This window comes from Ranitomeya variabilis, chromosome 7 (genome assembly GCF_051348905.1).
Source record: "Ranitomeya variabilis isolate aRanVar5 chromosome 7, aRanVar5.hap1, whole genome shotgun sequence".
NCBI classification, from domain to species: Eukaryota; Metazoa; Chordata; class Amphibia; order Anura; family Dendrobatidae; genus Ranitomeya; species Ranitomeya variabilis.
In genome coordinates, this window is record NC_135238.1 from 175,809,434 (window position 1) to 176,097,791 (window position 288,358).

At 42.7% G+C, this 288,358-nt stretch overlaps 1 protein-coding gene across 1 annotated transcript; it reads left to right on the forward strand.

Annotated features, from left to right (window-relative positions):
• The first annotated feature begins 92,076 nt into the window (after positions 1–92,076).
• Positions 92,077–235,658, forward strand: COL6A3 (collagen type VI alpha 3 chain). Its single transcript, XM_077272344.1, has 46 exons — positions 92,077–92,242; positions 138,419–138,544; positions 151,475–152,074; positions 154,200–154,802; positions 158,852–159,445; positions 165,160–165,759; positions 168,294–168,875; positions 170,428–171,042; positions 171,318–171,917; positions 173,941–174,546; positions 175,834–176,439; positions 177,975–178,321; positions 180,489–180,567; positions 182,627–182,772; positions 182,886–182,978; positions 183,506–183,559; positions 183,699–183,770; positions 183,867–183,893; positions 184,724–184,768; positions 187,877–187,930; positions 189,163–189,225; positions 191,194–191,259; positions 192,840–192,893; positions 193,611–193,646; positions 194,651–194,713; positions 194,795–194,857; positions 195,252–195,314; positions 195,774–195,836; positions 196,011–196,061; positions 196,442–196,477; positions 197,313–197,375; positions 197,530–197,592; positions 197,693–197,725; positions 197,840–197,876; positions 198,113–198,124; positions 200,201–200,694; positions 201,957–202,053; positions 202,729–203,427; positions 203,848–203,953; positions 205,345–205,433; positions 206,747–207,037; positions 208,776–208,856; positions 216,664–216,834; positions 223,037–223,087; positions 234,374–234,547; positions 234,676–235,658. The coding sequence occupies exons 2-46, from the start codon at positions 138,448–138,450 to the stop codon at positions 234,714–234,716; spliced, it is 9,480 nt and encodes a 3,159-aa protein (XP_077128459.1). The 5' UTR covers positions 92,077–92,242; positions 138,419–138,447; the 3' UTR covers positions 234,717–235,658.
• The last annotated feature ends 52,700 nt before the right edge of the window (positions 235,659–288,358 follow it).

Below are 288,358 nucleotides of genomic sequence, written 5' to 3' on the forward strand. Positions count from 1 at the left end.
AGAGCTGTAATTTTTCCATATTTGAGTCCACAGAGTCATGTGAGATCTTGTTTTTTGCGGGATGCGTTGACATTTTTATTGGTAACATTTTCGGACACGTGACATTTTTTGATCGCTTTTTATTCCGATTTTTGTGAGGCAGAGTGATCAAAAACCAGCTATTCATGAATTTCTTTTTGGGGAGGCGTTTATACCGTTCCGCGTTTGGTAAAATTGATAAAGCAGTTTTATTCGTCGGGTCAGTACGATTACAGCGATATCTCATTTATATCTTTTTTTAATGTTTTGGCGCTTTTATACGATAAAAACTATTTTATAGAAAAAATAATTATTTTGGTATCGCTTTATTCTCAGGACTATAACTTTTTTATTTTTTTGCTGATGATGCTGTATGGCGGCTCGTTTTTTGCGGGACAAGATGACGTTTTCAGCGGTACCATGGTTATTTATATCAGTCATTTTGATCGCGTGTTATTCCACTTTTTGTTCGGCGGTATGATAATAAAGCGTTGTTTTTTGCCTCGTTTTTTTTTTTTTTTTTCTTACGGTGTTTACTGAAGGGGTTAACTAGTGGGCCAGTTTTATAGGTCGGGTCGTTACGGACGTGGCGATACTAAATATGTGTACTTTTATTGTTTTTTTTATTTTATTTAGATAAAGAAATGTATTTATGGGAATAATATATATATTTTTTTTTCATTATTTTGGAATATTTTTTTTTTTTTTTTACACATTTGGAAAATTTTTTTTTTACTTTTTTACTTTGCCCCAGGGGGGGACAATACAGATCGGTGATCTGTCAGTTTGCATAGCACTCTGACAGATCACCGATCTGAGAGAAGTGCAGGCTGCTTCACAGTGCCTGCTCTGAGCAGGCTTCTGTGAAGCCACCTCCCTCCCTGCAGGACCCGGATCCGCGGCCATCTTGGATCCGGGTCTGGAGCAGGCAGGGAGGGAGGTAAGACCCTCGCAGCAACGCGATCACATCGCGTTGCTGCGGGGGGCTCAGGGAAGCCCGCAGGGAGCCCCCTCCCTGCGCGATGCTTCCCTGCACCGCCGGCACATCGCGATCATGTTTGATCGCGGTGTGCCGGGGGTTAATGTGCCGGGGGCGGTCCGTGACCGCTCCTGGCACATAGTGCCGGATGTCAGCTGCGATATGCAGCTGACACCCGGCCGCGATCGGCCGCGCTCCCCCCGTGAGCGCGGCCGATCGCGTATGACGTACTATTCCGTCCTTGGGAAGTAGGGCCCACCCCACATGGACGGAATAGTACGTCTAATGACAGAAAGGGGTTAACATACAATCCTCTGTCTCAAAGCACAGGCAGCTCCCTCACGCCCTCTCCTGCTCCCACCTGCTAACGCTATCTCTGCTCCTTCTCACTGCTGGTGATATCTCTCCAAATCCTGGTCCTCCTCACCATATTCCCACAGTCATTTCTACCTCCCACCCACGCTCCATCACAAACTTCCGTAACCTCTCTAACCTTATACCCATTCACTCAGCCCCCGCTTCCCCAGTCCCACTAACAGGAGCTCTGTGGAACGCTCGCTCTGTCTGTAACAAGCTTCCCTACATCCATGATCTTTTTGTTACTACCAAACTTTCCTTCCTCGCCATCACCGAAACCTGGCTCACCCCTTCTGACACAGCCTCCCCTGCTGCACTCTCTTACGGTGGCTTCCACCTTTCTCACACACCCCGCCCCAGCAGCAAGCACGGCAGAGGAGTTGGTTTTCTCCTGTCAGATAACTGCTCCTTCACCCCAATCCCACTGCCACCCTCTGTTACCCTCCCTTCCTTTGAGGTGCACTCTGTGCGCATCTACTCCCCCTCCAACCTCCAACTGGCTGTCATTTACCGCCCCCCAGGGCCAGCCACCATCTTCTTTGACCACTTCACCACCTGGCTACTTCATTTCCTTTCTGCAGACATCCCCACTATCATCATGGGCGATTTCAACATCCCCATTGACACTTCCTTCTCAGCTGCCACTAAACTTCTATCTCTCACTTCCTCCTTCGGCCTCACTCAATGGTCTTCTGCAGCCACTCACAAAGATGGTCACACACTGGACCTCATCTTCACCCACCTCTGCTCCTTATCTAACCTCTCTAACTCACCTCTTCCTCTTTCTGACCACAACCTTCTCACATTCTCATCTCTCTCCACTCCATGTCTACATTCCCCACCCCACAAACTTTCACACCCTCGCAGAAATCTTAAACATCTTGACCTACATTCATTCTCTGAATCCCTCCACCCTCTCACAGACATAAGTTCCATACACAATGCGGATGACGCTGCCGCTCTATATAACACCACAATAGCTGTAGCTTTGGAATCTGCTGCCCCACTTACACATACCAAAGCTCGTAAATTCAACAGACAGCCCTGGCACACCAGCCTGACCAAAGAACTGAGGCGAGCTTCCAGGGCTGCTGAGCGCAGATGGAAAAGATCCCACTCCAACGAACACTTCATCGCATTCAAACAGTCCCTCACTACTTTCAAGACCACACTTGCCACAACTAAACAAACCTACTTCTCATCTCTCATATCCTCCCTGTCTCACAACCCTAAACAGTTATTCAACACCTTCAATTCTCTCCTCCGTCCCCCAGCACCTCCTCCCTCCCCACTTATCTCTGCTGAAGACTTTGCCTCATTCTTCAAGCAGAAGATTGATAACATCAGAGACAGTTTTGGTCAACAAGCCCCAGAGCCCTTCCTCCCAACTTCCCTACCCTCCACCTCCAAAACCAACTTCTCCACCATTACAGAAGATCAACTCGCCACTCTACTCTCAAGATCGCATCTCACCACCTGTGCACTTGACCCGCTCCCATCCCACCTCATCCCAAACCTCACCACAATCTACATCCCAACCCTAACCCATCTCTTCAACCTATCACTAACAACTGGGCTTTTCCCCTCAAGCTTTAAACATGCCTCTATCACACCTATCCTCAAAAAGCCCTCTCTTGACCCATCCTCTGTATCTAGCTATCGCCCTATATCACTTCTCCCCTATGCCTCAAAACTACTGGAACAACACGTCTACCTTGAACTGTCCTCCCATCTCTCTTCTTGCTCCCTGTTTGACCGCTTACAATCTGGCTTCCGGTCACACCATTCCACTGAAACTGCCCTAACTAAGGTCACCAATGACCTCTTAACCGCCAAGAGCAAGCGACACTACTCTGTTCTCCTCCTCCTCGACCTGTCGGCTGCCTTTGACACAGTGGACCATTCCCTATTATTACAGACCCTCTCATCCCTTGGCATCACAGACTTAGCCCTATCCTGGATCTCCTCATACCTAACAGACCGGACATTCAGCATCTCCCACTCACACACCACCTCCTCACCTCGCCCCCTATCTGTCGGAGTCCCACAAGGTTCAGTCCTTGCGCCCCTGCTCTTCTCCATTTACACCTTTGGCCTGGGACAGCTCATAGAATCTCATGGCTTTCAGTATCACCTCTATGCTGATGACACAGATCTACATCTCTGGACCAGATATCACCTCCCTACTAACCAGAATCCCTCAATGTCTGTCCACTATTTCATCCTTTTTCTCCGCTAGATTTCTGAAACTTAACATGGACAAAACAGAATTCATCATCTTTCCCCCATCTCACGCGACCCCCCCAACGAACCTATCCATTACAGTAAATGGCTGCCCAGTCTCCCCAGTCCCACAAGCTCGCTGCCTCGGTGTAATCCTTGATGCTGATCTCTCCTTCAAACCACAAATCCAAGCCCTTTCCACTTCCTGCCGACTTCAACTCAAAAATATTTCACGAATCCGTTCATTCCTCAACCAAGAATCTGCAAAAACCCTAGTCCATGCCCTCATCATCTCTCGCCTTGACTACTGCAACCTCCTGCTCTGTGGCCTCCCCTCGAACACTCTCGCACCCCTCCAATCTATTCTAAACTCTGCTGCCCGACTAATCTACCTGTCCCCCCGCTATTCTCCGGCCTCTCCCCTCTGTCAATCCCTTCACTGGCTCCCCATTGCCCAGAGACTCCAGTACAAAACCCTAACCATGACGTACAAAGCCATCCACAACCTGTCTCCTCCATACATCTGTGACCTCGTCTCCCGGTACTTACCTACATGCAACCTCCGATCCTCACAAGATCTCCTTCTCTACTCCCCTCTTATCTCCTCTTCCCACAATCGTATACAAGATTTCTCTCGCGTATCACCCCTACTCTGGAACCCTCTACCACAACACATCAGACTCTCGCCTACCATCAAAATCTTCAAAAAGAATCTGAAGACTCACCTCTTCCGACAAGCCTACAACCTGCAGTAACCACCGATCAACCAAACCGCTGCATGACCAGCTCTACCCTCACCTACTGTATTCTCACCCATCCCTTGTAGATTGTGAGCCTTCGCGGGCAGGGTCCTCTCTCCCCCTGTACCAGTCGTGACCTGTATTGTTTAACATTATTGTACTTGTTTTTATTATGTATACCCCTCCTCACATGTAAAGCGCCATGGAATAAATGGCGCTATAACAATAAATAATAATAATATAATAATAATAATATCTAATGTTAAAAATAATAATAAAAAAAAATAATCGTTATATACTCACCGTCCATCGGCCCCTCGGATCCACAACAGGCCTTTCCTGCTCGCGACGCTCCGGTAACCGGTTCATGCTGCGATCTCGTGAGATGATGACATAGCGGTCTCAAATGTCATTTGATTATGACTCCGTGTCTCTTGTAGGAAGTATACGCCAGGGAGTATCCAAGTGGAGTACCCACTATAGCCTCTGGCTTTGGCATATGAATAAATATATAATGTATGTGTATTGGATGATATTGACTTCAGGAGATCAGAGCTGTATCATTACATCTCACACAGAGAAATATGATCTAAGCTATGATGAGGGTGTATTCTTCTTTACGTTGAGTGTTGCTGTCTGCTTTTGATTGGGTAACATCATACTGGGGGAAGAAGTACACCCCCCAGTGAAAAGTATCTGATAACAACCACTAGGGCTTAAAAAGTTAACTTGTTAGGTGCCAAATACTTTGATCTATATATATATATATATATATATATATATATATATATATATATATATATAATTGTCTAAAGTCCACTTCCGTCTGTTTGTCTGTCATGGAAATCCCACATCGCTGATTGGTCGCGGCCGGCTGGGCGCGACCAATCAGCGACAGGCACAGTCTGGCTGCGAATTGGCCCCTCCCTACTCCCCTCCAGTCAGTGCCCCTCCATACTACCTCCAGCCAGCGCCCACATAGCGTTTTAGCAGTCTATTAAACAGACTGCGTTACACCGCGGCATAACGCTGCCATTAACCCTGTAAGTGTGTCCAACTTTTTACTATTGATGCTACCTATGCAGCATCAATAGTAAAAACATATAATGTTAAAAATAATAATTAAAAAAATCATTATATTCTCACCTTCCGGCATCCGTGGTAGCCTTTTCCGCTCCTTGTGACGCTCCGGTCCCAAGAATGCATTGTGTCAATGCAATGACCCCAGATGACATAGTGGTTTTGCGAGACCGCTACATCATTACGGGTTATTGCCGCAAGACGCTACTGGGAACGGAGCGTCGTGAGGAGCATCGCTTAACACCTGGGCTGGATCCGGGGGCCGCCAGAAGGTGAGTATATAACCATTTTTTATTTCAATTTTTTTTTAACAGGGATATGGTGCCCACATTGCTATATACTACATGGGCTGTGTTATATACTACGTGGGCTGTGTTATATACTGCGTGGGCAGTGTTATATACTATGTGTTATATACTACGTGGGCTGTGTTATATACTACGTGGGCTGTGTTATATACTGCATGGGCTGTGCTATATACTACATGGGCTGTGCTATATACTACGTGGGCTGGGTTATATACTGCATGAGCTGTGTTATGCACTACGTGGCTGTGCTATATACTACGTGGCTGTACAATATACTACGTGGCTGTGCTATATACTATAATTGGATCAAATTAAGATATTCCTGTATATGCTTAGATTAATACATTTATTTTTTAATTTCTAAGACATTATTCTTGGAGTTTCAGATTTCTTTGGTAAATCCCCACATTTGTATTCCTACTTATCTTGTTTTTAGGTTTTACTGTATCTTGTTATTTTTGCCACTTTTATTAGCATTTATTATTTCTTCTTTAGACCTCATATTAAATCTATATTTTAAACCTTACTCACATATCTGGCATATTTATTGCTAAAGGCCAACTTAATTTGTCAAGTTGAAAATATGAAATTGACGCACATCAGGCCATTGTATATGACAAATAGCGAGACTGAACATCAGCAGCAACCATCAACCTATCTACTTGTTGCATACATGGAATTAATAGTCAGTACATTAGAAATAGCATTTTACATTTAGGTGCACAATTCCAACACCTGATGGCACCCATGTCTTCAGGACGGAAAAATTCTATTTAAAACATCTGGAAATTTTGCATGCATCCTCTGCCTTAGGATGAGGTCACTCATTTTTCTCTTCACATCTGGATGCCTTTGATGCATCCGTACTGCTTTTAACATGCCAGAGTCTTCATCATCTTATTATTTAGGCTCTCAAAATCCTCTTTGTGATGATGGGTCATCTGCTTTCCATATGTGGCTCTGACGTTTCTTTCGAATGATCTTGAAAAGGACGTGATGGACACACTTAAGTCCTCTTGGACATTATCTTCTTGTGCTGGATTTACTAACTGCATTACAGCATAGTCCGGTCCAGAGTCACCAATATTACTGACATATACTGAACCCTTTGAAGAATGCTGAGACGTTATGGTAAAAAAAGAGCCTTGTTTTTATTATGTGGCTTTCCGTTATTTAGAAGTAGGGTTCTCTGAGAAATATGCAACCACCTGAGATGTCTGGCAGCGGCTCTCTCATATCAAGAGAGAGGAGAGATCACAGGACAGTCAGGTGAGATAGCTACCAGCTAAATAATCTAAAGTACGTATATAGGGGATTCACAAGCCTGCAGTCACTTAAAGTGACTGCAGACTTGTACTGTATGGCCGGACAACCTCATTAATGTTAAAACACATGAGACATGCTTCAAATGGAACTGGAATAATTTTATGTAAGTAAAAATTACAAATACCAATACGCAAATATTTTCTTCAGAGAAGAAGAGGACAAGAACTCCAGGGCCCCTATTGGATGTAGCATTCCTAAAAGTCAATATCAATACTTTAAAGGGAATCTGTCACCTCATTTTTCGCATATAAGATGCGGCCACCGCCATTAGGGGCTTATCTGCAGCATTTTGTAATGCTGTAGATAAGCCCCCGATGTAACCTGAAAGATCAGAAAAACAAGTAAGATTATACTCACCCGGGGGGCGGTCCGGTCCAATGGGTGTCGCGGGTCCGGGTCCCATCTTCATGCGATGACGTTCTCTTCCTTCCTTCCATCGCGGCTCCTGCGCAGGTGTAATTCTCTGCCCTGTTGAGGGCAGCGTAAAGTACTGCAGTGCGCAGGTGCTGGGCTTCTCTGACCTTTCCCGGCTCCTGCGCACTGCAGTACTTTGCTCGGCCCTCAACAGGGCAGAGAATTACACCTGCGCAGGAGCCGCGATGGAAGGAAGGAAGAGAACGTCATCGCATGAAGATAGGAGGCGCCGGACCAGCGACGCCCATGGGACCGGACTGGGACCGCCCCTGGGTGAGTATAATATAACTTGTTTTTCTTATCTTTCAGGTTACATTGGGGGCTTATCTACAGCATTCCAGAATGCTGTAGATAAGCCCCTAATGGCGGTGTCCGCAGCTTATAGGCAAAAAATGAGGTGACAGATTCCCATTTAACGAGCCTTGCCACATGATTTAGGATAAGAAGCCAGACACTCGATTTGCAGACATGTTTTTTTGGTGGGTGTTTGACCCTCATCAGTGCAAACAGGAGATCTTATTTGGCTGGGTGAGAGGACTCTGACAGGGGATCTGAAGGAGGAACAATTCTCATCCCAATAGGATAACTATAGCTGTAGGTAGTGGCACTACAACTTCCACATTATTTATGGATTAGGTATATTCAGAACATGAGTTGCGAAAAAATATATGCAGGACCCTGATGAAAAAATAGATGTGACTGTATTAATAAAGAAGAAGCACTAGCTAATCCCTAAGTTCCTATTGTTACACTTTCTGTACTAATAGCATCGCTTTCCAGTATTGGAAGCACTTACAATACATGTTGTCTCTAATATTTGGTTCTCTATTAACACGATGTACCAGTAAATCACTGCTACAGCCACATTGGCCATACTATGGCAAACTAACCTGATAGACACTGTCACATTTATAATAGCAAAAGTAAAGTAAAATAGCAAATGTAAAACAAGACTAGATATCGCTTTACTGCTACTGTGAATAGAACACATAGCTGGTAGATTTTACAATTGTACCAATAGATCACTTGTAGGGAATGCAGCCCATAATAGTGATCTAATTACCCATTTTGTACTGCTCAAATATAATAAAAAAGGCTAGTTAGGATGTTCGGTGCACCCTGGGTGTGACCAAGAGGCTCAGTGCACCAGTCCGCCCACTGGTTTTACATGCCTGCACCTCCTTCACTAGTGATTGACAGCACTGGCTTGCCTGAGTTTTTTCTGCACACGGTGCCTGCCCCAAATAAACCAGTGCTGTCAATCATCAGTGAATAAGGTGGACCATGTAAAAACCATCTGGCGGAGCAGTGCCCCGAGCACCCTAATTATCGCATTTTATTACACTTCAGCTTCTGCAGAATTGAGGAAACTAGCAAAACACTTAACAGTGTGATTTTTACATGGGTTATATCCCCTATAAGGCTACGTGCTTGGTTTATACTGTTAGTTTAGGCTGACAGACTCCCTTTAAAGAGGTTGTTCAGTGGAAACAAATTACGGATTTTTTTTTTTTTTGCTTGTGAAGCAAAAAAACATTTAACTTACTTTAGCTTATTGATTAAATTTGCTTGGATGGTGCTATTTCTGGCTTCTATTCTGGTCCAAACACCTCCACTTTTTTGTTTCTTCCTTCTGCATTGTGATGTGATGAAGGGGGCTGGCTTCTAGGCTCAGCTTAATGACTAAGCCAGCCCCCACCATCACATCACCAGAATTAGACGTGGAGGTGCCAGGAGAAAGCTTCAGAATTGCACAATCCAAGCAGATTTGATCAATAAAATAAATCTGGAATTTCATTTTTTTTAAATGATTCATAAAAAATAGACATTCTTTTTTAGCTCCTGGGCATTCCCAGCATTCTGGGCTTCTCGAACCATGTTGGGTAGGTTTCTTGACTGGCTTCTCCCCATGAGGCTTAGCTTGATTAATAGGTGTCTCCCTACTTGTATATAAGAAGCGAGAGACCTGTCAATCAAGAAAACGTTTAAACGTAATCTCCTGGCAGTAAATAGATTTTCCGACTCTCAGTAAAATCAGAAAGTTTTTTTTAGCTTGTCTTTTTCTATCTTACTGAGCAATTTGATTAGTTGTTGTGTCTCTTTTTGCTATGAAAAGTTCCCTTTGACTTATACATGGGACTTTTTTGCATGTAAACAGATTTGATTTTTCTTGTAAACAGAAGCGTAATGATGAGGAGATTGGTGGAAGAATGAGTAAACCGCTGCTGGCCTTGTAACATCACTGGAAACTATGTGACAGATCCATGGTCCAGGCTTTCCCCTGTACACTACAGAGCTTTGTATTAAGAACCTGCAGGTGCCAGGAAAGATTTAACAGGTTTTGGGTGGGATCAAGGAGGGATTGTGACTCACATGTGCTTCCATATAACTCCTTCCATAGCTGTCAGGGAACAGGAAATATGCTCATTGCTTGGGGTCTGCATTTCAAAAGAATGCCAGGTATGTGTATAACGGTCCTCTTCATTATACTCCCCAAAAGAAGAACAACAAAATATCTTTTATATAAAGGTCCAGCTGACGCCTCTTTGGATGCTATTTGTGTCGCTGTTCAATATACCTGCAGCGACACACATTTTCCCTGTGAATCTCCATGGTGAGGCCAAGTTTACCCATTTTCCACCTTTCTTTTTCATTGCACAGATGGAAAAAATGTCTCAGCTCCTGCTTTAGTGAAGAGACCATAGAGCCCAGCCCATTCAGGATAGCACTTAGCACTGTCCAGATCATGATTGTAGAGTGATATTGTAACTAACCTGTTTGTTACATGTATGACCAAGTCCTATTATTACTAAAAATATGTGCACATTATAAAGCTGCATAATGTGACATCACACCTCCTAACCAGTCCCTCCACACAGTATAAAGCCTGAAGTCCCCCCACACGGTATAAAGCCCCAAGTCCCCCCACACGGTATAAAGCCCCAAGTCCTACACAGTATAATGCACACACACAGTGTCGGACTGGGGAGCCAAGAGCCCACCAGTAACAAACTCCAGGGTCTCACTTTTCAGCTGTGTGCAAATGCAAATGTGACATTATCCTCAATCATAAATTGATAATTCATAAATTTATATAACAATGAACTGGGTAGATTGTTAAATGAATAAGATGCTGCCTTTGTCTGTACATAGTGATTCTAGTATATAGTGCAAATACTGCTCATGTAAGAGGGTGATGGCCCACTACTGCACAGAGGCCCACCAGAGGATTCTCCTGCTCTCCTGTTAGCCAGTCCAAGCCTGCCAGTTTCCCCATACAGTATGATGCACTCAAAGTGCCTAAAACACCTACTGTATGATGCTACCACTATGTTCCTCAAACTCTTTATGATGCCCTCACAGTGCCCATCACATTCACTGAAAGGTGCCAACAGATTGCGTCCAATACACTGTATGATGCCTCTACAGTGCCATCCACACGCAGTGCATGATACCCCAAAGTGCTGTATCAATTATACACAGCCTACAGGCTATCAGGCACATTTCAAGCAAAATTTTCAATGCCCTTTTGAGCATTCAGTGCCATTGAACTGCTTAATGAATCAACTTTCATATGTACTTATCCCCTGGTTACATTCTCCCCTGATGAGGCCTTTACAAGAAGGCCAAAATGTGTGGGAAATGGTTGGGGTTCACTATTACTATCAATTGGGTACTGCCCTTTTTAGGGCGGGAGTAATTGACATGGGGCACAACAGGGTATAATACAGATAGAATTTTTCCCTTCCTCTTCCTCTTCCTCCAGTGTGGTCATCTATGGGCGATCTCCAAAGACACCAGTGTGATCGTCCTAATTTTTATTACTTGCACTGTTGTTGTCATGGGTACTTCTTTATATAATTGTGTGCCATAAGTGTAAGAAGAGGCACCGGACCGGGGGTACCTTTCTTGTGCCAGGTCCGGAACTGTCGGGACTGTCACCTTTGTTGTCTGGGGGAAAGCTTACAGACCCGGACTGGCCTTTGCACTTGACAGCAGGGGGCATAGATAGGATAAAAAGGAGAGAGCATGCGAAAAGGAGGGGAGACTTGGCAGGAGCATGCAGCGCACAACAGGGGCAGTTTGGTGCTCTGTCCTCTGAGCACCGTGGCAGCGCAGGCCCACGCTATATTATCCCTGCTGCCACTTAGAGAGACTGTGACTGGAGAACTGTATTTTGTCCGTCGGCTCCCATTTCTCCAGGTACCTGACACTACGTTCCAGTAAATTATGCGCATGTGCCGCCTAAGAATCCCCGAGTGACTTACCGAGAACTGTTCCCTTTCTCACTCACCTATTTTTGCCAAGCTTCATTAAGCCCCGGCAGTGTTGGAGACTGTTCTTCACTCTGCAACCCAAATCCTGGACCCAGGACCCCATGCAAGACGTCAAAGACCCATCGCCATCGCCAGGAACCAGATCATCAACACCTGCAGGACGACACCGGATTCATCACGTGCTGACCGCATTGGCACCACCGTTAGAACCTAAGACTCTGCAGTCAGGAAGCCGTCAGACTGATAAGTTTACCCTTAATGAACAGTTGTTAAATTTTTGCCCTCATTACCTCCACCAGCACACCTATTGTGCTCCTATCACCTGCCATACACCTGCCTCTACTTTCCCCTCCCTGCGTGGAGTATACCTCTGTATCAGTAAAGTTAACTTTAACTCTTGCTCTACCTCCTGTCCGTTGCTGCATCCCTCAACCTGCTCACGTAAGTGTTAAATGTTTTTTACTATTTACTTGTGGTTTTGAGTGTATTTTTATTATACCTTATCAAAAGTTAAGTTTTATGGTATCCCATGCTGTATATCTATATTTACCCTAGGGAGTTTGATGAACATTGTTTATGGTTGCTACATATGCTTTACTTATATTTAATACTATATACAGGATCAGTGATTAATGTCACTTTGCTGGAGCCCTCACCACTTGGACTCTAACCAATCACTAAAACAGGGGTGCTGAGTCCTCTGTTCCTCCTTAATTGCTGACCACAGCTAGGTGAACTTTGCATTGAGTAATGGTCAACCATGCATAGTGCTGCTCCATTCACAGTCTTTGAAACTCAAAACCTTTCTGACGATCTTAAGGTTTCCATTGGCAAGGCTCTGAGCGAGTGATCCAGCATTTAATTATCATCTATTCTATGGATAAGTGATAAATGTCCGTTTTTATGTAGTTCACCATCTAAGAATTCAGAACCTTGATGGTTTGCAGTAAACACCAAATATGTGCACATATTTACCAATTCAACAAGGGTTATAAGAATGAATTAACTAACCAAATTTTTGTGCTATTACAAAAAGAGTTATATCTAGGTCCAATTACAATAAAAATAGTTTATGTTATGTGTTTTAGAAGAAACTGATCACGTTATGCCTGGCAACTATTGATCCTAGATCATCCAGCACTGAAGTCTCAGAACAAACATATTCTCTCTGGTTAACAATGAATATGTGTCTGGCTGCTTTCCTTGAAGAGGAAATCATGTCTCCTCCCAACTGAAAAGTTTGTGTTTGTCTCTTCCAAGTTCTGCGATGGCAAATCCTCTACATAAACACTACCAAAAATGCTCCATTTCCTATTAAGAAATACTGCTGAGAATCCATCTAACAACATGATTATGTACGACTTAATATATAGTCAATTAATGGCAATAAGTTATATTCCCTCAAATATCAAATATGTTTTACATATTTACCAGGGTTGTCCAAATGTTTGATTTTGTTTAGAATGGCTCCTGCTTGTATTTATTTAAAAAATATAAGATAATCAGCATCACCGACCCTGTCCCAGGACAGTGGCAAGAAATGCCCGTTCAGGCAATTAGGAGCTGCAGAGGTATACTGCCTTAACCACTGAAGAGCTTAGAGGAAATTTCCTGTAAATTAAGACAAATCCAGGAAGAATATACCCAAGGGGATCCATGTAGGAAGTAGAAACCCAAGGGAATAAATCAGTCTAGGAAGCAGAGACCGAAGGGAATCAATCGGTGTAGGAAGCAGAAATCCAAGACGAACAGCATGGGAAGTGGAGGCTCCAGGGGATCAGCATAAGAAGTAGAGACCCAAAGGGATCAGATTGATTGCAGAGACCTAAGAGGATCGGCATAAGAATTAGAGACTCAAAGGAAGTAACATATGAAGCAGAGACCCAAAGGGATCAGCATTGAAAACAGAGATCCACAGGGATCGGTGTAATAAACAGAGACCAAAATGGATCAGAGTAGCGAACAGAGACCCAAGGAGATCAGTGTAGTAAGCAGAAACCCAAGGGGATCAGTGTAGGAAGCAGAGAAACGCAGGAATTGCAGAGCCTTAAGGTACCGTCACACTAAACGATATCGCTAGCGATCCGTGACGTTGCAGCGTCCTGGCTAGCGATATCGTTGTGTTTGACACGCAGCAGCGATCAGGATCCTGCTGTGAGATCGCTGGTCGTTGATTAAAGTTCAGAACTTTATTTGGTCGTCAGATCGCCGTGTATCGTTGTGTTTGACAGCAAAAGCAACGATACCAGCGATGTTTTACAATGGCAACCAGGGTAAACATCGGGTTACTAAGCGCAGGGCCGCACTTAGTAACCCGATGTTTACCCTGGTTACCAGTGTAAAATGTAAAAAAACAAACAGTACATACTCACCTTCTGATGTCTGTCACACGTCCCTCGCCGTCCGCTTCCTGCACTGACTGAGCGCTGGCCGTAAGTGAAAGCACAGCACAGCGGTGACGTCACCGCTCTGCTGTTAGGGCCAGCGCTCACACAGTGCAGGGAAGCGGACGCCAGGGGACGCGAAGGTGAGTATGTACTGTTTGTTTTTTTACATTTTACACTGGTAACCAGGGTAAACATCGGGTTACTAAGCGCGGCCCTGCGCTTAGCAACCCGATGTTTACCCTGGTTACCCAGGGACCTCGGCATCGTTGGTCGCTGGAGAGCGGTCTGTGTGACAGCTCTCCAGCGACCAAACAGCGACGCTGCAGCGATCGGCATCGTTGTCTGTATCGCTGCAGCGTCGCTTAGTGTGACGGTACCTTTAGGGAGATTAGTGTAGGAAACTGAAACCCATGGGGAACAGCGTACGAATCAGAAACCCTAGGTGATGACCGAAGAAGAAATGATTAGTGAGTCTAAGCCCTTTTAAAAGTATTTTGTCACCAGTGGACACGGGACTGGTAATAAGGGGCCTAGAGCTCAGTTTGCAGAACTATTAGATGTGAGAGACAGTGATCTGTAGGTAGAAGTTGGAAGGAATTTGGGAAAATTAAGGCAAGATTGTAGGACTGAATGTTGACAAAATGGAATGGAGAAGCAAAATAGTTGTACCGTAGCTTTACCCTTGGATAGGCCATATATGAAAGGATTACTATGTTCTTCGAGTTTTATCATCACTGCCTTGTTCATATGCAAATTACCTCTACAAAGAGGAAGAGGACTTGAACGCTAGTGCCAATTGCAATCTTCCTCTCTGTAGAGGCAATTTGCATATTTAATTTCCCAGAGGAGCATTGCATGGCCTATAAGTCTCCTTAACTGTCAGGCATGTCACTCTCCTCAAGTAGAAATGTTACCCATTAGTGCCTAGTTCATAGACCTCTTAGCTGCTGACAATAGGTTCAATCAAGTATGACTCTACTCTTTTTTTTTCGCCATGGGGCCCCATGAATTCTTGTTACATCCCTGATCTCAAGCACACTGTCATGTGGTGTTATGAGCCACCTGCTTGTCCAGTTTAGTCCAGGATGCTGTTCAGAGCAGACGAGCCTGGAAAATTATATGAAGACATATTTCTGGTTTTAGTCAAATCAAAATGATGCACACAGTATACTAAGAGCAGAGCTAAGGGCCAGGAGGGGGTGTGAACATCAGGTTTTTGGCTTCATCCAGTTTCCTGCTTGAAATGTCCCTAAATCCCAAACTTATAATGAACCAGTGTACTTACAAACATATGTCCTAGAGAAATATTAACCCATTCTGATGCTGGTATAGTTAAACACAGTGGGGCAGGTTTAGTAAATCTGTATAATTTTGCGACAGGATAAACGAAAAATAGACAGGGATTCTTGCTGACTGATTCATTTGGTGCATCTTTATATTGACTTGCCTAAGGGGCTGATATGTTAGTACTGGCTCTAGTTTGCACCATGAATTTGGTACATCTCCGAGCTGGTCATCAGTTGGCTGAGATCGTGAGCACAGGGTAGGAGAACAGGGATTTTCTGTTTTGTGTGCAATAGTCTTTTAATTACTAATCAGTGAAGATTATCCCATGGCTACCACTATTAGAAAAAAAAGGGAATCAAGCCAGCCGAAAAAGGTGTTTACAAGCAGTGGGATGTTAAAGTGGTAGAGCAACCCTCATTATACTATGTTCATAAACTTCAGTTCCTCCCAAGGGTGCAGCTATCTTCCTTCACCTTCCCCCCTTTTTTTTCACTATGTGTCAGTTTGATGTTTTGCAGCTGGCTGCTGGACCCCAGCCATAGGCCGCTCCAGAACCTTGCGGATGGAAACTGAGACCATAGAGGAGGATGGGGGAGACACTGGGGGCGGACAGCTAAACATTCCAAATCTATCTAATGTCTTCAGATGAATAATGGACTTCAAGGGGACTAGGCCAATATGAGTCATCCCGAGATGAAATTATTTTAGAACAAATTTGGATAATCTGCAGTGTTTTTGTTAGCTGTTAACCACATAGGTGCCTCAGGGTAATGCTAATGTAATATTTTTTAATTTGACTTTATTAAAAAAAAAAAAAACACAATAAAAAAGCACAATAGAATAAATTGGAGATTTATAAGGCAGGATGAATCAAGGCATTTTCTCCAGAATTCTGGTGTAAAACTGTTTCATTTATTTACACCAGTAATGGCGCTGTTCCGCCAACTTTATGAAAAGCGGGTGTAACTTAAGTGGCATAGGGCCAAGCGCTCCCAACAAATTCACCATAATTTATCTCACAAAAATGACGTAAATTATTAAAGACTACATGGTGGCCCGATTCTAACGCATCGGGTATTCTAGAATATGCATGTCCACGTAGTATATTGCACAGCCCACGTAGTATATTGCCCAGCCACATAGTATGTTGCCCAGCTACGTAGTATATTGCCCAGCGACGTAGTATATTGCCCAGCAACGTAGTATATTGCCCAGTAACGTAGTATATTGCCCAGCGACGTAGTATATTGCCCAGTTATGTAGTATACAGCACAGAGCCACGTAGTATATTGCCCAGCCATGTAGTATATTGCCCAGTGACGTAGTATATTGCCCAGCCACATAGTATATTGCACAGCCCACGTAGTATATTGCCCAGCCACGTAGTATATTGCCCAGCGATGTAGTATATTGCCCAGCCATGTAGTATATTGCCCAGCGACGTAGTATATTGCCCAGCCACGTAGTATATTGCCCAGTGACATAGTATATTGCCCAGCGACGTAGTATATTGCCCAGCCACGTAGTATATTGCCCAGTTACGTAGTATATTACCCAGCCACATAGTATATTGCCCAGCTACGTAGTATATTGCCCAGCTACGTAGTATATTGCCCAGCCACGTAGTATATTGCCCAGCCACGGAGTATATTGCCCAGCCACGTAGTATATTGCCCAGCCACGGAGTATATTGCCCAGCAACGTAGTATATTGCCCAGCCACGGAGTATATTGCACAGCCACGTAGTATGTAGTATATTGGTCAGCCACATACAGTGGGGCAAAAAAGTATTTAGTCAGTCAGCAATAGTGCAAGTTCCACCACTTAAAAAGATGAGAGGCGTCTGTAATTTACATCATAGGTAGACCTCAACTATGGGAGACAAACTGAGACAAAAAAATCCAGAAAATCACATTGTCTGTTTTTTTATCATTTTATTTGCATATTATGGTGGAAAATAAGTATTTGGTCAGAAACAAACAATCAAGATTTCTGGCTCTCACAGACCTGTAACTTCTTCTTTAAGAGTCTCCTCTTTCCTCCACTCATTACCTGTAGTAATGGCACCTGTTTAAACTTGTTATCAGTATAAAAAGACATCTGTGCACACCCTCAAACAGGTTGACTCCAAACTCCACTATGGTGAAGAGTCAGACCAAAGAGCTGTCAAAGGACACCAGAAACAAAATTGTAGCCCTGCACCAGGCTGGGAAGACTGAATCTGCAATAGCCAACCAGCTTGGAGTGAAGAAATCAACAGTGGGAGCAATAATTAGAAAATGGAAGACATTCAAGACCACTGATAATCTCCCTCGATCTGGGGCTCCACGCAAAATCCCACCCCGTGGGGTCAGAATGATCACAAGAACGGTGAGCAAAAATCCCAGAACCACACGGGGGGACCTAGTGAATGAACTGCAGAGAGCTGGGACCAATGTAACAAGGCCTACCATAAGTAACACACTACGCCACCATGGACTCAGATCCTGCAGCGCCAGACGTGTCCCACTGCTTAAGCCAGTACATGTCCGGGCCCGTCTGAAGTTTGCTAGAGAGCATTTGGATGATCCAGAGGAGTTTTGGGAGAATGTCCTATGGTCTGATGAAACCAAACTGGAACTGTTTGGTAGAAACACAACTTGTCGTGTTTGGAGGAAAAAGAATACTGAGTTGCATCCATCAAACACCATACCTACTGTAAAGCATGGTGGTGGAAACATCATGCTTTGGGGCTGATTCTCTGCAAAGGGGCCAGGACGACTGATCCGGGTACATGAAAGAATGAATGGGGCCATGTATCGTGAGATTTTGAGTGCAAACCTCCTTCCATCATCAAGGGCATTGAAGATGAAACGTGGCTGGGTCTTTCAACATGACAATGATCCAAAGCACACCACCAGGGCAACGAAGGAGTGGCTTCGTAAGAAGCATTTCAAGGTCCTGGAGTGGCCTAGCCAGTCTCCAGATCTCAACCCTATAGAAAACCTTTGGAGGGAGTTGAAAGTCCGTGTTGCCAAGCGAAAAGCCAAAAACATCACTGCTCTAGAGGAGATCTGCATGGAGGAATGGGCCAACATACCAACAACAGTGTGTGGCAACCTTGTGAAGACTTACAGAAAACGTTGTCATTGCCAACAAAGGATATATTACAAAGTATTGAGATGAAATTTTGTTTCTGACCAAATACTTATTTTCCACCATAATATGCAAATAAAATGATAAAAAAACAGACAATGTGATTTTCTGGATTTTTTTGTCTCAGTTTGTCTCCCATAGTTGAGGTCTACCTATGATGTAAATTACAGACGCCTCTCATCTTTTTAAGTGGTGCAACTTGCACTATTGCTGACTGACTAAATACTTTAATACTTTTTTGCCCCACTGTAAGTACCGCCAAGTGACAGCAGTGGAGCTTCCTACTGCACATGCTCACAGGCATCTGTCCTAACATTCTAGGCAGGTTTCTGGCAATGTAACCAGGCGGCCATTTTAATTTTACAGTGATTACTTCTCTAGGCATAACGATTGGGATTTGCTAATGAAATTTATAAAGTAATTTATTTATAATGATATTTTCATCAGTTATTTATTTTTTTCTATTTCAGAAGAAGCCTTTCAACCTCTTTACCCCCCAAGCCTGTTTTCACATTAATGACCAGGCCAAATTTTACAATTCTGACCAGTGTGTGGTAATATGTGATAATAACTCTGGATCGCTTCAACGGATCTCATTGATTCTGATATTGTTTTTTTTTTTCATGACATATTGTACTTCATAATAGTGGTAACATTTCTTTGATACAACTTGCTTTTTGTGACATAAATGGAAATGTGGCAAAAAGTTTGAAAATTTCGCAATTTTCACATTTTAAATTTTTATGCCCTTAAACCAGAGTTATGTCACACAAAATAGTTAATAAATAACATTTCCCACATATCTACTTTACATCAGCATGATTTTTGAAACATAATTTTTTTTGTTAGGAATTAGAAAAGTTAAAAGTTGACCAGCAATTTCTTATTTTTCCAACAAAATTTACAAAACCATTTTTTAGGGACCAAGATACATTTGAAATGACTTTAGGATGCCCATATGACAGAAAATACCCCAAAAGTGACAGAATTCTGAAAACTGCACCCTTCAAATGTCCCCAAAACCACATTCAAGAAGTTTATAAATCCTTCAGGTGTTTCACAGAAATTAATGGAACGTGGAAGGAAAAATTAACATTATACTGTTTTCACAAACATTTTACTTTAGCCCCTCTTGTTTAATTTTTGCCAGCATAACAGGAATAAATGGACCCTAAAATTGTTATGCAATTTCTCCTGAGTAGACCAATATCTCACACGTGGGGGTAAACTACTGTTTGGATGCATGACAGAGCAGGGAATGGAAAAAGCATTGTTTAACTTTTTGAATTAAAAAAATGGCTGGAATCAAGAGCGGATGCTATATTACATTTGGAGAGCTTCTGATGTGCCTAAACAGTGCAAATCCACCACAAGTGATGCCATTTTGGAATCTAGACCCCTCAAGTAATGTATCTAGATTCATTGCTTCACAGAAGTTTATAACGTAGAATCGTGAAAATAATAAAATAAAATTTTTCCTACAAAAATATTCATTTAGCCCCAAATTTTGCATTTTCACCAAGATAACAGGAGAAAATGCACCATACAATTTAATGTACAATTTCACCTGAGTATGCCAATACCCGATATGTGGACGATAACTACTGTATGGGCGCATAGCAGGGCTCAGAAGGAAACGCGCATTATTTGACTTTCTGAATGCAAAATTAGCTGAAATTGTTAGCAGGCCCCATGTCAGGTTTGGAGAGCCCCTGATGTGCCTAAACAGTGGAAATGAATGACTTCATCTAAGGGTTCAGTGATCATATTGACACCACAGGTGTGTCACAGAATTTTATACCATTAGGCAGTGAAGGAAAAATAATTACATTTTTAAAACAAAAATGTGGTTTTAGCTCCAGATGTTATATTTTCACACGGGGAAATGGGTAGAAATGACATGAAAATTTGCTACACCATTTCTGCTGTAGGTGGAAATGCCCAATATGTGGCTATACAGTACTTCTTAGCCACACGGCGAGACTCGGGGGAGAAACGGAGAGCTATTTGCCTCCTGGAGCACAGATTTTCCAAGAAAAGTTTGCAGACGTCACATACAGAGCCCCATAAGTGCTAGAAGAGCCAAATTCCCCCTCAAGTGACCTCATTCCAGAAATTATACCCCTTTGGGAATTTATCTACAGGTGTAGTGATGATTTGACTCCATGAGTGTTTTCCAGAAATAAATGACAAAATACTGACTGGCACATTCAGACTAGTGTGAATAGGTGCATACCAGGAGGTGCAACCTCCATATACAATATACAAAAAAAGGATGCAGTCTATCATGCTAAAGCATGTCAACGTGAAATATATGAAATATAAATAGCAATATAGCTTTTGAATATTAGGAAAAAAAATTGAGACACTTAGCATAAAATTTGGCCAAACTGGCTCGTCTAATTCATGACAATCAGTGGCATTCCTTATGCGACAACTCTTACTTCAGTCAGTGACTGAAGTAAGATTAGTTGTGAGGCACTTTCATTTTGCATGCACCTCTTAATAAATCTGGGGCGTCTAAGTCCAGCATATCATACCGGCTGCGGCCGCCTCCTCGCTCGCTCCTGGCCTCTGCTTTCTTGTGCGCGCGCGCATACCAGGTTCAGTGCGTGTGCACTTCTGATCTTCTGTCGACACTCCTCTTCATCTCCTCTATGGTCCTGGAGGACTAGTATCCGGAAGTCGGTCCTCCTTATTGTCCTCTCTATGGTTCTGGAGGTCTGTTACCCGGAAGTGCTACCCTGCCTTTAGGTATTTAAACTGCTTCCTGCCGTTCCTCTGTGCCTGGTTATCATTTGTTCCTTCAGGTGTTCCTGGCCGCTCTTAGTCTCTGTGAAGTTAGTTTTCCCTCTGACTTTGGGTTTATCCTGTCTTTCCTGTATCCTGCTAGTCTCTGCGTTCCCTCAGTTCCTCCGCCAGTCCCTGCACTGCTGCAGTTTACCCACCAGTCCTGTGTCTCTGCAGTACTCACCTATCCTGTGGTCCTACTATCTCCACCTCTTCTTGGTCTTTTTCCGTCCTGGTCCTCCAGCTTCCGTGGCGATAGTCCCTCACGGGCCTGCCCCTAACTCTCCCTGTATAGGGGGCGGTCTATCTGGTCAGCTCGTATGTGAGAGGTTCGTCGTCGCGGTCTAGAGGGTCCACTTTCCGTTTTCCCTCTTTGAATTGTCACACTCACATTAGGACTGCACTCGAATGACATCTGAGTGCAGCCTGATTCTTACAGCATAACAGTCAGTATTGATGAATCAGGCAATATTCAATATTCTTTATGAACACTTGCTGACTCTATAGCAGAAAAATAATATACTGTACATCTATTCTGATATGAATTTTCTAAGTAAGTGCACCAGCCTCATCAAGTCTAAGAGATCTGCTTTCAAATGGATGGAGTTTGTGTTGTAAAAGTTGGTAAAAGATTCACTTTATCATCTAAATAGTTCAGTAGCCCAGCAGAAGCTGGTATTCATAGTTATACGACGATGGGTCTCACAAAGCATCCATGATGGTAGGATGCTCAACCATATGTAATTACATTGCCATACTCTGTGCTGTTCCAGGCTAGTTCCATTAGATTGTCTGATGAAAGTCAGCGGCCAAAAACATTTACTCAAAATCTTATGTGCGAAAGAAGAGAACTCTAATCAAATGCGATTAAATGTGCAGTGTTGCATTGTACAGTATATTAGAATTCAATCCAAATTTTGTTTAAAATACTTTTTCCATAAATGATGTATAGCAGATGTGGAATTAACTATTTAATTCAGAATGTAAACATACATCAATCAACCAACCACAACATTAAAACCTCCTGCCAACTATCCTGTAGGTCCCCTTTTGCTTTGACCCTTTGAGCCATGAATTCCATGAAGTCCTCTGAAAGTGGTATCCGGCACTAAGACATTAGTAGTAGCTTCAGGAGTCCGGTAAGTTGTGAGGTTGAAACTCCATGGATCAGACTTGTTTTTACAACTCATCCCACATATGCTCAATTGGATTGGGATCTGGAGAATTTTGAGGCTAAATTATCACTTTGAACCATTTTCTAAAACAATTACTGAATAGTTGTCACAGGGCGCTGAAAAAAAATTGCTGCCATTAAGGAATGCTCTCACCATAAAAGGGTAAACTTGGTCTGCTGCAATATTTAGATAGGTGATATATATCAAACTAACATACATGTATGCCAAGACCCACAATTTACCAGCAGAACATTTCTTAGAGCTTCACGCTGCTTTTGCAGACTTGTGGTCTTTACATGGTGCCATCTTGTCCCAGATAAGTGATAATTATGCAATTGGCTGGTGTAAAAGGAAATATGATTCATTACACCAGCCACCTTCTTTCAATGCTACGTGGTCTTGATGCTAACATGTTCTTTGTTAAAGGAGTGGTCCTAAACTAATATCGAGTTTAATCCTGTCTATATATTGCAATAATCTTATCTCTTTTTTTTAATATACTTTACTTAAAAAAATCCTACCTTTCCCCTCTCTAATCTACAGTATATAACTGCTTTATTTTTTTACCTACTTCCGTTTTGATTACATTTCATTTGAGAATCAGCAATGCATGCCGCGGACACCACTGCACCCTGAAAGGAAGCATCATCAGTAATGTCAGTTTCAGGGGCTGGACTAGTCCCTGCTCTACTGAGCATGCATCGGTTGTCAATTCCAACATATGCTCAGTACAAAATCCATAGTCACTGGGAAATAATCTTTTCACTGCACAGTGACAGTGCACTCTCTTGCTGGCTTTAATGAGTAGTAATGAGCAGGCAAGAGAGTTAGTGTGCATTGTAAGAAGAGAATGTTTCAAGAAGGGACCAGCCGTACCTGTAAGTGATTTCAGTTTCAGGGTTGGTCTCTGCTTTTCTTGTTTGCCATGTTGCCTTACAATGCCCAGGCGAATTGCAGCTTTTTTGTGCATAGACTTTAGAAGAGGCCTCCTTCGTGCATGTCCTCATGCATGCCATTCCCTTTGCAGTATATTTGTTGGCTGTGAGTCACCCGCCAGGGCCGTGGGGTACCCGGTGCTGGGTCCGGTGTTCACAAGGGAAAGTGATGGTGGCGACCCAGTCCCTGGCCCTGGGCGCCCATGTAAAAGGGATAATTGAATAAAGTTTATGTTCATGACAACCCCTGTGCTATTTGGTCAGTGGGAACCGATGCTGCTTTAACCCCTTTACCCCCAAGGGTGGTTTGCACGTTATGGATCGGGCCAATTTTTACAATTCTGACCACTGTCCCTTTATGAGGTTATAACTCTGGAACGCTTCAACGGATCCCAGTTATTCTGACAATGTTTTCTCGTGACATATTGTACTTCATGATAGTGGTAAAAGTTCTTTGATATTTCCTGTGTTTATTTGTGAAAAAAGCAGAAATTTGGCAAAAATTTTCAAAATTTCGCAATTTTCCAACTTTGATTTTTTATGCAATTAAATCACAGAGATATGTCACACAAAATACTTAATAAGTAACATTTCGCACATGTCTACTTTACATCAGCACAATTTTGGAACCAAAATTTTTATTTGTTAGGGAGTTATAAGGGTTAAAAGTTGACCAGCAATTTCTCATTTTTACAACACCATTTTTTTTTAGGGACCACATCTCATTTGAAGTCATTTTGAGGGGTCTATATGATAGAAAATACCCAAGTATGACACCATTCTAAAAACTGCACCCCTCAAGGCACTCAAAACCACATTCAAGAAGTTTATTAACCCTTCAGGTGTTTCACAGGAATTTTTGGAATGTTTAAATAAAAATGAACATTTAACTTTTTTTCACAAAAAATTTACTTCAGCTCCAATTTGTTTTATTTTACCAAGGGTAACAGGAGAAAATGGACCCCAAAAGTTGTTGTACAATTTGTCCTGAGTACGCCGATACCCTATATGTGGGAGTAAACCACTGTTTGGGCGCATGGCAGAGCTCGGAAGGGAAGGAGCGCCGTTTGACTTTTCAATGCAAAATTGACAGGAATTGAGATGGGACGCCATGTTGCGTTTGGAGAGCCACTGATGCGCCTAAACATTGAAACCCCCCACAAGTGACCCCATATTGGAAACTAGACCCCCCAAGGAACTTATCTAGATGTGTTGTGAGAACTTTGATCCCCCAAGTGTTTCACTACAGTTTATAACGCAGAGCCGTGAAAATAAAAAATCTTTTTTTTTCCCACAAAAATAATTTTTTAGCCCCCAGTTTTGTATTTTCCCAAGGGTAACAGGAGAACTTGGACACCAAAAGTTGTTGTCCAATTTGTCCTTAGTACGCTGATACCCCACATGTTGGGGTAAACCCCTGTGTGGGCACACGGGAGAGCTCGGAAGGGAAGGAGCACTGTTTTACTTTTTCAACGCAGAATTGGCTGGAATTGAGATCGGATGCCATGTCGCATTTGGAGAGCCCCTGATGTGCCTAAACAGTGGAAACCCCCCAATTATAACTGAAACCCTAATGCAAACACACCCCTAACCCTAATCCCAACGGTAACCCTAACCACACCTCTAACCCTGACACACCCCTAACCCTAATCCCAACCCTATTCCCAACCGTAAATGTAATCCAAACCCTGACCCTAACTTTAGCCCCAAGCCTAACTTTAGCCCCAACCCTAACTGTAGCCTTAACCCTAGCCCCAACCCTAACCCTAGCCCTAACCCTAGCCCTAACCCTAACCCTAGCCCTAACCCTAGCCCTAACCCTAGCCCTAACCCTAATCCTAACCCTAACCCTAGCCCTAACCCTAACCCTAGCCCTAACCCTAGCCCTAACCCTAATCCTAACCCTAACCCTAGCCCTAATGGGAAAATGTAAATAAATACGTTTTTTTAATTTTTCCCTAACTAAGGGGGTGATGAAGGGTTAGGGTTAGGGTTTGATCTACTTTTATAGCAGATTTTTTTTTAGCGGATGTTTATGATTGGCAGCCGTCACACACTGAAAGACGCTTTTTATTGCAAAAAAGTTTTTTGCGTTACCACATTTTGAGAGCTATAATTTTTCCATATTTGAGACCACAGAGTCATGTGAGGTCTTGTTTTTTGCGGGACGAGTTGACGTTTTTATTAGTAACATTTTCGGGCACGTGACATTTTTTGATCGCTTTTTATACTAATTTTTGTGAGGCAGAATGACCCAAAAACCAGCTATTCATGAATTTCTTTTGGAGGAGGAGTTTATACCGTTCCGCTTTTGGTAAAATTGATAAAGCAGTTTTATTCTTCGGGTCAGTACGATTACAGTGGTACCTCATTTATATCATTTTTTTATGTTTTGGCGCTTTTATACGATAAAAACTTTTATAGAAAAAATAATTATTTTGGCATCGCTTTATTCTGAGGACTATAACTTTTTTATTTTTTTGCTGATGATGCTGTATTGTGGCTCTTTTTTTGCGGAACAAAATGTCGCTTTCAGCGGTACCATGGTTATTTATATCTGTCTTTTTGATCGCATTTTATTCCACTTTTTATTCGGCAGTATGATAATAAAGCGTTGTTTTTTGCCTCGTTTTTTTTTTTTTTCTTACGGTGTTTACTGAAGGGGTTAACAAGCAGGACAGTTTTATAGGTTGTGTCGTTACGGACGCGCCGATACTAAATATGTGTACTTTTATTGTTTGGTTTTTTTTATTTAGATAAAGAAATGTATTTATGGGAATAATATATATATATTTTTTCTTTATTTAAGAATTTTTTTTTTATTTTTTTTTTTACACATGTGGAAATTTTTTTTTAAACTTTTTTATTTTGTCCCGGGGGGGACATCACAGATCGGTGATCTGACAGTTTGCACAGCACTCTGTCAGATCACCGATCTGACTTGGAGCACTGCAGGCTTACCAAGCGCCTACTCTGAGCAGGCACTCGGTAAGCCACCTCCCTCCCTGCAGGACCCGGATGCCGCGGCCATCTTGGATCCGGGACCTGCAGCGAGGAAGGAGTTAGGAGACCCTCGAAGCAACGCGATCACATCGCGTTGCTCCGGGGGTCTCAGGGAAGCCCGCAGGGAGCCCCCTCCCTGCGCGATGCTTCCCTATACCGCCGGCATACCGCGATCATGTTTGATCGTGGTGTGCCGGGGGTTAATGTGCCGGGGGCGGTCCGTGACTACTCCTAGCACATAGCGCCGGATGTCAGCTGCGATAGACAGCTGACACCCGGCCGCAATCGGCCGCGCTGGACGTACTATTCCGTACTTGGGAAGTAGGGCCCACCCCACATGGATGGAATAGTACGTCCTATGACAGAAAGGAGTTAAGGTTTCCTCTGGGGTGATGTTATGGCAGCTAGATGGTATAACTTCCCCCAGGTGAAGTGTATCCCCAGGGCTCCCGGTGTGGAGATGAAAGATGGTGAATGGCGCAGTAAAGAACGAGGACACAGGTTTGCAGTCTCTTTACCTGGTTTAATGAAAAGACTTCAGGCAGCCACAGTCCAGGGTACCAGATCACAGGGCAGGCAGGGTCCGGCCAGCTTGGAAGCGAATCCAGAGTCCCCTTTACCAGGTGGAGTTAAAAGCCTTCCTCTAGCGCGGTGGTGTTGTAGTCCCTTACTGCCTATGGCTTCAGATAAAGTCCTCACAGTTCTTCTCTCTGTCCCCAATATAGGATAGGACAATACCTGCATGACAGGTAACTCGAGCCTTTATACAGGGACTCTATCACGCCCCGGGCTCTATGTGTTACTGTGTCTCAGGTGTGTGTGGCGGACAGGTAACTTGCAGTTCAGCTGTCCTGCTGGTTTCTGATATAAGTCTTAGAGTCCCTTACAACCTTGGTGGTCCAGCTACCGGTTATCTGTGCTTTGCCAGGGAGACAGTCTGCTTGCTGCTGTCCTCCCCCTGGTGTCACTCTCCTGTGCTTTGCTCTCCTGCACGCTCACTGAACAATGTTCGGCTTTCTGTATGTCTCTTTCCAGTGGCTGTAGTACTTCAGACTACACGGCCCCTTCAGACACTCTATGTCGGTCTGCTCTCTTCTGTCTCTCTGACAATCTGACCTCTCTTTCCCTCCAAATCACAATATATGTAGGGGAGTATGTTGTGAATTTGCTTTTTGGCTCCCTCTAGTGGTTTCTAGTTATTTGACTCTGGGTTTTTCTGTCATCCCTTGTATTCTCACCTGGGTCGTTAGTTCAGGGGTGTTGCTATATAAGCTCCCTGGACCTTCAGTTCTATGCCTGGCAACGTAGTAATCAGAGCTAATCTGCTGTGCTCTTGTCTACTGATCCTGGTTCCTGCTCGATCAAGCTAAGTCTGCTTCTTTGCTTTTTTGCTATTTGTTTTGATTGCATTTTTGTCCAGCTTGTCCTAAACTGTTCCTGACTTTGCTGGAAGCTCTAGGGGGCTGGCGTTCTCCCCCCGGACCGTTAGTCGGTTCGGGGGTTCTTGAATTTCCAGCGTGGATTTTGTTAGGGTTTTTGTTGACCATATAAGTTATCTTTCTATATTCTGCTATTAGTGAAGCAGGCCTCTCTTTGCTAATCCTAGTTCATTTCTGTGTTTGTCATTTCCTCTTACCTCACCGTTATTATTTGTGGGGGGCTTGTATCCAACTTTGGGGTCCCTTTCTCTGGAGGCAAGAGAGGTCTTTGTTTTCCTCTTCTAGGGGTAGTTAGATTCTCCGGCTGGCGCGAGTCATCTAGCGATCAACGTAGGCATGATCCCCGGCTACTTCTAGTGTTGGCGTTAGGATTAGATATATGGTCAATCCAGTTACCACTGCCCTATGAGCTGGATTTTTGTATTTTGCAGACTTACTAGTGCCTCTGAGACCCTCGCCATTGGGGTCATAACAGGAGTAACCTAGGAATAGGATCAAAAGCTCCCCCTTGTGGCCTGGTGTGTGAACATGTTTTGTGTATTGTGGTTACCTGATAAAAAATATCCTTCATTGCTTCCAAACGTAACATCACTCTCCCCGTGAGGAAAACAATGCTACTGTGACGACCAGGACCCTGGGGCGCCACAGATGTCAATAATGACATATGCTCAGTAGATTCTTGTCACAATATGTACTGTGAGGCAGTGACTGGTGTTATACGCGAGGGTCACTATGTGTCACCCAGGATGTGCAAAGAAACATGGAGACCATGGGAGTGCATTGCAGTCACAGGTATAGCTGTGATTGCAATGCAAAATAAAAGTGAGCATTGGTCTTGGGCAAGATATGTGTCCAGGGCAGAAATGAAAAAACCTGTTCTGGGTTTTTATTTTATTAAATGGACTACAGAATGGCAGCGGGTCAGTCCATTTCCTTCCCAGCCCAGGCTTTCCATTTGGCTGACGGCCACAAGTTCTTTTGTAAAAAAAACTCTGCAGCAGAGGGTTGGGTGTGTCAGTGTGGAATTTGCAGCAAGTAGAGCAATCGGCTCTGCAAAAGCTCAGCCTGAGTGAGGGAACACAGAGCCAAGCAGAGCAAACTCCTGGCACACCGCAGTGTGATACGGCGGTGCAGTCACCCTCGGCAACCGGACATATTTACAGACTGTCTTGTTTCCCAGCTGCGATCTGGAAGATACCGTTGTGTTTTGTTTGTAAGTTTTGGACATGAGTCACTGCCTCATCACTGCATAGTGTGGACACCGCTGCACCACAGCACTTAGACAGTATGTGGGGCAATATACAGTAGTATTGAGTTATCTGTTGTCAGCTGCTGCTTGGTGGTGCAAGCTGGAAAGAATAGTCAGGTAGCCAGGTCAAAATCAAGAGGGCAACAAAGGTACAAAGTTGTCAGACAGGAGTAGCATCAATATATATGCCAAGGTCAAAAAAGGAAAGCACAAATACAACACAGGAGCAGAAACCACAAACTTAAGCCAGGGAAGCACAAAGCTATATCTGGCAGCTTCCAGCAGTAAGCTGGAATATTAAGTAGGGTGTGGAGCTCTCCAATTGGATGTAGCAGGGAATTGATAACTCCAGTTGGACAGCACACACGCCCAAACGCACAGACTGGATGGCACTGCAGGTCCCAGCCACCCAAATCTAAGTGACTGGACAGAGCCAGAGCTTTATTCAAGAGTATTTGCAAAATGGTTTCATTTTTGTTTGCTATGCATTTTAAAAGAAAATTTACTTAAAATTTTTTGCAACAATCAATAGCACAAGCGAATATGAGACTATTTAACCTCTTCATGACCGGAGGGATTTTTGGTTTTGCGTTTTTGTATTTTGCTACCCTTCTTCCCAGAGCCATAACTTTTTTATTTTTCCATCAATATGGATATGGCCATATGGGTGCTTGTATTTTGCGGGACGAGTTGTACTTTTGAACAACACCATTGGTTTTTTAACATATCGTGTCCTGGAAACCGGGAAAAAAATTAAAAGTGCAGTGAAATTGCCAAAAAATGAAATGTCACAGTTGTTTTTTGTTTTGCTTTTTTAGTAGGTTCAATAAATGCAAAAACTGACCTGCCATTATGATTCTGCAGGTCATTACGAGTTCATAGACACCAAAAATGTCTAGGTTCTTTTTAATCTAAGTGGTGAAAAAAAATTCCAAACTTTTCTAAAAAAAAATTGCGCCATATATAGCTTCTCCATTTTTCATGATCTCGGGTCAGGTAAGGGCTTATTTTTTGCGTGCCGAGCTGTCGTTTTTAATGGTACCTATGATACGATATTTTGATTGCCCGTTATTGCATTTTAATACAATGTCGCGGCGACCAAAAAAACATAATTCTGACATTTTTACTTTTTTCTTGCTATGTCGTTTAGCAATCAGGTTAATCCTTTTTTTTATTGATAGATCGGGCGATTCTGAACGCGGCGATACCAAATATGTCTATGTTTGATTTTTTTTATCATTAATTTAATTTTATTTTGAATGGGGCGAAAGGGGGGTGATTTGAACTTTTATATTTTTTTATATTTAAAGAAAAAAAAATGTCACTTTTGGCATGCTTCAATAGTCTCCATGGAAGGCTAGAAGATGCCATAACCCGATCTCCTTTGCTACATGCAGGCGATGATCAGATTACCTGCATGTAGCAGAATATTTCACTTGCTATGAGTGCCGACCACTGGGTGGCTCTCATAGCAATCCGGCAGAGACAACAATAGAGGTCTCCAGGAGACCTCTGGTTGTTATGCCAACCCAGCAGGGACCCGCGATCATTTGACGGGGTCACCGATGGGTGGATTTCTGGCGCGATTGCTGGAAATGCATGTTAAATGCCGCTGTCAGTGTTTGACAGCGGCATTTAACAGATTAACAGCAGCAGGAGGATCGTGATTCCTTCCACGGCTGTTAGCGGCACATGTCAGCCGATCATGTGCCGGAAAAGGTGTGGGCTCATAGCCAAAGCCCGCAGCAAATAGGGGGAGGCATGCAATTGTAGCGCCCCCACCGCCGCAGGGCCGAGGGGTACCCGGTACCGGGCCTGCGAGTCTCTGCTCAGGGGTTGTCACGGTGGCTAGGCCCGGTCCGTGACCCTGTCGTGGGGCGCACAGAGAATAAATATGGTGTAGTGGTGCGGTGCAGTAAATAACGAGGACACCAGGTTGCAGTCTCTTTACCTCTTTACTGAAGATCTCTGGGTCCTCAGTCCGGAATCCAGATCACCAGGCTGCGCAAGTCCGGCCGGTCCAATGGCACCTCTAGAGTTCTCTAAGCAGGTGGAAATCTGTGCCTTCCTTCTAGCGCTAGGTGTTGCGGTCCTTCCCTGCTGTGCTTACGGAAAGTCCCCACAACTGTTGTGTCCATTTCTTAAGTTCCCTCACAACTCAATTAGATGATGTTCTGCTAATTCTTCCGTTCCTCCCTGTTGTTACGGTTAGAACGGCACCCGTTTGACGGGTAGGCTCGGAGCTCTTCCGGGACCCTAGAGTCACCCCTCTCCACAAGTTGCCCCCCAAGACTGCATAGGTGATTTAGGTGAGACAGCCCGCCTTAGACTGACTGTCCTGCCGCTGTTTAGAGTATTGCTTGAAGCTGAATATTGTAATACTCCCTCTGCGTTCCGGCCGCCGGTTGTGCGCCTCAGTAAGGTGTTGCCTCGGTCTTACAGCATAACCCCTACTGGTATTCTCCTCTTGCTTTGATCTCGTTTCTCACTCAGCACAATCTATCTCGCTTCCAATCCTTCCTTGGGCACCGCCGCTATACTGAGCAGGCACGGTCCCGTTACGTTCTCTCAAATTGCCAAGCCTCTGTCAGGATCCCACTCCTGACAGAGACCCTACCGAATCTTCTCCTGCAACACCCTCTGCCACAAGGTGTTGCCTGGCTCCAACCCAGTCAGCTTTCTCCCTAACTTCCTGCCTGACCCCCAGTTTTACCAGTGTGTGAGGAGTGGCCTAATGAATAGAACCCTTAGCTCCCCCTGAAGGCCCGGCGGTGAAATGTATTGGTGTCTGTGATACCTGCTCAGATGAACTCCTTCAGTGCCATCAGATGTAGCATAGCTCCCCTTAGTGGCGGAGCCACAGTACTGCAACGACCAGGACTCTGGGGCGCTGCACAATGATGGTGGAATGCCAGCCAGGGCCGTGGGGTTCTCGGTACCGGGTCCGGTACTCCAAGATGGGATATCATGGTGGCTGCGACTCGGTCCATGGCCCTGGGTGCCAAAGTAAAAGGGAATGTCCTTAAAGGGGTTTGGAATAAAGTTTGTGTTTGTGACGCCACCTGTGGTATTCGGTCAGTGGGGACCGACACTGCTTAAAGGGGTCCCCTGGGGTGATGTTATGGCAGCTATGATGGTATAACTTCCCACAGGTGAAGTTGGATCCCCAGGGCTCCCGGTGTGTAGGTGAAGATGGTGGGTGGTGCGGTAAGAACTGGAGGACACAGGTTTGCAGTCTCTTTACCTGGTTTACTGAAGTCTTCAGGCAACCGCTGTCCAGGGTACCAGATCACAGGACAGGCAGGGTCCGGCCGGCTTGGAAGCAAGTTCAGAGTCCCCTTTACCAGGTGGAGATGAAAGCCTTCCTATCAGCGCTTTGGTGTAGTCCCTTGCTGCCTGTGGCTTCTATCAAGGTCCTCATAGTTTTCTCTCTGTCCTCCATAAAGATGGACCACTAACCCGTATGATGGGTGGCTCGAGCCTTTTTACAGGGTCTCTATCATTACCTGGGCTCTATGCGCCACTGTGTCTCCTGGGTATTAGGGCGGACAGGTTATGTGTAGTCCTGCCGGTTTCTGCTGTGCCTCCTAGAGTCCCACACAACCTCGGTCTTCCGGCTACCGGTGTCTGTGCTCTGCAGGGACGTAGCCCAATCGCAGCTGTCCTCCCCAGGTGTCACGCTCCTGTGCTTCGCTCTCCTGCACGCTCAATACAAATCTGTTCTTTCCTTCATATATCACTATCCAGGAGCTGCAGCACCTCTGGCTGCACGGCCCCTCACACGTCTCTCTGCCTCAGACTGCTCCAGTCTGCTGTCTGGCACCAACTCACTAAGTTTCCCTCCAAGCCAGAATATATATAGGGGAGCCACCCATAAGCTGGACCAGAGCTCCCCCTTCTGGCCTGGAGTGTGAACATATTGTATGCTTGTGTTACCTGATAGAAGAGATCTTCGCTCGCTTCCAAGTGTGACATCACTCTCCCCCTGAGGAAATCAATGCCACTGTAACAACCAGGACCCTGGGGTATTACATTGGATAGATCCATCATTGGTCGTAAAAGGGTTAATATATCTTATCAGACAAATCTGCATCCTTCTCCAACAATGAGCCACTTTTTTTCTTCCCCCTTTCTCCTGAACTCACTATTTATTCTGCAAAAACTCTCCATTCCTTCTTGCTCAATGCAAAGCCTCTTTCACAGTTCTGTTTTTTGTCGGTAAATGGTCCATTTTTTAAGGGCCGCAAATACTGAAACATGCATACCCATTTCCTGTATAGGAATCACCAGAACGTGTGAAGGAGGCCTTAAACCCACTGCCTTCAGAGTGAGGTGTCAGGTTACACCATCTATTATACTCTAAAGCCGGGGTCCCCAACCTGTGGTTTGGGAACCACATGTGGCTCGCGAGCCTGTTATCATGGTGCCAGAAGATTGCGGCATCTGGTTACCCGAACTTTTGCACTGGTTAGAATTGCTTCACCATCATAATAAACAGTGCATGTTTTCTTTGCTCTGGCATTGCTAGGGTTAATCAGTTCAGTTGAGCTCCTGGAGCTCTCCAACCTGTATTGTTTCAGCAGTTCCCTGTTGGCCAGTCCCCTCTGCTATATATGCTAGCCACTGGTGCTTGGGAAATGCCAGTGTTAGTTTTTATTGCCTGTTAGGAGTTGGATGTGAAGCTTGTGTTTTGAGTAGGTGTATGGAGTTGTTCAGAAGATAATTGCTTGGAGTTTGTTTATTTGCACATCCTTATCCTCTTCTACTGTACTTGGTGTCTTCGTCCTATACCTCCCTTGTGTTCCACTCTGCTGTTTGGGGAGTGTATTTTCTATGACTGTAATTCTCATTTATCTCTGTCCATCTTCCTTTGTTTGGTTAGTGTTATGATATACAATTTGGCCTTACACCTCCTTAGGTAAGGGAGGGGGCAGACAAGGGTTTATAAAGGAGCATAGCAAGGTACAAGAACCTGGCGTCTCCACCTTCAGGTGTAATCCTGGGGACAGGGATAGACTAGGCCACCCCCAGTTCGAGGGATCAGGTAACTCTGTGACACTTGTGATGTGTGGCTCATGGCTGTCTGCCAGATTGGTGCATTAGCACAAGGTGTAGCAAACTGCTATTAAGAGTAGATCTCTAGATGGTGACTTTTGTGTGTAGGCATGCACAGAAAAGCAGATCTGAATAGAGGTAAGATAGGAAACCCTGGAGCTTGGCATACTGCATTGGTGGAGGTAAGAGGGGAAAACTTTGGCTGTCATTATACTGGTAATAGGGGGCTCAGGGTGTCACTACTGTGTGTAAGGAGAAGAGACGGTCTCAGCGTGCCTTGTCCGGGACGAGTCCGGAACCACCGGTGCTGTCACCCGAGTTGCAGGGGGGAGAGTTTAGTTCTCAGGGCAGACATTTGAACTTGAAACCAGGGGGTGTGGAGGACATAAAAGGACACAGTGAGCGGGATCGAGTTTAGTGTGGGCTGGAAGCTGTAGTGTTCAGAATCTGAGTGCGAGCCTTCCTGTGCTGCACGGTGAGAACAAAGTAGGCCCAAGCCAGAGTGGCCTATGGAAGCTTACCGGAGACTTCAGGCTGAGACACTTCCAGAGATCACTGACCGTGCTGATGGAGCGCCCCCAGACGCAGGGCCGCGGGGTACTCGGTACCGGGCCTCTCTGTCTCGGTTCTGGGGTCGTCACGGTGGCTAGACCCGGTCCATGACCCTGCTAAGGGGCGTCCAATGAAAGGTGTAGGTGGTGGTGCGTGGTGCAGGTCGCGGTGAATAACGAGGACACAGGGTTGCAGTCTCTTTACGTCTTTACTGAAGGCTTCAAGATCCTCAATCCAGAGTACGGTTAACAGGGCTGGCTGAGACCGGCCGGTCCGATGGCACCTCCAGAGTTCCCTTTGCAGGTGGAAATCTGTGCCTACCTTCTAGCACCTGTGTGTTGTAGTACTTCCCTGCTGAGCACCACGGGATAGTCCTCACAACTGTTGTGTCTGTTTCTGATGTTCTTTCCCACAACTTATGTCTGTTCTGATGTTCTTCTCTGTCCCCCATCTCGTTTCTCACTCTTCACAATAAGCCTTGCTTCTTGTCCTTACTTGAGATACCGCCGTGATGTAGTGCAAATCCAGGAAAAAGATGTGCACACTGTCACTGGGTTGGTGCAGGCATGAACAAAAATAGTCCAAGTATAGGAAAAATCAGCCGCACTCAATTGGTTGAAAGTTCAGCAAACTGTGTAGTTTCTTTATTAACATATACAATAAACATCACCAGGTGCTTTTTTAGGAGGTAAATGGGTGGCGGACTATTCAATTCGGGTAACGTTTCGACCCCAGCGGGTCTTTATCAAAACCTCACTTGTGCCAAAGAGGTAGAGGAGAGGAGAAAGAGCCGAGTTCCCATAGGGCAGCTCTGGTGCAGTTGTGTGGAAGCGCGTCCGCCTGGTGGGTGATGTAGTGCAGGCGCGGTTCCTTAATGTTCTGTCTTGTTCACTAGGCCTCTGTCAGGATCCCACCCCTGACAGGGACCCCCCTGAATCTTCCCCTGCAACACCCTCTGCCACAGGATGTTGCCTGGTTCCAACCCAGTCAGCTTCTGTCTAACTTTCTATCCAACCCCCAGTTTTACCAAATTGTGAGGAGTGGCCTAGTACATAGTGCCCTTTGCTCCCCCTGGAGGCCAGACTATGAAGTGTATTGGTGTCTGTGATATCTGGTCAGGTGAAATCCTTAATTGCCATCAGACGTACCATCACTCCCCTTAGCGGCAGAGCATCAGTACTGCAACGACCAGGACTCTGGGGCACTGCACTGACTCCCGCAGTACCACTGACCATGAGTAGTTCCTCCTTGCAGCCAGACCGTAGACGGGACGGGACGACCAGGCCACAGACAGAGTGCGGCTGCTTGACATATCCGCTCCCGCATACTCCCGTGTTGTGTCGGCCGGCGCTTAAGAGAAAGGACTGTTCCTCCTCCAGTAGATCTGCCCCTTGGACTCAGACCCTGCGACCATTACTGCATCCGTTCACCTGCTTTCATGTGAGTGGGACAGGAGCTCGATGTGGCTCACGACCCTCTCTCAGAGCTGCATGTGGCTCGTGGCCCTATTTTATAGCTGAATGTGGCTCTTAAGGTCAGAAAAGTTGAGGACCTCTGCTCTACAGAAACAGGAGGAGGAGCAGTAGTACGGAGCAGGATGGGCAAAGAAACAGGCAGACAGAGACACGATCAAGCTAAGACTTCTAACATTCTAAAAATTATTTTGCCTCACCCCAGAGCTTGTTTCACATCCAAATAGCTCAGTCAGTACTGCTGTATATTGTTCTCCACACTGCCTGAATGCATATCGCACAGGGACAAGAATCTACTGAGCATACGTTGGAATTGACAACTGACACATACTTAGTTGATGCTGAGACTAGCCCATCCCCTGAAATGCACGTCATGATAAAATTTTGCTTCAGGGAGGGGGCAGAGACTACGGCAGTCACTCGTTTAACTGTCCCAGCATTCACTGGGGTTCTCAAATGAAGTGGCATAAAGGAGGAATTTGTAAAAACAAAACAAAAAAACAGCATTTTGAGAGAACTTTAGGGACTTATTAGTTAAAGTATATTAGAAAAGAGATTAGGGTATGACATTAAGTAGGCAGACATTTCGGATTAAAATAAATTTTTGCAGTAATAAATACAGTTACAGTGGCATAGCTCCAGGTGGGCCCCCTCAGGGCACGGGGCCCGGGGCAACTGCCCCTTCTGCCCCCCGGTAGCTAAGTTACTGCACTAAAGCTGTGAGGACAGTGTAGTAGATGTCACTCATGCCAAATAGGCTTGATTACAGCACCCAAAGTCAGGATTAGTCTTTTGTAATAGAGGCCTAGCTAAATTAGTCTTGGCTAATAACCATATCATGAGCAGCACAACAAAAGTTTTCTTGCCTCTCACAGCAGCAGACCTTTATCACCTCACACACTTAAATGAAACACATGAATAGGGCTCTGTATTTTACTTGTGCAACTTGACTGATTACTGATTCCATTAAGGGCTGATTTTATGTCTCAGTCCAGCCAACATACAGTAATAATGGCTCTTGAGTCTCCCCACAAACAGTAATAATGGCCCCTGAGTCCCCCCTACATACAGTAGAGTTTCCCCTAGAACCAATTCTCCAACACAGTATGTTACACTCACAGCCTTTCACATAGTACAATAACTCCAAAACTTCCCACACACCATGATGCCCCCACAGCCTCTCACCCAGTATTAAGGTCACACAGCCCCTATACACAGAAATGAAAATCAGGCTAATACACACTCGATTGTTAGTCGGTTTAACCAAATTCTCGCCAACAGGTCTAGCCGACTGTGGTCTCATATAAATGGCCATCTTAACTCCTGGTACAATGATTTCACTGTGCCTCTTTGCCTGTGCTGGAATGCTGACTATGCTAGCGAGCACTCCAGGATCCGGGGGAGGGGGGAATAGGTGAGTATGTAGTATTAATCTTTTTTTTATCAGTTAGTACTTGTAGGGAAGTGTGGGGGAATAACACTGTGTTATGGTTGGAGGGCTGTGAAGGCGTCATGGTGTGGCGTGAGTTGTGGGGTCATATTGTGTGAAAGGTTGTGGGTGTTTCATACTGTGTATAGGGGGTCTGTGGCCAGCATACTGTGTGAGACTCTTGGGGTATCATACTGTGTGGTGAGGCTGTGTGGCCATCATATGGTGTGATCATACTGTGTGAGAGACTGTGGGGACATCATACTGTGTGGAGGGCTATGTGGCGATCAAACTGAGTGGTGGGGCTGTGTGGCCATCATATTGCGTGATCATACTGTGTGAGAGGCTGTGGGGACATCATACTGTGTGGGGGGCTATGGGGCCATCATTAGCTGATGTCAGAGAATAAAAAGTTCAGAACATTGAATTCTCAAAGCTAGATCCTTGGTTCTCAAGATATTTAAAGGGCCACTGTCACCCCCTCCAGCCGTTATAAACTAAAAGAGCCACCTTGTGCAGCAGTAATGCTGCAGTCTAACAAGGTGGCTCTTTTAGTTTTTGCTTCAGCTATTCCCTCAATAAAGCGTTTTAAAATTTGCCCTAAATACCTGTCTTTGTACCTGGAGGCAGGTCCGAAGCCTCCTCTGTGAATCTCCCAACGGCCGTCACTCTTCTCTTCTGGGGATGTGGTCGCCGCCCCCTTCGTGCTGTTTCTTCTTAAATCCGGCGCCTGCGCTGTGCGTGCCTGCCTGGGACAGGCGCAGTCTTCATTGTCCGTCATAGGTCAGATGCAGGGTGCCTGACTGCGCCTGTGCGGGCAGTGCGGCCACCCTGTTGCTGAATCCCCGCCCCGCACTGTGTTATTCATTATGCACAGTGCGGGGCTGGGGTTCCTGGGCATGCGCACTGCGCTGTTCAGACGCTCCCCCGGTCCCCCGCCTTCCAGCGTTGCCGTAATATACAGGTTTCCTTGCCAGCGTTTGGAATGAAGCAGCCGCAAATAACAACGCTGGAAGGCGGGGGAACTGGGTGAGCGTCTGAGCTGGGGGAGCGTCTGAACAGCGCAGTGCGCATGCCCAGGAATACCAGCCCCGCACTGTGCATAATGAATAACATAGTGCGGGGCGGGGATTCAGCAATAGGGTGGCCGATCTGCCCGCACAGGCGCAGTCAGGCAACCTGCAATTTTAAAACGCTTTATTGAGGGAATAACTGAATCAAAAACTAAAAGAGCCACCTTGTTAGGCTACTTTCACACTAGCGTTAACTGCAATACGTCGCAAATGCGTCGTTTTGCCGAAAAAACGCATCCTGCAAAAGTGCTTGCAGGATGCGTTTTTTCTGCATTGACTTACATTAGCGACGCATTTGCGATGCATTGCCACACGTCGCAACCATCGTGCGACGGTTGCGCCGTGTTGTGGTGGACCGTCGGGACCAAAAAACGTTACATGTAACGTTTTTTGCTCCCGACGGTCCGCTTTTTCCGACCGCGCATGCGCGGCCGGAACTCCGCCCCAACCTCCGCGCACTTCCCCGCACCTAACAATGGGGCAGCGGATGCGCTGAAAAAATGCATCCGCTGCCCCCGTTGTGCGGCGGAGACAACGCTAGCGTCGGGGACCTCGGCCCGACGCACTGCGACGGACCGAGCCCGACGCTAGTGTGAAAGTAGCCTTAGACTGCCGCATTACTGCTGCACAAGGTGGCTCTTTTAGTTTATAACGGCTGGAGGGGGGTGACAGTGGCCCTTTAAGGCTCCAGACTTATTTTGGAGCAACTTATTTCCCTCTCCAGGATTAAATTATACGCATACTTGCCCAAACAGATTGAGCATGAGTACGTAGAAATCGCTGTAGACTGGATGCTCCACCTATGAAAGGTGTTGTTTGTTCCTGAAACATTGTATCTATAATATAACCGGAGATGTGTCCTTCTGTCCAAAGCCTCTACTGCATTCCAGGATGTCATTTGGAGCAACGGCGGATGGAGCTGCAGTTGCTTCACCGGCATGGGAGGGAGGCGAGAGAGAAAGAAAGAGTGAGAGATAGAGATAGAGAGAGTGATAAAGAGAGAGAATGACTCTTCCATTTTCGTGAAGCATTCAAATACATCGTCAACAGTGCGTACGCACTAGCATTATCGCTGCATTACGCTGACTGTCAAATAAATTACACTGTTGGATGAACTTTATTCTCCCCGACAGCATTTGGTTTCAGTCACAGGGGTGGCGCCAGTTCAGCCACCGTTCTGAGAATACAGAGCGGCCACTGTAACCGCATCCCCGGTCCTGACTGACACTGGCTCTACATTGCGGCTGGCTGTCAGTCAGGGTTGAGGATGCGGCTACAGCAGCTGCTCTGTATACATAGAGCAGTGACTGTACCGGCGCCACCGCCTCCATGGCTGAAACCGAATGCTGGCAGGAATAAAGTTAATTTTCTCCCTGTGGCATTCCGCTGCATGCAGGTGCTGGGCAGCTTAATAATGCTGTTAACCTGAAGATTAACCGCATATCTGCAAGTTAACAGTGTTATTCCTGGGGACAGGTTCCTTTTACCATAGCACAAAAATGTACCAATAAAAATGCTCTCCACCCGGGCGCAGAACTGGTTCAATAGCTAGTTATGTTATCTTGGGCTATACTAAAACGACATTATATACCTTCAGGAAATACACTTTCATGGCATTTTAGCTATGTAACAGAAAAATTCCAATATGCAATACTATTCTTTTAACATATTTCTGTATCGGGGACTGAACTCTATAAAACTGTAGGAAAATCTTAGTCAGTTTATGATGTAATATACTCATATAAGCTATGGTATGAAGAATATAGCTCTGCAAGAAGCTTTTAAACAGCCTCAGGAGTTTTCACAGGGGTCTATCTACCTGGCTGTTATGAAGATTTATCAGAATTGAATTAAAATCATTTAAAAGAATATACACTCTTCAATACTGAAATTGCAACTCCAAAAATGAAAAGCCATGCAATTATGAAAATCACAGGAAGTATAATATGCAAATGATAAAAAATAGAAACAAAATTTTCAAACCATTTTGATTCAGTTCTCGAGTTTGAGAATCGCTTGCAGAAATAAATATATTACATGCCTTGGCTGATATCAATGAGTTTAATGTGTCATGCTGACTGCACTTGGGTATGCAAAGCGTCAGCATTGCTGACCAATTGACCAATGACATCCCAGGTGTTCTTGATGGGCCTTCATAAGGAACGTCACACTGGTTCTACTCCCAGACTATAATTTGGGGTTGCTTTGTGTACAGTAGCCGGCTCCTCTACTCTTCATTCAAGTACACTAACCGATCAGTGTTAGACCTCAATAAGACATCAGTTTTTCTCACGTATGAGAAAAACGGGCAAATTATTCTGATCAGACTGTGATCTTAGCTTGATTGGAGTGTAGTCCGGGTGCCATCATTTTTTCTCATATGTGGAGAAAAAAAAGAAATGTTTCTCCACCTTCTTCTTTCTGATAGTCCATGAAAATCAGACCACACTTGGATGACATCCAAGTGCTATCCGATTTTTCACGGACCCATAGGCTCATAGGCATTTAGGCTCATACTCAAGACTGAATAAATCGAGACTCTTTGAAATACGTGTTTCTTTTTTTTATCCTTTGCATCATTAGCATGTCTATCTATCCTGTGATTTCCATAATTCCATGACTTTTCATTCTTGGTGTTGCAATTTCAAAGTTGAGGAGTGTATGGTAACTAGATGTAGAATACAATAGGGCATCTGCTCCCAATTATCCCTCATGAGATAATTATTTTAATCCTACTGTAAAGTATACCGTGCTAAGCCTAATAAACGTTTTATTGATTTTGAACCAGCTTTTAGGATTCATGCAGACTAGCAAAAGAGAGTATTGATATTCTAGAGGTAATGTAAGCCATATGGGAGTAGAAGTAATAAATGTCATCCAAGAGATTCTAGATATGTCTAGATATAGGATGTGCTTGATATGTGTTTCAATGAAAAATAAAAATACATTTTCAGTTTTGCAGTTACCTTAAAGAATATGTATGTAAATGTATAATAAGTAGTGTTGAGCATTCCGATACCGCAAGTATCGGGTATCGGCCGATATTTGCTGTATCGGAATTCCGATACCGAGATCCGATACTTTTGTGGTATCGGGTATCGGTATCGAAACAACATTAATGTGTAAAATAAAGAATTAAAATAAAAAATATTGCTATACTCACCTCTCCGACGCAGCCTGGACTTCAGCGAGGGAACCGGCAGCGTTGTTTGCTTAAAATTCGCGCTTTAACTTCCTTACTTGAAGTCCCGGCTTGTGATTGGTCGCGCACCGCCCATGTGACCGCGACGCGACCAATCACAGCAAGCCGTGACGTAATTTTAGGTCCTTCAGGATTTTAAAATTACGTTCCGGCGTTGTGATTGGTCGCGTCGCGGTCACATGGGCGGCGCGCGACCAATCACAAGCCGGGACTTCAAGTAAGGAAGTTAAAGCGCGAATTTTAAGCAAACAACGCTGCCGGTTCCCTCGCTGAAGTCCAGGCTGCGTCGGAGAGGTGAGTATAGCAATATTTTTTATTTTAATTCTTTCTTTTACACATTAATATGGTTCCCAGGGCCTGAAGGAGAGTTTCCTCTCCTTCAGACCCTGGGAACCATCAGGAATACCGTCCGATACATGAGTCCCATTGACTTGTATTGGTATCGGGTATCGGTATCGGATTAGATCCGATACTTTGCCGGTATCGGCCGATACTTTCCGATACCGATACTTTCAAGTATCGGACGGTATCGCTCAACACTAATAATAAGCAATTACCATGATTGTACTTTGTACATGGATAAATAATGAATGAGCAGAGACATCGGAATGACGTTGCCTGGTACTTCACATTTCCACTTGTCTTTGAGGCTCCATTGGGAGGCTCTGTCACAGGTTCCAGAATTTTTAAGTTTCACAATTTTTGGGGGAGTGACAGATTCCCTACGAGAAACCAAACAGACCTCACTAAAGTCAATGTGTTTGTTTGGAGCCACTTGAGTGATGGTTTTGTTTTCTGAATAAATGTCACATTTCCATTCCTAAATGGAACAGAAAATGGAATTCGTAACTCCGGTGTGAACTTATCCTAACCTTTCAAATGTGTAGGGCCGTGCTGCAGTATCAGGTCTAGCCAGGGCCGGACTGGCCATCTGGCAATTCTGGCAAATGCCAGAAGGGCCTGTCTGGTTGTGGGCTGCCTTGACTGCTACATTATCAGAATCGGTGTTCTCAAGACACCCAAACTGTTAAGAGTTGTGATGCAGCACAAAGTCGCTGACTCTGTCACTTACCCCAGCAGGCCACAGGTATCATTAGAAATATTGGTGTTGTACTTCCTTGGGACTAGTAGACATTGTATCTCCATATTTCACCAGGTCTAGCTAGGGCCAAGAAGAAAGGGAACCTTTGGCACCTTCTAGGTCCTGGAGATGCTAATTGCGGCCGGAGGGCATCTATTCCTGAGAACCTTTTCACAAGTATCGCAAGACAAAATAATGTATTCATTGGGGGCGCGGCCGTGGTCCAATCAAACAGGCAGCAGTTATGATATTGACCTGAGGGGCCGGTCTAGAAACCTGACCTCCAGACCAAAGTTATAAATTTAGGCTGCAGACAGAGAATTGTGTTCACTTGTGAGGGCAGCCTGAGAAGCTGATGTATTCCACCAACTCCATTCACCCCCTCAGGGAGCAGAAAGCAAACTACCAGTTAGATCATTTCTGTAAGTTTCTCCTGTTTATTTTGATACTGTTTTGCATAAGTTGTATGTCTTTTTCTTATCATATTTTTATACCTTTTCTTATTGTAAGCATTGAACCTTTTGTTATTAAAGTATAAAACTTTAACAAGTTGAACCTTGAATGTTCTAAAAGAATCCATAGCCTAAGGTGTGGGAGCCTTATGAGTGATAGACATATTTTTATTAGTATTTTTTTTAATTTTGATTGTTTTCCAGCAACTTATTTTCATGGTAGGCTGCTCTTAATTTCTAAAGATTTATTTTAGTATTTTGATACTTTCTGTAAGCAATTAGTTTGCATTCTGTGAATGCTGAGCAGAAAAAGTTATTAAAAAAGTTTCAGCTTCAACAGGACCAAATAACATGGGAATACAACATGGAACAGTTTCACCACTACCATATGGGTTGTCCTAATCTTAGTTATTTCTTTCTTAGCACTAAGACAGTAATCTTTACAGAGGCATTAAGATTTTAGCAATAAAGGGTTTTTCATTGTATAATTGACTCTTAAGACTCTTATACACATTAGACTAATGTCGGCCAATCCCACCGATATTGATGTTCGGTTGATGGTCTAATGTGTTTGGGGGTGCCAGCAGACTTACAGTCAAGAAAGATGTCTATCAGGCATGTCTGATTTCAGACTGCCGATTGCATTGTTCCTGAGATAAGTTTCCGGCTGGGATGTCAAATGACATAATCCTTATTCTCATTTGCACATGGAAATATGAGAAGCAATGGAATGACACTGAAAGGGAGAAGATACAGATTCAATATTAGAAAACACTTTATGACAGTGAGGGTGATCACTGAGTGGAACAGGCTGCCACGGGAGGTGCTGATTTCTCCTTCAATGGAAGTCTTCAAACAGAGGCTGGACAGACATCTGTCTGAGATAGTTTAGTGAATCCTATAATGAGCAGGGGGTTGGACAGAATTACCCTGGGGGTCCTTTCTAACTGTAACATTCTATGACTCTGTGACTATGCTTGCATGTATATAGGAGGCTATATGGGGACTCAAACTGTATATACAGAGGATATGTGGGGGCTCATACTTTATATAAGGAGCTATGTGAACTTTCATATTGTATATAGAGAGGCTATATGAGGGCTCCCACTGTAAATAGAGAGGCTTTGTAGGGGCTCATGTTGTAAATAAGGACTATGTGGGGGCTCATACCTATATAGAGAGAGGCTATTTGGGAGCTCACACTATATATATAGAGGCTATGTGGTGGCTCATACTGTGTATAGGGAGGCTAGGTGGGGGCTCATACTGAATATAGGGGGATGTCAGCATAATTATGATCAATATTCAGTGATATAATTAATAGTAATATAAAATACTAATTATAATGAATATTGTGGAGACATGGGGGGTCGGCGGGCTCCCCGGTCCGCTATCTGAAACCGCACGGAAAAAAAATTATCCCACCGAGAGCCTGCTCTCCCTTTAACATGGGCGTAAAGCTACTCAGACAACACAGGGTGAGGGTAAAATAGTGTGGCAATGCTTTATTGAACCTCAAAACAGGCAGATAACACATAGAACAGTCGCAGAAAAATACCCCAAAGATGGTGCACATTACAGAGTCTCACCCATCTTCTGACTCGCCGGGATAATGGCAGCTGTTACTTCAGAGATTCAAGGGTTGCTTACCCCACCTGTGGCACACTCACAGAGAGGAGGTAACGACAAGCGTAGGAAGATGACAGTTCATTCAGGTACAAGGGCCAGTTAACCGGAGGGTCAATACCTGTCTTCATCTTCCAGGGTCGATTACCTCACTTGTGGCATGCACACAGAGACAAGGTAACAACAAGCGCAGGAAGATGACAGTCCATTCATGTCAAGGGTTAACTTTGCTCTGCCTCATTCTGGGTTCAGGGTTGCTATTTAGCTCTGTTGCATCCTGTAGGCGGTGTCAGTTATAGCTTCTGCCTATGGCGTGAGTAAATGACTCTGGTTATATCCTGATTTGTCCTGCTGCGATCCCTGACTGTTCCTGTGTCTGTTTATTCCCCTTCCCCTGTTCCTACTCATTGTTTTCCCTTTGTGTTTGGACTCTCTGGTACTTGACTTGGCTTTGTCTCTGACCTGTCTCTGTCTTTTGCTCCTGTTACTTCTGCTTCTGTCTGGTTTTGAACCTCTGGTGCGTCTCTGACTCTGAGTTGATTTCCCCCTTTGTACTACGTTAGGCCGGTTTCACACGTCAGTGGCTCCGGTACGTGTGGTGACAGTTTTCTCACGTACCGGAGACACTGACACACGTAGACACATTAAAATCAATGTGTCTCTGGACATGTCAGCGTGTTTTCACGGACCGTGTGTCTTTTTGAAAAACACGGAGACATGTCAGTGTTCGTGGGAGCGCACGGATCACACGGACCCATTAAAGTCAATGGGTCTGTGGAAAACACGTACCGCACACAACCCCATTGATATTTCCTTACACTCTCCTGAACCTATGGTCCGGCTCCCTGATACTTTCTCCGGAGAGAAGGAGAGGTTTATTACATTTAGAGAAGGTTGTTAGCTATTTTTTTCCCTTAGACCCAGATCCTCAGGAGATGAGACTCAAAGGGTGGGGATAATTATTTCGTTGCTTCGGGAGGGTCCTCTAACCTGGGCTTTTTTTTTACCTGCTACTGCCCCTGAATGAAAGTCTGTGGATAGGTTCTTTGAAGCCTTAGGACTGATTTATGATGAACCAGACTGGGTCAGGGTGGCAGAGGATGTGATCATGGGTCACTCCCAGAGTAAACTCACTGCTGAACGGTATTGTTCTGAGTTTAGACGGTGGTTCACTGATGTGTCTAGGGATGACTCTGCTTTGAGATGCCAGTTCAGGAGAGCACTTTCGGATCATCTCAAGGATGCTCTGGCCCTCCATCCGCCACCCAGTTCCCTGGAAGAAGCCATGACCCAGGCCATTCGCATGGACCGGAGATTACGGGAAAGAGAAATTATCCAGCTAGAGATTCCTGTATTGCCTGCTAAGTCTGAGGTGATGCCATTTACGAGACCATGGAGGATAGTGCCACCAACTTCAAGGAGAATGAGAGGAAGCGACAACGTGATGGGAAATTATGTTTTTATTGTGGATATCTGGGACATTGGAAGAAGGACTGCCCCTCTTGTCCATCGATTAACAAGTTTCCGAGTCTGGGTGATTGTCGAGGAGGTCACCCAGGCTCTCAGGAGTCATTTTCATTATTTCAAAAAGTTTTGTTAGAGGTGGAACTGTGTTATGGAGGTAATTGCACATCTACTTCAGCTTTTGCAGCTTTTGTGGACTGTGGATCTTCCATGAACTTCATTGACTCTAATCTGGTGTCCAAGATAAAGTTAGAGACAGTTAAGGCCCCGTCACACATAGCGAGATCGCTAGCGAGATTGCTGCTGAGTCACAAGTTTTGTGACGCAACAGCGACCTCAGTAGCGATCTCGCTATGTGTGACACGTACCAGCGATCAGGCCCCTGCTGTGAGATCGCTGGTCGTGTCGGAATGGCCTGGGCCGTTTTTTGGTCGTTGAGGTCCCGCTGACATTGCTGAATCGGTGTGTGTGACACCGATCCAGCGATGTCTTCACTGGTAACCAGGGTAAACATCGGGTTACTAAGTGCAGGGCTGCGCTTAGTAACCCGATGTTTACCCTGGTTACCAGCGTAAATGTAAAAAAAAAAAAAACAGTACATACTCACCATCTGATGTCCGTCAGGTCCCTTGCCGTCTGCTTCCTGCTCTGACTGAGATCCGGCCGTACAGTGAGAGCACAGCGCAGCAGTGACGTCACCGCTGCGCTCTGCTCTCACTGTACGGCGGCACTCAGTCAGAGCAGGAAGCAGACGGCAAGGGACCTGACGGACACCGAAAGGCGAGTATGTACTGTTTGTTTTTTTTGTAACCAGGGTAAACATCGGGTTACTAAGCGCGGCCCTGCGCTTAGTAACCCGATGTTTACCCTGGTTACCTGGGTGCTGCAGGGGGACTTCGGCATCGTTGAAGACAGTTTCAACGATGCCGAAGTCGTTCCCCTGATCGTTGGTCGCTGGAGAGAGCTGTCTGTGTGACAGCTCCCCAGCGACCACACAGCGACTTACCAACGATCACGGCCAGGTCGTATCGCTGGTCGTGATCGTTGGTAAATCGCTATGTGTGACGGGGCCTTTAGGCTAGAAACTCCAATCCATATCATCGCCATTGATAAGACACCATTGGCTAAAAATGTTATTAAGTTTGTCTCTGAGGAGCTCCTCCTCAAAGTGGGTTCCTTGCACCAGGAACAAATTTCATGTTATTTTATGAATAATCTTCCTGCGGGACTGGTGTTGGGGTTCCCCTGGTTGCAGAGGCATAATCCTGTTATAGACAGGGGATCTCGTGATATTGTTAAATGGGGTCCCAATTGTTCCAATTATTTTCTTTCTGCTGTTTATGTGTCTGCCATTAATCTGGAGGCTATTCCGGAGTACCTGAAGGATTTTGGGGACATGTTCTCTGAAAAAGAGGCTGAGGTCTTGCTACCACATCATCCTTATGATTGTACTATTAATCTTATTCCAGGTTCTAAATTGCCCAAGGCCCGTTGTACAATCTTTCTGGCCCGAAACATACCGCAATGAAAAACTATATCTCTGATAGTCTATGCAAAGATCATATCCGTCCCTCTGTTTCCCCTGTGGTCGCTGGATTCTTTTTTAAGAAAAAAGATGGTGGTTTACTCCCGTGCCACGATTTTAGGGAACTAAATAAAATTACAGTGAGAAATACCTACCTTCTCCCATTCATTCCAGATCTTTATAACCAATTGTCTGGGGCTAAGTGTGGAACACCCACCAGGGCCGTGGGGTACTCGGTACTGGGTCCAGTACTTAAAGGGGATGTCACAGTGGCGGTGACCCGGTCCGTGGCCCTGGGCACACAAGTAAAAGGTCTTTTAAAGGGTTTTGTATTAAAGTTTGTGTTCGTGACGCCACCTGTGGTTCTCGGTCAGAGGTGACCAACGCTGCTTAAAGGGGTCCACTGGGGTGATGTTATGGCAGCTAAGATGGTTTAGCTTCCCACAGGTAAAGCTGGGTCCCCAGGGCTCCCGGTGTATAGATGAAGATGGTGGGTAGTATAGCAAGAAATGGAGGACATGGGTTTGCAGTCTCTTTACCTGGTTTACTGATTAATTCAGGCAGCCTCAGTCCAGGGCACCAGATCACAGGTACAGGTAGGGTCCGGCCAGCTTGGAAGTGAGTTGGGAGTCCCCCTTACCAGGTGGGGTTAGAGGCCTTCCTGCTAGCGCTGTAGTCTATTCCCTTGCTGCCCTAAGCCTCACACAAGGTCCTCATATGTTCTCTTTGTCCTCCAGGTTGGTAGGACACTACCCGTACAACAGGTAGCTCGAGCCTTTTTACAGGGTCTCTATCACAACCCGGGCTCTATACGCTACTGTGTCCTCAGGTGTAAGGGCGGACAGGTGACATGAAATCCAGCTGTCCTACCGATTTCTGCTGTGCCACTTAGAGTACGACACAACCACGGTCTTCCGGCTACCGGTGTCTGCACTCCGTAGGGTGGTAGCTCAGTCGCAGCTATTCCCCTAGTTCTTCGTTCTCCTGCGCTTCTCTTCCCCTCCACGGTCTCTGCAGCTTGTCCAGGGTTCTGTTCTATCTCTTTCCTTTCAGGAGCTGCAGCACCCGCATGGCTGCACGGACCCTCTCTCATACGTTCTGCCTCAGATGGCTCCAGTTTGCTGTCTAGCACTCACTGACTGACTCTCCTCTACTTTCCCTCCAGACCAGAATATATATAGGGGAGCCACCCACAAACTGGATCAGAGCTCCGCCTTCTGGCCTGGAGTATGAACATGTTGTATGCGTGTGTTTACCTGATAAGAGAGATCCTTCCTCGCCTCCAAACGTGACATCACTCTCCCCATGAGGAAAGCACTGCCACTGTGACAACCAGGAACCTAGGGTGCCACGAGTGGTTTTGCAAACTTGATCTCGGGGGAGCATATAACCTTATCCGCATTCGGGAAGGGGATGAGTGAAAAATGGCATTTCTCACTTCCAAGGGTCTGTTTGAAAATTTGGTCACGCCCTTCGGTCTCACGAACGGGCCTGTTTCAGAACTTCATGAATTATGTTTTTTTCTGCTTTTGTCGGGCACTTTGTGGTTGTATACCTGGATGATATTGTTGTTTTCTATCCTGACAAAGAATCCTACAGTGGCCATTTACGTGCTGTTCTTCATAGGTTACGGGCAAATTCTCTGTTCGCTAAACGCGAGAAATGTTCATTTTGTGTCCAGGAGCTTTCCTTTCTGGGGTTCATCCTTTCTGCCAATGGGTTTTGGATTGATCCTGGAAAGGTGCAGGCCATTGTTGATTGAGTGAAACCCAGAGACCTTAAGGGTTTGCAGCGTTTTCTGGGTTTTTTACCAATTATTATTGAAAATTAGTGTTGAGCGATACCGTCCGATACTTGAAAGTATCGGTATCGGAAAGTATCGGCCGATACCGGCAAAGTATCGGATCTAATCCGATACCGATACCCGATACCAATACAAGTCAATGGGACACCAAGTATCGGACGGTATCCTGTATGGTTCCCAGGGTCTGAAGGAGAGGAAACTCTCCTTCAGGCCCTGGGATCCATATCAATGTGTAAAAGAAAGAATTAAAATAAAAAATAGGGATATACTCACCCTCCGACGCAGCCTGGACTTTACCGCCGTAACCGGGAGCCGTTGTACCTAAGAATGCGCGCTTGAAGGGCCTTAGATGAGGTCACTGCGCTCTGATTGGTCCGTAGCGGTCGCGTGACCGCTACGCGACCAATCACAAAGCAGTGACGTCACCTAAGGTCTTTCAAGCGCTTGAAATACCTTAGAAGACGTCCGCAACTTCTGATTGGTCGCGTAGCGGTCGCGTGACCGCTACGCGACCAATCACAAAGCAGTGACGTCTTCTAAGGTATTTCAAGCGCTTGAAAGACCTTAGGTGATGTCACTGCTTTGTGATTGGTCGCGTAGCGGTCACGCGACCGCTACGGACTAGTGTTGAGCGATACCGTCCGATACTTGAAAGTATCGGTATCAGAAAGTATCGGCCGATACCGGCAAAGTATCGGATCCAATCCGATACCGATACCCGATACCAATACAAGTCAATGGGACTCAAGTATCGGACGGTATCCCTGATGGTTCCCAGGGTCTGAAGGAGAGGAAACTCTCCTTCAGACCCTGGGATCCATATAAATGTGTAAAATAAAGAATTAAAATAAAAAATATTGCTATACTCACCTGTCCGACGCAGCCTGGACCTCAGCGAGGGAACCGGCAGCGTTGTTTGTTTAAAATTCGCGCTTTTACTTGGTTACGTGAAGTCCCGGCTTGTGATTGGTCAGGGCGGCCATGTTGCCGGGACGCGGACCAATCACAGCAAGCCGTGACGAAATTACGTCACGGCTTGCTGTGATTGGTCCGCGTCCCAGCAACATGGCCGCCCTGACCAATCACAAGCCGGGACTTCACGTAACCAAGTAAAAGCGCGAAATTTAAACAAACAACGCTGCCGGTTCCCTCGCTGAGGTCCAGGCTGCGTCGGAGAGGTGAGTATAGCAATATTTTTTATTTTAATTCTCTCTTTTACACATTATTACATTAATGTTGTTGCGATACCCGATACCCGATACCACAAAAGTATCGGATCTCGGTATCGGAAATTCCGATACAGCAAGTATCGGCCGATACCCGATACTTGCAGTATCGGAATGCTCAACACTACTACGGACCAATCAGAGCGCAGTGACCTCATCTAAGGCCCTTCAAGCGCGCATTCTTAGGTACAACGGCTCCAGGTTACGGCGGTAAAGTCCAGGAGCCGCCGGAGAGGTGAGTATATCCCTATTTTTTATTTTAATTCTTTATTTTACACATTGATATTAATCCCGATACCGATTCCCGATACCACAAAAGTATCGGATCTCGGTATCGGAATTCCGATACCCGCAAGTATCGGCCGATACCCGATACTTGCGGTATCGGAATGCTCAACACTATTGAAAATTCATCAATGGGTTTTCTCAGGTGGTCAAGCCACTTACCGATCTCACTTGCTAGGGGGTTGATCTCAAGGACTGGTCACCCTTGGGGGTTGAAGCATTTACTTCATTAAAGAAGTGTTTTATGTCTGCTCCTGTATTGGTTCAGCCCAATCCGTCAGAACCATTCATTGTAGAGGTGGACGCATCAGAGGTGGGAGTGGGGGTGGTGTTGTCTCAGGAACCCGCTACTTTGACCAATTTAAGACCATGTGCCTTTTTCTCCAGGGAGTTTTCATCTGCAGACAGGAATTATGATGTTGGTAACCGGGAATTATTGGCCATAAAATTGGCTTTTGAAGAATGGAGGCACTTTTTTTTAGGGGGCGGTTTATCGGATCATGGTGATTACGGACCACAAGAACCTGTCTTACATTGAGTCTGCCAAGTGGTCAACTCCTAGACAGGTGAGGTGGTCACTTTTTTCTTCTCGTTTTAATTTTTCTATCACCTTCAGGCCTGGTTCCAAGAATGTCAAAGCGGATGCCTTATATCGGAGTTTTGATCCGATATCTCCCCCGAACCTCCTTCCTCCATTCTTCAGCACGAGGTGGTTGTTGCTGGGGTATCCTCTGAATTGGAGCTTGAAATCCAGAAGGCTTAGTCTCTTGCTCCTCCATCTTTACCTGACAATAAGCTCTTTGTCCCGGTTCAGTACCAGTTGAGGATTTTCCGGGAGTGCCACGATTCTGCTCTCAGTGGACACCCAGGGATCTCGGCCACCTGGAAAGCCATTGCTAGGCTGTTTTGTGGTCCTCCATGACCTCTGATGTCGCTGTGTTTGTGTCTGCCTGTGATACCTGTGCCCGTGCTAAGAGCTTCCATAACCGGCCGGCCGGGGAATTGGTGCCATTGCCAATTCCAGATTGACCTTGGACTCATTTGTCCATGAATTTTATCACTGATCTCCCTCCTTCCAATGGCAAAACTGTGATCTGGGTAGTGGTTGACAGATTCAGTAAACAGGTGCATTTTTTACCTTTGGCAGGACTGCCTAATGCAGAGACACTATCTAAGTTGTTTGTTGAGCACTTTGTGTGGTTGCATTGCGTGCCTTTGAGTGTGGTTTCTGATAGACGGGTTCAATTTGTGTCCAAATTTTGGAGAGCATTTTGTAAAAGATTGGGTATTTGCTTGACCTTCTCCTCGGCCTACCATCCCGAGAACAATGGTCAGATGGAGAGGAACAGATTTTGCGGTGTCTTGCTACATCTCAGCAGGATTATTGGTGTTCTTCATTGCCCGTGGCTGTTTCCTTTTAATAATCGGATTAGTCTACTGGCACCTCTCCATTCTTCTGTAACTACGGTTTTCACCCCCATTTTGGTGAATTTTCAAGGCTGGATTTGGGGTGTCCAGGGGCTGATTCGGCGGTTCAACGGCTGGAGGAGGTGTGGAGGGAAGTTCAGAAGAACATTCGGGTGGCTCAGGGCAAACAAAAACATTTTGCTGATAAGCGACAATCTGTGGGACCTACATTGCTTGTGGGAGACAAGGTGTGGTTGTCTACCAAGAGCATGCATCTGAAAATTCCCTCTATGAAGCTGGGTCCCAAGTTTATTGGTCCTTATGACGTCATTAAGGTTGTCAACTCAGTTGCCTTCCGTTTACGATTACCTCTGTCACAACGGATCCCCAATGTATTCCATAAGTCTCTTCTTAAGCCATGTGTACCTTCCCCTTCTGGGTCACCATCCCCTCTGCCCCCTGTTTCGGTGGATGGTCAGACTGAGTATGAAGTTGAATGGATTGACGATTCTCGGAGGGTTCGCAATTCGCTTCAGTATTTGGTTCATTGGAGGGGTTACGGTCCTGAGGAGCGATCTTGGGTTCCGGCATGTTCTGTCCATGCTGATCATCTAGTTCAGGCATTTCATGCACGTAATCCTGGTAAACCTAGAGGTCTGGTGGCTCCCCCTTGAGAGGAGGGTACTGTCATGATCCGGTCCGGGTTTTAGTCCTGTCTGCCCTTTTCCCGGGCTGATCATGTCAAGGGTTAACTTTGCTGTGCCTCATTCTGGGTTCAGGGTTGCTATTTAGCTCTGTTGCATCCTGCAGGCAGTGTCAGTTATAGCTTCTGCCTATGGCGTGAGTAAATTACTCTGGTTATATCCTGATTTGTCCTGCTACGATAACTAACTGTTCCCTTGTCTGTTTATTCCCCTTCCACCATTCCTACGCATTGTTTTCCCTTTGTGTTCGGACTCTCTGGTACTTGACTTGGCTTTGTCTCGGACCTGTCTCTGTCTTTTGCTCCTGGTACTTCTGCTTCCGTCTGGTTTTGACCCTCTGGTGCGTCTCTGACTCTATGAGTTGATTTCTCCTTTTGTGCTACATTACTCTCCTGGTTTTGACGCGGCTTGTTTGACTACCCTGTTTCCACCTGGTGGTGGCCTTGCTGCAGCGCTACAGGTCTGCTTTGGCAAGTGTTGCAGTCTTTCCTCCACTCTACTGCCATCTAGTGGAGCGTGCATCTACCTGCATAGCTGTGGCGTGACAGTCAAAAGGCACATTTGTGACATTGCAGCAAAGTTCAGTTTTGTAGCAGAGCTGTGTATGTCAAGAGACAAATGTGTAGCACTGCAGTAGAGCCTGGTAATATAGCAAAACTGGGTATGTCAAGAGGCACACTTGTGATTATATATCATATATCAGAGAAGTTGTCCATAGTAGAGGTGTTCACGCCAACTTACTGTGGACGTCACATACCCTCATAGCTGGCATATAAGGTGAGAGGGTATTACATCAGATGTAATCACCAGGTTTCCATAGCAACCCAACACATTGAAGAACAGAAGGAGCTGGTGCAGCGCCCCAGAGCCCTGGTCATGCAGTATTGTCGCTCTGCCGCTAAGGGGAGTGATGGTGCTTCTGATTGTACTAAAAGAGTTCACCTGACCAGTTATCACAGTCACACATTACACTTCACACTCCGGCCACCAGGGGGAGCAAAAGGTGCTATGTATTAGGCCACTCCTCACACTCTGGTAAAACTGGGGGTTGGATAGGAAGTTAGGAAGAGAAGCTGACTGGGTTTTGCCCAGGCAACATTCAGTAAGAGAGGGTGTTGCGGGGAAAGATTCAGGGGGGTCCCTGTCAGGGGTGGGATCCTGACAGAGGCCTAGCAAGAGACAGATCGTTACGGAGCCGCGCCTGCACTTCATTGCGGCGGTATCTTAAGAAAGGACAAGAAGCGAAGTATATTGTGGAGAAGTGAGAAACGAGATCACAGCACTAAGGAGATAATACCGGGAGGAGTTGTGCCCTAAGATCGAGGCAACATCCTTCTGAGGCGCGTAGCCGGTGGCCGGAACACCGAGGGAGTACTGGCTCTACGCACTACTCCAAATCACGGCAGGGCAGTCGACTTTAGGTTGGCTGTCTCACCTTTTCACCTAAGCAGACAATGGAGGCAATTGTGGGAAAGGGGCGTCTCTAGGGTCCCTATAAAATAACTCCAGGCCTACTCCGTCATATGGGTGCGTCCTATCCAAACTGGGGGACGGAGAGAGAGAACATCAGAAACAGACACAAGAGTTGTGAGGACTATCCCGTGGTGCTCAGCAGGGAGGTACTACAACACACAGGCGCAAGTAGGAAGGCTACTGATTTCCACCTGCAAAGGGAACTCTGGATGTGCCTTCGGACCGGCCGGTCTCAGCCAGCCCTGTTAGCAGTGCTCTGGATTGTGGATGCTGAAGCCTTCAGTAAAAGGTAAAGAGACTGCAACCTTGTGTCCTCGTTATTCATCGCGCCTTGCACCACTCACCATCACCTTTAATTGGACGCCCCTTAGCAGGGCCATGGACCGGGTCTAGCCACCGTGATATCCCCAGAACCGAGACAGAGGGACCCGGTACCGAGTACCCCATTGCCATGCGTCTGGGGGCGCTCCACTGGCAACACGTGGAGAAAGCAGCGCACGACATGTCCTCAGTTGGGCAGTACTGGGTAAGTCCTTGTTCTTGAAAATTCATCAGTAAATGAAACTTCACATTATGTGCTAACTCTTTTCATCTGTTCAAGTGCCAGACATCCTTAATTGTAACACATAGATTTCTTTTTCTCTTCTATGGCTTCTAAACTTTAATTGGTTTTCCCTTCTGAAAGCTAAGATGTATCTTTCCAAGATGTGACTTCATATACATTGACTTTGTTTGCTTCATGTGAGAAACGTACAGGTGGTTTATCTTTGTTTTCTGTGATTGAACGCCTTGTTTCTGCATATGAGTTTAGTTGTATCTTCATACTTGTGGTATTTGGGTTTGTGCTAACGTCAATCATTTGTTTAGAAGTAAACTGACAACTGTCAGTTTTCTCATTTGTTCTTATTTCAAGTGATGTCAATACAATAACTTTCAGATCTTCAGGAAAAGTAATACGGTTGCTAATAGTAAATCCTGTTTTGTAATTTAGAATGCATTTACTTTGCATGTATCTCTGTGTTTCGCTGAACCACAAACATGATACTGTGCATTAGGACAAGAGGTTGTGAAGCTTTGACTTTTCTTAGGAACGTATGCCCTAATAGCCTTTGATATAATTTACAATTTACATTTTACAATATTTGGACAATTGGAAACTAAAAGATTCTTTGTCAGTATTATGTTTTTGCGTTTACTTAATGCTTTCTGGATGTCTGTGACCCAGACATGTATGCTGTATGTGGGCACAGTCATTATGCCCATGTGAGTGGAGTCTCACCCATTTCTTAATTATATTGAGAAGATTTAAATGCTTATCCTCCTGGGAATTAGCTATCACCCACTTTCCATCCAGGATGGCACACTTGTTGGCTTGGAATGTTACATTGAGTCCTTTAACTGTCTTATACTTTATGGATAACAATTTTCCTTCTAGACTGGCATCATAAAACACGTCTTTTACTACAATGACTATATTCTGTCTAAGATAAATTGTTTTCTTGTTATGTAAGTCAAGTTGATGTACCAGTATTGTAATATCTGATTATTTGTCACTTTAAAAGTGCCATTTCAATTATCTGCACATGGACCAGAGATTATAGCTTTAACCATGGACTTGCCTCTAACAATCGCGGATGGAGCAGAGTTCAACCCATTGTTAACCTGTTAAATTCTGTTGTCAAACTCCACCCTATGAGCTCATCATCGCGCCCGTGACGTGATCACTGGTTGCTATGACAGCCAGGTGTCTGGTGGAGATCCCCATACCTGCCATTATGGAGCTTCTTTGAAGCCCTGTCTGTGGCCGGGCTTCAAAGGAGACAGAGATTTTTTACTGTAAGCGGCAATGCTGTGGCAATCGCAGTTTCAAGTCCCCTAAGGGGGCTAACAACAACAGTGAAAAATGTTAAAAAAGTTTTAAAAAATATGAAAAACAACATAACATAAAAGTTCAAATTACCCCCTTTAACCACCATTAAAAAGAGTTATGAAAAAAATGCACGTATTTAGTATTTCCATGTTCAAAAAAGTCTGATTTATCAAAAAGTAAAAATAATTAACCTGATGGGTAAACACCGCAAACGAAAAAAAAAATCAAGAATGCCAAAATTACATTTTTTTCCACAAAAAAGGCTGTAACAAGCAATCAAAACTTCATATCTATCCTAAAATAGTATCAATAAAAACGTCTCATCCCGCAAAAAATAAACCATCACACAGCTCCATCAGCCGAATAATAAAAACACTATGGGTCTCAAAAAATGGTAGTACAACCCAAAAAATGTTGTTTTACAAACTTCTGATGTTTCTTCCACCACTAAAACAATAAAAAAAATGGACATGTTTGGTGTCACTGTAATTGTACTGATGCGCAGAATCATACTGCAAGATCATCTTTACCACAAAATGTAGACCGTACAAATAATTCCCCCCAAAAATGCCAAAATGAAGCTGTTTTCACAATTCCTCCCCATCTGGAATTTTTTCTCTGTTTTTCAGTACATTATGTTGTAAAATTAATGGTATCATTCAAAAGTACAACTTGTCCTGGAAAAAACAAGCCTTCATATGTCTATGTTTATAGAAAAATACAAGCGTTATGGCTCTGGGAAGAAGGGGAGGAAAAAATGGAAACGCAAAAAACGGAAATTGTCACTATCATGAAGGGGATAAGCTTAGGATTCTTGCCTATTTGTTTGTTTTTTTTTGGCCCATTCCTGATTACTACTATGTGATCTGTTGTAATAACCTCCCATAAGTGATCTATGGACAGTAACATGGTCCACTTTAAACATAGGTGGTAATTGTCCTTATTTAAATTCTGAGTGGCTGGGTGCTGGCCATTTTAATTCTCTCCTTTCCACATGTATTTTGAGTTTCTTACTGGTATATAGAAGATGAGAATCTTTGGAAAACTCTGTCCTCCAAACTATGCTGTGTCTGTCTGGACGCATTATAAATTGCAGATTTCAGCAGAATCATTCAGCACTTAGACATAGTGGGAAAATTAAGTGTTTTACCGTACTTGGAACATACAGCAATTATATCTACATCATCACAACATGGAGGATAACAGGAGAAACTGAAACTAGAGAAGTCAAACTATACACAGGGCCTGTTTTAGACAAAGTGGGACCTGAGTAAAAGTTTAAAGTGGGGCCCCAAATGCTCACATATTTCACCATCACACAGAAACATTTACTGTATTTTTCGGACTATAAGACGCACCGGACCATAAGATGCACTCCAAATTTAGAGGAGGAAAATAGGAGAAAAAAATGTTTGTCTTATAATCCGAATATAGCTTAGCGGGGGGGCTGCGGCGGTGCAGGAGTCACCATCACAGGAAGCAGTAGCGGGGTCACTGCTGCAGGAAGCTGGTGGTGGCAAGAGTGGGGCGATTCTGTATTCACTGGGTTGGGACATCGGAGGGGGAGTCCCTATTCAGGAAAATATCGGTGGTGCAAGTCAGGAGCAGAGTCTCTGCGCGCACATTGGGCTTCAGAAAAATGGCTCCTGCACATGCGCAGATTAAGGTCTCAGCTTGTCACTGAACTGAGATCTAAATCCACACATGCTCTGGTGCCATATTCCTGAAGTTCACTGTTTGGAGATCAATGGCTTCTACCTTGCACCGCTGGGACACCCCCTCCTCCCAGCCCAGAACCCACAGCATCACCCACTCCTGCCACTTCGGGCTTCCTTCAGTGGTGACCCTGGCTCCTGTGACTATGCTCCACAGCAGTGCCCCCCCCTTTAAGCTATTTTTGGACAATAAGACGCATCCCAAAAAGTGCATCTTGTAGTTTGAAAAATATGGTAAGTTGCATTTACATGAGCTGAGTTCAAGTTGTTAAGCCATCACGGTCAACAATATTTAAGTCTTTAGGTGCTAGTTTACTGGTCTCTAGGGATGAGCGGACCTGTGGGTTCGCTTGAACTTGAGAAAAAAGTTTAGTTCGGGTACCAGAACTTGACCAAAACCCATTTATTAATAAAAAAAATCCATATACCTTCTCAGCCTATTAATATCAGTCCACAGCTGTCTGCTTTGCCTTAGCTGGTTATTAAAAAGAGGGGGAACCACATATCATTTTTTAGGGCCTTCCATATTTTTAATAACCAGCTAAGGCAAATCAGACAGCTGAGAACTGATATTAATAGGCTGGGAATCTGCGTACAATTGTTTTTTTTCACATGAAAAAGATGCTAGTCCAGCATTGAAACGCATTGCGGATATAAAAACCATTCAAGTCATCTTGGTCCAAATGATTCTTTATTACAGCAGCGCAGCCTGATATCATGTTATCATCCAAACTGGTTATGTGTATATAGAGCACATATGTAGATACATGTTCACACAGAACACGTATACACGTATGCACAAAACACATACATACACACACAAACATGTATACAGAGAGCACATTCAAACACACACATGTATACACAGGGCACATACATACAGACACATGTATGCAGAGAGCATATACATACAGACACATGTATGCAGAGAGCACATACATTCATATACATATGTATATATACATATATATATACTGTATATTTATACACACCTATATTCACACACAATATAGAGGACAGGACTGACCAGTCTGTCTCCTCTTCTTTAGTTCTTCTTGACTCCCACAGAGTAGAGGACCTTTGGTGACATCACAGTCACAAGACTGATTCCTCCAGAGGTCTGATGCAAAGTACATTGATAATGCAGAACTGCTATTATCAATGTAGTTTCTACTGTAAATGCTTGGGGCCCTTAAAGATGTGTATGCCCTGGGAAATTGCCCAGTTTGCAGCTTTTTCCTCTAACGCCAGCCCTGACAGCATTATAGAGAGGAACTACATACATATCAACAAGACAGACAGTCAAAACAGATCCAGATTCTTCTGCTTTCTGCTTAACATAGGCCTACAACCATTGTGAAGGCGTAAGAGAGGGAAAAAATAAGCGCTTGGTACCTGTAATAAGCAGTACTTACTGTTCCTTTCTGGTCTTGCCCAGTCTATTCGAGGCATATTACTGCAGCACACTTATAGGGCCACACTTACAAGCCACAAGCAGACCTCGGTCACCAGACCTATGTCTACACGTTTATACATCTATGATTAGACCAGGTGTGAGCAGGAGGGAAGAGCCACAGGTCAAGGGATCACAGCAGGGGTTAATTAAAACACAGGAGCTAATGTGGGCTTATTACTTGCTATACAGCAGGGAAGGCAGATAGACCAAAATGGACAGATATACAGGTGTGAATTAAGATCAAAGGATAACAGGAAATTGCAACTAGGAAAACATACTGGCAAAGACAGATACACAGGTGTGAATTCAGTACTGTGATTATGAAGGATGTTACAGGAATTAACACACAATACTTAACAAAAGTTTGCTGATACACAGTAGGAGGGGATATTGGAATCAGCAGACATACCAAAAAGAGACAGATTGATGTGAAACAGGGATCGATGAATGACAGATATTGGAATCAGCAGACATAATTGTGGATGAAAAAGATGGATTGTCAGATTAGTAATGAAGGCAATAGTGAATAATACACTGCTCAAAAAAATAAAGGGAATACTAAAATCCCACATCCTAGATATCACTGAATGAAATATTCCAGTCGTAAATCTTTATTCATTACATAGTCGAATATGTTGAGAACAATAAAACCTAAAAATGATCAACGTAAAATCACAACTGATATCCCATGGAGGTCTGGAGTTGGAATGATGCTCAAGATCAAAGTGGAAAATGTAGTTACAGGCTGATCCAGCTTCAGTAGAAATACCTCAAGACAAGGAAATGATGCTCAGTAGTGTGTGTGGCCTCCACGTGCCTGTATGACCTCCCTACAACGCCTGGGCATGCTCCTGATGAGGCGACAGATGGTCTCCTGAGGGATCTCCTCCCAGACCTGGACTAAAGCATCCGCCAACTCCTGGATAGTTTGTGGTGCAACGTGACATTGGTGGATGGTGCGAGACATGATGTCCCAGATGTGTTCAGTTGGATTCAGGTCTGGGGAATGGGCGGGCCAGTCCATAGCTTCAATGCCTTCATCTTGCAGGAACTGCTGACACACTCCAGCCACGTGAGGTCTGGCATTGTCCTGCATTAGGAGGACCGCACCAGCATATGGGGTCTGAGGATCTCATGTCGGTACCTAGTGGCAGTCAGGCTACCTCTGGCGAGCACATGGAGGGCTGTGTGGCCCTCCAAAGAAATGCCACCCCACACCATTACTGACCCACTGCCAAACTGGTCATGCTGAAGGATGTTGCAGGCAGCAGATCGCTCTCCACGGCGTCTCCAGACTCTGTCACGTCTGTCACATGTGCTCAGTGTCAAACTGCTTTCATCTGTGAAGAGCACAGGGCGCCAGTGGCGAATTTGCCAATCCTGGTGTTCTGTGGCAAATGCCAAGCATCCTGCACAGTGTTGGGCTGTGAGCACAACCCCCATCTGTGGACATCGGGCACTCAGACCATCCTCATGGAGTCGGTTTCTAACCGTTTGTGCAGACACATGCACATTTGTGGCCTGCTGGAGGTCATTTAGCAGGGCTCTGGCAGTGCTCCTCCTGCTCCTCCTTGCACAAAGACTGAGGTAGCGGTCCTGTTGCTGGGTTGTTGCCCTCCTACGGCCCTCTCCACATCTCCTGGTGTACTGGCCTGTCTCCTGGTAGCGCCTCCAGCCTCTGGACACTACGCTGACAGACACAGCAAACCTTCTTGCCACAGCTCGCAATGATGTGCCATCCTGGAAAAGCTGCACTACCGGAGCCACTTGTGTGGGTTGTAGAGTCTGTCTCATGCTACCATGAGTGTGAAAGCACAACCAACATTCAAAGGTGACAAAAACATCAGCCAGAAAGCATAGGTACTGAGATGTGGTCTGTGGTCCCCACCTGCAGAACCATTCCTTTATTGAGTGTATCTTGATAATTGCCAATAATTTCCATCTGTTGTCTATTCCATTTGCACAACAGCATGTGAAATTGATTGTCAAACAGTGTTGCTTCCTAAGTGGACAGTTGGATTTCACAGAAGTTTGATTTACTTGGAGTTATATTCTGTTGTTTAAGTGTTCCCTTTATTTTTTTGAGCAGTGTATATACCATGGGATTATATTTCTTGCTTTTATCACAGTTAGGTTCTTAGGGGGTCTTACTTGTTCCTTTTATTTTTGGTACTCCTTAACCTTCACTTCTTCAACTTATGAATGAGTCTTAATTTCTCAAATCTCTCCTCACAATTTCCTTTCCCCTTGTTGGTAGTGTGTTGCGGCCTCCCCTCTGGTTCCTCAGTAGGTATGAGAAAGCCCTCGACGGCCATTTAGGGAGCCAGGTCCAAGGTTCTAGTCTGTACTGGTACCAGTTGGGTGATGCTGCGTTTCACTGGTGTGAGTGTGAACACGTTTATAACACCAACAAAATGATAGTCGACTTGCAAGCATTTCTCCGAATTTGTGCAAATCAAATTCACCAAAATTTAGATTCGCTAAAATTTGTGGATTTGTGGAGATGATAAATGAATTTGATTAATTTAGAATCCATTCTACATTATTAAACAGAATTGTATCTTCCATAGGCATTAAAAATATATTATTAAAGAGTGAATGCTTACAGTATAAAGACATTGCACAAGCTGAAATTCAATGTCGTGTCTATAGTACAAGGAAATAATTTCATGAAATTTACTTTGTAGTCACCTCTAAGTCTGTTTTCTACAGTGCATGCTGTGATGTTGGTAAAGACTCAATACGAGCTGTAGAACGCTGCATTACTGTACATTATGGTACATCATATCTTGTTCTTGTAATCTGCTCCACAGTAGATCGTCAGATGGTTCCACTTAGCAGTACCCACTGTTACCATCTGCACTTTCACTGACGTTATGCTTGAATTAGGACAGATGTTTTCAGTATACTGTATCTTGCAACAAACCATCTTCCAGCATTCTTCTTCAGGCAAGGCAATAGTTTGTATTTGACTTAATCTTTCACAGTGAAATTTGAATCTCATGTACAATGAGTATGGATGATGATGTTTGCAAAGCACTATGGAATTTATGGTGCTATATAAGCGAGAAAAATAAGTAATTAACTAAAGGTAGGGGTCAGAATTGTCAAATGTATCTATTGTTACATGATCCAGATCTAAAAAAATACATTTTAGAATATGGAACTCAATTGCCAAATACATATGTGTATAATGTAAAATTATGGTTAATTCATCAACTAGGTTTATGCCTAAAACAGCATAATGGCTCAATGCCAAATCAGGGGTGGACATACCATTGGTGCAACCTGTATAGCTGCACTGGGGCCAAAAAGGGTAATGGGGCCCACTTCTACCTCCAAAGCAGATGGAAATGTGCATTATAATGAAAAAGGCGTATATATTGTTCTTTCACAGGGGCCCTCTTCTGTCTGTGTGACAAGTACAGTGTCACTGTTCCCGGGTATTACTGCTGCGGGGAGAGCTGCACACAGCAGCAAGGGAGCTGAATTGCTAACCAGGTAACAAACAGGATCTGAATCATGTGACAGAGTGGGAGGTGGTCAGGGGCAAGCCAGATGCCAGGGTGCAGAGGAGACGATACACACAGGAAAATAGTCAAACAAGCTAAGATCAGAACCAGGAGATCACGAGGTACCAAAAGGGAGACACAGGGGATAGTCAGAAGAGAAGCCAGAGGTTAGAAATCCAAAAGAACAAAGGAGCAGAGTAATGCACGGAGAGCAAGGAACACAATTGCAAACCAAGCATGCACTCCAGGGGTCAGGCACACAGACTAGAACAAGAGTATAGATGACAGGGAATCCTAGTCTGGAGTGAGTATAAATACCCCTCCCAGATCCAAAGGGAGGACAGCAAAATTAACCCTGAGAGAACAGGACATTAACCATGTCCTAACCATGACATACAGTGCTCGAACTACAGTTATATCATTGCCACATAAGCATGCTGTAGATTCAGCTTCCCCACTACTCAGGGGTGTAACTATAATAGGTGCAGGGTTTGCAGTCGCATCCAGACCCTGGAGCCTACGGGTCCCAAATGATCCTGAGGCCCATATTACTGGACCGATACTATTACAGACCCATGATAGTTTGACACTTAGTCCAACCACTTTGATATGTAATTGTTGCAGATCACCGCATCCAAGGTTGGCTTGTCACATCATGGTCTGCAATCAGTTGCTGCAATCACTCTTTGAGACAGTTTGTAAGTGATGGAGTGGGGGGGATCAGGAAACGATTGGCATGGTAGGGGGGACTGAAATTGTGAGAATTTTTATTTTAACACTGATCCAGTTGTTGTAAACATTTTATAGGGTTGCAAAACTTTTTCATTTGGAAAAAAATGGATATTTGGGAGAAAGTATCTGAAGAGTCTACTCATGTAGTAAATGGTGGAGTTTTCATGAACACTATTTGCTGTGTTTATTTGGTAGTTTAAATACATTGAATAGCTAGAAAACTGATTGGGAAGGTGGACATACACACTTACAAGTGTCCCTCCCAGTTAGCAGTAATTCCTTCCATGTTAACTAGAAAAGCCACAGCTATTACTCACCAGGTTTCCAAACTCAGGGACAAGTCATAGAACTCTCTGCTGGAGACTGATGAAACGGTGTGAAAGAATAACTGTCGTTGTTCCCCTGACAACCAGTCACTACACGGCTTTTATTTAATTGAAAAAAAAGAAAGATGCACTGTAATTGGCTACCATGGACACCAACGACTGTTTTCTTTTAACATTTTCAAAATCGATGTATATTTCAGTAATCTGCTCTTTTTTTCAGGAAGTTTTAAGAGCAGAAATATTCTAACTCCTCATGGTTTTTGGAGAGTTTCTGCTCCAAAAACTCCTAAAAAAAAACTCAGTGTGAATACACCTTTACATAGTTTTTTTGTGTGCAATTTTTGACTTAATGATTTAATCAAGGTGATTCAATAGATGTCCTTGTATCTAAACCATGGTCATGCTTTATAAGTTTGCAACATGGTGCAATCAACTGGTCACCCTTTAAGTAAGAAGATTATTACTTCCCTAATAAAGTGAAACCGTAACATTTTTACTGAACACAGCCATACGTACTGCGACACACAAAGAACTGTGTCCCTTTAAACAAGCAAACTGGGACTAGCACTCACTCAACCAGACGTGTTTAAGAAACTAAATGTAATTAAATTTGAGGGAATCATTTTTGAACATTACAAAAAAGGGTGAACTGAGAAAACGTAGAACAAATCCAGTGATGCCCTTTCATTCAGTCTCCTTTTCAGTAGCATAACTTGAAGCTCATTGGTCCCAGTGGAAAATCTCCAACAGGAACACAGCTTGGTTCTTATTCATGTAATAGGAGATGATCTGTAGTACCTGGCAGTGGCTACTATACAGTGTGACGGAGTGGTGGTGCTCTGCTCCATACTCTATTTTCATCTGGCCTCTCATGGGTCTGCAAACAGATGATCAGTGGGGGTGCAGGGATCGGACCTTCACTGATCTGAATTTGATGACCTATCCAAAGGATAGGTCATCAATGTCAAAGTGATGGAATACCCCTTCAATACCATTGGTATTTTAATGTGGGCCAAATGGACCTTTTTGACCTCCTAGGTTCCAGTTTTGACTTGAGTGCATCTACCAACCAGGCATCCACTATAATTATGCCCCTGACTCTTTCCTCTTCCCAGAGGCCACACCAACACAGTTTTACTTCACACAGTGTCACATCACAGTCCTCAATCCTGCTTACTGTTAAGGAAAGTCTCTATACCAGTCTGTTGTGAATTCCGTTCTGGGGCTCCCTCCTGTGGTTGTGAATGGTACTTTTGTGAGTTCTGCCCTTGGGCTCCCTCTGGTGGTTTCAAGTGGAACTGCTGCTCCTTGAGTTTGGCTGTAGCAGCTGCTTTCACTTATCGTCTCTCCTGGCCTTGCTATTTAACCTAGCTCTGGTCTTTAGTTCATGCCAGCTGTCAATGTTTCTGGGTTGGATTCAGATCTCTCCTTGGATTTCTCTGGTGGCCTGTCCATTTCAGCAAAAGATAAGTTCTTGCTGGTTCCTTGGTTGTCCATTTGCTTTGGACTTTATTGCTCAGCTCATGTTATGTTTCTTTTTGTCCAGCTTGTCATTATGATATATTCAGGCTAGCTGGAAGCTCTGGGGAAGCAGATTTTCCCCTCCACACCGTGAGTCGGTGTGGAGATCATTTTTGTAAACTCTGTGTGGATTTTTAGTTTTTAATACTGACCGCACAGTATCCTTTCCTATTTCTGTCTATCTAGATTAGAATTGGCCTCCTTTGCTAAAATCTGTTTTCATTTCTGTGTATGTCATTTCCCTCTCCACTCACAGTCAATATTTGTGGGGGGCTATCTTTCCTTTTGGAAATTTCTCTGAGGCAAGATAGTTTTCTGTTTCCATCTTTAGGGGTAGTTAGTTCTCAGGCTGTGACGAGGTGTCTAGGGAGGGACAGGAACATCCCACGGCTATTTCTAGTGTTGGTGTTAGGATTAGGAACTGCGGTCAGTAAAGTTGCCACCTCTCCAGAGCTTGTCCCATGCTTCTGTTTAACCACCAGGTCATATTGGTGTTGCTCTTTAACCACCAGGTCATAACAGTACAGCTGGCCCACAATGTGTTGAATGCATCTCAAAAGAGGGAAAAGAAAAGTTCTGAACCATTTTTTTTTTCCTTAGCAGCCTGTTTTGTCTTTTTTTCCCCTTAATCTCTGGGTGGTTCAGGATTCTGGTGCTGATATGGAGGTTCAGGGTCTGTCCTTGCGTGTGGATCAACTCGCTGCAAGGGTACAGAGTATCCAAGATTATGTTGTCCAGACTCCGGTTTTAGAGCCTAGAATTCCTATTCCTGATTTGTTTTCTGGGGATAGATCTAAATATTTGAACTTTAAAAATAACTGCAGATGGTTTTTTGCTCTGAGACCCCGTTCCTCTGGTGACCCCATTCAGCAGGTGAAGATTGTCATTTCTCTGCTACGTGGCGACCCGCAGGACTGGGCATTCTCCCTTGAGTCAGGAAATCCTGCATTGCTCAATGTAGATGCATTTTTTCAAGCGCTCGGATTGCTGTATGACGAGCCTAATTCTGTGGATCAGGCAGAAAAAACCTTGCTGGCTCTGTGTCAGGGTCAGGAAGCAGCAGAAGTATACTGCCAGAAATTTAGAAAGTGGTCTGTGCTCACAAAATGGAATGAGTATGCCCTGGCAGCGATTTTCAGAAAGGGTCTTTCTGAAGCCCTTAAAGATGTTATGGTGGGGTTCCCCACGCCTGCTGGTTTGAACGAATCAATGTCTTTGGCCATTCAGATTGATCGGCGCCTGCGCGAGCGCAAGGTGGTGCACCATATGGTGGTGTCTTCTGAGCAGAGTCCTGAGCCTATGCAATGTGATAGGATTTTGACTAGAGCAGAACGGCAGGAATTCAGACGTCAGAATGGGCTGTGCTTTTACTGTGGTGACTCTACTCATGCTATTTCTGATTGTCCTAAGCGTACTAAGAGGGTCGCTAGGTCTGTTACCATTAGTACTGTACAGCCTAAATTTCTCTTGTCTGTTACCCTGATTTGCTCATTGTCGTCCTTTTCTGTTATGGCATTTGTGGATTCTGGCGCTGCCCTGAACTTAATGGACTTAGAATTTGCCAAACGCTGTGGTTTTTCCTTGGAGCCTTTGCAGAGCCCTATTCCCTTAAGGGGGATTGATGCTACGCCATTGGCCAAGAATAAACCTCAGTTCTGGACACAGTTGACCATGTACATGGCTCCAGCACCTCAGGAAAATATTTGCTTTTTGGTGTTGAATAAGTTGCATGATGTTGTTGTGCTGGGTTTTCCATGGTTACAGGTACATAATCCAGTGCTGGATTGGAAATCTATGTCTGTGACTAGTTGGGGTTGTCAAGGGATGCATAGTGATATTCCTTTGATGTCAATTTCTTCTTCCCCTTCTTCTGAAGTTCCTGAGTTTTTGTCGGATTTCCAGGATATATTTGATGAGCCCAAGTCCAGTTCCCTACCTCCTCATAGGGACTGTGATTGCGCTATTAATTTGATTCCTGGCTGTAAGTGTCCTAACGGCCGACTTTTCAATCTGTCTGTGCCAGAGCATGCCGCTATGCGGAGTTATGTAAAGGAGTCTTTGGAGAAGGGGCATATTCGCCCGTCTTCGTCACCGTTGGGAGCGGGGTTCTTTTTTGTTGCCAAGAAGGATGGCTCCTTGAGGCCTTGTATAGATTATCGCCTTCTCAATAAGATCACGGTCAAATTCCAGTACCCTTTACCTTTGCTTTCTGATTTGTTTGCTCGGATTAAGAGGGCTAGTTGGTTTACCAAGATCGACCTTCGAGGGGCGTATAATCTTGTTCGTATTAAACAGGGTGATGAATGGAAAAAAGCATTTAATACGCCCAAAGGCCATTTTGAATACCTTGTGATGCCATTCGGGCTCTCTAATGCTCCATCTGTGTTTCAGTCCTTTATGCATGATATCTTCCGGAATTATCTGGATAAATTCATGATTGTATATTTGGATGATATTTTGTTTTTTTCCGATGATTGGGAGTCTCATGCGAAGCAGGTCAGGATGGTATTTCAGGTCCTTCGTGCTAATGCGTTGTTTGTGAAGGGGTCTAAGTGCCTCTTTGGAGTTCAGAAGGTTTCTTTTTTGGGTTTCATTTTTTCTCCCTCGGCTATTGAAATGGACCCTGTTAATGTCCAGGCCATTCATGATTGGACTCAACCCACATCTGTGAAGAGTGTTCAGAAATTTTTGGGCTTTGCTAATTTTTATCGCCGCTTCATTGCTAATTTTTCCAGTGTGGTTAAGCCTCTGACCGATTTGACGAAGAAAGGCGCTGATGTGATGAATTGGTTCTCTGCGGCTGTTGAGGCCTTTCAGGAGCTTAAATGTCGATTTACTTCTGCCCCTGTGTTGCGTCAGCCAGATGTTTCTCTCCCTTTTCAGGTCGAGGTTGACGCTTCTGAGATTGGGGCAGGGGCCGTTTTGTCTCAGAGAAGTTCTGATGACTCTTTGATGAAACCGTGTGCTTTCTTCTCCAGAAAGTTTTCGCCTGCTGAGCGTAATTATGATGTCGGCAATCGGGAGTTGTTGGCTATGAAGTGGGCATTTGAGGAGTGGCGACATTGGCTTGAGGGAGCCAAGCATCGTGTTGTGGTCTTGACCGATCATAAGAATCTGATTTACCTCGAGTCTGCCAAGCGGTTGAATCCTAGACAAGCTCGATGGTCTCTGTTTTTCTCCCGTTTTGATTTTGTGGTCTCGTATCTTCCGGGATCTAAGAATGTGAAGGCTGATGCCCTTTCTAGGAGTTTTTTGCCTGATTCTCCGGGAGTCCTTGAGCCGGCTGGTATTCTCAAAGAGGGGGTGATTCTTTCTGCCATCTCCCCTGATTTGCGGCGGGTGCTTCGGGAGTTTCAGGCTGATAAACCTGACCGCTGTCCAGAGGGGAAACTGTTTGTTCCTGATAGATGGACTAGCAAGGTAATTTCTGAGGTTCATTGTTCAGTATTGGCTGATCATCCTGGGATTTTTGGTACCAGAGATTTGGTTGCTAGGTCCTTTTGGTGGCCTTCCGTGTCACGGGATGTGCGTTCTTTTGTGCAGTCCTGTGGGACTTGTGCTCGGGCCAAGCCTTGCTGTTCCCGTGCTAGTGGGTTGCTTTTGCCTTTGCCGATCCCTGAGAGGCCCTGGACGCATATTTCCATGGATTTTATTTCTGATCTTCCTGTTTCTCAGAAGATGTCTGTCATCTGGGTGGTTTGTGACCGGTTTTCTAAGATGGTCCATTTGGTACCTTTGCCTAAGTTGCCTTCCTCCTCTGATTTGGTTCCATTATTTTTTCAGCATGTGGTTCGTTTGCATGGCATTCCGGAGAATATTGTGTCTGACAGAGGTTCCCAGTTTGTTTCTAGGTTTTGGCGGTCCTTTTGTGCTAGAATGGGCATTGATTTGTTTTTTTCTTCAGCATTTCATCCTCAGACAAATGGCCAAACGGAGCGAACCAATCAGACCTTGGAAACCTATTTGAGATGCTTCGTGTCTGCTGATCAGGATAATTGGGTGACCTTCTTGCCATTGGCCGAGTTTGCCCTTAATAATCGGGCTAATTCGGCTACCTTGGTTTCGCCTTTCTTTTGTAACTTTGGTTTTCATCCTCGTTTTTCTTCGGGGCAGGTTGAGCCTTCTGACTGTCCTGGTGTGGATTCTGTGGTGGACAGGTTGCAGCAAATTTGGACTCATGTGGTGGACAATTTAACGTTGTCTCAGGAAAAGGCGCAACGTTTTGCTAACCGTCGTCGGTGTGTTGGTCCCCGGCTTCGTGTTGGGGATTTGGTCTGGTTGTCTTCTCGTCATGTTCCTATGAAGGTTTCTTCCCCTAAGTTCAAGCCTCGCTTTATTGGTCCGTATAAGATTTCTGGAATTATCAATCCGGTGTCTTTTCGTTTGGCCCTTCCTGCTTCTTTTTCCATTCATAATGTGTTCCATAGATCTTTGTTGCGGAGATATGTGGTGCCCGTGGTTCCCTCCGTTGATCCTCCTGCTCCGGTGTTGGTTGAGGGGGAATTGGAATATGTGGTGGAGAAGATTTTGGATTCTCGTTTTTCGAGGCGGAAGCTTCAGTATCTGGTCAAGTGGAAGGGTTATGGCCAGGAGGATAATTCTTGGGTTGTTGCCTCCGATGTCCATGCTGCCGATTTGGTTCGTGCTTTTCACTTGGCTCATCCTGATTGGCCTGGGGGCTCTGGTGAGGGTTCGGTGACCCCTCCTCAAGGGGGGGGGGTACTGTTGTGAATTCCGTTCTGGGGCTCCCTCCTGTGGTTGTGAATGGTACTTTTGTGAGTTCTGCCCTTGGGCTCCCTCTGGTGGTTTCAAGTGGAACTGCTGCTCCTTGAGTGTGGCTGTAGCAGCTGCTTTCAATTATCGTCTCTCCTGGCCTTGCTATTTAACCTAGCTCTGGTCTTTAGTTCATGCCAGCTGTCAATGTTTCTGGGTTGGATTCAGATCTCTCCTTGGATTTCTCTGGTGGCCTGTCCATTTCAGCAAAAGATAAGTTCTTGCTGGTTCCTTGGTTGTCCATTTGCTTTGGACTTTATTGCTCAGCTCATGTTATGTTTCTTTTTGTCCAGCTTGTCATTATGATATATTCAGGCTAGCTGGAAGCTCTGGGGAAGCAGATTTTCCCCTCCACATCGTGAGTCGGTGTGGAGATCATTTTTGTAAACTCTGCGTGGATTTTTAGTTTTTAATACTGACCGCACAGTATCCTTTCCTATTTCTGTCTATCTAGATTAGAATTGGCCTCCTTTGCTAAAATCTGTTTTCATTTCTGTGTATGTCATTTCCCTCTCCACTCACAGTCAATATTTGTGGGGGGCTATCTTTCCTTTTGGGAATTTCTCTGGGGCAAGATAGTTTTCTGTTTCCATCTTTAGGGGTAGTTAGTTCTCAGGCTGTGACGAGGTTTCTAGGGAGTGACAGGAACATCACACGGCTATTTCTAGTGTTGGTGTTAGGATTAGGAACTGCGGTCAGTAAAGTTGCCACCTCTCCAGAGCTTGTCCCATTCTTCTGTTTAACCACCAGGTCATATCGGTGTTGCTCCTTAACCACCAGGTCATAACACCAGTCATTATATATAGGGATCTACAGCTCTGACACAAACTTTGCTTTCCAAGGCCATGCTTATTGTTCTGCTTTTCATAGGTTTGGTCTGAGACCTCAGACCACTGGTCAAGGCTGTCCCAAATGCACTTGAACTGACAGGAAAGCAGCTTTCCACTTAGACCCCATCAAGTATCTAACTATGCCACCGCTCTCTAGAGCTCCACAAAAGTCTCGCCATTACATCTCCTGAACTTTGGTCTACAATTTCTACAACAGAAAAGTTCTTCTGTGTTGAGAGAACAGTTTGCTCTTTTAGGTCAGCATTGTCTCAGTGTATCAGATAGGTCAGTTGCTGTCCTTTTTCTCCAGCACCAAGACTTCAGCAGTTCTGACCAACAGTCCCGGACTAGTTCTGCTTCAGATTGCTCACCAGGACCCCCAAACACTAAAGAGCTAAGACCATAGGCTGACTTCTGTTTTTATTCTTTGCATTGGTGATACCTGCTTAACATGGCATATTCAGTAACGTATTACTAATGGATATCAAAAGGGCATGTAACAATGAACTATACATGGGTAGTCCACAGTCAGCAAAGAAATAGGGATTTCACATTTCACCCTCTTTACAAGAATAAGTAGCAGCAGATTGTAATTGGTTGTCCTTAAAAAACGGCAACAACCAAGAAGAAATGTGTCCTCTGACTTAGGCTATGCTCACACAGGTTCTCTTTGTCTTCGTCTGATCCTCCATGGATTGTAAAGAATATGCAACAGACATACTTACACACAGTGGCTTGCCAAAGTATTCACCCCTCTTGGCTTTTTACCTATTTTGTTACATAGCAATCTGTGTTTAAATATTTTTGTAATCCGAATTATGCATGATGCATCAGCACTAAATAGTCTACAGTGCCTTGCGAAAGTATTCGGCTCCCTGTAACTTTTCAACCTTTTCCCACATATCATGCTTCAAACATAAAGATACCAAATATAAATTTTTGGTGAAGAATCAACAAGTGGAACACAATTGAAGTTGAATGAAATGTATTGGTTATTTTAAATTTTTGAGGAAATTCAAAAACTGAAAAGTGGGGCGTGCAATATTATTCGGCCCCTTTACTTTCAGTGCAGCAAACTCACTCCAGAAGTTCATTGTGGATCTCTGAATGATCCATTGTTGTCCTAAATGCCTATTGATGATAAATATAATCCACCTGTGTGTAGTCAAGTCTCCGTATAAATACACCTGCTCTGTGATAGTCTCAGGGTTCTTTTTGAAACACAGAGAGCATCATGAAGACCAAGGAACACAACAGGCAGGTCCGTGATACTGTTCTGGAGAAGTCTAAAGCCGGATTTGGATACAAAATGGTTTCCAAAACTTTAAAACATCCCAAAGAGCACTGTGCAAGTGATCATATTAAAATGGAAGGAGTATCATACCACTGCAAATCTACCAAGACCCGGCCATCCCTCTAAACTTTCATCTCAAACAAGGAGAAGACTGATCAGAGATGCAGACAAGAGGCCCATGATAACTCTGGATGAACTGCAGAGATCTACAGCTGAGGTGGGACAGTCTGTCCATAGGACAACAATCAGTCTTACACTGCACAAATCTGGCCTTTATGGAAGAGTTGCAAGAAGAAAGCCATTTCTCAAAGATATCCATAAAAAGTGTTGTTTAAAGTTTGCAACAAGCCACCTGGGAGACACACCAAACATGTGGAAGAAGGTGCTCTGGTCAGATGAAACCAAAATCGAACTTTTAGGTAACAATGCCAAACTATATGTTTGGCGTAAAGGCAACACAGCTCATCACCCTGAGCACACCATTCCCACTGTCAAACATGGTGGTGGAAGCATCATGGTTTGGGCCTGCTTTTCTTCAGCAGGGACAGGGAAGATGGTTAAAATTGATGGGAAGATGGATGGAGTCAAATACAGGACCATTCTGAAGAAAACCTTTTGGGGTCTACAAAACACCTGAGACTTGGACGGGGATTTGTCTTCCAACAAGACAATGATCCCAAACATAAAGCAAAATCTACAATGGAATGGTTCACAAATAAATGTATCCAGGTTTTAGAATAACCAAGTCAAAGTCCAGACCTTAATCCAATCGAGAATCTGTGGAAACAGCTGAAAACTGCTGTTCACAAACGATCTCCATCAAACCTCACTGAGCTCGAGCTGTTTGCCAAGGAAGAATGGGCAAGAATTTCAGTCTCTCGATGTACAAAACTGATAGAGACATACCCCAAGTGACTTGCAGCTGTAATCGCAGCAAAAGGTGGCCAACAAAGTATTAAGCTAAAGGGGCCGAATAATATTGCACACCCCACTTTTCAGTTTTTGAATTTCCACAAACATTTAAATTACTAATAGATTTCATTCAACTTCACAATTGTGTTCCACTTGTTGATTCTTCACCAAAAATTTACATTTGGTATCTGTATGATACGTGGGAAAAGGTTGAAAAGTTCAAGTTAGCCGAATACTTTTGCAAGGCACTGTATGTTGGGGAAGTGAAGTGAGGAAAAATAGACACAAATTTCTGGTGTCAAATAACTAAAAATTGGCAGGTGCATATGTATTCACCCCTTTTGCAATGAAGCCCCTAAAAATTTCTGATTCAAGGAATTTCTGGTGCAAGCAGATACCTTGTTGATCAGTGAAATTAAGTCCTCCTGTGAGCAATCTAAGCGCCACATGGTCGATCAGTATATACACACTGTTTATAAAAGGCCACAGAGGCTGCAACACCCCAAGAGAAACCAGTAACCAAACACTATGAAGACCAACTAGATCTCCAAGCAAGTCAGGCACAAAGTTGTTGACAAGTCCAAGTCCTTTATAGAAGAGTGAGCAGAAAAAAAAGCCTTTATTTACACACAAAAATTGTAAGGCTCCTTTTGAGTTTGCCAAAAGACATGCGGGAGACTCACCAAATGTGTGGAGGAAAGTGCTGTGGTTAGCAGAGACCAAAATTTTACTTTTTGGCCACCAAGGTAGGAGCTATGTGTGGCGCCAAACCAAAACAGTTCATCAAACCAAAAACACCAACCCCATAGAGAAACATGGTGGTGGCAGCATCAAGTTTTGTTGATGTCTTTCGGCAGCAGGGACAGGGAAAATTATCTCAGTTGAGGATGAGATGAATGGTGCAAAATACATTGATAATCTTTAGCAAAACCTGTCTCAGTCTGTCAGTGATTTGAGACTGGAACGTAGGTTAACCTTCCAACAAGACAATGACCCAAAGCTTAGGCTAGGTTCACATTGCGTTAGGGCAATCCGTTTAGCGCTAGCGCTTGTGGATTGCGCTAACGCAATGTTTTTGTAGGGGCCGCGTTCAGGGGTCGCGCTAACGTCCCCGCTCTCGCAGATCCCCGATCTGCGAGAGCGGGGAACGGACCTCGGGCGCGCCGCGGACGCTGCAAGCAGCGTCCGAGGCGCGCTGCAAAAGAACGGCACATCGCTAGCGCGAGCCGAAAAAGGCACGCGCTAGTGATGCGCTACAGGCAAAATTTACATGTCAATGGGTGCGCTAACGGACCCGTTGCACGGCATTAATTGCGACATTTTCGCCGTGCAACGCTGTCCGTTAGCGATCACCCACTAACGCAATGTGAACCTAGCCTTACTGGTAAAGCAACACTTGAGTGGTTTAAGGGGAAGCGTGCAAATTTTTTGGAGTAGCCTAGTCAAAGCCCAAAACGTATACCAATTGAGAATCTGTGGTCAAAACTTGAAGATTGCTGTTCAACAGAGGAAGCCATCTAACTTGAAGGAGCTGGAGCAGATTTGCCTTGAAAAATCCCAGTGGCATGATACGAAAAACTCATAGAGACTTATCCAAAGCGACTTGCATCTTAAATTGCCGCAAAGGGAGGCTCTACAAAGTAATGACTTTAGGGGTGAATACTTATGCACACTGAAGTTTTCAGTTATTTTGTCTTATTTGTTGTTTGCTTCACAATAAAAAGAAAACCAAATGTTCACTGTTGTAGGCATGTTTTGTACATGAACTGATGCAAAGCCTCTAAAAAAAAACTGTAGGTTTCACAATTCTAGGTTGTGAAGTAGCAAAACATGAAAAATGTCAATGGGGTGAAATATTTTGGAAGCCACTGTAGTTAGCACAGTTGAAAAAAGACAATGTCCATAAAGATTAACCAAAGGATGGAAAAGGATAAAGAGAATGAGGTTTAGGTATTACCATAATTTGTGATCCGTTTTGTACTAAAGAGCTTTTTACCTCCTTATTCCGAATGTAGATCGACTGGATCAATATCCGTGGCTTAAACTCTGATTTCTGCCATGGATGTGCAAATACTTTCTATATTTCTTCCACTAGCTTTATCATAGATTACGTATGGAAGTCTATTAGATAATTTAGAGAAGACAGATCAGATCACTTAGTTTATAGTCTTCACACTAATTGTGCCTGACAAGGTGACCCACTGGGATATGTATCTAAATTCTTGTTAAATGTTTACCCGGAAAATCTTTAGGTGGGGTATTCTCTCGAATTTCCTCTGGACGAATTTATTGTTTTTACTTTGGTATACTGCTCATTTTTATTTACCGTGATTCTTTTTTTTAGTTATATAAATTTAAGTCTGCGTCTACTTTATGTCTATGTTAGATGTTAACAATGGTGATATTTAACTTCAACTTTTAGTTGGGGACGTGTCCAGATAATGATATTTTATTTTAACTGTCAGACCTTTAATTTAAGATTTAAATAGAGGAACACTTGTGTGTCGCCACTGGTGCAGCGTGTAACATAAGGTATGATGGAGGTGCAGGTAATGAAATGATGGCATTCTGTATTATACATCTGTACCGTGTGTGCAGCACCTCCTGCTTTTATAAACACTGGAAATCATACCATAGTTTACTTGTACGACGCTTTGGTTTAAAGTAAAAAAAAGTTAAAATTTTTCCTTTAATGCCAGAAAGGACTCTCATCTCTAATAGAAACACAATATTCAGTTTCATTCGGGCAAAGCACAACTATTATAGGCAGCATTTGCATGGCCATCTTTTATCAGAAAGAATAGTAAAGCATGCAAATATAATAGAACTGAGCACAGGGGATAAAATGCTGCAATGCTGTGCGGCTTCCAGGCCTGAACAAAACCCTGCAGAACTGATCCAAAGGAGAGAAGTTGCAAGAGGGTCAGTGTGATGAAATATGTGTGTGTATATATATATATATATGTGCAGTGGACTATGTATAGATTTATTGTGTCACTGGCAATAATGTAACATCTGTCCTGAAAAGCTGCAGGTCGCACCCAGGTGCTAATATGTATTTTCCTGAGACAAGTAGACCTCTATCTCCAATCTCACCAGTGAGTCCTGCTGGAAGCCAAGAAGAAAGGTAACATTTGACACCTCCTAGCTCTTGGAAGAGAGATGTTAATTACGGCCTGATAGTATCTCTGTGAGAACTTTTACACAAAGGATCTCAAGAGGAAATAATATATTCATTGGGGGCGTGGCCGTGGTCCAATCAAAAAACAAGCAATTATGATATTAACCTGAGGGGCTGGTCTAGAAACCTGACCTCCAGACCAAAGCTATAAATTAGGGCTGTATACAGAGAAACGTGTTCACATGTGAGGGCAGCCTGAGACGCTGATGTGTTCCACCAACTCCATTCACCCCCCTCAGGGAGCAGAAAGCAAACTACCAGTTAGATGATTTCTGTAAGTTTTCTCCTGTTTATTTTTATACTGTTTTGCATAAGTTGTATGTCTTTTTAATATTTCCGGGACTCATCGCCCGTGTGTTTGATGAGTGGTGGCAGCGTGTATGAGCGGGTGTGTGGCCTGGGTCAGTGTGGGATTTATGCTCCCATTACAGCATAGGACAGAGGTTGAATGCTGGACTGAGAGTGGGAAGATAGATTAACCCTTGCAGGCACAGCTCCAAGTCACGTGCTGAGAGCGGATACGTGACGAATTAGTGACACCACGGAGTGGGGATCCGTGACAGACAGAATTAGCAAGTGCTCAAGGTCTGGTGATGGTGACGAAGCCAGCCTTGGATACAAAAGGCCAGCATGCCAAAAAGGAGAGAAGTGACAGTTAGACCTGATGCAGCTGCAGCAGCCAAAACAGTTGGCTGCAGTCATGTGTACTAGCAAGGCCCAGACTCAGACAACGTTCAAGCACCAAAGACCAAAGCTACCCCAGTCAAGGTCCAGACTTCACCTGTCGACGATCAAGCACCGAAGACCCGAATGACACCGGTCAAGTTTCCCGACTCAAATGACGGCGGTCAACAGCTGAGGACCAGCCCCCATTGATAAGGATCAAGGAGACACTCGTTGGCAATCAAAAACCAAAGGAGGCCTGAGGAGACGTGTGAGAAGTGCGTCACTTTTAGCAGAGAGTTACGGTAGAGGGCACTGGCAGAGGGAGGGCTGCAAGCCAGACAGAGTCTGGCTGACGCTAGAGCAGCCCGTATAGAGCTAATAGATTTTGTCAGGAAAACGTGCGTCTAGTGAGACGGAGTAGCGGCTCTTGCCACCAAGGTCCAGACAGTCGCAGAAGTTCTTAGAGACTGTACTAGCCTAGTACAGTGTTTGCCCCCCTCCCAACTAGGATTAGGTTGGACTGTAGACCCCGGGTTTATCCTGATATTCCCCATTGTAAAGTAAACAATATATTCCTGTTTATATAATTATTTTGCCATTGAATCTGTGAATAATGTGTCTGTATAATCTGCCTCTAATAATAATCCTCTATTAATATAATTCTGTTAAGCAAATAAAAGTAGATTGTTGTTACGATGTGTCTCCGCTGTTGCATACAGTTCACCTGCTTACCCAAGTGTGTACCTAACCTTAGGAATTATTCAGTTTTTAATGCGCAACTTCAATCTGTGATTTTCATGGATAGAACTTGTACGTATTATAGACTATAGCAGGGGTAGGCAATTCGTTTTCCCAAGGGGCCACATGAGAGACCTTGATTGTTGTAGGGGTCCGAACCAATAGGCTGAAATCAATTCTTCTCAATATTAACAACATGTTAATTATAATTAAACTATATTAATAATAATTGTACAACTTAATTTATATTGAGCAGAATTAAGTGTGCTGATGCCCCCTGGCCACCCACAGCCCCTATATATGGTATGAGACCACACACAGCCCCTATACAGTTTAAGCCCCCACATAGCCCCTTTATACAGTATGAAACCCCATACTGCCCCCATACTGCCCCCAGTATGCGCTCACACAGTCCCTCTATGTACAGTGTGAGCCCCACATAGCCTGACTTTCCGCACAGCAGATGTGATGTTGTGATGCCATCTTATCTGCTGTCTCAGACGAGCACCCCAATTGGTGGAAGACAGAGCTGGCGGCTGGTGGGAGAGGGCATGGCGCGGCCTGTGGGCCACTGTATTCAGACCCTTGGCTGTCTCAATTCACGGACCAGACTGGAACAGCCAGAGGGCCAGGTGCCATCTGTCTACTGTCTATTTTTCATGGAATGTTTGATAGAAACTTGAGAAACTTCCACCAATTTTTATTTTTAGTCCAAGAAAAACTGATAAAACTTTGACCAATCTCTGATGGTAAAAACTGAAACACTGACCAAACTCTGAGGATACTGAACAATTTTTGCCTATGAGATAAATCACTGATGTCTGAATGGGACTTTACTGTGATAAGTTTTTAAGAACTGCCAGAGCTGGATTTATCTCTAGACTTTAATTTTGCAAAAATAAACATTTTAAAGCCATACATGACTTAAAGCAAGCCTTGCATGTACGTTCTTAGAGACCCCAGGCAGCCTAATCTCTGCAAGTAAATATTTCCGCATTAGAGGGGAGAAATAAGAAAATAAAAACTACGTTTTATTCAGCTCTTCAGCCCTTCTATCATAGGGTACACAAAAACATGGTAAAAGATGCTTTTTAAGTAACAGGTCATTTTGTGATTTCCACAGGAGATAAGCTGCCGCCAAAGATGTCCAGATAAAGCCTGCTCTGCTCTGCATATTGAAAACACATGTCAGCATACAGGAGAAGTAGCTGTCAGGCAAACCACTAACCAATATTTATGGGCTTCTTAAGAACAAGAGAAGATGTATAGATTATTACTGGAAAAAAAAGCCGTCCTGGTGACCAAATCACTTCAAATGAGGAAATGGAGCACCTTGAACCCACAGGTGCCTCACAGAAGTTTATAACGTAGAGCCGTGGAAATAAAAAAATCCCAAATAAATCTCCATATTTTGCATTTTCATAAGGGTAACAGGAGAAAGCGGTTGCCATGTCGCGTTTGGAGAGCCCCTGATATGCATAAACAGTGGAAACGCCCAACAAGTGACCCCATTTCGGAAACTAGACCCCTCAAGGAATTTATTCTAGATGTCTGTTGAGTACCTTGAACCTCCAGGGGTTTCACAGAATTTTATAATATTACCACAAGAATGCTACTTTAGCCCCAACTTTTTTATTTTCACAAGGGTAGCAAGAAAAATGGACTCCAAAGATTGTTGTGCAATTTGTCCTGAGTATGTCAATACCCAGTATGTGTATGAGACAAGCAGGGATTCCGTGTCTGGACACAAGCACAGCACCTATCAGTGTGAATAAGTCCATTCTGTGTGCCTAAACCTATCTGCGCAAATACCAGACGCAGACCATGCTGTGCCTTATATGACACTACAGTCATTTACTTTTTTCATCATAGTACGTAACTGATGAAGGTCCAGATATAGGACCGAAACGTTTTGGCTACTACGATTAAAATCTCACAAGCATTAAGTTGAGTGCCAGGTTCTTTCTTTTAGTATCACATGGTGTGGGAACCTACCTGGGCACCACCAGTAGTAGTGCACACGGCTTTATCTTGGGAATACCCAGTATGTGGCAGAAAACTACTGTCTGGGAGCACAGCAGGGCATGAAAGGTAAGGAGCGCCATATTACAGTGCAGGTTTTGCTGCATTGGTTTGAGGGGGGCATGTCATATTGGCAGAGCCCCTGAGGTGTCAGAACAGCAGAAACCTCCGTAAGTGACCCCATTTTACAAACTACACCTCTGAATGAGTTCATCTAGGGGTGCAGTGATCATATTGACACTACAAGTGTGTTACAGAATTTGATACCATTGGGCAGTGAAGAAAAAATAATTACATTTTTACCACAAAAAAAGTTTTAACTCTAGATTTTACCTTGTAACACTAGGAAATGGGTAAAAATGGTGGCAAAATGTGTTACACAATTTCTTCTGAACTTGGCAATACCCCATATGTGGCGGTACAGTACCACATAGCCATATGGACAGACTCAGGAGGAATGGAGCGCTTTTTGACTCTTGGAGAACAAATTATTATAGAATAGTTTCCAGACTTTATATAAAGAGCCGATAAGTGCTAGAAAAGCAGAATCCCCCCTCAAGTGACCCCAGTTTGGAAATTATACCGCTTTAGGAATTTATCTACAAGTGTAGTGATGATTTTGATTCTATGGGTTTTTTCTAGAAACAGGAAGCAGTGGATGTTGCTGAGTGAAAAATGCAAACTGCCATTGTAGTGACCAGTATGCTGTAGTGATCAGTACGTTGCAATCACCAGACGTTACACCCAGCCTGTGCTTCTAGATACATGCGCCCATAAATTAGGTGGGCTCTCATCACTACAGAAATGCCAAAAATGTGGATGATATATGTGGCTTAGGTACACTGTGGGGCTCAGAAGGGAGGGGGGACATTTGAATTTGGGAGCGCAGAATTTATTTTAGAGGGGTGAGTAGCCATAACGCTTTTCCATAGCCTTTGTACTAGCAGTAACGTGGAAGCCCCCTATATTTCCATCAACAGATGACGGACCTGAGTGGGGACTTGCTTTTTTTGTGGATTGAGTGGAAGCTTTTATTGGGAGCATTTTACATAATTTTTGGGATCACAGTTACCCAGCGCTCTACACTGAGCACTTACTTTGGGGTTTCTATCTAAATCTCTGAGTGACATGACAGATGAATCCCCCGATCCATTCACTTTAATGAGGCAGCAGAGTTACTCTGGACAGCGGTGTCCTCCTTTTCAGAGGTGCACAAATCTGGCTGACTGCGCTTTTATGTATGACTAAAAAGATGGAAACTGCCAGATCACAGGTCTTATGGCGTCCACAGTGCCTCCATCTGCCTCATTATGGGGAATCTTCCGCCAGAGGTTCTCTCTGCATCATGTATTTCAGAGATTTACACGGAAACTCCACGGAAATGCAGGCTGAGCCTAACAAGCCACCATAGCAGGACATCATCACGTGACCTCCTGCTGCTGGGGCAATGCGGATCCCCCGTGATGTGATCAGATCTCATCACAGGGGGGCGTTGGAGAGGTGAGTATAGCAGGGGTCTCCCGTTGCTATCTTCTAAATGCCAAAGGGTTAACATCATTGGGACCTGATCTAATCAGGTCCCGATGATGTCACCTGGCAGAGCAACGGCTCTGCACAGGAATCGCAGCACTTGCAGGACCCCCACCTGAGCGATGCGAGACCACCAACCGTAGACAAATGTCAGCGCTGCAAAAAGCCCTGCTAGCGCCGACTTATATCTACCGTTGGCGGTCATGAAGCGGTTAAATGGATTTGGTTTCCTTTGGTGCTGAAAGGTTTAATTGTCTTTCCATGCTGGCTGACTTGGTTGTTCTCAGCTGTGACTGCTTGTCATTTACTCCCTCTATATATGCTGGTTCTGGGTGGTTATTCCCTGCAGGTGAACGATTTGTCTTCCTGTGCTGAGTGCTAAAGCTAAGTGATTGGAGTAGAGTTGTTGTAGTAGTGATCTGTAGTTTGCTGTAGTACGTGTGTTTTTATCTCCTGGTTACTGTTCCCATTTACTTTACCAATTTTTTTCCCCCAATGTGGAGCTTACTGTTTGCCACATGGTTTTTTTTTGCCTTCCTCTGGATCAACATGTTAGGGTATGTTAGGTTAAGATATGATTTGGACTAGATGGACTTAAAGTATTCCTTCAACCTTAAACACTATGTTGCTATGTTATTCTTCAAAGTCCCTATCCACTTCCCTATTGTTGGTTTGAGCTTTTGTGTGATATGTTTTCTGTTATCCCTGTTTTGTCTATGTGTCTTGTTTATCTCACTTTTGTGTCTCATGTCTCATGGTGTGGGGGAGGGGACAGCTTAGGGTTTAACATGGGCATAGCAAAGTTGGAGACCCAAAATTCTCTACCTTCAAGAGTACCCCCTGGGACTGGGATAGTTAGGGTACCGTCACACAGTACCATTTTAATCGCTACGACGGCACGATCCGTGACGTCGCAGCGATCGTATGATTATCGCTCCAGCGTCGTAGACTGCGGTCGCACGTTGCAATCACGGCGCTGGAGCGATGCCGAAGTCCACGGTAACCAGGGTAAACATCGGGTAACTAAGCGCAGGGCCGCGCTTAGTAACCCGATGTTTACCGTGGTTACCAGCGTAAACGTAAAAAAAACAAACAGTACATACTTACATTCCGGTGTCTGTCCCCGGCGTTCTGCTTCTCTCCACTGTGTAAGCGCCATAGCCGGAAAGCAGAGCGGTGACGTCAGACATCACCGCTGTGCTCGCTTTCCGGCTGGCAGACGCTCACACAGTGCAGAGAAGCTGAGACGCCGGGGACAGACACCGGAATGTAAGTATGTACTGTTTGGTTTTTTTACGTTTACGCTGGTAACCACGGTAAACATCGGGTTACTAAGCGCGGCCCTGCGCTTAGTTACCCGATGTTTACCCTGGTTACAAGCGAACACATCGCTGGATCGCTGTCACACACAACGATCCAGCGATGGCAGCGGGTGATCAAGCGACGAAAGAAAGTTCCATACGATCTGCTACGACGTACGATTCTCAGCAGGATCCCTGATCGCTGCTGCGTGTCAGACACTGCGATATCGTAACGATATCGCTAGAACGTCACGAATCGTACCGTCGTAGCGATCAAAATGGTATTGTGTGACGGTACCCTTAGGGTCCCAGTTCCAGGGACAGTTTGAAGCCCACTCCTTTAACGAAGACCGTCACAGTGTGACAGGTAACCACAAACATTTAGATTATAATATTGGGCTAACCAGCTGATTTCAGTGGGACAAGTTGAAATATGTAATCTGTAGTATTAGTGTACTGACTGTAGGACTAGTCTGATGGATTTCAACATGTTCAATCGTTTGTTCTCATTGGAGATAAGCAACACTCATAGGTATCTGTTAGCAGCTTTCTCCCCTTTTCTTATTCAGAACACAAACACACTCGGCTGAAGGCTCCCATACACATTGGATAACTGTCAGCCAACAAATATCTCTCCCAAGTCCCCAATACGCATGAACGATCAGCTTGGCCAAGCATTGGTGTGTTCTCTATAAGGAAGCCATTGGCAGACTGCTTTGAAGTCTTTTACTTCCTCTCTGAACAAAAGGATCAGCCAATGAAATTCAACTGGCCAGATCAGATCCAGGCCAGGTTCTTCTCACCCTGGAGATCATCTGCCGGGGAAGAATCGGGATGCACCATACACATTAGATAACAGTCGGCCATACTTACATTCATACAGGATTTGTCAACCATTTAATGTGTTTGGAGCTTCAAGTTCAAGCATGCATACCTTAAAGAAAGTCTGTCACCAGGTTTTACAACCTAGTCTGAGAGCAGCATAACGTAGGGGCAGACGCCTTGATTCCAGCAAAGTGTCACTTACTGGGCTGCTTGTTGTATATTTTATAAAATCAGTGTTTTATCAGCAGGAGATTATCACTAGATGACTAGTATACCTGCTGTCACGTAGTCCTCCATATACATGAGCTCTGTACAACCCCGCCCCCAACACTGATTGGCAGCTTTCTGCCTATGCACAATGTACATAGAAGGTTTCCAATCAGTGGTGGGGGCGAGGGAAAAAATCCATCAGCATTTAGTGAATTGCTAAACAGTTTTTAACCCCTTCATGACCCAGCCTATTTTGGCCTTAATGACCTTGCCGTTTTTTGAAATTCTGACCAGTGTCCCTTTATGAGGTAATAACTTAGGAACGCTTCAACGGATCCTAGCGATTCTGAGATTGTTTTCTCGTGACATATTGGGCTTCATGTTAGTGGTAAATTTAGGTCGATAATTTTTGCATTTATTTGTGAAAAAATTGGAAATTTGGCAAAAATTTTGAAAATTTTCACATTTTGAATTTTTATTCTGTTAAATCAGAGAGTTATGTGACACAAAATAGTTAATAAATAAAATTTCCCACATGTCTACTTTACATCAGCACAATTTTGGAAACAAAATTTTTTTTTGCTAGGAAGTTATAAGGGTTAAAAGTTGACCAGCGATTTCTCATTTTTACAACAAAATTTACAAAACCATTTTTTTTAGGGACCAACTCACATTTGAAGTCAGATTGAGGGGTCTACATGGCTGAAAATACCCAAAAGTGACACCATTCTAAAAACTGCACCCCTCAAGGTGCTCAAAACCACATTCAAGAAGTTTATTAACCCTTCAGGTGCTTCACAGCAGCAGAAGCAACATAGAAGGAAAAAATGAACATTTAACTTTTTAGTCACAAAAATGATCTTTTAGCAACAATTTGTTTATTTTCCCAAGGGTAAAAGGAGAAACTGGACCACAAAAGTTGTTGTCCAATTTGTCCTGAGTACGCTGATACCTCATATGTGGGGGTACACCACTGTTTGTGGGCACAGCAGGGCTCGGAAGGGAAGGAGCGCCATTTGACTTTTTGAATGAAAAATTAGCTCCAATCTTTAGTGGACACCATGTCGCGTTTGGAGAGCCTCCGTGTGCCTAAACATTGGAGCACCCCCACAAGTGACCCCATTTTGGAAACTAGACCCTCTAAGGAACTTATCTAGATGCATAGTGAGCACTTTGAACCCCAAGGTGCTTCACAAATTGATCCGTAAAAATGAAAAAGTACTTTTTTTTCACAAAAATTTTCATTTAGCCTCAATTTTTTTCATTTTCACATGGGCAACAGGATAAAATGGATCCTAAAATTTGTTGGGCAATTTCTCCTGAGTACACTGATACCTCATATGTGGGGGTAAACCACTGTTTGGGCGCACGGCAGAGCTCGGAAGTGAAGGAGCGCCATTTGACTTTTTGAATGAAAAATTAGCTCCAATCTTTAGTGGACACCATGTCGCGTTTGGAGAGCCTCCGTGTGCCTAAACATTGGAGCTCCCCCACAAGTGACCCCATTTTGGAAACTAGACCCCCCAAGGAACTTATCTAGATGCATAGTGAGCACTTTGAACCCCAAGGTGCTTCACAAATTGATCCGTAAAAATGAAAAAGTACTTTTTTTTCACAAAAATTTTCATTTAGCCTCAATTTTTTTCATTTTCACATGGGCAACAGGATAAAATGGATCCTAAAATTTGTTGGGCAATGTCTCCTGAGTACACTGATACCTCATATGTGGGGGTAAACCACTGTTTGGGCGCACGGCAGAGCTCGGAAGGGAAGGAGCGCCATTTGACTTTTTGACATACATAGTGTACATCAGGTTGGTGTGTGTGTGTGTTGTAGTGTATGTCAGGTTGGTGTGTGTGGCGTATACTACACCACACACACCAACCTGACGTACGCCACACCACACACCAACCTGACATACACTACACCACACACCAACCTGATGTAGTGTCAGGTTGGTGAGTGTGGCGTAGTGTACATCAGGTTGGTGTGTAGGGTACATGTGGTGTAGTGTACGTCAGGTTGGTATGTGGTGTAGTGTACGTCAGGTTGGTGCGTGTGTGTGGTGTATACTACACCACACACCAACCTGACATACATTACACCACACACACCAACCTGACGTAGGGTCAGGTTGGTGTGTGTGGTGTAGTGTACGTCAGGTTGGTATGTGGTGTAGTGTACGTCAGGTTGGTGTGTGTGTGTGGTGTTGTGTATATCAGCCTGGTGTGGGTGAGTTCTGTAGTGGAATATCAGGATGTGGCTAGTCCATGGACGTGTGATGAATTCTGAAGCATTCATCCAAACACAGTCCAGGTTTGTCGGGACACGTTTCACATTGAAAACGAGTTTCCTTTCTTATCCCCCTTTTATAACATACCCGGCACCTTTTTCTTTTTCGCCCCTCTCCGGGAAAATGTTGCCCTGGTACAATACGGGAACCTTGAGTTCCAGGGGTGCTGGGGCCCGCTCCTTCCTCGTCTCCAAACATCAGGGCCTTTATCACCGCCTCCTGGAACTGAAGGAAGGTGTTGTTGTTCTGACCTGCACATCGTGATAGCACGTATGCGTTATACAGTGCCATTTGTACGATGTGCACAGCCAGTTTTTTATACCACACCTTTGTTTTCCGCATGGCACTATAGGGCTGGAGGACTTGATCAGAAAGATCAACTCCCCCCATGTGTTTGTTGTACCCCAGGGCACAGTCCGGTTTGTGGACCTGTGCTGGGGTACCTCGAACGGTGGTGGCCGTGGTGCCGGGACCATGGATTGTGGTCAAGAAAAAGACGTCCCTTTTGTCTTTGAACTTGACCACAAGCATGTTGCAGCTACATTGGGCTCGGCTCTCACCCTTTGGGAGAGCCTGCTCAATTAGTGACAAAGGGAGACCCCTCTGGTTTCTGCGCACAGTACCGCAAGCGACGGTAGCTCTGGCAGAAAGGGATTGAAAGAGTGGGATGCTTGTATAAAAGTTATCAACGTACAGATGGTAACCTTTATCAAGCAGTGGGTGAACTAAATCCCACACTATTTTCCCACTCACCCCCAGAGTGGGTGGACATTCTGGGGGCTGGATCCTGATGTCCTTTCCTTGATAAACTCTAAAGCTGAGCGTGTACCCTGAGGTACTCTCGCAGAGCTTATAGAGCTTAATCCCGTACCTTGCCCGTTTGCTGGGCAGGTACTGACGGAACTGAAGCCGCCCTTTGAAGAGGATGAGGGATTCATCCACACAAATTTCCCTTTGGGGAATGTACACTTCAGCAAACTTGTTGCTGAAGTGTTCGATGATAGGCCGAATTTTGAACAGTCTATCAAAATTCGGGTCATCGCGGGGTAGGATGTCGGTGTTGTCCCTAAAATGTAGAAATTTATGAATCGCTTCAAAACGTTTGCGAATCATAACCATGCCATATATTGGAGTTTGATATAAAATATCAGTACTCCAGTATTGGCGAATTTCTGGTTTCTTCACAATCCCCATGTGAAGGACCAGTCCCCAATATTTCAACATTTCTACAGAGTCAACGGGACTCCAAGCAGAAAATGATGAAACTGGGTTTAGGGAAAAAAATTGCAGGGCGTACAAATTTGTTTGCTCCACCATGAGACTGACGATTGACTCCGAGAAAAAGACTTTGAAAAAGTCTATTTCCCTGAGGTTGGCAGTCTCAAATTGGATTCCTGATTGGGGAATGAAATCAGGAATCCGTGGAGCAAAATTTTCAGGGACGGGGGTCCAGGTGGGGGCACTAGTGCTAGGTTGGGCGTGACTAGCACTAGGTTGGGGGTTACTTACCCTTGGCTGTGTGTCTTCTCCCCTGGGCTCCGGCTCTCCTCCGCTGGGCTCCGGCTCTCCTCCGCTGGGCTCCGGACGATTTCTCGTTCTGCGACTTCTTGGTGGTGGCGAGTCCGTGTCACTGGAGGAGGAAGAGTGAGAGGAATACAAAAAAGTGGGGTCCTCTCCCTCACTATCAGCTTCGGAGGCAATAAAAGAATATGCCTCCTCTGCCGAGTACAGCCTTTGTGACTGGGATGAGTGGGACGAGCTGGACATTGTGTGTGTGGTGTGTGTAAAAAAAAACTAAGCTTTATTACAGTGTGCGTGTGTGTATGTGCGAGTGTTTAGTGAAACTTTTTTACTGCAGGAGGGGACTTTCAGGCGTGGGGGGCTGAGGAGATGCAGGATCCGGCAGCAGCAGCAAGGGGAGCGATCAGCGGGGCGCGGGAGCGATCACATGGGAGCGATCAGCGTTGCGCAGGAGCGATCACTCGGGAGCGATCAGCGGGGCGCAGGAGCGATCAGTGGGGCGCGGGAGCGATCACACGGGAGAGATCAGTGGGGCGCGGGAGTGATCACGCGGGAGCGATCAGTGGGGCGCGGGAGCGATCACACGGGAGCGATCAGTGGGGCGCGGGAGCGATCACACGGGAGAGATCAGTGGGGCGCAGGAGCGATCACGCGGGAGAGATCAGTGGGGCGCGGGAGCGATCACACGGGAGCGATCAGCGGGGCGCAGGAGCGATCAGTGGGGCGCGGGAGCGATCACACGGGAGCGATCAGCGGGGCACGGGGGAGCTGTCAGGCGAAGGGGCCTGAGGAAATGCAGGAGCCAGCAGCAGCGGGGGGGAGGGGGGGTGATCAGAGTGATCACCGGGGTGGGTGATCTCCGGGGGGGGGGGGCAGAAGGTGGCTGTCAGGAGCGGAGGGAAGGAGGGGGCAGGGGAGATGTAGGAGCCTGCAGCAGGGAAGGGTGATCACTGGGCAGGGGGGTGATTTCTGGGGCGTGGGAGGGGGTGGAGGTCAGGGGGGGGGAAATTGGACGGGGGGGGGGGAGTACCGGAAGGCGGACCAGAAGGCGGCGATCAGTGGACCGGAAGGCGGACAGGTGGCGATCAGCGGGGCACGGGGGAGCTGTCAGGTAAAGGGGCCTGAGGAAATGCAGGAGCCAGGAGCGGGGGGGGGGTGGGGTGGGGGGTTGGGGGGGTGATCAGGGGGGCAGGGGGTGATAAGAGTGATCACTGGGGTGGGTGATCACCGGGGGGGGAGGCGTTAGAGGGTGGCTGTAGGAGCAGCAGGGAAAGTTGATCCCTGGGCAGGGGGGTGATTTCTGGGGTGTGGGAGGGAGTGCAGGGGGGATCGGATGGCGGGGGGGGGGATCGGACGGTGGGGGGAGAGGTAGGCAGAAGGGGGGGAGTACCGGAAGGCGGCAGCGGCGGTCAGGAGTCAGCAGGGGCGGCGATGAATAGGCGGCAGCGTCGGTAAGGTGGCAGCGGCGGCGGCGATCAGGCAGCGGCGGCGGCGATCAGGCAGCGGCGGCGGCGATCAGGCAGCGGCAGCGGCGGGTGCAGCACGCAGGAACCTCACTCTCCAGCTTCCACGGAAGGGATGAAGCTGGAGAGTGATGTCAGACATGTTTCACTCCGCCCCTCCACATCTGATTGGAGGGAAAGCGTCACATGGACGCTTTCTCCAATCAGAGCTGGAGGGGGGTGAAACAGAGGGCACAGGAGCGATCGTGGCCACGGGGGGGGCAAAGCCACCCCCCCTGGGGTCAACTAGAGGTCCTCACGTACCTGCGGGTCCGGTGACATTTCATTGACCCCGGTCACCGGACCCGCAGGAACGCGATCAAACCATGACGCATACGCTGCGTCATAGGTCGGATTGGCACCGACTTTCATGACGCAGCGTATACGTCAAAGGTCGGGAAGGGGTTAATCAAAACTGCAGCAAGCAGCCCAGTAAGTGACACATCGCTGGAATCAAGGTCTCAACATCTACATTATGCTGCTCTCAGATGTGGTAGCAAAAACCTGCTGACAGTTTCCTTTTTAGGCTGGGGTCACACTTGTGAGTGTGATGTTAGAAACTCGCGCATCAATACCTGGTACTGCCACCAACATGTGGGACCGCAGTGTGCGGCTGCATAGAAATACTTGGAGCCGCATGCTCCGGTCCTGAGTGCCGGCGGCAGTGCCGGGTATTGATGTGAGAGACTCGCGCGAGTTTCTCGCATCACACTCACAAGTGTAACCCCGACCTTATGCACATTAAAGGGAACCTGTCACCCCAAAAATCGAAGATGAGCTGTGGCCACCAGCATCAGGGGCTTATCTACAGCATTCTGGAATGCTGTAGATAAGCCCCCGGTGTATCCTGAAAGATGAGAAAAGGAGGTTAGATTATACTCACCCAGGGGCGGTCCCACTGCGGTCCGGGTCCAATGGGCGTCGCGGTCCGGGGCCTCCCATCTTCTTACGATGACGTCTTCTTCTTGTCTTCACGCCGCAGATCCTGTTGAGGGCAGAGCAAAGTACTGTATTGCGCAGGCGCTGGGCCTCTCTGACCTTTCTCGGCGCCTGCACACTGCAGTACTTTGCTCTGCCCTCAACAGGAGCTGCGGCGTGAAGACAAGAAGAGGACGTCATCGTAAGAAGATGGGAGGCCCCGGACCGGACCGTAATGCCCATCGGACCAGGACCGCAGTGGGACCGCCCCTGGGAGAGTATAATCTAACCTCTTTTTCTCATCTTTCAGGATACATTGGGGGCTTATCTACAGCATTCCAGAATTCTGTAGATAAGCCCCTGATGCCGATGGCCGCCGCAGCTCAACTTCAATTTTTGGGGTGACAGGTTCCCTTTAGTGATGAGCGAATATACCAGTTACTCGAGATTTCTTGAGCGTGCTCGGGTGACCTCCGAGTATTTTTTAGTGCTCGGAGATTTAGTTTTTCTTGCTGTAGCTGAATGATTTACATCTGTTAGCCAGCATAAGTACATGTGGGGGTTGCCTGGTTGCTAGGGAATCCCCACATGTACTTATACTCAGAGGACCCCCGAGCGTGCTCAGGAAATCTCGAGTAACGAGTATATTCGCTCATCACTAGTTCCCTTTAAGGAATGGAGCAGTAAAACAATGTAAACCAGACATTAGGGATATGTAATAATTGTGTATTGTAGGAGTTCCCCTTTAACTAAAGATGTGTTTCTTTTCTGAACATGTGTTTTTTGAAGTCCCTAAAAGCTCATATATTACTCTTCTGCGAATTCATACAACTTTTTTTTCTTTTTCACATTAGTAGCCAAGATGTGCAAAGAAATATTGTAGTTGCCAAGTTGGGTGCGCTTCCTCCTGGATAATATCGGCTCATTCACACTGAAGGAGGACAGTGACAGTAACATGAGAGGGGGCTAGGGAAGCACTTCAGGCTCCGCTCATCGGACAGATAGCTGCTTATCTCGCCCCGACATTGATGTGTCTATTGATGAGCAGTAAATATACTTTAATTCGAAATGGCCGGGAATATTTTTTTTCCTGTAGGTCTTATTTGTCATGGACATTTGACATAGTGTCTCTTTGTTTCTTTCGCAGTACGTTGCTGCATATTCTCCAGTCTGCGCTGTTTATTTCCACTCTGCCCATGAATAATTTGCTCCAGAACAGACCACCTGGGTTTTGCTTCATTTCAGGGGATTTGGAGGTGGATATGATACATAAGTTCCAGAGCGGTTTTTAGGGTTAAGCGTAAAGCAATGACATCAGTCCGTGATAGGAGCCAGATGGGAACAGTCTGAAGAAGGGGATAGGTTTGGAGGGAAGGGGGAGAGGGCAGGTTCGGAGGGGGGAGAGGGAGGGTATTTTGTACTGCTTCTCATTTGGGCAGGGATTGTGGGGGACTGGATTTCCCTCTTTCACTCCTTTGCTGCTTCCTTCATTCTCTGCAGCTGGACGCCTCACTACTATCTTTCCCATTACCCCATAGGAGAAAAGGAACTACTGTGCCCAGCAGAGCATCAGAGGGGTCCCGCCTGAAGAACATGACTGTGTGAAGCTGACAAGTTATCGAAATATCGCTTCAGCTCAGGGGTATGGAAGGAAGGACGCCTCTAACTTAAATAATACAGAATATACCTATGTGAGATGATATATATTCCTAGCACTGGATGCAGGCAGACTTAGCATGGCTATAGAAAATGCATGTAGCAGAGCTGGGTTTGTCAAGTCACAATATACGTGTGATTAGATGGGACTTGCACTACTGCATTGGTGCAGCCCTGTTACATCTGCAGCTGTCAGTGAGACACTACTGGATGGTGCTACTGTACTTACACTGCTGGAGGATAATCAGCGCAGCGCAGGGAGCGGGGGCGGTTGGGGGCCAAATAATAGTGAACAACAATGCAAAATGCAGTAAAGAAGTGAAATAGTATTATAAAAGGAAGGATAGATGGAGTTCTCTGATTATAGATCCGACTTACACACAAAGGTAGCGGAACTTTCCATCTGATACATTGTTACATTGGGACAAAGGAAACTCGTTTTTGCTGTCCCAGATGCAATGCGTTAACAGTGAGAAGATGCAGAGCCCTGGAGAGGGGAGAACGTCTGGAGACAGATGTGCTGCTCCTCATCACCATGTGGGTGTGACTGGTCTTCTAGGAATCACTGTTGTAGGATTTCAGATCCAATATAATTGGGTATTTTCTCATTATTCTTTGTGCTTAGGGTTTTGTCATTTGGTTACATGAATGGCTGAATACTTGTTTATCTTATTTGTTGGCCGTTAAACGTTTCTCGCTCCTTTCTTTAATTATTGGGAGATGTTTTATGTGTTTTATGTTATTCTGTGGTGTTTTACTGTATGTGTTTTGTGTTCCAGTTTTTGTCTCTGGCCAGTGTGTTGTAGTGTTTTTATTGTTTTTCAGTCTTTACATTTTGCTTCTGTTTTTTGTGGTCGTGTTTGTGTTACATACTTATATTGTCACTTACAGTCACTTTTACCTCTATTTTGATATATTACATAATTAACCACTTTTGGGCAGTTTTATGGTTCATCAATCATCATATTACTGGACTGCAATTTTCGCCAGTGCCTAAGTGACAGATATATGTAGTATTTGCCGAAACTTATAGTTTTACAGTAGTTGGTCAGCCACAAACTGCCTACCTCAAGCCCACATAATTATATCCATCAGCAAACTGTTAGGTATGAGATCCATGACTAAGCCTTTATAGATGTATATTCTGTTTTTCTACTTCAGGGGTCCCCAACCTTTTCTTGTTGATTATATAGATGTATATTCTGTTTTTCTACATCAGGGGTCCCAACCTTTTCTTATTGAATACATGGATGTTTATTCTGTTTTTCTACATCGGGTCCTTCCTTTTGTTGTTGATGTTGAGTATATAAATGTATATTCTGTTTTTCTACATAGGGGGTCCCAACCTTTTGCTGTTGAGCATATAGATGTATATTCTATTTTTCCACATTGGGGGTCCCAACCTTTTGATGTTGAATATATAGATGTATATTCTGTTTTTCTACATCGGGGGTCCCCAACCTTTTGTTGTTAAATATATAAATGTATATTCTGTTTTTCTACATCGAGGGTCTCCAACCTTTTGTTGTTGATTATATAGATGTTTATTCTGTTTTTCTACATCCGTGGTTCCCAACCTTTTATTATTGATTATATAGATGTATGTTCTGTTTTTCTACATCGGGGGTCCCCAACCTTTTGTTGTTGAATATATAGATGTATATTCTATTTTTCCATATTGGGGGGTCCCCAACCTTTTCTTATTGATTATATAGATGTTTATTCTGTTTTTCTACATTGGGGGTCCCAACCTTTTCTTGTTCATGAACCAATTTCCCTTAACAGGTGTTGACCCACCCTGAATATTCAGTAGTAGAAGCATATTTAACATATAACCAAGTCATATGTATGTTATCTGGGTGTAAAAGCTTTCACCTTTGTGCCAGGTCGTAGACGTGCCCAACATGCCTGGTGCCACTGGTTCCCAATATTATCTGCAGCAGCCACCATTTCGGAAGCCACGTGCAGGGGATCTGAGAGCTACATGTGGCTCATACTCAACTAATTGGGGAACATTGGTCTGGACAGATGTCTATATGATATGTATAAAGGTTCTTTACTATGACTTGGTTTATCACTTTACAGCTGCTGTAATTTCTCTGTTTCTTTGACTTCTGGTATGGCACAGTATGACAGTAATATTTCTTATTATCTGGTTTTAATCACGTTAACTGACTTAAGCATCAATGAAAGTAACCCACCTCCTCATAGACATACCATGTCGTGATCACTGGTGATAAAAGGTTTTATAGCCCCATGATACACACCCCTAGATTACCATTCATACGCTATGTATCGGGGTGTGTCCAACTAGTCTGCTACCTCATATGGCAACCAACTTTAGCTCCTCGTCTGGCTGAGAACCTATCAGTGCAGTTCCCATTGTAAGAGCCATGTGTCAGCGTTATATGCATTTTATTGTACTAATTTCCATGAGAAGAACTAGGAGATGTCGTCTAACTCAAAGAGTTACTCTCATTCGCCCATTGCCACTGTTTTATTGATCCAAATTGTCTAAGAAAATTGATAAGTTGATTTGTATTGGTGGGATCAGATTTTGGTATCACTGGATGTGGATTGAACTTGACATATACTATCCAAAAGATTCACGATTTTATAAATTATTGGTGGAATTGGTGATATAAGAAAGGTTGTTCATGTTTGTAAATGATAATTTGCAGCGTAGCAGTAGAAACCTTTGCAATGTATGTGAAATTTAGGTTATATGCACGCAGTGTTTTTTTCAGGTGGATTTTGCCTGGAATCTGCTAGAAAAAGTGCTAACAAATGCCAAAAAGAATGAACTTATGCACAGCAACGTCAAAAGGACTTGCTGTGCATATCCTTTTAACCACTTCAGGCTTCGAAAGCTGTGAAGCTGCTAAAAGAAATGACCGCTCCATTCTTGTGGGGGCTTTGTCTTGAAAGTTAACTTTATTATATATATGAAATATAAGAAAAAAATGCTGGAGGCGAAGCTGCTGTAGAAGACTTCCAAGAAAAACAACAGAAAAGACACTTCCGGTAACAACACCAGTGTTACCTTGAAGAATCTTCCTATAACAAAAATGATGCAGGTGTGCCGCTGCAGTCTGTAAGACGCCATGTGCCAATTCCATGATATTCATGGATTATTTTCTAGGTTCTTAGAATATGCTATGAACGTCAGATCTGATCAGCTCTTTAAAAATCAGCCTGGTTAATGCTTGCATTGCCCTGTCTAGTGCATGCTGTGATTGTGCTGGGAAATGTAGTCCATTCACATGGGATACCAAGAAGGAACAATGTAACTATTAAAGAAGCTGCATCATTCACACAAGCGCAGAAACCCTTTCATACAGAACATCATTAGTCAGGAGTCAGACCCTCACAAAACTGATATCGATGATCTATCATAAGGATTCGCCATCAATAAGGCGATTTTGCAAAACTCCTGTAAGTGCATAACTGTAGTGTGGCCAGTGGATCACATTGTATCTTCTTTTATATACCTGGTAGAGGGTCGTAATTTACGAATATACTTATATTGTGAGTTTGCCGTTTGGACAAGTTGACTTACGAGTTGCCTTATGAGTTGACTTACGAGTTGACTTACCAGTTGACTTATGAGATGTCTTTCAAGCTGACTTATGAGATGACTTACGAGTTGACTTATGAGATGTGTTACAAGTTGACTTATGAGATGTGTTACAAGTTGACTTAGAAGATGACTTGCGAGTTGACATATGAGTTGACTACTGACCATAAAATGCAATTTATACTGATTATATTTTAAAATTCCCGCCTTCCAAATTGGCTTTTTTGCTCAGCCATGTAAACCAGGTGCTTCTGCCAACAGGACCGCACCCATGCTAGCGTAACGTTCCTCTGCTTATGTCATCACATGGATCTGGCAAGGCACAGACTTTGCAATGTGAACAGCTAAAGTACAAATTAAGTAAATAACCGGAGCCACTGAAGGAGGCTGTGATAGGTGATAGAAATATTACTCATGTGAGTAACGTGCTCAGTAAGTACTGGAGGGGATATATACACTAGCAAGACATTACTGAATTTTGTGAAATTATACGCAACAAAATAATTTTTTACCTACTATATACTTGTCTGAGCTGCAGTATAAGTCTTTTTTCACTTTCTCCATGAAGAAAACTATAGTCTCTAAACATAAATGCTTCTCGCAAAATTAGAATATCATCAAAAAGTTAATTTATTTCAGTTCTTCAATACAAAAAATGAAACTCATATATTATACAGTCATTACAGAGTGATCTATTTCAAGTGTTTATTTTTGTTAAAGTTGATGATTATGGCTTACAGCCCATGAAAACCCAAAAGTCATTATCTCAGTAATTAGAATAATTAACAAAAACCACCTGCAAAGGCTTCATAAGTGTTTAAAAAGGTCCCTTAGTTTGTTTCAGTAGGCTCCACAATCATGGGGAAGACTGCTGACTCAACAGATGTTCAGAAGGCAGTCACTGACACACTCCACAAGGAAAGTAAATTTTGCATTTCATTTGGAAATCGAGGTCCTAGAGTCTGGTATATACAGAACTCCACACTGGATATATACAGAACAGAACTCCACACGGGGTATATACAGAACTCCACACGGGGTATATACAGAACTCCACACTGGATATATACAGAACTCCACACTGGGTATATACAGAACTCCCCACTGGGTATATACAGAACTCCACATGGGGTATATACAGAACTCTACACTGGGTATATACAGAACTCCACACTGGGTATATACAGAACTCCACACTGGGTATATACAGAACTCCACATGGGGTATATACAGAACTCTACACTGAATATATACAGAACTTCACACTGGGTATATACAGAACTCCACACTGGGTATATACAGAACTCCACACGGGGTATATACAGAACTCCACACTGGATATATACAGAACATAACTCCACACGGGGTATATACAGAACTCCACACGGGGTATATACAGAACTCCACACTGGATATATACAGAACTCCACACTGGGTATATACAGCACTCCCCACTGGGTATATACAGAACTCCACATGGGGTATATACAGAACTCTACACTGAATATATACAGAACTTCACACTGGGCATATACAGAACTTCACACTGGATATATACAGAACTCCACACTGGATATATACAGAACTCCACACTGGATATATACAGAACTCCACCCTGGGTATATACAGAACTCCACACTGGGTATATACAGAACTCCACATGGGGTATGTATAGAACTCCACATAGGGTATATACAGAACTCCACACTGGGCATATACAGAACTCCACACTGGGTATAAACAGAACTCCACACTGGATATATACAGAACTCCACACTTGAAATATACAGAACTCCACACTGGGTATATACAGAACTCCACACTGGGTATATAGCTGCCGCTGCCGCTTTGTATAACACCACAATAGCTGTAGCTCTTGAATCGGTCGCCCCTCTCGCACATACCAAAGCTCCCAAAATCTACAGACAACCCTGGCACACCAGCCTGACCAAAGAACTGAGGCGGGCTTCCATGGTTGCTGAGCGGAGATGGAAAAGATGACACTCCAACAAGGACTTCACTGCATTCAAACAGTCCCTCACTAATTTCAAGACCACACTCGCTGCAGCAAAACAAACCTACTTCTCATCTCTCATATCCTCCATGTCTCACAACCCTAAACAGCTATTCAACACCTTCAATTCTCTCCTCCATCCCCCAGCACCTCCTCCTTCTCCACTCATCTCAGCTGAAGACTTTGCTTCATTCTTCAAACAGAAGATTGATAACATCAGAGAAAGCTTTGGCCTACAACCCCTATTCCTAACTACACAGCCCTCCTACAAAACCAGCTTCTCCACCATTATAGAAGAACAACTTTCCACCCTACTCTCGAGATCACATCTCACCACCTGTGCACTTGACCTGATCCCATCCCACGTCATCCCAAACCTCACCACAGTCTTCATCCCAACTCTAACCTTTCTCTTCAACCTATCAATAAAAACTGGCGTTTTCCTCTCATGATTTAAACATGCCTCAATCACACCTATCCTCAAAAAGTCCTCTATTGACCCATCCTCTGCATCCAGCTATCGCCCAATATCACCTCTCCCCTTTGCCTCAAAACTACTGGAACAAGATGTCCATTTTTAACTTTCCTCCCACCTCTCTTCCTGCTCCCTCTTCGACCGCTTACAATCTGGCTTTCGGCTGCATCACTCTACTGAAACTTACCTAACTAAGGTCATCAATGACCTGCTGACTGCCAAAGCCAAGCGACACTACTCTATCCTTCTCCTGGACCTGTCCTCCGCCTTTGACACAGTGGACCACTCCTTATTACTACAGACCCTCTCATCTCTTGGCAACACAAACTTGGCTCTATCTTGGATCGCATCACACCTAAAAGACTGGACATTCAGTGTCTCCCACTCACACACCACATCCTCACCTCACCCCCTATCTGTCGGAGTCCCGCAAGGTTCAGTCTTAGGGCCCCTGCTCTTCTCCATTTACACCTTCGGACTGGAACAGCTCATAGAATCTCACGGCCTGCAGTATCACCTCTATGCTGATGACACACAGATCTACATCTCTGGACCAGATATCACCTCCCTACTAACCAAAATACCACAATGTCTGTCCACTCTTTCATCCTTTTTCTCTGCTAGATTTCTAAAACTTAACATGGATAAAACAGAATTCATCATCTTTTCCACATCTCACTCGACTCTCCCAACAAACCTATCCATTAAAGTAAATGGCTGCTCACTCTCCACAGTCCCACAAGCCTCAGTGAAATCCTTGACTCTGATCTCTCCTTCAAACCACATATCCAGGCCCTTTCCACTTCCTGCCAACTTCAACTTAAAAACATTTCCCGGATCCGTATATTCCTCAAGCTAGAATCTGCAAAAATGCTAGTGCATGCCCTCATCATCTCCGGTCTTGACTACTGCAACCTCCTGCTTGTGTGGCCTCCCCTCTAAAGGTACCTTCACACTAAGCGACGCTGCAGCGATACAGACAACGATGCCGATCGCTGCAGCGTCACTGTTTAGTCGCTGTGTGGTTGCTGGAGAGCTGTCACACAGACGGCTCTCCAGCGACCAACGATGCCAAAGTCCCCTGGTAACCAGGGTAAACATCGGGTTACTAAGCGCAGGGCCGCGCTTAGTAACCCGATGTTTACCCTGGTTACCAGCGTAAATGTAAAAAAAACCCCCACATACTCACATTCCGGTGCCCGGCGTCCGCTTCCCTGCACTCCTCCTGCATCCTGTGTCAGCGCCGAACATCTCCGGCATCTCCCACAGAGCAGAGCGGTGATGGCACCGCTCTGCTTTACGGCCGGCACTTACACAGGATGCAGGAGGAGTGCAGGGAAGCGGACGCCGGGAACCGGAATGTGAGTATGTGTTTTTTTTTTACATTTACGCTGGTAACCAGGGTAAACATCGGGTTACTAAGCGTGGCTCTGCGCTTAGTAACCCGATGTTTACCCTGGTTACCAGTGAAGACATCGCTGGATCGGTGTCACACACACCGATCCAGCGATGTCTACGGGAGATCCAGCGACGAAATAAAGTTCTGGACTTTCTTCTCCGACCAACGATCTCACAGCGGGATCCTGATCGCTGCTGCCTGTCAAACACAACGATATCACTAGCCAGGATGCTGCAACGTCACGGATCGCTAGCGATATCGTTTAGTGTGAAGGTACCTTAACACTCTCGCGCCCCTCCAATCTATCATAAACTCTGCTGCCGACTAATCCACCTATCCCCCCGCTATTCTCCGGCCTCTCCTCTCTGTCCCTTCACTGGCTCCCCATTACCCAGAGACTGCAGTTCAAAACCCTAACCATGGCATACAAAGCCATCCACAGCCTGTCTCCTCCATACATCTGTGACCTTGCCTCCCAGTACCTACCAGTACGCAACCTTTGATCCTCACAAGATCTCCTTCTCGACTCCCCTCTTCTCTCTTCTTCCCACAATCGCATACAAGATTCTCCTGCGCATCCCCTCTCTTCTGGAACTCTCTACCACAACATATCAGACTCTCGCCTACTGTGGAAACCTTCAAAAGGAACCTGAAGACCTACCTCTTCCGACAAGCCTACAACCTGCAGTAACCACCGATCCACCAAACCGCTGCATGACCAGCTCTACCCTCACCTACTGTATCCTCACCCATCCCTTGTAGAATGTGAGCCCTCGTGGGCAGGGTCCTCTCTCCTCCTGTACCAGTTGTGACTTGTATTGATTAAGATTATTGTACTTGTTTTTTACTATGTATACCCCTCCTCACATGTAGAGCGCCATGGTATTAATGGCGGTATAATAATAAATAATAATATAGCGAACTCCACACTGGGTATATAGCGAACTCCACACTGGGTATATACAGAACTCCACACTGGGTATATACAGAACCCCACACTGGGGATATACAGAACTCTACACTGGGGATATACAGAACTCTACACTAGGCATATACAGATCACAGGATTACCAGTTTCCACGATATAAATGCACATGACAAATACAGGAATGAATTTTCTGTTTGGATTTGTAATATAAATATAAACCTTACGTCACAACTGTCACATTTTCCCTGGCCTGACTGATGTCTGTGTCTCCCAACGGGCAAGGTCACCACACCCTGATCCACAAACCAGCGTCATCCTACCTGACTCCCACTCTGATGACTGCACCATTTATTTCACACAAAAACCACCGTTAGGAAGGTTTAGGAATCTCAAACTCCAATATGATTCATCCAATAAAAATAGATACTTATTTCTAGCATATTCTCCCTTACAGGACAGAAGAGTCATCACCACAAGATGACCACTATCCAAGCGTTAATTATACAAAGAATGGAAAGCCTAATCTGTTACAGTAATAGTTTTATGGATTTTAATTCAGGTTTGTCTTGTTGGTTATGGGGCATTGTAATCATCCAGTTGGCCAGTGAAGGACATTTGTCTATCGTAGAAACATATCACGGACTATCATCCTCATACATTCCAACCACTTACTAGCAGAGGTTCACAGCCGTGTTATTGGCATTAGCGAAAAGAATCGCTGCTGCCCAGGATTTGCCACATTAAAGCGTGAAATCCTTAAACACTTGGGCATATTGGTCTTTCTATCATCACATTCGTTCCCACTAGGACCGGACTGGGACTGAAATTAAGCCATGGCATTAGCACACAGATCCATTCTCTCCCTACCCCATTCCCACATGGTCTGTATTACTAATATTATCCTGCCTGGAGAAAGTCAAGACCAATGTTTAAAATAATATCACATATAACATTTATTAATAATACCACAATTATAATATCGCAGTTTAACAGTCAAGTACCACCTGACCTAAACGACATAGCAAAAGCATATACAGTTAATTTAAAGCCGCCATACTGATCATTAACCAAAACCGCTGTACTATGACTGATATTACCCCCTAACAGTGACCGTATAATAATATCAGTTTTACACCAGTGATCTGCAGACCATATATGTGTATAATGTACAGATACCCTCCAGTGGTTTGCTCTCTGATTGTGGTAATAATTCATTTTACCACCTCTTTTCCATTTGGCCCAGACCGCCATGACCACTTCTTCCATCCATAATACCTCCCCGCAAAATGTGTCAGAGACACCCTTCTCACATTCCCCCACTTCTACACAAGTCATATAGTTCTATAATCATGATGATGTCAGTAAAGTACTGTGGAATTATTGGCGTTACAATAACAGTGCCACCTCTGTTCTCCAACACAGTAATATTGTCCCTCGTAGTTATAAGGCACCTCTGTGCCTCCATATAGTTATACAGCACCATATAGAAATAAAAGCCCCCTGTGACTCCTTTAATAATATTCCTCCTTGACCCCCTACCAAGGAGAGGGGCACACATTGCAGCACTTGCATAGTTATTTTGCTCCTACTGAAGCTGCAAAGTTTTCTCAACCTCTATGATATCCATTCCATGACACCCATAGAGTATGATGCTCCAAGAAATGCACCATAAAGTATGACGTTCCCAAATTCCCTACAAAATATGATGGCCCCACAACACTCCACACAGTAAAATGGTCACCACAGCCCCTCACACACAGTATGATGGCCCAATAGACCCCACATAAAATTATATGTACTACAGCCCACCATACAATATGATTATCTACTGCATCCACCCATTCAATAATATCTCCACCACAGCTGCACACACAGTATGGTCACCACCGCCCTCACATAGTATGATGCCCACCACAGCCCCCCATATATTATAATGGTCACAACCCCCACTCAGTATGATGTTTACCTCAAATCCCATGCAGTATGATGGTCCTCACAGCCCCCATATAGTATGATATCCACCAAAGCCCCCCATTCAGTATGATGCCCACCACAACCCCTCATACAGTATTATAGTGCCCACACAGTATGATGGTCACCAAAGCCCCCCATACAGTATGATGGTCACCATGACTCCCCATACATTATGAGGTCATACACAACTGCCATGCAGCATGATGTCCCAAGCAGCTGTCACCACAGCTCTCCGAATAGTATGATGGACATCCTGAGGTCGCCAATACTGTTGACAGTGCTGCTATCAATGCATTTGCCAGATTTTCCCAATAGCCAGTCTGGCCCTGGTTCCCACACATTTTTCTCAAATCCTATTTTTTTCTCCCTATAAAACCATGTTTCATGACTTGCACCATATGTATCATGTGTTTCAGACACTTTATGCTTCCTGTCAGGATTGTGACCTTGCTTACATGGGGCACATGTTGCTGGAAAGGGGGCATGGTCTATTGTGCTACACCATCCACCAAATTTAGCTCCACATTTCTGGCACAAAGTAAGCCAACTAATACGTAGTATAAATGTAGGCCTTGATTCATGATTCTTATTGCACTTTTTTTGTACTTTAGGCATTCCAATGATTTTGGCACTGCTGTTCCTATAGAATAGCATGACATTATTGTGTCCTATGCCAGTTGCAGCCAATGATTGGTTGTTCTTTGGCTGCAGCTCATCAATATTAAATCGGGACAGACGTCCACTCTGATGAAATTGTAAAGGCTGCAGCTGACGATTAGAAGCTTATTTGCTGCTGCCTCCACATGACAAAACAATGTTATGTCACTCTCCAGGAACAGCGGCGACAGCAATGCTGCAACATCACTACTGCAGGAGGCCAGTGTACACTTAATTGCAGTCCTGAAATGATTAAAGGGGTATTCTCAAGTTCTTAAATTGCTTTCATTAGTTAAACAGCATGAAAATATGCAAGTTTGCAATTTACTTACTTTTTCTATCTGCTGTTGTTCTCCTGCAATGACAGCTTTTATCTTTTATAGTGTAGAGCTGGTTTTCATGGTGCTCAGCAACCAGACCCTGGGTAAGTGTGCACAATAGTGACATTCCAGGAGAGGGGCAAACTCTTATTATCTCAGTCAGCTCTTTCCAGCCCATTGATGTCTACACAACAGTTAACTGCTCACCTCCCTCTCATCTTCTGAAGCAATGCAGTTATAACTCACCAGCCCGGCAGCTTTGACAGCAGGTCTGCTAATCTAGGCACTCTGCTCTCGCTGTCTGGACCTGTTTGGTTGTCCAATGCCCCGTTACCTCTCTGTGTAAATATATAGTAGTGTAGACTCAGAACAAACCACTGATAGCTGAGTGTGTTATAGCAGAACTTGCGCTGAGCTTTATATTTCTATTAATGCTATAGCTTTGCTACTAATCAGAATTGTCACTCAAGGAAAAGCGCCCACCCCTGCCAGAAACCAGAACTGGTCAAGAGACAACTTGAAAAAAACCCTTTAACTTTGGGTTGTTCTTTAATGGATAAAATCCTTCAATGAAGAGTAATTGCGCTGCCATGGTCAGCTCTCACTCAAAACCAAAACTACCTCATTCTTATGATTATTGGCGATCATCCCAACAAAGGTTAGACAACAGAAGTAGTAAAGCTCAATTTTTGGGAAAACGTGTTTAACAATATGGAAGCAAATTCATGTACCGTAATTCCCTTTTTTTCTGATAAGCTCTGACAGATGTGGTATACTGTACATTAATAGTTGTTTTTAATTTAAATGGATTTATGCAGATCAATTTTTCACTAGGGATGAAAACGTCATTAAGGCTCAAATACAATGACAAATGTCAATATGAAGAAGGTGCCATTTAGGAAAGCTCTGCCCAAGTCATTAAGGGACTTCAGAAAAGTTAATATAAAGGAAAATATGCAGGACGGACACGAGCCAAAGAGCAGTTATGGCCTTATTCAGACTTTGCAGATTTGGTCAATATTTTGCGTTGGTATTTAAAAGCTCAAATCAGTAATGGATTATAAAAGCGAAGAAGTATTCCGATTTTTTTAGAGTAAACACTGAAGGTTCCTATTGAACGATGGAACACAGAGATAGGAAAACTGCAAGGATTTGATATAGAAAGTGTATAAATAAAATGTTATTGCAGAAACTATAATATCCCTTTAAAGATGACATGTACATTATGTTTTATTAACATTATCGGACTGCGCTGATGAAGTAAAAGAGGGAACGTGATCCTATATATCTGTAGGGGGGTAATCATTTTCCCGTCGGAGTATTTTGTGCGGGGAAGTCAGTAGCTTTCCATAAATGGAGACTTTTCGGAGACAGACGTGTTGGCATCAGAGGCAGACACAGCGATCCTGCGTCCCAGACTCTCATGATAACTCCTTATTTGCCAGATATGTATAAGTGTGAAGACGCCATTACTAATACGAGTTGGGTAAACCCTCATTGTTACACTTCTATACCCTCAAACTTACGTTATATCTGTACTGGGACTTTTTCGAGGCAAATAAAGCTGTCCATAAATTACTGGAAGAACCTTGTTTCCATCAGATTCCCGTTTTTGCAATGACTTGTGGCTGTAAATGGATTATGTTCAGGTTTATTGTGTGATGATGTAATGGATGTAATTGTGAAGCTTGAGGGACCTATGTGCTGCTTGCTGCAAACCACCTGGTTCAGTTCATCCGCCGTGTGTGTAGTTACAATATCGGTTCAGTAGAGGGCAGACTTTCATTTTCCGGTCCCCCTGCCAAATGTACTACTGCTTTTTATTATTACACATCTGTTTTACTAACGTCATTAATGGAGGTGGTGGAATCCACTGATGCATGAGTTACAGGCAGGATCTCATATTTCAGTATTAAGTGAGATTCCTACTTTAGATCTGAGAGTTTCTCAAGTTCCCTAATATATTATCACTTGTGGTGACTTCATCAAGACACTCCAACATGCTCCATGGCGGCTCCATAGTCAGTGCAAAATATAGCATGCGTATGAAAATATACAGAGTTTGGAGGAGCAAACCTTTTCCATTCTCAGTTTCATACTCTGCATTTTGTTTTTGCAAAATTCGGCATTTTTAATGTTTTTGCCATGTTTTATTTTTCTGCAGCAAAAAATGCTGTGGCCTGATATAAGCCAAATAGACAAATCATTTTTTATGGCTTTTTTTATACACTTTTTGGCTCATTTTTTGAACCACTGACTCTTTTTTTTTTCTAGGTGTAACATTTATTTTTCCATTCCAGTTTTTATTTCTATAAAGAAATCAATGAAAATGCATGGAAAAATAAAAACCACATGCAGTGTTTGCTGTTTTAAGAAAGATGCATGTGTGTGAAACAATCCACAAATAGACTGTAAAGAAATGCAAAAATAAATCAGAAATAAATTCAGAAAAAACTTTGAGCAAATTAGTCTTTACTAGTGATGAGCAAGTGTACTCGTTGCTTGAGATTTCCGAGCATGCTCGGGTGTTCTCTGAGTATCTGGGGCATGCTCGTATATTATATTTGTGTCCCCGCAGCTGCATAATTTGCGGCTGCTAGACAGCCTGAATACATGTGGGGATTCTCTAACAAACAGGCAACCCCCACATGTATTCAGGCTGTCTAGCAGCCGCAAATTATGCAGCTGCGGGGACACAAAAATAATCTATGAGCACACCCTTGATACTTGGAGATCACTGAAGCATGCTCGGAAATCTCGAGTAACGAGCACACACGCTCATCATTAGTCTTGAGCTTTTGAGTAGAGGCAATTATACACGTTCGCCATTCATTGAGTATGGACCGCAGTATCCATACTGGTCGGGGGTCTCCTGACTCGAAATCAGCAGCCTCATAAACTCTAATGAGACTGATGAGTTTGGGTCAGGATACCTGAGACCGTCTTGGACTTTCTGGTCTGTACTCGAACCATGAATATTGGACACGTGATCTCCGCCTGTTAACTATTACTCTGCTGGTTTCTTTTGCCTGTTGTAGAATACAGGAGAATAGTTTGTTTAAAATTAAAATTAGAAATGCACAATGTTTTACGAAGACAACCCTGTAACCATTATATTAACCATGGGCTGGGCAAAGTGTAAGCGTCTTATACTGAGCACTTCTCTATTCAGGCCTCATGGAGGGGTGTCCAAAGCCGCTGGACCCTCCTCTATTACAGCCATACACCCAGGTTATGAAACATTTTGAAAATTCAAAAACAACAATTTTTTCCATGAGGAAACCTCTTCAGGAAGCATTCCTATAATGTAGGTTAACAGTAGATTAACCTGCAAAAACACGCGGCCGATCCAGAACTCAGCTGTGCAATGGCTCCGTCATACTGCAGACTGCATGAGACTGAAGCACAGTAGAGATGGAATTGTGCCCAGTAAGCTGCCTCGTCTCGAAAAATACTGCCAAGTCAATTATCACCGTATAAACCGTCACTACAGATAAGAGCTGCATGAAGTTCCTTTGATTTCTAGTACGATATGTACATTCTGTCGTATTTGATGCATTAAATCACAATTAGCTATAGACGTGCGGGCCGACTGCTGACGTATTGCAAGATGGCACAAAAATTCTTCAATGCTCCGCACTTTAGTTGACGCCAAAAAAAGTGTAAAAAATTATTTTTTGGCAATAGGTCGAATGATGGTCATGAAATGCTCATCCTGTTCTTCATCAGTTGGCTGACTGATTTCTCCCTGTGCCCAGTAATTGAAAGAAATCGATGACTTTAAAGTGTGTGTGTGTGGAGGGAGTGACTATTAGGAATCATTGGAGTCTTCTGAAGTGTAAAATTTAAGTGCTGCAAAAACCTTCACCATGAATACTCATAGATTGCATGTGTGCACTATATGGGGTAGTTTGGGCCCTGATTCATCACTTGGGGGCGGGGTCACTTTTCCTATTTTTTGTCTTGTTGTATCCATTGGTGTTTTATGAGCCAAATTCTTCATATTGAAACATGCGGTTCATAATTTTTGTGCAAAATCGTAAACGCTCTTTATTTTTATCTTTACATTTTTTTGGCGCGTTTTATATCAAAAGTTAAATGTTCCATCAAAATGTCTCAAAATTTCCACCAGAAAAAAATCAGGTGTACAAAAAGAAATCACTACCAAGGGAAGGATTGGAGTACATTTGTGCCAAAATTTAGAATGGTGAATCAGACGCGAACATCTTTAAACTAAAAACTACGCCCACAATGGTGTACACAAAAATAACAAACAAACATAAAACAGACTAAAGAAAAGTACAAAGTAATAAGAATTTGGTGCAAATTACAAACAGGCTTGCAACAGCAAAAATACAAAAAAGTCATACATGCAATAACGAATTGGTCCCTAATAGATATTTTCAAAATACGGCAGATTTATCATAGTGGTTCATGATGGATGATACCTTTGGTTCATCATTAGACACTTTTATTTAACTTTACACCACATTTTAGTTGTCTTACTTTGTGGCAGTAAATTACATAATAAATTTGGCACAATTTTTGAAATGTATAGCATAGAGATCTCTGGTTAGCAATTATTCGATGAATCAAAGTTTCTCTTATCCAGGTGTAGAAGGGCAGAGGTAACTTAAAGGGAACCTGTCAGGTGATATATTCTGCCCAAACCGTGGGCGGCATGTATTAACCACTGGCTGTATGATCACAACCATACTGTATATGTTTGACCCGAAACAGAGCAGCGTTTCAGGGTCAAACAAATATGGCTGTGATCGTACAGCCAGTGGCTGATATATGCTGCCCTTTTTTCGGCAGCATGTTTAACCTGAAAGGTTCCCTTTAAGTGAGTATTAAAAATGACATGATAGGAGGGGAGTCCTGATTCAGATTTTGTGTTGGGGTTGTGGAGACACGGGGGATGGGGGGTTCAGTGAGTGCTCTCCGCTGGCCCGACACCGCATGGGCCGGGGCTCATCCCACTGAATGCCCTTTCTCCTTTCCCATGGCAGAATACTAGACCAAACAACACAGGGTGAGGGTAAAACAGTGCAGCAATTCTTTATTGAACCACTGACAGACAATAGCATATAGAACAGTCCCAGCAAAGTACCAAACATGGTGCAAATTACAAAGTCTCACCCTCACTCTGACTAGCCAGGATTAGAGCAGCTGTGACTTCGAGGCTTCCAAGGCCAATTATCCCAAACAATGGCACCCAGCTTTTAGTGGGCATCCACAGAAAGTAGATAATGACAAGCTTAGGAAGCTAACTGTCCATTGAGGCACATGGCCAGGTGACTGGAGGGTCAAACCTGGCTTCTCTGAATGCCTCCATGGGACCAGGTGACCGGAGGGTACCAACCTGGCCTCTCTGAATGTATCCATGGGGCCAGGTGACCGGTGGCCTCCAATCCTGGCTTCCCCAAATGTGTCCATGGTTCAGTGACAGTCAATGGAGCAGATCTGTATTCCTCCAGCTAGGACTGAGGTCCCTTAAGCTGGTATCCTGTAGAATGTCAAATCTGTGTTCCCCTTGATGGTGCCATGGTGATGTGGCTGTTATTCTGTAGAGTCTTCTTTCTTTCTGCAGAAAGCTAGAAATCCCTTTTTATACCCACATCAGTGGTTAAGATCAGGAGGGAGGTGGGATGAGTTTAACTCTCAGGGTTTGAGTATTTAATCAATCTGCATAGTTCATCCTTCACTGTTTTGCAGGTCAACAAGCTACATGGCCTGGTACAATGGGTAGTCAACATATTGATTGTTCAATGATCCTGCATACCTGTCCTCCAAAGATAGCAATACAATAAACTGTAGGAGCTGATATAAGAGGTAAACAGCAGCCGTTTATCAATTTCAATAGTCGACTTTAACACTCATATGACAACAGTCTATTGTTCTTGACCTACCAAAGAAAAGCACATAAATTCAAATAGTCAACATTCAGACAACAGCCTATGTCTCTTGGCCTACTGAAAATAGATGTCTGGCATAATTAAGATTAAATTCATAGGGAACCATGAGCTTCCAATTATGCGTAGGCTCCTAGGACTCTCCAGGAGGCTTTCATAACTTAATGTGGAGCATAATCCTACAACACCATTACCACTGTCATTTATCAGTTACTTGTATGTGAACTGGGGCCCAGCATACTGTACACTGAAGTCTACATAAATGTTCTGGAGGTGAAGGGGTTACCCATTCAGCTGGAGAGGCTCCAGTAAGTTTGTGAATTTGCTCTGACAGATGTCTTTAATGTTTAACTAATCCCACCAGTCCTCAAAATTGAATGTTTATTACAAATATTTTAACAAGTAAAATCCATTGAGTTCTGTAGCTCTACCCCTACTTGTGGGAATAATAAACCCACTCACATAGCAATGGTAATCGAGAAAGTAATAACATATGTTACATTCATCGCTCCCACGCGGTAACAAGCATTCATTTTATAACTGCACCTCTGCGGTGCAAAAAAAAAGAAAGAAGTGAAATAAAATTCTTGTGAATGCGATTATTGCAAAAGTTTCGCATGTTTTTAATGAAACAGTTCTAAGTGGACTTTTTTTTCATGCAGCTTTCACAATTACATATTTTCCCCATTAAATCCCCAAACAAATGCTGCTCTCAGACCATTCTTGTCCTAAGGCTGTCATGCTTCTGCTGCTGCAGGGGCAGAACCCACGCCTGATTGAGATGGCCTGGTGTACTGCCTTCATTTACTCACAGAATCATGCAGCCGCGGAGTTAAAACCCAGCCTAATCCTGCCTAATAACTGCACAAATAGGTTCTAGAGATAATTGCAAATTGATTTTTTAGGAATTCCTTGAACCTGGCAAATTCAAACAATTTGTGACTCGCTTCATGCAATGGTGAAGATTGCTTCAGCTTGACAAGTGTAAGGATATGGACATACTGTCCAAATTCTCCCTTGAAGGACAAGTGTATTTTTTGTATTGTATAATAGGCACGTGGTCGCATGTATGCAAATCATTTACTTGCCAGCAAAAAAGAATCCTCACAATGCGCAGTGCACACAATGTGAGGATTTACAAGCCTGCAGTCACATAGAATGACTGCAGACTTGTAGCTTAAGACCAGTACTAGGACAACCTCTTGTCACTCTGGAATTTTGGCCCTTGTTAAAATAAAAACACTTATACTCACGTCCTGTGCTGGCACCGTTCCAGCGGTGTCGGCAGTTGCGTTCGTAGGGCTCCCGTGTGGTTGTTATCACATGTGTGCCCTGCGCCCAATCAGTGGTAATGTCATTGCCCTCGCCTTCGGACATATACATAATCAAGAGGAAGAGGGAACTGTTGTTGTTTTCTTACTTCCTCTTGATTATTTGATTACTTATATGTCCAAAGAAGGGGACAGTGAAGGCAGCACTGATTGGGCGCAGGGCTTTTGTGTCATAACAACAGAATGTGAGCCCTGGGAACGCGAGTGCCGACACCTCTGGAACGGTGACAGCATGGGAGGTGAGTATAAGCTTTTTTATTTTAAAGAGGGCAAACATTCAGATTGAGAAGCCGTTGTCCTAGTTGTGGACAACCCCTTTAAACGGGTTGTCTGGCCTTAAGCTACAGTAGTAGGGTAAGGGCTGCATCGTAAGATCGTATCACATTAAAAGACTTTAGTTGAACATAACAAGCTTTTGATCAGTACAGTATTTTATACTAATGGAATAACTGATGAGAAAAAAAGTGTTGTCCATAGTAGGGCATAATCATCCATAGCGCTAAAAGTGCACATTTTAAAAAAAAGTCAAGATGAAGAGAGGGGAATATATAGAGATGAAATGTTTCAGTTGCAATAGTGGCTGCTAAACTTGATGTCTTCTGTTTTACATACAGTTATTGTCGTGGGCCAAGTTAAGAAGTGTGAAAAGACACCGGTTTATGTAAGTGCCCAAAAAAGGAGCGAGGAATCTCCCAGACCACCACGAGTGTGTTTATGGGGTAATCTTCACAGCTCCTTAGGAAAGATTAGCAGGAATTGAAAATTAGACAAATAAAGGTTTATCAAAGTCAACATGTATATAATGTGATGGATTAGATATATACATTGTGACAATGGAAACATAATCAACAGTGACAAACAGTAATTAAATGTGGGAAGAGCACCCTATGGCGGATGGACTTTCTGCGTTTGGACTAATAGAGTCCATAGAATGTAAGTCCGCAAGGACAGGGTCTTCTCCCCTCTGTACCAGTCTGTCACTGTAAACCTGTTTACTGTAAACAATATCTATAACCCTGTATGTAACCCCTTTCTCATGTACAGCACCATGGAATTAATGGTGCTATATAAATAAATAATAATAATAGAGTAATAGATTGTAATTATATAATTTCATATATGTCTTCCAATGGCTACAGTAGTAAAAAAATGGCAGAATTTAATAAGTGTATGTACACTTCTTTCACGTTTATTTCCTTACAAGTAGGTTTTAGCTTAGTTTTAGCTTTAGTTTAAAATGGTCTTTAAGAAATTGTTCTTATAAGTAAATCAACTAAGAGGTGACAACAAATCAGAAAAAAGTGTCTAAAGATTTGATCGTACTCACTTATATAGTGCTATTAATTCCGCAGCACTTTACAGATGTTATCATTGACGTCCCCATTGGGGTCACAATCTAGATTCCCTTTCAGTATGTCTTTGGACTGTGAGAGGAAACTGGAGAACCCAAAGGAAACCCACGCAGAGATGGGGAGAACATATAAACTCCTTGCATATGTTGTCCTCGGTGGGATTTGAGCTCAGGACACTATTGTTGCATTGCAATAATGCTAATAACTGAGCCACCATGCTGCCATATTTATTATCCAGCATGTATGAACCACTGTGAAAAGTTTGGGAAATTTTCAGACTGTCTGGTGTAAGTTTATACTGTCTTGTACTTTGCAGGATTAGTAATTCTGCCCCGAAACATAGTAACATAGCAGCATAGTTAGCAAGGCCGAAAAAAGACATTTGTCCATCCAGTTCAGCCTATATTCCATCAAAATAAATCCCCAGATCTACGTCCTTCTAATACCTGTAAGATACAATATTGTTACGCTTCAGGAAGACATCCAGGCTTCTCTTGAACCCCTCGACTGAGTTCGCCATCACCACCTCCTCAGGCAAGGAATTCCAGATTCTCACTGCCCTAACAGTAAAAATCCTCTTCTATGTTGGTGGAAAAACTTTCTCTCCTCCAGACACAGAGAATGTCCCCTTGTAACCGTCACCTTGCTTGGTATAAACAGATCCTCGGAGAGATATTTGTATTGTCCCCTCATATACTTATACATGGTTATTAGATCGCCCCTCAGTCATCTTTTTTCTAGACTAAGTAATCCTAATTTTGCTAATCTCTCTGGGTATTGTAGTTCCCCCATCCCCTTTATTAATTTTGGTGCCCTCCTTTGTACTCGCTCTAGTTCTATTATATTCTTCCTGAGCACCGATGCCCAAAACTGTACACAGTACTCCATGTGCGGTCTAACCAGGGATTTGTACAGAGGCAGTATAATGCTCTCATCATGTGTATCCAGACTTCTTTTAATGCCCCCCCATGATTCTGTTTGCCTTGGCAACTGCCGCCTGACATTGGCTGCTCCAGGTAAGTTTATCATTAACTAGGATTCCCAAGTCCTTCTCCATGTCAGATTTACCCAGTGGTTTCCCGTTCAGAGTATAATGATGATATTGATTCCTTCTTCCCATGTGTATAACCTTACATTTATCATTGTTAAACCTCATCTGCCACCTTTCGGCCCAAGTTTCCAACTTATCCAGATCCATCTGTAGCAGAATAATATCTTCTCTTGTATTGACTGCTTTACATAGTTTTGTATCATCTGCCAATATCGATATTTTACTGTGTAAACCTTCTACCAGATCGTTAATAAATATGTTGAAGAGAATAAGTCCCAACACCGACCTATTCTTGTAGTGTACTGTATCGTAGGTTTCACTTGTATTAAAAAGTGTAGTGAGCTAAAGATGTGCCCTTTTTTATCTTTCCTCTTGGGTCAACATATCCTAAGATGAGTGGCTCAATGTGACATGCTTTGAGGAAATCATGATTTCAACACACTCTGTTGGGAAATCTTCATGCTATATGTCTCCATATGAGGACTCATGGTGGTTATCGTCTTTTGCAATCATTTATTGAAGTTGTATTGTGAGGAATTGCCCACAGGAGACCAGTACAATTCTCCGGTGGGCCCCTGTGCAGGAGTGGGCCACCACACCCTTATATGAGCAGTACTTGGTACAGTATACTTGAATCACTATGTACAGAGAAAGCCAGCATCATTTTCATTTACTAATCCACCCAGTTTCTTGTCATATAAATTTGTGATTGAGTATAATGTCACATCTGTATGTAGCTGAAAAGTGGGGCCCTGGAGTTGGTTACTGGTGGGCCCTTGGCACCCCAGTCCGACCTATACATTTGTGATTTTGTACTTTCACATAAGACTTTTGAGTTGGGTGGTCTTAAGTTGATATTCTATGTTAGTTTAGAGCCCTGACTTGCGTTTTTGTAGCCATCTTGCTCTCATCAGTTAATAGACTATAGATAGTTTATACAAGCAGCCATTTCATTAAACACAGTGGAGATCAGAAAAGTAACGGGACTTGGTATACAAAGAGAATCACAAACAAAGCATTAAAAGGGATATCTCAAGTTCTTAAATGAGTAAAATTGCAAAGTGCTCGATAAAACAATTTTGCAATTGGCCTCCTTTTAAAAATCCTCTCTGTTCTCAAGAATGGAGGGATTTTTAAATGTTATAGTGTAGAGCTCGCACCGCTGCTTCAGGGTCTCTGGTTTAGAACCTGCTTGCGGCACACTGCCGCTGGCCAGATCACTGCATCCCACCAGCCTCAGTGCCCCCGTGCTTCTTCTGTGCAGCAGAGGCATAGCTGTCACTCCTAGCACCATGGAAGAAAGCTCAGTTCAGAACAGAAGTGTGACCATGTCACTGGTCTGAACTGTCAATCTTCAGGATCGTACTGCCCCTTGGAAGACAGAAAGACAGCGGGCAGAGGAGAGGTGCACTCCTGGGAACATTAGCGCAACAATTTAATTAAATTGTTTTTTAGATTTCAGAAGTGTCACTAATTATAATTTGATCAAACGTTTTTTCCCACCATACACATTTATAAAGGACTAGATGGTGGTCCGATTCTAACGTATCGGGTATTCTAGAATAAGTAGGTAGTATATAGCACAAGCCTTGTACTATATTGCACAGTCACGTAGCATATAACACAACCGACGTAGTATATAACATAGCTACGTAGTATATAACAGAGCCACGTAGTATATAACACAGCACACGTAGTATATTGCACAGCCACGTAGTATATTGCACAGCCACGTAGTATATAGCACAGCCACGTAGTATATAACACAGCCACATAGTGTATTGCACAGCCTTGTAGTATACTGCACAGCCACGTAGTATATTGCACAGCCACGTTGTATATTGCACAGCCACGTAGTATATTGCACAGCCACATAGTATATTGCACAGTCACATTGTATATTGCACAGCCACGTAGTATATAACACAGAGCACATAGTATATTGCACAGCCCACGTAGTATATTGCACAGCCATGTAGCATATAACACAGAGCACGTAGTATATTGCACAGCCCATGTAGTATATTGCACAGTCACGTAGTATATTGCACAGCCCATGTAGTATACAGCACAGCTACGTAGTATATTGCACAGCCACGTAGTATATTGCACAGCTACGTAGTATAATGCACAGCCACGTAGTATATAACACAGAGACGTAGTATATAACACCGCGCATGGAGTATATAACACAGGTTACGTAGTATAAAGCGCAGCGATTTAGTATATTGCCCAGCTACATAGTGTATAGAACAGAGATGTAGTATATAACAGAGCTCACGCAGTATGTAACACAGGCCACGTAGTATATAGCAATGTGGGCACTATATGCGTGGTTAAAAAAGACTTAAAATAAAAAATAAACATATACTCACCTTCCGAGGGCCCCTTGAAGTCCTGGCGCCTGTGTGCGGTGCACGCGGCAGCTTCCGGTTCCAGGGTTGGTATGAGTGCTGGACCTGTGATGACGTCGCGGTCACATGTCCGTGATGTCATGGCAGGTCCTTCACGCATAGCATCCTCCTTGGCACCGGAACCTGCCGCTTGCACTGCCGAGGACAGCGCGTGACGGAAGGTGAGAATAACCTTTTTTTTTATTATTATTATTTGTAACATTAGATCTTTTTACTATTGATGCAGCATACGCAGCATCAATAGTAAAAGGTTGGTCACACAGAGTTAATAGCTGCGTTAACGGAGTGCGTTACACCGCGGTCCGTTAACGCTGGCATTAACCCTGTGTGAGGGCTGACTGGAGGGGATTATGGAGCGGGCACTGACTGCGGGGAGGAAGGAGCGGCTATTTTGCCGCCGGACTGTGGCCGTCGCTGATTGGTCGTGGCTGTTTTGCCACGACCAATCAGCGACTTGGATTTCCATGACAGACAGAGGCCGCTACCAATGAATATCCGTGACAGACAGAGAGACAGAAAGACAGAAGGACAGAAAGACGGAAGTGACCATTAGACAATTATATAGTAGATGTGCCGCTATCCTTTCTAAGGGCTGATACCCATTTGCGAGAAAAAAAAACGGTACGTAATCTGGACCGAAAAAATTGGATGCAAACTACAGTATGTGATTGTCATGCGAGTTCAATGCGATTTTTAATCACACCATCCGTTTAACATTTGTATGACATCCGTATGCAATGCGTTTTTTTTCTCTGCAACTATTTTTATACAATCATTTACAGGACCATTTACAGTGTTCTATGCCACAGAATGGTAAGGTATGGGCTCATACTCACTTGCGTGAAATACAGCCGAGTCTCGCAGGTTAAAACCCAGCTCTGCCGCCGGCACTTGGGAGTGGAGCGTGCAGCTCCATGTATTAATGTGCGGCCGCACGCTCCGCTCTGGGGTGCTGGCGGCAGAGCCGGGTTTTAACCTGCGAGACTCGGCCGTATTTCACGCAATTGATAAGGAGCCCTATCTGTTAAAAACGGACAGAAAACGGATGGTCCGTATTCCGTGCGTTTTTTTTCTCGCACACATTGACTTGCATTGGCGAGACTCGCAGCAAATCGCAGCATGCTGTGATTTTTTTCTCAGTCCGATTTCAGCTGAGAAAAAAATCGCAAATGAGATGTCACCTATTGAGTAACATTGGTCCAAGTGCAATCCGATTTTTTATTCTTTATTTTTTACTCATTTGCAAGCAAAACAGAAGACTGCAATCCAATAAGTGAGTATGAGCCCTAATAGGAAGAGTTTTCAGAAAAGGGCCCAGGTGGACAGCTAAACAATGAAAATATCTGAATCCAGTGTGCATAATGACAACATTTTGAGCAGTCATAAAAGCAAAAATAACTTGTGTGTAATCACTATTTTTACTATATGCGTCACAGGGTTATTCCCATCTCATAACATTGTAGTATACTGCTAGGATATACCATCACTAGTGTTGAGCGATACCGTCCGATACTTGAAAGTATCGGTATCGGAAAGTATCGGCCGATACCGGCAAAGTATCGGATCCAATCCGATACCGATACCCGATACCAATACAAGTCAATGGGACTCAAGTATCGGACGGTATTCCTGATGGTTCCCAGGGTCTGAAGGAGAGGAAACTCTCCTTCAGGCCCTGGGATCCATATAAATGTGTAAAAGAAAGAATTAAAATAAAAAATATCGCTATACTCACCTGTCCGACGCAGCCTGGACCTCAGCGAGGGAACCGGCAGCGTTGTTTGTTTAAAATTCGCGCTTTTACTTGGTTACGTGAAGTCCCGGCTTGTGATTGGTCAGGGCGGCCATGTTGCCGGGACGCGGACCAATCACAGCAAGCCGTGACGAAATTACGTCACGGCTTGCTGTGATTGGTCCGCGTCCCGGCAACATGGCTGCCATTAACCAATGACAAGCCGTGACGTCACGGGAGGCTGGACACGCGCGCTTTTTAAAAAGCGCGCGTGTCCAGCCTCCAGTGACGTCCCGGCTTATGATTGGTCACGGCGCCATGTTGCCCATTTTAAAAAGTGTGCGTTTCCAGCCTCCCGTGACGTCACGGCTTGTGATTGGTTAATGGCGCCATGTTGCCGGGACGCGGACCAATCACAGCAAGCCGTGACGAAATTACGTCACGGCTTGCTGTGATTGGTCCGCGTCCCGGCAACATGGCCGCCATTAACCAATCACAAGCCGTGACGTCACGGGAGGCTGGACACGCGCGCTTTTTAAAATGGGCGCGTGTCCAGCCTCCCGTGACGTCCCGGCTTGTGATTGGTTGCGCCGCGGTCAACCAATCACAAGCCGGGAGGCTTGTATAATACATCAGCTGAGAGGTGATACATGGGAATGTGAGACACATCCTGCAAATTCGACCAAACTTATTATGCAATAATTGATGTTTTGACAACATTGGCAGTTTCCCCTTGTTTGGTTTAGTTCATCCTCACTCATTTTGTGCGCCGCGGTCAACCAATCACAAGCCGGGAGGCTGGACACGCGCGCATTTTAAAATTTTAAAATGGGCGCGTGTCCAGCCTCCCGTGACGTCCCGGCTTGTGATTGGTTGCGCCGCGGTCAACCAATCACAAGCCGGGAGGCGTGTCCAGCCTCCCGGCTTGTGATTGGTTGATTGCGGCGCAACCAATCACAAGCCGGGACGTCACGGGAGGCTGGACACGCGCCCATTTTAAAATGCGCGCGTGTCCAGCCTCCCGTGACGTCACGGCTTGTGATTGGTTGCGTCTCCCATGTGACTGCGACGCAACCAATCACAAAGCCGGGACGTAATTTTAAAATCCTTAAGGACCTGAAATTACGTCACGGCTTGCTGTGATTGGTTGCGTCGCCCATGTGACTGCGACGCAACCAATCACAACGCCGGAACGTAATTTTAAAATCCTGAAGGACCTGAAATTACGTCACGGCTTGCTGTGATTGGTTGCGTCCCGGTCACATGGGCGGCACGCAACCAATCACAAGCCGGGACTCACGTAAAGGAAAGAAAAGCGCGAATTTTAAACAAAGAACGCTGCCGCTTCCCTCGGTAAGGTGCAGGCTGCGTCGGAGAGGTGAGTATAGCAATATTTTTTATTTTAATTCTCTCTTTTACACATTTTTACATTAATGTTGTTTCGATACCGATACCCGATATCACAAAAATATCGGATCTCGGTATCGGAATTCCGATACAGCAAGTATCGGCCGATACCCGATACTTGCAGTATCGGAATGCTCAACACTAACCATCACCTCTGAGACCCCTACTGATCTGAAGAATGAAGGGGTCACAACATTGATTTAGAGCTGCAGCCCCTTCATAGTCTTTCACTGCTCTGCATCTCATCAATCTACTGTGCAGGGGAACCGCAGTATGGTGATATTTAAAAAATGCTATTGACTTGCATCAATCGACTGGTTAATAGCATTCTGAAGATACCTTGTACCCACATTGAGAGGCCCCTGCCGAGAGGAAATTAATTTTAATCCTTCCAGGAGCCTCGGGCTTTCAGTCATAGAAGTGCAGCTTCACTCACCGCACTGTGATGCTGAGCTGGCTGTCAGTTAGTGCCAGGGGTGTGGTTACAGCTGCCGTGCACTATGTTCTGAACAATGACTGAAGCCAGACCGGCCCACCCCTATGACTCAAAGCCGGAGGCTGTCAGGAGGAATAAAGATAGCTTCCTCTCGGCATCAGGGCTCTCGGTATGGGCGCCAGGAAGCTCCAGAATGCTATTAACTTGCAGATTGACCCCATAAATACAGGTTAATAGCTTTTTTTACATGACAGGTTCCCTTTAAGTTAATTTGTCAGGCTGCATTTTCCTGTGTAGTCAGGTGACCGGAAATGCCATTGTGTAGGGGTCAGATCACCTCATCCCTGCGATATGCCATCACTCTATGAGTTGGTAGTACCACTTTAAATATATTTACTAGAAAAAATATTGTAATATTACACCGCTCAAAATTTGCTAGAATAATTTGGATTTTATCTTCGGGAAGCTTAGGACCACATTGTGCCCTAACGGAGAGGAGACGGCTGTGATCTGAAGCTGGCAGAAGGACAATCATCAAAACCATCTGTGATACAATAGCAGACCTTCTCCCAGCCCCTGGAGGAGAGAAGGTCCTACAGCCCAGACCCACAGAGACACATGTGCGATGAATCAGCCGTCCTGGGGCACAGCTGTCTCTAGTTAGTTTGTCCCCTATCCCTTTGAATCCGACATGCTTCTGATCTTCTCATCTGCCGAGCACATTGCAGCCTAATCCTTAGCCTGGTGGTGGACTATAATTAAAACTCCATAAGGCAGACAAAACCTGAACTTTGCTCATAAAGTCACATCATACGATTGAGATGTTGAGATCAAAGTAAACTATATTGCCAAGACAATGGTGGGACCCATTTGTTATTGTGTGAATGCCGAAGCTTTGCTGTGTTTGTCTTTTCCTGTGTATCAGACTACTAAAAATACCTTTTGTTAATTCAGCTGTAATTTGTCTGCATCTAGTAAGAGGCTTTTTTCTACCAAATACATTTTTGAGAAATTCAGCATGAAAGCAAGTGTTGGATTTTCTAATGGAGAACATCAAAAACATGAAGGCAGCATTACAATATTTAGGTGTGTGACTCCCTCACACCCAGGCTCGGACTGGCCCTTAGGGTAACAGGGGAATCCCCCGGTGGGCCCCTGTGCAGGTCTGGGCCCCCAACCCCACTCTATGAGCAGTACTTGGCATAATTCAGTTGATTCTGTACAGAAAAAGCAGCTTCTCATCATTCGTTAATCAAACTACCCAGTTTATTATTATATAGAGATATAGGTAAATTTGTGAATGAGGGTAGTGTAATATTTGTATGCAGGTGGGCCTCCAAAGTCAGTGTTACAGGTGGGCCCTTGGCATACCAGTCCGACACTGCTCACACCGACTGTATGATCACACGTGATCAGGTTTGGACTGGCCAACTGGAGAATAGGAGAATCCTCTGGTGGGCCGCCACACTCTTATATGAGCAGTACTTGGCAAAATATACTAGAATCACTATGTACAGACAATTCCAGCATCTTATTCGGGTAACAATCTATCCAGTTCATGGTTATATAAATTTGTGATTGATGATAATGTCACATTTGCATGTAGTTGAAAAATGGGGCCCTGGAGTTAGTTACTGGTGGGCCCTTGGCACCCCAGTCCGACACTGCACGTGATGGTTATACCTATGGCAAATCTATCACATATTTACTCGTGGTTCACTACGGGCTGATTTTCTGCTATACCGTGTGGTTTGATATACCAATCCATGTGGGGATAATCCGCTGTTTTATGCGTAGAAATTGCAGAAATCTCCTTGCAGATCTTTTTTTCCATGCCATGAACAAAATCCATTAAGATTTTTTCCCCCAGTGAATATGAAGAGAGTAACAAAAACCCAATTTGCAGCTATTGAATAAAGATAATGAATTTATTGATAATTTGATCAGAAATTATTCTGTGCATTTGTTTTAAGTGTCACCTGAAGTAAAGTTTCTATGAGGTTGGATTCAAGTACTGACAGAGGAAGACTCTCAGGATAAAAAACAATGTATCAAACTAGAACATAACTGGTACCATTAATGACTGACATGTGAATTATACTGTCTCTTTTACATGAAATTGTGATTTTAATTAATAAAGACTAAATTCTGATGTGATGAGATGTATGACACAGGTTTAGTTCAGTTTATTAAAGTGAATTTGTCAGCAAGGTTTTGTTGTGTAATCTGAGAACAGCACAATGTAGGGGCTGAGCTCCTGATTCCAGCAATGTGTCAATTAACTAAATAAAAATTCCCTACTTTGTTCTGACTTGTCTTTTATCACAAGACATGGAAGGCCATTTTAAGTAGCAACACAACTTTTATAACTATCACTTTCAAACTTTAGATAACAGAACGTAACATAAAAAGACATATTCCTTCAGTCCAATATATAGGCCAGTGGTCCCTAACATTCCTTAAGCCACATTCAGCTCTAAGAGATGATCATGAGCCACATGCAGTGTTTCCCGCCCAGTATAGTGATACCCAGAGCCTCCCATTACCAATATACAAGTGCTTCTCACAAAATTAGAACATCATCAAAAAGTTAATTAATTTCAGTTCTTCAATACAAAAAGTGAAACTCATATGATAGTCATTACAAACAGAGTGATCTATTTCAAGTGTTTATTTCTGATAATGTTGATGATTATGGCTTACAGCCAATGAAAACCCAAAAGTCATTATCTCAGTAAATTAGAATACTTTATAACGCCAGCTTGAAAAATGATTTTAAAATCCAAAATGTTGGCCTACTGAAATGTATGCTCAATAAATGCACTCAATACTTGGTCGGGGTTCCTTTTGCATCAGTTACTGCATCAATGCGGCGTGGCATGGAGGCGATCAGCCTGTGGCACTGCTGAGGGGTTATGGAAGCCCAGGTTGCTTTGATAGCAGCCTGCAGCTCGTCTGCATTGTTGGGTCTGGTGTCTTTCATTTTCCTCTTGACAATACTCCATAGATTCTCTATGGGGTTAAGGTCAGGTGAGTTTACTGGCCAATCAAGCACAGTGATACTGTTGTTTTTAAACCAGGTATTGGTACTTTTGGCAGTGTGGACAGGTGCCAAGTCCTGCTGGAGAATGAAATTTCCATCTCCAAAAAGCTTGTCGGCAGAGGGAAGCATGAAGTGCTATAAAATTTCCTGGTAGACGGCTGCGCTGACTTTGGTCTTGATAAAACACAGTGGACCTAACACCAGCAGATGACACCAAATGACATGGCTCCCCAAACCATCACTGATTGTGGAAATGTCACACTAGACGTCACGCAGCTTGGATTGTGGCCTCTTCACTCTTCCTCCAGACTCTGGGACCTTGATTTCCAAATGAAATAAAAAATGTATTTTCCTTGTGGAGTGTGTCAATGACTACCTTCTGGACACCTGTCAAGTTAGCGGTCTTCCCCATGATTGTGGAACCTACTGAAACAGACTAAGGGACCTTTTTAAACACTTATGAAGCGTTTGCAGGTTTTTTTGCTAATTATTCTAATTTACTGAGATAAAGACTTTGGGGTTTTCATTGGCTGTAAGCCATAATCATCAACATTAACAGAAATAAACACTTGGCATAGACCACTCTGTTTGTAATGACTCTATATAATATACGAGTTTCACTTTTTGTATTGAAGAACTAAAATGAATTAACTTTTTTATTATATTCTAATTTTGTGTGAAGCACTTGTAACAATAGCCCAAGTTTCTCCCACAAACAATCACATTGACATCTTACAGACAGCACCTTACTTCCATTCTAGCATCAAACACTCCAACCACACAAATGAATCCAGCTTCATCCACCTCTTATACTTGGCAGTATCATCCTATCTCCAGATCATATTTATCTCTCCAACCCAATGGCCATTATATAAACATCCTGAAATACTCTTCTGTTTTGGGCTACTCACAAAAGTCACCATCTGGAGACCTGCTCTTCATAGCTAATTGCTAGATATGGTGCTAATGTCGAAAGCTGACAAACAGCCATGAACCACCCATCACGGGCTCACGAGACACATGTGGCTCCTGAACCAAGTTTGGAGATCCCTGACATTGGCCATTAGGTCACTGTGACTAAGAAATATTAGAAGCTCTTGTAGGCAAATGATTGAAAGAAAAAATGATTCTCACCCTTAATGTTTGCATTCTTTCATTCCGTACAATGAATGTGAATGATAACCTCAGCATGGGAATCTGGTTGATGAGACACCAAAAGAAGTTTGTATCGGTGCCGTGAGATTCCAATGTTGCCAGAGACTTCTCTTTTGGCCAATGCAGTAGACTACTGTACATAAGACGGTCAGAAAGTACAGACCAGGTCACAGAGATATTGTGTTTGTAAACAGTTGTCATTTCCTCTTTGTAAACTTTTCTCATCCAGTCTAAATATAATAACAAAGTAGTAAAGATAAGTCCTTGTTTATCCGTTCAGAGATCCTGTAGTGTTGTGCGGCCAGCGCAAGAATCAAAGATTTATCTCTTCCTCTTCTCTCATCTACAGATGGAAACTTCTTTAAAAAAATGCAAACAAATAGTGTAATAGGGTAAACTGTAAATATCCTTATAGTTTGGTTGAGTTCATCATCTGCTCCGATTGCCAAAAACCAAGTGCTATGAAGCAACATTTTTACGAAAAAAAGATGGGTAGCAAATTCAACTTTTCGAAATTAGATGATCTCCTCATCTATTCCAAAGAGTGTTGATTTATGTTGGCTGTCATTGGTCTGACCTCTAGCCATTGTCTCCAGCCTATGGTGAACCAGCTGTTGCAAATCTTCCACTTCTACCATGACATGACTGTTGAAGGCTGTCAGGGCACGATCGGAGTTCAGTGTTTGCAAGAGCTGGAGAACTACAGGTTTATGATTATGACCACTATTCTTTAGTCTTTAGAATTAATTATTCCTGGCTACAGAGATCTCGCTAATAGAAGTTCCTATGTTTTAGGTGGTAAACTTGAAGAGGTATTCAATGCAGAAAAAAGGGAAACTAAAAGGAAACAGTTCAAAATGATTTTTTTTAATAAGAAATCTCTTGACTTTCTGTTCAAGGAGGTCTATGTAAGGTGGTGTGTTTTGGAGATGCAAATTGTGGCAATTACCATGCAATGATTCCATCTCTCTTCAGATAAATTCTACAAAATAATATATTTTACCCAATACTCAATATATAATACCCCAAAACAATGGGGGAATTTTATATGAAGTTTATACCAGTTTTGGCAAAATCATAATATACAATTTTAGATAACAAATCCTGCAAAAAATGCAATTGTTCCTGCATGCAAAAAGTTAAAAAAAAATGCATGGATGTCATTGGCATGAATCTAACAAATTAACAATCTGGAAAGAGAGAAAATACCATACATTTTCAAGGCAAATCTATGCTTGCTACTTTAAAGACAGCCAAAGATGCCTTAACCTGATTAAAAGGCACGCACCGCTTAAGATATTTGGTGCTTTTTAATCCAGTGAAGTATGGCTTAAGGCCAGTGTCACATTTGCGAGTGCAATGCGAGAAACTAGTGGTTCTGACTGGAGGGCTCAGCTGCATAGAGATACATGCAACTGCACACTCCGGTCCTGAGTGCCGGCGGCAGTGCCAGGAATTGATGTGAGAGACTCGCGCAAGTTTCTCGCATTGCACTCGCAAGTGTGACACCAGCGTAAGACTAAGTGGTCAAATTCTAATCTTAGTAAAATTGAGCCAATGATTCAGTACTAGATTTTAACTGTCATCTTTCATTGTCCTGGTGCTGCTTATCTGTTACCAGTAGAGATAAGGGGATCGATCTACAGAGGATCAAGTTCGAGTCAAATTTCCTGAAATTTAAGGTTTCAAAATAATTAAAACATTTTGACATTTGATTTGTTGTTCGCAAAAAAAACTTATCTGAACCATTTCCCATACTGCTGAAGCATCAGAGAGTGGGCTATCATCATTTTGCGCTGTCTCGCGGGCCTCCTCATAATATCCTGCAGCTATGAAATCTTACAGATTACAGTAGTGGTCAGTACCAGGGCCATCACAGATCAGCAGTAACTAGTGGAGCACAGTTTTATGGCAGAGTCATTTTCCATCTCCAAATTCACTGGGTAAATCTCTCTTTCCTGTAGAGTGTAAACTCCTATGGTCATTGGGGTTGTCTCTCTCATTTAGAGTGTAAGCTTCTATGATCAGCAAGGTCCTCTCTCTTTCTCCTGTAGAGTGTAAGCTCCTATGGTCATTGGGGTTGTCTCTCTCTCATTTAGAGTTGTAATCTCTTATTGTCAGCAAGGTCCTCTCTTTTTTTCTTTCTCCTGTAGAGTGTCAGTTGTTAGGGTCAGCGGGGTCCTCTCTTCTGTAGAGCGAAAGCTCTTATGGTCAGTGGTCTCTCCTCTTTCTCTCTCCTGTAGAGTGTAAGCTCTTATGATCAGCTGGGTCCTCTTGTCTGTAGAGCATAAGCTCTTATGGTTAGCGGTGTCTTCTCTTTCTCTCTCCCGTAGAGTCTAAGTCTTATTGTCAGTGGAGTCTTCTTTTTCTCTCTCCTCTCCTGTAGAGTGTAAGCTCTCCGGGTCAGCGGCGTCTTCTCTCCTGTAGAGTGTAAGCTCTTATGGTCAGCTTGGCCTTTTCCCCTGTAGAGTTTAAGCTTTTATGGTCAGTGGGTCCTCTATTGATCTCTCTCTTCTTTGGAGTGGAAGCTCTTATGGACAAGCAGGGATCTCTCTCTCGCTCACGTGTATTTTCTGTGCAATTACATGCTTTACAGTTCTGAGATTTATGCTAATTAATTTGCTGCAAATCAAATTTTGTGGGAGAATTTGTTGAAATTGAATTTCAAAACATCCGCTTAGTTATTAGCTATCCTATTCAATGCCATGAACTACACCTGACTATGAAAATCTCGATTTTTCACCCATGGGCCACACCCTGAGTTACTAGGCAGGAGCCTGAACACATATAAGCTTCTTCTCAGCCAACAGGTTATCTGAATAACTATTTATTGTGAAGACTGAAAAAAACTTCCAAATTACCATAATAATTTTTAATAGTTTCCCGTTAAGAGTTTAAAACTAGGTATGAACATCTAAGATATTTGTTTAATGCAACTCTCAATAACTATTTTATATCTGGTATTAAACCTCTATTCATACAGTGGGTTCTTTGCCATTCAATAAAAGGCAGGATGTAAGTCTGGAGTCAAAAATTCCATATGTAATATATTACTGCATAATTTAGTTCATACTTGGCTCTTTGCAGTCATTTTACAGGGACATTCTTGGGCAGACAGTTAACGTATGCTTTTAATGACACATACCAGCCATTAATTGTATTTTCCAAAGGCTGTAAATTAGACTTCTATATGGAAAACACTTCTACTGTCCCAACAATATGAAGATTTTTTTCTAATTTGAGACGTGTGAATGGTTTGCGCTGGCAGATGAGTAGGCGAAGGTAACGTCACTTCCTGGCATGGAGGCGAGGAACAAAACAAAGTGACCTGCCAGAGCCAAGGCAGTTGTGATAAAATAGATTTCCTATTGCATTTTTGTCACTGTGGCGCTGTCAAGTTCATGTCAGGATCACCTTCACTAATCAGCTGAACTGGACTTACATGGAAATGAGAAGATGAGGTCTTCACGTCGACGGTCACGTCTTCCACTTCTACTGGGTTTATAAAATAGGATTCCAGTTTTCAAGTAATGGCAAAAAATACACTCTGAGTAGGTAAAGCATAAGATTTGCAAGTAGTAAAGAAATCAGCACGAGACATGGGGGCTGCAATGAAATATGTATTTATTTAGCAACCATAACCGATTTGTCTATACAGAACTAGGCAGCCCTTTTATTCCAGTCCTCCAATATTGGACAATGTGGTATATCAGCCTCTTAACCTGTGGATTAAATTTAAATAGCTCCATGGCCAGGACCTCACCATGCAGGGAGTCCACAGCTCGATCTTCCCACCTCACCATGTCCTCCTTACACACAACCACCTCCTCCTATGTCACACCAGATGGGTCATCAACACAACTCTGATTGGTGGATGGCACAAGACAGACACAACAAGGCAGAAGTACATAGGCATATATATATATATATATATATATATATATATATATACATATACAGTATATACTGAACACTATAGGTGGGCTACTTTCTCAGCAAGAAGAACCCTTTCACATTTAAGGCATGTACTGTATGAACAATTTAACCACTCTCACACAAGTATTCTCTCTGAGCAGAATGGTTTTCTGTGGTTAACCTGGAAAATGATTGGAATAACCATTATTTTCTTGGTCGTGTTTCGTAAATGTTAGGTTCATAATTACTTTTGTCTTAAGGGATAATGTTTCTCCTTGACATGCCTGGGATGCCAATGTAAGGAGGCTTGTAAGACATGCAATGCTCCTCTGGGAAATTAAATATGTAAATTGCCAATTCAGAGAGAAGGTCTTAATTCAGATTGTTCTGTAGTGAATGTACAACAACCATGCCTGGTTTTGCAGGAACCTAATTATTCAGTGCAGATTTACTCAAATTTTCACCATAGCAGTCAAAAGGGGAAGTTTGTGGGAATAGCAGGAAGAGTACAATTTTAAAAAAAATTTGAGCTCCTTCATCTCTTAGAACGGATTCCAATGACTGTAATAATACTGCACTTTTATATCCATTTTGGGGTCACAAGATTCGACTTTGTTGACTCAAATTCAGATCATCATAGTGTTCTATATTAATGTAAATGTGGTTCCCTACAATCACAAGTTTCTACGTAGCGATCTACTGCTGCAGAATAATGACAATGTTAAAGGAGATTTGTGCTAAATGTTATACTTGGTATTAAGGTACAGGTTTTGATCAGTAGTTTGTGGCTTTTTGTAGTAGATATCACAATATGTTGTTGATGGGTTATTAATACACTAAATTTAATGCAAAAATTAAATGGCAAATGAGTCACTGCTTTGTCTAGTTGTCTAGCTAATCATTTTCTCTAAATTAAACATTACAAGAAATCGCAGTGATCTTGTGTTTCACAATAATAATGATATACAGAAAATATATCTCCTATATTCATTAGACTATTCCAGGTATCTCATTTTAAGCCACCTTTAAACCACCACATCTGTGGTTTGATACTGTACTGTATATCCAGTTTGTTCTATTACGAATAGTTACAACAGTGGCGTATGGGGGGGGCAGCTGGGGCATGTGCCCCGGGCGCAGCCGACAGGGGGGCGCCAGCGGGCCGCCTGATGATGCGGCGGTCCAAGGAGGCTCCTCGTCCTGTACTGAGCGATCACATGGTACCGCTCATTACAGTAATGTATATGCGGCTCCACCTCCCATGCGGTGGAGCCGCATATTCATTACTGTAATGAGCGGTAACGGTGACCGCTCAGTACAGGAAGAAGCTGCCGGTGCCGGGGAAGCAGGGACTGCACCGCGCCAGGAGCAGGTGAGTATAACGGGGAGGGGAACGCAGCGCGATATTCACCTGCTCCCCGTTCCGGCGCCGCTCTGTCTTCAGCAGTAACGCTGAGGTCAGAGGGCGCGGTGATGAAGTTAGTGCATGCCCTCTGCCTGAACATCAGTGCAGAAGATGGAGCTGCGGCTGGAACAAGGAGCAGGTGAATATTGAAAGTGCCGGAGGCCTGAGCGACAGAGAGGTGAGTATGTGATTTTTTTTTTATCGCAGCAACAGCAAATGGGGCAAGTGTCTTTATGGAGCATCTTATGGGGCCATAACATTTGTGCAGCACTATATGGGTCAAGTGTCTGTATGGAGCATCTATGGGGCCATAACGTTTGTGCAGCACTATATGGAGCAAGTGTCTGTATGGGGCATCTTATGGGGCCATAACATTTGTGCAGTACTATAACGGGGCAAGTGTCTGTATGGGGCATCTTATGGGGCCATAACATTTGTGCAGCACTATATGGGGCAAGTGTCTGTATGGGGCATCTTATGTGGCCATAATGTTTGTGCAGCACTATATGGGGCAAGTGTCTGTATGGGGCATCTTATGGGGCCATAACATTTGTGCAGCACTATATGGGGCAAGTGTTATGACCCCAATGGCAGAGGGTCTCAGAAGTAGTACCAAGTCTGCAAACACAAAAAGCTAGCTCATAGGGAGTGGTAACTAGGCTGACCGTAAACCTGATCCTAACACCACAAATAACAGCAGCCGGGGAACGTGCCTACGTTGGTTCTAGACGTCTCGCGCCAGCCGGAGAACTAACTAACCCTACAAGGGAAAATATAGACCTTTCTTGCCTCCAGAGAAAAGACCCCAAAAGTTTGATACAAGCCCCCAACAAATAATAACGGTGAGGTAAGAAGAAAAGACAAACATAAGAATGAACTAGGTATTTAGCAAAGAGAGGCCCACTGACTAATAGCAGAATATAGTAAGATGTCTTATACGGTCAGCAAAAAAACCCTAACAAAATTTCCACGCTGGATATTCAAGAACCCCCGAACCGTCTAACGGCCCGGGGGGAGAACACCAGCCCCCTAGAGCTTCCAGCAAAATCAGGAATCACATTTAGTACAAGCTGGACAAAAATCAAAGCAATGCAAATAGCCAAAAAACAAGAAAGCAGGACTTAGCTTAATTTTGCAAGAACCAGGACAGCAGACTGGAGTAAACAGAAAGGATCTGATTACAATGATGCCAGGCACCAGACTGAAAGTCCAGGAAGCTTACATAGCAACACCCCTGAACTAACGAGCCAGGTGGAACCCAGGCTGAGAAAAGAAAGTCAAGATGTCATGTCGCTAGTGACCACAAGAGGGAGCCAAATAATCCAATTCACAACAGTACCCCCCCTTAAGGAGGGGTCACCGAACCCTCACCAAGACCACCAGGACGATCAGGATGAGCAGCGTGAAAGGCACGAACCAAATCGGCCGCATGAACATCAGAGGCGACCACCCAGGAATTATCCTCCTGACCATAGCCCTTCCACTTGACCAGATACTGAAGCCTCCGTCTGGAGAGACGAGAATCCAAGATCTTCTCCACCACGTACTCCAACTCGCCCTCAACCAACACCGGAGCAGGAGGCTCAACAGAAGGAACCACAGGCACAACGTAGCGCCGCAACAAAGACCTATGGAACACGTTGTGAATGGCAAACGACACCGGAAGATCCAAGCGAAAGGACACTGGATTAAGGATTTCCAAAATCTTATAGGGACCGATGAAACGAGGCTTAAATTTAGGAGAGGAGCCCTTCATAGGAACAAACCGAGAAGACAGCCACACCAAATCCCCAACACGAAGTCGGGGACCCACACCGCGGCGGCGGTTGGCAAAACGCTGCGCCTTCTCCTGTGACAACTTCAAGTTGTCCACCACATGATTCCAGATCCGCTGCAACCTATCCACCACAGAATCCACCCCAGGACAGTCAGAGGGCTCAACATGTCCCGAGGAAAAACGAGGATGAAAGCCAGAGTTGCAGAAAAAAAGGCGAAACCAAAGTAGCGGAACTAGCCCGATTATTAAGGGCAAACTCAGCCAATGGCAAGAAGGTCACCCAATCATCCTGATCTGCAGAAACAAAACACCTCAAATAAACCTCCAGAGTCTGATTTGTTAGCTCCGTTTGGCCATTAGTCTGAGGATGAAAGGCAGACGAAAACGACAAATCAATGCCCATCCTAGCACAAAAGGATCGCTAGAACCTGGAAACAAACTGGGATCCTCTGTCAGACACGACATTCTCAGGAATGCCGTGCAAACGAACCACATTCTGAAAGAACAAAGGAACCAGATCGGAAGAGGAAGGCAGCTTAGGCAAAGACACCAAATGGACCATTTTGGAAAAGCGATCACATACCACCCAGATGACAGACATGCCCTGAGACACCGGAAGATCTGAAATGAAATCCATGGAAATGTGTGTCCAAGGCCTCTTCGGGACAGGCAAGGGCAAGAGCAACCCGCTGGCGCGAGAACAGCAAGGCTTAGCCCGAGCACAAGTCCCACAGGACTGCACAAATGACCGCACATCCCGTGACAAGGAAGGCCACCAAAAGGACCTAGCCACCAAATCTCTGGTGCCAAAAATACCCGGATGCCCTGCCAACACCGAGGAATGAACCTCGGAAATGACTCTGCTGGTCCACTTATCAGGAACAAACAGTCTGTCAGGTGGACAAGAGTCAGGTCTACCAGCCTGAAATCTCTGCAACACACGTCGCAAATCCAGAGAAATGGCTGACAAGATTACTCCCTCTTTAAGAATACCAACTGGCTCTGCGACTCCAGGAGAGTCAGGCACAAAGCTCCTTGAAAGAGCATCAGCCTTCACATTCTTTGAACCTGGTAAATACGAGACCACGAAGTCAAAACGGGAGAAAAACAAAGACCAAAGGGCCTGTCTAGGATTCAGGCGTTTAGCAGACTCGAGATACATCAGATTTTTGTGATCAGTCAAGACCACCACACGATGCTTAGCACCCTCGAGCCAATGACGCCACTCCTCACATGCCCACTTCATGGCCAACAACTCTCGATTGCCAACATCATAATTCCGCTCAGCAGGCGAAAACTTCCTAGAGAAAAAAGCACATGGTCTCATTACAGAGCTACCAGGGCCTCTCTGCGACAAAACGGCCCCTGCCCCGATCTCAGAAGCATCCACTTCAACCTGAAAGGGAAGTGAGACATCAGGCTGGCACAAAACAGGCGCCGAAGTAAACCGGCGCTTCAGCTCTTGGAAAGCTTCCACGGCTGCAGGAGCCCAGTTAGCAACATCAGAACCTTTCTTGGTCATATCCGTCAAAGGTTTAACAACGCTAGAAAAGTTAGCGATAAAGCGACGGTAGAAGTTAGCAAAACCCAAGAACTTCTGAAGAGTCTTAACTGATGTGGGTTGAGTTCAATCATAAATAGCTCGGACCTTGACTGGGTCCATCTCCACCGCAGAAGGGGAAAAAATAAAACCCAAAAAGGGAACCTTCTGTACTCCAAAGAGACACTTTGAGCCCTTAACAAACAAAGCATTCTCACGCAAAACCTGAAACACCATCCTGACCTGCTTTACATGGGAGTCCCAATCATCAGAAAAAAACAGAATATCGTCCAGATAAACAATCATAAATTTATCCAAATACTTCCGGAAAATATCATGCATAAAGGACTGAAACACTGAAGGAGCATTAGAGAGCCCAAAAGGCATCACCAAGTACTCAAAATGACCTTCGGGCGTATTAAATGCAGTTTTCCATTCATCTCCTTGCTTAATGAGCACAAGGTTGTACGCACCACGAAGATCTATCTTGGTGAACCACTTGGCACCTTTAATCCGGGCAAACAAGTCAGACAACAGAGGCAAAGGATACTGAAATTTAACAGTGATTTTATTCAGAAGCCGATAGTCTATACAAGGTCTCAAAGATCCGTCCTTCTTGGCCACAAAAAAGAATCCAGCACCAAGAGGGGAAGAGGATGGACGGATATGCCCCTTCTCCAGAGACTCCTTGATATACGAACGCATTGCGGTATGCTCAGGTACAGACAGATTAAATAATCTTCCCTTAGGAGATTTACTACCTGGAATCAAATCTATAGCGCAGTCACAGTCCCTATGAGGAGGAAGAGCACTGGACCTGGACTCACTGAATACATCCTGATAATCAGACAAATACTCAGGAACTTCCGAAGGAGTAGAGGAAGCAATAGACACCGGCGGAGAATCACCATGAATTCCCTGACAGCCCCAACTTGACACAGACATAGCCTTCCAATCCAAGACTGGATTATGGGTCTGTAACCATGGCAGACCCAAAACGACCAAGTCATGCATTTTATGCAGAACAAGAAAACGAATCACCTCCCGATGTTCAGGAGTCATGCACATGGTTACTTGTGTCCAAAACTGCGGTTTATTTTCCGCCAATGGCGTAGCATCAATACCTCTAAGAGGGATAGGATTTACCAATGGCTCAAGAACAAAACCACAGCGCTTGGCAAATGACAGATCCATAAGACTCAGGGCAGCACCTGAATCCACAAAAGCCATAACAGGGTAGGAAGACAAAGAGCAAATTAAAGTCACAGACAAAATAAATTTAGGTTGCAGATAACCAATGGCGACAGGACTAACAACCCTTGTTAGGCATTTAGAGCATGCTGATATAACATGTGTAGAATCACCACAGTAAAAACACAACCCATTCTGACATCAATGATTTTTCCGTTCATTTCTAGTCTGAATTCTATCACATTGCATTAAATCAGGCGTCTGTTCAGACAACACCACCAGAGGATTAGCGGCTCTGCGCTCCCGCAAACGCCGGTCAATTTGAATAGCCAGGGCCATGGAATCATTCAGACTTGTAGGAACGGAAAAACCCACCATCACATTCTTAATGGCTTCGGAAAGGCCATTTCTGAAATTTTTAGCAATACACTTCAGCTTCATCCTGGCCCTGAGAGATAGCCAGCAAGGCTTTTTCTGCCTGAATTTCAAGATTGGGTTCCTCGTAAAGCAATCCGAGCGCCAGAAAAAACGCATCAATATTTGCCAATGCCGGATCTCCTGGCGCTAACGAGAAAGCCCAATCCTGAGGGTCGCCCCGCAAGAAAGAGATTACAATTTTAACTTGCTGAGCAGGGTCTCCAGATGAATGGGGTCTCAGAGTTAGAAACAATTTACAATTATTCCTGAAATTCCTAAACTTAAATCGATCTCCAGAGAACAATTCAGGAATAGGTATTTTTGGTTCAGACATAGGACTACTGGTAACAAAATCTTGTATACCCTGCACACGAGCAGCGAGCTGATCCACACTAGTAATCAAAGTCTGGACATTCATGTCTGCAGCAAGCTCAAGCCACTCTGAGGTAAAGGGGAGGAAGAAGGAAAGGAAAAAAAAAAAAAAACTCAGAATTTCCTTTCTTATTATCCCACTTCTGCAATGCATTTAAACATTCACCTTTGGCCTGGTATACTGTTATGACCCCAATGGCAGAGGGTCTCAGAAGTAGTACCAAGTCTGCAAACACAAAAAGCTAGCTCATAGGGAGTGGTAACTAGGCTGACCGTAAACCTGATCCTAACACCACAAATAACAGCAGCCGGGGAACGTGCCTACGTTGGTTCTAGACGTCTCGTGCCAGCCGGAGAACTAACTAACCCTACAAGGGAAAATATAGACCTTTCTTGCCTCCAGAGAAAAGACCCCAAAAGTTTGATACAAGCCCCCAACAAATAATAACGGTGAGGTAAGAAGAAAAGACAAACGTAAGAATGAACTAGGTATTTAGCAAAGAGAGGCCCACTGACTAATAGCAGAATATAGTAAGATGTCTTATACGGTCAGCAAAAAAACCCTAACAAAATTTCCACGCTGGATATTCAAGAACCCCCGAACCGTCTAACGGCCCGGGGGGAGAACACCAGCCCCCTAGAGCTTCCAGCAAAATCAGGAATCACATTTAGTACAAGCTGGACAAAAATCAAAGCAATGCAAATAGCCAAAAAACAAGAAAGCAGGACTTAGCTTAATTTTGCAAGAACCAGGACAGCAGACTGGAGTAAACAGAAAGGATCTGATTACAACGATGCCAAGCACCAGACTGAAAGTCCAGGAAGCTTACATAGCAACACCCCTGAACTAACGAGCCAGGTGGAACCCAGGCTGAGGAAAGAAACTCAAGATGTCATGTCGCTAGTGACCACAAGAGGGAGCCAAATAATCCAATTAACAACAGGCAAGTGTCTGTATGGGGCATCTTATGGGGCCATAATGTTTGTGCAGCACTATATGGGGCAAGTGTCTGTATGGGGCATCTTATGGGGCCATAACATTTGTGCAGCACTATATGGGGCAAGTGTCTGCATGGAGCATCTTATGGGGCCATAATTAACGTTTATGCAGCACTATATGGGGCAAATATCTTTATGGAGCATCTTATGGGGCCATTATTAACCTTTATGCAGGATTATATGGGGCTCCTGATTCAATATGGATATTCAAAAACACTTAACCTACTGATGTCTCAATTAATTTTACTTTTATTGGTATCTATTTTAACATTATGGGGATTCAGGAATGTACCTTGGCTTGGTCATAGAGTTTAAATAGAGTTAAGGTTCAAATGGGGGAGGTTTGGGGGAAGGGGGGAGCCAAACTGATCTTTGCCCCGGGTGCAGGAAAGGCTAGATACACCTCTGAGTTGCAATCAAGATTATTTAGTAGGACCATTACAAATGTTTATGTTTATAAGAAAAATGTACAAACTTTCCAATAACTAAACAAAAACAACTTACGGTATATAGCTAAACACAACTAATATAACAAGTGAGTTCTCCAAATTCATCACAAAATGTCCCTTTAGTGACTTCTACAAGTATATTCTCAGACTCATTCACCACCGTCTTAACAGTTTTTAGTCCTTCGTAAAGAACCTTTGGCTGTTATGACCTGCTAAAAAAGTGGTGCAGAGCCAGACACCAGCTTCTGGTAGCGTTCCTGAGAAATCTTACCAATTCCTAATGGGCAGTGGGCTCCAGTTCACTAAAATTCTTGGGCTGTCAAGTGAGCAGCGTAAAAAGTCTAAGAGAAGAGGTTACTGTCCTGCACAAGCAAAGAAAAGGATGCAAAACAATACTGAGGCGTTAAATGGTCCTTGATATTCAGCAGGAAGTAAAGTTCTCAAGTTGAAAGATAAAGAGACACTGACTACCAGGATGTGTCAAAAAGTTATCAGATTCCTGAAGAGGAACTACAAAAGACCTTGGGTGGCAACAGACACTTTAGTCTGCACAATAAGGTGCATACTAAGTGTTGAAAGTCTCCTTGCCCAAAAACCATGACATATACCTCTACTGACCCGAAAATCTAAGAATAATTGTAGAGGCTGTTACACAAATCCCCAAAAAATAGTGAAGTGGTGGCCATGGCCCATGAGGAATTGTTTAAGCTCAGGAAGGCATGACAGAAGCTGGTGTATGACAATGCATCACAATTTCTGCAGGTCATATCATCCAAAGTGGTTGTACTAGTATCAAAGATGGTCGTCCTGAAGAGGGTGAATAATTCTGAGACTTCAGTATCATTAAAAGTGTCATTTTGTGATAAATGTGGATAAACCACTTGTTACATTAGTTGTGTTGAGAGATTGGCATTGTTCTTCTTTGATTGGTTCATTGCAAACAGCAGAAAGTTTGTAAGTTTTGGTAATAAACCTAAATTGCAGGTTTAGTAATCCTCAGACTGCTACAAAATGCTTGTAATGAAAACCAGTAGTTTATGACATTTTTATACATAGGAATACATTTCAGCATGTGTTAGACATCAACCAAATTTTCAAAAATCTTCATCCTCTGTGTTTTCTGGAAGGCTCCAGTGGTCACCCGCTGAGCGAACATGTGGCAGAAGCACAGCCGAAAGAAATGAGCTGCCTAAATAACTCATGTCAGCAATCAGACCTTTAGAGGATGCTCTTAACTTTCAAAGTGGGACAGATAGGTCAGTGTATGGATGAGTAATGTTTGTGTTACTGTTAGGTACAGTAAATGCAAAGCTTTTATGAGGTTAATTGGTTTAATAATGACATATTAATGGCCTATGGGTAGGCTGAATACCTGTAATCTGCTCCAGCAGTGACCAGAACTATGTATGGGGTAGAACACAGCATGCCCATACATTTCTTAGTGGCCTCCGCTGAGAACTGCTGCTGTTTATCTCCCATTCAAGTCAAGTAATTGCACTGCATTACTCGGCAGGGGTTGCCATGTTCCATCCCATACATCGCATACTTCAGGAAACTCCAAAGCAGTTTTCAGTTGTTAGCTGGGTACCGGATGTTGTATTACCCCGATTACATATCGATGGTCAATCCTATGAATAAGCCATCATATCGGGATTTTCTGGAGCAGTACAAGTCAGCGAAGGCTGTTCTGATATTGTTTCTGCACAATGTATTACTGTATTCCGTATCAAAGTTTATTGTAAAGACATGTAAATCTATTCTTATATTTCATAATGGATATCAAAGGGTTTGTCCACTCTTGTACATGCCATATTCACAAATAATGCTCTAAATGTCTAATAGATATGAATCTTCTTGCTGAAATCTGCTTTTTACTTTAAAATCGTATCTCATTGAACTCTGCATGGATGAATGCATGCAAAATATTAATATTAAATGAGTCCACCTGAAGCAGCTAGAATGCTAAGTAATATAATTCTCATTTAAATATTAGGCAATGAGGCTTTAAAAAAATAACAATTCTACAATGAATTTTCAAAATAAGTACACCAGCCTCATCAGGTCTAAGAGCGCAAATTAGTAATGTACGTAGTGTGTATTGTCTAATCTGGCAATTAAGTAGAGATAAGCGGATTGCTTCGCTAAACCCTGTTCCACGGTCAAGGTCAGTGCCCTCAGTCCGTGGACAGGAGCTGTGGAAATTTCCTGAGCTTCTGGGTTTCTTAGGGCTACACTTATTGCTCCAGCACCAAATTCACAGTGATGGGCTGCACATAGGTCGTGTTTTGCCAGCCTGGCTAATCAAAAGCTGAGACTTGGAGCTTGGGGGTTGGGGGCCAAGGAAGTTTGCGCACCTCCTGTCCACAGACAAAGAGCACTGACCTGGACGGTGGACTGGGGTGGCAGAAAGTGATCTGCTCATCTCTGCAATTACGGCAATTAATGCAAGAGACCTAACCAATAGTGGCAAATTTGGGTTTTGCATAAATGACTGAATAAGTTTATATATTTCAACAGCCCAATTGTGATTTTATTGTTTCTTTCTATTGATGCCCCATATAACATTAAAAAAATAATATCAATCCTCATTCAGAAACTACTTATTTATTTTTATTACATAAATTTCTGTGATTTTCTTGACCATGGGAGCAGATATGGTAATTTCCTAAAAATTCCATTTTCTTTATGCTCCCGGCTTCCACTTTTATTTTATATTTTAGACAAAAACCTCAATGTTGGTCTAACTTCAAACTATCATCTTAAAACATTTTTTAAAGTATGTAGATTAGTACTAATGGCTATATGCGGTTCTTGTCTAAATGGGTTTCCAATCCATAGGGAAAATATATAAATAATAAAACAAAATGATTGCAACTCTTTTCACGTATTTGCATTATTCTTCTTGTGTTTCGTACAGTTTGATAATCTGGTGCTTACAGACCTTACATGGGCAAGATGAAAGAGCATCGGGTCATGCCGTTGTTGGCTGCTTTGTGCCTCGTGCTCTCAGGGATCCACAAGCTGGATGCACAACAGCCAGAAGGTAGGTGGAAATCAGATTGTCAAGTGGAGAAAAAGGCTGAATTTACACTTAAGAAAAATGTGCACCTTATAGAATATATTATAGAAACACATATTTGGAAAGTACACATATAATAATAATAAAAGAATCATCATATCATTGCCATCCAAGAAAAAATACCCTTTTACTCTATTTTGTAAAATAGTATAGTCTACAGGTAAGTAAGTAGGTAAGTAACAGATTTGTTTTGTTTTACCTAAATGGTTGTAAAATTTTAGTTTATAGGGAACCTTTAATTGCTATCACACATTAAATTTGCATAGTTTACATTAGGTATTATGAATTAATTACCACTTACACCCCTAAATGTAAAGAATAAGGATCAGCAGCACTGGGATCATTGTTGTTGTGCTAGGCATTGACTATCATCACGGCATAAGATATCATTTCAAGCTTCTCAGCCCCAATGGAAATTCTAAAGAAACATACACCGAGTGATCCTATATAATCTACAGTATAGTATGGGCCAGGGAGACGTTTTGCCCCCATTATGTCTCACAACCCAGGTGTTGCCGCAAACCTCTGGATTCCCGATAATTGCCCATTGTAAACAGGCTGCAAATCTTTTTGCTTGTTCGCTGCGTGAATTGATTGTTAAACTTGCTTAAAAATCATTGTACTCAGCAGCACATCATCCTGTGTAAACAGGACTTGTGCTGCCGAGAGCAGTCTATTACCGATAGTACTAGGCACATGAGAAGTGTGGTTGGCCTGTCTGAACAGGATTACAAACGACCACCAATCGGCAAACATCTACAGTAGCTGTTTGGTCAGGGGCGGACATATCATTGGGGCAGCCTGTGCGGCCGCACAAGTTCCCATGAGGTAAGGGGGCCCATTTCTACCTCCAAAACAGGTGCAATTTTGCAATTTTAGGAGCTCTTGAGCTGTGACGGGCCCAAATATTTTTCTTGCACAGGGGCTCTTTTTGGTATGTGCCCGCCAGTGTGTTTGGTGATAGTTTAACAGTCGCCATTTAATCATGTAAACCCACTCTAAAACCCCTGGACATAAAACCACTATAGCTCTTATTGCCCCAAACTAAAACAAATGTGTTGATCTGGTCACAAATTAGTTTAAAAAAGGTTGAGGGAAAGAGAAATGAGGATTATAAACCCAAAGATAGATTTGACTTAAAGGGATATTCCAATCTCCAAGATCCTATCCCAATATGTAGTAGGTGTAATAATAATATTAGCAAATACCTCCAATTAGAAATGTAGAATAGTTTTTTTTTATTCGCTATGTCACTTTCCTCATGTGCAGGCATTGCAGGACCTTAAGTATCCATGGTTATGTCCACTGATGAAGTGACAGTTCACTACTTGCTAGTGGTCATAACCATGGATACCTAAGGTCCTGCAATGCCTGCACATGAGGTAAGTGACATACTGTAGCAAATCAGAAAAACTATGCAGCATTTCTAATTGGATGGATTTGGTAATATTATTATTAATACACCTACTCTATACTGGGATAGGATCTTGGAGATCGGAATACTCCTTTAACTCATTGTGCAGTCTGCTATGTACAGTGATGCATAGAGGCTATAGAAGCCAAATGATCAAAGGTTTTTAATGGAACCCTAATACAAACATTTATTTTAGACTGAAATTCATGACTTTTCATAGAGAAAAAAAAACAAAAAACAAAAAGGTGTTCATATCTTTTAAATCTAGGAACACCTCTCCACAATTCATGTTAATCATAGAATATTTTTTGTGACAATTATTTCCCTTTAGAGTTAGTTTAGAGGGGTAAAAAGAATTCTACAAATGACATCATCTCAGCTGCAGGGGTAACACGGATTCTGTAAATGGCATCATCTAAGTTACATGGTTTCACAGATATTTCTCAGCCAGTCACCACCCACTCTAAATAATGTTCTTGGAACATACAGTCTTGAAGGCCCTAAGGTTAGATGACAAGTCTCAAGGTCGTGATTGATGCAGCTTGTACTCATTTGACCTCTTAATGAGTTTATATTTCCATGATGCTACACTTCTTTGCAAACTTTACACTCAATTGCCATGGAAATTATACAATTTATGAGGAAATATATTGAAGTATCAGATATTCAACATTGCCTTTCACTCGCATAAGACATGTTATCTGGTCACGTCAGAAGCATGCTGACCATGTAGAGCGCACTGACGTCTAATGATGATCGAAAGGCTGGACTTCCTACCATAACAAATAGATTTTACTATGCTTTGTTATATATTATATTTATTGAATATTTTGGTTATTTTTCCTAATTTAAGAGAAAAGAGAAGCGTCCAAAGTTCTAGATTAAAAACGTCTTAATTTAATCATCAAATAGATGTTAAATTTTTCGGAAAGTGGTGTAAAAACATAACACCATTGCGTTTCTGCTGCAGATGTGTCCTTAATCATGACCTTAAATAAGCATTCATTGGAAATGCATTGATGTTTTTTTATGCACTGCTTTCTGATGGATCATTAATAACTAAATGAAGCAGATTTTAATATTGGGCATTGGACACTTCTCTTTTCACTTGGATGTTTATCAGAGTATGGCTGGAGCACTTTTTCCTTGCACCCAGATAAATATTTAAGGCTCTGATAAAATCCTGTTTATATTTCCTATTTTTCATAATGCCTTAGAATAAGACCAAAGTGAAAGCCAGCCACTCGAAAGAGGTTACATGTTGCTGTTGATGTATTTTATACAGTGATGACTCTACATATCTACTCCAAAGACCACCCCGAGGCAACTAACCTTCACCTAATCCTCCAAAATTACTTACTACACACATCATACATAAATTAATTACATTTTTTCACTACCAAAACACAATAGGGGATGAAAACAGAAGTAGAGCCAAGATAAAGCTACAAGAGACTTCTGAAAGTTCCAAAAATTGCACTAAAACATGAACTGAGGGTTAACAATGTCTTATCAGTAAGACTCTAAAATCTGTGGTCAAGGAAAGAAAACATACACTGCTATCCTAGTAGCAATCCCAACAGAATAAACATTTCCATTAGTAGCAGTATTTATTATATGTGCATTGGCTACTTGAAAAAATTCCAACATCACAAAAAATGGCTGCATTAAGAAAAATATTTAGCTTATGGTGTTTCACGGTTGAATTGGATCATGTCCGGTCATCACTGGTATTGTCATAAATGCCTTAACATGATTCTGCATTACTTGTTTGAATAATTGCTTTCCAGATCTAACTCTGACATTAGTTGACTAATTTAAAGAGACCATAAAATACTAAAAATGCAATAGCAAGTTAAAGGAAGCAATAGGATATTACAATACCAATACTCATTTGCAGAAACTCCCAGGCTATGATGTATACAGCAAAAGACAGACTCTCTTTTGCTGCATGCATCTCTAAACAAAGCAGTATCAAAACACTGTAAACAAAAACATAAAATGTACCCATAATGGGTAACTTAGGTGGGTTTCGACAGAAATCACCCACCTTTCATTTATTCAATATTGCAGTAGTTAGGACTCATCTGGCATTAATCGCCATCACTTTTCTAAGAAGAAAACACTTTTCTAAGAAGAACACTGAAGGACAACATTTAAATAATCGGGTGATTAGAAGGTTGAGTTCCTTTCCCACTTACACAAATTATATAATTTATGCCACTGAAAGTTGTGAGGGACCTTTCCTACAGATGATGTTCATGCCATCATTCCAGTGCAATTAGACCAAATAAGTAGAGTAACTACATTACTGCATGGGTATTTTTTTTTATCTAAATGGAGAAAAAACTTCAATGATTATATTACATAAAATCAAATTCTGCAAAAAGTACATAAATTACGGTAAAATGACAAGGTCTCTGTTATTTTAGATAACCAATGCTTTGTCAAACTCTCATATTATGGTTTGGCAGCTCCTATCCAAACAGAATGCAGAACGCTGATTTTAAATGTTGCGGTTGTGTAATGAAATGTTATTTTGTGCAGTGGTTGTGAGGGATATATTACAATTCATCAGGATGCATTTTATTTTTTGGTATTTGCTCATTTTCAAAACATGAGTTGTACCGGTAGTGGCTCCAGCACCATTTACCATTTACATATACAATAGTATTCACATATATTTATTGACATTTATTTAAAAGTATTTGCACTACTTCAGATACATTTACTTATTTTTATGTATTGATATGTTTACATTTATTTACATACATTTATACACCATCTATATGTCACAAGTCAATAGGTAATTTACTAATGCAAAAATGTATAGCTCCACTGTCCCAAAGCATTTCAACTTTTACTGTTCTGTGTAGTTAGATTTATACAGTAGTTCTTTATACCAGTTCCTGAAAGACAAAAGCCCACCAAAATTAGATATTTTGCACTATGTTCCAAATTATTATGCAAATTACATTTTTATCAGATTTTACTAAATGGTCGGTGCAAATGACAGTCAGTCTAATAAAAGTCATCACCCGTTAGATTATACATCGAATTTTATTGAAGAAACCTCCCAATGATAACAGTATAATCTCCAAAATGAATAAAAACTCAAAATGCACTGTTCCAAATTATTATGCACAGTAGAATTTCTAAACATTTGATATGTTTTAAAGAACTGAAAATGCTCATTTGTGGAATTTGCAGCATTAGGAGCTCACATTCACTGAACAAAAAAGCTATTTAACTCCAAAACATCCCAACAGGCCAAGTTACATGTTACCATAGGACCCTTCTTTGATGTCACCTTCACAATTCTAGCATCCATTGAACTTGTGAGTTTTTGGAGAGTTTCTGCTCGTATTTCTTTGCATGAAGTCAGAATAGCCTCCCAGAGCTGCTGTTTGGATGTGAACGGCCTCCCACCCTCATAGATATTTTGCTTGATGATCCTCTAAAGGTTCTCTATAGGGTTGTGGTCAGGGGAAGATGGTGGCCGCACCATGAGTTTATCTCCTTTTATGCCCATAGCAGCCAACGACTCAGAGGGATTCTTTGCAGCATGAGATGGTGCATTGTCAGCATGAAGATGATTTTGCTCTTGAAGACACGTTTCTGCTTTTTAGACCATAGAAGAAAGTTGTCAGTCAGAAACTCTATATACTTTGCAGAGGTAATTTTCACACCTTCAGGAACCTTAAAGGGCCTTACCAGCTGTTTCCCATGATTCCGGCCCAAAACATGACTCCTCCACCTCCTCGCTGACGTTGCAGCCTTGTTGAGACATGGTGGCCATCCACCAACCATCCACTACTCCATCCATCTGGACCATCCAGGGTTGCTCAACACTTATCAGTAAACAAGACTGTTTGGAAATTAGTCTTCATGTATGTGTGGGCCCAATACAACCATTTCTGCTTGTGAACACTGTTTAAGGGTGGCCGAATAGTAGGTTTATGCACCACAGCAAGCCTTTAAAGGAGCCTACACCTTGAGGTTCGAGGGCCTCCAGAGGCACCAGCAGCTTCAAATATCTGTTTGCTGCTTTGTAATGGCTTTTTAGCAGCTGCTCTCTTAATCCAATGAACTTGCCTGGCAGAAATCTTCCTCATTATGCCTTTATCAGCACAAACACATTTGTGCTCAGATACAGCCACAAATCTCTTAACAGTACAATGATCACGCTTATGTTTTTGGAAAATTTCTAATGTTTTCATCCCTTCACCAAGGCATTGCACTATTTGATGCTTTTCAGCAGCAGAGAAATACTTTTTCTTTCCCATGTTACTTGAAAACTGTGACCTGCTTAATAATGTGGAACATCATTTTTAAGTAGTTTTCCTTTAATTAGAATCACCTGGAAAACCAATTATCACATGTGTTTAAGATTGATTTCAGTGATCCATTGAGCCCCGAGACACAATACCATCCATGAGTTTATTTGAAAAACAAAACAATTAAATCTTTATGACACCTAAATCCAATTTGCATAATAATTTGTAACACAGTGTATATGGAATCCTGGCCACAGTAAGGACTCTGTACAAGTTCTGACTTAGGGCTAGTGTACATGACCACATTTTCGGTCCAAGTGCAATCCAACAAAGCATTGGATCGCACTTGTACCAATGTTATTCTATGTAACCGTGTGTTAGGTGTCGAGTTCCTGCCGCTGCACAGGGGGAATCTCGAACCATGTCCACTGCGGTCTCCCATTCTTTTCCAGCTGCAGTGGAACCCGCTCAGCAGAGACATCGGTCCCAGCGCCTGGCTCGGACAGATACTGCACATTTGGTTAATGCTGCCCTTCCCGGTTGAGCCATTATAACCAGTGCTGTTCGGCAGCAAGCAGGCACTCCTGGGACTAAGTCCTGCTTTTCTTCTTCTGGGCATGCCCAAGAGAAGACCTCTCATTGGAGGTCGGGGGTCACATGCTCAGGTCCTGTAGCAGCTCCTATTGGTCCACTAAGAAGGTCCTGGAGAGCTACAACTATAAAAGGTTCGCATGGCCGCACGGCCATGCGCTAGTATCATTTGTGTTTGGCTGTTGCCAGTGGATACTCTACCACTCAGTTCATATGTGGTGTGAGTCTGTTTAGCTTTGGGGCTGTACACTCAGGCCGGCAGCTAGAGTCAGTGGGGGCAATTAGCCTTGGCTTAGCATCTGGTTCCTTCATGTGTGCGGTTAGCACAGAAGAGTTCCAGAGCAAGCACAACCTTAGTTAGGGTATTATTCCATATGTACAGCACGACTCTGTGAGTCAACAGAGCTCGCTTTCATTTCACACGGGGTGAAGTTTAACCCACATGTGAGCTCAGTGTCCATCCGCCATTACTTTGCAGCAGGTATCTCTCCACGGTGGACCCCGGGCTGCGAATGCACCTCGTATCAATCTCTCTATTACTTGATGCATTCCACTAGCCCTAACAGTATACTAGCGCCAGGGTCTGGCTAGTAATGGCGGACGAACAGCAACTGCTGTGGTACATCCAGCAGCTGGAGGGCAGGTTGGCAGCTTTCGAGTGCACAACCTCAGCTGTGGATGTTACTGCCGTAGCTGTTCAGGCTGCTAGCGTGGCTGCAGCAAATTTGTCCACTGCCACTCCTGTTTCGACCTTATCTCGCCTCCTGCTGCCAGATAAATACTCTGGTGATAGTAAATCTTGTAGGGGTTTCGTAAGCCAGTGCGCAATACACTTTGAGCTCCTGGCTGCACGTTTTCCCACAGAGCAGGCAAAGGTGGGATTCACTATATCTCTCCTGTCGGGCAGGGCGTTGGAGTGGGCTACGCTGCTGTGGGAGCGCAGCGATCATGCGGTGCAGAGTGCTCCGCTGTTCTTTAGCTCTCTGAAACAGGTCTTTTTAGGATCTCGAGTCACCCATGATATGGTGCTCCAATTGTTGGCATTGACTCAGGGCTCGTCCATGGTCAGCCATTTTGCCGTCCACTTCCAGACTTTAGCATCTGAGCTGGAGTGGTCGGATAAAGCCCTCATCCCTGTATTTTGGAGGGGGCTGGCTGACCATGTGAAGGATGCTTTGGCCACTAGGGAGATTTCCGCCACACTGGAGGAGCTAATAGCTGTATCTACTCCTCCATAGATCTTCGTCTTAACGAACGAAGGTTGGAGTGAGCCCAGTGTAGGCAGAGGTTTCGGCTGGCTCCCACCTTCACCAAACCTTTGGAATCTCCGGTCCAGGCACCCAAGTCACATGAGGCCATGGAGGCGTCACGAGCGGGATCTAAGTCCCGGACCGCTCGTGCACTCAATGTCTGTCATGTCTGCCGGCAGTCAGGACATCTTGCCTCCAGATGTTCCCAGTGGTCGGGAATACGTCAGCATCTAGTGGTAGTAGGAGGAGGTACACTAGACACGATGACATTTTCCTCCAAACTATCCTTTAAGGGGACAATTACCATAGGCTCATCCACTCATTCGGTAGAGCTTTGCGTGGATTCCAGGGCGGAGGGCAATTTTGTGTCATCTGCCTTCGCCCAACGACACGCAATACCCCTGGTGATGCTCACCAAACCAGTGACCGTACGAGTGGTGAATGGGTCGACACTGCCCTCACAGATAACACACCAGCCCTTCCCATTTACTCTTTCAATGTCGATATCTCTTCAGATTATTTCTCTACTCATCATTCCTAAGGGAATTGATGAGGTCCTGTTAGGGATACCTTGGTTACGGTACCACTCCCCTCATATAGGCAGAATTTTGAGATAGGGTGAATCTTGTGAGGGTAGATGTCAGAGGGAGTGCATTCAGGTTGCTACTACTGAGGTACCCGCAGATCTTTCTTCTCTCCCCAAGCAATATTGGCCCTATGCGGACATGTTCTCCAAAAGGGCTGCGGAGACCCTTCCGCCTCACCACCCCTATGACTGTCCTATTGACCTCTTGCCTGGTGCTGAGCCTCCTAGGGGTCGAGTCTACCTGTTATCTCTCCTGGAGACGGAGGCAATGTCTCAGTACATCCAGGAGAATCTGTCAAGAGGATACATTAGGAAGTCAGTGTCACCTGCAGGTGCTGGGTTCTTCTTTGTGCAGAAGAAGAATGGAGAATTACGTCCATGCATAGATTACAGGGGTCTTAACGCCATCACCAACTGCCCCTGATATCTGAGCTCTTTGATAGGCTTCGGTGAGCCAGGGTATTTACTAAACTAGACCTGCGGGGTGCTTACAACCTGATTCACATCCATGAGGGGGACGAACGGAAGACGGCTTTTAACACCAGGGATGGGCACTATGAATACCTGGTGATACCCTTCGGGCTCTGTAATGCCCCAGCCGTTTTCCAAGACTTTGTGAATGATATCTTCCGGGATATGCTCTCCACCTCGGTTGTAGTCTATCTGGATGATATTCTCATCTATTCTCCAGATATTGACTCCCACCGGAGAGATGTTTGCAATTTCTTCGACCTCCTATGGGCAAACTCCCTCTATGCCAAGTTGGAGAAGTGTGTGTTTGAACAGGAGTCTTTACCTTTCCTGGGCTATATCATCTCGGCCCAAGGATTGGCTATGGATCCCACCAAGCTACAGGCTGTTATGGACTGGCAAGAACCCCATTCTCTCCAAGCGGTGCAGCGCTTTATGGGGTTCATCAACTATTATCGCCAGTTCATTCCTCACTTCTCAACTTTGGCAGCTCCTCTGGTTGCCCTCACCAAGAAGGGAGCAAATCCCAAATTGTGGTCGGAGGAGGTCTCCAAGGCCTTCCTCTCTATTAAGTCCCACTTTGCTAGCGTTCCCATTATACATCGCCCCGATGTAGATAAACCTTTCATAATGGAGGTGGATGCCTCATCTGTCGGTGCTGGAGCAGTCCTATTCCAAAATGATGCTCAAGGTCGGAAGCATCCTTGCTTCTTTTTCTCTAAAACCTTCACCCCGGCGGAGAGGAATTATTCCATTTGGGACAGGGAGTTGCTAGCTATGAAGTTGGCCTTCTCGGAGTGGAGACACCTCCTGGAGGGGGCTCGTTTTCCCTTCCAAGTCTATACCGACCACAAAAATTTGGTTTACTTGCAGAATGCCCAGCGGCTAAATTCTCGCCAGGCTAGATGGTCCTTGTTCTTCTCCCATTTCCACTTCACTCTCCATTATCTTTCCGGGGAGAAGAACATCCGTGCCGATGCTCTCTCCCGCTTCTTAGTATCATCAGTGGAGGAGGAGGAGCCTCGGTTAATTGTCCCTTCGGAGAGTCTGAGGACCATGGCCCCAATTTTTCTAGAGTCTGTGCCCCCGGGTAAGACTTTTGTGCCATCCAATTTGCAACCGGAGGTCCTCTCTTGGGCTCACTCATCCAGGGTGAGTGGCCATTTTGGGACTAAGAGGACATCTGAGCTTCTGGTGAGGATGTACTGGTGGCCGCATATGGCCTGTGACGTTGGAGACTATATTCGGGCGTGTGTCTCCTGCGCCAAGAATCGGTCTCCTCGGCAACGGCCTGCTGGGCTACTTTACCCCCTGCCGGTGGCAGACAGGCCCTGGGAGATGGTCGGGATGGACTTCGTGGTGGCCTACCCAAGTCTCGTATCGTTATCTGGGTAGTCAACGACGATTTTTCTAAAATGGTGCACTTGGTGCCGCTTCCATGATTACCTTCTGCACGGGCCTTGGCGGCGTTGTTCATTAAACATGTTTTCCGTCTACATGGCATGCCTGACAAAATTGTCAATGACCGGGTTCCCAGTTTGCATCTCGGTTTTGGAGAGAGCTCTGTAGTTTACTCAGCATTGAGCTGAATCTCTATTCTGCATACCATCCCGGGATGAATGGGTTGGTAGAGAAGGTTGGCCAGACTCTGGTCACATACCTGCGACACTTTGTCTCCATCAGGCAGGATGACTGGGCATCTTTGTTAACTTGGGCGGAATTTGCTTTGAACAGCGCCGTAGCCAACTCCACCAGGCAGACTCCATTTCTTCTTAATTACGGCCAGCATTCGCGTGTCCCTGTGTCCATGCCCGTGTCATCCACTGATTCTAGGGTGGCAAACTGGGTGGTGGAGGCACATGACATATGGGACCGCACACAGGATGCCATCCAGGCCTCCAAGGAGAGAATGAGGGTTTCTGCCAATGCACACCGGCGCCCCGCTCCAACCTTTGCTCTGGCGACTTAGTGTGGCTCTCCGCCCGTAACATCAAACTGCAAGTTGAGTCCACTAAGTTTGCGCCTCACTACATAGGCCCTTTCAAGGTTCTGGAACAGGTTAACCCTGTGGTCTACCGTTTGGCTATTCCTCCGCTCCTAGGTATCACCGACACTTTTCATGTATCCCTCTTAAAGCCCGTCTATATGTCCCGGTTTTCCAAGTCATCTGCCAGGACATCGGGTTGGTCCACGGATGAGTACGAGGTGAACTCTATCTTGGGGTGCAAGGTGGTACGTGGCAAAAAATACTATCTGGTGGACTGGAAGGGCCACGGCCCAGAGGACAGAACCTGGGAACCTGTGGAGCACATTCGGGCTCCACTGCTCATTGCAGCCTTTGAACGTCGCGAGGCCCAAGGAGGGGGGCCCTAGGAGGGGGGGTAATGTTAGGTGTTGAGTTCCTGCCGCTGCACAGGGAGAATCTCGAACCATGTCCGCTGCGGTTTCCCATTCTTCTCTAGCCGCAGTGGAACCTGCTCAGTGGAGACGTCGGTCCCAGCGCCTGGCTCAGACAGATACTGCACGTTTGGTTACTGCTGCCCTTCCAGGTTCAGCCATTATAACCAGTACTGTTCGGCGGCAAGCAGGCACTCCTGGGACTAAGTCCTGCTTTTCTCCTTCTCAGCATACCCAAGAGAAGTCCTCTCATTGGAGGTCGGGGGTCACACGCTCAGATCCTGTAGCAGCTCCTATTGGTTAACTAGGAAGGTCCTGGAGAGCTACAACTATAAAAGGTTTGCATAGCCGCATGGCCATGCGCTAGTATCATTTGTGTTTGGCTGTTGCCAGTGGATACTCTACCACTCAGTTCATATGTGGTGTGATTCTGTTTAGCTTTGGGGCTGTAAACTCCGGCAGGCAGCTAGCGTCAGTGGGGGCAATTAGCCTTGGCTTAGCATCTGGTTCCTTCATGTGTGCGGTTAGCACAGAAGAGTTTCAGAGCAAGCACAACCCTAGTTTGGGTATTATTCCATGTGTACAGCACGACTCTGTGAGTCAACAGAGCTCGCTTTCATTTCACACGGGGTTAAGTTTAACCCACTTGTGAGCTCAGTGTCCATCCGCCATTACTTTGCAGCAGGTATCTCTGCACGGTGGACCCCGGGCTGCGAACGCACCTCGTATCAATCTCCCTATTACTTGGTACGTCCGCTAGCCCTAACACCATGCACATGTCCAATTGTTAGATCACACTCGGCCATGCAATTCAATGAGTCCACAGAAAACATCGGACTGCACTCAGATGACATCCCATCATCTGAGAAAATTGTATCACACTTTGCTCACATTAGCACAATCGGCCCCATTCTCTCGGATGAGAGAAAATACAGTTGTGTGACCCTAGCCTTATACTGAGCTGTAAGAAGGCACTGCTTTTCATGTGCATTCATCTGAATGTTTCTAAATTTGTGCCCAAAAGTTAAAAAACAACATCTGAGTTTCTGCGGTAGCAAATATAATACAGAAAAGAGAAAGGCGCAGGACTTTTTAATAGAAGAGGCTGCTACAGTTTATCTCTATAATCTATACGGATTTCCCAATTTGGCGTCTACCCATTATTATAAGATTTAGGTGAGATGACTCAGATAAACCTCTGCCTCCAAGCTTAAATTAAGAAAACATCTGCAGACTTTACCATTGTTTTATATTTTTGCCAGTAAATTCAGTCATAACCCACAGTTTGGCATAAAAGACTTCAAAGTATATAAGTGAGCATGGAAGAAGTTGTGTTGTGCCACTAAGGATGAGTGCTAAACCCTTTAGCCTGCATCTACAATTTACTCTATGAACTGATCTACAGATTCCAAAAATTCTCTACAGACCTATTTATGATTATTATAGCATATCCCTATAAATAAATAAATATATATATATATACATATATATTTATTTCTTTATATACATATATATTCACCGTATATTTTTTTATATGCTCAATCTGAGCAAGTTTCTGCTTTGGCATATCACCCATATGTGATCATATGAAAGATGAGAAATTCAGGAATTTATGTAAATGATACAATGGTGTTGTCAAGATTCCCACAAGAGGGGTACAAAAGTGATGGTGCATCAGGTGAATATCCCTTGCTTCCATTGCATCATGTTTCTTAGTGTGGTTTCAAAGAAACATGTGTACACGATACTTCTGCATGTGACCACTGCACTTATATTAACACTGTCACATTTTGCATTTCTTTTTCTTCTATCATCTTTCTATTTTTTGTTTTTGTTTTTCTTTTGCATTGTCCACCTTTTGTCATCTAACAACCCATACAATTACCACTGTGCCATCAATAATACCAGACTCAGCTGATTTGGTTTTCCTCATTGATGGCTCAAACAATGTTGGACGCTCAGGATTCAACAGCATTCGTGACTTCTTGGTGAATTATGTGGAAAGGCGGTTGGAGGTTGGAAGGAGCCGGATCCAAGTGGGAGTTGTACAATTTAGTGATGATGTCAAAATAGAATTCACTCTGGATGAGCATACTAGCAAACGTGAACTTATTAGTGCCATGAAGAGCCTACAGTTTGCTGGTGGAGAAGAGTCAAATCTGGGGGCTGCTGTCGAATATGTGGTGGAGCAGTTGTTTAGCTCTGCTGGTGGCAGCCGAAGGGAAGAAGGAGTTCCACAGTCACTGGTGGTGATCACTGGTGGTCCAGCAAATGATGAGTTGAGAGATGCTGCCAATGCTTTGAAACTTAACAGTATCATCACGTTTTGCATTGGCGTGGCAAGGGCAGACACCAACGAATTGCAACAGATTGCAACTGATGACAGCTTTGTATTTACTACATCCCAGTTCCAGGCTATAGGTCAAATGGAGGCTCAAATTGTTCCTTACATTGCTGGGGTAGCTCAAAGGACCATAGTCTTACAGCCCCCAACTATTATAACTGAAGGTATGTAGGACGTATGGTTGAATTTTGGTAGATTCTTCTGGAGTCTTAGAATATGGAAAAAACAATGTCATAAAATGTGAGGCCATTAGATAAAATATATGTATGAAGAACCAGTGTAAAATTTTTACAAATAAACAATATTAACCTTTTAGTTAAATTTGTAGCACAGAGAAGAAAAGATAGCAAAGAGTAACAAATTATATTAGAGCCCAATTCCTCGTTATATTGGTGTGGAGTGTGGACTATTCAAACATACAATGGTCATCCCAAAGCAGATATTTTTGGCAGACCTATTGGAAATCCTATAAATTTCTAATTGGCTGAGCCAAAAAGTGCAATGATCCAGTAAATGAATGTGTCCTATGGCATATACCAAGGGGGACAGAGTCATGGACGCACATTCACTATCCATTAAAATATTGGAGAAATACCCTCCCATCACCTTCCTTCAGATCTTCTGTTGGACTGTTATGGAAAGTGATTCCTTTTTTTTGCTTCCCCTGAGAATGGGAAATTTCACCTGCCCATTCTTGAGACCCCAAAATGACCCTTCTTCTACAACATTTACTGTGTGGACAAACATGTGCTAAGTGCATAGCCTGCAATAGGTTGATTGAAAAATAGGTTGTGCAAATTGAACAAACCTCTAAAATTTTTCCATCCAAATCAGCCCATGATGCTGGACCATAGAAGAAACAGCACCATGTACTGTATAGGGCAAATATCTGATCCTGATATAATGGTAGGAGTTATAAAGTTGTTCCTATTTGTGACACTGTACAATGAACTATGGTCCCATGTACTTTTGTGCTAATTAGAGATAAGCACATTTTTTTGAGTGGAATTCGATTCTCTTCCAATTGTATAAAAATCTCTATTCCACGTAACATAGATTTTTTGCAATTCGCTTCCCACAAATTCTACAAAATGGAGGCCAGCTGTAGCCTTCATTCTGCTGAACCATAAAGGGCCAGTCAAACGGTTGAAAAAAAAAGAACACTCACTTTACCACTCATCTCTTTCACCGACCATGTGGCCCTCTGTCTGGTTCTCAGTGCTATGATGTACAAGTACAGTTACCTCCAAAGCTTAATGGACCCAGAAGCCATGCCATGGAGTAAAGGTTACCAAAGAAAATACCTGTGATGGGGAAGGGAAAAAGAAGAGGCACCGAGGACCATACGGTAGGCTAACTTTGCTGCAAATCGAATTTCCCTGTAAAATATGGACGATTTGGCAAATTTGAAAGGAAATAAATTTTTGCTTCCATACTTATATTTCTACATCTAGGCTTGTTCTTAAAATACAACGTAGATCATACAGTAGATAATCCACAGAATAGATGTTAATGAGCGTTGGCTAGCAGGGAAATTAGAGATGTGCGAATCTGAAGAGATCGAACTCGCTATTTCGTGCCAATTTTACCGGAAAATTCGATTTGCAGCAAATTTCTACTCTGCAAATTGAATGTCCCTTATGTTTTTAGGTATGGAGAGACCCTACAGTATAATAACCATAACATGTAGAAAAAAAACACAATTAATACCTCATCGCTCACCCCAATGTCCACCGTACAGTCCTCTATTTACCGCGATGCGCTGCATCTTTATGTTAGGCCAGGACTCAAATCAAAAGGTCACTGCGCGCACCGTGACATCACAGCGTTGCAGTGACTTTATACCGAGCATGTACAGAGACATTCCAGGTGTATTCGCAGCCAGAAGTGCCAGCCTACATAGTGTGACTAGGTCACCATTTTGCTGAATTTGCACGGAACGAATTGCAAAAAAATTTGGATTCTGGAGACGTCAGATTTTTGTAAAACATGATTCAAATTCAATTACCCTTGAATAATTTCATCCAATGCTAATGGAAACCATACAGGGTTCTTCTTACCTCCCATAGTATAACCTAAATATTTCTGCTTGTAAAAGTAGTTATTCCAAAAATAATAAATCAATGTTATTCACTGATATATTTATGAACATTGAATCTATAATTGTTTTGTATTTCTTTACCATTGTAATGGTATATATTATATTCATTAATAACAACTCTACAATTTATATTAAAAGTAATGTCACTTGGTTGTAGTAAATTTCATGCGCTTTTTTTTTCTTTCTAGTTACGGAAGTCAACAAGAGGGATATAGTGTTCCTGATTGATAGTTCCAGTGATTTGGGAGGGCCGAGCTATTCTGCAATCCGTGAATTCATTGTAAAACTAGTTAACAGGTTGGAAATTGGTCTTGATCTTATTAGAGTGGGATTGGCCCAGTACGGCAGAGATGTGAAGCCTGAATTCTACCTGAACACTTTTGGTGCTAAAAAAGATGTAATTGCTCATTTGAAAAAAATGAGGATTTTGAACACCACCCCTCTAAATACCGGGGCTGCTTTGAGCAATATCCAGAGAAATTTCTTTACTGCATCTGCAGGAAGTCGAGTGGATGAAGGAATCCCCCAGCTCCTAGTTGTCATCACTGGTGGGAGATCAAGAGATGACATTAGTCAGGCATCACAGGACCTTAAAAGAGCAGGAATACTGACGTTCTCAATAGGGTCCAAGAACGCAGAGGACAGTGAGCTCCAAGATATTGCCTTTGACTCCACTTTGGTTTTCAAGCCTGCAGAATTCAAGCAGGTTCCTCTACAATCCTTATTGCCCCAGGTGCTTGCCCCTTTGAGAACCCTTACAGGGGTTGTGATTACTGAAGGACCAACTGAAGGTATGAATTCACAGAAATAATGTAATGGATTTGTTTTAGTACTTTTTATTGGATGTCCAATATTTAATTATTGTGCTCGCTATTTTTCCTCATGTTTTTGCTTTAAGACTAAAGAACATCGGTAGTGCTGAGCATGTGCAGCCAATTTAACATTAAACTACCTTTAATGTTAATATTCAGCATCAACTGAAAGGGGAAATCCAGTCAAAATAAAATATCAGAGGGGCAGTTTTACTTACAGTTCCCTTTTAAAGTGAATGTGAATATTTAACTCTACTTTATGGGGGAAAATAATTACAGAAAAAAACATCCAACAAAAAAACTAGCTTTGTTTCCTATGGCAAGTAATGCAACATTCATTTTTCTTGAGTATATGGAAGCTGAATTCTGCTTGGTGTCTATTGGTATAAAGCTACTTTTGCTGTTACTCTGTTTTTGATAAATGAGACTCCATATTGTTTTAGGTCTAACCTTCTGTGCTTTTAATTTTCAGAATATATTACTAGAGGGTTTGCAAATCTGTCTCTCTGATACATCTAAAGTATAAGGGCTCTTTCAGATGTTCTTGCAAATTGGTCCAATTTCGGACCCCGGCTCTCCTGACCTGAGCGTGTCATTTTAATAGATATATAGGAAGCTGCCATGCTGCGATCCCAAGACCTATGGCTAGTCCAAGCATTGTGGTCCAAGATTGGACTGATTTGCATTGACGTCTGCATGAGCCTTTAGTTTGGCTGCCTACAGTTGCCGCTCCGAAGACCTTAAAAAGTTTTATTATTGGGTTTAATGAGTTTGTCCAGCCAGACAAAAATTTGTTTAAATGTGTTTAAAATGCTAATTTACACAACTTAGTCATATACTTTTATTATGATATCAGCCATGGCATTACATTTTATAGTTCGTTCAGCACAAAAAAAAACTTTCCCCCGTTAGTACATAACAATGGATGGATGCAGTTGAACCAACTCCCTTCTCGGTCATTGTTCATGCAGAGCCAAAGAAATGGATGTGGCTTAGCTACTGAACCAAGCTTCACAGCCCCAGCAGTATATTACTAAGTATATAACAATTTGGAATGCCAAAGGAAGAAGTAAAAGCAGTTTGACTGCTGAACTGCTGGTAAATAAATATTCCAAAAGTGTGGTATGGTGAATCGTGCAGTTTAATCATTTATGTGTTTCGAGGTCGTACGGACTTCCTCAGGAGATCCACAATGCTACTGGCATTGTGGGCTCCTGAGGAAGAAGTCCATACAGCTTCATGCATAACGAATTAAACTAGAAGATTTACTATACCACACTTTTGGAATATTTGTTTACCAGCAGTTAATCTGCTTTTTCTTTTGGTATACTGCCCTGGAATTATTTTAACTTGCAGCAGCTGGACATTCTTATGAGCCATTTTTAGAGTTGTTCTTCTCACAACCAGACAACACTAACGCCACATGTATTGGGTTAACGCCCTACAGCGCACTATTTATTATCCCACAGCCTATTTTAACTGTCTAAATAAGCATTTTAAACACATTAAACACGTTTTTTTCTTAATCTTGTAGGACACCCTTTAATTTGTATGAAGTAAGCTCCTAGGTCACCCCCAGTGGGCTGAAGGCTTCCAAAATGTAATCATTTAACTATTTGGCTATCCAAGAATTTTGGAGATTAATTGCAGAATATTTGAGCTAAAACTCAGCAAAGATGCATTATAAAATGAATCAGCACACAATTTGTTGGAGTTAATCAGTTGGACTGATTTGATGACCCGAACACTGAGCTGTTTCGGCTACTTATACAGTGCACTCTATTCCCACTTTTAACAATAGGAACTGTTTTCCCAAGGAAAATTACATTTGCTTTCATGTTTCTTTTTAGCATAATATATGCAGATATACAGAAAATATGTGAGCTGACTGAAGCGGATAGACTGGAATAGTCAATACACACTGCTGGTCCACTTATTTCATTTGGAGCTATAAGGTTTTCTTCACAGAGCCGTATCCGGCTTCCATGTGAACTGACCATATATTGATAAAAACCGAGTCAGATCCTATCACGGGAAATCAGAAAATCCGTAAATAAAAACTTTCGGAGAGGTTTTCCTACTTTCTTCTTACAGCTGCATTAAAATTGTTATATCCATGTACAACTACCAATATCATGTAGCTGGGGCCAGATTTACCATCATCAGGGTTGACCCTTGGTAAGTATTTTTATGAACCAATCATCAACATTGCTGTGTGACAGATCTGTGTTGTACGGATCTGTAACATGGTGCCGAATGAGACTATATTGTGCCTCTGAGTTTATCTGCAGGCACACAGACTTTTCTTTTCTCAAGGATTCCCTGAGAGTCCCCAATGAGAAAGTCTACGAAGTCTCTTGTGTGCCACAGAGATGGTCTCTCTGAGAAACTATGCTTCACGTAGAGAATACAGGGCCTTGTAGAAGCACAGTAGATCGGCACCTGGAGTGTCTACAGAAGAACTGTATGGACACTGGGTCATTGTGTCTTGGGTCTGTGCACGCCGATATGCTGTGTACACGGACTCTTAAAGGAGTATTTTCCCTTTAAATAAAAATATAGTAATAAATAAAGATGCCTATGAGGGTTGTCGCCCAGATCGAGTGAAAACAATAAATGCTTCAATACATAAACAGACTTTATAACTCAGTGGTCTAGGAAAGTGACTAATCTGGCAGTTCTCATAATGGCTTCCATATTGGTCAAATGACAGCTTTCCTCAACACAGAAAAAAAACTTGAATATAATGTATATCAATGTGACAGAAAATGACAAAAAAAGACATATAGAGATAATTCCCTTTATTTAAAGACATTTTTATCTGTTGGGAAAACTGCTCTTTAAAGAATAACCGTGGTTTTCATTTTTATGTTGTAAATCAATAGTACACAGTGATAGATGATGATGATAGAAAATGATGATAGAAAATATTGTACTATATCTTATCAGAGAAATCTACTTTTTTTCTCCTTCTGGGCTGATCATTCATTCTTAATTCACAGGTAAAATCTGTATTCAATCAAGATTGTTACATCACTGAGATAGGAGATGGTAGTAGGTGCTCAACACATTCTATGGAGAGAAGGGAGGAGCTGAGGCAAAGACCCTCGCTACTCTTCCCACTCCCATCTACATAGAGTCTTATTAGCACCAACTGCCATCTCCTATCTCAGTCATGTAGCAATCTGTCTTCACTGAATACTGATTTTACCTGTGAATTGAGAGTGAAAGATCAGTCCAAGAAGAGACAGAAGCAGATTTCTCTGATTAGATATATTACAAAGTTTCTTATTTTTATGTGTACTATTGATTTATGAAATAAAAATTAAAACAACAGTTATTCTTTAAGCTTTGGGAAAAATGTCCACTGCTGGGTTGTCACATAATGGAATTTTACCCTGTGAGAAGACAAGAAAACAAACTTGAAACATGCAGCATTAAACCTTCTTACCTGACACTGTTCCTCCACTGTTTCCTTCCACTTTCATTTTTTTCTCTAGCCTTTTCTTTCATTCTGTCTTTCAATAATTTCCTTATTTCTCTTGACTTCTTCCATCTACTGAAACGTTTAAATGTAATTTAATTTGACTTTTAGGATATACGGTACACAGTTATGATGATATTTGTTTCCATTATTCCCTCCATCATGGAACAGTTTAATGTGTGGCATCAAGTCGTTGCCACGTCGTGATGGTGTGCATATTACGAGAAGACAAAATAGTAAATAAAGAAGTATATATAAGCTCTATGTAATGTAATAATATCACTACTAGTATGACACAACATATTGCTAATAGTTATGCTAAGTATATGACATACTATACAGTTGTAGATGGAAGCATAAATAGAAACTAACTACGCTCAGTTGTTCTCTCTCTGTCTCCTCTTCCTTCTGCTTGGCCTGTAAGCATTATTAAGAGTTATGTGTCTACATCATGTAAACACATGCATTTCATATTCAATCTTGCCTTGCTGATTTTGCTGTGATGTCATGTTTATTGTTTTCTGTATCCTCTAACCAACCACAGTGCTTAACCAGAGAGATATCGTCTTCCTTTTGGATGGTTCGGTCAACGTTGGAAGTTCCAACTTTCCATTAGTAAGAGACTTTCTCGTGAATGTGATTAACAACCTTGGTGTCAGCAGTGAAGGCACTAGAATTGGCCTGGCCCAGTTTAGTGACACCCCAAGAACTGAATTCTATTTAAGCACGTTGACCTCAAAGCCTGACCTTCTCGAGCGTTTGGGTCAGCTAAGAATCAAGGGGGGTAATCTTCTGAACATTGGTTCTGCAATTCAATTTGTTCTCCGCAACCATTTCACCAGAAGTGCGGGCAGCAGAATAGAGGACAAAATACCACAGCTTCTCGTAGTTCTGGCAGCTGGAAAATCCTCAGACAATATTCAGTCTGCTGTTGTTGACCTCACGAGATCGGGGGTTTTGACTTTTTGTATCGGGGTTGGAAATGCTGATAAGGAAGAGTTGGAAGCAATTGCTTTTAATCCAACCTTGGTTTATGAGATGGAAGATTTCGAGGCATTGCCTGGCTTCAGCCAGCAGCTAATAACCCCTATTACCACCTACGTTAGAGGAGAAGTTACAGAAGTGACAGTGACCACAGGTAATTTCACATATTTTGACCTTTTATTCACTCAGCAAATCATTTAACTGATGTTGATTGAACATGAGTCATTCTGTTACATTCTTTGGTTCTGGTCACATCTGCCTTTGTCAAGTTCTGTTCTGTTTAAGGACTAGAAAAGCAAAACTGATGGAAATCTGGATCCATCATGTGATGGACACCGAGGGCTTCTGACTGACTCCCTCTGACTTATAATGGGGTCTATTGGCTTTTGTCATGGAGTCTGGTAATTTGTCAAAAAGAACAAAAAATGTGATGTTGCCAACGCAGATATGAACATAGCCTTATACATGTAATATTTATTTGTTTTTATTTCTAATGCAGACAATATTAAACATAATATTTATAGTTTAATTATTTTATTGATTTTGACGTTTAATAATTCTCATTTAAATGTGAAAATGAAGATTTAACATGTATAGAAATTGTATGCATACATTATGCCTTAGAACAGTGAACAAATGACCCTTCTTAATTAGTATATACTTTTTATAGCATGGACAACTTCATTCATCACTGCCAATTATTTAAAATCATTTTGCTTTCCTTATGTAAACTTCATTAATTTACATTTCCTTATTAGTGTCAAATTAATTTTGTTATACGCTTCCTTGAGTTTTTTCTTATACAATGATCAAAATCTTCATTGTAATTCCAGAATTGTAAATGAACCAACTCTGTCTGCCTAGAGCTGCCATTAAAGGGAGCTAAGGCTCCATTTCTGATCTCTGTTGGGGTGAACAAAGCAAAAACAAGTGCCAATTCACCACTTGACAGACATCCATGACACCTAACGCGCCTCTTTAACTTATAATGTGGGAAGAACAGTGCAGTATACAGCTCTATTCTTTGCATCAGTGGTGGACACCACAATGAGACCTGATGGACCCCATTATAAGCTAATGGAGTCTTTGATGTCTTTCGTGTCCATCATGTGATGGAATTTGGCACTCATTTTTGGTTGTTTGTTCCTAGAAAGGAAAAGACAATATATATGTGAACTAAGACTTACATATTGATTGAAATAGTATTGAGCAAATTTCTAAACTTCACCTAATGGCAGCTACAAGCAGCTTCAGTTGTGTCATACCAATCCAAGGCCATTCGGAAGATTTAGGGTTCGATTAGAAAAACAGAGCTCCATCTTTTATAAAGATATAGAGTATTGTGGAATGTATGTTTTGCTTTAGTGTTTAGTTTTTGCTTAGTGCATTTCAAGGGTTTCTTTAACAACACACCGAACAATTATCATCATCATACTTCATTTAACATAAAAAAAATACTTAAAAGGAATCTGTTAGCAGGTTTTTGCTATGTAATCTGGGAGCACCATAATGTGGTGGGAACAGAGTCCCTGATTACAGGGATGTGTCACGTACTGGACTGTTTTGCTGTTTCAATAAAATCAGTGTTTTGTCAGCGGGAGATTATCATTAAATGACAACTGGCCTCATTCCTCCTATCCTAATCCAACCACACCCCCAGTACTGATTAGCCTATTTCTGTCAATATAAATTGTCCACATAAATCAGCCAATCAGTGATGTTGGCGGAGTAATACATAGCTTAACATCTGCAGCAGAGAAAACTGTGAATGAATCACAACTCCTGCAACCAGTAAACTAAGTGATACATCACTGGAATCAGGGTCTTGATCCCTACAGCATACTCCTTCAGATTACATAACAAAACTTGCTGACATCTGACATTTAATGATTGACATCTAATTAGTTCTTTAAAATATTTCCTACTGTCTTCTTTTTAATCAACTTAAAGAGGTTGTCCACTAGTTTTTCATTGATGACCTATCCTGAGTATAGGTCATCAATGTCTGATCGGACGGAGTCCGACACCCAGCACCTCGGCTGATCAGCTTGACGACTGGACGTAGTCACTTGCAGAGCTGCTCCGTCGTCTGATAGTGGCCTCTTCAGGGTACTGAGCATTCACCTCCTATTCAAATCATTAGGAGGCGGATGTGTAGTACCTTGTGGCGGCCATACAAGAAGGCCGCCAGCTCCGCAAGTGAGTACTTCCAGCCGGCAGCTGATTGGCGTGGGTGTTGGGTATCGGACCCCGGGCGATCAAACATTGGTGATCTATCCCAAGGATAGGTCACCAATGAAAAAGTAGTGGACAACGTCTTTAACAAACTATATCACGATATGATACAACTGTCTCATAGCCAAATATTTTATAATCCATTTCTTTTCAACATTTTCCAAGAATATTCAGTTTGCTTTCATAATTTATTTATATTTCTTATATTTTCATTACATATTTCATTATATAATGTGTGTTTATTGTGTATATTTCGCAATGTATTAACGTGCTGAGATCAAATTCAGTAGCATCCTGGTGTAAGTTGCTGAATGTGACGAATATAAGCTAGATGACATAAAGTCTCTATTATTGTAAATGTTAATATTAGCAGTCACCAAGCAGTTCTGTGACCGTATAAGGTGACAATATTCATTATGATGTTCTGTATAATAGTATATTATTACTTATGATAAACATTTCAATTCCACAACACCTATATAAAATAAAGGGGGCATCCTGTCCTCCATGTATTGATTTCGTTCTTATCCATTCTGTAGAGAAGGTCCGCACCAGCTGTATTTTTATGTTTGGCATAAAGAAAGAGAGCACACCCTATATAATTGGTTTAAACTTACAGTAAAATAGCATTTTGGCAATAAATAATGTATACATTATACTATTGAGATGTGCTGTGTACAGCAACTAGCAATTTAACATAAGGCCATGAGTTACTGGGTCAGAAAGTGTCATCTGGAACCAATTAATGTATAGGAATCCCAAATAAACTCTAAGTATGCAAATAGTATATTAACATCAAGGAAAGGTAAACTATAAAGATATGTAAAACTTAGCTATTAAATAATATCATTAAAATAAATTATCTGGAGTTGAGGGACAATTGATATTGACCAAACTAGATATACTGTATTTATAAAGTGCAAGTGCTCAAACTAGTCAGTGATCCCAATAAAGGGCTCACCCGTACGTCTTGATGACATGTATCCCTCCAAGGTAACATGCGAACAGGAGTAATGATAAACCGAAACTAGGCACTAGATACCCCTGTCATGCCCCATGTATAACTCCTGCCTTGGTAAAGGCAGTACTCAAGTGTGGCATTGTCCAAAAAAGTACCCCAAGAAAGGTGAGATTCCCTACGTGTTTACTCCTCAGTATTGAGGATTCTTCATGCAGCGTTCTGCAACACTGTGAATACCTGGTTTTGGTCTCCTGCCACTGCAGGACCCCTTCCTTTCTTTTGTCTCTTTCTTTTGTTGCATACTCCCCTGAAGAATCCTCAGTACTGAAGAGGAAATACGTAGGGAGGGTCACGTTTCTTAGGGTACTTTTTCAAGCAGTGCCACAGTTGGGTACTGCCCTTGTCAGGGCAGGAGCTGTAAACGGGGCACAACAGGGTTATCTAGTGCCAGTTTCGTTTATTGGTGCTCCTGTCCACATGTTACCTTGGAGAGGTACATCTCATTAAGACATAGATGAAGATGTTGATTTTTTTTGTTGGCGGGGAAATACCATATCACCTTTTTCCATAACTTGCCCCCTTCCACATCCATTCCCGTCTTGGTTTCCAACTCTTGAATGTGCATTTGATTTGGATATTGGGGTTGGCTTAATGGTAGAGTGTCCAGGTATCATGCACAAGAAACATCCTGGAAGTGCAGCTTTGTTGGAGGTTTCGACATTTGGGAGATTTGCCAACTCTTCCAGGAATTTGGGAGCCTCCTGGACATTTCCTCAGAGTTGGCAAATATACATAATGAAATTAATTTCATACAGTCATTCTTCACAGGTGGTGGTATATTGCCATTTTAATGTGTAGACAGTAGCTAAAATATATGTAGCCATCTACACTGTGTCAGAATTATTAGGCAAGTTGTATTTTAGAAGATTATTTTTATTATTGATCAACAACTATGTTCTCAATCAACCCAAATGACTCATAAATATCAAAGCTTAATATTTTTGGAAGTTGGAGTGTTTTTTTTTTTTAGATTTGACTATCTTAGGAGGATATCTGTTTGTGCAGGTAACTATTACTGTGCAGAATTCTTAGGCAACTTAATAAAAACCAAATATATTCCCATCTTACTTGTTTATTTTCACCAGGTAAACCAATATAACTGCACAAAATTTAGAAATAAACATTTCTGACACGCAAAAACAAAACCCCAAAAAATTAATGACCAATATAGCCACCTTTCTTTATGATGACACTCAACAGCCTTCCATCCATAGATTCTGTCAGCTGCTTGATGTTTACGATCAACATTGCGTGCAGCAGCCACCACAGCCTCCCAGACACTGTTCTGAGAGGTGTACTGTTTTCCCTCCCTGTAGATCTCACATTTTATGAGAGACCACAGGTTCTCTATGGGGTTCAGATTAGGGGAACAAGGGGGCCATGTCATTATTTTTTCTTCTTTGAGACCTTTACTGGCCAGCCACGCTGTGGAGTAGTTGGAGGCATGTGATGGAGCATTGTCCTGCATGAAAATCATGTTTTTCTTGAACGATACCGACTTCTTTCTGTACCACTGCTTGAAGAAGTTGTCTTCCAGAAACTGGCAGTAGGTCTGGGAGTTGAGCTTCACTCCATCCTCAACCCGAAAAGGTCCCACAAGTTCATCTTTGATGATACCAGCCCATACCAGTACCCCACCTCCACCTTGCTGGCGTCTGAGTCGGAGTGCAGCTCTCTGCCCTTTACTGATCCAGCCTCTGGCCCATCCATCTGGCCCATCAAGAGTCACTCTCATTTCATCAGTCCATAAAACCTTTGAAAAGTCAGTCTTAAGATATTTCTTGGCCCAGTCTTGACGTTTAATCTTATGTTTTTTGTTCAAAGGTGGTCGTTTTTCAGCCTTTCTTACATTGGCCATGTCCCTGAGTATTGCACACCTTGTGATTTTTGTTAGTCTAGTAACATTGCAGCTCTGAAATAGGGCATAACTGGTGGCAAATGGCATCTTGGCAGCTTCACGCTTGATTTTCCTCAATTCATGGGCAGTTAGTTTGCGCCTTTTTTCACCCAACGACCCTGTTGGCTATTTGCCATGAAACGCTTGATTGTTTGGTGATCACGCTTCAAAAGTTTGGCAATTTTAAGACTGCTGCATCCCTCTGCAAGACATGTCACAATTTTGGACTTTTCAGAGCTCGTCAATAGGGCTTTGATGTCATTAGACAACACCCCTCCTCATTACAGAGATGCACATCACCTGATTTACTTAAATGGTAGTTGGCTCTCAAGCCTGAACAGCTTGGAGTAGGACAACATGTATAAAAAGTATCATGTGATCAAAATACAACTTTGCCTAATAATTCTGCACACAGTGTAATGTAGACACAATGGCCTGATGTTCTCCATGATACATCTCGTCTTCTGTTCTTCCCTTTCTTGCTTTGTCCTAATATTCAGTGAGTATGGAGGATGATAGGGGTCCGACCCTGAAGCAAACCTCTCTTCTGTTTTTATCTTGACAGCACTAAGGCACATAATTTCAGGTTAAGGAGGCTCCATGTCCACAAGTACTTTATAGTGTCAACCTATACATGTATTGCCTAACCTGAAAATAACATCTCTGTTAAAACATTCTCTTCTTCCTCCCTTTTCTTTACCATTTCTTTTAATAGATGAAGATATCAAGAAGGATGTAGTGTTCTTGATTGATGGTTCAGATGCTGCCATATCTGGTTTCTCATCTCTCAGGAGCTTTATTCAGAGGGTGGTAGAATACCTTAACGTGGGAAGAGACAAAGTACGCATCGCTGTTGTCCAATACAGTAATACTGTTAGGCCTATGTTCCTTCTCAACACCCACTCAGACCAACAAGATGTGATAAGAGCTATACAAAGTATGTCTCCGATTGGGGGCTCTCCACTGAATATAGGGGCAGCCCTAAGCTATGCAACAAGCAATGTTTTTACACAGTCAGCCGGGAGTCGAGCAGAAGAAGGAGTGCCACAATTTCTGGTTCTCTTGGCAACTGGAAAGTCTAGAGATGATGTACGAAGGCCTGCCATGACTCTCAAGCGCAGTCGTATTGTGCCATATGCCATTGGTACTGGCTCTGCAGATCGGACAGAACTTCAGTCTATCGCTTTCACTCCTGACTTTGTTCTGTATTTTCCCGATGTATCTCAGCTGGAGAATGCTTACCAAACATTCTCTCAACGGGTCAGCACCATTACCACCAGTGAGATAAGCACTATAGCAAAGACAGTGGAAACTGGTAAGAGCAATTCAAATAATGTTTTCATAGGTTCTGATCAGTGTAGTAATAATATTAATTTAATTTAAGTTATTCTTAGCAATGAACAAGAAGTATTAAAAGATTCCGTATGATGATACAATAGAGTAAGGGCATGTCCCCACCAAAATGAGACAAAAATCTGCAGCAAATTAATGCAGATTTCATTGAGAAAATACATTGGATTTCCATTACCCTTTGCATAAAAAAATATTAAATCTACTGTTGAAATCCATAGCACAAAGCAAATTTTCCTTCCTGAAAATATGAGTAGAAAATTGGCCACATAATTTCTTTATGTGTATAAACCTTTAATCAGTCAGAAATCTTTGTCAGTTTGTAGACTGACAGTGAAGTTATGTTCAGATGTTGATGTTTTCATGGTTATGTATAGATGTGCGCTACCCTGAATCTCTCACCGCAGTGCTTTACACTTATTGCGTAGGGCGGCTGATCTCATACATACTACAGCGGATCTAATGTCTTAGAATCGATCTGTCGACTCTACAAAAAGTTTTTTTGTTTGGTACATCATTGCATTCCCCATAGAAAAATAGTTTTGTCGAATCCTTTCTGAGAACTTTTCCCTTGTTTGAATAAGTTGACCACTTGGTGTTGCCATTAACCTTATCAATAAGGCAATATTCATACCCATTGTGACTCTGCTGCATGCGGGTGATAGAGTAGACTGTACAGGGAGGGACGGAACCTAGTTGTCAACTTATTCATTCATTTCCAGGAGGAACATCAGATGAGCAGCAAAATGCAGTTCTATGCAAAGATGCTCCAGTATTGTTACTGTATTTAAGAGGAATTTGTATAGCAAAATTACTACCCAATGCATCACCTTAAATTCCAATTACAGGGATTAAGCGGGTTTCTACATTGATGGTGCTCAGTTTTCAAAATAAATCCAACTGTGTATTCCACAAAAAATAAAGATGTGGCACTCACTACACAGTAGTCAAATCCATGAAGATGTTTAAATGGGTGGTTCGAAGGCCAAAGTAATTTTCATTCTATATCTCTATATATTTAATGCCATAATCTAAACTATTTTCTAATATACTTAAATTAAAAATTCCCAACCATTCCCTAACTACACTAACTATTTTTTTAACTTTTCTTTTGTATGACGCTTCATTTGAGAATCACAGTGCAGCATACAAATGAAGCATCATAAAAAAGATAATCAAACATTGTGTCATCAGGGGGCAAGGGCTGCGGTCACAGTCACAGACCCTGCCCCCTCCCTAAAAAGGAATAGTCATAAAGTAAGTGACACTTGTATCAGGGGCTGTGCACAATCACAGTGCACTCTCTGTTGTTGGCTCAGTTCAGCAGTAACAAGCTGGCAACAGAGCGTGGTGTCAGAATACCCGGAGAGCAGAGACCAGTGAAGTTACTTGCGGGGATGGCGCTAGTGTTTGTAAACAGTGTATTCTGATACTGCTCTGTTGACGGCTCGATATTGCTGATCTGAGCCAACAACAGAAAGCGGGTTGTGATTGTGCACATCACACAGCATGTAGGCACAGCCCCTGAAACAAGCATCACTCATAACACTGTGTTCACAAAGGAGGCAGAGGCTGCCTCTGCCCCAAGCCCACAAACCGCAGCCTTTGCCCCTGATGATGCTTCGCTTGAGTATCCCAACTTGCACTGGCATTCTCAAACCAAGAGTCGTCAAAAAGGAAGAAGGGAAAAAATACAATAGCTGTTAGATAGTGTGGGTAGGGAAGGATAGAAAATTTTTAATGCAAGTATATTCGAAAACAATTTAGATGTAGGCACTAAATAGCTAGGGATTTAGCAGGAAAATTACTTTACCTTTGGACCAGGCCTTTAATCATTCCATAGGAAAAATAGTTGGGGGATTTACAGCAATAATGGCCAGCAGGTTGGCTACATCTGTTTTGCGCGCAATGTGCTTTCTCAAGACATTAAAGCCTTGAGAAAGCACATTATGTGCAAAACAGCCATATGCAGTCATCTGCTGATCATTATTGATTTATACCCCCAACTATTTTTATTTAATGGAATAAATACATATATTCATGGATTTTGCTACTACATGATGAATACCACATATTTATTTTTTGGGAAATACATTTTATGGGGAATACTTAATACAGCAGGCATAGCAGGAATGTTGACCTGTCATCTTTAAGCTAACTTCAGGAAACACTGCGTGATACCCATAGTGGAACGGTCACTAAGACAAACCTCACCTGCAAAGCTCTAATAGGTCTAATAAGTCCCATGTGGAATCTCCTATTATAGTTGGAGGCGCGTAGTGTGTCATGAGTTGAACTAAACTCTAAAATGTGTTTAGCTTGTTGGGTAGTAATTACATTTCTTATCTTTTACTATTACTTATGGCTCCTATATCAAATATTAAAGCATTTTCTGAATCTGGTTATAAAGTAGATGATTGTGGTGAGTTAGGTCCTATTTGACGATTTATTAAGAGGGTTTGTTTAACCTTTAAACCATTTTGGTGCCTTTTTGTACAGACACAGAAAGCAAAAGAGACATCTTATTCCTGATTGATGGTTCCAACAATATTGCTGGGAGTTTTCCACTTGTTCGAAACTTTGTGGCAAACGTCATTGATGGTCTCAACGTTAGCCCAGATGAAACTCGTATCTCTTTGGGTTTAGTCGGTGAAAATGTGAAAGTGGAATTTAAGTTTGACTCATTTCAAACAAAACCCGAGGTAGTCAGTACAGTACGAAGGATGAGATTCAAACCAAGCAAGGAGTTCAATATTGGAGGTGCTCTGGATTATGCCCATGACAATCTTTTCACACCAGAGTCTGGAAGTAGAATTCAAGAGGGGGTACAACAATACCTAGTCTTGCTGGCTGCAGGCAAATCTGGAGACAGCATAGATCAGGCAGCAAATAAATTGAAGAGAGCTGGTGTGGTGACATTTGCTATCAAGGCACAAAGGGCTGAATCTCAGGAACTTGAGAAGATTGTTTTGGCACCACAATTTATTGTGTCCTCAGAGTCTCTGGGAGAGCTCTCCTCTTTACAGTCACAATTTATTAATCTCATAAAAACCATCTCAGTGGAGGTGCCAACAGAAACTTGTAAGTACTTTTATTTTTGTTTTTGCCAGATTTCCACATTTGCTGTTGCTCAGGCTTTGCTTAGGGCACAATGCCTTACTTTTCTGGTAGAGGTGTATCACAATGCCTCTACCTTAACTAACAATAGCTCTCACACAGCAATCAAAAGACATCTGTATCTTTTTCACCTTCAAAAGAAAGTCTGGTTCTTTCTTTATTTCTTTCTTTCCAGCACTGATCTTAAAGATCCATGCTGGAGCAGTAGGTTGCACATGAGCCCTGAGCTCCTTATATGTAACCTTCTGCATTTCAGCGACTGGACGTGACTTGGATTGAGGTGAGTATGCTGAGGCATGGCTTTCATAGCGACACTGTAGATAGCATTCTCTGGTTGTTCTCAATGGGGACAATATGGTTTGCAAACATTTAACTGGACAAATGCTCAATAGGTTGCATTATGGCTTGCATTAATGTGGCACTGTGGCTGGATTTCATATGAAGGTCATTGCTGTGGTGGCACAATGGCTGGCTTCTCCATAGAGGTGCTGCGGCAGCTGTGCTTTCATGAGGGCACTGTGATGGCTTCTGTTTCAAGGCAATTTGTCTCTCACTGCTATGGCAAAGATATATCTCTCGCTAGTATTAGAGCGCTGTGGCTGTCACTGGAATAGGAGTGCTGTGGCTGTCACTGGTATTGGATCACTGTGGCTATCACTGGAATAGGAGCGCTGTGGCTATCACTTGTATGGGATACTGTGGCTGCCACTGGTATAGGAGCACTGTGGCTGCCACTGGTATAAGTTATTCATGACACATGTGCTTCTATGTCTTCATCATTTAGTTTCTGCCATGTTTTATCAGCTACAGCATTTTGCACCCCCCTTTTGACATAACTATCATTCCTAATTGTAGGAAAGTTGTCAAAGTACATATAGAATTTTTTTTTTTCGTATGGCCCTCCTGAATGCAAAAATATATTTTTACACTCTAAACACACTTGCCATGTCTATCAGTTGATATGAAGGAGTATTGTCCTCTTTGGGTCCAACATTTACATTACTGCACAATTTACACTGGATGCATTGACCAAAGGCCAATCCACCAGGCTGGATGAGTGGCTGAGGGAACCTGATTCTTCATATAGATGCAGATTGTAGAAGATTGACCCACACCTATCACACACATGGTCTTCTACTGCAAAGAAGTCTAACATTAATTAGACCTAACCATTAAGAGTTAAAACTTCAAGTTAAAGACTCCGTATTTTCTTACTCATGACTTTGAAGATTGTAAGTCTAGATGCACATGTCCTTACAGGTACCAGCAGATTAGTATCTGGCCTGATGAAACCAAAATATTATTTCAGATATACTTACTGGTCAAAGCATATATTATTTTGTTTATTTTCTTCAAGAACATTGGTGTCATGTGTATGTGCAGCTTCTAAAATCCGAATGAAACTTTTGAAGATCATCGAAAGCTCGTTGTTTATTCTCCATGTTTCTGAAAAAATGTTGGCTTTTAGATGTTTTACAGGTATGGCTGTGTAACTTTTGTTTTCTTGTAATTTTAGATGATATGAGCAAAAGGAAAGATATTGTGTTCTTGATTGATGGATCTAACGATGGCAGATCCAGCTTTCCCTCTCTTCGTTCCTTTATTCAAAGGGTGGTGGAAAACCTTGATGTGGGTCAAGATCGTATTCGTATTGGAGTTGTTCAATACAGTGATTCCACACGACCCAGCTTTCTACTGAATACTCATCCAGACGGTCAAGGAGTTCTAAGAGCTATCCAGCAATTATCACCAATTGGTGGATCAACACTAAACACAGGGGCAGCATTGGACTATGTCACTTCCAATGTCTTTACCAGTTCAGCAGGCAGTCGGTCAGCTGAGGGCGTGCCCCAGTTCTTGGTTCTACTAACCACTGCCAGGTCAAGAGATGATGTCAGGAGACCTGCCACAGATCTAAAGAATTTTGGTGTTATTCCATTTGCTATCGGAGTCCGAAATGCTGACGCTGGAGAGCTGAGAACAATCTCCTTTATTCCTGACTTTGCCGTTACTGTTCCTGATGTTAGCCAATTGGGAACTGTTTATCAGACCTTCACAACAAGAGTGTCTGAACTTCAAGCCGGTGATATTGAAATTTTAATGCAGTCACGTCCTACAGTAACATTACAAGGTTGGTAAATTTGCAATGATATCATTTTACCAGTAGCTCCTGCCTACTATGATAACATCAAACAGTATTGCTATATTATACATAATCATATGGCAAGCCTTTGGTCTTCTATCTTTATTTCAGTCAACTGTGGGCGGTCTAGGTGTTATATCAAATGGTTAAACAAGGATGCAAAATGCCCATCTGAATGAAGCGTTAGATAAAAAAAGATGTAGTTGCACATTATTGTTAGTAATATAATAAGTCTTTACTTTGTGCAATGTAATCTTTAATAGGTGTAAAAAGAGACGTCGTGTTCCTTGTTGATGGGTCAAGGGGTGCAGCCTCAGAGTTCAACAATGTGAAATCGCTGATAGAACGGGTTGTGGCTACAATGGATGTCAGTCCAGACACCACACGTGTAGCTGTAGTCCAGTACAGTGAAGATCCCAAGGTGGAATTCTTGTTAAATGCACACTCCACCAAAGAAGAGGTCCAAAGTGCTGTCAGGAGAATTCGACCAAAAGGTGGATCATCGGTAAACACCGGTAACGCCCTGGAGTATGTGTCCAAGAATATATTTACCAGGCCATCTGGAAGTCGTATAGAAGAACAAGTTCCACAGTTTCTTATTGTAGCCTCTTCTGGACCTTCATCTGATGACGTTGGAGAAGGAGCAAGAACAGTTAAAGAGTCTTCCGTGTTTCCTTTTGTGATTGGAAAGAACATTGACAATGATGAGGCCAGGAAAATAACTTTTGGCCAAGATTATACATATTCTGTTTCTAGTTTCCAAGAATTGCCATCAGTCGAACAAAGATTGCTTTCAAGTGTCACTCGCCTGGATCAAAATCAAATAACTGAGATCATTTTAAGACAATCAGGAACGACTGCAGGTAATAATTTTATAAGATTTTAAGTTCCCAAAATGAGTATTTTCCTAATTACTTATTAGTAATTCTTCTCATATAAATTGAAGAACTTTTACAAACAATGAAATAAAACTTTACTGTTAGCACATAGCTTCCAATAAAACCATTTTTTCATGAAAAACATGCTCAAACAAGGATTGTGTGCATAAACAGAAAAATATTTTTTTGTACTTTCATAACAAGGGCTCCTGTGTTCTCTATGAGAAAGACGCAGTCAGACATTTCTGGCGGCTTATCTCTGAGAGAACAAGAAGATTGCCAGTCCGAAATCATTTTGCTGGATTCTTATCTCCCCCGAACATCATCTTTTGTGGCCTACTCGGAGCACATAAACACATTAAAATGACACCGGGGTTTGTCTGATGTTAGTCTAATATGTATGGGGACCTTAGATCAAAGATTTCAAACATTACTCTCCAATGTAAAGACTGAGCCCAATTTTGCATGTTCATACATAAAACATAATGGGGTAGATTAATATTGGCCTAAATAATGACAGCTTAGAACCAGACCAGTCAGGCAGGAGATGCATCAAAAATATCACAGTGGCTCATGGTGTATCTTGTTAGACATGAGACATTTTCCTTTTCGTCTCTTGGTTGACTCACTTTAGGATAATATTTAAAAAAAATTTGGGGGGGCATGTTAATTACGTAATAAACACACTTTTTCTAGACATTGTCCACTAAGGCATAAAGTGTCCTAAACAGCACAAATCTAATGAAGTCTTACATTCCAGTTTATTGCAAATGAAAACAAAATTTTGATGCTTATTTTATTCAATTTCCTCAAATAATAAAGATTAACCAAAGTGGGGGTTGAAGGGACAGAAATAGATTTAGCAATGGCATATCTAAAAGATGTAAATGAATACAAATAATAATTATTATTTATTACATATTAGTATTTAGTACTATAATTTGTAAGTTATCATCTTAAAGAGGTATTACCACCAAAAACATCCACAAGAAAAGTGATAAATGACTTATACTTGAGGAAACCCCATGATCACTACAAAGAGGGTTTATGTCTTCAGTTCTTTCTCCCTTCTTGAATGAAGTCTGCTTCATTCATTGGTATTAACAATTGGTTAACTCTTCCAGTCCCATAAGTAATGAGTAGAGCTGCATTGCATATATTTGATCATGCCTCACGAGACCCCTGCTTTAATAACTGGTAGGGGTACCAGCAGGATGACCTTTAGTAATCCAAAATTTAGCAGAACTTATCCCATGGATGACAATAAATGGTTATGAGTAAATTAGCAAAAATTCACATTGGTCAGTTTGCTTGGATTTGGCTAGAAAATGTGATTTGCATTAAGCCTGTTCAATGCAAATCAAAAGTGCCTTATACTCTGAGGTTCACTAGAAAATAATAAAGTCATCACATCCCTAATCTATCTCACTGCTGCAGCTTCCCAACAGGTCCTCTTTTCGCTCTGGCTCTTTTCTCCACGGCAGGTGATGTCCTCTTCCACATCTTTTATTTTGTCCCAGTGTTTCCTGTGCCGTGTAGGCCTCTTGAGATGAGTGTTTTGATGCCATGGCATGTGTTGCTCAAGGCACTAACTAGTCCTTGGGTGATGCGAGTCATCTGAGGCCTACTCGATGCAGAAAACATCTGAACAGAGTGAAGAAAAAGAGAAGATCATCTGCCCTTGACACAGGAGCAGGTGGAGACAGTGGAGGACCAAGAGGGGAGTTGTGGCGCCTGGACAGGCAAACAGTCAGATATATATATTTTTTAAATGTAAACCCTTTTCCAGGCCTTCTATAATCAAATAAAATGGTAATCATCATATTTCATATTTGGGGTAATCCTACATTTTTATAAAACTCTAAATTAATTAGATTTGCTTTTTCACGGACTTACTCGTCTCTAGTGATAAATATCTATGATGGTAAAACCCCTTTAAAGCTTTTGAGAATATAATACATGAAATGGTTTCTCTATTTTTAAATTCCATATTTCTTTTTTTCTATAGATTCTGATCCTGATAGACGGGATGTTGTCTTCCTGATTGACAGTTCAACAAAAACTGGTGCCGATGGCACTGCTAACATTCGAGATTTCATCTTGAAAGTTGTACAGAACTTTGAGATCGCACCTAATAAAGTGAGGGTAGGCTTGGTTCAGTTCAGTAACAATCCTACTACAGAGTTTCTTCTGAAGACCTACATGAACAAGCCTGCCTTGATTCAAAACATTCGTCGTCTGCGAAACAAAGGAGGGGAGCCACTGAATATTGGAAAAGCTCTAGATTTTGTAACAAAAAATCATTTTGTAAAATCAGCTGGGAGCAGAATAGAAGACGGTGTGCCACAATATCTGGTACTTCTTACCGGGGGCAAGTCTGAAGATGACGTTACTGGAGCTGCTAGATTACTTGGCACTAGTAGGATCAGATCTCTTGCTGTAGCCAGTGGCAGTGCTGACAGAGATGAAGTGCAGCGCATTGTGTCAGACCCACGCTATCTCTTCACTGTCAGGGAATTTAAGGACCTATCGAACATCGAAAACGTCTTATTCAGGTCATTTACAAGTCCTGTTGATCCAACGTTACCACCATCACAACCAGAACTGCCAATCAGTAAGTATTCAACTTTAGCATATGCAGTAACAAGTGTTATCCAGGACTTTTATTATTGTTGTGTATGGGACTAAGTACCAGCCTGTTCTGCACTGGGACGATCAACCTGAATCGGCCATTTCACCTATCGTCAACAAAGCAGATCTTTCTCTTTTGCTCGGTAGGGCATCACTGCGCACATCATGCTGATTGACAGCTGGCTCCTCAGCCAATAATAAAAGTCCTTACTAACCCCTTTAAGTATGCAACTGACAATGTATTGTTCAACACTACCTCACAAGGGATCTTTAAAGGGAATCTGTTAGCAAGTTTATGCTATCTCATCTGAGAGCAGCATAATGTAGAAAAAAATACCCTGATTCCAATGATGTATCACTTAGCTTACTGGGTACAGCAGTTGTGACGCAATCAGAGTTCTGGGATACAGCTTGAAGCAGAGCTGAAAAGCTGCCCTCGCCCCCACCAGGCTCCCTATGTACACAGTCTATGGACAGTGAGCTGCTTATCATAGAAAGGAGCGTGGTTGGACCAGCAGTTATGTGAGCTGTAGTCGAGCAGTGATAATCTCCTCATGTTAACACTTGATAACAGCACACAGCCTAATAAGTTACACATCACTGAATTCTGTGTTTCAGTCTCTATGTCCTGCTGTCTTAAGATTACATAGCAAAAACGTGCTGACAGATTTCCTTTAAGGAATGTAAGAGTCATTGTGATTGAATAGGTGCAATTGCCTATGTTGGAAAAGCTTCCATTGCAAATTATCTAATATTCCAAATGATTATTGATTATTAGCAGTAATTCCAAAGATAAAATTGTATAATATATTCAATGTAAAATGGTAAAATATGCAGAAATCATAGTATTTTCCGCATTTATACCAAACTATGTTTTAACTCCATTTTTAAGCTGCAGTTTGGTCTCTAGTGTAAAGGTGCGACTGCTACAGATTTGTCACACCCACCCTTACCTTTCCGCAAGTTTAATTATGGACTCAGATTTCAAACCTTACCAATTTGATCGAGTCCCACAAAAACACATAGAATAAAAATCGACACAGTGACAAAAAGTACACCCCAGTGCCAACTTTAGAAACAGTTCCACTTGTATATATTTTTCATACAAAGTTTGGGGTTTGGCAACGCAACAATACATCTTGTAACTCTACTTTATGATAGCAAAAACTACTCCTACTGCCAACGGGGTGTGCCTTCTTCAATCATTTCTATTTTCATATGTAAAATGCAAATGGATCATAACAGTCGTAATCTCACTGTAATGTTTCAGATGGCAAGAAAGAAGCTGACATTGTTTTCCTTGTGGATGGCTCCATGAACTTGGGACGGGACAATTTTAAAGAGGTTCTTGAGTTTGTATCTGGAATAGCTGATGCCCTTGTGGAGGAAGAGGGAGCGATTCAAATTGGACTGGCTCAGTTCAACTCAGATGTGACCGATGAGTTTTTCCTCAGAGAATACAAGACCAGCGAAGAAATCATGGAGGCTGTATCAAAAGCCGAGTATAAAGGAGGCCGGGTGGCCAATCTGGGCCCAGCTATTCGCCATTTGCAGGATAAACACTTTGTAAAAGCAGCCGGCAGTAGAATTGACACCAACGTTCCACAAATTGCTTTCATTGTCACTGGAGCAAAGTCCGTCAGTGATGGCCAGGCTGCGGCACAAGCTTTGTCCGGTAGGGGAGTCAAAGTGTTTGCAATCGGTGTGGGAAGCATAGATGTTGATGAAGTTTCCAAGATAACAAGTGATGCACCGAGTGCTTTCCGAGTGCCTGTTGTCCAACAGCTTTCAGAGCTGAACGAACAGATTTTGATAACTCTTGAAACTGCTCTGCAAAAAAGGAGTGTTTGTCCAGGTGTTGTAGATGGTGTCAGGGGTAGGTACCCTCTTATTTTCAGTTTTCATACATATTCATTTATTGTTACAGTTGATAGCTATGATATGATTTAGAGCAGGTAGACACATACAGAAACTAAGCCATGTGTAAGGACAGTATATGTGCCCATTCAGTATGGTAATGTCTCTGTGAAAGATATGGCTGCTTTGGAGGTAGACATGGGCTTCCATACTTTTGGGGCTCCTGTGCAGCTGCAGAGGTTGCACCAGCTGTGTATCCACCCCTATTTTATAGTATAAACTATTAGCTGATGTGATTAATCCACCATTATAGAGCAAAACTACCAGGTAAAGCACATACTACTCAGCAAAACCACCATGGCGCCTAGCACCCCACCGATCAATATGCCATTACATTCTGTGATGGGAATAATTATAATCCCATTACGGATTAACTGTTTCTCATTATCTTAAATGGATAAAAGTGCAATATGCTCTTAAAAACAAGCAACTTTTCTATTTACTTGGCATTAAATATACTCTCAATTCTCATGAATGGAGGATTCTTAATTTTGTTGTTTACAAGCTCTTTTCAATAGGGTTTGTAAGCACTGCTCTGAAGCTGCCCAGATCACTGGACTGCTCTGATACCTCCAAATCTTGCCAGCTTCAGTGCAACTGTGCTTTTCTTCCAGTGTTGCAGAGGCAAAGTTGCCACTGATTGCAGCATCAGAGAACTCACAATTTCGTCCAGGGGACAACAATGCTGAACTATTAAGCAAGCTGGAGCTGACCATCCCCTAGGGAGCAGTAAACTGAAAGGCTGGGGGCAGTGGACTCCTTCAAAAAATGATGAGAACATCACTTGAAGTTTTTAGAGAAAAATATTAAAGTGTATCATGTTTTAGCTAGAAGCATAGAAAAGTTTTTGCTATTTCACTGCCGGGGAGTGGCAGTACTGATGTAAGTTATCTGCCCCTAGTAATATTACCAGCCGGGTCTTCTTCTTTTCTCAGCACCTCTTCAGTTGTCTTCTGCTGTTTGTGACCTGCCGAATCACTCCAGTATTCACTGGGCAAGCCAGAGGCCACTTCTCAATGTAAACCTATGAGAGGCAGGATGAGGCCAGAAGAAGTTCTCATAGATTTAAATTGAGAGCTTGTGACAGTCAGGAGCTGCGATCACAAGATAGCGGCACTGGGAAGAGCTGAAGATGGCAGCCTGTGAGTCTTTTACTAGGGACAGGGAGCTTACATTGATGAAACCGCTCTGACACCAAAATAAAAAAAAAATTCTGCTGTTTTAAGCTATATTCCTTTTTTTATTGCAATGAACATAACATTAATGTTAGTACGATTTCATTCTTCAGATTCTACATTCAGTAGGCACAATTTATGGAAATGTTATCAGAGGGGCACTTCTACCTGAAAAGCAGGTGCCTTATCATAAGCTATTGGCCTGCAAAGGGCCCATATTAAGTCCTCACACAGGGGCCATATTCTGTCTTTGTTCACCACTGAATTACTCACTTGGTTTTATTTCTATTAGTGGTATAACTTTATGATTTATTTGCAGATTGTAACCTGGAAGTGATTATTGGATTTGATTCGGAAGTTGGCTCTGGGCAAAATCTCTTTAACACTTACAGAGGACTAGAGTCCAAATTAAGGCATATACTGGAGCGTATTTCCAACATGCAGAAAATTAGCTGCAGTGGCGACAAGAAGCCTACAGTGAAAGTTGCCATTTTATCTCAAGGAAGAACAGGTCCAGTTGAGGCATTTGATTTTTCAGAATATCGTCAAGAGCTGGCTGAAAAAATCCTTGCAATGGGCACACGGGGACCTTATGTGTTGAGTAGTCAAACTCTGCAAACATATTTAAACAAATTCAAGACCTCTGGAGAAGACAACAGTCTTAAGGTAGAAAAGCTGATATGGGCTTATCAATGCTATGTCATCTTGTTTGCCATAACAACCACATCAGATAAAGTTTTTAATGTTCAACCATCGCAACCCTTCTAAATAACAGACCAATGCACTTCGACCATATTCTTCTTTTCTACCATCACTGGAAAAAAGACTGCTTATTTTCTCTACACGTCATACCTTACGACTCATGCGTTTGACCCTTTTCCATCATAACTCCTCCCCAACCTCACCTTTCTGTTTTTTCCATCTCTTCATCTTATACTTAATCTCTAGTGTCTTCCTTTCTCCTTTCAAATAGGCAACAATCGCCCCTATCTTGATTAAGCCATCCCTTGACCAACTTCTATGTTCAGCTATCGACCCATATCACTAATATCATTACTCCCATTCGTCTCCAAACTCCTCAAACACCAAGTCCACATTGAACTTTGGTTCTACCCCTCCTTCAACACACTCTTTGACAACATACAATTCAGATTCTGTCACTACTACTTCACTGAAACTGCCCTAACCAAAATTACTAATGACTTACTAACCACCAAAGCTAAGGAACAATATTGAAAACTTCTCGTTCTAGACCCGTCCTCTCCATTCCACACAGTTGACCACTCTTTCCTATTACAGATCCTTTCTTCCCTTGACATCAAAGACTTTGCCCTCTCCTGGATCTTTTCAGACCTTACTAACTGCATATTTAGCATCTCCCATTCCCATACTAATTCCCCATCCCATTTTCAGTCCATTGGTGTCCATCAAGAGCCTGTGAGGACAGGGTTCTCTGCCCCTTTTTACTAGTTTGTCACTTTGTTTAATTTCATGTATGCTATATGCATGTCACCCTTTTCATATGTACAGCACCATGGAATTAATGGTTCTCTAAAGATAAATAATAATAGCTCCTTAATGATCAGTGACGTAGATCTTCATCATATGTCCCTGAGGGCTGTATGGAGCGGACTCTGGAAGTGAACATACTGACTGTGTTATATAGCAGGCATCTGTTTCACACAGAAGCAGTCAGAGCCAGCTCTGTTTGCTGCCATTAACCATTTATATGCTACTGTCAAACAATGATGCAATCACGGAAAGACAATGGATTACCATGGCAGTTTGGGGCCTGCTGAAGGCCCTTGTAGCTGCCATTGCTCAGACAGACAGAAGTTGGACTTCGTAGAGTAACCGCAATTACACTATATTGCAAGACTTTAGTACTGCAGATTATAATAATAGAGATCAAATCAGGACACTAAACATAGAGTAAAAATGTAAAACAAACTTCGAAAAATATAGAAAAATAAAAATATTAAAAAGTTTAAATCACTCCCATTGTCCCACTTAAAAATAAATAAATAAAATAAAACAAACAAAAAAGAGCGTAAAAGTTTGATCAATAGAACATAACAAATATAATATTTAGATATAAACTGTACATTAAAATGCTGAAAAAAATAAAAATGGAAACATCCGAATTGCTGACTTGGTTGAAACACTTCCCTAAAAAGTACAATAAAAGTGATCAAAACATTATACTGTATATACCCCAAAATGGTATAATTGAAAATGTCAACTCAGTACTCACAAAAATGCCTTGTTCCGTCCTCTGACGAATATTACAAATCTCAAAAATCGGCGACACAAGAAATTTTTTTTTTTCAAGGTTTGGAAGTTTTTTTAACAACTAAAATGCAGAAATACCTTGTAAGTTTTGTACTGCTGTAATCATACTGACCTAGAGAATCATGTTTTCAGGCCATTTTTACCACACAACGAATGCTAAAAAGCAAAACACAAAAAAGGAAATGGCAAAATTGCGTTCATTTTTTGCAGCTTTGCTTAATTTTCAAAACATTATATAGTAAAATGAAAAGTGTATTTTAAAACTTCAACTCAACCCACAAAAACAAACCCTCATTTGGCTATGTCAATGGGTAAAATAAAAAAGTTATGGCTCTTTGAACAGAGGAAGTAAAAATGAAAGCACAAAAATGAAAGATGTCTGGTTATTGAAAAAAGGGTTGAAAAAGGAGTTAAAAAATATAGATCTCTTTCAATGTGCATGACTTTCATACTCATATATTCATTTCACGGTACCTTATCGTATAAATCAGAGTATGTAGAGATTTTATGGAGAGTTTACAGTAGTTTGTTTTATATACAGGTTATTATCCACATAACAGATGGTGCTGATGTAAGCATGTCAGAACTTCAGAAAGCATCTTTATCACTGCAAACGGCAGGTAAGCAGCGGTTTACGAGAGTAATGGTAGCAACATGATTGTAGCTGATCTTATGTTCCCCTAACATTCATCCTAATAAACTAAGATATGCAGTATAGAACATAGATTACATTTTACATCAACTTTCCACTTGTTTAAATTAAGTCCTATTAGTAAAATATATGGCATATTGGATATGTACTGGCCAATATAAATTGCTAAATGACACCCTGTGCATGCCTAATATTAATCCAAGGGTAAATAAATATAATTAAATGTATTACTCAAATAGAAATTTCAAGTTGTTTAAGTGTCAGTAGAGGCAACTTGCAATGAAGTCCTGAGATCACAGCAGCATCAGCACTAATGTAAGGGTACTGTCACACAGTGCAATTACGATCGCTACGACGGTACGATTCGTGACGTTCTAGCGATATCGTTACGATATCGCAGTGTCTGACACGCAGCAGCGATCAGGGACCCTGCTGAGAATCGTACATCGTAGCAGATCGTTTGAAACTTTCTTTCGTCGCTGGATCTCCCGCTGTCATCGCTGGATCGTTGTGTGTGACAGCGATCCAGCGATGCGTTCGCTGGTAACCAGGGTAAACATCGGGTTACTAAGCGCAGGGCCGCGCTTAGTAACCCGATGTTTACCGTGGTTACCAGCGTAAAAGTAAAAAAAACAAAACCGTACATACACACCATCTGATGTCCGTCAGGTCCCTTGCCGTCTGCTTCCCGCTCTGACTGTGAGCGCCGGCCGGAAAGTGAGAGCAGATCACAGCGGTGACGTCACTGCTGTGCTGTGCTCTCACTGTACGGCTGCACTCAGTCAGAGCGGGAAGCAGACTGCAAGGGACCTGACGGACATCAGATGGTGAGTATGTACGGTTTGTTTTTTTTAACTTTTACGCTGGTAACCACGGTAAACATCGGGTTACTAAGCGCGGCCCTGCGCTTAGTAACCCGATGTTTACCCTGGTTACCAGCGAACCTCGGCATCGCTCCAGCGCCGTGATTGCAAAGTGTGACCGCAGTCTACGACGCTGGAGCGATACTCATACGACGCTGCGACGTCACGGATCGTGCCGTCGTAGCGACGAAAATTGCACGGTGTGACAGTACCCTTAGAAGCCAACTCCTCTGTTTCCCATTGTTTCTTCTCTCCATTGAGAGGAGACACAAAAGCAATGTGTACAGTATTGTGAGCTAGAAAGCATGTAGTTAAAAGAAAAAAGGAGGGTTGGTACCATGTACAAACACTGACTAGTGACCGGGCTGCAATTTCTTTATATATGTAAAATAACAGATAATGAACACAATAAACTTCCTGTTAGTAAATTATGAGCGAGTAAAGTATTTGGTGGGTAAGGCTTCACATAGGTATTGTATAGGAGAACTTGAATATTGTACCCAACAAAAATGTCTGTTTGTTTGGAAATCTAAATAGGCAACTTTGCAATAAAGTCCTGTGATCACAGCAGCATCAGCACCAATTGAAGAAGAAAAAATGTTCTCTTACTCACTGTAATCTCTTCTCTCCCATAACAAGGGACACAAAACAGAGTATAGAGTACTGTAAGCTAGAAATCCTGTAGAAACCATGACTGGATACAGAGCTGCCACTTCTTTATATGTGTAACATGGCAGACAATGAAAACAACAAACAACTTCCTTTTAGTGAATTAGGAGCAGAGTATGTTTAGGAAACTGCTTCACATGGTTACTGCAAAAAAGGACTAGAATATCTTACCCAGACACACATGTCAGGTTGTTTGTGTGTTAGTAGATGCAGCTATGTAATAAAGGCCTGGGATCACAGCAGCATCAGCACTAATTTAATTACAGATCATTTCTCTCTTTTTCATTGTACGTTAATTTCTCTCCCAAAAGAAGGGACAGGAAACAGTGTCTAGAGTATTTGTACAAAAACTTGAGAATTTAGTAATTGAAATAAAAGTTTCACAAAACATCACAGTTATAGTCATGCGCTAAAATACCTCTGTTACTTGAAGATGTAATATAAAGAAAGTTTATTACATAATGTGCTGATCTTGACTTCAAAATGTATCTATAGGAGTTAGAGCTTTGCTTTTTGTGGGAATGGAAAGCACCCCCAAATTTGACCAAATAATGCAGCTAGAATTTGGCAGAGGATTCACATACAATAACCCACTGAGATTAAACCGTGTGGATCTGGATTACGAGATCATTGAAGAACTGGTGAGTTCTGCTTTTGTCTTGCAGCGGTCAGTACAGTAGCACTGTCATATATTATATATACGATACTTTTATAGCACTGACTAGTAGGAACTCATTCCATGTCTCGATAACAGGATAATATTGCAGAGAAAGGTTGCTGTGGAGTCCCTTGCAAGTGTTCAGGAGAGAGAGGTGATATTGGATCTCCAGGTGTCACTGGACCAAAGGTAAGATTCAGTTTTTAATACATATTTAATCAGGAAAAGTGAAAATCTGTATAAAAAATCCTTGTAAATATTAATAAAATTCTCAGTATGTTCCATTTCAGACAAAACTAAGTAAAATGTTGCCATATGTAATATTATTGTGAACAGGGTAGTTGTTTAGTAGCCTTTTTTAACAGGTAGATCACATTTCCTATGAGTAAAGATCAATCAGTATTAGATCATTCTGTGGTCGTAGAGTGCCGTCGTTCTCAGTGGCATATGTACATGTTGGGTGAATCCAACCCAACCCTTCCTATGGCAGATGTGTTTTTCATCCGTGCTTAGAGTTCTTTGGTAGCACTTCTTTCCATTTAACCTTTGAAAATCCATTCACATTTAGAATAGAGGTATTGCTGTCAGATGAATAGCTGCCTAAGGTGTATGGATAGCAAAATGGACAGACTAGCAAAAGAAATAAATAATTTGCTTATTCACATTCATTGTGTCAGTGGATATGTGAATGTGAAATTCATGTCTTTGTTTTTTAGGGTGCACCAGGTCTCAAGGGTCACCAAGGCTTCCCAGGAGAAGAAGGCGGACCTGTAAGTAATACCATTAATCTGTTTCCCATATATTTCAATCCATTTACAATGGATATTAAATTAAAAAATTAGATATGAAGATATAAATATTGACACAAATTTACTAAAACCTATATACACATTGTGTTTTATGCCTTAGGGAGAGCGTGGTCCACCTGGTACAAATGGAACACAAGGTTTTCGAGGATGTCCAGGTCAAAGAGGGTTCAAGGTACGAGATCATTTTCTTCTTGCATCTGCAGATTTGCTTTTCAAACTTACAATTTTTTAAAACTTAGACAAATTGTGTTTTTTGTCTTTGTTCTAGGGTTCTCGTGGATTCTCTGGGGACAAGGTAACAGAATCTCCACAATAGCATCTTAATTGTATCTCCAAGTTGTGTAGGTTATACAACACATGTTCTTTCTTGGAAGAAAACATATTTACAGAATAACCAACACACACATCATTTTGGCTCACAGTTAATGAACATACACTAGCTTGTACATGAGATTTTGTTTATTGATATAAGGCCAGGGCTACACGGTGCTTGTAGCTGTGAGACATAGACACCCACAACCCAACAGTTGGCAAAAAACCAACCCTACTATATCTCTGCTCATCCACATTCATTAATAATATATCACATCTAATATAATTAGATGTGACAGGTAGCACCACATCTGCAATCTTAATCTCATAATGGAAAGTTAACTCTTATCCAAAGCATGGGTAATATCTTGCAGATAAGAGGAAGGCTGACCATTGGCCAACCTTCCAATCTGAAGAACGGGGCTCTGAAATATCATGTTGGAATGGCAGATGCGAACCTTGTCTCCTTTCATTCTTTACGGGGCTGTTGTAGATGGTTGAGTACAGCTCTCAGCTATCTCCAGCAGTTCAATAGATAATGAAAGGAGATATGGCAGTCATGAACTGTCACCTCTCCATTTTGATGGCACATTACAGAACCCGTGTCTTTTGAATAGGTCATCATAGCTTTTAATGTTGGCCATAGCCTCTAGTTTTTCCACATCCACAAGTCCCTGCATAGCATGCTACAGAGTTACTTAGACTTCTAGGTTAAGCTAAAAGAGTAGTAGCAATTTGCCATTTCTCTGTTTTATATCACACATGTGCATAAATCAATCCTACATAATGTATTAATGTATCATTTATCCATAGGGTGAAGTAGGAGAAATTGGCCTGGATGGCATTGATGGTGAAGATGTAAGTTGGATACATGGTTGCATTTAGTATATCTGTTACCATTAATTAAAAGAAGTTAGTTACTGTAACTATGTATATGTTGGTAGAATATATGTTGGCCCCCCAGAACTAGCCATCTCCACCTTTCTCGACCACTTCACCACATGGCTACTTCATTTCCTCTCTGTTGACATCCCCACTATCATCATGGGTGATTTCAACATCCCGATTGACACTTCCACCTCAGCTGCCTCTAAACTTTTATCACTGACTGCCTCCTTTGGCCTCACTCAATGGTCCTCTGAGGCCACTCACAAAGATGGCCACACGCTGGACCTCATATTCACCCGCCTCTGCTCCCTTACTAATCTCACTAACTCACCCCTCCCCCTGTCTGACCACAACCTACTGACATTCTCTTCCCTCTCCTCTCCTAGTGTGCAACCCCCACTCCACGAACTCCCTCGCAGAAATCTCAAACATCTCAACTTACAATCACTCTCTGAGTCCCTTCTCCCTCTTACCGATATAGCCTCCCTTCATGACACAGATGCTGCCGCTGCTTTTTATAACGCTACAATAACAGCAACAATCGATTCGGCCGCCCCGCTCATGCATAGCAAAACTCGTACAATCAACAGGCAGCCCTGGCTGACCAGCCTGACTAAAGAACTGAGACGGGCTTCCAGGATCGCTGAGCGGAGATGGAAGCGATCCCGCTCTGCTGACCACTTCACTGTATACAAGCAGTCCCTCGCCAGCTTCAAGTCCGCGCTCACTGCCGCAAAACAAACTTACTTCTCATCTCTCATAACCGCCCTGTCTCACAACCCTAAACAGCTTTTCAACACTTTCAATTCTCTACTCCGTCCCCCTGCACCCCCTCCCTCCCCTCTCATTTCTGCTGAAGACTTTGCCTCTTTCTTTAAACAGAAGATCGATACGATCAGAGAAAGCTTTGGCCCACAGCACCCACTGCCCCTCTTAGCTGCTCACCCCTGCTCCTCCAAAACCAGCTTCTCCACCATGAGAGAAGATCAGCTCTCCACCCTCCTGTCAAGATCACACCTCACCACCTGCACGCTCGACCCGCTCCCATCCCACCTCATCCCTAACCTTTCCACGGTCTTCATCCCAACCCTAACGCACCTTTTCAACCTCTCACTCACAACAGGTGTGTTCCCCTCATCCTTCAAGCATGCCAAGATCACACCCATCCTCAAAAAGCCCTCCCTCGACCCATCCTCTGTGTCTAGCTATCGCCCGATATCTCTTCTTCCTTATGCCTCCAAATTGCTGGAGCAACACATCCATCTTGAACTGTCCTCTCACCTCTCCTCCTGCTCCCTCTTTGATCGATTACAATCTGGCTTCCGTTCCCATCACTCAACTGAAACTGCCCTAACTAAAGTCACCAATGACCTACTAACTGCCAGGAGCAAGCGACACTACTCTGTCCTCCTTCTCCTGGACCTGTCTTCTGCCTTTGACACTGTGGACCACTCCCTTCTGCTACAAATCCTCTCATCACTTGGCATCACAGACTTGGCCCTTTCCTGGATCTCATCATATCTGACAGATCGGACATTCAGTGTCTCACTCCGCCACACCACCTCTTCACCTCGCCCCTTGTCAGTCGGTGTTCCTCAAGGCTCTGTTCTAGGACCCCTGCTCTTCTCCATCTACACCTTTGGTCTGGGACAGCTCATAGAATCCCACGGTATGCAGTACCATCTCTATGCTGATGACACGCAGATTTACCTATCCGGACCTGACCTCACCTCCTTACTTACCAAAATCCCGCACTGTCTGTCTGCTATTTCAGCCTTCTTTTCTGCTCGCTTTCTACAACTGAACATGGACAAAACAGAATTCATCGTCTTTCCCCCATCTCACTCTACCCCTCCACCAGACCTATCCATCAATGTCAATGGCTGCTCACTTTCCCCAGTCCCACACGCCCGGTGCCTCGGGGTGATCCTCGACTCTGCCCTCTCTTTCAAGCCACATATCCAAGCCCTTGCCTCCTCCTGCCGCCTCAAACTCAAAAACATTTCCCGGATCCGCGCATTCCTTGACCGCGACACCGCAAAAACACTAGTGCATGCCCTTATCATCTCCCGCCTCGACTACTGCAACCTCCTACTCTCTGGCCTCCCCTCTAGCACTCTGGCACCACTCCAATCCATCCTACACTCTGCTGCTCGACTAATCCACCTGTCCCCCCGCTATTCCCCAGCCTCTCCCCTATGCCAAGCCCTTCACTGGCTTCCTATCGCCCAGAGACTCCAGTTCAAAACCCTCACAATGACCTACAAAGCCATCCACAACCTGTCTCCTCCATACATCTGTGACATGATCTCCCGGTACCTACCAACACGCAACCTCCGATCCTCTCAAGACCTCCTTCTCTACTCCCCTCTCATCTCTTCTTCCCACAACCGCATCCAAGACTTCTCCCGTGCTTCCCCCATACTCTGGAACTCTCTACCCCAGCACATCAGACTCTCGCCTACCATAGAAACTTTCAAAAAGAACCTGAAGACTCACCTCTTCCGACAAGCCTACAGCCTGCAGTGATCCTGAACCTACTGAACCGCCGCACAACCAGCTCTACCCTCTCCTAGTGTATCCTCACCCATCCCCTGTAGACTGTGAGCCCTCGCGGGCAGGGTCCTCCCTCCTTATGTACCCGTGTGCCTTGATTTTGCTCATGTTTAATGTATTTGTCTATATTTGCCCCGTATTTCACATGTAAAGCGCCATGGAATAAATGGCGCTATAAAAATGAATAATAATAATAATAATAATAGAATAGTTACATAATGACCTTTGAAAGTCTATAGAGCTAATATTAATTATTGATATTAGATATGAGATTAATTCATATATGACTGGTTGTAGGGAAAAGACTATAACCGATCTGGCCACCTATTTGTTTTAGTAGATGGGATGAAAGGATAAATGGTTGAGATAGGAATGACCCCTTAATTTCATGTAGCCATTAGAATTGCGTAAAAGAAAGCAATTCATCCATTTATGTGTAATGTACAGTCATTTATACACAGTAATGTACCTATATATATGCCAAACAAAGGGCGAGATAAAGTGTCCAATCTTCCATTTTAGGGTAAGAGGGGTACCCCTGGATCTGCAGGAGACAGAGGCAGCCAAGGGCCACGGGTGAGTTATTTTGGTCTCTCCTTCAGTAAAAGACAGTAGTTTCTACAGTTTCTATCACGTCTTTCTGGCGTTAAGGTTTTCTTCACACCAGTGTTAGTGGTATATATCATGCTTTTGATTACAATAATAATACAGTGCATGGTACCTTTATTGCTGTCTAAAATCCCCAAATCCTGATGAATCCGGCTGTTTTGGCTACATCATACACAGATACCATGACACTAGTCTGGGCAAAGTATCAGCACGATAACCTTCTAACATTGGAAGTTTACATTAGAAGGATTTCACAAAGTATACCTCTGACAGAAGACTGCAACATATGCTACTCTATAAGCTTAGAGTGCCATATGTCACACATCGGGTCCTATAGTAAAAAAATAATAATAGTACAATACGGTATGCATATTTGTCCAAAGTTTCTGCATGAACAAAATTAAATTAGCTATGTTATCTATAGAGAAAGTGGCAGGCTAATGTATTCAGAGCAGTCGGAGGCCTAAAGAATAATTTGTTAACCTCAATTGGCTACGTGGAGACTTATGAAAACAATTGTCATATATACCAAGAGTAGGGATGAGCGGACCCGTGGAAGTTGGAGTTCTGGTACCCATGAACATAAACACCGTGTGCACTGCTATTGTCAGGTGCAGAGACTAGGTTCCCAAACCATATAGTAAACTAAAGAGAAGTCTCGCACTCAACTTAAGTATTTTTGATTTGCAGATTTTATTAGTACTGAGGTAGCACTGGACAGTGCTACCTCAGTACTAATAAAATCTGCAAATCAAAAATACTTAAGTTGAGTGCGAGACTTCTCAGGAGTTCTGGTACCCGACCTGAACTTTATTCCAAAGTCTGGTTTGGGTGCCAGAACTGTTTTCGACCTTGAACCAAAACCTGACCCTGATTGAAAAGAATGGAGACCCAAACTTCTGAGCTGGAAAATTATCTCTCTTTCTTCCCCGTAACTCTGAACATTGCAACGGACTTGCCGTGTTCAGCGTTTAGCAGCGGACAGTTACTGTCAGGTACGAACCCCAAACTTTTAAGTTTGGGTTCTCTCATCTCTAACCATGAGCTTTACCTAGTGTATAGGCCAAATATAAGGCTCAAACGTGATTTTTTTTCAGGTCTAGTACGTACTTTTGAATACTTTTACTCTGTTTCAATAAGTACATGCAATGTTTCACTCTGTGCATCTGACATAATTTTTTATTATTATTAACAAATAGGGAGAAAAAGGTCAGAAAGGTTCACGAGGAGAAAGAGGAGACCAAGGACTGCGCGGTGATCCAGTAAGTATGTTGTATACCGTCGGACTTAACGATACATGGACCTGTACTGTGACCTCCTATTCATTTCTGCGGAACATCCAGTGCAATTAGTCCATATCCATGAATGCCTCCATCATCGTAGATACTATATTCCATGAGACAGCAATGTCCATGGCTCCTAGGTATGTGTAGCATGGACTCGGTGTGTTCACATACAGTACATGCTCTGCCACTTTGGATAATCTGTCCTGTGTGGATAAACTACTGAAGAGACTCCCTGCTAAAAAAAATGCTACTTGCAGAGGAAACCGGCAGCAAATGTTGAAGTTCTCATTCTGGCTTATGAATAACTGTTCAAAGTGAGGAGACCATGCTCCCCTTATGGACTCCTGCTTTCCTAATATGGTATGTAAAAGTGCGTTTTCTTATGTGGACAACCATTAGCACGGTGGCGCAGTGCTTTGCGCTTTGTAGCACTGCGGTCCTAGGTTCTAATCCTACCAAGGACAACATCTGCAAGGCGTTTGTATGTTCTCCACATGTTTCTGTAGATCTTCTCTGGGTTCTCTGGTTTCCTCCCACAGTCCAAAGACATACTGATAGGGAATTTACATTGTGAGCCCCAAGGAAGACAATGATCATGATATTTGTAAAGTGTTGTGGAATTAGTGGCGTTATATAAGAGAGCATAAATAAACTCCTTTAAGTGCAAGTCAGCCAAGCCAAAAGGCTTTGGATGTCTCTCTAAGGTTAGCTTAGATTAACGTTTGTCTAAAGCGTTTCTCTAATTGAAAAAATAATTTCTATGTAAAGTTTTACATCCATCAGCATTTGAGGCTTGAACACACAAACACATGACCCCATTCAGCATCACATTTCTGCCAGTATTTTGGCGCGAATACTTGTCAATTAGTGACTTTTGGATTTGTGACAAATTCATCAAACGGTTTTCGTCTTTATTCAAGTTGTTTTTTTGCGGTTTGGTTAGTTTCCTGATTTGTACGTTAACATGGCTTTTTGAGATGCTTTCAACAAATTCATCAAATACGCCTTTTTTAAAAAGTCAAAAAATTTCTGCTCCAGTTTCCTACCCCAAGTGATTTTATTTACATCAGATATTTTGCCACACTTTTCCCTCTAAAAAGTTGCAAAACCTGCCAACGGCAGAAAAAAAAAAAAATCTGGCGCAAAAAACATCAGTGAAAACTACAAGTCAAAAAAGAAAAGTTACTTAAAAAAACACAAATGATAAATCGGAGCCCCGGTGTTTGTGTAGAATTGATCCAAAAAGCATATGTGACATATTCAATCTAGCTTTCCTTGGTGAAACATTTCTCTTCCTCAGATCACCTCTTGCATAAACTGTTTGAAATGTCACAAAATTTAGCAGTGGTGCAAAAATTGAGCGACTTTTGGCATTTTAAGATATTTATGGTAAGATATTAGCCAAAGGAGGCAACGCCAAGCATGAATCAAAAAAATCATCATAATTTACACCATAAAAGTGTCGTAAATTACTTCCGAAATCATGCCTCTTAAAGAGATTGACCAACACAGGACAACCCCTGCTTATCAATTCAGGAACTCATCTATAATAAAAACCTGCAGTGGCGCCATTCCAGCAATGTTGGCACCATGGTTCCCAGTGGTGATGTGACAGTGTCGTGTCATGTGCCGGCTGCAGCCAAGAAGCGGCCACTCATCAGCTGCAGCTCATCAATATTCTGTCAGGGTGGATGTCCTCGGAGCTGCATCTGACCAGCGGCCACTCATTGGCTGCAGCCAGCACGTGACACAACAAGTCACATCACTCTCTGGGAACAATGGCGCTGATATCTTTGGAATGGCGCCACTCCAGGTAAGCGGTCGTGAATTGACTAAGCAGGTTTGTCCAGAATTGATTTAATGAATTTAGTGCATCCTTGTTCATCAAGTCTCCATGTCTATTAGCCTCTTATAAATCTTAATCTTCATTTTTTTGTGCTTTAGGGTGAGCCAGGAACAGACTCTACTCAGAGAGGATCAAGAGGTCCGAAGGGAGAGGCAGGAAGTGTGGTAAAGTATCTCTGATTTCAGATAATGATTCATATAATTATGGTTGTAGATTAAAGGGGTTTTCGGAGAGTACAATATTGATGACCTACCTTTTGGATACAGGAACCAACAAACCATTGGTCCAGCCTATGCAGCTGCACAGGAGCCCAAAAGTTATGGGAGCCCACTATTACCTACAAAGCAGCCAGAAACTTCAGTCATATACATAATGGGGTACATCATGAAGCGCTTATGTTCTGCAATGTGCCCAAATACTGTTCTTGCACATGGACCCTCTTCTGTCTGTGTCTGCACCTGTTTGGATACATCATCAGTGTCAAATCCGTGAGGTCCAACACTCGACATCCCCACTGATCTGCTGAAGTACACAGTGTTCGTAGCTGGAGCACCACAACGCTGTGCATCATGTAGTAGCTCTTCTCAGGTGCTGCAGCTCTGCACCCATTTCTACAAATGGGAGGGCACCTGCAATACACAAGAATATCCACTACCCATGCTATGGTGCTCCATCGCTATGCACTGTGTACTTCCAGCCGCTGTGGGACTTACAAACAGCTGATTGGTGTAGGGTTTCAGGCCCCTACCAATCTAATATTGATGAGCAAGCTAAAAGATGGGTCATCAATATAGTAGTCCTGGACAACTGTAGATCTCCTCGTATAATGGTCATTGGGACTACAGTATGTTTGTTGTTTTGTTTCTGCTGCTTTAAATGGAATCTGTCAGCAGGTTTTTGCTATGGAATCTGAGAACAGCATGATGTAGGGAGAGAGTCCCTGATTGCAGTGATGTATCACTTACTTAGCTGCTTGGTGCAGTTTTGATAGAATTCCTGTTTCCTCTGCTGTATAACCCCACCCATAACTCTGATTGACAGCTTCCTTTGTATACTGCACATTGTCAGCAATCTGTCAATCAGTGATGCGAGTGGGGTCACACAGATAAGCTGGACTAGCTTGCACATGACACCTAGTCCTGGAGTGATATTCTCTTGCTGATAAAACACTCATTGTATTGAAACTACTGCACGCAGCCTAATAAGTGACACATCACTGGAATCAGGCTCCTCTCTTTTGCTGCTCTCAGATTAAATAGCAAAACCTATACTTTGCTCTATATGCTGGGAAATCTCTCAACATATATAACATATACACCAAACATAAAGGCCCAATGTTATAAATAATGTGCTGCAAGCAATGTGATTTTTTTTTTGTGCGTTGACCCACTGTAGAAGAAAGCACAGAAGTCTATGCTTTTTATACATTGACAAGCATATGCATAACATCATGCAAACAGAGCGTTACTTGAGTAATGTATAAGTATATTGAAAACCATAAAGTAAAGAACTTCAAATGCAGCTGTCCTTTGTTGTATATAATATTACAAGTTTTTGAATCTTCAAAAGGGCATTGTGTATTCACTCGAAATAATTTGACATATGGTTTTCATTGTTTTTCAGTTTCTTACAACAAAAGTCCTTTGATGATAAAATTAAAAAGAATACTGAAAGCAGTATGAAGTTCAATCAAGATCTTTATTCATGGAAAATGATGTATCACAACCTATTTTTTTATTAACAGGGAGAGCCTGGAAGGGATGGTCCTGCAGGACAACCTGGCGGTCCAGGAAAAGCTGTGAGTAACGCATCAATACTATGATGTTTGTGAGAAATTGCATGTGTGAGGACACACTGGCAACAAAAAACAAGCTGAGAAGAGAATAAAGCTGAAAATAAAGTATTAAAGAATGTAACATATATTATATTATACATTATTATATTATAGGAGGGTAAGCTAGTAGAAGTTGAAAGATTTGGTTAATATTCTTCAGAGAAGGTAAAGTTGAATGTAACATGACCCTGTGTAACCAGTAACCAGTGTCAGACTAGCTTACCAAGGGCCCACCAGTAAACAACTCCAGGGCCCCACCTTTCAGCTTCATGCAAATATGGCTTTATCCTCATTCACAAATTTATATAGAAATAAGCTGGGTTAATTGTTAAGTAAATAAGTTGCTGCCTTTGTCTGTACATCGTGAATCGAGTGTATTGTGCCAAGTACCGCTCATATATGAGGGTGATGGCCCACTTCTGTACAGGGGCCCACCAGAGGATTCCCCTGTGGGCCAGTCCGGGGCCTGTGTGTCCTTATGGTTCCGTAGTATGAAACCACTGGATTTTACATGAATTAACAAACATTCCCAAACCATTCGGTATCAACAATTTTTTCTGGATAGTTATAGCAGCATCTAATGCACTATTATATATCTGACATCAGCATAAGTTCTATATAATAAAAAGTTGGCATTGGTAATTATTCACTATTATTTTATTTTGTTTGTTTTTGTCATAGGGTGGTCCAGGTCGTAGAGGACCTCCTGGGCTTAAGGTAAGTTGGATATTTTACTTTAGTTATTTCGTACCTTTCTTGCCCATTTATCAAGCTGTGTTACTATTTATACGTGAACATTAGAGATGATCAAATCTTTTGAAATTCAAACTCACCAGATTCAATTCATTTTTCCCAAAAATCTATTTACAAAACTGCCCTGGCTTCCAGTTGCCCTGAAAAGATGTGTGTAACACTCTGAAGTTTATTGGGGCTGTATCAAACACATCCTAAGTAATGTCATAGTAATCTCACCATAGAAATAGATGGTAAATCGGTATTAAGCAACAACCCATTTAAAAAAATGAATTAAATTAGAAGATGGTCCCAAAATTATCTCTTTTCGTCATTTGTGATCAGATGGATTGTTCTGTGCAGAATGCTGAATCAAACTGACAGTGTCACTGTCAGAGGTAACATCATCCTGCTGAGACATAAGGCCTGCAGTTTCTCTCCATTAAATCACTTGTTGGAGGCAAAGGAGCTCAATTGTGGCCTGGATTTGTTAGTACTATTGCCCTGATGGCTCATGCCAGTGGTGGTGCATCTGCTGTTGCTAGCGTCTTCCACATTTTTCCCATGGTATGGGTATTTTTTTCTGTTACACTACCCTGTCCATTTCCATTGCAAATTTTCCTTTTATTATACATTTTTTACAGCACTCTAACTTTTGAGAATCTTTTCAACACTAATTATTCAACTGCTACCACAAAGAATGTAAAAAAAAACCACTAGGTATGTAGGTGCACGTAGGAAAATGTTATATTTGTCAGGAGATCAGGGAAGACCACACAAATGTGCCAGAGGTCTTGTAAGTCTTCTCTGTCTGATACAATCTTTCGCAATGTGGTAAATGAAGGGGGCATTTTTTGGGGGTGTTTCATGCCCATTTCTTCAAATTTGCCCAGACCTGAAAATTTCATAAAATTCCATACAAATTCGATTTACATCAAATTGATTTCCTCATCTATATTGAACATATATTGTCCTACATCTTCTTGTAGGGTAACAGAGGAGGTGCTGGTGCTGCAGGCGGTGTTGGAGAACAAGGTCTGAGGGGTCCTCAGGTAGGCAATGAAAATCATGGTATTATAGCTGTGTTATCGCTATTCAGCATTTTACCTTATGTCTATGTGTCTGATCCTTAGGGTCCTCCAGGACAGATTGGTACTCCAGGCACAAGAGGCGAGCAAGGTCTTCCAGGACCAAGAGTAAGATTACATCTGTTATTTTTGCAGCGTACAGAACCCCAACACATATTTAAGGGATAATTAGTTCAATCGATATAAACTAATTATCTTTTTTATAGTAACAACTGTAGTGAGATTCTGCCAAAATGTATGCTCTTCAAATGGCACTAGTGCGGGAAGAATAAAATATGCCATAAACCTAGAAGACTCAGATTAGCAGAGTCTCCAGAACTCACTTTGAAATTGTAATGAATCCTCTTATCAGAGTGTGGAGTGATGTTAGATTACTTACATATGTTCACAAGTGCTATTTAAAGAGCCTTAAATAGAGATTACACATGGGGAGAAAATGCTGGAATTAGTCTGATATGAGCTTTCCTCTGACTCATGTATTTGCATTGTGGTGTTCCTTTAGGGAGCAGGAGGCACTCCTGGACCTGCTGGTGATCGTGGCAGACCTGGACCACTCGGGCGCAAGGTTTGTATAACCAGCTGTTGTGTTTCCAATGTAAATCATAATCTCTTCTCTCTATTTATAACCCCCTCTAGGATCGGTATACAGAGAATTTATATCATCTGTTGTTTTTCACATTGTACTTATTGTACTGTTGCACTTAGATTTCTGCAACTAAAATGTAATCGAATGAACAAGGATAAAATAACAGACTTGTGAATTGAGAATTAAAGACGTAAATTGTCTTTCTTATATGTTGTTGTGATAAGAGGTCAGGTAAGATCTGGGTCTCGGAAGTGAAATGAGAGTCCCACCAGACCCTTAATCCAGTGCTGCTCATCAGCATTCAGTGACCAACTATTAAGTATGTTCCTCATTGAGTTCTGCTTTTTTTTAATTAGTTTTGGTAATGACTTTCACAGTCCACATGAAAAAGTAGGCATGACATATTATTAAAGGAATTTTCATAATTTGTTCCTAAAGGGTGAACCAGGAGATATTGGAGCCAAAGGATCTGATGGACCAGTTGGACCTCGTGGAGAGACAGTGAGTTAACTCCATACCCTACACATTGGACGGTGGCATTATTTTATCATGTAAATTCCACCATAGATTACTGGGAATAGTTAGGCTCTACTGACTTACAAGAGTCTAATGTAATTTCCCATTGAACAATCCCAGATATACACAAGATTAAGCCACCAACCTTCTTTATTATAGGGAGATGATGGTCGGGATGGAGTTGGAAAACCAGGACCCAAGGGCAGAAAAGTAAGTCAGCAAATCCTTTGGAATGTGTTTCCATGTGTTTTACGATTATAGTTGTGAAACAAACTACTTCACTGCAGGACTGATTTCAGCATTTACACATTTCTGTGTATCCAGAAGGATGTGTAACTCCTTTCAGTTGCCAGTTACCAGCTCAGTGAGCACTGCCAGGACATAGGTGGTTGTTACAATGAATGCAAGTGACTACATTTTAGTGTTCCAGAACGTTGCAAGACAAATAAAAAAACAAACAAACCAAAACTTTAACTAAGTTTCATGTTATTAGTTTATTATATAGTTATTATGAAATAAACAATTTTAGCTTTTGCCTCATTTGCTAGAAAATGTAATATACTAATAATGATTTTTTCTTTTTCTTTTAGGGAGAAACTGGATTTCCTGGATACCCAGGAGTAAAGGTAAAACAAATACCCCAATCACTTTCTGAGAGGCTTTTGTATCACTCAAGTGTAAAGATCTTCATTATTGTTAATACCTCTTAAAGCCCTGATTACAAATTAATGACCTATCCCTAAAGTAGGTAATCAATATCGGCACCCCCACTGATCATTTCGAGGTTCTGAATGCAGTCGGGTTTAAATAATGGAATGGAACATTTGATTAGGATTTGTTCCACAGCACTTGGCAGCGGCTGCTACATATTGCTGGAGTTGCGCATTGCAGCCTCGAGCGATGCATTTACAACTGGCTGCTGCTGGAGCGAATCGCATGTTGGGTGTCAGACTCACACTGATCCAATATTGATCTATTTTTAGGACATCAATTTGTCATGAATGGACAAACCCTTTGAGGGTGTAGTTTGTGATCTTTTTAGAATTTAAAAAAAATGTTTTAAGCAAAAATGGTGAATTTGACTTTGCTTTTGGCACATAGGAACTTATTTAAAAAAGACAATAACTGTTGGTTGTTTGAATGCTTGTTTGGCCAACACTTTTTCATGACAAACCCCTATACACATGCACCCTTGGTTAGGCCAAAAATGCATGTGTTATCAATGAGCGGATGGAATAAACCATTGCCAGACACCTCGGGCTGTGGCTTATATCTCTTGATAACAAAAGACCAAGAATGTTGAAATTCAACATGCCCTATCAATTTTTTTCCTTACATATGCCAAATAAATATTTATGTCTCAGACAGGCTGATGGAGACATGACCCCCCTCGTCTTGTAGGCTTGACTACCATTTATATATGCAATCATACCAACTAAGATGCTCTCATGTATTATTCAGGGTGATCCTGGAGATAAAGGAGCTAATGGAGATCCTGGACCTAAGGGAAGCAGGGGCCGCAGAGTAAGTGTAACTTAAAGGTATAAGATGAAATGACCTACAGTTCCTCCATTGTTGTAACAAACATATGTAGCTAAATAACGTAATAAATGAAAGATGGATTGTATGATACAACCAGAACGTATTATTAAATGGCACATTCTGTCTTTATGTCTAGGGCAATGCTGGGAATCCTGGTACGTTGGGTACTCCAGGAGATCCAGGATATCCCGGACCATCTGTAAGTCATACATAACGTATATGAAATAAATATGGGTTAACAAGATACATTTTACTTATCTACAAAATCTAACATGCACCAACAATGATTTATTTTTCAGGGCCTCAAGGGAGAGCGAGGAGGCGCAAGAGATGTAAGTATTGAACCAAAGTAAACTAGTGCACACATATTCAATTGGGGAATATTATTTATATCTGTAAAGTGGCCTTTCTACTTTACTCACATGTGTTTTTTTTTTCTTTAACAGCATTGTGGTCTTGTTAAGCATATCAAAAACACTTGCCGTAAGTATTTTTGGAAATTTACCAGGTTATAAGTAAAAAAAAATGTTAAGGCTTCAAGTCACTCTAAATTATAGCTCAAAATATGGTTGGATATTACTGTTTTAAAAAATGTTTTATCCATTCTACTTAGGGGTTTTAATACTTTTCTGTGGCGTAAACTGTAGATAAATGTTTAAGTTCTGATGGATTCTTTTTATGTTTTCCATGTTGGGTGATCCTCTTTATCCCAATCACAGCATGTTGCTACGGTAAGTATCATCAAATTGTTCTTCATGTTGACTACTACGACACCTTAGTTGTTTTTGTCCGAGATCAAGAATCTTATAAGAAAGATGATTAAAACACTATTTACTGAAGCTTATTAATGGTAAGAATGGCTGGAAATAAAACAAGTAGTAAGGAAGGAGATCCAGCTCGCCGAAGAGATTCTTACAAAATTCATACACAGGACATAAGATAATATGGAGGCAAATAGATTAGTTCTGATATAGCGCTGGCATCTACGTGCTTTAGGTGGGAGCACACCCTTAATTATGATCATGATTAAGGGTATACTCACATCTGAAACGCGTAGATGAATGAAGAAGAATCTGTTTTTAGAGCTGGATCTCCTTCCTTACTATTTGTATATCCAGGCCGTGGCAGAGCCAGTGTCAATGACCCAAATGGATTGGGTTAGTGTCATCGGTCAGCTGGAAACAATGTCTTTTTGGAAATAAAACTCTGCTAACCTTGTCCTCACTTTCATAAAGTAACTTACAATCATCATTCTTGCAACTCTTTCGTTAAAAAGACACAAACACAAACACAGCAGTTAATTTTAACTTAGGCTTTGAAGCCATCTAGGAAGAAGTTAGACCACAGAACAGCCAATACCCTTAGGGACCCCATTGGAACAGCCATACTTCTAAGCTACTTTCAAAGTGTAACTGAACTTTAAAATGGTTTTGACACATTGTAGTCACTGTTAAGCACTGCCGATTATGAGGATCTGGATTGTGAGATCCTCACCGGTTGGTCAATCCATCAAGAAAAATGTTGAAAGACATGCTGACTGCTAGGCATCTGGACCCTATCCCCCCGCAAAAGTAATATATTTTACTTTTAAAGAGTAACCATTGTCTTCATTTTTATTTCATACATCAATGATGTCTAAGGGGTAATGTTTCTCCTCATGGAGTGTGATTTGCTTGGCATGCCAGGGTAAGGAGACCTATTGACCTTGCAATGTTCCTCTGTTAAATTAAATATGAAAATTGTCTTTTCAGAGAGCCTCAACTTTTAGGATTGCTACTTCTAATAGGTAGCACTAGAGTCCAAGTCCTCTTTCCCTCTGAAGAGGCAATTGACATATTTAATTTTCTAGAGGAACTTTGCATGGCTTATAAGTCTCCTTACCCTAGCATGTCACTCATATCACTCTCCACAGGAGAAACATTACTCCTTAGTCCCCAGTCAGAAGTCTCTCATACAGCCAAATCAGATCTAATGCTTTATAATGCAGAGGTGTGATACACCAGAAAACATGTCTGCAAATTGAGATTCTGGTTAGGCTTTTATCCTAAGTCATGTGGTGGGGCAGGGTCGATATTGACTTTTAGGATTGCTACTTCCAATAGTTGGCGCTAGAGATGAAGTCCTGTTTCTCTTTGAAGAGACAATTTACATATATAATTCAATGATGCACATGAAAATAAGTACCGTAACTTTATATATCTTGTCAGAGCAATCTGTTTTTTTCTCTACCGGACTGATCTTCCACTCTCAATTCATGAGTATAATGTGAAACCATTGAATACAGGTTTCCCCCATTACTAAGATAGGCCAATGACGGTAGCTGCTTTTAAAATTCTATGGAGGAGGGAAGAAAATGGTGAAGCTATAACCAGACTACAGTAACAGTTCTCCTTCGAACTTTACGAGCACCAACTGTTATCTCCTATCTCAGTAATGTGAAGAACTGAATTCACAGAAGATAGATTCTACCTGTGTGTTTGGAATATTGAGAATGGACGATCAGCCCAGGCTGAGATAGGAGGAGGATTTCTCTAATAAGATATATTGCAAAATTTCTTATTTTCACGTACAGTATACTATTGACTTTTGAAATAAAAATTAAAAATAACCATTACTGTTTTGAGCTGCATTACTGAAAGATGAATATAGATATTAACAACTTTCCATTTTTAGTGCAAAAAATTATTATTAATAAAGCCATCGTGAGAAAGATCCATTAAATAAATTACTTTGAGCGAGTGCATGTAATGTCCTACAACATTATGACTACAATGTAACCTGTTTCCTAATTGCTCTACACTGTTCAGGTCCAAAGGAATGTCCCGTGTACCCCACTGACTTGGTGTTTGCTATTGACTCCTCCACTGATGTGAACCGCAACCAATTCAACAACATGAAGGATGCAGTTTTAAGAATGGTTAACCAGCTCACGATTACTGACAGCAATTGTCCAAGAGGGGCCCGGGTGGCACTGCTAACCTACAATAGCGAGGTCACCACGGAGGTCCGCTTTTCTGAAGGTCTGAGAAAGCCAGCTATGCTCAAAGTGATCGAAGACCTGCAGCTGAAGACAAACACCAAACAGAGAAGCCTGGACACTGTTATGTCCTTTGTGGCCCGAAACACATTCAAGAGGGCGCGTGGAGGGTTCCTAACAAGAAAAGTGGCTGTTTTCTTCAGTAACGCCCCAACCAGAGCCTCAGTACAGCTAAATGAGGCTGTACTTAAATTATACGATGCTGGCGTGGCCTCTGTCTTCCTTACAAATCGAGAGGACAGGCCACTGGGAAATGCGCTGAAGGTGAATATTGGAGATTTAACCAAGTAAATGTTTTGCACTAGACACATTCAGGCCCAATTCATCATTGTTGTCTCTCCACTTCTCTGGAGTAATTTGCTCCTTTTTATTGGCTTTAGTATTGGCACCTTATGTTTTATATGTTTTCTGACATTTTTTAAGTTGTCTTTCTTTTTTAAGCCTTTTTATGGTTATTCTTCATCAACGTTGCTTATCTAGATGTTTTAAACAAATTCATGAAATACGGCTTTTACCATTTGGCACAATTTTTTGGGTGCATCTCACCCCGGTCTCTGCCTGGGGTAAAATTTATTGTGGAGTTTTCAGTTTGGCGCTTTTTCTTATTTTACATCCTTGATACTATCTAAATAGATTTGAGCCTTTGGCTTTGAAAATTTGCACAAACTGGTTAAAGTCAAAATTTAAGAACATTTCTGGCTCTGAGCCAAATTCATGAACCACGTGTTAATTTGAAGAATTTTGCAAAAAAAAAGCCGTCAGTCAATACCACAAGACAGAAAAAGAAACGTGACTTCAATAAAACGCACATGATGAATCGGGACCTTAGTGTTTTCTAAATCAAGTCCCTAATTTTTGGTTTCTACAAAACATTTTCTTTCTGATTGAAGCAGCTTTTAGTTGCATCCTACAGTAACAACTAGCCATAGCTGAAACCTCTTTGAGATCACAACGCAAAATAGCAATAATAATAGTCTTCTAGTGGGGTGCTCCTGATAAAGAACATAAACAAAACACATAGGATATAATACAATTGAAAAAAAAATTGGCAAAATTTTGGCCATGAAAACATTTCACGGTATTTGCCTGATAGAAAAAGAATGCAATCTATAAGGAAGCATATTCACTATGGTTTCTGTATGCAGTATTGCATTACCATAATTTTAACGTTATCAAACCCTTTTTACGAGAATATTTTCTAGTCTATCATTCACTCCGATCACTAAAAATATTATTGACATTTTTTTGATGATTTATGAATTTAGATGTGTAGTATTAGTCTTGGAATGACAATCCGGATCCAGTATAGCACCATCTGATTCTATTTTTTTGTCATTTAATTATGCCCATACATGCCCATCAATGTTCAGTTTGGTTGACTTACATATTGTCGATGTTAGATTGATTTGGGCAGGAATTTGCCTAGACCCAAAGGAATTGGTGCAACCCCTAAAAAGGCATTATATATTTGGAAACTTGGCTGATTTTACCTCCCCCTACTAACAGCTTTTAAATGTGTCTTCTAGGTTAATAATACTGAGGTGGGCCAGGCTTTTGTACTTGGCACCGGTGCTCAAATCAATGATACCATACGCCGAATATTCTCCTGCCATGTCTGTCTAGGTAAGCAATACTTTCTTACTAGATAAGTGATTGAGCACAACTTCTGAGACCATTATCTGGATTCAGCATGCATTTTGTAATAGAAAATATTTTCGAATGATCTACGGATGTATGAGTTAGTATATGTTCACGAGTAGCTTTTGTGATGCGTTTTTTTTCTGCGTGAAAAATGGAAGCTATGGTCAGAAAACTGCACAAATGGAAACCGCGCGTGTGTGTTGTGCATTTGAATGCATTTTTTAGCCATTTCTTATGCATTTTGTTTTAAAGAATTTGCTGTGTTTTCTAAAAAAATGCATCACAGGTAAAAAAAAAAAACCACACGGTGTGAATGAGATTTTACCAATCTCTTTAATTTTGCTACCAATATAAAATGCTGCATATTTCTGCACAAAAAATGCACGAAAAAAAGCATTAAAGGCGCTACCTGTGAACAAGCCCTTAGGCTGGAATCACAAATGCAGTATTTTTGAGCCAAACAAAACCTGGAGGGAATCTAAAAAGAGGTAAGACTGATACTACTCTCTTTTGGATCAACTACTGTGTTTTTTTTTTAAATAACAACACAAATACACAACCTAAATAACCTAAATTGTATGAAGAATTAAAATGTTTCTTATAAATTTTGCTTTAAGAAACACAATATTTTTGACTCATTACTCTTCTTATTTCTAGATATTTGTGATCCACCTAGCGAATGTGGAGTTAGTGTTCCTAGAGGAGACCTTCGGTTACGGCGCTCAGCAGCTACTGATGTAGACATTGACTTGGCCTTCCTACTGGACAGTTCAGACTCTACAAATCCAGCCCAGTTTGCGGAGATTAAGAGATTTGTATCCCATGTCATAGGACAACTTGAGCTTAGCGCAGAGCCGAAATCTTCTTCCCACCATGCACGCATAGCTGTTCTCCAACATGCCCCCTACGAACATCAAGCCAATGCCAGCTATTCCCCTGTGAAAGTAGACGTTGGACTGACTGATTACACAGACAAAGAGAAACTTCAGGCCTTTATCAAGACTAAGATGACACAGCTTTATGGAACAAGGGCTTTAAGCAATGCCATCAAGTATGTTGTGGAGCATGTATTTGAAGGTGCACCCAACCCCAGGACCATGAAAGTAATTTTCCTATTCCTAACTGGAGAAGTAAAGCCCCATGAGCTTCAGCAACTTCATCAAGCCGTAATTGAGGCCAAATGTAAGGGTTACTTCTTTGTTATCCTGAGCATCGGGAACAAGGTGAATTCTGGCCAGCTACATTCATTGGCTAGTGAACCACATGATGTTTTCTCCAAGAAGGCAGATAAGGCATCGGAGCTTCATGAAGAAACTCTATTGAGATTTGGGCTACATCTGCCAGGATTTCTCAGCAGTAAGTATATACAAACTACATATAGCCTCATGGTCTCCATACACATTGGATGAAAATGGTCAAACATACCTTTGTTCATTGGTTGAATGAGTGGTTGTTTGTTGATGGCTCTCAAAAATCACTGATAATATTGGTCATTATTGGGCCATGATGCAGGCATTGCTCATCATCAGTCCAAAAAAATCCAACATGCCTGATTGAAGTCCTTCAATCGGTCTTCGGTCAAAATGGGCAATCGTTCATTTCACGGAAGCAGCCGACAATCTATAATTATGGTGGAATTTAGCTATTTTGTTCATCTTTAGTCTAATGTGTTTGGGCTGCTTTACCCAACCCTGACTGGTGTCTTCTTGGTGTAGATGGTAGCATTGATAGAATATAGCGTGTCTTCATTGAGATGTGTATTTTCTTTATTCACAGGTGAAAATGCTTTCCACCTCTCTCCTGAAATAAGAAAGCATTGTGACTGGTTCCAGAATGATCACCCTGCCAGCACTTCACAGGATGCGACTAATAATGATGATGAGTACGTGATCTAAACTGATAATACACTTTACTGGCAACAGATATCGTCAATCAGATCAGGATGCGATGCCAGACCTAACAACTGAAGATTAATAGATTGCTTTGCACAACAGTTATTTTTTTCTAAATTTAGTGAAATAATTTACTTGCAAAGTAGGATTCTGATATAAATAAGACCTGTTTTAAAGAGAATGTCAGCAGTTTTTTGCTATGTAATCTGAGGGCAGTATGAGGTAGTGGATGAGACAATGATTTCAGTGATGTGACACATTAGGCTGTGGGATGTTGTTTTCATACAATAGAGGTTTTATCACCAGGGATTATCATTTTCCTGACTAGGTCCCTCCTCCCAAGTGGTCTGACCACGCCTCCTCCTCCTCTGATAAGCAGCTCAATGTCAATAGACACTCTACACAGGAAGCTGTGATGTGGGCAACTTTCCGAGTTCAGCTACTTGTTACATCTAAAAACTGTGCACCCATTAAGCTAATCATCTTTGGGATCAGGGTCTCTCAACCTACATTATGCTGCTCTCAGATGAGGTAGCAAAAACTTGGTATCAGATTCCATTTAATGAAGTAATTTAATATATGCGATCATAGATTTTGGGTGACAAATGCCACCAAATGTGTATGCCCGGGGCTTTAATTTGGAAATCCTCACAAGCACACTGAAGAAACATAGCTTGATATGTTTTATAAGTTGCACTGTAAAATGCTCGTTATATGGGACATGATAGGACTGAGTAAATCTGGTGTTGCAGATACAAGTCTACTCTGGTAAAAAAAATTCGGAGTAAATAGGCTTAAAAAAGTATTTTATTGGGAATATATATAGTAAAATTAAGTACAAAAGACATAATTATAAAGTTGCAAAGGGATGAAAAAGAAAAGATCGCTAGTGCCACACACTCCATACTTGACAGAAACACATAAGGCTGGAGAGCATACTGTCACTAAAGTGCTAGCGTAATATGCCCATGTGGTCTACAGATAAATACATATAAAATAATGCTCACCGGTAACTGACAAGAAATAGGGGAAATGGCACAACGCTGATCCGGCAGAGCCCCCAACCTACGTTTCGCTTGTTTGTTGATCGCTTTCTCAAGGGGATTCTACTCTGGTGTAAAGGCGGAGAGCTTGAGATTCACGCCCATGGCCTTCACTTGGTCACTCAGTAAGGCAGGACATGTGCGCTGAATTTGCCCACAGGCTTGTTTAGAAGCAAAGAAAAGCAACTAGATGAAATATTACATGGATGAGGTCTAATTCTCTTTAAGTAGTACAAATACATACGGGCAACCCTCCAATGTTCCGTCACATCTGATATTATAATTCATTCTTGATTCTATTTTTGCTGAAACCATGTCATCTATTCCTCCTGTATTAGAACACAGAATGCAGTAATACCCGATGAGCTGTTAACCAGCAGAACGCCAGAGGTCATCACAGTACGTGGAAGCACCGAGACACCCACAGGTAACTGTGTAACTTACCTTGGATCTTACGTGACAGAACAGCTTGTTCAACTATATTTTACATCAATCAAACCTGTGCCTTTCCCAAATCTTGCTACCCACACACTACACCCTCTTCCCCTTACTTCTTCAATACAAAGTCTTCTAACTATATTTTTTTATATACAGACTTTAAATGGGAACTGTATAGCCATTAAACTTTGCATAAATCAATAGTAGAGGAAAATAGAAAAAACTTTGTAAAATATCTTATCAAGGAAATTTGCTTCCTTCCCCACTTACCGGCTTTTTCTTCTCCCCTCGAATTCAACCTCCTCCAAAACTTATCATCCACTCTGGAAAAAAATATGGCACAAATCCATCTTGCTCAGACAAGACGAACTTCCAGATCCTTATGGTGTGATGTGACAAAGACCATTATCCTCTATGAAGAGATGAGGGAGAGGAGGGAAAAACAGAATAAGAAAAAAGTCAAAAGAGGAAAAAAAAAGATTGCTCTGAGCTTTCGAAGTGTTTTACCTCACCCCGGAGCTTGATTCACATCTAGACAGCTCACTACTGCTGTATAATTTCCTTCATGTTGCTGTTTGTTCTTGCTTCATACTAACTAAGGAATTAATAGCAGGACTCCCTCTCTGTGCGCTGTGCTGTATATGAGAGAGATCACAGTAGATTGTCTCCTCCCACCAGCTCAGAGCGGATTGCAAATTAAGAGATGGAGTCGGCAGAGGGGAAACTGGTAAAACTGTAATAGACAAGTAATATAGTGGCCAGAAGTAGTGATATTCTTCATGTATACGCACAGGACAGCTCATTATGAAAACTTACCCAAAAGTACGGTTACCCCGTAAAGGGTTTTTCCAAACTTTTTTTGAAGCATAATACTTGGCCTAATAAAATAATAGAAAGCATACTCACCTAGACATCTTCTCTCACTCCTCTCCTAGTGAAGCCCATTTTTCCAATCTTCTTGTATTAAACATATGACAACTGCAGTCAATCACTGGCCACAGTAACGACTGAATTATCACATCTGGCTGCAGTGGTCCTATTTTTGTACCACCCTGTACCACCAGCTCTGTACATTCTGTTCCTGTTGTACCAACAAGTGATTGTGGCAAAAACTAGGAGTTCACTGCATTCATAGTAATAGGCAATCCTAGATACAAAACACCCGGCGTAAGTTGCATTGGAGTAAAGTGAGCCATAGTATATACAGACCTTATACTGATTTATTTATTGTTTGTAGCAGGCAGACTATTATGTTGTAGAGATTACTACTGCATTTAACAAAAATTCTTCTACTTCTTCAAGATCGTACAGTGACGACACACATGACAAGCCTCCCAATGCCTGAAGTGTTGGCATCTGATGTAACAGACAGCAGCGTTTATCTAAGCTGGGCCAGAGCTGACCTCCAAAAACCGGACGTCTATGAGCTGAGCATCACCTCTCTAGATGACAACTCTCTAGTCCTTAAACAGAACGTCACCGGCACTGAGAGACTTATTGGAGGCCTTATAGGTGGACAAGTGTATCAAGTCACTGTTACGGGACAGCACAAGAACCTTGGTCTGATCACCTACCAGACAACATTTACAACTCGTAAGTATTGCTGTTCCTAAATCCCATCTTTTATGGGACAGTTTAACAGACCAAGTGGCTCAAGTGCAGACGAGACTGTAAAATCATAGTAAAACAAAACTTGGAAGTTGGGAATAGGGAGGATGACTCACTCGGACAGAACTTGTAGTTTCCATTCATACAATAGTAAAATTACAGGAAATCTTTCTAGGAAAATTGTCAGAACTACTTGGGTTTTTCAGAAGCATCGTATGTGAAGCGGTACGTAATGTCGTAGCCAGACTGTTAGTCAGATACTTGAAGCCTCATCCACTGAACAGTAACTTTAGAATCAGTTTGACTCTGCGGCTGTTTTATACCATTGTACTTAGCAGATTACTGCCCCAGATCATTGCGTTTTGTACGCTAGTCTTAGGCTGCCGTCACACTAGCAGTATTTGGTCAGTATTTTACATCAGTATTTGTAAGTCAAAACCAGGAGTGGAACAATTAGAGGAAAAGTATAATAGAAACATATGCACCACTTCTGCATTTATCACCCACTCCTGGTTTTGGCTTACAAATACTGATGTAAAATACTCACCAAATACTGCTAGTGTGACGGCAGCCTTAATGAGGGGCAAGCCAGAACAAGATGTGCTGAATTCGTGAACAGGCGCGTGCCACTTAGTGAACTCGGCATATCTTATCGGTGTCAAGCTTCTCTGTGCACTTCGTCAGAAATGTTACTCCAGTCAGGAACTGGAGTAATATTTCTGGCATAATTTACGCTGCCACTTTTGATAAATTTGTCGGGCCGGCGTTGCCGGTTTCTTGTAAGCTCCATTTACTTTGGCGGAGTTGGCTGAAAGAAATAAAAAAATTTGAGCAACTTTGCAAATTATTTTAGCCTACATCTTTTTGCATGTTACATCTGCAGAGGCTACAGCAATGTGCATAATATCCATTGCATTTGCATCCGCCGCTAGGTTCTGATAGGGGCAGGAAGGGTCTCATGAATTCTTTGGAACTCTGGGGGAACCATTACTCAGGGCGACCATGTACTGCAGCTTCCTCAGGCACAAGATGGATCCACTTGCTCACACAGATACAATTGATAGAGTGCCCATGAACATGAACAGTGTAGTTTAATGTCACAGGCTGCACATTCAGTACAATTCATGTCTCTTAAGCACAGGCTTTATAAACAGTACAGCTGCTTCTTAGAGGCACATTGACTAACAGTTTCTTTAGATAGCACAGTTCAGCACAGATCAAGACTCTTTACAAAAGCACAGTGTACACAGCATTCCTTCTAGCACGGTGTAATGGAGGAGGGGGGAGGGTTTGCTGAGGGAGATGATCTCAGTGACACAATTTCTTCCAATAACTATCTTCCTGCTCCTGATAGACTTTCTCCACTAGCAGTACAGGGGGTTAGCCCAACTCCACTCTGTAATGGAATCCTGTGTCCCTATGGTTCACTTTCCTGAACTCTTGTGAGAGAGATCACACACCACTCATCCCTTTCCCTGCTGCCAGAATGGTAAACAAGTTTTCCACAATCCCCCTGGGGCTCTGCTAACCACTCCCTGTCTCCTGTGACTGTGTTAACCCCTCTAGTTGCTGGATGCTTTTGAAGCAACAGCAGTTAGCACTAGTTCTGCATGTCACAGATTGCAAATATAAGGGTCCTGCTTAACTGCATCAAGCTCCAAGAAAAAAAAACAGGTGATTGAGTTCTTATGGACATCTGAATGTACACAATTCTGCATTTCAGGCAAATCGGAGCCCCAGACAGAAGTTGTGGCAAATTCTGAAATGGTGGTGAGCACAGAGCCCATGGATACTCCTGAAATAGGTGAGTGAGGAAGAAGCACTAGAGATAGAAACTAGCTATCCCCTGAAATGTATCGAATTCAATAAAGGACCCTGGTAGATTGTTATACACAGAACTATACACACTGGCTAATACACACATGCAAGAAAGTTTTTACAACTCAATTGTCACTAAAGAATATATTCACCTTTATATAACAGAATACATTTCATTACAACAGATTGAAAAAAAAGACACTCATCCAATTGAAATGGAGTCTGGCAACCCAAACTGGGAGTATAAACTAAGCACTTGTCCTTGTAGGGGGATATAGCCCCTATAAAAATCACATGTTAGTGTTCTACTCATGGCCTCCGTTCTGCAGAAACTGAAGTTTAATCAAATACGCCAACTAGGTTAACTGGCAAAAATGGTCAGTGCACCACTATGCCCACTGGTTTTCCTCCTTCTTTCCTGGTTATTGAAAGCATTGAGTTGCGTGGAGTGAACTCTGCAAAGAAAGCTCATGCAAGACAGAGCTGTCAGTCACCAATGGTGTCAGGAGCATGCAAAACCAGTGGACGAAACGGTGCACTGGGCCTATTGGCCATGACAAGGGTGCTTTGAGCACCCTGATTAGTACTGTATATTTGACTAAACTTTCGCTTCTGAATACTGCAGGCAGTGATTAGAGCACAAAGGACTTGTTCAGACTAGCGTAAAAGGCTACGTTCCCATGAACAGCTTTTGGTGAGTTTTTGATGTTGCAGATTTTCTGCACCATTTCTGCATCCATGCAAGTAAAATCGGCTACTTGCATTTTTTTCAAATACGGGCAGCGTAAAAAACATCACCAAAAACTCATCGTGCGAATGTAGCCTATTGGGTCCGTGTGCTGTCTGCTTGCAGCAAAGACCACACGGAGATCACCTGGATCCATTGCAGCCAGTATGCCAGTGTACATGGCTGATTTAGTGATTTTCTACATGGACCGAAAAAAAAGTCAGAACGCACTACTTTAATTAGTTTTACAGACCAGAATATTGTATGCAATAAAAAGCATCTCCAGCAGCCATCTGCCATGCAGATATGTGCACAGAGAAAATCATGTCTCCAATTTGCGGATATGACTGTCCCAATTCTCAACACAGCTGTCTGAACCTGGCCTAAACGTATGATTTTTTTTATAGGGGCTATATTACCTACATGGCTATGTGCTTTAGTCATGCTGTCAGTTTGGGTTGACAGACTCACTTTAAGCAAATTCATTGCATACACCCTAAACATGTGTTTGCCTTTGCAGCTGCTGCTTGACCCTAGCAGCCCCTAAACAAGCCAGCAATCACCTAAGGAATGAGCAAAATGCTCATTCTGCAGGTGCAGTTATTTTTAAAAGAAGCTTAAAAATCATCATGCTCGGCAGCTCATCGTCCTGTGTAAACAGGACATGTGCTTCCGAGACCACAATATTCAATACGTACAAGTCAAATGTATTACTGATCGATCTGTGCACATGGAAATGCGTTTAGCCTGTCTACACGTGACATTAAACGAAAACTTCTCTTCTTACATGCAGCCAATCCGCCATTGTTGAGCCCATCAAGAGTGCAGCTCTGTTGCTTCTGCTTAGTTTACTGGCAATCCATTCACCCTAGGGTGTCCCCGCAGTTGTATTCTTTTACTTTGGCCTATGTGCATTACTTCACATGGAGCAAAGTATCAAACTATACTGGAAGCTTCAATTACAGTTCTGCTGGTTGTTTTTGGAGCCGGTCAAGAAACGTTGGCAGACAAGACTAAGCAGAGCCCGTAACAAGGCAATAAAACAATTAGATTTTCCTGTATGAGGCTACCGCACAAGGTCTGGGGCGAAGACTTTATGTCCCGGAGTACAAATCACCAAAGCCATTTTTTTTGTCATTGCTGAGTCAACAACTGAAAAAGCAGGTCTAAAAATTGCCAAACTGTGAATGCAGCCGAGTATAAGCATGCAGGCTAGATCTCATGATCGGTATAAGATTACTACTGCAACGTACACTGCATGCCTTACATTACATATCATGTAGATTTATGGAAACAGTGGAAGGATGGTCGAATGTGAACATGTACTTGTAGGACAATTTCACGTATTACCTGAATTATACATTAAAAACAACACAAGGCATAATCTTTTAACATTTCCCAGTAAATTGAGACTTTCTGATAAGACTTCTTGAAATGTATTACTTTATAACATAATCATTTATACATTTCCTCTTGCTCCAACTATTTCCATGTCACCATGTAGACTTGTTGTCTTACAACTCCTTCTTAAATGAGTATCACAGAGGGGAAGACCCAAATGCCCCACCATGTGCAATATAAGGAACTGCCTCGCATTTATCTCTTATAGCTGTTGCTACAGTTTTATGCAAGGGTGGAACAATGGAGGCAGAAGAGGTTTTTGCTGGGGTGGAGCAATGGAGGCAGAAGAAGTTTTTGCGCTACACATATTTTGTAAACAAAATCCATATTTTTCTTATTATTTTATGATCTTTATTTTAAAAAATAAAATGTAGTCATCTGACAATTTTTACACTGGCCGCTGGAGCTTTTTTTTAGGTTTAAACTTCCTGTCCTTTCAGGAAAAGTTTACAAAAGTTTTTTTTATCAGTAGAAGCAGAATTAGAATGACAGATAACACCTCTGCACACAGCTGATAACACAGGATCCACCAATCACAATAGGTTGTGTCATAGATGACCCTGCTCCCCGTCCTTCATAATTACCGCTGCACATGATCATTAGATGCTTCAATACCAAAGATAGGGTTGGGGTCAAACCATTGTGGTTAATGAACATGTGTTGTTCTATGTAACCAAGGGAATTATTACTCTAAAAAGAGCTCCAATGGCCAGTGTGATATTTGCAATTTTTATTTTTGATACAGATTATTCTACAACAAAAAAGTTTCACAAAAAAAAACCTCAACATAAGAACCTGATTTAAACTATAGGTTATCTTCTGATAATGGCTTCCCTTTAAAGAGAACCTGACAGCTGATTAATACTGCACAATCCGTGGGCAGCATATATCAGACACTGGCTGTATGATCTAAGACAGGTATGTTTGAGGCTAAAACGCTGCAGCTTTTCAGCAAAAAAAATGTAAAAAAGCCATCAGGGACCGAGCCTCACTGGAGACTAGTCAGACAGACGGGCCCCCTGCGGCTTCTCCCCACCTGCTACCCTGGAGTGATAGATGTCTCTCTATACTCGCATGTAGACAGAGACCTATCACTCCAGGGCAGTAGGGGGGAGAAGCCATTGGGAACCCACCTGACTGACTAGTCTCCGGCGGCTTCTCCCCGCCTGCTGCCCTGGAGTGACAGCTCTCTCCCTGTACCTGAATGTAGGCAGACACCTATCACTCCAGGGCAGTAGGGGGGAGAAGGCGCTGGGAACCCACCTGCCTGACTAGTCTCCGGCGGCTTCTTACCGCCTGCCACCCTGGAGTAAAAATAAGTAAACTGACTGAACAATATATATAATAATTATAAATGCTGGTGCATAGCCAAAAAAATACATACATAATAATAGATTATGGCTGCACACATCTGTGCTAAAATAAGGAAGTTTGAAATATAAGGAATAGGAATAGCATAACGGCTTATGAACTTTATGAACAAACATGAGATTTTAGCACAAGATTTGGCCAAATATTGTGAGCCCATTCACCAACGACAAGGTAATCTCAGATTGAATGGGTAACTACACTGCCTGCCTGGTGTGAACACTTACCTATGGTCTCTGAGCTACTGCCCAATGTGAACACATGCTTGTGGCTAATGACATGATAAAGCCTTCTTATATAGGGAGGCTCAGAACCAATAGTGTTAAGATGTAATTAAAAATCACAGGTATGGTGAAGGGCGGGACGTTCAAGTCAGAAAATAGTATATAGTAAAAATAAGGCTGGTTTCACACTTGCGTTTTTGTCTGCAGCGTTTTTTGCACAAAAAACGCATACGTTTTTTTTTCCTATATTTAACATTGAAAACGCATGCGTTTTTTTGCACATGTGTTTGGTCGCGTTTTCAAACGCATGCGTTTTTTGTCTGCATGCGTTCATTTTCAAAAATGCTACCTGCAGTATTTTCTTGCGCGTTTTTTTGCCGCGAAAAAACGCATGCGTTTTTTCGCGGCAAAAAAATGCATTGCTGTCTATGTAAACGCATGCGTTTTTAAGCACATGCGTTTGTTTGCGCTAAAAACGCATGCGTTTTTATAGAAAAAAACCAGAAAACACACTGAAAAGCCACCCACCACCATCAAGGTGATAAAGGGATCCAAACCCTAACCCTAACTCTACCCCTAACCTCACCCCTAACCGTTTAATGAACATTTTCTGACAGTCATATTGCCACGTATTTAAGTGCCACGTGCCACGTATTTAAGTGCCACATGCCACGTATTTAAGTGCCACGTGCCACGTATTTAAGTGCCACGTATTTAAGTACCACGTATTTCAGTTGCACGTATTTCAGTGCCACGTATTTCAGTCACGTTTAGGGTTAGGGTTAGGGGTAGGGGTAGGGTTAGGGTTTTCTTGTTTTTTCTTGTGTTTTCTTGTGTTTTCTTGTGTTTTTCTATAAAAACGCATGCGTCTAAAAAACGCATGCGTTTTACCGCGTTTACATGCGTTTTTCACACATGCGTTTTTTTAAAAACGCATGCAGATAAAAACGCAAGTGTGAAACCAGCCTAAGTAAACTGACTGAACAATATATATAATAATTATAAATGCTGGTGCATAGCCAAAAAATACATACACCAGCATTTATAATTATTATATATATTGTTCAGTCAGTTTACTTATTTTTACTATATACTATTTTCTGACTTGAACGTCCCGCCCTTCACCATACCTGTGATTTTTAATTACATCTTAACACTATTGGTTCTGAGCCTCCCTATATAAGAAGGCTTTATCATGTCATTAGCCACAAGCATGTGTTCACATTGGGCAGTAGCTCAGAGACCATAGGTAAGTGTTCACACCAGGCAGGCAGTGTAGTTACCCATTCAATCTGAGATTACCTTGTCGTTGGTGAATGGGCTCACAATATTTGGCCAAATCTTGTGCTAAAATCTCATGTTTGTTCATAAAGTTCATAAGCCGTTATGCTATTCCTATTCCTTATATTTCAAACTTCCTTATTTTAGCACAGATGTGTGCAGCCATAATCTATTATTATGCCACCCTGGAGTGACAGATCTTTCCCTGTACCTGAATGTAGGCAGACACCTATCACTCCAGGGCAGTAGGGGGGAGAAGGCGCCGGGAACCCACCTGCCTGACTAGTCCCCGGCGGCTTCTTACCGCCTGCCGCCCTGGAGTGACAGATCTTTCCCTGTACCTGAATGTAGGCAGATACCTATCACTCCAGGGCAGTAGGGGGGAGAAGGCGCCGGGAACCCACCTGCCTGACTAGTCTCCGGCAACTTCTCCCCACCTGCCGCCCTGGAGTGACCGCTCTCTCCTTGTACCTGAATGTAGGCAGACACCTATCACTCCAGGGCAGTAGGGGGGGAGAAGGTGCCGGGAACCCACCTGTCTGACTAGTCTCCGGCGGCTTCTCCCCGCCTGCTGCCCTGGAGTGACAGCTCTCTCCCTGTACCTGAATGTAGGCAGATACCTATCACTCCAGGGCAGTAGGGGGGGAGAAGGTGCCGGGAACCCACCTGTCTGACTAGTCTCTGGTGGCTTCTCCCTGCTTGCTGCCCTGGAGTGACAGCTCTCTCCCTGTACCTGAATGTAGGCAGATACCTATCACTCTAGGGCAGTAGGGGGGAGAAGGCGCCGGGAACCCACCTGCCTGACTAGTCTCTGGCGGCTTCTTACCGCCTGCCGCCCTGGAGTGACAGATCTTTCCCTGTACCTGAATGTAGGCAGATACCTATCACTCCAGGGCAGTAGGGGGGAGAAGGCGCCGGGAACCCACCTGCCTGACTAGTCTCCGGCAACTTCTCCCCACCTGCCGCCCTGGAGTGACCGCTCTCTCCTTGTACCTGAATGTAGGCAGACACCTATCACTCCAGGGCAGTAGGGGGGGAGAAGGTGCCGGGAACCCACCTGTCTGACTAGTCTCCGGCGGCTTCTCCCCGCCTGCTGCCCTGGAGTGACAGCTCTCTCCCTGTACCTGAATGTAGGCAGATACCTATCACTCCAGGGCAGTAGGGGGGGAGAAGGTGCCGGGAACCCACCTGTCTGACTAGTCTCTGGTGGCTTCTCCCTGCTTGCTGCCCTGGAGTGACAGCTCTCTCCCTGTACCTGAATGTAGGCAGATACCTATCACTCCAGGGCAGTAGGGGGGAGAAGGCACCAGGAACCCACCTGTCTGACTAGTCTCCGGCGGCTTCTTACCGCCTGCCACCCTGGAGTGACAGATCTTTCCCTGTACCTGAATGTAGGCAGACACCTATCACTCCAGGGCAGTAGGGGGGAGAAGGCGCCGGGAACCCACCTGCCTGACTAGTCTCCAGCGGCTTCTTACCGCCTGCCGCCCTGGAGTGACAGATCTTTCCCTGTACCTGAATGTAGGCAGATACCTATCACTCCAGGGCAGTAGGGGGGAGAAGGCACCGGGAACCCACCTGCCTGACTAGTCTCCGGCAACTTCTCCCCACCTGCCGCCCTGGAGTGACCGCTCTCTCCTTGTACCTGAATGTAGGCAGACACCTATCACTCCAGGGCAGTAGGGGGGGAGAAGGTGCCGGGAACCCACCTGTCTGACTAGTCTCCGGCGGCTTCTCCCCGCCTGCTGCCCTGGAGTGACAGCTCTCTCCCTGTACCTGAATGTAGGCTGATACCTATCACTCCAGGGCAGTAGGGGGGGAGAAGGTGCCGGGAACCCACCTGTCTGACTAGTCTCTGGTGGCTTCTCCCTGCTTGCTGCCCTGGAGTGACAGCTCTCTCCCTGTACCTGAATGTAGGCAGATACCTATCACTCCAGGGCAGAAGGGGGGAGAAGGCGCCAGGAACCCACCTGTCTGACTAGTCTCCGGCGGCTTCTCCCCGCCAGCTGCCCTGGAGTGACAGCTCTCTGCCTACATGCAGGCACAGGGAGAGAGCTGTTGCTCTAGGGAAGCAGGTGGGGAGAGGCCACCAGAGACTAGTCAGACAGGTGGGTCACTCCGACTAGACAGGTATCATCTGTCAAGTTGACTTTAAGCTTTATATTGTCGGATATTTTACATGTACTAGAGAACTGGTTTTCCTAAGCATGGAGCCCAGTATACATTACATATGAATGAAGTTAAAATCTGTCATAGGAACTGTTTTCTAGATAAAAGGTGGTCTTCTCCAAGGGATAGCTATTTGGCCACATTTTACTGTACTTAAATTTGCAGTTTTATTTTTATTTAATTTTAATTTCTTTGTTTTGCACCTCTGCCTGTGTAACGAGTTACATATGCTGATTATTTGACCCTTTATTATAGGCAAAAATACACAAATTGCAGGCATGATGACTGTTCACCACTGATGTACAACCCTTCACTCATAGACTACGGTGGTCTCCATAATAACTGTTATAGCTCATCCTTCTGAGACGCCTCTATTTCTTTTATTCTGACATCTAGCGGAAACTCGATGCTTTGGGTTTGCAGCACTCATCAAACAGACACTAAAGCCTGATTATCACTGTACTTTCCCCACTATTTTCTATCCGTTATTTAATACATTTTTTTGATACACATGTATGCAGAATACCCTATTACACATCCCTTGGTTAACCCACGGGTATGCCCAGTTTCTGCCTGTTCACCTTGTAACTTTCTGCACACTTTTTGAAATTCCACTTTAACAGATCCATGTGAGCTAGATCTGGACATGGGCACCCAGTGCAAGGAGAATGTGGTTAAGTGGTTCTTTGACAAGACAGACAAGATTTGCACCCAGGTTTGGTATGGTGGGTGTGGTGGCAATGCCAATAGATTTGACACTGAAGATGAATGCATCAATAGGTGTCAAAAGACAAGTAAGTATCAGACATGGGGTATATGGTGCTCGCTCTTCTCTATTATTAACCATCAACGTTTAAGGCCCTTTCTACCCCGCAGGCTTTATATTCCACAGTGATCACAGACAGCTGGTGGGAAGCGGTCAATGTGTTGTTCTGAAGTACCATGTCGTGTTATGTATGGTTCTGTGCAAATGTTTTAGATAAGTGTGAAAAAAAATGCTGAAATATAAGAATGCTTTTAAAATAAGTATTTAAAGGGGAACTCCAGGGAGATAAAAATGTTTTTCAATCTACATTCTGTCTAATAGTATGGACGTTCAAACTCCTCTTTATGTTCTTAGACGTAACTTAAAGTTATTTATTTTTAGTGATGAGTGAGTATACTCGTTACTCGAGATTTCCAGAGCACGCTCGGGTGACCTCTGAGTATTTTTTAGTGCTCGGAGATTTAGTTATCCTCACCTCAGCTGAATGATTTACATCTCTTAGCCAGCTTGATTACATGTGGGGATTCCCTAGCAACCAGGCAACCCCCACATGTACTTATGCTGGCTAACTGATGTAAATCATTCAGCTGCAGCGATGAAAACTAAATCTCCGAGCACTAAAAAATACTCGGAGGTCACCCAAGCGTGCTCGGGAAATCTCGAGTAACGAGTATATTCGCTCATCACTAGTTATTTTACTACTTATCTTTTTGACATCATGTCACAAGCATTACAACTGGTCCTGCTCCCTTCGGTATATTACGTGAAAGATCAGGCGGCATGGTGAGCATCCTGCTGTCTATAAGGTCGCACCTCTCAGAAAGTCTGTGTGAGTGTGATATGCCTCCTTCACCACTCTCTAATTCTGCATTGCCTGCTTGCACCTTCACAGCTTGTATGTGACCTGTCAACGAGCATGGAGTAAGTGCTGAAGACGCAGGGAGAGGGAAATGACATGTCACATACAAGCTGTGAAGGTGCAGACAGGCAGAGCAGAGCAAGAGTAAGGGGTAGGTGGGACTTCACAGACTGCTCAGGGGGCTTGGCTTATAAGCAGCAGGATGCTAGCCATGTCCCCTGATCTCTGAGGTAATATCCCAGAAGGGAGAGCAACAGGAGAACTGTGAGGCGAGGTCACAATGGAAAATAGTAAAATTACACGAAGTTACATCTTAGAACAGGCAAAGGGCTATATGCCTTCATAGCTTTAGACTGAGGCTATGTGCCCACGTTCCGGTTTTTTAGCTTTTTTTAGCATTTTTGCGGCGGTTTTCTGCTGCAAAAACGCTTAAAAAACTCTTACATTAAGCATCCCATTATTTTAATGCATTCTGCAATTTTTGTGCCCATGCTGCGTTTTTTTCCACAAAAAAAACACATCGCGGAAAAAAACGCAGCATGTTCATTAATTTTGCAGAAAATCTGCGGATTTGCTGCTATATTATTGTAATGGGATGCTCCGGAAAAAAACGTGAAAAAAACGTGATTTCCTGCGAAAGGAGTCCGGTTTTGATCAGGAAAATTCTGCAAACAATCCTGAACGTGAGCACATAGCCTAAAGGTAGATTGAAATACCTTTTTCTCTCCCTAAGTAAACCTTTTAATAGTTAATTTTTTAGCAATTAAGAAAATGCAAAATGAATGAATAAAAGATAAAGTTAATTCAAATTGATGCGGCCACACTTTGCTTTACAAACAGATTAAAGGGAACCTGTCACCCCAAAAATCGAAGGTGATCTAAGCCTACTGGCATCAGGAGCTTATCTACAGCATTCTGTAATGCTGTAGATAAGCCCCCGATGTATCCTGAAAAATGAGAAAAAGAGGTTAGATTATACTCACCTGGGCGGGCGGGCGGTCCGATCCGATGGGCGCCGTGGTCCGGTCCGGGCCCTCCCATCTTCATAGGATGACGTCCTCTTCTTGTCTTTATGCTGCGGCTCCAGTGCAGGTGTACTTTGTCCTCCCTGTTGAGGGCAGAGCAAAGTACTGCAGTGCGCAGGCGCTGGGCCTCTCTGACCTTTCCCTTAACGGGGCAGACAAAATACGCCTGCGCCGGAGTGGCAGCGTGAAGACAAGAAGAGGACGTCATCGTAAGAAGATGGGAGGCCCTGGACCGGACCGCGACACCCATCGGACCGGATCGCAGCGGGACCGCCCCTGGGTGAGTATAATCTAACCTCTTTTTCTCATCTTTCAGGATACATCGGGGGCTTATCTACAGCATTCCAGAATGCTGTAGATAAGCCCCTGATGCCAGTGGGCTTAGCTGACCTTCGATTTTGGGGGTGACAGGTTCCCTTTAATTCATCTATGTACTGTTGCACAAAAATCTGAGATTTTGAAGGATTATAGTTTGGCATCATTTGATATTTGTATACCTAAGAGGTGATAATTAGTGATGAGCGAGTATACTCGTTACTCAGGTTTTCCCGAGCATGCTCAGGTGTTCTCAGAGTATTTAGGCGTGCTCGGAGATTTAGTTTTCGTCGCCGCAGCTGCATGATTTACGGCTGTTAGCTTGAATACATGTGGGATTCCCTAACAAACAGGCAACCGCCACATGTATTCAGGCTGTCCTGTAGCCGCAAATCATGCAGCTGCGGCAACAAAAGCTAAATCTCCGAGCACGCCAAAATACTCGGAGACCACCTGAGCGTGCTCGGGGAAATCCAAGTAACGAGTATACTCGCTCATCACAAGTGATAATCATTTTCATATGCAGTTTGAAACAGTGTTTAACTGAACCAGAAACAGCTGTGTAGGAGGCTTAAAACTCGGTGAGGAACAGCCAAGTTCTGCTATAGAGGTGAGGTTGTGGAAGAGAGTTTCACGTCACAGATCTCGTACCTTGGCAAGACTAAGCACAGCGATTCATTCAAAAACAGTGTGCAATTGTACCTCGAAGGATGGATGCAATTTTGAAAGCAAAGAGCGGTCACACGACTATTGCTTTGATTTATTAATGCATTTATTATGCGTTTTTATATAGCGCCATCATATTCCGCAGCCCTTTACAGACATCATCATCATCACTGTCCCTATTGGTGCTCACAATCTAAATTCCCTATCAATACGTCTTTAGATTTATTTTTTGTTCATTCATTTTGTAAGTGATAAAAATAAACTATTAACACTTTTGTTTTTGAGATCCTTCTTATTTCACAGCATTTGTTCCATGCCTCTATGAAACGTTATCACAGTACTGTATAATCAACCTCCATCATTATAACCTAGCTATTAAACATCTTTGTATTCCGGATGGAAATTTAATATTTGAACTTTAATACTGTGAGCTAATAGGTCAGTGCCAAAGTCCTTCTTTGCAAATCAAAAAAGAGTGAAGAAAATAAATATATGGCCAGCTTCAAGACATATTCTTAACGAGGACCTGTAATTTTCCAAAAATGTGATATTTTTTTCCTGGTGTAAATGCCGCTGTTCTCCTGAATCTGTCTTGGTTGTTTTTCTTCTACCTGTGCCTCTCCGTTCCCGAACTGTAGTCCCCTTTTCCTTGTATGTAAATCAGGTCTTGATAGCCAAGTAGGCGTGTATCTTTTTGAAGAGTAAATCCCCTTTGGCTAACAAGACTAGATTTTCATACAAGGTAGAGAACCATATTTTAGGAACAGACAGACAAAATAATCAAAAAAACTGCAAAAATGCCAGATTCACGAGAATAGCAACATTTCTGAAAGATAAAATATTTCCAGAACCTGGTAACTGAAGAATCAACCAACAAAATGTCAGAGAAATCACTCATTTTTTTCTCTTAGTCTATGAATTTTAAGAGTTGGTCATGCTCCCATTTATCTCACATTAATAGACCAATTAGTAGAATACCAAACTGCAAAACACATTACATAGAAATCCCTTTCCTGCTTTTCTTTTTTCAGATCTATTCTTTACACAAACAGTCAAACTGTGATTTAGTTGACCTGGTCAAGTACTTAAAGGGAATATGCCACCAGGTTTTTGCTCCCTCAACAGAGAGCAGCATAATGTTGGAAAAGAGACCCTGATTCCAGCGATGTATCACTTAGCTAACTGGGTGCAGCGGTTGTGATACTATCAGTTTTTGGATGTTGCATGTAGCAGAGCTCAAAAGCTAACCCCGCCTACAGCCCTGATTAGCAGCTTTCTATGTACATTGTGAGGGCGGAGTTGGACAGGGACGCACTTGAGCTGTAGTCCTGTAGCAATAATCTCCTGCTGATAAAACATTCATTTTATTGACACAGCACATAGCCTAATAAGTGAGACATTGCTGAAATCTGTGACTCAGACATCTACCTCAGATAAAATATAGCAAAAACAGGCTGACAGATTTCCTATAAGGGTATGTGTCCACGTTCAGGATTGCATCAGGATTTGGCCAGGATTTTCCATCAGTATCTGTAAGCCAAAACCAGGAGTGGGTGATAAATACAGAAGTGGTGCACATGTTTCTTTTATACTTTTCCTCTAATTGTTCCACTCCTGGTTTTGGCTTACAAATACTGATGGAAAATCCTGACCAAATCCTGATGCAATCCTGAACGTGGACACATACCCTTAGTGTAATTCGGCATCAGTGCTAGCAAAATATCTGTCTTGGCTGGAATCCCAATGTATATCCAAATGTTATAAACCACTTTTGTGCCTGTATACTTGTCATGCTCTTAAAGTGCTCCTTAGGTTATCTCCTTCCAATAACATTAGTTGTGCTTCTAACTTCTTTGTACATTTCCCAGTTTGTGGCATTTTATTGCATGGGTTACAAATTGGACCCTTGAGGTGTTAAAGTATTTGCATCAGTATACAAACCAGTAAACTTTTATCTGTGATCTTTTTGAGCTCACTTATAAAAAATATTAAGTACCGTAGTTAATATTTCGCTTATGAGAAATAAATAAATCATCTATTAAAAACAATTCTTTATTCTTCTTCTTCTACTAAAATATCCCCCAAATGGAAAATACCGACATGACTGAGTGTCCCCCCTTCCCGATACTTAGGTTTCATCAGGGGACCAAAGCAGAACACTTGGGATCATCCATGATTCTATTCTCCTTGTTGCCTGAAGGATGTCAACAATGGTAATATCCATGGCATTCTCCATCAGCCACTTGTGCACAAAGTGAATGGAATCATGGATGATCTCAAGAATTAATTTTGTGTCCCCTGATGAACCCCAAGTATCAAGAAGGGGTGAAACGTGTAATTTGTACCTGTATTATCTATTAGGAGGAATATTTGAAGGCTATGTTCACATGCTGCTTTTTTTGCAGTGTTTTTTTAATGCAAATTTTCAGCTGCTTTTCACAGTACCTTGCAAAGTCTATGAGATTTCAGAAATCTCATGCACACACATTGTTTTTTTTTTCGTGACCGTTTTGTCATAAGAGCTTGGTTTTCGCAAAATGCAGCTTGTCACTTCATTCAGCGTTTTTCACCCATTGAAAGCAATGGCTGGTGCTAAAAAGGCTGCAAAAACGCTGAACAAAACCCAGGTATCTGGTTTTGCTGCGTTTTTGGTGACAAAACCTAATGAAGTTGAATTTTTCTTTTTTTTGTGCATTAAACTTTATCAGCATGCCCAACAGACAAATGCACCCGAACAAGAACGCAGTAAAAAAAAGTAAGAAAAACTAAGCAAAACCTGCTTTTTGTAAGCAGCTGAAAATTGGCATAAAAAAATGCTGCAAAAATGCAACGTGTGAACATGGCCTAATATAGGAATAAAGTTTTGTCTTTAATAAACAATTTAATTATTTCAATTAAGACAATCTTTCCGAGATATCACATTACAACCCTAACTTTGTAGATAAAGAGAGAACATACACTAGACCACTGCACACTTATCAAGTAACAACTATCCCGACAGCCAGTCCTAGGGGACAATATATTCCTACCTAAGTCTCTGCGGCTCATGGCACGGCCATAAAGGCTATGGGAACATAATTCTGTAATGTCCATGAGCCCAAAATAGAATTTCTGAAAAGTCATCTTACAACAGTCGGCGTAGGCGTAGGTGCTGCTCCATTTTGTATTCTTCTAACAAACCACCATTTCTTACCGTTTCCTAGGTTCTCCATGTAACGTGATATTTGCTTTCTTTCGAAATGTTTCAATGAATCCTTCTTCCACAAAGCCATCATTTAACCGGACGTCTAACTATTATCTATTTTTTTCCCCCTGTGTTTGATTTAATATTCCGGGAATTCAATCCTATTTTAATTTCTTTTTAGCTGTTGAGAAAACTATGCAACTTCCAACGCTGGAATCGAAAGCAATTGCAGGTAATTTCAGCCGCCGTCCAGCCAGGAGGTCAATGTTCAGACGCAGAAGGATTCACCCAGAAAGAGCTCAACTTTTTCAAAAGAGGACAATTGTCAATTAAAGATGCAGTGTTTATGGATTTTACCTTCAAGAAAGGCATCAGTCAGTGACCACTTTAAACCTCAATCTTGTGACCAGAGACATAATTAGTTTTTTTTTTTTATATATATATATATATATATATATATATGCATAGTGGCCACTGGCCACTACTAGATGATTTAACTTCAATGGTGTACCTCAGAAAAAGCGTGTGCTTTGTAATACACATTTAAAATAATGAAGAAAGTTTGAAAGCAAAATGAATATAAGAAAAATTTAAACTTGAACAGAATATGTCACCAGTTTTTGGCTTCCCCATCTGAGATCCCGATTCCAGTGATTTGTCACTTACTTTGCTAATTGCTCCAGTTTTGATTTAAAGTTTTATCTGCTGCTGATCTCCCAATTCTCTGACTGCTGAGCTCTGAATAACCCCGCCCACACCACTGATTGGCAGCTTTCTATTTTCACTGTGCATAGGCAGAAAGCTGCCAATCACTGATGGGGCGGGGCTATACAGAGCTCGTACATATAGAGGACAACTTGGTAACAGCCCAACTAGTCCTGCAATGATAATCTCTCTTCCCTCAGATTAGGTTGCAAGAACCTGGTGACAGATTCCCTTTAAAGAAGACCTGCCACTTTCCATAAACATGTATTTTTTTACCTGATATAGATGCCACTGCTCACTTGAATCTGGCATGGTTTATTTTTTGTTCCAACACCTTTCTGTTTCCGAGACATGGTCCACTATTCCCTGTATACACATCTCCATCTCACGCCAACTGAGCATGGTTTTCAAGAAGACGACCATAGATAAGAACTCATGACCACGCGCCTTTGGCTTAAAAAGACTAGATTTACATACAGGAAAGTGGGGTCCATATCTAAGGAATGGAGAAGCGCAAGAACAAAAGAAAATAATAATTCCAGAAAGCATCAGCAGTTAAAAAAATATATATAATTATGGCAAGTGATGGGTCCTCTTTTAAGGGTTTTACTGGGACTTTTTTTGTGAATTATTCTTAAAATAGGTCAAAATTGTGGTACAGCCATGAATGGTACTGCTGTGCTTTCCTCTTCAAGTGGATGGGAGAGAGTTGTACCAATCATGGCTACTACACAATGTATAGAACACTGTCAACTCTTGGCCACTTCGGGCCCTTTATTTAGCTGATCAAGGCGGATACTGAGACTCAAACTCCCATCGATGTGGAATTGATGATTTATAAAGGTATTGTCCAGGATGACATATAAGATTCTGACATTTGCAGCTTACTTCTGTTTATTTAAAGGCTGACTGTAATCTCTCCGTGTATCCAGAGTGCTGCGGTCTTCACTTGCTTCCATATATCAGCACAACTCCAGAACTGCACTCATTTCCTCCCTCGTGCTTTCCTCTTTGTATATAGCCTTTATTCTCTGCTCTCCATAAAACTGTAAATACTTTCCACTCTCTCCACTGAAGATCTGGGTACAACCCCTCTCTTTCCCTCCTGCTATCTTTAACATTGAGAGAAGGGAGGGGAGAGCAGAGGGAGCCAAAATATCAGAACCAGGAGAAGGAGAGCTGATGGATTTGTAACAGTTTTGCAGATTACTCTAGATTAGCTAGATAAAGCATTTACAAACACTCTTCATTAAAAAAATATCTACCGTTTTGCTGCAAACTATTTAGAAAGTTGCATAACTTTAGGAAGCCAATAATCAATAAACAAAATGTGTATCAAGCCGTACATAGCCTTTAAATAGGGATGATCTGAAATATCAGAAATGGCTGAAATAAATGAGTGACCCTATTTCTAAGAACTAACCTTTTTAGATGTGTGAAATGGGCATTCCAAAGAAAGAGAAAACAATTGGGTGCTATTACACGTTCGTAGCCGAGCCTAAGGTACCGCAAATGGCTGACCACTAACTGCTGTCTTGTACCTGTACTGGCAACTTGAAACTATTGGCAAGTACAGATCATCTAGTAGAGGTCAGCCCTATGTACTCCCCATGGCTCAGCTGCGCCTTCCTCAGTCTTAATGTGTACAGACATCATTTCATTAATCCACTGGGCAATTTAAGACTTACCGTATTTTTTGGACTATAAGACGCACTTTTTTCCAAAAAATGTTTTGGGGAAAATGGGGGTGCATCTTATATTTGAATGTACTTACCTGGAGTGTGGTGGTGGCAGCAGGAGACGGGGGATTCTGTTGGCCCTGGGCTGCAGGGCGATGATGTGACTTCCGTCCAAGACTGGTGCAGCAGTATTCGGCGATGCTCGGTGGTGCAACGGCACCTGCACATCCATAGCTGCAATGAAGTGGCCTCCGGGAAAATGGCCGCCGGAGATGGCGCATGCACAGATTGAGATCTCGGGAGACGAGATCTTGGTGCCAAAATCTCCATCTGCGCATGCGCCACCTCTGGCGGCCATTTTCCCAGATGTGGATGGATGTGCGGGGGGGCTCCCGTCTTTCAGAAAATGACGGCGAAGCCCCTGTACCACAGAGCACCGCCAAACCTGCCACACTAGTCTAGGATGGGAATCATATCATTGCCCTGCAGCGTCATACCACCGAACACCCCCTGAGATCTCGCTCCACCAGCGCTGTCAATCCCCCCAACCCGGTAAGCTGAATTTGGACTGTAAGATAGACCCCCATTGTGCGCCTTAATTTTTTTCCCTATTTTCAGTCTGGGTGCATCTTATGGTCCGGTGCATCTTATAGACCGAAAAATACGGTAGTACTTTTTAGCTGTGAAATGTTTTTTTTCCTCAAAGGTTACACCCTGAGGTTATACAGCAGGACTTGTTAGTCTTTGTTTATTAATTGCATATATGGATAACATATTTAAATAAATTAATGTCCTATTTTATAATGGTATGGGCCATTTTGAATTCTTATGGAAGGTGACGTGACAGAGTTAAACGTATAATCCTTCATATTGTGAAATTTAGTGGAGAAGTGTTCTTTCAGATCCACTCCTCTCCCTAGGAATGTATTCCCAAGTCATGGAAAATGTTTTCACAAACATAATACAGTACACATATGTGAGTCTGCAGTGTGTTTTTTTTCCCTAAAATATTTTATTAAAATGATTCACGGATCTGTTTTCAGTTTTCGAATGTTACTTGGTCCCAAACAGATGCAAACTTAATAAAAAAAATAAACTGAAGCATATGTGAGTGTTCGATACTTGGGATACAACGAGCATATGTGAGCGGAGGGGCAATCATGTAGCCAACACTGCAGAAAGGCCACAAAAGTTGGCTTGGCCATGTAAATTGTGAAATAGCCTAAATATCCTGCCAGAACTATTGCCCATTTTATTGCCATTATTGTGTATTTTCTTAATTATGCGGAAAATAATGTAACTGCTTTGCAAAAATCATGTTTTGAGTATTGGTTCTCTTTCTATGCTGGGGCTCATTCCAGTTTTGGAGAAAATAATACCAAGGAGAACTTAATATTATTTTTAACCAAAACAGGAATGAGTTTCAACATAGAAAGAGAACCAATACTTAAATCGTCACTGAAACAGCTAAGACTTACAATGCAATCAAAGATGCAAAGGATGTTATTTACCAAGAATAATGTTTTTGTATGGCATCCACCCAAGTTCTGACCACTTCCAGTAATCTGTTTTGGATTCTTGGCCATAGAGACAGATTTTACATGAGAGCAGGCAGAGGTAATTACTTTTAGTAACTAGATGATTTGCAGTTTTGATGGTCATCCCATCATCTATCATCTACGCACAAGTTGCTTCAAATAAATGCATTGATTCATTCAACTTTTGATATTTGTGCTTCTACATGTTGGGATTTCTCCAGTTATGAAACTATACTTCACTAAAAACAAGGTTTTTACCAAATATTTGATAGAAAACACCCAAACAAGAGCAAAAACCACAGCTACAATCATAATTATTTAACTTTCATTGCCAATTAAGTTTAGCAAAAATTTCCAACTTTCTGCTGTTTACAACAAACCGATGAAACGAGAATAATTGGAATAGACCAATATGACTAATATAACAATTGTTTTCTCCAAACTCAGTACAAAATTTCCCTTTAGTGACCACTGTGGAATTTTTCAACCTCTTCATGATAAGCATCTTTAGTATTTAGCTGAGCATCTTTGGCTTTTATGACCTGTTGGAAATATGATGCAGAGCCAGAAACCAGCTGTCCTGAGGAATCTTAGCCCATTTCTCATATACAATGGCCTCCAGTTCACTAATATTCTTGGGTGGTCAAGAGAGTAGCGCAAAAAAGTTAGTGGAAGAGATTGTTACCATGCATAAACTAGGGAATGGATACAAAATGATAAAGAAAGGCATTGAATGTTCCTAGAGATATACTGCAGTTGGAGGCATAGTTTGCAAGTTTAAAGTTAAAGAAAGATTGACTACGCTATCTGGACATGGCAGAAAGAGAAAGATATTACCATGAGGTTTCTGGGGAGGCAGGTGGTCAAAAACCTTCACGTCACTACAGAATACCTTTAGCAATATAGTGTTGCAGCAGGCACTGATGTTTCAGATTGCACAGTAAGGTGCATTTTATACACTGATGTTCTCTATATCTTCATAGCAAAATGTAAACCTCTACTGTCCCAAAAGCACAAGAAAAATCGGTTCTAATAAGCATACAGAGGTTTTCAGATTCTATTGTATGGAGCAATAAAATAAAACTGGAATTTTTAGCAGTCAAGAGGAGGAAGAATGAAGCATACATTAAAGAGAACACACTGCCTACAATGAAGCATGGTGGTTCAGTGATGCTCTGGGACTGCTTTGCTTCCTCTGATGACAGAATACTACAGGGTGTGCAAGGCAAGGTGGATTCAAGCAAGTATCAAGATGTCCTAGAGGAAAACATGATGTCTTCTGTGAGGAGGCTGATGTTTAGGTTATTGTATCAATGCTGTTTTTTGGGTGGCAAAGAAAAATACATTTGCAATATCTAGGAGAGTAAAGATAGTGTAGAATTAGTTTAAACAAACTGCATGCAGAAAAATATTTTAGACAGAAATAAGACAGTTGAAGTTTTTTAAGTTAGCAGTGGCCTTCATAATAGGTGAAATCTTCCTTAGCTCTGCTAATGTATTATGTAGAATACTGTCTACAAGTTTGGGTGTTATAAGACATTCCAAGAGGATAATTATCCCAGTTAAACCACAAAGTCCACCAAGGCATGATTTCAGAAGTCTAGAAAGATTCTGGATTGACCATCACAGTCTACTGACTTAAACTCCATAAAAAATCTTTGAAGAAGGCAATCGCAGAACACAAACAACAAAACTATTAGTGAGCTGGAGGCCAATGCCTGTGAAAAATGGGCTAAGATTGACCAGAAACAATCCCAGCAGCTGGTGTCCGGGGATGCATCATGCTTGTAGCAGGTCATAATAGCCAAAGGGGCTCTACTAATTACTTACGATTAGTGTTGAGCATTCCGATACCGCAAGTATTGGGTATCGGCCGATATTTGCGGTATCGGAATTCCGATACCGAGTTCCGATATTTTTGCGATATCGGGAATCGAGATCGGGATGCATATTCATGTGTAAAATAAAGAATAAAAATAAAAAATAGGGATATACTCACCCTCTGACGCGCCCTGGTTGTAACCGCTGCAACCGGCAGCCTCCGTTCCTAAGAATGAGCGAGTGAAGGACCTGCAATGACATCGCGGTCTTGTGATTGGTCGCGTGAGCGGTCACATGACCAATCACAAGCCGCCACGTCATCGAAGGTCCTTCACTCGCTCATTCTTAGGAACGGAGGCTGCCGGTTAACACCGCTAGGTCCAGGGTCCGCCGGAGGGGTGAGTATATCCCTATTTTTAATTTTTATTCTTTATTTTACACATGAGTATGGATCCCAGGGCCTGAAGGAGAGTTTCCTCTCCTTCAGACCCTGGGAACCATCCAGGATCACTTCCGATATTTGTGTCCCATTGACTTGTATTGGTATCGGGTATCGGTATCGGCGATATCCGATATTTTTCGGATATCGGCCGATACAATCCGATACCGATACTTTCAAATATCGGAAGGTATCGCTCAACACTACTTACGATGCTTCTCGTGAAGGACTTAAATAATTCTGAGAATGGAAATGTCATTGAAAGTGGATTTGTGATGAATTTAGAGAACCATTTGTTACAATAGTTGGCATGAGCCATTTCAATTTATTTTTATTGATTTATTGCATAATTTGGTGGCTGACTAATAATAATAATAATTAATTAGCAGCGTCAGGTAAATTGTCAAAATGTAGCAAAAGGGTGGCCAGTGGATTTTTCAACTGGATCTGCAGTTTCATGTGAGGCTAATTCACTTGCAGCTAGTTGACTTGTCACATTTCCTCACAGAATTGAAAAAGCATTAAAAAGACAAATTTTGTGAGGTGCTTATTGGATAAATAAAGATTAAATTATTCCTGTTGTCCAATTGTAGGTGTACATACTTTCTTTATTCCACGGTATGTTCTGTAGAGAGTTTCAGTGTTTGAATGCATCGCACCCTTAAGGGCACGTGTCCACGATCAGGAATCGCAACGACCAAATGTTACAGCATAGCGGATGGGATTTCAAGAAAACCCATGTCCACTATGCGTGCACAGACGCTTGCGGTTCACCCATGGAGACGGACATGTGGCGCTTCTCTCCAGAATGCAGTATGTCAATTTCTCTTGCGGAGATGTTAGTTTCCGCAACACAAATTTCACCCATAGCATGTATCAGACGCAGTGAATCCGCACGGTTCAGTGAACACGTGCGGATTCTCCTGTGTTCAATAGACGGCAGCACTTTGGATGCAGCGAACATGCGTTACATCCAAAGTGCTGCTACTTGCTGATCATGGGAACGTAGCCCAACATTATATTAGTAGTGTGCTCGGACCAATCTTTTGATCTTTATGGGACACCAACAAGACGCGTTGCTTTGTCAGCGGTACTTTGATACAAGGCTAAACTTTTGCCCCATGTGAAATAAAGCTTATTAATGAGTACTGATGGGAACAGAATAGTCATTAGTACGAATATGTTGTTCCCATACATTATGTTATTGGAAGCACATCCTTACAGACTGATAATCACGAACGAGAGCTCTTACGAACACTCGCCCACAGATTCTCAGCTTGTCTAAATGCAAAATAACTTTTTGGGTGTGCGCAGGGTATAGGATATGAATTTTACGTCACAAAATGTGAGAGGTGTCCACGGCAACTATGTCAAGCTGCAAAGTTCTAAATGACATAGTTTTATATATATATATAAAACCAATTAGATTATTGAGAAGTAGCTATATCACTGTGGCCACATCTGTCAACATTTTAGGAAAAATAAAAACTATTACACAATTTCATACTCCCATGTACAGTTCAGCATTAATTAAGTCCAGAGCACAGTATATAGAAAAGTAACCAGTAATAAATAAATATATATGTTTATTTATTTATTTATTTATTTTTAAAGGCACATATTTGGTTAAAAAAAAACAAAACAGAAAACAAAAGGCCAAAAATATTATTTTGAGATACACTGAAATTATCAAATAGTTTGGTTACCATGTGTCTGTTCCATTTTAGGAACAAATAATCTAATGCGTCAGTTATATAAACGGAAGCATTATTGATAATTATATGGATTCACAGTAGAAAAAAATCCTGCCGAACATTTTTTTCTTTCTAAATAATGACACCGAGATGGACCCCATAATAATCATGCTTCCATCAACATTACTGATACAACAACAGATCATTTATTCTATTTGGTTTTTTTTACCAAAAGGACATGTTCTTCAAAAGGACTTGTTTTCTATCTATCTCTGTTCTCTAATTATGGATTGACAGTTCCGGCTTTACAGAATCCAGAGGAGGTCTGAAATAGATGGAAAACAAGAAGGTGAAAAGGTGTACCGCAAAGTGTGCTTGGTTGGCACAGTCATTTTGTGATTGCAAGTTTCATGGAAAAAACCTCCACTAAGGTAGCAGATAAAAAAATCAAATATCATATAAGCTGCTCTTTGTCATTTATAAAACATTTACTAAACAGCAGTAGCGGGCTCCAACATATCGGATGTATGAAACAAACTGTAAGAGCCAGTATTAACAAACACAGGTCTGATACAAACAAAGGTTTTCTTTTACAAAGTGTATCCAAACATCTACAATAGGAACATAATAAAGATTTCTCCAATATAAGGGTTATCCCTATAGAAACAATTGGGGAATCTAAATATTAAGGAAACTTATAAGTTCCAAGGTCTGGTATCCACAAGCAATTAAATGACAAATCAAAATGGGATCATAAATTTAATAAGAGAAGTTTAAAAACATAGACAAAACTATATTGCATTATTACTAATTTCCAGGTCAATCCATAAATTATATTTAATTATTTACTTATATATGTATTCATTTTATTATCATAGAAACCAAAAATCAATCAAGAGGAATGCATTTAGAAAAAAATAGAAACATATATATATATATATATATATATATATATATATATATATATATATATATATATATATATATATATATATATATATATATATATATATATATATATATTAAATTAATTATTTTCTGTTTTAATAAGGAAACCTTGTTATTCATTTACTCACTGAAGTGTGCAATGAAAAAAAACAACTAAAATTGGAAAAAAACAACTAAAATATGTTTGTCTTTATCTGCTTTCTAAAAGGACATCTTTAACCTAAGATTCAGCTGTTTTTAGGAAAAGCGCCTCTTAACATTAGATTATGTGGCAAATTGAAAGTATTTTAAGTAGGGTAGGAATTTATTGTATGTGTGAGAGCATTACACACTTGAACCACGTTGGCCATTTAGACCAATAAACAGTTTCAAAATCTGAACATTCGCGATATCCCAATCATTCGCTCTATTCACCCGCCGGTTGGTGTCCTCTTTACTCAGACTTTTTCCTTGGATTCAAAGACTCCCTTTAAAAACATCTTAAGATTAATGTTGTATAGCCCAATTATAAAGATTTAGTAAAAAAAGGAAATTTGATGATGACAGAGTGCAAGTTTGACATTTGGGCCAATTAGACCATTCTTCTGGACATGTATCGTGGCAAGAACAGAGACAATATTTTCATCATTCTTCCATCATCAATGTATGAAATAAAGAACTATAGCGGGAGCATCCAGTGAATAGTTGGGCGCCTTTTGCGAACACTCCTTAATTATAGACCACGTATAAATGAAGTCATAAACCATTTAATAGGCTCTTGTCCCATGAGAAAAGGCCTACTCGTTCTTCTGTTTTGAAGCCTATACGCTGTTATTAGGCATACATAAGCCTACAGCTATAAATTTGTCACATTAAGCCTTGACGCCATATGTGGCTTTACCCAGAATTCCTTGTTTTGGATGCAGTTTTACCCTTAAGATCTTGATTGAAGTCCTATAGAATTTCCGGCTAGTTGGACATCTGGGTCACATTAGACGCCTGCACATTAAGGAGACAGTTGCTTAGCAGTTCCTTCATGATTACCCAGAATTCCCTTCGTTGCGTAGGGGGCTTTGTACTAGTTTTGGCCATTAGACAGCATCTTTTTTTTAGAGAGCTGAAGGTTGTGAAAAAAAAATCTAAAAATAACAACCAGTCATTGTAGGAAAGGCAGAAAAAAACCCCCATAATGACGTAATCTCAGTCCCATCTACAAACATGTGCTCGTGATATAAATCTGATATATTGCCAGACGGGTCTTGACATCTATTGGAACAAATCCAATGATCATGCGTTATGTTATCTAGACATCTGAACTACTGCGTGAGAAACTGTAGGGTTTTTTTTCTCTTCTCTTTAATATCTTCAAAGATTGGCAGCTTTTACGGCTTGTTGTTACTTTTTATTTGAAGCCAGCACATGTCGTCTTATAATTAAGTCTAAAATAGCACAGAAACATTATTAAAAAGTGACAAAGTGTAAATTTCAGAACCAGTTCCGGGGATGAAACTGTAGAGTCTATGTCACGTTTTTCCTTTTACAATAGAAGGGCTGACATTTTGTGAGCTGCTTAATTTTTCACATAAATATTTAAAAAAATGTTAGATTGGGCTATGTTTTAGAAATACTTAAAGTGTAAATGTGGTTTCAGGAGAACTTGCAGCAGAATGTCTGTGTCTGCCTCTGGCTCCTCCCTCCTCCATAGACTATTATAAGCAGCAATTGTCATCTCCTAAATCAGAAATAGGAATATTTGTTCTGTTGAGATTCTAAGATCAGTCCAGGAGGAGAATGCAGCATATTTCTTTTATCAGATCTATTATAAAGTTTCTTATCTTCACTTATACTAATTGTAATAAATAATACTCTCTTTATGAAAAAAAAACAAAAACAACCTATTCTTTAAGTATTCTTAATTCTCAATGTGAGGTTATTAGTAAAAGCTTTGGCTTGGTGGACACTATTGTTCTGATTCATCAAGATCGAAAATGTTCTCACCGGTCTTGATGAAGGACCATGGTGGAGATTCATGAACCTTTAGAAACCAACCTCTGTGTAGCTTTTATTTTATACTTTGAAACACTATGAAAGCTTTGCTAGGATTGGTTCTTAAGAGTAGTTAAGACAGTTTTTCTTTTAGGCAGTTTTTTTATTATTTAAAAAGTAACCATAATTGTATTTATTTTTCTCATACATGTGAAAACAAGAAAATTTTCACTATATGTTGTTAGAGAATTCCACTTTTTTCACCTGAGCTGATTATTCGTTCTCAAAAATCTCAATTCGGGTGTAAAATCTGTCTTGAGTGAAAATAGATTTTTGCATTTCTGAGATAGGAGAGGACATTTGGTGCTCATAAAGTCCTATGTCCTGTCGTTGCAGGAGAACTTGCAGCAGAATGTCTGTGTCTTCCTCTAGCTCCCTAGTTCTCCACATAAGCTATCAGCACCAGCTGTCATCTCCTGTCTCTGTAATGGGGAAATCTATCTTCACTGAATATAGATGTTACCCATGAATTGAGAATACAAGATCAGTCCAGGAGGAGAAATAATAGAATATAAAGTATTATACACTTACAATACAAATGTAAACACTTGCTCTCCAATTTTCTTTCGTGTACCGTAAAAATTGGCACCTACAATTTTCACTTCATTCTGTGTTTTCTTTTACCTACTTTTAATTGCTTTTCATAAAACCAAAATGTATTTTTCTTAGTGGGACCAGAGGCTTGTAAACTACCGAAGGAAGAGGGAACCTGTCGGGAGTTTGCTCTAAAGTGGTATTATGACTCCGAAACCAACAGCTGTGCCCGTTTCTGGTATGGCGGCTGTGGCGGAAATGAGAACAGGTTCAGCACACAGAAAGAATGTGAAAAGATTTGTATTTCAGGTAAGTTGTGATCTAATGAAAGCCATTCGATAACTTTAGAATACCTTTTATAGATATGCTGTAATTTATGCTGTAATGCATATTAATCCACAATAGTAACACCATTTTCTATTTTCATTCCCTCACAGCACCTCTGAGTCCCAGTGTAGTCTCTGCAATTGGAACATAAAAGTCCTGGATTTTTACCTTTCCGGAAGGAGATAACCCAGGATGCACTGCCCCTCCGCTCACCCTATGCCCCACGTCATCTTGCCCTCACATAGGGTGACAGAGGCTCAGAAGTTTTATCAAAATGGTGCTAATTCATATGTGGAAATGGAAAAGACCGTACTGGAAATATTAACTCTTTCCGTGTTGTAGAATGTTAGCGGCACAGACCTGTCCGTTCCGTCATGTGGAGCAATGCTGCGCTACTCTCTGCAGCACTGAAAGGGTTAAACCGGTACTTTCATCTTCCATCCGTCAGCAGCTGTGTCAGGTTTTTAATTTTAACGTCAAAACCCCAACTAAAGAGTCTTAACACTAAGATATCATCCTGCCCCTCTATATAACACCTGCTTCTTCAACAACGCTCCCTTCTCATTTCTCCAGTATCCAGAATTGCAGCCCGTTTTCTGCCATACTTTTTAACCACATGACTTCTTTCAATGAACTGTGAGACCCCGATGCCAACACAAGACGACATTTTGTTGCTAATAGAGGCTATCAAACTCTCATTTTCTATTCTTTACAGCAGGGCACCGTCATTTTTTTTTTGCAAGGACGGCACGTCCCACGGAAAGTGACGGGTGTTAACCATTTCTTAGCCAGAGTGGCCTTTTTAAATATTGCAGTGCAGTACTCCTTAGGCCACGTCTGGTAATCATAGGGACTGAAAGCTTTAGGTTTTACCACTTGGGATCGAAATAAGGTAGCCGCAGTCATTGCAGGCTATCCAAAGGTATACATTTATTTTGGTTGGGTCTGTTCTTGTTATTTGTAATTTTACACTTTGGGGGGTAGGGAAATTAATTGCTATAAATTTTGAAATTTGGACTTTCTTTGTCTGTTTTTATTTTTTTAATGAAGGGAGATGATGCAAAGACTGAATAAAGAATGAAGAGGTGTTTAACTCTGTGTGTGGTTATTTCTAACAATCTACCAACGCTAAAAGAGAATCTGTCAGCAGGTTTTTGCTACCTCATCTGAGGGCAGCATGATGTAGGAAAAGAGACCCTGATTCCAATGATGTATCACTGAGTTTACTAAGTGCAGGAGTTGTGACACAATCAGAGTTGTTAGATGTAGCCTGTAGCAGAGCTCGGAATGCTAACCCTGCCCACACCACAGCTTCTTGTGTACTTTGTCTATTGACAATGAGCTGCTAATCAGATGAGGGGGCGTGGTCGGACTAGAGCTCCCATGCACTCTGGTCCAGGAAGTGATAATCTCCTGGTTGCATGGAAACAACAGCTCACAGCCTAATAAGTGATACATCACTGAAATCTGTGTCACAGGTCCTGTGCTGCCCTCAGATTACATACCAAAAAACTCCTACAGATTCCATTTAATACAAACATTCTCTTTCTCTTAGACCCAATTCACGTCAGTTTTTCATTACATTCTACCTATATTTTTATGATAGACTAAGTCACCATTATAGTCTAAGGACCTGTTCATATGTAGGTTTTAGTTGTGTATCAAGAGTCCACAAAAAAATCATAGTTTTATCTGATTTGCGGATCAAACTTGCGCATTCAAGTTTTCTGGTTAGTCAAAAAAAAAAAATATATAGCGCACAGATGCCTTATTTGTCTCATATGAGTGCTGTCCATTTAATGGTTAGGAGAAACTCTGATTTTTTTTTTCATACGATAAAAACAGATGCCACACTGATGATAAAAATGGACACAGACCAAAAATCACTGAAAATTGGATCCAGCACACTGATTATAAATTATCTCTTTTTTTCTCATATGCACAAATATAAGGAAGTCTGATTGAGGCTTTAGGTTATGTGCCCACAATGTCCTTTAGTACCCGCTAAGTTTTTCAACCAGAAATTGCTTCAAGAAAATGACGGGGTGTTTTCACCAAAGCATTATTCTTGGCATCTCTTATTTTTTATTAACATCCACTTTATTATGTTCCACTAGTTATTTTTCATAACTTGAAGAGGAAAAAAAGTCAAAAGACTGAACAGCGATGTTGTTTTACAATAGAAACATTCAGGAAGAGACCTGCTGCAAAAAAAAACCTCCTTGGTTCACACGTTGAGTATTTCGTCAGTTTTTTGCATCAGTATTTGTAAGCTAAAACCAGGAGTGGGTGATAAATACAGAAGTGGTGCACATGTTTCTATTATACTTTTCCTCTAATTGTTCTACTCCTGATTTTGGTTTACGAATACGGATGTAACTGTGGTCACGTGGTGAAGGAGAGAGTCCGACCGACACTGGGAACAGATCTAATACATATGATTGCTTTCTAGTAATAATACAATGTGCAATTATAAGAGTTGAAATGATAAAGGGAATTTTCCAAATAATTCTCTTAGAAAAGGAACCTTGTCAATAAATAAAATGATTGTGTTACCATCAGATCTACAGTACCAACTCAATGACCATTGAAGAATAAAGCCCTCGATTCATCATTTGCTTTAAGTCACTTTTCTTTTTTGTCTGGTAATATTAGTTGCTGTTTTTTTTTTGCCAAATTCTTCAAAATGGCGTACGTGGTCATAGATTTTCCACAAAGGAAAAATCATCATTATATTGTCTTTAAAGGGAACCTTTCACCTCCCCGGCAGGCGTTTGTAACTGAAAGAGCCATCGTGTGCAGCACTAATGCTGCATTCTGAGGAGGTGGCTCTTTTAGTTATTGTTCGTTGCACTGCAGAAATAATCACTTTTGAATTTGGTCCCTCACACCTGTGAAATCGCCAGGGAGGCAGGTCTTTCCCCCCTCATCCAAATGCCTCCCAGCCATCACTATGCGAGAAGGGCGCCGCCTTCTCGGCGTTATTCAGTTGTCCAGGCGCCTGAGCGGTCATATTCTGCCTTGGGCATGCGCATTTCACGCTGCCCGACAACTGACACCACTTGATGTCTTGTTTACTGCGCCAGGACAACTGAATAACGCCGAGGAGGCAGCGCCCTTCTCGCAGAGTGACGGCTGGGAGGCGTTTGGATGAGGGGGAAAGACCTGCCTCCCTGGTGAATGAAATGAAAAACAGGTAAAAAACTCCCAAAACTAGACAAAGAAAAGGCACAATTTACTTTAATGAATTGTGCACAAAATGGTCAGTTCTTCAAAGAACGACAGGTAGAAAAAGAAAAGACACCTTAAAGTTAAAATCCATAAAAACATCTCCAGAGATGGGAGTTGAGCTGACCCTTCAATCTCCGTTAAAGTAGCCCTTTGAATTGAACATAAGGGATTAATTAGATCCAAGAATAGAGAGACTAATTGAAACACGGAAAGTAGAGAGCTAACTCTTCATTGACGTAGGAGTTCCCTGCAGTGACTAGGTAATTATATCAAAGAGATTTGCTGGGAAATAGACACAGAGTCTGAGATCCATATATTGCAGAGGCAGATAAGTGGAAAATATAACATCTTCAGAGTTAACTTTTAGGCTATGTGCACACGTTGCAGATTATTTGCGGTTTTTTAGTGTTTTTGCGCTATAAAAACGCTATAAAACCGCAAATAATCTGCATACATTAAGCATCCCATCATTTTTAATGAAATCCGCAATTTCTGTGCACATGATGTGCGTTTTTCCGCATGAAAAACGCATTGCGGAAAAATAATGAACATGCTCATTAATTTTGCGTTTTTTTCGCAGTTTTCCCACTGTCTAATGCATTGGGAAATGTCCGGGAAAAACCGCGTCAAAAACGCATCAAAACCGCGCAAAAAAGCGCTAAAAAACGCATGCAGTTTTCATGCGGAAATCCGGCAGAAATGTCCGGATTTTCACAGGAATTTTCTGCATGAATTCCTGAACGTGTGTAGGGGGCCTTATTCTCTTCAAGGAAAAACTGAAAAATTGCAGTTAGACACTGTCTGTGGTGTCCATACATGAATACTGGGGTTTTCATTGATCTGATATTTATGGAAGATATATTTTTGGTGTCATAGTGAAGTGATGAACAGAACACATTCACTCACATCACGTAGGGCCACGAGAACCCCTCCAACTTAATATCTATCAAATAGATCATGCTATACATGCCATATTTCATCTCTTGAAAAAGGTAAAATCATGATAGGAAACATAATGATGATATCTACCACATGGGACCTCCAGAGGTGAAGATATCCTGTAAGTTGGGGATCTCATAAAATTCTGAAGGGCTGAGCACATCCCACAAACAGCCCTCACATGAGCTCATTAAGGATAGGTATTTGAGTTTAACCTTGATCTAACCTGATCTATTTGGGTTTAACCTTGATCTTTTTGTGCTACCTTTCCATGCAGAAAGAGCCACATGTCCTAAAAATGGAGCAAAACAATTCTGATGTGCATAAAATTACTCAAGGGGATAAACTGAAGTACACATGCAACTAAATTTTTGACTTTTGGAAAAGCTGAAAATGTTGAATTATGGTGAAAACATTTGCGTTTGGTCTTTTAGTCCTTTCTCAGTCCTGGAAGGTACAGCTTGCTGTGGTTCTGTCCATTTGCCCTAAGGAGTACCTCCCTCCGCTAAGCTCTGAGCCATTTTGGTGACATCGGGTTTAGTAATTTTCTTTTGTTACTTCTTCCTATTTTATGTAAATGTGTATACCATATTGTTTTGTTCCAATTTTGTGTCATCTTTGTATATTTTTTATAAACACTGCCTACCTTTCTGCATTAAATATAAAAAATTTAATAGCTCTGTTCCTCTTGCTCTGTAAACCGCACCCCTTGAAGCCATATGCTACCGGTAACGAGTGTCCAATCGGCCTGTATAAAAGATTGGTGGTGGCAGCTAATAACTGTTTTTGTTATTGTGGAGTCAGCAGTGACCATGCGGGGGTATATATATATTCCATACATTGGAATCGGAGGTGAATATACCATATGCTCACTGTAAGTCCCCAATAACAAGCTAGGAGTGGAAGCAGCGGCGGCCTTGTCACCACTGTTCAGCCAATTGCATATTTGTCTTCATAATTGGAGGCAGCGGAGTTACGTTCCCTTGACAATTTGCAACTAAATTTGTGACTTTTCGAAAAGTTGCAAATGATGAATCATGGTGCAAACATTAGGAAACCCTAAACTCGGCTCACAATGGCAAAGATTAAAAAAAATACTGTGACAAACACATATAAAATAAACATTTTAAATGTGCAAATTAAAAGAAGATTTAGACGCAAATAAAAAAAACAGGTAAAAAAACCCAGAAACTAGACAAAGAAAAGGCACAATTACAATTATTAATCATGCACAAAATGGTCAGTTCTTCAGTCGAGAATGACAGGTAGAAAAAGAAAAGACTCACTCTTTGGCCGGAGACACACTGCTGCGAGATACGGCCGAGTCTCGCTGGTTAAAAGCAAGCTGTGGCACCTGCACTCCGGAGCGGAGCGTGCGGCTCCATGTATTGCTATGCAGCTGCACGCTCCGCTCCGGAGTGCAGGTGCCACAGCTTGCTTTTAACCAGCGAGACTCGGCCGTGTCTCGCAGCAGTGTGTCTCCGGCCTTTCACGCAATCTATGTCTCGTTCAGATGCCCGTTTTATCGTGCACATTTTATCCTGATTTTTCACAGATAGAACAAAACCCATTTATTTGCACCCAAGAAAAATGTATGTCACATGAATGTCATGTCATGCATGAATGAAGCTTATTTGTGCGTATGTACAAAATGTTACTGACCTAAAAAAATGCTATAAAAAAGCCACAAATTAAAATGCATCGGCCCACACTTATACTTTCTAAAAGTTAGTACAAAGTAAATTCAGGCAGTCTGAAGTTGTACCAAACTTATGATAGTGATGCCTGGAGATAGTTTTGGAGCATCTTGCTCTTAGCAAACTCATAAGGCTACTTTCACACTAGCGTCGTGTGACGTACGTCGCAATGCGTCATTTTGGAGAAAAATGCATCCTGCAAAGTTATCTGCAGGATGCATTTTTCTTCATAGACTTGCATTAGCGACGCATTGCGACGGATTGCCTCATGTCGCATCCGTCGTGCGATGGATGCGTTGTGTTTTGGCGGACCGTCGGCACAAAAAAAGTTCCATGTAACTTTTTTTGTGCATCGTGTCCGCCATTTTAGACCGCGCATGCGCTGCCGAAACTCTGCCCCCTCCTCCCCGGACTGCAGAATTGGCAGCGGATGCAGTGTAAAACTGCATCCGCTGCTCACGTCTTGCAGTTATTTCACAGCATGCGTCGGTACTTCGGCCCTACGCATTGCGACGGGCCCGTACCGACGCTAGTGTGAAAGTAGCCTAAGTGGAAAAAAAAAAAATAATAATAATAATAATAAAAATAATAATGTAAAACAATTTTTTATCTTGCCTTTTACACTACAAAGTAAAAACTGGCTATAGAAAAATAGCAAAACAAAACTCCCTTGAATGCAATGAAAAAGCTACAAAAATAAGAGACATTTTTCACAAGATCACTATATGTTCATCTAGAACATAAAGAATAAAATGACTGTTCAAACCAAGCACAGTCAACCAGGGCGTCTTCCCACCTACTTGTTTTGCATTTATCTCTGCCTTTCTCTAGCTCCTGTAAAACCAGAGCTGTCAGTAAAGGAATAAGGAAGGGGATAAATGGAAGACAAATAGTTAGGATCATGAACTGAACTGTTTTAGTGCACGGAGCACATGTGCTTGGTTTGAACAGTCATTTTGTGATGCCAGACTCTATATAATCACACAGTGTCAGTATGATACAAAGAACTCACATGGAGGAGTGCAGGGTCTGAGAGGAGACAGTAAAGTGGAATGTCAGCAGCAGCCAACAATGATTTCAGGCATATTCTGTACTGCAGTCTTGTGATTGTGGCTCCATTGATACAAAACAGGAACTTTTATATTTATGTGAATCACTGCGCAGCACAGTGTAATAGACAGAGAAGAGGAAAATGAATTCATTTTTTTGCTTACATTTCATACATTATGTCCCACATTTACTAATTCACCTAATTTAGCGCGGGCATTCTGAAGAAGCACCAAAGTAATCACAGAGACAGTATACTATGTGTGACAGTTTTGTCACCTCTCGTTAGAAGTTAGACCAGAGGTATAAGACCTTTTTTGGCCTGAGGGCCTCATTGTCAGATCTACCCAACCCCAAGGGCCGCACTATTACTCCAGTGTTACCTTCTGAGACATTTATTGCATATTGAAATTATGTGCCATAAACATCTAGTGTAATTTTCATATTTTGGGCTCCCGTCTAGGTTTCTTATATGAAAATACAGTAACTGTTTTAGAAAGGGAATTACCTATTAATGTAATATACAAATAATTAATTTGAGAATGATAAAAAAAAACTAGTAAAGAGGAGGGAACTTCAAAAGAAAAGTTCTTATTTGAGAATCCTATTGGATCTTCATTTTGGAAGCTAGCACCGCATGAGGTCTTAATGTTAGGCAGGATCTTACATTACAATATACTTAAGATTGCCTCATTTTCTGTGCTTTTTTGTTTTTAATCCACATCTGTTTTTAATTTCTATATACTGATCATGTCGGTTTCATTTAATAGTTGTCACACATACATGTGATGGAAGTCTGGTATACTTAATGCCAGCGCATATACATTAGCTTATAAGTAGAGAAGAGGGAAAATGTCAATGTTTGGTTCAGATTACGATCTCCGATATTGCAATATTCACTGATTTATTCAGCGAATATAGCTGAACACCATTGGCGTCAATGGGAGGCGAAAACAAACGCATACACAACACAAACACCTGTGTTTCCCACACTGTCTGACAGATGTCAGCGTGATCCCACAGAGATACTGTGACCCACCGTAAAAAGCTTACCACAGGTCAGCAGTTGTTAGCTGATGAGAGACTACTCCTCCCATCAGGCTATGTCTGCTGTCACAGATAACAGTGATAGCAGGAGCCACTGATTTTGAGAAATAGTCTCTCATCAGCATGTGCCTGTGCTCAAACTTAAAAAAACATAAAACATGTAAAATAATGAAATACATATTCAAATAAAAATAAGAAATACATTATACTCACCTAACACCAAATCCCTGATGTCCTTGTCTCCTATAAAAATTGTAAAATAAAAAGCAACATATACATTAATAATAAGAAACATATTATACTCACCTAATGCCCAATCCCGATGCCCATGTCTCCTATAAAAAAATAAAAAATAATAAACCACCATATACTCTCTTGTCCGCCGTAGTCCACGTAATCCCGAGTGTCCCATGTCAATGTCACATGTAGAAAAGTCACATTGGGAGATGCGACTGCTCTAACCGGCCGCCGGCAATACACTGACAGTGTATAGCGCTGAGCTGCTGTGAGAGAGGTCACACAAGTTCATCAGCTGATGAACTCCAGTTACCTTTCTCATGGAGCGGTGATGCAGTAAGTGAGAACACCGGGGCTCATCAGCTGATGAACTCCAGTGAACCTTCTCACTGCAGCTCAGTCAATACACTGCAGGAGCGATTACCTCCTGTGTCAGTGAGTAGCCAGCTGTCCTTGAGAGCAGTTACATTAGTGACTGCTGTCAAAATATTCAAGATCGTCGTGGGACATCATGGATTATTATCTTCTCGGCGGACATGTCAGGAATATTGTGGTTTATTATTTTATTTTTGTTACAGGAGATGTTGGCTTCAATGGATTAGGCATTCAGTGAGTATGGTTTAATTTAGATTCAAAGGAGTCTGTGCTACTATTTCAATTAAAGGACTTTATTCTGGGTGTGTTTTTTATAATATTACTATGGGGTTAGTAATGAGGGCATTTTATAGATGCCTCTGCATTACTAACCTGTGGGCTTGATGTCACCTGACAATACAAAGGTGACTTCAACCCCCCAACCATTACCCCATTTGCCACCACTACAGGGCAAGTGACAAGAGCATGGCTAAGCACCAGATTTGGCGCATCTTATAGATGCACCTTTTCTGAGGTGGCTGAAAGTTAATGTTTTTAGTCTGGGAGGGGGCCAATATCCATGGCCCCTTCCTAGGCTATTAATATTATCCTGCAGCTGTCTGCCTAGTCTTTGCTAATTAGATTTTATAGGGAGACCCTACATATTTTTTTGGGTTCCCTCATTTTAATAGCCAGTAAAGGCTAAGTATACAACTGTGAGCTGATGTTAATAGCCTGCTAAGCTCTTTGCATATTACCCCCTTCTCTGGCTATAAACATCTGCTCCAAGCCGTCAGCTTGCTTTCTGCTGGTTAAAAAAATTACGCCTTTTTTTTCAGAAAATAACATTTTAATAACTAAATACATGTTGTGAGGTTGTGCTCACTGCATGTGTTGGGGGACACTCGCTTGGCCGTGATATTCAGGCACACAGGTATGGGTTTTTGATATGGTGATAAACCATATCACAAACAGTCCATTACACACTCTGTCAGGACATCACCTTAAGTTTTGCATCATTAGTCTGCGGCAACTAAACACGCTGATCCTCTTCTGACCAGTTACCGTGGGTTACCACACAGTTCATAGTACATAACAAGCACCAACAGTCTGTATAGGTACCAAACGGGAGCTCCTGCTCCACCTGCTGACTCCTTGTCAGCCCTCTCTCCTGGGGAAACTGCCTTATGGGGATCACCAACTTGCCTGGCAGGCAAACATCAGTAAGTCCAGACCCATTGAAGGACAGCAGCTTCCCCACACAGCAGCTATCACCGGCTCTGCAGCATATGGCCTCTATGCGCTATTCAGGACATCCTTCCCCACCAGGGACCATCCAACGCACAGGCGTGTGGCCTGTCCGAGTGCTATTCAGTATGTTCGTCCAACACCCAAGGCCACCAGGTCCAAAGCCTCACCAAAGCTCTTCAGGGAGATAGCACTCCCAACACATAGGCTCTTCCAGGACCTTCAGCACAGAACCATTCGGGTCCATACTCAGAGACCATGTGACCAGACCTCAGTCACATTATATGGTTGTAACCACTCCCCTAAATGGGAGTGTGTGTGGCTAGTTCGACCCGTCCATCTCTCATAACTAGCCCTGCCAGCCTCCCTTCGCAATTATACAAACAACACAATTACTTGTGGGACTACAGGTCCCAGAACAACAAAAGTGCTTTAAGCTGACAGCGCAGAGTATCTTCCTCTGCAACACACATACCGGCCATTCACAACAATGCCGGACTTTGTCTCACCATCATATTTATGTGTGCAACTGCCATGCACTCTCACGGCCTCAATACGCCTCCGTGCGTACCCTGGGAAGACCATGCAGCGCCCCCCTACCTGTAACAGGGGTCACTGCATCACAATGTACAGTAAGCTACACACACTATACTTACTGTATATGTGACTGACATCTATATATCTATCTATTCTATGTGCATATACTGTACTGTATGTAATCCATCTCTTCTATCCTGTAGGGTCCTTCTGTTATTTTACTGTACACGGCTGCTGAATTGCTGGCTTTTTATCTATCTATCTAACTATCTATCTATCTATCTATCTATCTATCATCTACTTTACTACTGGTTTATCTACCTTAAAATACTTGGCAGCACAATTATTTTTCTGCACTTTTACTGAATTTTATCTACTTTTTCAGATTTTAAGAAAAAATGCTTGTGTTTCCTATCACGAATCCGAATGTGCCATATTCGTAATGAATGTATGTTAGGCGATCGTTTTACGAACATGTTCGCTCATCTTTACTTATAACCATGACTAAGGCTATGCGCCGAAACACATAGGTTTTGCTTCACCTCATGTGGTTTTGCCTCTAGTGAGATGCCTGTTTTTTAACATTTTAAATAAACTTGAAGTTTTATACTTAATGAAGGTTCCATCACTGGATAACTCCTTTTCTTGAGATTTGTTTGCTGCAGCCCCAACCTGGGTGGCTTTGTGTGCTGATCCTTTTCCGTGGCTCTAGGTGAGCAGACTCCCCTTCCCTATCTTCCCTCATTTTCTTATACAACCGGAAGGCAGATGTACCTCTCTCATGGGTTTGCAGTCCAGAAAGAGTGAGACCATACATTTAGCTCTATCTATTGTCCCAAAATTGCCCACACAGTGCACCATTTATAAATACTTGTCTCTATGGATCTAGGCACCAGACACTATCATGTGTCTGACTAGAAGGTTGCGAGCCCAACAGAAGAGCATCACGGGGTTTATGTGGCCCCCTGCCGCATGTTGCACACCCCTGAGGTAGACATTTTACTTTTCCTTATGCCTACTCTTCGTTGGTTTACATTAATTTGGGACAATAAACTGTGGCACACCAATAATATATTTGGAGCATATTAATACTACACTTTGCCATAGTCACTTTCAAGCTAAAAAAAAATAAACTATGGAACATGACACAAACTTCATTTTCTTGGCAACCTCTGCCTGAAAAAAAAACCTTGCACCAGATTTTAATTGCAACGTATGCTCGGAAACAGGTGCAACAACCTTCTAACATTATAAATGTGGTCCGATGTGCTCAACAGACACAAATATGCTTTTTGTTAGGGCACAGTTAGATGGCTGTATAAATCAAAGCGAGATCAGAACACAGTCCTTGGACTGGTTGGCGGCTCTCCCGACACAAGCGTGACAGTTTCATGTATTTCTATGCAGCTGCCATGCTCGGGAGAGCCGCTGGCCAGTCCATGCTTTGTGTTGCAATCTTGCTCCGATTCACACAGCCGTCTAACTACGCCCTTAGGGTGGCAAACAAGATCAGTTCCATTTGTCAATATTAATACTTACCGTAGGTCCATCACCCAGTGTAGATAACAGTACGACATGCAGAATATGACATATGAGTAGGTGCATTTCAGTGGGTGATTGCAATCAGTCATCAAAGAAAAGTGAAGAAATTTTCCTTTTTTTGTCTTCAAAAGATAGGTTAACTCTTTTGACAATATCTGCTGTTCCTTCTTTGGAATCTCGAAATGTTTTCTGAAAGGAGAAATTTTAAATGGTTTCAGCTGATTTACAGTAAGACAAAAGTAGGTCACTTCTAAGATGTAAAGCAGATGTAAAACTCCGACTGCAGAGAAGGCCAGGATTGGGGTGGGAGATCGAGGATGCATTCAATATACAACATAAGAACTCATGTATCCAGATAGTGAAGCTGAAACCCCCAGATTATTATTATTGGTGGGGAGCGGAAAAAAGTGCATAATTCTATGCAGGGAAGAGCAGAAGAGTAATAAGCACCAGTGCTGAGAAAATGGAAATAAAAAAGGATGAACATAAAGGAAAATAATGTGAAGAAAAAAAAACTGTGATTGGAACGTGCAAGAGTTAAAGTAAAAAAAAAAAATACAGGGAAACTTGTCTGTCTTCCAAAATCAGCTCATTAAAAACATAAGGCAGGAAACGAAGTTCTCGCTATACATTGTTTTGTTCTTGTTACTATGGAAACTACTCAATAAAGTGCAGGAATTTGACATTTTTTTCCTTTCTCAAGCTGCTTGTAAAAAAAGAAAAATAGGTTAACTCTTTGAACTATGTCCGCTGTTCTAATTGTGATATTTGGAAATGCTTTCCGAAAGGTAAAAGTTCATGAGCCAAGTCACTCTTTCCTTTTGTTCTGAAATATGTGCATATAACAAAGTGATTCCGTACCAGGCAGGATTCTATTTTCACAGGTTATGCATTTTTGGATGCTGCCTAATCTGTTTTGAAATCAGTTGTAAAAGTTGGCATTTTGAAAGTTATTTTTTTGTAAAGTTTTTTTTTTAATCCTCAAAAATTGTGCAAAATTTTGTGACTGTACACCACATTCAGCTAGAATTTGATGTAACTTAACTCCTAAAAAAAGTATTAATTTTGGTATCCTATAGAACATAACTAGGTAAAAACTTATTAGGTACAAAAAAGTCTACCCTGTTCCTACATAATTATATCATTCAGAATAGACAAAAAGCAAATATGACACGTCCAGTTTTTTGCTGTAAGGTGTGTTCACACTGCCTAATTTTCAAATGTTTTCGGAGCTGAAAATGTTATAAAAGAATCAGTTAAAACCACTCAAAAAATGAATATGGTACATTAATGTCTATGTAAAAATGACTTGCTGTTCACATTATGCAACAGTTTCAGTCTTTTGAGCTTCGTTTAAATGCTCAGGCTTGTTTTGTGGTATTCGTTGTCATTTTTTTTTTTACCAAACTCTTCAAAATGGTGCATGCGTTTTATGAATTTTGCAGAAAGTTAAAAAATGATCTTTTCTTCTTGAGCTGTTTTAGCGACGTTTTTTAGCAAAAAAAGTCACACGTTTCCTAAGTGTCACAAAAACTGTGCCAAAAAAACCTGACTTACTAAAAAACAAAACAACCTGGACTGGAGTAGAGTTGTGTCATAATTTGCAACTTTTTTAAAAGTTGTATGTAAAGAATCAGCTGAAAACATCTTGTAATGCTAAACTTCACCCACAAGGCCGAAAAGAATAAAAAAATAACGGTGAGCGTATATAAAATAGACTTCAATAAGGTGAAAATAGAATAATTAATTCAATGCGAACAAAAAAGCCACAAACACACAAAATTGGAAAAATAGGAGCAAAAGCAATGATGAATCGGGCCGAATTGTTTAAAAAAAAACATGTTGATTCTGAATTCATACAATACAAGTCAATGGGAAGACTAAAAAGATTCCCAAAAGATGCCAGAGTGTTTTTTGTATGTTTTTTCTGCGTTTCTGATGGAAAAACCACTGTTGATTTCTTAATTTGTTTATGGAGATCAAAAACCTGCAAAAATACTCAACATAAAAACGGACGAAAAAATTCTAGCATAAAAAAGATTGCTAAAACTGCAGATTTTGCTGCAATTTAAAGTCTTTTCATACAAATAACAAGTAAAAAAACACATAAAAAAATGATTCAACACATTTTGAAAACACATCGACTTTCCCCTGCAGTTTCTCAAAACTCACCCAATTTGCTGCTTTTGAGGTGTTTTCTATGCAGAAACTTCATCAGGAAAAGCTCTTTTTTCTTAGGCATTTTTGGAAGTTTTTCTTTCCCTGATATTGTTTTGACGGGTTTTGGAGAAGTCTTTTTTTCCTTAGGTGTTCTTTGTAGTTTTTTGAATGGACAATTTGGAGATGTTTTCTTTCTTACATGCTTCAAAGACGTGACATGCACTTTTTTTTCCACCAGGTGTTTTTCAAAACCTCTTCAGGAAAAATGAAAATTATAAATACTCCTAAGGCTACGTTCACATTTGCGTTGTTGGTTGCGTCGCCGACGCTGCGCCCAACAACGCAAATGTGAACGTAGCCTAAGGCCAGTTTCACACATCCTGATATTTCCGGTACCGGAAAACCCGGTACCAGAGATATCAGGTCCATGTGTCTGTGTGTCCGTCTGTGTACTAGGTGCGGCACATGTGTGGCAACCGTGTGCCGCCCATGTGCCATATTAGTACCACACGGTTAGCCGCCGGGGAAGCGCGCTTCAATAAGCTCTGTTCCCCTGCGTGTGGTGCTGAAGCCAGCTGTCATCCCTTCTTCCCTGCTCGGCCGGCGAGCAGGGGATAATGAATGAATGATACGCAGTGGACCGTGGGAGAATGTAAGTGATGAGGACACTGTGACAGAGCTTGAACTGCAGTGACCTCATCACTTGCATTCTCCCACGGTCCTGAGGACACAGGAGTTCATGCCAGCGAGCGAGCAAAGACTCAGTGATGTCACCGCTAGTTACTGAGTCTGCTCCCGCTGCGTATCATTCATTCCCCAGTAGTTTACAGCCGGGAGCGGCCACATTAGCACCGCTCCTGGTTGTAAACTGTACATTCCCCAGATATGGATTACGGCGTGGGACTGACTGTACGCCAGACAGGTATGGGTATATTGTTGTTTTTTTATTTTTAATTTTTTTACAGGAGATCAAGGCCTTAGCTTAGAGTGGCAGACTAATAAAGATGGCAAAACTGTGTATATTGTTTTATTTCATTAAAATACTTTTTTCTTGCTGTGTGGTGTTTGATTAACCCTTTGCAAACTTTAGGATTAGTAATGGATAGGTGTCATATTGACACCTCCCCATTACTAAGCTGGCGTAATGTCACCTTACAATAGGAAGGCGACATTAACCCCTCATTTCCCCACTTGCCACCGCTACAGTGCAAGTGGGAAGAACCGGGCAAAGCTCCAGAATTGGTGCATCTAATAGAAGCGCCTTTTCTCGGCAGCTGCGGGCTGCTGTTTTTAGGCTGGGGGGCCCATATTTATAACCCCTTACCAGTCTGAGAATAGCAGCCAGCACCTGTGAGTTTAAAAATATAGGGGGGACCCCATGTCATTTTTTTCTTTCATCACTTCTCCCCTGCTAACCGGCAGAGCAGGGAAGAAAGGATGACAACCGGCTTCAGCACCACACACAGGGGAATAGCGGCTTACAGTAGCGCTGCTTCCCCCATGGCCATCTGTGCACACAAAGGACAGTGTACACTGTTCTCCATGTGCATGTGTGTAGCACGTTTTGCGGGCCATGTGTCCGGGTAAAAACGGACATGTCTGCGTGTTTTGCACGGTCCGTCAAAACACGCTGACATGTGCATAGACTCATTCATTTGAATGGGTCTACGTGTGTCAGTGTCTCCGGTACATATGAAAACTGTCACTACACGTGCCGGAGGCACTGACATGTGAAACCGGCCTAATTTGAACAGTGGAAAGTGGATTTCCAATAGAGATTAATTGGAAGAGTTTTGAAAGCGTTTTATAAGAAATAAATACTAACTAACTTAATTATTAGAATTGACCCAGATAAAGCTCTTGCAAAATGTGAGTCAGGTGGTTGGTGGATGAGCTATCTCTAGATTTCACTACTCTGTTACTTATGAAATCAGTCCTCCTATCAAGGTGACTTTTGGTCCCCTGTGACCATTATTGTCAATATTTACCCTGTTTTCTACTGTTATCTTTGATAATTATATATAATTGGTGTTTTACTTATGCCTTCATGTCTTTTGAAGAAATTCCTTTGCTGTATACAGTACAGACCAAAAGTTTGGATACACCTTCTCATTTAAAGATTTTTCTCTATTTTCATGACTATGAAAATTGTACATTCACACCGAAGGCATCAAAACCATGAATTAACACATGTGGAATTATATACTTAACAAACAAGTGTGAAACAACTGAAATTATGTCTTATATTCTAGGTTCTTCAAAGTAGCCACCTTTTGCTTTGATGACTGCTTTGCACAATCTTGGCATTCTCTTGATGAGCTTCAAGAGGTAGTCACCGGGAATGGTTTTCACTTCACAGGTGTGCCCTGTCAGGTTTAATAAGTGGGATTTCTTGCCTTATAAGTGGGGTTGGGACCATCAGTTGTGTTGTGCAGAAGTCTGGTGGATACACAGCTGATAGTCCTACTGAATAGACTGTTAGAATTTGTATTATGGCAAGAAAAGAGCAGCTAAGTAAAGAAAAACAAGTGGCCATCATTACTTTAAGAAATAAAGGTCAGTCAGTCCGAAAAATTGGGAAAACTTTGAAAGTGTCCCCAAGTGTAGTGGCAAAAACCATCAAGTGCTACAAAGAAACCGGCTCACATGAGGATCGCCCCAGGAAAAGAAGACCAAGAGTCACCTCTGCTTCTGAGGATAAGTTTATTCGAGTCACCAGCCTCAGAAATCGCAGGTTAACAGCAGCTCAGATTAGAGACCAGGTCAATGCCACACAGAGTTCTAGCAGCAGACACATCTCTACAACAACTGTAAAGAGGAGACTTTGTGCAGCAGGCCTTCATGGTAAAATAGCTGCTAGGAAACCACTGCTAAGGACAGGCAACAAGCAGAAGAGACTTGTTTGGGCTAAAGAACACAAGGAATGGACATTAGACCAGTGGAAATCTGTGCTTTGGTCTGATGAGTCCAAATTTGAGATCTTTGGTTCCAACCACCGTGTATTTGTGCGATGCAGAAAAGGTGAACGGATGGACTCTACATGCCTGGTTCCCACCGTGAAGCATGGAGGAGGAGGTGTGATGGTGTGGGGGTGCTTTGCTGGTGACACTGTTGGGGATTTATTCAAAATTGAAGGCATACTGAACCAGCATGGCTACCACAGCATCTTGCAGCGGCATGCTATTCTATCCAGTTTGCGTTTAGTTGGACCATCTTTTATTTTTCAACAGGACAATGACCCCAAACACACCTCCAGGCTGTGTAGGGGCTATTTGACCAAGAAATAGAGTGATGGGGTGCTACGCCAGATGACCTGGCCTCCACAGTCACCAGACCTGAACCCAATCGAGATGGTTTGGGGTGAGCTGGATCGCAGAATGAAGGCAAAAGGGCCAACAAGTGCTAAGCATCGCTGGGAACTCCTTCAAGATTGTTGGAAGCCCATTCCCGATGACTACCTCTTGAAGATCATCAAGAGAATGCCAAGAGTGTGCGAAGCAGTCAAAGCAAAAGGTGGCTACTTTGAAGAACCTAGAATAGAAGACATAATTTAAGTTGTTTCACACTTTTTTGTTAAGTATATAATTCCAGATGTGTTAATTCATAGTTTCGATGCCTTCAGTGTGAATGTACAATTTTCATAGTCATGAAAATACAGAAAAATCTTTAAATGAGAAGGTGTGTCCAAACTTTTGGTCTGTACTGTATATATCAATATAAAAAAAATGCGCAATTTGTTGTTGGCCCACCCACTTTTTCTTCCATGTATTTGTGAATTTTGGCACCCCTCATAACTTTTTTTTATGTTATCTAGTAGAACTATTTTTATTGCATATGTGATTATTAATATCCTGAACATCTCTTTCGTTGGTTCACTAAGTATTACAATTGAGCAACAAGATTTGTCCTGGCTTGGTCCATTGTCTAGTCCGGTCCTCTGCGGCAGCAGGACAAGGTCAGTCTTTACTTCTGTGGCAGTCATTATTCACACCCCTTGAACTTACTAGGCAGACTAAGGCAGCACAAAAGTTTTTGCTCAACTTTAACATGTGTGTATAATGTGATTGTAGTAAAGCAAAGAGTATAAAAGAGATGGAAGCTACAAATTGTCTAATATTTGTAATAAATCCACAATAACAATAAGGTCTAATTCCGAAGTTTATGATTTTTCTCAAAGGCTAAAAACCATACAAGTTTCATCTGTGTTTCTTATCAAAACGTCACCAGAGTTTGTCCATTTTTACCATCAGGGTTTGGTCAGTTTCATCAGTTTATCTTGAAAAAAAAAAAAACTGTTGGCTTCTCCAATCAAACAGTCCATGAAAACCGAACAGCTCACGGGTGGCCTCCAAATGTTGTCTTATTTTTTCACAGACCCAAAGAATTGTATTGTCAAGTTTGATCCGAGACTCAAATCAAAAGTTCACGTCTCTGTGAATTTGTACCACTCATTCAGGCTGCAAAAATACACGGACATGTGAACCGCCAAATAGACGTTAGTGGGTACGAGTTTTATACATGAAAACAGTGGATAGAACTAGTACAAGAAAAACTAACCACTAAATGAGCCCTAATAATATATTATAAAAGTTATTAAATGTCTCTCTAAGACCACGTGAACACGGTGAGTATTTTGTGCATTTTTTACCTCAGTAAGCCTTGTAAGCCAAAGCCAGGACTGAGTGAATATATATCTGATTTTTTCATGTACACAAAAATTTATAGAGTTTTTGGATCAGAGTGTGGTCCAAGAGTCATCAGTTTTTCTTGTATGTGGGGAAAAATAAAAAAAGCTTACCCACTTTTTCCTTTCTGACACTCTGTAAAAATCGGACTGCACTCGGACTTGGTATGTCCAATTTTAATCTGACCTTCAGTTCATAATCGGACTTGTCATCGCAATTTCTGTGGACTTCTCAGCATGTGAAAAATCATGGACATGTGTATGGCCCCATAGACTATCACAGGTTCGGGTATTATCAATGAAAATCACAGATAGCAATCGTACATGAATATCGAAACAGCTAAATGAGGCCTTAAGGTGTGTACACCTAACATCTTATAGATGTTAGTAGTGTTTTTTCTGAAGCGTATTCTTTGTCAATTTTCTAGTCTGAAGAATCACCACATCACTTCTTTTAACTGCTTCACGGCTTTTGAAGCCTGAGGAGGTTAAAAGAAGCTCTAAAAGACTGAACATGTGCAGAGCAAGTAGCTTTGACGTTTGCTGTGCGTATGTTTATTCTTTTTTATGTCTTTTTATAACTTTTTAAGCAGATTTCTATTGAATTATGTTTGAAAAAGGTGCACATACCCTAAAAGGAATCATTCAAGCATCAGTTATTCATGTGCAAGTTCTAGCCATGTTTTTCACTTATAGAAATTATACCCATTATAATCTATGGGTCTGTTCACATATATTTTGAGTGGTCCACACCACAGCACAGACAGATGTCCAATTTTGCTTCAAGTCACAGTTGAAACTTGCCTAATGAAGTCTATGACTACATGATAAAATTGAACAGCACTCAGATGTCATCTGTGTGCTGTCCGGTTTTCACAGACTGCTTGATATGAGTCTCTTGAGAAACGTCCATCATTTTGTTTGCTTTTTGCATATGAGAATAAACTGATGGAACAGTGAACGTAAATTCTGACACTGATGAAAATCTGATCAAAAACTCTGAAGAAAATCAGTCACATTTTTGCATATAAGAAAAACTACAGATGTTTGAATGACAAAAAAACAAAGACAGAAACATAATAATGGAATATCCTGCAGTAAATAAATCAATAGCATAGTGCATGAAAATAATATATAAAGTACTTAGTTAACATGTTTTTTTATCAAAAAATGTGAAAGCCATCCAACCTCGTCACAGTGACCGTAACTGGGACAGTCCTAACTCTAATATTAAAAACCTTACCATTTGTCAAGTGACACGCATGTGGATAAGGGCTGAGAAGGACTGGGCCCAACTAGTAGAAACACAGACATGGAAGACCACATCAATATAATGCCCAGCTCAAAGGAACGGTAGGCCTTACCTTTATATGCACATGATGCAAACAGAAAAAACCCAAAGGTATGAGCTGGGATATAAACTGGTGTGTATGCAGTGTGTAAGGGTACCATATTGATGTGGTTTCCCATGTCTGTGTGTCCACTAGTTAGACCCAGTCCATCTCAGCCCTTATCCACATGCATGTCACTTGACAACTGGTAAGGTTTTTAATATTAGACTTAGGACTGTCCCAATTATGGTCACCGTGAAGAGGTGGGAGGCTTTCGCATTTTTTGATCAAAAAACAGGTTAACTAAATATCGTAAATTATTTTCATGCACTATGCAGTTTATTTATTTACTGCAGGGTAATTATTCATTATGTTTCTGTCTTTTGTTTTGTTTCTGTTCAGTAGCCAGTGTGAATGTGCGCTAACATGCAGCATGCACACCAGTTTATATCCCAGTGTTTTTGGGGTTTTTTATGTTTGAATGAGGCCTGACAGTCACAGAAAATGACATTGAGTGTCCCTCTCATCAATTCCTGTTAAATTTTGTTGCTTGTATCAATATCTGAACTTGTTGGCATGACAAACCAAGCAATCATGGTAAATCCTTCCTGGAACCAAACAGTACTAAGAAATAAAGACAAACAAAGTTTTATTAGTTCTGCCAAGTAACAAAATCCCTCGACTGTTAACAATTAGGGCAAAACTCCAGATTAGCTTCTCCTTGGATTGGGAGTCCCAAATTGACGTTCTTAATTCTCATCACAGCATGCCCATGGCACTGGAGGAAAGTGGCGAGTTTACAGGGTGGAGATTTTGCTTCATTATTTCCAGGTTTTGGGTAATCAGATTGATTGCATGGCCCTGCAGGAGAAAGGTCACTCTGCTTCTTGCACATTGTGTAATTGCTGTGCTCAGGACTGTCTCTGGAGAATATCATTCAGCACAAGAAATGTATCTCCAGCAGAAGCTAGAACATCCACTTTATAAAAACGTTGTGACAGAACAGTCACACACTGTAGAACAGGATGATCTGTCTGTTGGCTGCTTCTCCACGAATGAAACTTGCTAACCAGCACATTGTAAATTAAAACCATTGAATAGCAGAGACCTAAGGCTGCATTCACATGAGTGTTAATCTACTGGGCCAGTCGTGCCCTCATAATTAGTGATGCGCAAGTGTGCTCGTTACTCGAGATTTCCGAGAATACTAGGGTGGTCTCCGAGTATTTGGATGTGCTCAGAGATTTAGTTTGGTTCCCCACAGCTGCATGATTTGCGGCTGCTAGACAGCTTGAATACATGTGGGGATTGCCTGTTTGTTAGCACGCCGGTGTGGCTAGGATGTTACAAATATGGTTAGGTAAGACGCTATATAATAGCTTATCAAGAAAATCTCATCGAGAGAGAACCACATGCATGGTAGCTCTGTCCAAATTTCTTCACTGTCTCCTCTGCCCGAAGCACTCACTCATCCAATTTATAATAGATTTTTACATTTTATCCCGTTTATTTCATACTGTTTTTACTTTTATGCATCTTTTTGTTATTTCATCTTTCTTTTTTAAGCATTGCACTTTTTTGCATAATAAATCTAAAATGTAATAAGTTTGTTCCTTGCTACTCTAAACGTACCCACAACCCTGAAGAGGGACAGAATAGTGCAAGAGGCGTACCTGCCAGGGCGATAGGGAAAGTTGGATGTTGATGCTAGTGTGTCCCGCTGGCCCCATAAAACAGCATGTAGTGGCAGCAAAAAGTGTGGTCTGGATGTGTAGAAAGCCTGAGGGGCACCAATAGCTCATTGGCAGCTTATTGTGAGAGGACAGTGATTGAGAAGTGGAATCCCTAGTGACAGTCCTGAGTCACGTTGTGCAGCGAGTGGGAGATGTTGGTGGCAGGTAGAGGTTTCTTTCATGATTAGAAAATGAGGTATCTTTAGACAGGATGCGGCGTGATGGCTACCCTGCTACATTCTGCTACCATTGACATTGATTATATAAAACGGGATCAGTGTGAATTATGATATTTAACATAACAGAAAAGAGAGCTTGCAGCATTTTATCTTCTGCTGTTTTACGCTTTTAAAGTTAAAGTGGGTTGCATCAAAAATATGTTATCCCATATGGGTAGGAGAGGGAATAACTTATCGATTGCTGAGGGTCTCACATTTGTTACCCCCAGAGTTCCTTGTCATGGGATTTCAGAAGAGCTCCATCTGAATGGAGCAGAGATTGAGTATGTGCACCTATGCCTCCATTCATTATCTATCGGACTGCCAGGAATTGGCAATCCGGCTCTCTTCGGCAATCCCATAGAAAATTACTGCACATCCAGTGCCTCATTCTCAGGAACTGGTCATTGCACTCGGACCCCCTGTGATCAATAAAGCCTATTCTTTCAATTGTGGATAACTTAGTGTCTTTCAGCAGGAGGCAGCAATGTGAGGTAGGCCAAGTTTGAGAGTTTACGTTGCGGAACTACGGCCATGTATCTTTTTCTAAACTCTGTAGCCTTTTGCCAGACAAAGAGATTTATCTCTGCTGAAAATGGATATCTCATAAATCATTCATGCCATTTCTTACTAAATATCTTCCATATGTTTAATAATATAGCCAAGTATTTTAGAAATTTATCTTGGAACTGGTGGAAATGAAGGACAGCATTACAAAGCTCCCGGCACATCCGGTAGAGTCTCCTAGTCCATTTAGTCATCACAGCACATGAAACATATTAGGGATGTGCTACATTGGTTTTTTTTCAACATATTATCGCAAAGTAGTAATTTGTTATTATATGTGATAGGTCAAACTATGGCTACAATCTAACCTGTGTGACCATGATTCTCATAATTGGCTGTTCAGTAAAACATAAAATTATCTTAAATTCCTGAAATAAAAAAGCAATAATTTTTTTAAGATTAGACCTTGGCTTTTAAAACTTTCTGCCCCTAAAAGGGATGCTGTATTTATAGTCCTCTTATTCATAGGGTCACCTTTTATGAGCGCGAACTTGAACTTAAAGGGCCACTGTCAACCCCTCCAGCCGTTATAAACTAAAAGAGCCACCTTGTGCAGCATTAATGCTGCAGTCTAACAAGGTGGCTCTTTTAGTTTTTGGTGCATGTATTCCCAAAATAAAGCATTTTATAACTTCTCCAAAATACCTGTTTTTCGCCAGGGAGGCAGGTCCTCACCCCCCTGCTTGAAACGCCACACTGCCGTCACTCAAATCTTCAGGGGCGCCGGGCACCGCCCCCTCAGCACTGTTTTCACATGAAATCCGGTGCCTGCGCTGTGTAGTAGTGTCTGGTGCAGGCACAGTGAGCTCTGGCCGTCTGACGTCACAGCCAGGCTTGCAGACTGCGTCTGTGCGGCCAGTGCGGCCAGTGCGGCCACCCACCTTGGTAATCCCAGCCCCGCACTGTGCATAATGCATAACACAATGTGGGGCTGGGATTCACAAAGTGGGTGGCCGCACTGGCCGCACAGGCGCCGTCTGCAAGCCTGGCTGTGATGGCCAAAGCTCACTGTGCCTGCACCAGACAGTACTACACAGCGCAGGCGCCGGATTTCATGCGAAAACAGCGCGGAGGGGGCGGCGCCCGGCTCCCCTGAAGATTTGAGTGACGGCAGTGTGGCGTTTCAAGCAGGGGGGTGAGGACCTGCCTCCCTGGCGAAAGACAGATATTTTGGAGAAGTTATAAAACGCTTTATTTTGGGAATACATGCACCAAAAACTAAAAGAGCCACCTTGTTAGAATGCAGGATTACTGCTGCACAAGGTGGCTCTTTTAGTTTATAACGGCTGGAGGGGGTGACATTGGCCCTTTAAGTTCAAGTTCGCTCATCTCTACCTATGAATCTTCACAGGTCAATGAGAGAATGTGGTGTGTCAATGGCAAGCACTCCACTGGATATGAGTGGCTTACATTTTGGGGAATATCTGTGCCAAGTACTTGGAGGAAGTCACCAGCAAGCCATCTCTGATAGGCAGTGCAGGGGCATTCGCAGTTGATACTCTTACAGTGAAGTCACTTATGGGGCATATGTAGAGGGAAAGTGCTTTTAGACTTGACCACAAACATTATTTATCAATCTGCAGTATATGGATCACATGTAACATTCCTGGGAAATCTGCTACTCTGACCAATCTGCTTTGACAAAGACCGCGGTACGGTCAAAACATGTTGCTTTACCCACTGGGGCCATGGTGATGTATTAGGAGCAATTTTTGTATAATTTCTTTTGCAATTTGCATTTTAACTTAAATTTTTTTTTTTCCAATAAACTGTTTATATTTTATTGAGCTGGAACATTGCATCTGGTTCCGTGCTCTCTACAAAAACGGTGAGCTGGCTTTGTTTTTTCTTTCACGTTACTCTGACCAACCACTGATCACTAGAATGGTGGTAAAAAACCCAGGTCCTCCTTCCATTTAAACTACTGTGAACTGCACTTGTGGGGACCCTTTTACCACTGATCCATAGAAGTCCCAGTTGTGAGGCCCCCGCCGATCCTAAATGTATGTGCAATTTTAAGGCCATGCTCCCATCTACAAAACATACAAATTATATTAAGGTTTAAAAACAAGCAATAAGTCAAACTTGAGCTGCTTGGGGTCTTGTATACATCTCAATAAGGGTACAGCATGGACAAACGGTACAGCGGGTATTTTGGTCGAATCCCACCCACAGCAGGAATGCAGGATTGTAAAACAGAAGTAGGCCACGCTCACACGGTCAGTATTTGGTTAGTTTTTTTACATCGGTATTTGTAAGCCAAAACCAGGAGAACAGTCAGAGTAAAAGTGTAATAGAAGCACGACAACACATCTGCATTTATCACCCACTCCTGGTTTTGGCTTACACATACTGATGTAAAATACTGACCAAATACTGAACGTGTGAATGTGGTTTTGTATACTAAATGGCACACCGCGGTGAACAGTTTCAGGTGGCCAAATGCATCGTTTGGCCATTACCTAACAGACCACTTTTAATTTAGCTGTACTTTTAGTCTTGTGCAGTGAAGGATGAGAACTTTTCTGGCCACATGGGTATAAAATGTTTTGGGGGAAAAGGGGATTACCAATGCATTAAAGGCTTTGTCGGGCACCATGAACTTTCACATACATGGGGTGACGATTATGTTTTTCCATTTGTACATATCTGCCAGGAAGCAATTATAAAAACAGACATCATGCATCCTAGCGGGTATGTACAGACGCATCATCATCGGTGCCGCTCACTTCGCGATGCAAAAGACAGCGGTGTCAGACAACCCCCTTTACAATGCACAGCTTGTATTCTTGTTTTACTATACAGAGAACCAGTAATACACATATAACTTATGTCTATGTTATAAAATTCTTTGCTTGTGGTTTAAAAATGATGATTTAATCGAGTTAACATTGATGTTTTATGGCACATTGCTAATCAATGTAGAAAACTTACCACAATTGCAGATATTGTGTGTTCTGCATGACATGTAAATGCCGCGACCTTCCTTCCCAAACATATGTGTTCCCATCAACTATTTATTGTCTTTCCAAGGAACCAAGAATATGCAACTGATGAAAATTTTATTTCAAACAGATTGCTGATGTTCTCTATTAATATGAGTACGCTGGGAAATATTTACCAGGCCACAGAGTAAGAGCAGAATTGTTTTCAATTAACTCACGCTTGTCTTTGATATTGTTCTAGTCAGAATTTTACATGTCAGTCTGGCATCCATGGGATAGTCCAAAAAACAATGGGAACTACATACATTATTAAATAGATGTTTTAGACCTGATGAGGCCTGTGTACTTACTTTAAGGGCTCATACTCATCTGCGAGGAAAATGGACGAGTACAATTCGATAAAAAATCAATGTTAATCTATGTGTGCCTCCTTATCTGCGATATTCTTCTCAGCTCAGATCAGGATGAGAAAAAAATGGCAGCATGCTGCAATTGTCCTCATATCTCAGATGAAACTCGCCAATGCAAGTCAATGGGTGTGATGAAAAAAATCGCATCACACTCGGACCATGCAAGTGTCATCTGATTTTTACACACCGATGTCCTTTGAAAAGCTGGCAATTCATCTGCCTCATACAGTAAAATCACAGCTTGATCCGACAGAATAGAAATAGGATATATACATATGTCAGTCACATATATAATTAGTACAGTGCTTGTATAGCTTACTGTACATGTATTTTTTCACTTACTAAATAATTTTCTGAAAAAACATGGCATGGTATCCCCCGACATTTTAATAACCAGCAGATGGAAAGTAGACAGCTGGGAGAAGATATTTATAGTGAAGGAAGGGGGTAATACCTATGGAGCTTCCCAGGCTATTAATATCAACTCACAGCTGTATACTTAGCCTTTCCTGATTATTGAAATGGGGACCCCCACAAAAAAAAGTGATGCAGGGTCCCCCTATAATTATTAACACTCAAAGGCTAGACAGACAGCTGCGAGCTGATATTAATAGCCTAGGAAGGGGCCATGGATATAGACCCCCTACCAGACTAAAAACATTGGCTCTCAGCCACCCCAGAAATGGCACATCCATCCATAAGATGTGCCAATTCTGGCACTTAGCCTTGCTCTTCCCACTGGCCCTGTAGCGGTAGCAAGTGGGGTGATAGTTGGGGGGGTTGATGTCACCTTTGCATTGTCAAGTGACAAAAACACCCAGAGGTTAGTAATCGAGAGGCGTCTATAAGACGCCCCAATTACTAACCCCATAATCATATTATAAAAATACACACCCTGAATAAAGTTCTTTATTTGAAATAATGGCACACAGACTCCTCAATATCTGTCAGTCTGCCATTATGTCAAAATTTGTCCATTGAAATAATGTATTCTAGCACCAAAAACCAGCAGAAGGTTCTCTTTAACCTCTTTCTGACCTTGGACGGGATAGTACGTCCGAGGTCAGATACCGCGCTTTGATGCACGGCTCCGGCGGTGAGCCCGCATCAAAGTCGGGACATGTCAGCTGTTTTGAACAGCTGACATGTGCCCGCAATAGCAGCGGGTGAAATCGCGATTCACCCGCCACTATTAACTAGTTAAATGCCGCTGTCAAACGCTAACAGCGGCATTTAACCGGCGCTTCCAGCTGGGCGGCCGGAAATGAGTGCATCGCTGACCCCCATCACATGATCAGGGTCAGCGATGCTTTTGCATTGTAACCATAGAGGTCCTTGAGACCTCTATGGTTACTGATGCCGACCTGCTGTGAGCGCCACCCTGTGGTCGGCGCTCATAGCACACCTGCACTTCTGCTGCATAGCACCGATCTGATGATCGCTGCTATGTAGCAGAGCCGATCGCGTTGTGCCAGCTTCTAGAAGCATGGCAAAAGTTAAAAAAAAGTGAAAAAAAAATAAAAAAATAAAAGTTTAAATCACCCCCCTTTCGCCCCATTCAAAAAAAAAAAAATCAAACCTACACATATTTGATATCGCCGCGTTCAGAATCACCCGATCTATCAATAAAAAAGGATTAACCTGATCGCTAAACGGCGTAGTGAGGAAAAAATTCAAAGCGCCAGAATTACGTTTTTTTTGGTCACCACGACATTGCGTTAAAATGCAATAACGGGCGATCAAAAGAACGTATCTATTAAAAACGACAGCTCAGCACGCAAAAAATAAGCCCTCAACCGACCCCAGATCATGAAAAATGGAGACGCTACGGGTATCGGAAAATGGCGCAATTTTTTTTTTTTTTTTAAAAGCAAAGTTTGGAATTTTTTTTTCACCACTTAGATAAAAGAGAAACTAGCCATGTTTGGTGTCTATGAACTCGTACTGACCTGTAGAATCATAATGGTTGTCAGTTTTAGCATTTAGTGAACCTAGTAAAAAAGCCAATCAAAAAACAAGTGTGGGCTTGCACTTTTTTTGCAATTTCACCGCACTTGGAATTTTTTTCCCGTTTTCTAGTGCACTATATGCTAAAACCAATAATGTCGTTCAAAAGTACAACTTGTTTCGCAAAAGATAAGCCCTCACATGGACATATTGATGGAAAAATAAAAAAGTTATGGCTCTGGGAAGAAGGGGAGCAAAAAAACGAACACGGAAAAATGGAAAATCCCAAGGTCATGAAGGGGTTAATTTGTGTAATGTTTTTATACGTTTATGATTAGGAGTAGAATGTACATATATTTATGTGCATTTTGATTCAAATGTAAAGGAAACTGACCTCTAAAAGTTATGTTTTGTCTTTTCTCTTACTGAATAAATGGACATTTGGTAACACTTGTGTTCATTGTACTCATTCCTGGCATCAAACGCCTTTCTAGAGCCTCATCATTGTGGACTTACAGCTGGGAGAAAACCAATTAACATTGTTCTCTGTTACAGTTTCACATCTATTTAACCCAAATGATTATCATTTACAGAACAGAGTTCGGCCAATTTTAGCTGTCTGGGATGAGAACGATATGAACCGTGGAGGGCGGACTGCTGTCCTGTGCACAAAAGGAAGAATCAGTTGTACACAAGATTGCTAGGAATGTGTGATGATTTCTCTAAAGGTACCGTCACACTAAGCGACGCTGCAGCGATACAGACAACGATGCCGAGGTCCCTTGGTAACCAGGGTAAACATCGGGTTGCTAAGCGCAGGGCTGCGCTTAGTAACCCGATGTTTACCCTGGTTACCAGTGTAAAATGTAAAATAACAAACACTACATACTCACCTTCGCGTCCCCCGGCGTCCGCTTCCTGCACTGACTGAGCGCCGGCCCTAACAGCAGAGCGGTGACGTCACCGCTGTGCTGTGCTTTCACTTACGGCCGGCGCTCAGTCAGTGCAGGAAGCGGACGGCGAGGGACGTGTGACAGACATCAGAGGGTGAGTATGTAGTGTTTGTTTTTTTATATTTTACACTGGTAACCAGGGTAAACATCGGGTTACTAAGTGCAGCCCTGCGCTTAGTAACCCGATATTTACCCTGGTTACCATTGTAAAACATCACTGGTATCGTTGCTTTTGCTGTCAAACACAACGATACACGGCGATCTGACAACCAAATAAAGTTCTGAACTTTAATCAACGACCAGCGATATCACAGCAGGATCCTGATCGCTGCTGCGTGTCAAACACAACGATATCGGTATCCAGGACGCTGCAACGTCACGGATCGCTAGCGATATCGTTTAGTGTGACGGTACCTTTAGTGTAGCTGCTTTCACATAATCCTCATTTACTGCTGCAATACTCAGGTTCAGCTCAACTGAACTTGGCACTCAACTTATTATATCTGGAGATAAGTTTTATTGTCAGCAACAAAAACGTTTCGGTCCCAAAACGGACCTTCCTCAGTTACTGAAAGTGCAAATAACATAAAGTAAAATGAACAAACAAATAAACAAAGTATTTACAATGCTGGTCATCCAGTGTATGGCAAACATGGCGGTACAGTTGCTACAGTAATACAAAACCAGTACAGAACCAACCAATATTGGCACAATGCTACTTTGAATGGTGAGTGGTTAGAACTATTGTAAGTGAGGGGGTAATCACATACCGTTAGAAGTAGAGGATTGGAGAAAGATGTGCCCGTGTAGGCAGGTGATAAATGGTTTCTGTAAGATAGGGCATAAGTATTGGACCAAGGAGAAAGTGGTTGTGATAATGTAGGAAAGAAAAAATATAGGAAAGAAAAGATCATACCCATGAGGCTGCAGACCTTGGGTCTGTGTGAGGCTGAGTGGGCAATGCCCTAATCGGTAAAGAAAGGGGGGGGGGGTTAAGGAGGGTTGCTAAACTGTAAGCTAGCATGCCCAGGCTATGTTAGAGAAAAGACGCTCGCTTTGGAGACAGGCTTACCTTGCAGAAGTGGCGTGACTGACGCGGTGTCCACCGCTAGTCTGCTGCCATCTGCTTCATGGTGTGTCACTTTATATATGTACGCCTAGACTAGAGGCCTGTGTATTGCTAAGCCGGATGTGGGCGTGTCCGGCACGCTGTGCTGTAAATTGAGGCTGTGGGTGTCATCACCAAGATGGTGGTGCGTTCCAGGGGGCGGAGTTATGCGGGTCACGCTGGGGGGCGTGTCTATTGGAGAGGATGCAGCCCTGTACATGGCATCACCAACATGGTGGTGCGTTCCAGGGGGCGGAGTTATGCGGGTCACGCTGGGGGGCGTGTCAATTGGAGAAGGTAAAGCCCTGTACATGGCAGCACCAACATGGTGGTGCGTTCCAGAGGGCGGGATTGTGCGTGTCACATAAGGGGGCGTGTCTATAGAAGAGAATGCAGTCCTGGCTAAGGAGTAGAGAAAGCCCCTATGTGAACTACAAATGAGAACGCTATCACCCCAGTGGTGGTGCGTAACAGAGAGCATACCTAGCGTATTGTATACAGAGGACATGTAAAGTAGGAGACAGTACTCCCTACATGATAACGGTGATATGTGAAGACATATCACTGGGAGGGAACGTATGCTCCTAGGTGGGTATGGATATTCGAGGACACATGGGTAGGATGATCCCTGTGAGACAGAGGTGGTTGATAGAATATGTCTGTATATATAAAAAAATATATATGTGTATTGAAGCGTATTAATAAATATGCCAACAGAAAGAGTCACGTGGGAGGATGTAGAGAAAGGCAAAGTTACGTATAATTAGCTGAAGCAGTGCTGGTGACTAGAGGGTGAGCCGTCATATCAGAAGTGAGTGCCACATGGGAGGATTCTGGGTCCAGAAGTCAATACAGACGATTCTAAAATAACAGAAAACAGGAATTATTAGTATACACATAATAAAGGTGGCATAAAACAATAACGCAACCCCAAAATTATTCAGATGAACGCCAATAGGTCATACTCCCTGTTTAACCCTTCGGGTGTTAGGGTTTCCAGGGTATGTATCCAGAAAGCTTCCCGTTTCCCGTTCCCGTCATCATGTAGGGAGTACTGTCTCCTACTTTACATGTCCTCTGTATACAATACGCTAGGTATGCTCTCTGTTACGCACCACCACTGGGGTGATAGCGTTCTCATTTGTAGTTCACATAGGGGCTTTCTCTACTCCTTAGCCAGGACTGCATTCTCTTCTATAGACACGCCCCCTTATGTGACACGCACAATCCCGCCCTCTGGAACGCACCACCATGTTGGTGCTGCCATGTACAGGGCTGTTGTGAATTTGGATTCTGGGCTCCCCCGGTGGCCGCTTGTGGAATTGGACTTGTCATCCTCTTTCCTGTTTCACCTGGTTCCATCAGTAGTGGGTGTCGCTATTTAAGCTCATTTCTCTGGTGGTTTCTTGCCGGTCAACAATGTTATCTGATGCCTCTCAGTGCTTGTTCCTGCTTCTAGACAACTACTAGTTAAGTTGGACTTTTGTCCATGTTTTGTTTTGCCTATTTGTTCCAGTTCACAGCTGAAGTTTTGTTACTGTGTCTGGAAAGCTCTCGTTGATCAGGGATTGCTACTCTGGCGTTATGAGTTAATGCCAGAGTTTAAGGTAATCTCTGGATGGTGTTTTGTTAGTGTTTTTCTGCTGACCATGAAAGTATACTATCTGTCTTCTGCTATCTAGTAAGCGGACCTCAAATTTGCTAAGACTATTTTCCTGCTGCGTTTGTAGTTTCATCTGAACTCACCGTCATTATATGTGGGGGGCTACTGTCTTCTTTGGAATATTTCTCTAGAGGTGAGCCAGGTCTTATATTTCCCTCTGCTAGCTATTTAGGTCTTAGGCCAGAGCTGGGCATCTAGCGATAAATAGGAAATGCTACCTGGCTATTTCTAGTTGCGCGGCAGGCTTAGTTCATGGTCAGTATAGTTCCATCTTCCGAGAGCTTGTCCCTCTATAGGCTTGCTATGATCTCTGCCTGCAGAGATCATGACAGTTTGACCGGCCAATAAAGTGTTAAAGACCCAGGTTGAGAAAGGAGAGTTATAAGAAGTCTGCTGGAATTTTTTTTTTTTTTTTTTTTCCTCCAGTCTGCCTTGCTGCAGTCTTTTTTCTCTCTCTCCTCCTAATCTCTGTATGCTCTGTGTGCACCTGACAATAATGGATCTCCAGAGTGTAACTGCGGGTTTGAATAATCTCATCACGAAAGTACAAAATTTACAAGATTTTGTGGTACATGCTCCGGTATCTGAGCCGAGAATTCCTTTGCCGGAGTTCTTCACAGGGAATAGAGCTAGCTTCCAGAATTTCCGAAATAATTGTAAGCTTTATTTGTCCCTGAAGTCTCGTTCAGCTGGAGACCCTGCTCAGCAGGTTAGGATTGTGATTTCCTTGCTCAGGGGTGACCCTCAAGATTGGGCCTTCTCATTGCCAGCAGGGGATCCTGCGTTACGCGATGTGGATGCGTTTTTTCTGGCCTTGGGCTTGCTTTATGAGGAACCTCATTTGGAACTTCAGGCAGAAAAAACTTTGATGGCACTATCTCAGGGGCAAGACGAAGCTGAAGTTTTCTGCCAAAAATTCCGTAAATGGTCTGTGCTTACTCAGTGGAATGAGTGCGCTTTGGCGGCAACTTTCAGAGAAGGTCTCTCTGATGCCGTTAAGGATGTTATGGTGGGGTTCCCTTTGCCTGCAGGTCTGAATGAGTCCATGACAATGGCTATTCAGATTGATAGGCGTCTGCGGGAGCGCAAACCGGTGCACCATCTGGCGGTGTCTATGGAAAAGACGCCAGAAAGTATGCAGTGTGATAGAATTCTGTCCAGGAGCGAGCGACAGAATTTTAGACGGAAGAATGGATTGTGTTTCTATTGTGGGGATTCTACTCATGTTATATCAGCATGCTCTAGGCGTACAAAGAAGCTTGATAAGTCTGTTTCCATTGGCACCATTCAGTCTAAGTTTATTTTGTCTGTAACCCTGATTTGCTCTTTGTCATCCATTGCCACGGACGCCTATGTTGACTCTGGCGCCGCTCTGAGTCTTATGGATTGGTCCTTTGCCAATCGTTGTGGTTTTAATTTAGAGCCTTTGGAGACTCTTATTCCTCTGAAGGGGATGGACTCCACCCCATTGGCTAATAATAAACCACAATACTGGACACAAGTAACCATGCTTATCAATCCGGATCACCAGGAGATTATTCGTTTCCTGGTGCTGTATAATTTACATGACGATTTGGTACTGGGATTGCCATGGTTGCAGTCTCACAACCCAGTCTTGGACTGGAGAGCAATGTCTGTGTTGAGCTGGGGATGTAAGGGTATTCATGGGGACGTACCTTTGGTTTCTATTTCGTCGTCCATTCCCTCTGAAGTCCCTGAGTTCCTCTCTGATTATCAAGACGTCTTTGACGAACCCAAGCTTGGGTCGTTACCTCCGCACCGTGAGTGCGATTGTGCCATAGATTTGATACCGGGTTGTAAATATCCAAAGGGTCGTTTGTTTAATTTGTCTGTGCCGGAACATGCTGCTATGCGGGAATATATAAAGGAGTCTTTGGAAAAGGGACATATTCGTCCATCTTCTTCTCCCTTGGGAGCTGGGTTTTTCTTTGTCTCAAAAAAAGACGGCTCTTTGAGACCATGTATTGATTATCGGCTTCTGAATAAGATCACTGTTAAGTATCAATACCCATTGCCATTGCTTACTGATTTGTTTGCTCGTATAGAGGGTGCTAAGTGGTTCTCTAAAATTGATCTTCGTGGGGCGTATAATTTGGTGCGGATCAGGCAGGGGGATGAGTGGAAGACCGCATTTAATACGCCCGAGGGCCACTTTGAGTATTTGGTCATGCCTTTTGGTCTTTCTAATGCCCCTTCAGTTTTTCAGTCTTTTATGCATGATATTTTCCGCGATTTTCTGGATAAATTTATGATAATATATCTGGATGATATTCTGATTTTTTCTGATGACTGGGACTCTCATGTCCAGCAGGTCAGGAGAGTTTTTCAGGTTCTGCGGTCTAATTCTTTATGTGTGAAGGGGTCTAAGTGCGTTTTTGGGGTCCAGAAAATTTCCTTTTTGGGGTATATTTTTTCTCCCTCTTCCATTGAGATGGATCCCGTCAAGGTGCAAGCTATTTGTGACTGGACTCAGCCCTCCTCTCTTAAGGGTCTTCAGAGATTTTTGGGCTTTGCCAACTTTTACCGCCGATTTATTGCTGGTTTTTCGGATGTCGTTAAACCACTGACTGATTTGACCAGACAAGGCGCTGATGTTGCTAATTGGTCCCCTCATGCTGTAGAGGCCTTTCAGGAGCTTAAGCGCCGTTTTGCCTCTGCCCCTGTGTTGCGTCAGCCTGATGTGAATCTGCCTTTTCAGGTTGAGGTTGACGCTTCGGAGATCGGAGCTGGGGCAGTGTTGTCGCAGAAAGGTTCCGACTGCTCCGTCATTAGGCCTTGTGCCTTCTTTTCTCGCAAATTTTCGCCCGCAGAGCGGAATTATGATGTTGGGAATCGGGAGCTTTTGGCCATGAAGTGGGCGTTTGAGGAGTGGCGCCATTGGCTCGAGGGGGCTAGGCATCAGGTGGTGGTATTGACTGACCACAAAAATTTGATTTATCTTGAGACTGCCAGACGCCTGAATCCTAGACAGGCGCGCTGGTCTTTATTTTTTTCTCGCTTTAATTTTGTGGTGTCATACCTACCGGGTTCTAAGAATGTTAAGGCAGATGCCCTTTCTAGGAGTTTTGACCCGGACTCTCCTGGTAATTCTGAACCCACAGGTATCCTTAGGGAGGGAGTAATTTTGTCGGCTGTTTCTCCTGATCTGCGGCGGTCCTTGCAAGAGTTTCAGGCGGATAGACCGGATCGTTGTCCGCCTGATAGACTGTTTGTTCCGGATGATTGGACCAGCAGAGTCATCTCTGAGGTACATTCTTCTGCATTGGCAGGTCATCCCGGAATTTTTGGTACCAGGGATTTGGTGGCAAGATCCTTCTGGTGGCCTTCTCTGTCACGAGATGTGCGAGTCTTTGTGCAGTCATGTGACGTTTGTGCTCGGGCCAAGTCTTGTAGTTCTCGGGCTAGCGGACTGCTGTTGCCCTTGCCTATTCCTAAGAGGCCTTGGACACACATCTCGATGGATTTTATTTCAGATCTGCCTGTTTCCCAGAAGATGTCTGTCATCTGGGTGGTCTGTGACCGTTTCTCTAAAATGGTCCATTTGGTTCCTCTGCCCAAGTTGCCTTCTTCTTCTGAGTTGGTTCCTCTGTTTTTTCAGAATGTTGTCCGATTGCACGGTATTCCTGAGAATATTGTTTCTGACAGAGGTACCCAATTTGTGTCTAGATTTTGGCGGGCATTCTGTGCTAGGATGGGCATAGATTTGTCTTTTTCATCTGCTTTTCACCCTCAGACTAATGGCCAGACCGAGCGGACTAATCAGACCCTTGAGACATATCTGAGGTGTTTTGTCTCTGCTGACCAGGATGATTGGGTTGCTTTTTTGCCATTGGCAGAGTTCGCCCTCAATAATCGGGCCAGTTCTTCCACCTTGGTGTCCCCGTTTTTCTGTAATTCGGGGTTTCACCCTCGATTTTCCTCCGGTCAGGTGGAATCCTCGGATTGTCCTGGAGTGGATGCGGTGGTGGAGAGATTGCATCACATCTGGGGGCAGGTTATGGACAATTTGAAGTTGTCCCAGGAGAAGACTCAGCGTTTTGCCAACCGTCATCGTCGTGCTGGTTCTCGGCTTTGTGTTGGAGATTTAGTGTGGTTGTCTTCTCGTTTTGTCCCTATGAGGGTCTCTTCTCCTAAGTTTAAACCTCGGTTCATCGGCCCTTATAGAATATTGGAGATTCTTAATCCTGTTTCTTTCCGTTTGGACCTCCCTGCGTCCTTTTCCATTCATAACGTTTTTCATCGGTCGTTATTGCGCAGGTATGAGGTACCTGTTGTACCTTCAGTTGAGCCTCCTGCTCCGGTGTTGGTTGAGGGTGAGTTGGAGTACGTTGTGGAGAAAATTTTGGACTCTCGTGTTTCCAGACGGAAACTCCAGTATCTGGTCAACTGGAAGGGTTACGGCCAGGAGGATAATTCTTGGGTCAATGCATCTGATGTTCATGCTTCTGATCTTGTTCGTGCCTTCCATAGGGCTCATCCTGGTCGCCCTGGTGGATCTGGTGAGGGTTCGGTGCCCCCTCCTTGAGGGGGGGGTACTGTTGTGAATTTGGATTCTGGGCTCCCCCGGTGGCCGCTTGTGGAATTGGACTTGTCATCCTCTTTCCTGTTTCACCTGGTTCCATCAGTAGTGGGTGTCGCTATTTAAGCTCATTTCTCTGGTGGTTTCTTGCCGGTCAACAATGTTATCTGATGCCTCTCAGTGCTTGTTCCTGCTTCTAGACAACTACTAGTTAAGTTGGACTTTTGTCCATGTTTTGTTTTGCCTATTTGTTCCAGTTCACAGCTGAAGTTTTGTTACTGTGTCTGGAAAGCTCTCGTTGATCAGGGATTGCTACTCTGGCGTTATGAGTTAATGCCAGAGTTTAAGGTAATCTCTGGATGGTGTTTTGTTAGTGTTTTTCTGCTGACCATGAAAGTATACTATCTGTCTTCTGCTATCTAGTAAGCGGACCTCAAATTTGCTAAGACTATTTTCCTGCTGCGTTTGTAGTTTCATCTGAACTCACCGTCATTATATGTGGGGGGCTACTGTCTTCTTTGGAATATTTCTCTAGAGGTGAGCCAGGTCTTATATTTCCCTCTGCTAGCTATTTAGGTCTTAGGCCAGAGCTGGGCATCTAGCGATAAATAGGAAATGCTACCTGGCTATTTCTAGTTGCGCGGCAGGCTTAGTTCATGGTCAGTATAGTTCCATCTTCCGAGAGCTTGTCCCTCTATAGGCTTGCTATGATCTCTGCCTGCAGAGATCATGACACAGGGCTTTACCTTCTCCAATTGACACGCCCCCCAGCGTGACCCGCATAACTCCGCCCCCTGGAACGCACCACCATGTTGGTGATGCCATGTACAGGGCTGCATCCTCTCCAATAGACACGCCCCCCAGCGTGACCCGCATAACTCCGCCCCCTGGAACGCACCACCATCTTGGTGATGACACCCACAGCCTCAATTTACAGCACAGCGTACCGGACACGCCCACATCCGGCTTAGCAATACACAGGCCTCTAGTCTAGGCGTACATATATAAAGTGACACACCATGAAGCAGATGGCAGCAGACTAGCGGTGGACACCGCGTCAGTCACGCCACTTCTGCAAGGTAAGCCTGTCTCCAAAGCGAGCGTCTTTTCTCTAACATAGCCTGGGCATGCTAGCTTACAGTTTAGCAACCCTCCTTAACCCCCCCCCCTTTCTTTACCGATTAGGGCATTGCCCACTCAGCCTCACACAGACCCAAGGTCTGCAGCCTCATGGGTATGATCTTTTCTTTCCTATATTTTTTCTTTCCTACATTATCACAACCACTTTCTCCTTGGTCCAATACTTATGCCCTATCTTACAGAAACCATTTATCACCTGCCTACACGGGCACATCTTTCTCCAATCCTCTACTTCTAACGGTATGTGATTACCCCCTCACTTACAATAGTTCTAACCACTCACCATTCAAAGTAGCATTGTGCCAATATTGGTTGGTTCTGTACTGGTTTTGTATTACTGTAGCAACTGTACCGCCATGTTTGCCATACACTGGATGACCAGCATTGTAAATACTTTGTTTATTTGTTTGTTCATTTTACTTTATGTTATTTGCACTTTCAGTAACTGAGGAAGGTCCGTTTTGGGACCGAAACGTTTTTGTTGCTGACAATAAAACTTATCTCCAGATATAATAAGTTGAGTGCCAGGTTTTTTTACATATGGTTATGGTGTTGGAACCTACCTGAGCACCACAAAAATCAAGGCTGTGCACGAGTCTAACTTTTGATTTGCAGCTCAACTGAACTATCGCTGTCTATACACATGAGATATCTGCCAGTCGAAATGTTATCTCCCCAGAACATCTGAAAACAGAAGGATCAGCCATTGAAAATCCAACTGCCAGATTCTTCTCTCCCTCAACTTCATCTCTCGGGGAAGAATTGGGAGACCCCAATTTGCATCATCTGGTCAGCTGGTCCTTGCGAAAGTCAGCCAGTTCAGACAAATTTCATCTCATCTGTATGTGTTGTGTATGGGGACATTTAGGTCACTGTATAACTTTAGATCAATGAGTGGTCTGGGTTTGTCAGCCACATTACAACTAGTGTTGAGCATTCCGATACCGCAAGTATCGGGTATCGGCCGATACTTGCGGGTATCGGAATTCCGATACCGAGATCCGATACTTTTGTGGTATCGGGAATCGGTATCAGGATTAATATCAATGTGTAAAATAAAGAGTTAAAATAAAAAATAGGGATATACTCACCTCTCCGGCGGCTCCTGGACTTTACCGCCGTAACCGGGAGCCGTTGTACCTAAGAATGCGCGCTTAGAAGACGTCCGCAGCTTCTGATTGGTCGCGTAGCGGTCGCGTGACCGCTACGCGACCAATCACAAAGCAGTGACGTCACCTAAGGTCTTTCAAGCGCTTGAAATACCTTAGAAGACGTCACTGCTTTGTGATTGGTCGTGTAGCGGTCACGCGACCGCTACGCGACCAATCAGAAGCTGCGGACGTCTTCTAAGGTATTTCAAGCGCTTGAAAGACCTTAGGTGACGTCACTGCTTTGTGATTGGTCGCGTAGCGGTCACGCGACCGCTACGGACCAATCAGAGCGCAGTGACCTCATCTAAGGCCCTTCAAGCGCGCATTCTTAGGTACAACGGCTCCCGGTTATGGCGGTAAAGTCCAGGCTGCGTCGGAGGGTGAGTATATCCCTATTTTTTATTTTAATTCTTTCTTTTACACATTGATATGGATCCCAGGGCCTGAAGGAGAGTTTCCTCTCCTTCAGACCCTGGGAACCATACAGGATACCGTCCGATACTTGGTGTCCCATTGACTTGTATTGGTATCGGGTATCGGTATCGGATTAGATCCGATACTTTGCCGGTATCGGCCGATACTTTTCGATACCGATACTTTCAAGTATGGGACGGTATCGCTCAACACTAATTACAACTACTCGGTCACACCACCGTATTTAGTGAACAAGTGATATCCAATTTTTTTTGTTACTTGCTACAGGTAACTTTAAACAAGCATCACATACAGTTGGGTGAAAAACTGTTTGCCCCCTTCTTGATGTCCTATTCTTTTGCATGTTTGCCAACATGTGCAAAGAAATGGTTTTGTAATTTACAGTTATTAAAACTTATGCTCCATTTAAAAAATAACAAGCTTTCATCTGCTGAAGTATGCCCCCTGGCTTTATTCCGTCTCCAAACGTTATCTGTCCTCTGAGTGGCCAATCAGTTGGCCAAGCATGCGCAGGTCCTATCATCATAAGAGTCCCCCCTACTCTCCACTGCCAGTGTGCACAACGTATGCTCCCTGCGCTCATCACACACAGGTCTGACAGTAAGCACGGAAGCATGTCAGTGATTCTCTCCACTGTGCAAAGTGAAATAGACCAAAAGCTCCTCAAAAGCTAGACATCATGCCGTAATCCAAATAAATTCTTGTAAGAAATGAGAAATAAAGTAATTGAGATCTATTAGTCTGGAAAAAGGTTATAAAGCCATTTCTAAAGCTTTGGGACTCCAGCGAACCACAGTGAGAGCCATTATCCACAAATAGGGAAAACATGGAACAGTGGTGAATCTTCTTAGGAGTGGCTGGCCAACCAAAATTACCCCAATAGCACAGCAACAACTCATCCAAGAGATCACAAAAGATCCCATAACAATATCCAAAGAACTGCAGGGATCACTTGCCTCAGTTAAGGACAGTGTTCATGACTCAACCATTAGAAAGAGACTGGGCAAAAATGGCCTGCATCGCAGAGTTCCAAGACAAAAAACACTGCGGACCAATAACAACATACAGACTCATGTCAGTTTTGACAGAAAACATTTTGATGATCCCCAAGACTTTTGGGAAAATACTCTGTGGACTTACAAAACAAAAGTTGAACTTTTTTGCAAGGTGTATGTCCCATTACTTTTGGAGTGAAAGTAACAGCATTTCAGAAAAGGAACATCATACCAACAGTAAAATATGGGGGTGGTAGTGTTATGGTCTGGGGCTGTTTTGCTGCTTCAGGACCTGGAAGTCCTGCTGTGGTAAATGGAACCATGAATTCTGCTGTCTACCAAAAAATCCTGAAGGAGAATGTCCGGCCATCTGTTTCTCAAGCTAAAGCGCACTTGGGTTACGCAGCAAGACAATCATCCAAAACACACCAGCAAGTCCACCTTTGAATGGCTTAGGAAAAACAAAAATTAAGACTTTTGAGTGGCCTAGTCAAAGTCCTGATGTTAATCTGATGGAGATGCTGTGGCATGGCCTTAAAAAGGCGATCCATGCTCGGAAACCCTCCAATGTGGCTAAATTACAACAATTCTGCAAAGATGAGTTGGCCAAAATAACTCGAGAGCATTGTAAAAGACCCATTGCCAGTTATCATAAACGCTTGATTGCAGTTGTTACTGCTAAGGGTGGCCCAGCCAGTTATTATGTTTAGGGGGAATCACTTTTCACACAGGGCCATGTAGGTTTGGATTTCTTTTCCCCTTAATAATAAAGACCTTAATTGAAAAACTGCATTTTGTGATTACTTGTGATTTCTTTTTCTAATATTTAAATTTGTTTGGCGATGTGAAATATTTAAGTTTGACAAACATGCAAAACAATAGGAAATTAAGAAGGAGGCAAGCATTTACAACTATACTTGAAACAAAGTTGTGTATCCACAATTTTGGAAAGGTGCCAACAATTTTGTCCTGCCCATTTTTGGGGTTTTGTGTGAAAATTATGTCCAATTTGCCTTTGTTTTCTGTTTTTTGTGTGTTGTCCCAATACACACAAAGGAAATAAACGTGTGTATAACAAAGCATGTGTAATTGAAATAACTTTCTGGGGGAAATAATTAATTTTCTGGAACAATGTCAACGATGCCAACACTTTCAGCCATGACTGTAGGTGAAGAGGCTACCATTAAGCTCTCTCCATAAGTCCCAACCATGTAGTTTCATAGACAAACTGGTGCAATCCTGAAAATATTTCTATAACACTTTTTTTATGATAGCAGGCATTGATTATACACTATATAGCACACATGTATAATCACTGTAGTGCATTCCTGTACAAATGATCATTTCAGCTCGTATCCATTTTAAGCACAAGAGCTTGCCGAGATGCTGGAGTTGAGTATGAGCATCCACGGCTGTAGTGACGTTTCGGGTCACACTCCTTTCTCAAGCTTGAGAAATGATCATCTGTATGGGAATATACTATGGTGATTATATGTGTGTACTGTATAATGTCTAATCAATGCCTGCTATCATGACCATGATTTGAGATATATAAAGACGTTATAAAAAATATTTTCATGTATGCGCCAGTTTGCTTACGGAGGAATAAATAGCTGGCCATACACACGATACAGCTGACAACTATCAGCTAACTCTTCTAACTTCTTCATACACATGAGCGCTCAGCTTGACCAAACCTTATTTTTTCCATGGTGAGAGAGGATAAAGAAAAAATAATCTCTTCTAAATGCCTGACCCTATGCTCCCCAGAAATGATCTGGGAGGGAGAGTCCAGAGGCCCAGGTTCAATTGAAATTGTTGTGTTTTGCTGACTTTCATCTATTGTACATGGGAGTGTACGGTATGATTTCCTTGATCATGCAAATGTTTCATCTATTTTGTATTGAATTGTAGTTTTTCTAATTTCCACCTCTCAGTTTATCTAGATTCTTATAATGTGGAGGCAAATAGTTTTTCCTCACTCTATTTTACTCCACAAGGGCCCTGATTCATCACAGCTTTTATGCCAGAAAATTGTCAAACTTTAAAAAGTCACTTTTTTTGTGCAATGCCAGGCTGCACAAAATTTTACAACTTTTGGTGTTTCATGCCATTTTGCCCAGTTCTAAAAAGTGGGAGGAGCTGAAATGTGGGCAGGATTGGGCATAGTCATCCTCATTTGTCAAATTCAAGGTAAGCTGTGGAATACCTACCAGAACAAATCTTACTGCAGTTACTGACTAGAGTAAGATTTGTGGCGACATGCACGGAAGCGCCCACCTATCCGCACCTTGCCTGATTCATTAAGATGTATGACCCTCTTAAAGAAGCACTCTCATCAAAGTTTTTATCCTCTTATTATATTACAGCCTTCATATAAAATAGCACTGTGCACTTACAATTGCTCACTTTGTCCTTATATCCAGCTAAATCGTCTCTTTTCCATTAGGTCTATAACATCACATGATGATTAAAAACTGACTAGATGAATCCTTCTTATCTTATCTAAATGCTGATGGTTTCTATTGTCTTTGTTTTCCCTTCCTGGTTTGTGAAAATAAAAAAATCTAATTTTTCCCACAAAAGTATTCTTTTAGCCCCATTTTTTTTATTTTCACAAGGATAACAGGAGAAAATAGACCACAAAACTTGTTCTGCAATTTCTCTTGAGTATGGTGATGCCTTATATGTGGGGGAAAATTACTGTTTGTGTGCACAGCAAGGCTTAGTGCCATGATCTCTTACAGGGTTTAATCCTGTCTGGCCTTTTTCCAGGCGGATCATGTCAAGGGTTAACTTTTCTCTGCCTCATTCTGGGTTCAGGTATGCTATTTAGCTCCTATGCATCCTGCTGGCGGTGTCAGCTATAGTTCTGCTTTTGGCGTGTAAACCTGACTCTGGTAGCCCTTGATTTGTCCTGCTGTGATCCCTGCCTTGCCCCGTGTCTGTTGACTCCCTCTGTCTGCCCTTATGCCAGCGTTTCCCTGTTTGTCGGTTTGATTCTCTGGTTTCTGACTTGGCTTGTATTCGGACATGCTTCTGCCTTATGACTTTGTCTTTTCTGCTCCTGACCATTGCTGAACCTCCTGGCTTGTTCCTGACCACGTGTACTTCTGATCCCTTTAGTACTTCTGCCTCTGTTTTTTGACTCGGCTTGTCTGACCACTCTCTCGCCACTAGGTGGCGCCTATGCTGCTGCTCTGTGGTGCTTTTCTACGCAGTCTCACTTCCCTCTCAAGCTCCCTCTGGTGGAGGTTGCACTATACTGCACCGCAGCAGCATGACACTTATAGAAGGGACGATGCGCCATTAGTCTTTTGGATGTCAAAATTTGCTGGAATACTTAGCAGACACCATATTGGGTTTAAGAGCCCCTGATGTGCCTAAACAATGCAAGCCTCCCACAAGTGACCCAATATTGGAAACTAGACCCCTCGATGAATGTATCTAGATGTGTGGTGAGCTCCATGAACCACTAGGAGCTTCACAGAAGTTTATAACGTAGAGCCGTGAAAATAAATAAAATCACATTTTTTGTACAACAATGTTTTTAGTCCCAAAGGTTTTATTTTCACAAGGAGTAAAAGCAGAAAATCGGTGGTTTGAAATAGGCACTGCCAAGCAATAAATCTATGGATTCCATTGGCAATTTTGGAAGGATTAAAACAACCTTTTATTGTTGCCAAGTGTTTCAGAGCTGAACTGGCTCCATCATCAGGCCGGTATACATATACAATAAAATGAAACAATTAAACACCCTTGCACAGGAACATCATTTCATGGGTGGGGTGTTTAATCTAATTCATTAACCTACACCTGTATCCTACTCATTCAGCAGAAAAAAGGGATCTCTAAATAGACAAGAAAATACATAACACTCTACATTAATGACCATGATCTTAAAAAATACAAAAGTGTGCAAGATAAATAATATTGAAGCATGTTTTTATTATGGTGCATAAATGCAAATTTCTGATCTTCTCGGTAACCCTATGTTATGGTCATGTCGGATGCTGTTCAGACCAGGTCGTTAGACAGACAGCGGTAATTCCGCTTTTTTCCACTATGCGCTCATTGGCGTCGGCTAGATTTTATCTAGCTGGTCCGGGGTTAATTTACCTGGTGCTTGGATTGGAAGCTGGGCCATGCCCACTGCCTTTAAATAGTTCTCCTGAACATTGGGCGTCGCCGATTATAGCTTCTGTCTTGTGTGTGGTTATCTCGGTCTGGAGTGGTGAGCTAGTAGTTGGAGTATCGTTGCTGGTGGTGTATTTCCCTTTGTATTATTTTCTCCTTCCCATATTTGTATTTGTTTTGTCCTTTGCACTTATAGTGTATTCCTGAGTGACTGCGGCGTGGTGCTTATTTTTCCGTTATCCTTGTCTGTGCTAACTGTGGGTATTGGAGTGTGGTCTCTTCACTGGGTGGTGGGTGGTGGTTTCACCCTAGGGCTGAAACAGGAGATAGGGCGAGGGTGGAGGCCCAGACATGCACACCATCAGTGTAAACTCTGGGAGAGGGTCAGTCAGGGTTTCCCTAGTCTGAGGGAAATCGCAGGGGCCCGGGTTATTAGCTCTTTCCTACCTAGGTCTCCCGTGACATTATAATCAGCCAACATTATTTCCATGGATCCCATGATTTCCATAACTCGCCAGTTAGAGGCGCTGTCCCTACAGGTCACTGAGTTGAGGGGGGCAGTGCAGCAACAGGGACTAGCAGTATCTAATGTGCAAGGCGGAGTTACAGGTAAAGTTGCTGAGCCTAAGTTTCCTTTGCCTGAAAAGTTTGCTTGGGAACGCAGTAAATTTGTTTCTTTTCGTGAAGCTTGCAAATTGTATTTCCGTATGCGCCCGATCTCCTCTGGTAATGAGGCTCAGCGTGTGGGCCTGGTGTTGTCATTATTAAGCGGGGATCCCCAAGCATGGGCGTTTTCTTTGCTGTCTTATTCTGCTACATTTAACTCTGTGGAGAGTTTTTTTTCTGCTCTAGGACACATTTACGACGATCCGGACAGAATGGCTCTAGCAGAATCTAAGATACGCACTATTCGCCAGGGGGAGCGTGTTGCAGAGGATTACTGTTCTGAATTTCGCCGCTGGGCGGTCGACACACAGTGGAATGATCCCGCGCTGCGGAGTCACTTTATTCATGGAGTTTCTGATAGGGTTAAAAAAAGCCCTCCTGATGTACGAGACTCCTGCTTCACTAGATTCTGCTATGAGTCTTGTTGTCCACATTGATTGCCGTTTGCGTCACGGGGATCATGAGACGCCGCCTGTGGGAGAAGGTTTAGGTTCACGTGAGGTTGCTGCAGGTGAGCCCACGGAACCTCCGCAAATCGCAGGGGTGTCACATGTTAAGCATCGAGCCACTGTACTCAGGAAGCAGGGAGCCTGTTTTTACTGCGGTAAAACTGGTCATTTTATTAATATCTGTCCTCTGCTGTCAAAGAAAAACGCAACGGCGGAAAACTTCTAAGCTCAGAGGGTGTGGAGGAGTCCAATCTGAGCTTATGTGTATCCTACATGATGGATTCTCAGTGCATGCTCCCTGCCAAAGTTGTTGTCACTGGCAGAGAGCTGCCAATCACTGTTTTTGTGGATAGTGGTTCTGCCACAAATCTCATTGATGAGGAGTTTGTGCGCACTGCTGGTTTTAGGATCGATAAACTGCCTCATCCTATCCGCGTGGTCACCATCAATTCTGCTCCTCTCCCACAGGGGGAGATTACTGAGTTTGTGGCTCAGGTTAAACTCCACATTGGGGTCCTTCATTTCGAGCAGGTTACATGTAAGGTGCTCAAGAGTCTTCCGGCACAATTGGTTCTGGGTTTTCCATAATTGTCCACACACAACCCGGTTATTGACTGGAAAACTCAGGACATAATTCAGTGGAGTGATTTCTGTCAGGAGAATTGCTTGGCCACATGTGTTTCTGCTGTGACTTTAAGCGTTCCTGAGTCACTTCTGGATTTTGTGGATGTGTTCTCTGAGAAGGGTTGTTCAGAGTTGCCACCGCATCGCTCCTATGACTGTACTATCAGGTTTAAACCAGGGGCCAAATTGCCTAAAGCAAGGATGTTTAACATCTCCGGTCCGGAGAGACAAGCGCTAAAGGATTACATTGCTGAAAGTTTGAGCAATGGGCACATCAGGCCTTCGTCCTCACCAGTGGCAGCAGGGTTCTTCTTCGTTAAGAAGAAAGATGGTGGACTACAGCCGTGTCTGGATTTCAGGGAGTTAAACCAGATTACGGTTCATGATCCATACCCTATGCCATTGATACCGGATTTGTTCAACCAGGTGGCAGGTGCTAAGTGGTTTACCAAGCTTGACCTCAGGGGGGCGAACAACCTCATAAGAGTCCGTCAAGGTGATGAGTGGAAGATGGCTTTTAATACCCCTGAGGGTCATTTTGAAAATTTGGTGATGCCATTTGGGTTGACAAACGCACCTGCAGTGTTTCAACATTTCGTAAATGATGTAATCTCGCATGTTTTGGGGAAATTTGTTATTGTGTACCTAGATGACATCCTCATATATTCTTGCGACCGTGATACTCATTTAGATCATGTCAGGCAGGTGTTACAGCTTCTCAGAAAGAATAAGCTATATGCAAAACTGGAGAAATGTGTATTTTCGGTACAGGAGTTGACTTTCTTGTGCTATATTGTGTCTGCTTTTGGTTTTAAAATGGATGCCGCTAAGGTGCAAGCGGTGTTGCATTGGGAACGGCCTGATAACCTAAAAGCACTTCAGCGGTTTCTTGGGTTTTCTAACTACTATAGGAAGTTTATCAAGGATTTTTCTATCATTGCTAAACCGCTAACTGACATGACTAAAAAGGGAACCAATTTCTCCGTTTGGCCTGAGGCTGCTGTGTGCGCATTTGAATCTCTTAAGAACAGGTTTGTTTCGGCTCCCATTCTTGTGCAGCCAGATGTATCGAAACCCTTTGTTGTAGAAGTCGATGCGTCTGAGGTTGGTGTGGGGGCGGTGCTGTTACAAGGCTCATCCTTGAGCGGTTTGCGTCCATGCGCCTATTTTTCCAAGAAACTGTCGCCCACCGAACGTAACTACGATATCGGCAACAGAGAGTTGTTGGCAATCAAATTGGCCTTTGAGGAATGGCGACACTTCTTGGAGGGGTCGGTTCATCAGGTTACTGTTATTACCGACCATAAAAATTTGCTTTATTTGGAGTCTGCCAAGCGTCTGTCTCCCAGGCAGGCTCGCTGGGCATTGTTTTTCACGCGGTTCAACTTTGTTGTCACTTACAGACCTGGTTCTAAAAACACTAAGGCGGATGCTTTGTCCAGGTGTTTTCCGGGGGGAGAGCCTCAGGAAGATCCAGTACCCATCCTCCAAAAGGGTGTTGTGGTTTCGGCTCTCACTACCGAGGTTGAGGCTGAGATTGCCGAGGCCCAGGAGGAGGTACCATCTGAGCTTCCCGTCAACAAATCTTTTGTACCGCTTCATCTCCGCTTAAGGTTTTGGCGGAGCATCATGATGCTGTCCTGGCTGGTCACCCAGGGGTTAGAGGTACCTTGGAGTTGGTGTCACGTTGGTTTTGGTGGCCCAAGATCCGACAGGACGTGGTCTCATACGTGTCAGCTTGCACCACGTGCGCTAGGACTAAGACGCCCCGCTCCTGTCCTGTTGGCACACTACTACCTCTCGAGGTACCTAGTAAGCCATGGACGGAAATCTCCATTGATTTTATTTCTGACTTGCCCTCCTCAGCTGGGAACACGGTCATCTTGGTGATTGTTGATTGGTCCTCAAAAATGTCGCACTTTGTGTCTTTGCTTTCGTTGCCTAACGCTAAGACTCTGGCTCACGTATTTGTGCAGGAGGTGGTCAGACTTCATGGGGTTCCGTCTGACATCGTTCTGATAGGGGGACTCAGTTTGTGGCAAAATTTTGGAAAGCATTTTGTTCACGGCTGGGGATCAAGTTGTCTCATTCTGCGGCGTTTCATCCTCAGTCTAATGGTCAGACCTAGCGCATGAACCAAAATTTGGAACAGTACTTATGCTGCTTTGTTTGGGATAACCAGGAGGAGTGGTCGAAGTTCCTTCCTTTGGCTGAGTTTGCCATCAATAATCACCGCCAGGAGTCATCTGGGGAGTCTCCTTTTTTTGTGTTTACGGGCTTCATCCTCAATTTTGTACTTTGAGTCAGTGGGGCTCTTCCGGCATCCCGGAGGAAGACCAGTTAGGAGCACAATTATCATCAGTCTGGAGGAGAGTTAACAGCGCCTGTTGAGTGTGGGTGCTAGGTACAAACGTGTGGCTGACAGTAGGCGTGTGCCAGGTCCGGACCTGAGTGTGGATGACTGGGTGTGGTAATCCACAAAAAACATAAGACTCAAAATACCATCCCTTAATTTGGGTCCAGGGTTTATTGGTCCATTTAGGGTCGCCGCTGTCATTAACCCAGTAGCGTACCGGTTGGAGCTTCCTACGGTGTATAAAATACACAACGTGTTCCACAGATCGTTGTTAAAGAAGGTGGTGGGTCTTGTGGACGCGACACCAATTCCTTCTCCAGTCTTGGTGGATGGTAATTTGGAATTTGAAGTCTCCAAGGTGGTTGACTCTCGTGTAGTGCGCCGCACTTTACATTACTTGGTACACTGGTGTGGTTATGGGCCTGAGGAGAGGTCCTGGGTACCAGCCTCGGACGTTCATGCGGATCGGCTGGTCAGGTTGTTTCACCGCCGCCATCCAAACAAGCCAGGTCCTATAAGCTGTTAGGGCCCTGGGGTCCCTCGTAGAAGGCGGGGGACTGTCATGTCGGACGCTGTTCAGACCAGGTCGTTCGACAGACATCGGTAATTCCGCTTTTGTCCACTATGCGCTCATTGGCGTCGGCTAGATTTTATCTAGCTGGTCCGGGGTTAATTTACCTGGTGCTCGGATTGGAAGCTGGGCCATGCCCACTGCCTTTAAAAGTTCTCCTGAACATTGGGCGTCGCCGATTATAGCTTCTGTCTTGTGCGTGGTTATCTCGGTCTGGAGTGGTGAGCTAGTAGTTGGAGTATCGTTGCTGGTGGTGTATTTCCCTTTGTCTTATTTTCTCCTTCCCATATTTCTATTTGTTTTGCCCTTTGCACTTATAGTGTATTCCTGAGTGACTATGGCGTGGTGCTTATTTTTCCGTTATCCTTGTCTGTGCTAACTGTGGGTATTGGAGTGTGGTCTCTTCACTGGGTGGTGGGTGGTGGTTTCAGCCTAGGGTTGAAACAGGAGATAGGGAGAGGGTGGAGGCCCAGACATGCACACCATCAGTGTAAACTCTGGGAGAGGGTCAGTCAGGGTTTCCCTAGTCTGAGGGAAATCGCAGGGGCCCGGGTTATTAGCTCTTTCCTATCTAGGTCTCCCGTAACACTTACAATCCTGTATTTTATTTTTTTACTTTTTTTACTTTCTTTACTTAATACCTCTATAGCACTTTCATTTTTTTAACTCTAACTGCTTCTGATCGCTTATACAGCAACAATGCATGAGCATGATATACAATGCTCTGAGCATGGTGTAACAAGTTTACTTTGCTCTGGTGACCCGGATGTCATCATGACGACATAGGGTCACCATAGCAACAATCGGCCCCTCGCAATGACGTTGTGAGAAAGCCGATCAGAGGGCAGAGAAGGCTCCCTTCCTCTGCCTGCCGTCTAAATGCCGCTATCAATATCGATAGCAGTATCACCTTTCTTTCACGCATAATGTAGTAATGGCAGACACTATAAAAGGGCTGGATGATTTCCTCAGTACACATAACATTGTGGGTTATAGATAATTTAGTGACAATAAAATGTATTATAGGTGGAGAAAGGTTAAACCTAATGGACCTAGGTCTTTTTTCAACCTATGTAAGTATGTACCTACAGTACCTGCCTGTTCTTTCTGGCACTGCCTCAGATCATTTACTGACTGCTCCTGCCGGCAATTCAGCTGCTCCACATCAACAGAGCAGCTTTTTCTTTTTTGAGCTGTTCTGTCGACAGGGCTTGACTGCTTATGTCACGCTGATTGAAAGTGTGTTCACTGCAGCTATGCAACCAATCTGTATGATGTTGGCTGTCACTCTCCGTCAACAGGGCAAAGAGAAGCTGCTTTTCTGTTTACGTAGCATATGCCACAGAATCGCCAGCAGGAGTGGTCTGTGACCACTCTGTGCCAGCAGAGATCTGTGCTGGGTAGAACAGGCAGGTAGTTAGCCACTACCTGTTGTTAGTTCTTAGGCCCATAGGGAAAAATTAATATAGTTGTGGATACCCGCTTTAATGGGGAAGCCTATTTCAGCTGATCAAGCCGGGAGCAGCACAGAGCCAGCAAAACAGGCATCTACTCAGTGATTGCAACCTAATTCATCTACAATTTAAAAGTATTAGTCGCTACATAGTGGAAACATATTCTGCACATTCAGCAATTATATTTCCAGTAACTTTTTGTCAATGTTTCAACTTTCCTCCCTGTTAATTGTCTTACTTTAGAGTGTTTTCCCTTTTCTTGTGAAGTTATAGATGGACATGTGCTCAGGCCGTAGTAGTTGGAGGGTGTGGTGGCTGTGTCTGCTTGGCTTGACATTCTGTTCAGTTGGTCGATTCAATGAGAAGCACAGACATGAGTCCTGTTCCTACAGTGCCAGAATGAGCACCACAGCTAATGCCAGAGGCTTGTGCTTGCATAGACCCTCGTAAAATCGATTGGATGGATAACGAGCCAGAAAACGTTATAAATTTTATATATTTTTAACTTTTTAGTACAAACACTCTACTTTGTTTATATTTTGTTATTTTTGTAAAGTCATCAGCTAATCAAAATAGAAAATCTAAAACTAATTTACTACACCACAGGTAATAATGATGATTCTTATACCAATACATAGTTCTTAGTGTCACACTCACGCCCTGACTGGTGGGCGTGAGCTTGGGGGGTTTGTGACCCCACTGTGCCACAAACCAGACTACCTTGGGGCGTGACTATGACAGCTGCCTTGGTCTTCTCTGGAGCCTCTGATGGTGAGGTCAGACTTGTGCAGCAGGCAGCTGCCAGGTGCTACTCCAGGGTGTTGTCTGGCTGTGGCTGCTGATCCCACTTGGAGAACAGGAACACTAGGACAGGTGCAGGCATCAGGCAGGACTGGCAGAAGAGCACGGCTGAAACTCAGACGAGTAGGCTGGCACAGAAAAGACACAGGGCTGGCAGGTACGGCAGGGACACAGGGCTGGCAGGTACGGCAGAGACACAGGGCTGGCAGGTATGGAAGAGACACAGGGCTGGCAGGTACAGCAGAGACACAGGGCTGGCAGGTACGGCAGAGACACAGGCCTGGCTGGTATGGCAGAGACACAGGGCTGGCAGGTACGGCAGAGACACAGGGCAGGTTGGTGTGTATGTGCAGCGCCCCAGAGTCCTGGTCGTTGCAGTAAGGTCGCTCTGACGCGAAAGGGAGTGATGGTACGTCTGATGGCACTGAAGGAGTTCACCCGACCAGGTATCACAGTCACACACTACACTTCACACTCCGGCCACCAGGGGGAGCAAAAGGTTCTACGTATTAGGCCACTCCTCACACTCTGGGAGTCGGATAGGAAGTTAGAGAGAAGCTGACTGGGTTTTGCCCAGGTAACATCTAGTGAGAGAGAGCGTTGCTTGGGAAGATTCAGGGAGGTCCCTGTCAGGGGTGGGATCCTGGCAGAGGCCTAGCACTAGACAGATCGTTACGGAGCCGTGCCTGCACCCCATTGCGGCGGCATCCTAAGAAAGGACACGAAGCGAAGTATATTGTGGAGAAGTGAGAAACGAGATCACAGCACAAAGGAGATAGAACCAGAAGGAGTCGTGCCCCAAGATCAGCAACATCCTTCTGAGGTGCGTAGCCGGCGGCCGGAACGCCGAGGAAGTAATAGACTCTACGCATTACTTTGAACTACGGCAGGGCAGTTAACTCTAGGTTGGCTGTCTCACCTTTACACCTAATGAAGACAACGGAGGCAATTGTGGGAGAGGGGCATCTCTAGGGTCCCTATAAAATAACTCCAGGCCTACCCCATCATACGGGTGCGTCCTATCCAAACCATCTGGGGGACGGAGAGAAAGAACAGAAACATACACGACAGTTGTGAGGACTATCCCGTGGTGCTCAGCAGGGAGGCACTACAACACACAGGCGCTAGTAGGAAGGCTACTAATTTCCACCTGCAAAGGGAACTCTGGATGTGCCTTCGGACCGGCCGGTCTCAGCCAGCCCTTTTAGCAGTGCTCTGGATTGCGGATGCCGAAGCCTTCAGTAAAGAGGTAAAGAGACTGCAATCCTGTGTCTTCGTCATTTACTGCGACCTATACCATTACCATCTACTCATCAAGGGAAGTAAATCTGAAAACCTACAAATAAATGTCCCCACGGCCATGAAAGGACATACCCCTGAGCCAAAGCAAAAAAAACCTACAGAAAAACCAAACAAAAATAAAGAACCAACAAAAATATTTGATCTTGCACCTTCTTATTTATTGCGGGCATACTGACCAGGCTAGCCATGTGACTCCCTTCAGTGTGATTGTGTTATGTCATCTACACTCCATCACGGTTTTTTCTGTTTATCCCATTACTGTCTATTTTGTCTCATAGCATCTATTTGTTGTGATTTATAATAAATATTTTGTACTTTTGCATTAAACCCCTGCTTCTTGTATGGATTTTTCATAGGATTCTATTTGCCATCAAATATTTTTGTTAGTTCTTTATTTTTGTTTGGTTTTTCTGTAGGTTTTTTTTACTCATCAAGGGAAGCCCTGGGGACACACTTCACCTGTGGGAAGTTACAACATCTAGCTGCCATTCCATCACCCCAGCGGACCCCTAGCAGCGTCGGTCACCCTGATCGAATACCACAGGTGGCGTCACGAACACTAGACAAACAAGACCTATTAATTGGACGCCCCTCAAAGGGCCATGGACGGGGTCAGGCCACCGTGACATCCCACGAACCGAAAGACCGGTACCGAGTACCCCATTGCCCTTACGTGGGGCGCTCCATATGTGTGAAGGAACAAATTAAGAAAGATTCTCCATTTTGTGCTTTTGACTCCATTTTCTTTTTGCTTAAAGATAAATTCTGTTATTTAATTAGGTAAAAGGTTATAGCTGTCATAAAGTAACTTTATCTTGTTGTTCACAAGTCTGTTATTCAACTAGGCTATTGTTCATGTTCTGCTACAAGGCCAGAGTGTTCTAACTTGAACCAGATAAGAGACTTGGAGGTGTATTGCTATACAAGACTCTGAGGCACCTGTTGGTATGCTTTTTCAATGCCAAGAAGACACGACCATATATGTAGTTTCCAGATTTTCTGTATCCTCACAGGTTAAGTTTTTCCTGCATTTTTAGAGGTTAAGTGCTGAAAGTGTGTTCTTATGCTGATTGGTTGAAGTATAACTTCTATGATTATGAAAAGTGATACACAATAAACGGGGGCCAGAGATCTGCTCGATCCTCCCAAACAGAGAAACACGTCTCCGTCTGGTCATTTTCAGTTGCCGGCAATGCCCTGTTAATTAATTTGAAAATCACTAGGTCAACCGTGAAGGGTCACTTTAGATCCTCTCTCAACATATGAAGGAACAGGTAGGGACCTGTTCACACAGGAGATTCGGGTAAGGAAACTAGCAGGAAGGAATGGAGTATGAAGGAACAGGGTGGGACCTGTTCACATAGGAGGTGGACCGCAAATGTATGCGGAGAGGAACTGCAGCAAAGAGATGCTGCAGCAGCAAGAGCCAGCATGAAGCAGAACCGCAGGAGTACAGAGCACAGGCAGAGCTGCAGAGAGACAAGGGTAGAGAGCAGGGTAGAACCACAAAGTGCAGAGCCAAGAGGAGAGGGAAGGCACAGAGTGCAGAGCCAAGAACAGGGCGAAGGCACAGA

Excerpts from the sequence above, each read along its gene's own strand:
- COL6A3 (XM_077272344.1), top strand. The coding sequence starts at position 138,448 with ATGGGCAAGATGAAAGAGCATCGGGTCATGCCGTTGTTGGCTGCTTTG. Across the intron at positions 187,931-189,162 it reads GAGGCAGCCAAGGGCCACGG|GGAGAAAAAGGTCAGAAAGG; the intron begins GTGAGTTATTTT and ends ATTAACAAATAG. Across the intron at positions 223,088-234,373 it reads GGAATCGAAAGCAATTGCAG|TGGGACCAGAGGCTTGTAAA; the intron begins GTAATTTCAGCC and ends TATTTTTCTTAG.